This window comes from Dermacentor variabilis, chromosome 8 (assembly GCF_050947875.1).
Source record: "Dermacentor variabilis isolate Ectoservices chromosome 8, ASM5094787v1, whole genome shotgun sequence".
Lineage (NCBI taxonomy): Eukaryota > Metazoa > Arthropoda > Arachnida > Ixodida > Ixodidae > Dermacentor > Dermacentor variabilis.
Window position 1 is genome coordinate 134,176,467 of NC_134575.1, and position 288,358 is coordinate 134,464,824.

Consider the following 288,358-nt stretch of genomic DNA (forward strand, 5'->3'; position numbering starts at 1 on the left):
CAGTGACTGAAGACCCGGAATCCTGGCTGGAGACCTACGAACGAATCGTTGCTTTCAAGAAGTGGGACTTTGACGACAAGCTCTGGCATGTATACTTTGCCTTTGAAGACGCCGCCAGAACGTGGTTTCAGAACCGGGAGTCGACCTTCACAACATCGGACCTGTTCCGCAGCGGCTTCCTGCGCACCTTTACGAGCATCGTGCGCAGGGAAAGGGCCGAAGCCATGCTAGACCACCGAGTGCAGCTACCTAACGAGAACGTTGCCATATTCACAGAAGAAATGAACCGTCTGTTCCGCCACGCCGTCCCGGATATGCCCAAGGAGAAGAAAGTCCGCCTTCTCATGCGGGCTGTGAAGGAAGAACTTTTCGGCGCGATAATACGAAGCCCACCGAAGACCGTAGAAGAGTTCCTTCGCGAGGCCACCAGCATCGAGAAGACGCTCGAAATGCGGAACCGGCAATTCAACCGTCGCACGAAGTCTACCACTTAGGCAGGAATTCAATCACTGGCCACCGACGATCTGCGCGAGACTATCAGAGCGGTCGTACGGTAAGAGCTGCAGAGGTTGTACCCCAGGTCGCAGCCTCAAGTAGCCGCAAGCGCCGAAATCGCCAAAGATAAACTTAAGCGATCGCTTGAAGTTCCTGAGCTGCAACCTGAATCACCGCAGCCACAGCCGGAAGTGATGACCTACGCCGCCGTCACCCGCCGTCAAGGCACCCCTCCTCGACACCGCCAGGGCCCGCGCAATTCCGTCATCCACCGCCACCACCGCAGGCCCGCCGGCCCGTCGCCCAGCGCCGCTACGCGAGGAAGATGGACATTTGGCGCGCCCCTGACCACCGCCCGCTCTGTTACCACTACGGAGAAGCGGGTCACGTCTACCTCCGATGCCCATACCGGGAGATGGGACTGTGAGGGTTTGCCGTGAACGACCTCGCGATATCGCAGACTACCCCGCACCTGCACCGGATGTCACTAGGTAGTGAAGGTTAAGAAGGCAGCAAAACTGTGATTAGTGAAACGAGTGTTTTATTGGGCGAACCTGTGCTCTCAAAAACCGGCTACATTCAAAGAACAACGGTAGCGGCGAACACGATCGGCGTTCGTCGAAATCTGATCAGCGGATCAAGCGCGTCGGCTTTTATAGATCAGTCGTCGAATGTTCCAAAGTAATCGCTGGGACCCGCGTGCCTTCCACAAAGTTCTACGCCATTCGCGTTACGCATACATGCAATAAGATTACACAAGGTTCGGTGACAACACACAGCGGATGGAACCATCGATAACATTCTAGAAACTTCCGACGCATACAAGTGCGTCCTGCGCCGTGCGATAACATTTGTCAGGCGGTGAAACGTGTCGCCCGATAAAGACAAGTACACGTGTCAATATTTACGTATGCCTACTATACTCCTTAATTGCGTAATGGCTGTATGAATGCTGGTATCATTAAGTAGCTTTTTCTAATCTATTGAAGCTATATTGAAAGATTTATTGTACTCTGCAGATTTCTCAATTACCTGATTGGTGGCATGGACATGATCCCTTGTAGAGTATCCGTTCTTGAAGGCAGCCTGTTATCTTGGTTGACTGAAGCGTCGCCCTTATTCTATTGGAATTTATCTTGATGAATACTTTATACAATAGTGAAAGTAAGCTAGTGGGCCTGTAATTTTTTATTCTTTGCCGTCTCCCTTCTTGTGGATTAGTATATTGTAGCCATTCTTCCAGTTCTCTGGAACTTTTGAAGTCGTGAGACAGTTCCAATAAAGCGCCGCAAATATTTAAAGCATGATATCTCCTCCATCTTTGATTAAGTCGACTGTATTCCGTCTTTTCCTGCCGCTTTTCCCCGGGTGATGTATTGCAAGGCCTTTCTAACTTCGGCGCAAGTTAAAGAGACGGATGCGTAGACGGGACACCAGAAAGTGGGTGAAGTATCCCGAAAATGATAATCAATGAAATTCACATGATACCTCGAAATATTTAATTCGAAAAAAAAAATACTCGGAATCCCGAATGCTTTGTGTAGTGCCCCCAGCACTTATCTTAAGATGTCATGAAATACAGACACTAAGACCGACGAAGAAACAAAATTTTGATATTTCGTTCCTTTTGCTGCTTTTTGTAAGGCGGGCTAAAATGGAACAAAAAATCTAGTATTGCTTATTTTTTGTTTTTATGGAAGATGGTGAAAAAAAACCCTATAAGAACCTTGTTTTGGCGAAATAAACAGGACATTGCTCTTAGCAGAAGCGTTAAAAATTGTTTTATTCGACAGGAATGAGTTTTTGTCTCCCAACACCCAAAGAAAAATGAGTCAGACAAGATGAGCAATATGCACCAACGTCTACGAAAGCAACAAACGCCTGCACTTGCAAGCCAAACGCTTGTGGTATACTCCGTGGATCCCGATTCACGATTGATGCTGAATCAACACAGAGCCTGGTACTGCACAACTCCACTACTTAGTGCTGATTATGCGAAGCTAGTAGCCATTGGCGCGAACCTCTTTCTTTGTAAAACACTCTTTTAGAGGCTTAGGCGCTCAGTGTACGCTTTTTCTTTCGCTTTGTTGAGCCTTTCCGTTAATTTCCGCTTTCTCAAGGGGGAGAGGAGAGGGAGGCAGAACCGTGCGGCTTCTGGGCAGACCAGTTCGTATGTGCAACAACTCATTGTACGTTGTGTGTGAGGCCAAACAAGGACCCCTCCACGCTCAAAATGCGGCCTACGAGCTCTCTTTCTTGTTTGTCTGAAAGCAGGCGTCCTTTAGATGCATGGATTTTTCTTACGAAGCGCTTGGACGTTTTCGCACACGCCTCCGCAGTGCATCTATCCGTACTCAGGAAGCTTTCGCCGCCTCACTTATGAGGCCTCACTCTCAAACGACTTCGTGTGCTTTTTTGATGATGTTATAAAGGCACGGACCTCTTTGCGTCTTCCGCTTGAACGGATCGGTCATCCTGGACAACATGATATTAATGTTCTAGCGTGGCAAGTTAGCAATTGCCCAGCTTGAAGGCATTGCGTGGTGAATTTAAACTGATGCATTTTGCCCCCTGACTCATTTTAGCCCACCTGACCCTAATAGTCTGGCGTCAACATTGGCGCTTCCGAACAATGGAGAAATCGAAAAACGCTCTGTCATCTCTATCTGTCCAATATTTTGAGGAATCTTGGGGCTGGACAAAAAAAAAGCAAGAAACCAACAACACAAAGAATGCGCACTGTTCCTAAAAAAATGTTATCTTAAGCCGCCTGCATTTTGATCAGCCTGTTGAACCAGGCAAGCATTCAGCGGTGACTGGAAGGGAAAGCAGGACTTCAATGCCGTTTACTGCCGCGGATACAGCGCCCTTTATATTGTGACGACATACAATAGCGGCAGTAGTGTTATGATTACGTTTCTCTACCCGGGCGCTTCTCTACACCTTCTGCTGGGCACGTATCCTGGTGTGCGTGTTTGACTAGTTTTTTTTATTGCAGAACGAACGTTTTTCTATTACACGGCTAGCGTTTAATCTTCCTTACGTTACGGCTGAACTGGGTAAATCAAGATGAATGCTGAATATGCGTAGCACCTCGAACATCATTTCGACGCGTATCTTAGATGGTAGCCAGTTTCAGAACAGCCGGCGCTTCCGCCGATGTGGCCGTACTTACTGGCATGTACTCAGAGTTAGTTCACACTTCGTTTTCGTCAATGAAGACTGAAGAAGTGAAGTTATGTTTGAAATAGAGAATTTCTGAGCAACCGCTTTCGTCATATGTCTTTGAATCATCGTGGTCAGAACTGGTGATCGTTATTACGATTACCAGTAACAAAAGTAATAGGTTGAGGAGGCATTAAAAATGCGGAAGCATACTTAATGGGGCAAATTATACACATGAAAGACTTTTATGTATGCAATGACAGAAACGGAGCAAAATGTAATCGGCACTTTAAATTACATATTAAATGCACCACGGACTTCTGCATTGAATTGTGCAGCACCCAAGGTCGCCACGCAGACTTGGTTGGAAGTACTGACAAAGAGGATACATAAATTCCCTTTGTAACTACCGATGAGGTTAGCGGAACCTTGGAATACATGTCACGAAGAAAAGCTGCAGAAGCAGATCGAATGCAAATTCATTTCATCCAATATGGAGGGGTCATTGCACTTGAAAAGATGAATACCTTTTATACGCAGTGCCTCACCACTTCAAGTGTATGAGAGAGCTGGAAGGATGCTTACATTATACTAATTAATAGGAAAGGAGACGTTAAAGAATTAAAGACCTATAGACCTATCAGCTTAACTTCACTGTTGTATACGACATTTTTCCAACAGCATAAGGGTAACACATGAATTTATTAAACCAGAATGTGATATTACACAATGGATCATGTCCATGTCAGCGATGAGATGCTTCAGAAATCTGCAGAGTATAATCGACCTTTTTAAAAACACGGGCTACACAAATTATATAGGGGTATTTGATTCAGTAGAGATAACCTGTGGCCTGTAGGCATTGTGAAATCGAGAATTACACAGCTGCTTTAGACTTCCACAGGAAAGCGTGAACATAATGCTCAAGAAATAGGTCAGAGAAGGACGCAATCTCTCCAATGCTGTTCACTGCTAGCTTAGAGGATTTGGAGTGACTATGGACGGTGAAGATCTCATCAGCCTACGGTTTGCAGATTATATTTTCTTTTTCCGGAACGCTTGTGATGTCTCGCAACAAATGATTCAGACCGTTGGCAGACATATTGTAAGGGTAAGGTTCAAGAATATCTTGCAGAAAGCAAATGTGTTGTATAGCCTGGCAGCAGTACAAAAAGTCTGGCAGCATGTTACACTCCTATAACGCTTGAAGGCCAGAGCCTGCTGTACGCTTGGTAATGCGCCGTCTCGCATCGTTGCGATGCTGTGTTCGCAGTTCGGCTTCCTTGGCTTGTTTCCGACGCTTAGCTGGAGCTTCGTGCGCTCGTATAGCGGGGTCAGACTAGCGTCAGCGACGCTTTTCTTCAATATTACGTTGCATATTCTGAGGAAGAAATTGAAACGTAGGTTGTGTGTGTTGTGTGGGTGAATTCAACGAATGTATGCACTGTTCGCTTCACTTCGATGAGTGATTGTAGTCTTAGGTTTACGGGGCGATAGCCATCGAATTTTTTGCTTGCTTACAGGGGTATGAGTCATTCAGAAGATGGCGTGTTTTTTGTGTACAATTTGACTAGGCTCCGCTTTTCTCTAAGTTGTATGCCTGATGCATACGCTCTACGCTTCTCTTTTCTGAGTGCTTGTAGCCTCTGCATTAAGAGAGGGATGAGCCATTGCTCGCTGATGATATCGCCTTGCTTAGTAACTCATGGGACCAATTGCAATGCATGCTCACTGACCTGGAGAGGCAAAGCAGAAGAGTGGGTCTAAAAATTAATCTGCAGAAAACTAAAGCAATGCTTAACAGTCTCGGAAGAGAACAGCAATTTACAATAGGCAGCGAGGCACTGGAAGTCGTAAGGGAATACATCTACTTAGGGCAGGTAGTGACGGCGGATCCGGATCATGAGACGGAAATAATCAGAAGAATAAGAATGGGCTGGGGTGCCTTTGGCAGGTATTCTCAGATCATTAACAGCAGGTTGCCATTATCACTCAAGAGAAAGTATATAATAGCTTTGTCTTGCCAGTACTCACCTACGGGGCAGAAACCTGGAGGCTTACGAAAAGGGTTCTACTCAAATTGAGGATGACGCAACGAGCTATGGAAAGAAGAATGATACGTGTAACGTTAAGGGATAAGAAATGAGCAGATTGGGTGAGGGAACAAACGCGAGTTAATGACATCTTAGTTGAAATCAAGAAAAAGAAATGGGCATGGGCAGGACATGTAATGAGGAGGGAAGATAACCGGTGGTCATTAAGGGTTACGGACTGGATCCCAAGGGAAGGGAAGCGTAGCAGGGGGCGGCAGAAAGTTAGATGGGCGGATGAGATTAAGAAGTTTGCATGCATGACATGGCCACAATTAGTACATGACCGGGGTAGTTGGAGAAGTATGGGAGAGGTCTTTGCCCTGCAGTGGGCGTAACCAGGCTGATGATGATGATGATGATGATATTGATGATGAGCCATTGCATTTTTTTGCTTGCGTAGGGGAGTACGAGCCATTGCTGATGATGATAGGTTTTGCACCATTGGACCAGACGACGTGTTTTCCTTTTTATCAAAGTCATCAGGGGTATGAACCACTCACGGCTTTCGCCTTAGTAAGTTCATGACTGGCAGTCAGTCTCTAGGATATCCAGAATGCGGCTGTAAAGGACCATTATTAACAGCGAAACCAAATCTTGAGACGCAAATTTATCGAAGAATAAAACTGGGTTGTGGCGCATACGGCAGGCATTACAAAATTATGGCTAGGAGTTACACGTGGCTAGTGTACACATTTCTATTCTTGAACAGACACGTGTACAGTGATTGCATGCTATCTTTTGAGCATATGGGGCAGTAACTTGGGCGTTAAAAAAGGAACTCGAAAAACATTAGGCCTGCGCAATGAACGATGGAACGACAACTGCTAAGCATAACATTAGGAAACAGAGAAAGGACAGTTTGTTTTAGGGAGAATAGGGAGTAGGTTGGCATTCCATATTACATAACCAGAAAAAAAAATGATCCTGGGCAGGAAATACAAGGTGTGGGGCAGAAAGCAGGTAGTCTGTTAGTGTTACAGAATGGGTTCAAAGGAAGGGAAGCGCAGTTGAAGACTGCAGAGAATTAGGAGGCATGGTCAAATATGAACGTTTTAAGTCATAAGACTGAGTTCGGCACACCGGCGTAGCTAGAGATCATTGGGAGATGTTTTTCTCCTTAAGTAAGCATAAATAGATGAGCATAATGATGATAATGAGGATGAATACAATTTTTATTCAGGTTCAGTTCGGGTTTCAGTACGCTCCAAAATTAGCCGTTTGCTTTGAGAATCAGTTCCTCGTAAAATGTCGGTTCGAGTACGGCTTCCAGTTAAGGTACGGATCAATGTTGCCATATGTTTTGGCGCGCGTATCTAAATTTAGACAGAAAAGTCGCTAAATTTCCGCTAAATTTTACTACCACGTCGCTAAAGTTATAGCTAATACTGTTCAGTAAATTGCAAATAAAGTAATCGATTTGAAAAAAATTCGCAGAAGTCGTAGCGTCCGTTGTGATAGCAAATTATTATACAGCTGTACGAAGTAAATATAGTAGCTTTATTGACCGTGCGAACTGGGAAACTTTAGCTTACTAAGTGAGTTAACAAGCGTGGCGTCAAACGCGCGCATGCAAACATGAACACATCTTACTCGATGACCGCGGACACTCGCTGACAAAACCTTGACATGAGGAAGAGCGGCCGCAGCAGCAAGCGAATTGACTTTCGTGCTGCCTCTCGCTTCAAGAGGAATTAAGCAGCGAGAACTTCAAAAACGAAACCATCAGCCTTCGGTGCACTTAGATTCTGTAGCGATGACGGACTGCTTTCAAGATGCGGATTGCGTGGCCCCTCTCGGCTGCACCAGGCACAACCGCACTCTGTATTGCATACTGTGTGTTCAAGTGCCACAACAGCGATATTTTACTATTGATATTTTAACTTCAAAAAAGTCTTCAATGAACCACCGACCCACGACGCTGCACGAATTGTCACTGCCGATTTTGATAGACTTCGTGTAATTTTTGATAGTTCTTCGTGTAAGAGTAATGCAACATTGGAGCGACGCTTGTTTTGCCTCATTCGTGTCGGCACCGGTGTTGGTGTTGCCGCACGAAAAAAGTGAAGCCACGCAAAAATAAAGATTGCTTGTCATGCTGCAGAGTCGAACCACTGACATCGGGGTTGCGAGATCGCCACGCTAACCGAGTCAGCAAATCCGGGTTAGCCATACGCGCCCTTTATAGGTTGGCTTAATATGCATGAAGAAGTAGACGGAGCGCAAGGCGCGAGCTAATCACAGGCGTCCTCTCCCTCCGGAGGAGAGAAAGCGTGTGAGCGTGTGTTCGCTCGTGTGGCGCCTGCCGTTGCCCGCCAGTTTACGCCCGGCAGTCAGATGAGGCGGCCGCGTTTGGTTCGTTCTGCCGAAGAGCAGGCTGCGTTGAAATAACGGCAGCGGGAGTAGGCCGCACGTAGTGCGTTCAGCCGAAGAACAGGCGGCTTTTGATGAACGCTGCCGGAAACTTGCTAGAGGAAGGGCTCGTCGTCGACGCGCCGACCTTGCCGTGAGGTAGCGCAAAAGCCAGGCCTTACGACATCGAAGAGCAGCGCACTCCCAGCTTCGCTTGCGCCTCTGTTCACAGTAGTGGAATGGCGGTGATATTTTTTCTTACTTCAACAAAACGTTCCAATCGACATGCCTGTTTAGTGGTATATCTCCGTAAGAAGAGCGGCAGTTAGTGCAGCTAGCAGCCTTCCATGACTGCACATACACGTATGCTTATACTACGCGTCACATCGGCACTTATCGCGCCTTGTGCTGACGCTTTTTACACGAAAAAACTTGTTTCATTAACAACACTGACGCGAAAACTGAACTATGAGTGTTTTTTTCTCGTAAGATTTCTCTATTCCTGAGCCCAGAAGGGCCGATAGCCTGTATACGGACTCAGCGGGAACATTAGCCCTAACGTTCAGGGGACGGGAACAATTTCGGTGCGGGTACCTGGTGAATGCTAGAATATGCGTATGTGAGCCCCAGAACCTTTTTACTATTATTTTTGGTGCACTATGTAAAGTGGAAGCGAAATAAATGCCTCAGCTTTTTTTATCCGTGCGATAAAATTAATCAGCGGCATGCTTCCTAGGTCCGTTCGAACGTGTCCGAAGAACGGCTGGGTTTATTTACTCAGTGTCGATTACAGAACACTGTGACTACTCGAAGACATTGATTGCGTCATCGCAGTTAAATATAAAACGACTGCAGAAACAGCTCACGGTCACACATATACGAAGTGTACTGAACGTGAGCGAAATATCAACATGCACTGCAAATGAGCAATGAGCCCTCGTTGGGCAGTGTGACAAATATATGCATAAAAGGAGGAGCTCATGCACCTTGATTCCATGCTGCGACACGAAACAGACGTTTATGACCTCAAATAAAGCGTTAGAGCAGGAGACTAGTGTAAAAAGTGACTAGTCTGACTAGTGACTAGTAGTGACTAGCGATAAAATTGTATCAAGCGTTTATCATTCAACAGCGCCTATACTCCTTTCATGGTGGAGCCAGTGCGCGCCAAACCCAACCAGCGCAGTTTTCAATACGAGCCAGCGAACTACCACTGCGCCCCAGCTTCATAGCAGTGAAGCCAGCGTCTCGTCCAGTGTGACCCATCTTTGACGTGACGCATCTCTTTTCTGGCGATCTCAATAGTGTCTTAGTGACTCCCAGCGAGCGCCAACTTCCCCACTGTGATCCAGTGTGAAAAAGCGCGCTGGTTTCACAGTGAAAAAGCACTGGAAGACAGTAACTTTCATTTTATATAATCTACTACTATATGAACATATCGTACGAGACAAGCTGGAATCTAGCTTTGAGCTTCAGATTGTCAGGTTACAAATCCTGGACGATAAATAAAAGCACGAACAACGTGATTTTCCTAGCACGAAAATAATGCACATGGGCTACTACATCCCCGCAAATTTTGCAGTGCTTGGCGTTGCTGAAAGGAGAGCAATATTTTTTTCGCATGCCTGGGGCTGTAGTTATACCAGGATGATGAAAACTGCGTTATTTTTATCCAGGTGAACGGCGCGTCCGGAGCGCTTCTCTACTGTTTTCTAGAATCGATCTATCTTATTAGGCACCCTGCTGCATCCTAGGTCTCAACACACACAATAAATCGATTAGTCTGCTACTGTTACGCTTCTCAATATTCTCCGATTGGAACGTATACAGTGATACTTCAGAACATGCAACTTTAAGACTAATTGAAAGTGGTGTTGTAAAATAGTTAAACGATGCATTCTGTTTGCACGTGAAGTCTGTGAAGATCACCAAGCTATGCGTGAAGCACAAGCACGGTGTGAGTACAGATATGTGAAGAAAACCTACTGCTTCATCATGATCACAGTGCCCACGCACCGTACAGCTGATTTTGATCGCTCAATTGCAGTGTTTGAATAAATGCATAGGTCCTAAATGCCATTCTTAAAGGAACTTTCCTATCGAGAATGTCGCTAAGACGTCGCCAATTATTTTGTCCTGTCGTTAATATTGCCGATTGCCAACAAAAACAATTGTCGCTAAACAGACAAGAAATGCGCTAAATTTGTGGACAGTATCGCTAACATGGGAACACTGGTTTGAATTCAGTTCGACAGGCGGCTCGTACCAGTTACATGCCCTAAATTAATCATTTGAATGAGCTAACTTTAAGATTAAACAAATGTTAACGAAGGGATGAAACGTTTTACTTCCTTTTTCATGACTAACTAGGTATAAATAGAGCACATTACATCGACACTGCCAACCCGCGCGAAACACGTACTTTTCACCCTAAAATGGTTAAGGAAGAATCCTGCAAGTCTAAATTTTAAAAAGACGTTCTTCCCAAGAACAGCTCGGCAGTGGAATGCCTTATCTACTGACACCATACAGTGCACAAATGATTCGTTGCTCTCTTGCGCGCTGTCATGAAGTTTTGTCTCCGTATTGTTACTTGCTTTTTTGTTTTCTTTTTTGAATGGAGTTTAGACCAAGACAGCAAGTTGCATTATCTTTATTCTCATCTCTTGTAATGTTTGTTTTTCCTAATTTATCTGTTCTATTTTTTCTTACAAATCTTGGCAGTATGTGCTTGCTGGTTTGTCCTCGTGATGATTTGATTACAGTGGTATGTTCGTTACGATCCCATGTTTGAAATGCTGTAATGTCACGTTTGCTTTGTATGCCTGCTCCTGCATGAAGCCTGGCACTCAGGTTTGCATTATTCTTGTATATAAAAAAATAAATGAATTTAATATTCATCTGGTTTTATTCATGTTAGGGTATTATTAGAATGCTATATTACCCGTGACTTGTAAATAAAGTAGACAAAAACAAACATGTATGTATGTCCTCGACAGCATTCAATAAAATGCTCCGGCCTTCTTAAGCTTAACAAACTCAGTCATGAGATGGCGCTTCAGCACTTTGCCTCTTGTGTTCTTGGGCAGCTTTTCAGCGAAAACAATCCCACCGTGTAGTCCCTTGTAAACAGCCAATCTCTCTGAAAAATAAATAAGCATACATTTTAAGTAGTATTTTACTTTTGTGAGTAATGGTGACGTGCAAAGTACATTACGAGAAAACACTTTTGACGCCGCACCCTGTAAAGTGGGAAGTGAGTTAATGTACATCAAATTATTACTTATCATAAACGTGCATCGACGTGCCACGAGACTGGATAACAAGTCGAAGGTTTAAAATGCAGTGGTCCTTCAGCTACACCTATGCGTCGCTTCAGTTGGCGCTCCAGTCTGCAGAATTTATCACCTTAGACGTATGAATATTCATAGTTCGAACTCTACTTCTTCCGTCACAGGAGGCACCGGCCTACTACTTATATAAAAACAGAGGGCTACGACGTAACGAAACACAAGCGCGCACTCGCAACATAGGCGTGTAAACCGAAAGGTCCACTCACTCGAAATTTCGCACGTGCAGAAATCGAGTGTGCTCCTTCACTTCCGCACTGTATGCTCCCCGCCCGCTAACATTGTCGGCAGAAACGAGGTGGCGGGCACCGTTAAGACTAAGAACCACAGGTTGTCAGCGTACGACACTGCTGGGCTCCACGGAATCCAATCAGTGTTGTGACATTGCATTGAATTACTTACGGAAATGCATCTTACGTTATGCAAGTAACTAAATGAGACATTATTGGCGAGGATATGATTTTCCATCCATAAGTTTTAGATTCATGGTTACCGCGTCCTCTATGTAACAATTCTGTTAGAGCGGCTACAATAACAATAAGAGACAACGGCGAACGGCGTAGCCGTACTGTTTGTTCACTGTGACCTCCCTATTATCCAGAAGCGACAATCTTCTGGGCTCTGCATAATGAAAAAAATGCAGGCAGAATGGATCTCACGATGACGGTCGGCGGCAGTGCGTTAGCATTGAATTAATATAGGGACGCAAGTTTTGCTATCGTCTAAACGAGTTACATGCGATGGGTGTACTGCAGCGAGATTCCTATTTGCGCTTCCCTAACAACACTCACCGCCACCTAGCGCCGGCGCTGCGAAGCCTGCGCGTGACCTTTGAAGCAGTGTTGCCGATTCAGCGGTTTTGCAGCTAAATTTATTGATTTCTGGCGCTGACTAGCGGAAAAACTTTTTCGCTTGAGGGCGTCGAGCTTTGTCGCGATTTTTCTATAATGTTGGCTTCCTTTTTGGCGGTAAGAAAGCATACGAGTTTTTACAATAATTCGTGCTTCACGTGTAGCATACCGGCGGGTTATTCACTTCTCTTTGGTAGTAAGAGACAATTATGATCATCATCCAGAAACAGTGTGCGTGCCTCGCATTTTTCCACGATGTTTTCATGCCTCCTCTGAATTGCTCCAAACGTTTCGGCTGTTTTGTAGCAGTATTTCGGCATTTTCGGCACTTAGGTATTTCCGTAGACACGTTGTAGGAAATTTTGCCTCGTGAAATGACTTCAGTTATAAACATACAGCCGATTTTGTTGGCTGCACTCAATTAATCGGTAATGGTGCTGCCATGGCCAAACACAGATGTTGAAAGTGCTTTCAGTCGGCTGATTAAGATTACATTTGAATTAAACAGAATGTCCACTGAGATGAGAAATATCCTTGCTCAATGGGCAGGCCTCCGAAATAACGATAACTGCTGCGTCAATTAATCCTGTGCAAACACGTTGTTCGCGAGATCGGCAAGATCAAGGTTTGGGAGGTAAGCGATGAACACCCAAGGCGCAGCCATGCTAGCGATGCAATACACACAGAGGGCACGCCACCATTCCAAGATATAATGGCCGGCACATTTCTCCAATTGGAATCGCCACGCGGATGTTGAACCTGATTTCCAGCCAGTGTTGCAGTTCGCGGAAGCATCTATTTTAGTTTCGTTTCGCCGTACGTTTGCGAACTTGCAGTCGCATAAATAAAGTGCTTATTGTTATTGGTCATTTATACTTCTCAGCCCACTATCAAAACAAAAAAATAACAGACTTTTCTACCCAGTGTAAATTTTTTCTTCTACGCTTCACGTAGACACACTAAAATGTGTTATTTTGATTTTTCTCTACATATAGTGCGTTTTTAGCGGACTTGCTCGTAATGCGGATTTCAGAACTTTCTCATGTCTTGATGAGAATAATTTTGTATTTCTAGTGGGCAACACTGCTCTGAAATGCATGACGCTGCAGTGCATGGCGAACGCTAAGGAAACCGTCATGAAACAACCGGGCTCCTCTCTCGCGCTTATTTCTGGACACCCTGCGCCATCTAGTGGCGCTGCCACGAAGTCCGCACGTAGCATCTGAGAGGAGAAGCGTGGCTCACTAGTACCTGCGAACGTTGTAAATTGTTCCCTCACATGCCGCACACCCGGTGGCACGCACTCAGTGACCGAACTCGGCGAGAGCTTCATTGAAGAGCATCACATACTCAGTGAACTTGTGGCTAAACTTACTTATGCGCAAAGTTGCTGTCATTGAGGAAGCCTTGTGGCGTGAGTCCGTTTCTGCTGAACATCACATAAACTTAAGGGATGCTTTTCGTCATTGTAGGGCGTCACATTAGCAGTGGGACATACCAAGCTGGAGTCGAAGACGTTCATCGAAGAGCGTCACAACCCTCCTGGCACATACCCTGTGATCCGAATTGGCATCAAAGTGGTTCACTGAAGACCAGCACATACATAACACTGAAAACCAGCGCACACCAAACAGTACATGTCTAGTGCTCGAAGTGGGCACTAAAGCGTATCTTCGAACATCGGTACCTACCAGTCCTGCATCTACTGTGACCCATGTCGCGTCAAGGAGATTCATTGAAGAGCAGCACGTGATGCAAACATCGTTACACCGTGGCAGCTAGTCGGACGGCTTGCTTCGAGCCCTGTTCAGTAGTCAGTAGCACAGTAGTCCGATGCGATATTCATTCGACCACGGAATCCCTAGTGACCCAGGTAGGCGGCCAACGGATACAAACATAGGCAGATAGATAGACAGCCCCAGAAAGTGCGTGAAGTACCGAAATAATGCTAATGCATTAAAAAGGACACCTACACAGTTTCTGGGATTACTTTTGTAGGGAGCTCAGTAAACACAAAGTTAATGTTCTTGTGCTGTTGTAGATAGCAACATTGTTTCATACTTTACACTAAGTTTTTTTTACTATGGGCTCTACAGTTCGACCGTCGCGAATGGAGTTGGCTTGCTGCAACAAAGCACTGCATGCATCAACGTACCTGCCACGTGCTCCTTGATCCGCTGTGCGATCTGGCCGTGCTTCTCCTGCTCCAATTTTCGCCGCAGGACAACAATGGCGGCTGGTGCCTCTCCGAGCACCGGGTGCGCCACACCGAGCACGGCCACTTCGGCCACAAAGTGAAGCTCAAGAACACATTGCTCCACCTCGAAGGGTTCCACCTTGGTATCAAAACACTTTATGACGCTCTTCAGCCGCTCGGTCACGAACACCCGGCCAGAGACATCGTAGTAGCCCATGTCCCCTGCGTGCACCTCTGCGTCACTCACGTAGTTCCTGCTACGAATCACAAGATATCGTAGTAGACTTGGTTCTCCAGGAACTCAAAGCATCTATGTTACGTCTATCCTTCCACAAATCACATAAACTTTGACGCTTGTTGGGCCACGCTTGATTGTGGACACAGCAGTCTAAGAAATGTGATTGCTGGATCAGTATTTGCAGATTGAAATTGGCTTAAACGCCTGATGTGGTCAAACGTGATGCAAGCTACATTAGAGTAGCGCAAAGCAGCTGTTGGGGTTCCATTACTAAGGTTTTTTTTATTATTTGGGGTTTTACGTGCCAAAACCACTTTCTGATTATGAGGCACGCCGTAGTGGAGGACTCCGGAAATTTTGGCCACTTGGGGTTCTTTAACGTGCCCCTAAATCTAAGCACACGGGTGTTTTTGCATTTCGCCCCCATCGAAATGTGGCCGTCGTGCCCGGGATTCGATCCCGCGACCCCGTGCTCAGCAGCCCAACACCATAGCCACTGAGCATCCACGGCGGGTCATTACTAAGGTTGAGTGTGAATTCTACCTTTACAAGCTACCACATTATTTCGTAATTAAAACAGTTTACTTTTCGTAATATCGAAATTAAAACATTTGAGCAGATTATAGAATATGCAGGAAGGTCAGAACTGCGCATGACAAACTAGTAGCACTTTTGATACCCGTAGGTTGCGTTTATACTTCCCAGAATAATATTCACTATCATCATCAGAATACTATCACTATTGACGCGGAGTATTACTAAATGAAAAAAAAAGAAATTGGGCAGCAGCCGTCTCACGATGAGTGTCGACGTTATTGGAATTAACAGTCAAGCGACGTAGACTGACACACCAGATTATTGAAAACGCCTTTCTTGGAATCTTTAGTGGCAATTCCGGGTATTATATTGCTTCGGCTATATCCGACACTCTGTCTCCAGGACCGGCCAACCTAGCTATGCGCTGGCTTGTTAGGGTCACCCATAACCAAAATGGTACCAGCACGAGTGACACCACAGCGACAGCAATGGAATGACGAAGACTGTATGACGTGAACTAAATGACAAAGACGCGATGACGGCAATCACATTACGAAGATGGGATGATGAGCCTGAAGGGATGAGGATGATATAACGACGACAGGGTGACGGCGACGGCCTTAGGATGGCGGGATAATGACGGTGGCATGACGACGACGGTAGGGCAGGAATTAGATGACGAAGAAGGAATGACAACGATGTCACGACCAAGACGGCATCACGACAACAGTATGACGACGAATGCGTGCCGACGGCTGTAGATGACGAAGAAGGAATGACAACGATGTCACGACCAAGACGGCATCACGACAACAGTATGACGACGAATGCGTGCCGACGGCTGTAAAACGACGATTCAATGACGTCAAAAGAATGACAACGTTGGCATGACCACCATGGAATGACTACGCCATGATTACGATGAAATGACGAAGGAGGAACGGCAAATGTCACGACAAAAGCGGTATGACGACATTGAATGAAAGGAGCAACTTTCAGAGAAAACATGAGGAGCTTTGGAACAACATGAACAAGCACAGCGTAATCACTACCGCGCTTGTGGAACCTGATCAGGCCACTAATGCACTGGCGCTGATCGGCCATTGATCGGCTGGGGCATCCCATATATCTTTTCCACTAGAAGAAACTTCAGCCATTGCCTCGCTCATCAGTGGCTACATATACAGATGACTCCAAGGAAGAAACGGTGGATATCCTAACTTGACTGGCGCCCGCACCCCACGTGATATAAGCAACGTGATATACTTTCGCCCCCTTCCTGTTTTCAGTTGGTGTGAATAAGGCTATTCTGGAGAGGCCAAAACGTCAAGTATTTTTCAATAATTTTTTGCTGTCATCGGCGTCATCATTTGTTTTCTTTTAGTTGTTCACGCTTTCAGTCTCTAGCCGCCCTACAGGAAGCTTTTATACAGATTTCACCGACTATATTAAGGTACGCACTGTGATAATACATTCGTTGTATTGTATAAGAAGAAAGGGGCATAAACTGTAAAAAAATTGTGTAAATTAACGTTAGAACTTCGCGCGCTATACGGCCAATAAACGCCGTTAACGTGGGCACTGCTAGTGCGTTGAAACGTATACATGCAGCTCACCTGTGCGCAGCCAGCCTTCAGCGCCAACAGCTGCAGCTGTTGCCTCACCGTTAGTGTAGTAAGATGTCATGAGGTTCGGCGAGCGCACCATTATTTCGCCATGTTCAAGCGGAGGCATCGTTCTCTTGGTCTTCGGATCAAGAATCTACGGTGCCGCAAAATAGGCATGTTAGGTAACAGCTATCATCATCATTTATCCTGCTTACAATCAGAAATACAGATAATTACAGTATAGGAAAGATAACTACTAGAGCAATTCGATCATATCAAGGTGCGGTTCTTAACAGACTAATATTCATTCACTCCACATTGTCTTGAAAATACAGATTCAATCATTGTTCACACGGACACAAGATTCGGAAGCTCTCATCGCACCAAGTGAAGCGTTAAGTCGAGAAACTGCCGCAGAGGAACACTAAAGGCGCCTTCCTTAGTAGAAATACATTACCAGTCCTGCCTAATGTAAATTGCATGGTGAAAAACCTGACGAAGAAAATTAAAGCAGATTGCAAAGCAATCTTTGCAACGACAAATTGTGTGTACAGGCATAAATCATGGTTCAGCTCAAAGTCATTTGGAACGCATTGGACTAGGGAGTAAACGTCAGTCGCAGTTTATGCAAAATATGGTGAGGTGGCGTTTATTCGTGTACGATGTATAGGCACACTAGTGTCGTACTTTGTAAGGCCACTCGGTATGTGGTAGCAGCATGTGAGGTCGATGTTACAAATGTGTTAAACTGTGGCTCCGGACATCACCTGACGCAAGCTTACATTATTACTCGACGGCATTCAAGAGAGTTCATCAGTCTCTTTAAAACACGGTCTCGAGCCACTTATATTCCATAGAAAATCTGGAAGGCCGCACTGTGGCTTTTTAACCGGAGAGAGGGAAGCTGATTTTGCAATTATGGTCGAAAGCACAGCAAGGCGAAAATACAGCACGAAGCCCAGTAGAAGAAAAGGGTAGACAAAAAGAAAGACGAAAGACCTTTTATATCCTCTTATCAACACTCTGCTGCCTTACAGATGCTGGCCTAATGCTTGGCAACGCTTCACCAGGACCAAAGCTGACATGGTCTTTATGACAAACAGGAAATGTGCATCAGTAATTCTTGAGCAGCGTAACGACTTGTTCACGCTTATAAAGGAAAATAGCTGCTCGCACACATAAGTGCCGCCAAACATGGTGAAGATTCTCGCTGCTTTCGTATGCAATACAGGAAGTACGCTTTCTCCAGGAAACTAATAAAATTCGGGTGCACAGAAATAATGAAACTTAGACTTGAGCGTCGGGCTGGCCGACGTTCCGACAGTTTATTTTGTAGTCAAGAAGGTAGACCATCTACTTGCACCGATAATGGTAGCGACAAAATCTTGAAATATTAAGACAGGCCAGCATGCATGTCATTGCACGGGTCTCGCAATTTTTGAGGGAATAATTGAGCAGTCAACAAAAAGACTGCTATGCTTTGAATTTTCCATTAACGTCAACGTCGTGAATTATTCGAACGCTGCGTTCTTTACCTGATGCTCTCAAAGCTGCATTTCTTCGTTTAATGCAAAGAGGTCATACATTGCAGTGCTCACTTTGTTCCTGCCTTGAAGCTTAGCATTAGCAGGATGTTCAAGAGCCCAGTACGTTCTTATATATGCAAGGACGCTAATTCATGAACTTTGCATCTAACAGATCGGCAGCTATTTTGCCTTTGGCTTTCATGAATGCGTGAATCTCATTCAGCAAATTATAAAGCATTTTTATCCTACTGAACCACGGCAATTCAGAGTAGTACACAATGCTATTTTGTGCAGTTTGGCCAGCCTCTAAAAAAGACACAATGTGGCAATGCTACATAATATTTAACCAAATAATGTCCAACATGCTAAACAGCGTTAAGGACGTACTTCGTTTCCAGCGAATTGCGCCATGCGCCTCTTTGTGCAGAATTTTATTATTTTTTATTTATTTATTTATCATACCCTCAAGGTACGGTTGTACATTGCAGAGGGGAGCGGCAAAGTAAATACAGAGGCAAATCACAAAATAAGGAAGGAAGGCAAACAACATGGCAAAAAACATCGTATACAAAATAAGAATGGTAAGTAGAAACTTGTAAGCGTGGCAAAAATACATGGCGTTACAAAATAAAGAAAGGAAAGAACATACGATATAAAAATACAAGCCATATTGTAAAACAATGGCATAAAAGCAGTTATTATACAGAAAAGCAAACGCAACATTAATTTATAAAATGAAGCTTTGAAGTGTGCTTTTAAAGTTATTGGTGCCAATTATGCTTGTAAGTAATGCGGGTAAGTTATTCCAATCTTTTCTCGTTTGGGGAAGAAATGAATATCAAAAGCCGACGGTGTTGGAGTGCGGAATGTTTACCTTTTGGCGGTGGTCTATGCGAGATGAAATGTATGGTGGTGGTTGGACAAAGATAGAACGTAAATATGTGTTGTGGTAGTAGATTTTATGGAAAAGACATATGCGAGATAGTTTTCTACGGGTTGATAAAAGCGGGAGGTGAAGGAGAGCTTTCATGTTGGTGACACTCGCAGTTCTTTGGTAGTTGGCGAGAATGAAACGGGCTGATCGATTCTGTATTGCCTCTAGAGACTGTATGAGGGTGTCGTGACCAGGGTCCCATACTGATGATGCGTACTCTAGTTGTGGACGAATGTAAGTTGTGTACAATACGAGTTTTAGTGATGATGCTGCTTGAGAAAATTTTCGACGAAAGTATCCCAGTGTACGAGTGGCCTTAGATGTTATGTGATCAATGTGAGTTTTCCAGGATAGATTGCTGGCAATGTGAACCCCCAAGTATCGATATCACGTTACACATTCTAGTGGGATGTTGTTTAGCGTATAGGTGGGACAGATGACGTTAGTACGAGAAATCCTCATAGTCTTAAACTTTCTAATGTTTAATTCCATGCGCCACGTACAACACCACTCATTTATGTTATTGAGATCCTCCTGAATTAGTAGAATATCTGAAGAATTAGTTATTTTACGATACAAGACGCAGTCATCCGCAAATAGACAAATGTTCGAGGAAACGCGAGTGGGCAAGTCATTAATATAAATTAGGAATAATAAAGGACCGAGCACAGACCCTTGCGGGACGCCGGAGTCAACTGGGGCTAAAGGTGAGTTAGCGTCATTAGTGGTTACAAATTGAACACGTGATGTCAGAAACGCGCGAATCCAATTAATTACGGTGGGGCCTATGTTTAGAACGCCTAATTTGTGAAGAAGCAATGCATGGTTCACTTTGTCAAACGCTTTAGAGAAGTCGAGAAATATACAGTCTGTTAAAAAACCAGAATCTAAATTGACATGTAGGGCATTAGTGAAGAGGATAAGCTGAGTGTCACAGGAGAAGTTTTTTACGGAATCCATGCTGCATAACTGTGAAGAAGTTGCTATTTTCAAGAAAATTAACCAGATGCGTGTATATTATATGCTCCATAACTTTGCATGGTACAGATGTAAGTCTATAGGTCTATAGTTCTGTGGATCATGGGTTGGTCCAGTTTTGTGAATGGGAATTACCTTGCCGATTTTCCAATCATACGGTAAGGTGCCAGAGTTGTAAGATTGTGAGTAAATGCATTCTAGTAGGATTGAAAAGTATTCCGCTGTGTTTTGTAAGAATATAGTGTTAATTTCATCTACCCCACATGATGCTTTAGGTTTTAAGCTTTGTACTATGGCTTTGATACCAGTTGAGTTGAAAACGATGGGATTCATGAAATGGTAGTTAGTTGATTTTATCTCACGCATCGGATCAGTGGTTTGAGGTTGTTTGGATCGCGACACTGGAGCGATCCGATGGGAACTCGGCGCTGACGCCCGTGGTTGTACCTGGGTCGCAAGCCCCAAGGGTAGCGTTGGCCTGGCGGCCTGGGGTACAACAGCAAGCATCCGAAGGTCCCGGCAAAGCATGAGTCGACAGGTAACAACGAAACAACTTGTTTATTTTAACATCGCAAAGAGTTGGTGGTCAGGTTTGACCGAAGTAGAGAGACGGGAGAGCACTTCACTCAACGGAAGAAATCGGAGCCCTCCTCTGGTGTCCGGGGGCAGCTGTTTTTATACTCTCGCAGTTGAGGGCAAGAAGGAACCCCTCAAAAGACGAGCACGTGAATGTACAATGGGCTAATGGTGACGCACACTGTCGTAGCGATGCCGTAGCACCATGTCGTGGCGCTGCGCACGATCTCGTAGCACCTGGTCGTGGCGCTGCGCAGCACACTGTCGTGGCGCTGCGCAGCATACTGTCGTGGCGCTGCGCAGCACACTGTCGTGGCGCTGCCGGTCGGACACAATGACTGTAACGAGAAGATGGTCCCTGCTTTGGCATCGCCTGTTTCGGGCACAATGACTGGAACGAGATCCCTGCTTTGGCATCGCCTGTTTCGGGCCCAATAACTGGAAGGAGATCCCTGCTTTGGCCTCGCCTGTTTCGGGCACAATGACTGGAACGAAATCCCTAGGCGGTCGCATCGCCGCAGACGCGCCTGGAAACACCTGGCGATGAGTGTTGCGGTGACGACGATCGGGCCAAAATGTCCGCCGCCCCGCCACCGTCGCGCCGGCAAAACCACGTGTCGCAGGCGAAACGCAACAGACCGCCCCGCCGGGGAAAGGAGATCCCGATGGACAGGGGACTGCATCCGCTGTCCGGAGGGATGTCGCTCGATGATGCTCATAACCGAAGTCGGGCGTCCCTTGACGTTTCTTGAGCGCAGCGCACAGAGAAGGCCTCGTTCTCTCGTTCAGGTTCGCACGGGACACTGCAAAGTGACTTCGGGAGAGTTCACATTTTTGTTCTCGTTCCCGGCAAGCGTTAGAACTACGCTGAAAACTCAACCGCTCAGTCAGCAAGCACGGCACAACCCTCACTAAGCCCTGCCAGGCTCTTTCCCCGTTTTATACCACTGCCTAGTTCCTTACAGTAGTCTAGCATCACTCAGAACGCGTCCACAAATTGAAAAATTGCACTAGAAAGCATATCATCACTTTGAAACACTAAACAAAAGCAATATGTTAAAAAAAATCCTGCCTCAGGAAGAAAAACATCAGTAACAAACAATTTTGAGGCTGATTCCTACGTTAGGGGCTTCGACTTAAGCCATCGGCGTTACCGTTGAGACTCCCCTTTTTGTAACGCACCTCAAAGGAATATTGTTGTAAAGCGAGGCTCCAGCGCAGGAGGCGGCCATTTTTGGGAGAGATGGTCTGCAGCCATTGGAGAGGGCAGTGATCCGTCTCAATGATAAACCTCGAGCCGGCTAGATAGCATGACAATTTCTGAACGGCCCACACGAGACATGCACACTCTTTCTCGGTGGCGCTATACGCCTGCTCACGACTGGTCAGCTTACGACTAGCATACAGGACGGGGTGTTCTACTTCTCCATTTTCCCGTTGGCACAGTACAACGCCCATGCCTCGCTCACTAGCATCGCACTGAACAATGAACCCTTTTGTATAGTCTGGCGATCGTAGCACAGGCTGGCTTGTTAGGGCACTCTTTAGGGCGCTAAAAGCTCTTTCCTTTGTCTCGTCCCAGACGACTGTTTGAGGCTCTGTCTTTCTTAGAGCATCCGTCAGGGGAGCCGCGATATCAGAGTACCTAGGGATGTACCTCTGATAGTAGCCGGCGACACCTAAGAACGACCGAATATCGGTCTTTGTGCGCGGTTGCGGAAAGTCTCGCACAGCGGCCACTTTTATTTCAGAGGGGCGGCGACGACCCTGACCAATCACGTGACCGAGGTAGACAACCTCGGCCTGTGCTAACTGGCACTTAGGAGCCTTTACTGTCAAGCCTGCTTCGCGCAGGCGGGTTAGCACTGCCCGCAAGTGTGTCATATGCTCAGACCAGGATGCGGAGAATATCGCTACGTCGTCTAGATACGGTAAAGCGAATTCTTGCTGTCCCCGCAACACTTTATCCATGAGACTTGAAAAACAGTATGGCGCGTTCTTCAAACCAAAACTCAACACTTTAGGACGGAATGTTCCCATTGGTGAAATGAACGCCGCATACCTACTAGCCTCTTCTGTAAGTGGAACCTGCCAATAACCCCTGACAAGATCTAGGGTGGAAATAAACTGAGCGCTACTAACTTTCTCAAGGCGCTCCTCGATGTTAGGGATCGGATAAATTTGATCCTTAGTGATGGAATTAAGCCTGCGGTAGTCGACGCAAGGACGAGGTTCCTTGCCCGGTACCTCAACTAAAATCAAAGGGGAGGTATAGTCACTCTCACCTGCCTCAATAACACCGAGCTGTAGCATTTTCTTTACCTCAGCCTCCATAATATCGCTCTGGCGGGGTGACACCCGATACGCCTTGGATCGTACTGGCTCTGTGGAGGTAAGTTCTATATCATGAGTAAGTACAGAAGTCCTACCAGGCCTCTCAGAGAACAGACCTTGAAACTCTTGTAATAGCTGGTGTAGTTCGGTTTTCTGCTCAGGCGACAGCGGTGCTTTACTGATAAGGTCACTAATGACTTGACCGGTGTCTTCCCTGTTCGTCACTGAGCCTAGTCCCGGAAGCTCGACCGGAAGCTCTTCAGGAACGTTTACCATCATGCACACCACTGCTTCCCTTTGTCTATAAGGTTTGAGCAGATTACAGTGGTAAACTTGCTGTGCTTTCCGCTTTCCTGGCAGACTTACCACGTAGTTAACGTCCGACAGTTTCTGAACAATTCGCGCTGGGCCCTCCCACTGCACGTCTAGTTTGTTGTTTAGCGATGTGCGCAATATCATGACCTCATCGCCAACCTCAAAACGACGGGCCCTGGCTGTCCGATCATAATAAACCTTGGCCCTCTGCTGGGCCTTTGTCATTGCTTCACCTGACAACTCCTGTGCCCTTCTTAAGCGTTCGAGGAGCTTAAGCACGTACTCCACCACGACTGGGTCGTCGCCCCTACCTTCCCATGATTCTCGAAGCATGCGAAGCGGAGATCGAAGCGAGCGACCGTACACCAGTTCAGCTGGCGAAAACCCCGTAGCCGCATGCGGCGCGGTCCTTAAAGCAAACATCACCCCAGGCAGACACAGCTCCCAGTCAGTTTGATGTTCAAAACACAAGGCTCTCAACACGCGCTTCATGACGGAGTGGAGCTTCTCAACGGAATTCGACTGTGGGTGGTACACTGAGCTGTGTAGCAGCTTTACCCCACACCTTTCGAGAAAAGTTGTCGTCAAAGCGCTAGTAAACACTGTGCCCTGATCTGATTGAATTTCTGCAGGAAAACCAACTCGCGCAAATATGGACAGTAGTGCATTAACTATCTCAACTGAGCTGAGTTCTTTAAGCGGCACTGCTTCAGGGAACTTTGTCGCTGGGCAGATCACAGTCAAAATGTGTCTGTACCCCGTGGCTGTTACCGGCAGAGGTCCCACTGTATCAATAACGAGCCGTCTAAAAGGCTCCGTAATGATAGGTACCAATTTCAACGGCGCCCTCGATTTGTCCCCTGGTTTGCCCACCCGCTGACAAGTGTCACATGTCCTCACGAAATGGTCTGCGTCCCGAAAACACCCTGGCCAATAGTACTCTTGCAAGAGACGGTCCTTAGTTTTCTTAACTCCTAGGTGTCCGGACCACGAACCCCCATGTGACAAGCGCAACAGATCCTGACGATAGCATTGAGGCACGACCAGCTGATCGAACTCCACTCCTCGGCGGTCTAGATACTTCCGGTACAGGACTCCACCTCTTTCCACAAAACGCGCAGTTTTCCTGGCGATACCTTCTTTGACATTGCAGCGCACGTTTTCCAGGCTGCCATCCTTTTTTTGCTCGGCTATCAAAGCCGACCGGCTGACTTTTAGCAACCTATCAAGTCCGTCTGACGTAGGTGCGATGAGCAAATCAGTAGATAGCTCTTCTAACTTTCCCGCGTCGGGCGTTTCCTCTCCAGTATCTGGCGCCTTTAACGTTACAGACTCAAGTTTATTCAGTTCGGGCGTGCTCGGAATATCAGCTTGCTGCGCCTCTGACCCTTTTTCGTTGTTTGATAACGTCGGCCCCGCAACTACCGCCTTTGCAGCGAGCTCCCGAACCTTCGATCTGGTTAAGGCCTGAACACTAGCTTCACCAAACAAAAGCCCCTTCTCGCGCAGGAGGTGATCGGACCTGTTTGAAAATAGGTACGGGTACTGGGGTGGCAGCATAGATGACACTGCGGCCTCTGTCTCAAGCGCTCCGAAAGGTCCTTCAATAAGCACTTTTGCTACCGGCAGACACACGCTATGAGCTTCCACGGCTTGCTTGATCCACGCGCACTCGCCCGTGAACATATGGGGTTCTACGTAAGACGGGTGAACTACATCCATCGTAGCTGCGGAATCGCGAAGCACTCGGCACTCTTTCCCGTTTACGAGGAGGTCTCGCATGTAAGGCTCAAGAAGCTTCATGTTCTCGTCAGTGCTGCCTATTGAAAAAAACACAACTTTTGGTGTTGTTTCCGGACACTGCGCCGAAAAGTGACCCGGCTTCTGGCACGTATAACAAACGCCCGCTCGCCTCATCTCGAACCGCTTTCTGCGTTCGGCTTCGGCTGCCGTCTCTTTACGTTTGGTCGGATTGCTTTCACTCGCATCCTCACTACGCGTGTCCCCCTTAAATCTCATGGGCGTGAACCTTGGCCTCTCAGACTTGGAGCCAAATTCACCCTTTTGACCGTCCTTAGCTCCGCGAGCTCGACGCGTCACAAACTCCTCGGCTAGCTCAGCGGCTCTAGCCACCGTACTCACGTCTGGCCTATCCAAGACCCAGTATCGCACGTTCTCCGGTAACCGACTATAACACTGTTCTAGCCCGAAACACTGCAGAACTTTATCGTGGTCACCAAACGCTTTCTCTTCTTTGAGCCACTCCTGCATGTTCGACATAAGCCTATACGCAAACTCTGTATATGACTCACTTTTGCCTTTCTCATTTTCCCGAAACTTCCGACGGAACGCTTCCGCAGACAGCCGGTACTTTTTTAGCAGACTCGATTTTACTTTGTCGAAATCCTCTGCTTCCTCTCTATCCAAGCGAGCGACTACGTCGGCCGCCTCGCCGGGTAACAAAGTGAGCAAGCGCTGTGGCCACGTTTCCCGAGAGAACCCCTGCTTCTCGCACGTTCGCTCAAAGTTAACCAGGAACAAACCAATGTCCTCTCCAAGCTTAAACGGCCGCATCAGGTCAGTCATTTTGAACAATACGCGTTCTCCTGCACCGTGTGCCTGACTTCCATTACGAGCGCGTTCCATCTCTACCTCGAGACGCTTCATTTCCAAAGCGTGTTCGCGCTCTTCTTTTTCTTTCTGCTCTTTAAGTTCGCGCTCCTGTCTTTTTGACCTCTCCTCAATAGTCTCAAGGCATTCCGACAGCTCGTCATCCTCAGCCTCTAACTCAAGAATAGCCGTTATCAGTTCCGGTTTTCTTAGTTTGTCTGAGACATCCAGACCCAACTCTCTTGCAAGCTCCAACAATTTCGGTTTGCGCAACGACTTCAAATCCATGGCTGCTCTGAATGCTGCTTTTTCTACTGCTTACTATTGTCTTGCCGCAAACTAACCCGGCAGCAACGACAACCACAATTACCAGCTCTGTTTCTGACACTAACAAAAAGCCTGGCAAAGCTCAGTAGAAGAAAGTCCCGCACTCACCAAACCTCGCAGGCAGGAATTCCGCGCAGTCGTTCCGCTGCAGGCAACCAGTCGTCACACAGGGCTCGTTGCACTGCTCCCGGATCGTCGTTGAGCTGCTCAGCATACTGTCAACTGCATCTCTTTGCTGCTGGCCTCCGTTGTCGTGATCTCGCCGCTGGCAGACAGTTGTTTGAAGTCGTAGGCGATCTCACCGCTGCCAACCAGATGTTTGAAGTCGTAGGCGATCTCACCGCTGGCAACCAGATGTTTGACGTCGGAGGCGATCTCACCGCTGCCAACCAGATATTTGGATCTGCGACACTGGAGCGATCGGATGGGAACTCGGCGCTGACGCCCGTGGTTGTACCTGGGTCGCAAGCCCCAAGGGTAGCGTTGGCCTGGCGGCCTGGGGTACAACAGCAAGCATCCGAAGGTCCCGGCAAAGCATGAGTCGACAGGTAACAACGAAACAACTTGTTTATTTTAACATCGCAAAGAGTTGGTGGTCAGGTTTGACCGAAGTAGAGAGACGGGAGAGCACTTCACTCAACGGAAGAAATCGGAGCCCTCCTCTGGTGTCCGGGGGCAGCTGTTTTTATACTCTCGCAGTTGAGGGCAAGAAGGAACCCCTCAAAAGACGAGCACGTGAATGTACAATGGGCTAATGGTGACGCACACTGTCGTAGCGATGCCGTAGCACCATGTCGTGGCGCTGCGCACGATCTCGTAGCACCTGGTCGTGGCGCTGCGCAGCACACTGTCGTGGCGCTGCGCAGCATACTGTCGTGGCGCTGCGCAGCACACTGTCGTGGCGCTGCCGGTCGGACACAATGACTGTAACGAGAAGATGGTCCCTGCTTTGGCATCGCCTGTTTCGGGCACAATGACTGGAACGAGATCCCTGCTTTGGCATCGCCTGTTTCGGGCCCAATAACTGGAAGGAGATCCCTGCTTTGGCCTCGCCTGTTTCGGGCACAATGACTGGAACGAAATCCCTAGGCGGTCGCATCGCCGCAGACGCGCCTGGAAACACCTGGCGATGAGTGTTGCGGTGACGACGATCGGGCCAAAATGTCCGCCGCCCCGCCGCCGTCGCGCCGGCAAAACCACGTGTCGCAGGCGAAACGCAACAAGGTGATGAGAATGACTGAGTGAAGGTATTGTTAAGCACAGTAGAACACAATAGGTCAGGTACTGGGTCCCCAGAAGTTGTTAGCAATGATATTCCAGTTTTATGGTTGTTTCGTCGTATGGCTTCCCAGAAGCGCTTTGGATTAGTCTTCAATAAATTTGGAAATGTCAATTAAGGAATGAAAATTTGGCTGACCTTAGGGCTTTAATATATGAAATTGCTGAGTTTATATGCTAGCCAATGTGTCTGTATTGAGGAATGTTTCGCTGTACGGAATAAGCGTTTTTTCCTGTTCGATAACCGATTCAGATATGTGCTGTACCATGGTGCTTTATTGTTAGCACAGAGGGATCGAAGGGGTACGTGTTTGGTGATAAGCTCACTTATTTTATTTTTGAAAATAGACCAGTTTGTTTCTACGGATCGTTGCAGATAAAGTGGTAGGAAAGTGTCTAGAAATATGCATAGTTCTCTGTTGATGGCTTGATAGTTAGCTTTTTTATAATCTCGGAACTTTTTCCGCTGTCGGTATGTTTTTTGTTGTGTTGTTGTAAGTGTAAAATGCAAGATGTCATGATCGCTCAGTCCGGGCATGTGTGTCACCGCAGAAAAGTTATCGGGCGATGACGTTAGAATGAGGTCCAGGAGTGAAGATGTGTTTTGTGCTACACGTGTTGGAAGTCTGACGATCTGCGATAAGCCGAAGTCAGAGCAAATGGAAAGAAACCGATTGGCCTTCGCCGACGAAGGATTAGAAAAGGGATTGACATGTGACCAGACAATGTTAGGAAAATTAAAATCGCCTAAGAGTATAATTTCAGTCCCGGGGAAACGCATGGTAATCTTATTTAAACAATCATATAAGTCATCGCAAAAGGATGAGTCGCTTGATGGGGATCGGTAGCACACACCTAGTATAATATTTTTAAAACTAATAGTTATACCAGCACCAAATTAGCTCTAAATTGGTATCAATGGTCACAAAAATAATACATTCTTTAACGGCGAGCAGAACGCCACCACCAATTCTACCAGTTCGGTCACTTCGGTACACAACGTATTGGTTCTCGCACTCAAACAGTTCGGGATTTGTTATTTTGCTATTTAACCATGTTTCTGTGAGTACAATGATGTCAGCATTACAGTCGTTAATAACAGCACATAATTCGTCTTTCTTAGGAAAAAAACTACGAATGTTAGTAAAAAGAACTGAACACCCGCAAACTTTTAAGGCACCTCCCCTCGGATGGCCCTAACTTGGCTGTAACTTACGGCCAGAACGAAGAGTTGTGCCAGGTGTATGCGTTCTGCGCATTTCATAATTTGATGTGCCCACTGGAGAGATACTGTTCGATGCTTGGTCTTTTCCTTTCCAGACGTGATGACGTTGACGTCGCAGCTGCGCACTGGCGGAATTGCAGGTGGCGCCCGATGCGCACTGTCAGGTCCACGTGAGCTGTTGCCAGCAGGTGTGGGTCCGGAGCAGAGGCGGCATCACAAATACTTTCACTGGCTTCGTCATATGCGTAGCATTTCCCATCCAACATTAGTTTTTTATATCGTAGTTTGAAAAACGTGCTTTTCGATTTGCCATATTCTATTAATTTTTTCCTTATGTTACGAGTTGCTTGGCAGAAATCTTCACTCATTGCTGTGTCCGTGTTTTTTAACAAACATCGCTTTGAAGAGACGAGCTCCCTGGTTTTATAGGTTTCAAATTTAGTTATTAATGGTCGAGTTTTCGCTGAATCAAAACGACCAAATCTGTGCGCCCGGAATATGTCAGAACCCGTTATCTTAACCTTCAATGTATTAGTCAGCAGGTTTAGTATCTTATTTTCCGATTCTGATGAAGTTTCGTCTGCGGTGTCCGGGATACCATAAAAGATCAGATTATTTCTTCGAGATCGATCTTCTGCGTCATCAAGACGTGAGTGAAACGCACTCGTGTCTTTTTTGAGGCGCTCTACCGTGGCATGTAACTCTTCCATATCGTTTTGGCACTGCTCGAAAACAGAAGTTATGGTTTCGACTTTCGCTAGTCTGTCCTTTATTTCGGACATCGCTTCTGAAACAGACTGCTGCTGTTGCTTTACTTCAGCTACTCTTTCCAATATTGTTTTTTGCGCTGATTCAATTCTCTTTGTGCGCTCATTCAAGTCCTTCATCGTTTTCAGAACTACTGTAAGATTATCGGGGCCAGGGTTGCTTTCAACATCCCCACAAAGAAGAAGAAGCAAGGAGCAAAAAGGCAATAGGACGGCTTCAGGGCACGGAAGCACGATAGCGAATGGATCATGTGATCTGAAGCTACGACAAGGTAATTTAGAAAGGCAACTAACCTGCAGGACGTAAAAAGAGGTGTGTAAGCCTTTGGTTCTTCCGCTCATCGTGCCTCCGTGCCCACTGGAGAGATACTGTTCGATGCTTGGTATTATCCTTTCCAGACGTGATGAAGTTGACGTCGCAGCTGCGCACTGGCGGAATTGCAGGTGGCGCCCGATGCGCACTGTCAGGTCCACGTGAGCTGTTGCCAGCAGGTGTGGGTCCGGAGCAGAGGCGGCATCACAAATTCCGTCCAAGGGTGGAAGGTTATCCCGAAGGCCAACCACCGATGCGCCGGCCGCGAAGACAACGACGAACTGCAGGACGAAAAAAGAGGTGTGTAAGCCTTTGGTTCTTCCGCTCATCGTGCCTCCGTGCCCACTGGAGAGATACTGTTCGATGCTTGGTCTTTTCCTTTCCAGACGTGATGACGTTGACGTCGCAGCTGCGCACTGGCGGAATTGCAGGTGGCGCCCGATGCGCACTGTCAGGTCCACGTGAGCTGTTGCCAGCAGGTGTGGGTCCGGAGCAGAGGCGGCATCACAAATTCCGTCCAAGGGTGGAAGGTTATCCCGAAGGCCAACCACCGATGCGCCGGCCGCGAAGACAACGACGAACTGCAGGACGAAAAAAGAGGTGTGTAAGCCTTTGGTTCTTCCGCTCATCGTGCCTCCGTGCCCACTGGAGAGATACTGTTCGATGCTTGGTCTTTTCCTTTCCAGACGTGATGACGTTGACGTCGCAGCTGCGCACTGGTGGAATTGCAGGTGGCGCCCGATGCGCACTGTCAGGTCCACGTGAGCTGTTGCCAGCAGGTGTGGGTCCGGAGCACAGGCGGCATCCCAAATTCCGTCCAAGGGTGGAAGGTTATCCCGAAGGCCAACCACCGATGCGCCGGCCGCGAAGACAACGACGAACTGCAGGACGAAAAAAGAGGTGTGTAAGCCTTTGGTTCTTCCGCTCATCGTGCCTCCGTGCCCACTCAGTCCAATGCATTGGACTGCAACAGAATTCAAGCTGAGTGAATTCAAGCTGAGCTGAATTCAAGCTGAGTGTTGCAAGCTTCGCATACAAGCCCCTGACAAGTCCGTTCTAGCGTCCAAACATTCATCCGGTGACGCTAATTGCGAGAAAGTCAAGCTTCTCCCACAGCAATTCTTCCCGCTCGACCCATTATTCATTCACTGAGAAAATATCGGCACCAGTGGTTCTTCCTTTCATCGACACCAGATGAACCATGTTCTCTGGGAGGTCAAGACGTCTGGCAATACCTCTGATGAAAATTGGTTACCGAGCTTTGTCGGTAATACAAGTAGTATCGCAGATAGCAATTGAAAACGCGACAAACCAAGGGCTTGATTGTTGAGACTTTTTTCAGTCCTCGCACTGATGTCGTTAACACGTTCAGCGGCAGTATTATTGCGAAGCGGTATATCGCTTGCCGATTCGTCCACCCGTCCGTCCGTCTGTCCGTCCTTCCACCCATCCATCCGTATGTCCGTCCGTCTCTTGGTCGCCTGTACGCCGAAAACTTCTCCGGCGCTACCCCGTGTGCATGCCCGAACAAAAAATGAAGAGAAAGGCGCACGATTAGCCAGCACCACCTAGATAGCAAAAGGCCCGTTCAACGTAAGTATGTCCGGTAGCGAAGCTTTCATGGAAGCCCAAACGTTCAAAACACGGCGGTTCATCGGTGGTTCATGGCGCTTAGCGCCATCTGTATGAGGAAGGAACCGTTCGAACAGATGAAAAGCAATGTGACGCCATATCCGTTAAAAACAGAAGTGGCGTAACTTTGCTCTCAAACGCGCGAAATTGGATTTGGTGGTCTGCCTTTAAAGCTGCATATTGCAATGCGCCGTAATTCGACTTGATGGGCATTTCGAGCTTTCAGCGCGGAAAGCGACGGAAGAAAAGGTCAGCCGTACGGGTGTCGAAATCGCACCCTTGAACAGAACATACTTTCTTTGGAGGGCGACGAAAACTTTAGGTGTAGAGTGCTGGTTCTATCGCCGGACGCCAAACCTGTTGGCTTGCGCAGTCGGACGAAAACAACTAAAGTAAGCACTTCTATGGCTGTCGTGACTCACTACTTTTTACTGAACAGGTAGAGAAACGATGAAGCTACCAGCGTCACCAAATTCAGACAAACCTCGACAAGCAAAGCAGCACAATGGGCCAGGGAGGCATTGTAATAGGTGAACTTTACGAGCGCGCCTTTCTGAATCCTTCAAGGCATTTATTGATAGTGATAAAATAAAACTGAATTGTTTTTTCTTTACTGGTCACGCATATATGAAATTGATGAGGAATTTCATTTTCGTTGAATGTTCCAAGTGTGTCTCCAAACGCTTTTTTTCTTTCCACATGTTTATTCCCTCCAAACACAGTCGCGCTTCAATCGCTATTCCCGTAAGCACCCTTGCTGATGTCGGTGACAATTTCTTCCTCAACCGCTTTTTGTCCGTAGCTTCGCCACCTATTTGTATCGATTGGCCTGTTTACCCGACCCATGACGTCATGCTACCTAGCATGACATTTCAATTGACAAGAGCAGCATTATGAAAGCGGTGACGTCCAAATTACTGTTGCCTACTCGGGAGTATCTTCATTAGACTCTATGACAGTCGGGCCAGTTAACATGACGTCATGGATCGGAGTGAAAAGGTCTTGTGCTATCTAGGAAGTGTTGGATTATTTGCGCCATTAGTGCCGTCGCTGTTCTCCGTCGCAGCCGAGCGCACGCGCAGCAGTTTCTCTCCAGCTCCAAAATGGGCAGGCCACGTGTCATACGTACTCCTTACGAGCAGCCGTTCGATCAGCAACACCGCGGGCAGAACCTGGAGCGAGCTTGTCTGCGCCGTGCCGATGCTGCAGCGCAGGTACAAGATCAGGCTTGTGTAGCTAAGCACAAGCCGCAACGGCGTACCGACAATCCGGCAGCCTACTAAGCCGTCGTTTAAAGAACCGCCGAAATTAACCCAGTGATAAACACAGGGGCCGCACGTTTCATCTTCGCTGGTTAACCATCTGTACGGAGTGGTTGTGCGGTGATATTTTTAAGTAATGCGCCACTCATTGCGCATACCTGCGTAGAAAAGCGTTCGGCATCTCATCGGGGGCTACCGATTTTTTGACGCCAATTTTCAGTAGAAAAGCACCAATTCCCTCATACAAGACTTCATCGTCTGAAATTTCTTCCAAGCGATGCAATGGAGAGAGTATGGATTCAATTGTTGATCGCGACGGAGCAAAAAACGCCGACTGAAAGAACTCGTTGCAAGTAGAAGCAATCACTGCAGGATCAGTAACCATAGTGTTTGCAAAAGGCCGTGTGTTTGAGACCCCCACTTTGAGAACTGATTTTACGTGTCGCCGTACGCCACTCCAGTAGCGCAATGAGCTGAAAAGGCCAGGCATTGTGCGAGCCAGCTATAGAAGCAAAATGTTGTGGAGCAGACTGCATGCCTAGCCTTAAGCCTCTCAGCTCTCAAACGTGTAGAATAGGCGGCGAAGTGCTCAAATGCAGGGATAATTCCCCAGCGATTCCTACCAACGAATGCGCGAGCGATGACACAGTCAGCAAAGGTAGCGGGACATAATTTTGCTCGATCTTTTTCAGGTCTAAATGCCTACGGCAAAAGAGTCACAATTGCAACACATTTTCACGCGCTATAAGAGCGGCGCGGAGATGGTGCCAATAATTCCCTAAAAGGAGAACAGCTAGTCGCCGGAAGCTGATAGAGGTCAGCGTAGTGACAAAGTGGAATCGACAAACGGTCTTTTTAAGGAGCGATTGTATTTTGTCGGTTCTCGTGTCACTACTGGTATTCCGTAAGAGCAGGCCTGCGGGAAAATTCTGATGAAACGTAATGAGAGGAATTAGAGTCACTTAAGCAGCGAGGAATCGTTAAGAAAGTGTGGAATAGGAGAGAGACAGCCATAATTTTGAAGAATGGCGAATGCTTGCATAGTCTAACGACTCTGCTAAAGGGATTAGGGACAACCCAGTAGTTGGTGGCTTAAATTAGGCTGCGCCCTCATTGTCTAGTGGAATGTCAAGGTAGGCCAGTAGTTGCCACCTCCACTTTTTATTAGTTTACTGAAATGTATTTAAAGGCTGTATGGAATCCATTCCTTTCAGTATAGGCTGTGATCACTAAACATATAGATCAGTAAAACTCCGTAGCATGCAAAGCACGTCTGGGCCGTAACCACTTGGTAGCCGAACAGTGACACTCATTTGGTATATGCCGGGATAGTTCTCCCAATCTCTAACTTAGGAAATGTAGATAAATAATTCGCTGTTTATTTCTGTGTTTAGCATCAGTGTTTTCCTGCAAACATTGTAAATATTTTCGTTTTCTTACCTCCAACCTGCCTCCTGCTTCATCATCGCCAACTATCACCTTCAAGAGACTTGGTAAACTTCGAGAAAGAACTAACTTTGCTACTCGTCTGTACAGAGCTGATGTCGTAAACAAGCTTACCTTTTGCCTATATCACCTTCATGTACAAAACTCCAGCCTGAAAGTTTGTAAGGAGCACTGATTCACTTATTTTCACTGCTGATTCTTCGCTCAAGTGAAATTTCTGTTACCAAACATTTTGCATGCTTGAAGCTTGCGGAAGGTGTGAAGGAGCCCTGATGAAGCGTATAATTGAATTGATGTAATAACAGGTGACGGAATCCAGGAAATAAGGGGGATATGGAACAATCATCGACGTAAAAATGCCTCTGTAAGACTATTTGCAAAACATTATCGTACATTACCTTCACCTCTGTGTCGGCAACTGGAAAGCCCACGCTTTCGAAGCATAACTGGCCAGCTGGGGCGCAGCAGACGACTCCACTCGCCTCAGACAACCCGTAGACGTTCCTGAATTCCGTAGGCTTCAGAATCGAGAGCACGAGCCCTGCCGTGCTCTTCGGCAGAGTTGCACCTAAGCTGATCACCTTCTTCAAAGAAGGAAGCCTCGCACCCATAGCCGCGACTGCGCTTGCCAGTAGATACAGCACCGAAGGTGTCGTCATAAGGAGGGACACCTGCAAAATCCATGGGAATGAGCGATTCCTCAGTGAGAAAACACCACATTTCGCCAAGGCGTGACACACATTTTAGGGAAAAAGATGCTTTCTCTTCCTTATTAGTACGTCTTTCAGAAGATGGTGCGGCTACAGGCGATGTTATCATGGTAGAGTCGGTCGGCAATTATTCTGCTTGAACTTATCTTTCCGTGGCATGACGCATGTGAACGTGAGTTCGCCACTTTAGCCTCTCGCGAAATATCAGTAGGATGCTCTGCAGCGGCTTGGCGTCCTTCCGTGTCCTTATCTGGGAAAGCTCACTGTTGTGACGCGCGTGAAGAACTATTTTTTATTAATGCGAGTATATCAGTGCCAATAGAAGCATTCGAAAACGTTAAATGCTTGTTTTCATTTTCTTGGAGAAATTTCTCACTCCTGAAAGTGATTCTTTGACGAAAACGGAGCAATTTAGAGGAAAATGTTAAGGCAAGATGGCAAGTTTGCGGGTAGATTAGGGGCTCCATGTCTTTCAGGTCTGTATCTAGTGTCGTGCAGTCGTTCCCTCGTTCGCGTGTTTTGCGCGCAACTCAAACTATCAATATGAATTCGTGGCAACTTATAGCTTTCAATTTTTCACAGGCTTATAAATTGCTCAAAAAGCTTCTGGAATGTGGTAAGGCCTAGTGAATTGAAAATGATGTCACTTAGCATGTCTTCCGGTGAGCCTATACCTAGGCAGCACTGCACTACGATTCCAAATAATCTGCTTATAGAAGCTTTCACACCTTCAGGAAATGATAACGAACTTCCAAGGCTATCATGCTGCAATTTTTCACCTATGGAGCTTATAATTTTTAACGCTAGTGGCATAACAAAAATCACAGACACTCTCAAGCTTAAGTCTTCTTGCAGGATAGACGACATCACGACGAAATTTCTGAAAAATACTAGTGATTATTTTTCTATCATCTTAGAGAGCCCTTTATAACAGTCGTACCTGTGTTCATCCTTGCCTCATGACTGGAAAACTGCAAGGATTATTCCGATCCACAAATCTGGCGGAACTCAGGATCCCTTTAACTACAGGCTCATATCGATTACGTCAGTGCCGTGCAATATAATGGAGAACATTATATTGTCTAACCTTGTTTCTTGAATTTCTTGAATTTTCTTGAAGAAAATAATTCTTTCCCTAGTACTAAACATGGCTTTCGCAAATTGTTTTCTTGTGAGATTGAGCTGGTAACACTTAATAAGGACTTAGATGTATATCTTGAAAGCGGTTTTTTGACTGATTACATATTTTTGGATTTTCCGAAAGCTTTTGAAAAGGTTAAGCATGTATTACTGCTACACAAACTAAGCGCACTAAACATTGACCCGGAAGTACTTAGCTGGATGCAATCGTTCCTTTCGTCTCATTCCCAATTTGTTGTCACGTGTCTTTCCTCTGCAACATACGGTCACGCGGTAAATGATCGTTACGGGATGCGTTCATCGCTGATATGCACTTCGTGTTTCTTACGATGATGCACCTCTTTGCCTTGCCAGCTCATCAGTGCTTTGCTTTCACTACCACTGTCAGGTCGGTATTGGTCTTTTTTTTATGTTTTTGCATTACGCATCCTCGTCTAACGCGGCTCCCTTTGAATCCGCTTTTCCACAAGGATCTGTCATTGGTCCTCTTTTATGTTTAATGTATATTAGCAATTCGCTAGAGAAAATTTCCTCACAAAATTGTTTATTCGCTGACGACTGTGTTATATATCGAAAGATACCTAAGGCCTCTGATATAACGACCCTTCAATCAGATTTAAATTCCATATCTAATTGGTACCTCACTTGGTGCATGGAGCTTAACAATAATAAATGCAAATCTGCGCGGATTTTTCGTTCTAGCACAACTTGCCCTGCATACGCCTTCAGTGACTGCCCCTTCGATCGGTTACATGCTACCGTTATCTTGGCATTCGATCTTTCTTTCTTCCTTGAAAGCACCATGTACAATATCTAATATCTGGAGCTAACCACTCCTAGGGTACTTGAAGAGAAATTTTTCTCTTCAAGTACCCTGTTGTACACAACTTACGTCCGCCCCCAATTGGAATATCCCTTACCCGTTTCGGACACTCATCAGATCACATTAATTAACGAAATCGAAACAGTACAAAATCGCTCTCTTCGTTTCATCCTAGCCAACTACCATTCCACTGCTAGTGTTACATTAGTGAAGAGTACCCTTCCAATCACATTATCTCTTCACAGAAAAAAAACATCGCGTAATTCCATTTTTCATAAATCTACTAACGCAACGCATCTCTTCGCCCCCTTTGGATCCACAATGCGCCCTATTATTCACCTCGGCGTGTTCACGTACATAAATTAACGTACACAGTCATAACAACGTCGCGTGCTTACAATCATTGCTTCCTAGGACTTCAATCGACTGGAATAATCTACTTACGTCATTAGTAAAGGTGATCCCAGTCGTTTTCAGAATGCGCTAATAAGCATGAAATAATAATAATCATCATCAGCCTGGATACGCCCACTGCAGGGCAAAAGCCTCTACCATACTTCTCCAACTACTCCAGTCATGTACTAATTGTGGCCATGTGTCCCTGCAAACTTCTTAATATCATACGCCCACCCAACTTTGTGCCGCCCCCTGCTACGCTTCCGTTCTCTTGAAATCTAGTGCAGTAACCCTTAATGACCATCGGTTATCTTCCCTCCTCATTACATGCCCTGCCCGTGTCCCCCCCCCCCCATTTGTTTTTCTTGATTTCAACTAAAATGTCCTTAACTCGCGTTTGTTACCTCACTCAATCTGCGCTTTTCTTATCACTTAACGTTACACCTATCATTCTTTCCATAGCTCATTGCGTCGTCCTCAATTTAAGTAGAACCCTTTTCGTAAGCCTCGAGGTTTCTGTCACGTACGTGAGTGCTGGTAAAACACAGCTGCTATATACTTTTATCTTGAGGGATAATGGCAACCTGCCGTTCATGATCTGAGAATGCCTGCCAAACGCACCCCAGCCCATTCTTATTCTTCTGATTATTTCAGTCTCATGATCCGTATCCGCGGTCACTACCTGTCCTAAGTAGATGTATTCCCTTACCACTTCCAGTGCCTCGCTGCCTATTGTAAACTGCTGTTCTCTTCCGAGACTGTTAAACATTACCTTAGTGTTCTGCAGATTAATTTTTAGACCCACCCTTCGGCTTTGCCTCTCCAGGTCAGTGAGCATGCATTGCAATTGGTCCCCTGAGTTACTAAGCAAGGCAATATCATCAGCGAATCGCGAGTTACTAAGGTATTCTCCGTTAACTATTATCCTCAATTATCCCCAATCCAGGTCTCTGAATATCTCCTGTAAACACGCTGTGAATAGCGTTGGAGAGACCGTATCTCCCTGCCTGACGCCTTTCTTTATCCGGATTTTGTTGCTTTCTTTATGGAGGACTACAGTGGCTGCAGAGCTGGTATAGATATTTTTCAGTGTTTTTACATACGGCTCGTCTACACCCTGATTCTGTAATGCCCCCACGACTGCTGAGGTTTCGACTGAATCAAACGCTTTCTCGTAATCAATGAAAGCTATTTATAAGGGTTGATTATATTCAGCACATTTCTCTATCACCTGATTGATAGTGTGAATGTGGTCTACTGTTGAATAGCCTTTACGGAATCTTGCCTGGTCCTTTGGTTGACGGAAATCTAAGGTGTTCCTGATTCTATTCGCAATTACCTTAGTAAATACATGGTAGGAAACGGACAGTAGGCTGATCGGTCTATAATTTTTCAAGTCTTTGGCATCCCCTTTCTTATGGATTAGGATTATGTTAGCGTTCTTCCAAAATTCCGGTACGCTCGAAACCATCAGGCACTGCGTATACAGGCTAGCCTGTTTTTCTAGAACACTCTGCCCACCATCCTTCAACAAATCTTCTGTTACCTGATCTTCCCCAGCTGCCTTCCCCCTTCGCATATCTCCCAAGGCTTTCTTTACTTCTTCCGGCGTTACCTGTGGGATTTCAAATTCCTCTAGACCATTCTCACTTCCATTATCGTCGTGGGTGCCACTGGTGCTGTATAAATCTCTATAGAACTCCTCAGCCAGTTGTGCGATCTCATCCATATTAGCCGTGATATTGCCGGCTTTGTCTCTTAACGCATACATTTTATTCTTGCCATTTTATTCTTACCTCTCAAGCTGTCTATACAGCTTATTCCCTGGCTGTCCTCGCAACACCAGTTGCGGAAATAAAACCTTCAACCTTCAACCTTCTTCACTGCTTTTAGGCTTCCTCCGTTCCTGAGAGCATGTTCAGTTCTATCCATATTATACTTCCTTATGTAAGCTGTCTTACGCTTGTTGATTAACTTGAAACATGAAATAATGTATGGTAGTATATGGCATAATTCCGTACTTATTCGCGTACATTGTCTGCCTGGTAAAATGCACTCTTTCTGTATTTTCATATTATATAAGTGTCTTTTTTTTCGGTTGGTGTGTATACATAACTAGTTTTTCATATCTATATTGTTCGCTGCACCGTGAATTCCTAGAACTAATCCTGTATCTTTTACTCGTGCAATGTATTCTCGCCGCTCCCCTCTGCAATGTACAACTATGTACCACGAGGGTCTCACAAATAAAAATAATAATAAAAAAGGGGAATATAAAAATAGTGAGACCCACCTATTTTTCCTATTTAATGCGCTTTAACAAACGCTTACAGAGTTTCGCGGCTGCTCTGGGAGGGCGGAAGACCACTGTATTTTGGTGCTGGGAACGGCTACAACTTGAAGTTTTATCCAATGCGTAAAATCATCGTCATCAATTCGTCCGGTATTGTCACAGGCAAGTTGAATAGAAGTGATGGCGCTTTGATGTGCACATTTAATAGTTGAAAAGATTGTAAATCACGACATGATTTCTCTTCAGCCAACGTTTGTTGATGTTGAAGAATAAAAATGCTTTTACTGGAGGCACGGCACATATAGAACGCGCCCAACAATATCAATCGTTTCAACAGAAACTTCCCCACAGTATACATTCACAGCCTAGGTAGCGCAATCAAACGCTAAGAAAGAAGCTACGCGGAACTATAGCATTCTGTTGTCAATTAGGACACCACACTGCTTCATTCCCCAGAGTACCCCACCCCTGTACCACGTGCCCATTATTACTGATCACCTTTCTGTCTGGCATCCCTGTCGGGGAACTAAGCGTACCGCTTGAAGCTTGCTATAGCGTATCAGCACTGGGTGTGGCTACTGCAAAGATGTCAGTGAAGGTGCTCGTTAAACCCGTTTCAAGAAAAGATACTGCATTTCGTCGCAAACACCGATCGCTAAATTTTGAGGACATTCAGCAGCCTAGCGTGCCTTCATGCAAAATTGGTGTAGAAGCGAGCACTGCTCTTAAGATCACGGGATTATTTTAGTATGAAGATCTGTGTCATTATAACAGACTACGGTGATTTTTTTCGTAGAATAATATCATAAGCGAACGGTAGGATACGCTGAGCTCACTTTCCAGCTAGTAAGTACTGGTGAGATGCCTCAAGTTTGTGTTTCTCCAACGTCCTTAAATGTAAACGCTCCTGGTATCATTATCACCCTAATGCTGTCTAGCTTTGAACAAAGGCCTAGTGATCACAGCGATCGACGGTTACATTTGGTCAAGGTGAGATGACTGTATTTTATACCTAACTTACTTGCGTCCACCTTATACATATCTCAATCTTTGACTCATTACCTTGTGCTCTCGGACACAATTTGTTATCTAGCGTAGGCTGTTCGCATTTTGCCAAAATTCTGTCACTTCTTCTCAACTCCGACATAGCTACTCGCCTCCACTCTGTGATCCATTACTGCCTTTAATGTACGCCTATTTGGTAGTAAAACTTTCTTACGTCCTAGTTTGTTAGCCTCTTCAGTAACTAATTATGATTAAGAATCCATAAATGGACGAAATTTACATGATATATTGCCAAAGTGCTCGAGACTCCTTCAAAGAAAGTTAAACAGGTAAGATGACTTTTTGTGCACTTTTAATGAGTCATAGTAAGAAGTACTCTATTTTACAGTCCGTCATGCATCGGCTATTCATAAAAACAAACTGAATCACGTGTTCGAATTAAATCCAAACTTTAATTATTTCCTGCTACGATTATTAGAAAGGCAAATATATTTCACAATTGCGACCAAAACGCCACACGTCAAACGTCCTGCCAAACACGGTAGTACTTTCACCTAAGCGGCCGTCTGTAGCGATACATTTCACTCCGTAGTAAGATGGAGTTTCTTTAGCAAAGCACAATGTCCAATTTACTCTACGATTCATGTTTGTATTCAATCTCTTGGCATCATTGCAGAGAAACTGCAAGAGAAGTCGTGCACCCGAAATGTGTACACCATGATGGAAAGAGTAAGCAGAATCCCAAGGGTGGGAGGGGTGACTGTGTGCACACAGACACAATCGTAAAAGAAGGTGTTTTCACGTCTGTTCATCCAATCTTTCCCACCCTAATGATTGTGTGCAGCCTGTTTACTTTCTGTTATTACCCTATGTTGTTCCTATGTTATCAGTAAACAGCTACCTTTATTTGCATTGCTACACAGGATTCGGCTGGGCGTTGCTTTCACCCGTCGCTACGCGCACCTCATCGGCCAATTGAACAGCCCTGATTGTGAACACTGCCAGATGCCTGAAACACTGGAACACATACTGTGCGATTACACAGCATATATGTTGGAGCGAAGGACGTTAGAAAGTTTCCTGGTCAGCGTTGGCAGGCAACCACTGTCAGAGGGAGCTATCCTCGGCCATGGCCTGACACTGCAACTTCAATGCGTGCAACTAAAGCATTGTTGAAGTTTCTGCAGGACACCAAGCTCGAAGAGCGGCTCTAGCAAGGCCACTGTTTCATATACATAAGCACTCGCCACTTCTCTTATCATCATCATTCATCGCTGTACTTTCGCTCCCCTTCTCTCTTCCCCAGTGCAGAGTAGCAGACTAGAGCGCACTAGCTCAGGTCGACCTCTCTGTCTTTCCTCTCAATAAATTCTGTATATAATTACCTTTATTTTCATTATCTTATATACTTCGGCCGAATAAATTCCTTCAGTAACGAGGGAATTAGATTATTTTATGCTGTTATTTTTGTTCAAGATGGTAAGATGTCATTCACGACAAGGCAAACCATGCAATGTGCATTGTAACCGATTTGATATGTCTCCAACATTATTTCGTTCTCATGATAAATGCTTCACGCGACTAGCTGGATGCCTTAGACAGACGTAAGCTTTTGCTAAGTGAAGTAGCTCACTACGAACCACGATCTCTTGCTTTCAAAAGACTATGCTCAATATTTAGTAAAACAATGGAGAGGGCTAGTTGGTGGACATTCATGGTTATATTGCGCTTAGTGTTACACTGACGATTTAAGTGAAGGGCAGGACAGTACAGGACTTACGTCCACGTCCTGTCCTTCACTTAAATCGTCAGTGTAAAACTAAGCGCAATATATTCATGTATGCGCAAAAGCTTAAGTTTCCGAGTATGAATCGTCAAATCGGCGCTGATTTTCTGACGATTCATGTCCCCAGTCATTTCTTGTTTGCAATCATAAAACAAACGAACTTCATTGTATGACCACTCTTGTCAGAGTGGTCTTTGTTGTCGTGAGGATCCCTGGTGGGGAATTCGACATGGGTGCCATGGCCCCTGGGTGGAGCGTGCATGACGCACAACGAACAGCCACGGAGTCTTGTGCCGAGCTTCGAGCGGTGTAGCTGACCTCGGCCAGGTGTAAGGCATGGATTGGGGAATGTTCTAGCGCGTTATATTGTCGGACAAAAATTGTTCGGATCCCACGCACGGTGGGAATCGATGTAAGCGAAGTTTTTGTGCTGTTTGCTTTGATTGGCGATAATAAGCGCTCCTGTTGACGGCTCATGTATAATTTCTTCACGTGAGTGGGCATTGCAGCAGCCTCAGCGGCAACATGCTAAGGAATCCCTTTTGTTTCGTACTGCAGGTTGTGACAGTTCTGCTGCAAATCGAGCCATCATCATGCGGTTTTTTTCCCGCTGCACCACGCAGCAATGAAATCGTGGGGGCGTATCCGATGTCATCGACACGTGCCGGTGACATTTGCCTCGTGGAAGATTCGTCGCCGCCAACTATCGTCACCGCATTTATGCGAACTGCGTTTACGTCGGACCACATGACCCGCCTCCCTGATATAACAGGCCAGACCAAACCGAGCTTTACCAGTGGGCATGGCAGCAGCCTCAGTGGCAACATGCTAAGGAATCTCTTCTGTTTCGTACTGCAGGCAAGTCAGTACTTACCTACTAAATGCTATCGAAGCGATGATCGCTTCTTAGTGCTGCTGCCTTGCCCACTATCATTTTTAAATGTTTTCAGTTATGTCATTTCTATGCCAAGTGACTTGCTGGTATGTGGCGATATAGAGGCAAATCCGGGTCCTACAGAAAAAGAAATGCTTTCCGACTTACTGATCGGTCAGGGAAAGTAGACCACATTAGTGGAAGCCTTGCAGAGTTCTCAAAACGATATTAAGAAGAACATTTCAGCACTGACCAAACGCGTAGAAGGTTTTGAAAAACAGCTGGCTGACCGCTGTTGCGAAGGTTGATAAACAATTATCTGCTCTCATTTCTAAAGTCGGTGACTTAGAAAATAGGAGTCGCAGAAACAATTTAGTTATATACGGGCTAACTGACTGACGAAGAGATAGCAGCTGGGAGTGAAAGTAAGGTAGTGACTGAGGTCTTTCAGGCCACATTGGGATTAACTGTCTCTGGCACTGACAGGTGTCATAGAATTGGTCGCAAAGCTAAGAAACGCCCCGTAATACTCAAATATTTAGACTACCGAGAAAAGGCGTCAGAATTGAAATCCGCGCATAAACTAAAGGGTAAACATAAACTAAAGACTGCAAGTGTTCCAGAACTTTGGGACGAGTTTGAGGTCATGATACATGAATGTATTCAATGTTACGTGCCGGTTATTGTTAAAAAGAAAACAGAAAACACATTCATTTCTCGGGCGACAATGCAGCTAAAAAGAAAACTGAAGCGCATGAAACAGAAAAGAAAAGAAAACATTCTTTCTCTGGAATTAGAACAAAAAATAACTATTCTTTGTTCTCAGCTGAAAAAGCAAACGGTCATTGACAAGCAGCATTATTTTGAAAAATCTTTGCCCAAATTTATATCAGTCTCCTGAGAAATTCTGGCGTTCGGTTTCCCCAAACTCAAAGACCCATGATAAGGTTGAAATCAGATGTTTTGGTCAGTGATGCACAAGAACTATCTAATGTCTTCAATGAACATTTTAAGTCCGCATTTACTAACGACGATAACATCTTTCCAAAATTTGAAGCCTCTCTGCTGCCTTTGGAGGATCTTGTCAATAATGAGCATGGTATCTTTAGTGACCTGCTTAACCTCAAGGTAAAGAAATCACCTCGACCGGACAACATACCTAATGCCTTTTTGAAAAGATATGCACCATGGACATCTTACTATTTGCTTGTTTTATTTACAAGATCCTTGTGTGAAAGTCAAATTCCGAGAGACATGGGGACTGCCAGAGTGAAACCGCTTCACAAAAGTGGAGACAAGTGATTGGTGAAGAACTACCGCCCAATTTCGCTAACATCGACTGCTTGTAAACTACTTGAGCACATAGTTCACAATGACATATCAAGCTTCCTCGAAGCTAACAAATTCTTTACTAAATAACGACATGGATTCAGGAGAGGGTACTCAACCTGTACACAGCTAGTAGAAACCATACATGATTTTTCCTCTTGAATTAACAATGGAAGACAGATTTACGCCGTATTTATGGATTTCTCGAAAGCTTTTTACAGGGTCACTCACGAAAAGTTAATTTATAGGTTAGACACAATACTTCATAAGAAACGAGTAGTAAAGTGGGTTTCAGCCTACCTTTTAAACAGAGAACAATTTCTTGTTTTTAACAATCATTGTTCTGACAAGCTTACAGTTCACTCTGGCGTCCCCCAGGGCTCTGGTCTCGGGCCTCTATTGTTTTTAATATATATTAATAATATTGTGTCTAACATTCCTGTGAAAATGGGGCTTTATGCTGATGATTGTGTAATTTATGAAGAAGTAAGAAGTGTCTCAGATCAAATACACGTTGATCAATAGAACGATCAATAGCACACGATCAATAGCACGTTGCAAAAAGTTTCTGCATGGTGTGAATCATAGCAAATGCCCATTAATTTTGAAAAAAAAACTGCATTGATGAGGATTACTCACAAAAAGAATGCCTTACCGTTTGATTACAGTGTTAATGATGTGACACTTGCAGAAGTAACAGAATATAAATATCTAGGGCTCTGGGTCACAAAAAATCCCAGCTGGAACAAACATATTGATTTCATAACGTGTAACGCTTTTCGTAAATTGTGTTTCTTAAGACGAGCATTGCGGTTATCCACTGCATCTGTCCGCCTCCTTGCTTACAAATGTATTGTTTTGCCTACCTAAGATTATGCTGCTATCATTCGGCACCCATTCACTAAGACTCACATAAACAAAGTAAAAAGGGTTCAAAGGAGGGCTGCTCGATACATATATAATAATTACCGACGTACATCGATAACACATCTTTTAATCAAAGCTGGTCTACCGACAATAAATGAGCGAAATCGTTCTGCAAGACTTAAATTCATGTACCAATTAATTAAAGGACACTACGGAACTGTACTCACCCATTTAGTTCATTTTTCGTCTGGGTATGCGGCCCGACAACGACATCAGCTAACTCCTTTTCGCATCCGTAATAGCTGCTTTAAATACTCATTTTTTCCACGAACTATGGCCGATTGGAATAACCTCCCTAATAATGAAGTGTTGCAACCGTCACTGACGTTATTCGCTCAACATGTTACTTAGTCTGTGTTACTGCATTTCATCACTTTACTGTTCCATTGTGTATTTCATTTTTTTTTTTACTGTTTGATATCTTGTTCAAAAGTATTCCTGATGCTGGCTGCAGAGCTTAAACCTGCACCCTTATTTCTTTTGTTTACAATTTGCCATTTTTGTGAGACTGCTCAATTATTTTTTCCACCCTGCTATAATCTCGGTACCGGGATTGCAGTATCAATAAATAAATAAAACGTGTAGTCCAACACGAGAGTGTCGAGCTGAAGTTAAACGTTACACTGCTGTTTGTCGGCGTTGTACGCACAACACATAGGGAGAGGTGTTTCCTTAAGGTGCGCTTGTGCGCTTTATTTTATAACCTGTGATATGTTTGTGCGTATTCATTGCCTCACACGGCACGTCACGTCGTGTCAGACGTATTACACTTTAATGGAACTATGGGGCCGTGCATGCCAAAACCACGATGCGATTATGAGGCACGCCATAGTTGCGGATTGATTTGGACACCATGGCGTTCTTTAACGTGTGCCTAAATGTAAGTTCACGAGCGTTTTTTATTTCGCCCCAATCGTAATGCCGCGGCCGGGATCAAACCCGCGACCTCGGGCAATGTCCTAGCCGCAAAGCTACAGAGTTTTCATTTGAGAAGTTTGAGAAGGGCATATAAGTTTTGATTTGACGTGTGACTGCTCCTGTAGTGTCCCCAGTACCCTAGGGTGCGCTTTAAAGCGCTTAGATTTCGCATGTCCTGCGTAAGTTGTCCGCTTGACAAATTTGCACGGAATTTATCTTTAAAAATATCAACGTAATGCACCATACCTTGAGCTTAAATTTATGCCGTCTGCCCACAACCGCTGCTCGCCTTCGCACGTGATCTTCCACCTACTCCCCTCCCCCCCCCCCGCTCACTGTATGGGAACTGCGAGTAAAGAGCCGCAAAACTGTTATTCACTGGTTTCGCGACTATGTTAGTTCTGCCCATTCTCTGCCTTCTCTCACTGCTCCTCTCTACTATTCTGTATAGCATCCGTCTGTATTTACATGCTAGTCGAAATGTAAGGGCTGCGATTTCGTTAATGCTTTTGCGGGGAGTCACGGGTAATTCTAGCCGTCAAGAGGCTAATGTGCCAGAGATACAGGGAGCTACAGAGGACAGTGTGCACATTCGACGCGGTGCAAACATCCAAACAAGTTTCTCGCGTCGCCTTTGCTCTGTGCCGCACTTCTGCCATGTATACACACGCTTTGCAACGCCCCTCGATGCAGTGTGTCAGACGAGGATGACGATGACAGCAGCAACGACGGCTGCAGCAGCAGTGGGACAGTCGGAGGAAAAGGGAAAGAAACCTTCGTTTTAAAGTTATGGCCCGCGGACATTCTTGCATTCCTGTAATTCGCCAGAATGCTCCCCGGGGAACTAGCTCGCACTTGAGTTGGCACACGCTTAACCTTATAAATGATTGCGCCGTTAGTGAGAGAGACGGTCAGCGGTAGTCGAATAGAAGATGCGTGGAAAGGAGTGCGAGGAAGTAAGAAGATGAATTTGGGATCCTCGAGCTTGTTTGGGTCTAGAGCGTCGTTTATTCTACAACCAGAAGTCTACTTCCCTAAAACTTAATGAGCTGGCCACAGAGTGACTCGGATCTACAGATTGGGGGATATCTTGTTATTCCTTACGCCCAAGCGTTAGCACTCTAGACTCTTGAGTGAGTCTTGGATCCATGCAGTGAATACTTACGTTGAGCATTTGTATTGTTGTCTGATATTGTCATGAACTGACTTTTTTTTCTGAAGAAAGAAAGCCTTGCATAACACATTGGAATGTTTCGCGAGGTAAGAGTGCTTGCTTTCTTTACTCAGTTACTACGCAATCTCTTCGCGTTTGTTATTTCTCCGCTAGAAGCCACCCCTGTTTATTTTCTATCAAATCCGTAGAAGCGTGCGTACGTTTTATTACTACGACTCGTCTACTACTTTAATAATGAGATCATGGCGATCTTTGCTACATATTTTTTACAGCTAGCCTCTCTCTTTACATGACAGACAAGTTCTTCTTTGATTATATTTTAACTTAGATTTTCAATACTCTGTAGAACACTATCAGCAATTCATCAAGTTTTTTACCATTTCTGCAAGCAATGTTTCATGACTTATGGTTGCATTGGCATTGTTTGAAGCCTCTGCAATATGAGAACACAATATGAACTACGTGCGAGATGCAGCAAGTCTTCGGAGTCTGTGCTGATGAAATCAGATACATTGTTACAGCATTGTGCCTCGCTTTTCTTGTGTGGAGCCAAAATTGCTAAAACGTTACAATTTAATCGTTGCCGTTTGTGGCGCATATATATTGTCTTTATCTTAGTGCAATGACGGCTGTGTGTATTTTCTTGATAGTTGTGGAATTTTTAGTAATGCTTTCAATAATGCTGCGTCGAAGTTAAAGCATCGCCAGGGAGAATCGAGCTGCAGTACGAGACTATTATTGCATCAGTACTCGAAATAATTTGGCAGACAATGGTAAAAAAATGTTCCAAATATTTCACATCGCACCGAAGTCCTCACATTCATTTAAGCTACCAGTGCGTGCCAGCGTTCCTGTAATCGATGCTACTGTCATCCTGTCATTGTGTCATCGCTCACTTTCGCTATTGTCACGTGGTGCGCGGAGGCAAGTTTTCTTTTAAATTGCTTTCTTGACTTCCATTTGTGACTAAGAGATGAATGTAGCATACGCACGACATTCGCTCCTTCGCAAATGGACTGAGAAAGCCAGACCCTAATGCGATTGGAATTCATTCGGAAGGTTAGTCACCTCGTGTTATGTCTCTGACCTGCTTCATGCGAGAACTTGGGTCACTGGATGAGTGCCCATTCGTGGTCACGCTGTAACAGTCCATCAAACGCCACAGCCCGACGCTTTAGCAAGCAGCGCAGGCAGATGCCGCAGTGGATTGACGGAAGCGCGAGAGAGCGGGGAGATCACCCAACGTGCATCGTGAAGCTATTTAATAAACACTTGGCCCTGCGACCTATCACAACTCTTTTTCTGTATCATTACTTCTGTGACTATAATCATCAAACTAATCGTCATAATTTATGCCTTAACGTACAAAACATATAATCACCCCGTACTAATCGTTATGAAATATATTTCTGATCAAATTAGCGTCGCAAATGATCACCAGAGGAGCGATGAACCCCCGGCTTTTCTTCTGTAGCTGCTGTATGACACCGGACAGAGAGAGAGAGAGAGAAGGGAAGAAGGAAAGGCAGGGAGGTTAACCAGACAGTTCAGTTTGCTACCCTACACGTGGGGAGGGGAATCGGGAGTGAAAGCGAGAGAGAGAGAGAGAAAACATGAGTCTATACCGCACTTTCACACGCACTAAGTCAGGTGTAGGATGTCTATAGTCGGGCACTCATGTCTGACACCAGAGAGCAACTAAGTAAATACGAATAGCCTGTAGAATAAGTGTCTTGCAAACCTAACGCCATGTGGTTACCTTTTCATTTTTGGCCGTAGAAAGAAAGTCGTCTACCGACCAATACTTGTCACTGATCACCAAGCGGACACCACAGCATATGAACTTGAAGTTGAAGGAAAATGACAGGTAAATGTTGAGGTATTCGCAAGCCAGACAGACGTCGTCCGCGCTGTACAGGCCCGTAGCTCTGCGAACGAATAAACGATTCATACATGAAATACAAGTTAATACACTGACATATTTGCCTCCTGTCAAGGCTCACAGTGATATCAGTGTCACTTTGTCATTTATGCTGGAAATGGTAACTCCTGGTCACGCCGCATACTAATTCTGTGAAGCCGAATTTACGTGGCTGTGCTAATCAGTGCAAATATATGATAAAAGTGTCTGATATTAACTCACAATCTACATTTCATCATCTTCGGCGCTACCGCCCAACATACACATCCGCCATTTGGTAGCGCCCGCTGTCGGAGCCACATACTCCCATCTAGCGAGCTCAATGATAGCATGCGTGTGCTTTGTCCGCTTTCACCCGAAGCTTTAGCCGCTAAGTCCCTTCGAACGTCGCTTGTTGACGGATCTATGACGAACATTGCACAGTCTTTTTCAACTTAACACGATGAAAATTCAGAATAACCACAGCGCATATTTTGCCAGAATATAGCCGAATACCCAAAACCTATGGCGGCTCTCATTTCAAAAGTATGTGAAGAATTGTATGACAACTGTGTTTAGGGCGTGCGATCAGAATGAACAGGGCATACTCATAATTGTTTGATATGGAAGGGCCGGAAATAAACAAGGGCTTTTTTTGCTGCATATCTGGGAACAGTGACGCACTTAACAAATAAATGTTTTAGGGTATTCTTTGTGTCGACTATTAGTGTAATCTACTTTATAAAACGTATCTTTGGGAATACTTTTCAGAGGTGTATTAGGGCACAGATAGGCGTTTTGTGAAGAGATTTAATTACACAATATATTGTTTTACAGGCTAAAATATTTGAGGGTACTATGTTGCTGGAATAAAGAAATCTCATTGCATTGTTATTTGCAGTAAAGTATGTGTTACGCTTATCATATGTGCCACGGTATAACTATAGCAGGAGCTACAAAAGTTTAATGACGTTGAAAAGAACAAGTTTCCTCTTTTTGCGTATCGCCCTGAAGGCTTACACCAAACCACGCAATGCTTACCCCTATAGTATAAGAAGAGAAAGAACGACGTTAAGAGTTCAGCTGGAAATATTTTACTTTTTTTATTCATTCAAAGACCATATAAAATTTTCGAGAAACTTCACCAAGGTGTAGATGAAAAACAAGCTTGCTTGCACATTTCCTGGCTAAACAAACTCTTGTTTAATTTTTCAGGAGGCAAGAAAATAATGCATTGGTACACAAGGAGTGTACTCGTAGAATAGCGACTCACAATACGCATTTACATGGAGTAGCTCGCAGCATGAGAGCCTTAGCTTTCACTTAAAACTTCGTTTCTAATCTTTTAATTTTTGTTTTATTAACGCATACAAAACAGGAGGAACCCAAGCAAAAAGTGAAGATTTGCTTCACTTGAAAAGTGTCCGTACCCTCTATTCCAAGGCAAGCAAGAAGCATGGTGAATGCATAATAAAACAACCTGAACGTATCCAGTGAAACGTGTGCATCATTGTGTTGTTGTACAGCAAACAAGATTTCCCACATTGTGAACTAAGGATCCGGTTGCATACAAGAATTTCGAATTATTTACTACATAATGAAGAAGAGACTAAAGAAAAAACTGCGGTTACACTTAGGCACGTACTTTGAAGAACATTAATTTATGCCGTTTGTTCACACTGCACACTTTTTTTTTCAATGAAAACTAGCGCGGCATATTTTTTTTTTTGAGTGTTTCAACGTCCATTTTATTTTTGTATGCATAGTTTGGTAGTTTGCGTTGTGTGTAATGAAGCATTTTATTACCGAATTTTGAACTGGTAAGTGATGACAGATGCAAATATTGGTATGCCATGGCAAACGAGAAATAAAAAAGAAGCACGAATTCATACTAAGTGAAGTAATATTTTTGAGACGAAGGCGGTCACATGAAGTCAGCATGGGCTCCTGCAATTCTCTTTAGTATTCCGTCGCCATATTGGCTGTATGAACCGAGACAAGCTTGACAGATGGGGTACCAATGTGTGCATTCGTTGACTACGGTGTGTTGATAAACAATTTCTTTGCGTGCTTTTGTTCCTAAAGGGCCCCTCACGAAGCCGAATATCAAATATCGGTCATACGCTGGAAGTGCCCTCTAAAGAATTTTCTGCTACGATATATTTTTTTACACTAGCTCATTCATAGCATAGGTAGATATATCTAAAGCGCCGCAAACGCATGATTTCAGGACACGAGCGTCATCGACAACACAGACTCTGTCTCCACTTGCCCCGTCGAGCTTCCGAAAGCGAAATTCCTTCCCTGCGATCTCCAACAGCGGAGCCCGAAGACCGCGTGACGAGTGCGTCGCGGGTCCTGCCTTCTTTCTGTCTCTCTCTCTCTCTCGCGTTCTTGCGCACTTACGGAGACGGTATCGCACGCGAGCTGTTGCGTTTGTATTGTTCCGCGCAGTGGACGATTGAACGCGCCCTGCACGAGAACACCCGATTAGTGGTATAAGTCAGCGCCACAATCACAGACCCTGAGGCAGAGGCGAGAGGATGAACGCGCATGATAGCGGCGCCGGTAGACGGTAGAATATGACATGTTTGGAACTGACATGACATGGAACAAGCAGGCGAAACGGAAGTACATCTCGCTAGCTACATTATTATTATTATTATTATTATTATTATTATTATTATTATTATTATTATTATTATTTTATTATTATTATTATTATTATTATTATTAGATATGGAAACCAACACATAAGGGAAACAGGGATGGAGCAAGCTGACAACTGCCACCGAGAGGGGCACAGCGCCTCTCGGTGGGAATGAAGGAGGGAATGAAAGGAGAAGATGTGAGAAAAATTGGCAAAAAAGAAATAGGAAATAAACAAATGACAAAGACACGGACAAAAGAAAGTAGGAACACGGAAAAAATGTTTATAAAGAAAAATTGCGCGGACATTCGGTTTGCATTATTTATCACTTCTCTAAACATTATTTCGTCTATTGAAGCAGAAGATTAAACGAGTGACTGATGTTGCCTTGAATGAGTAGTGTCACAGCACTTCAATTGTACGTATACGCGCACTTGTGGGATTGACGACGACTCTCCGGCTGGGAGCGTGGCGCACCGCGAGGAGGAGCGCATGTGGCGTTTGACATGAGATTTAAGCTTCTTACGCGGCATGTAGGCACGTAATACTTGGCAGACACGATCGCATTGCATGCATCGCCGTTGTCAGCTAGAAACTACCAGACCTGGTGAGGGGCCCTTTAAGGAGTAGCACTCCTAAGTGTTAAGTACAAACCCTCGTAACACGCCTGGTTTTTGAGGAGCTGTGCAGTGAAGTGGCAAAAGGAAATTCAGGCTATTTTAATTTGCGTAACTTTGCCAACATGTAAATATTGCAGAATAATTGAATTTTGGCGACATCGTTCACTATGCCTTGTTGGCTTCATAGAAAAGACCAATTCTAGTTTATCAAACTTATACACGGCGTTTCAGCTAACTATAGCCAGAATTTAAAGATATGCAGATGCACTCCAAGACGACGCGACGAAATGCAGGTTGCTGACTATTGTATGGACTAAGCCGCAATATCTTTTGCCTTGTGCCTAATTGCATAATTAGTCAAGATGAATTAACCAACCAAGCAACAAAGGCAAAAAATTCTCAATACAATGTTGCATAGTGGTTTCCCAAAGGTCGGAATAAACAGTTGCTAACTTTCTATCTATTAGGTAGAACGTATCTTCACGTATAGTGCGGATGCCCGCGAACTACAAAAAATACCACGCGAGATGCCCGCTTGCGCGTCGTGATTGCAGCACCCCGAAAGGTTCCGCTTACAAATGATCATAGGATTGGTCGGGTGTGCTGCCGTTTAAAAGGCAACAGCGCAACAATTATTGCAGCGCAAGCCGTAACGGCTGCTGGTGTCGATCACACAACTAACGTCTGCGTCTGTGCCCTGTCACGGCAGCTATGTTTTAGAAATCCTATGTTCGTTTGCACGCGGAACGCTTGGAAGCACTGCAATCTCGGGGCAGAAGCGAGCATGCGTAGGGGATTTTTTTTTCACGGGCATCTGCAGTAAGCGGCAAGGAAATAATACTTAATAGATAGAAAGTTACAAACTGTTTAATCCGACGTTTCAGGAATCACTCTACAACTTCCTAATCGGAATTTTCGCCCTGACTTCGTTACTTCAGATGATCGTTAATAATCTTAACTCATTATGCAATTAAGAAGAATACAAAATCTAGTGTGACTTACTACATACAATAGTAAGCTACATGCACTTGGTCGCGTCGTTTTAAAAGTGAATGGGCACATGTTAGAATTTGGCTAAAATTACCTAAAACACCTTGTATAGGGAAGAATCCTGCACTAACACATGGAAAAATCCGACAGAACCATACGTAACGTAGGATTTTCAATGAGTAAGCGTTTCTATGCCTACACAAGGAGGAAGAACTCCCGCCCTTCCCTCCGTCCATCACGTTAGACAGTCGCTTTCAAGATAGGCCCGCAGGAGCGAGCGAATCGACCCTCGTGCTGTCTCTCGCTTCAACGTCAAATAAGCGGGGAAACCTCAGTAGCCCCACGAAGCTATCAGCACTTGCCGCACTGACCAGCCGCATATCGCTCTCAAGATGGAGACCGGCGCAGCCGCGCCATACCTAGCCACCGCCGGAGTACGTTTGGCCTCGGTTGATAATGGTTCGACGCAGATGGATAAGGCGCTAAAGAGCGATAAGGGCTTATAATGATCGGAACGTCATCAGCGCACCTGGCGGCTCCACCTGCAATACTTTGCTTGCTTAATCAATTCACCTTGCGTAGCCCTCCGCAGCAGCTCGTGTCGCTGCAGCGTTGTCGTTTGCACTAGTCGGATCAAGTTTCATAAAATGGATAATGACACTGGGCTGCATGGAGGTGAACAAGTGGCTCAGTGCTTCCGTATATTTAGCCAAATCCTTGAGGAGTTTCTGCGCGATTTTGTTATCGTAGCACCTTATTCAAGCACAAGATGGACTTTGTGTGGGAGGCGTAAGCTACTTTAATGCTTACTCATATATATAGTTAAATCCCAGAGGAGTTTCTGCATCATTTTTTTATCTTAGGGCCCTATTCAATTATAAGATCGACTTCGTAAGACACCTATGTTACTTTGTCAAGGTTGGCTTCGAGAACTGCCATCGATGTGCACGTGCTGCTGTATAACCTCGAGTTAAAGTCAGACCCCTGTATGCGCGTCTCCTCCAAATTCACAGCTAAAAATTTTGAAAAAAAAAGGGTAGAAGCTTTGCCCGAAAGGCGAAGAATCAGTTGCGTTAGCAAATTAGTGGACAGCTGTATGAAATAATGATAGTAGTTTTATCGACCGTATAAACTCGTAAACATAGGCATACTAACTAAATTAACAAGCATAATATCACACGCGCACAAGCCAACACGAACATATCTCACTCGATCACCGCGGAAACTCGCTGTCAAAACGCTGCAGTGAGGAAACGCGGCAGCAACAGCGAGCGAATTGACCTTCGTGTGCCGATCGCATCCGCGCCAAGTACGCCACGAAAACACAGCGCACGGCGGACTCTGTGCCCGTCGAAGATGGTTTTGAAAATGCAGAGGCCCGGCAGGGCGCGTGCGACCGGAGTATACAGCGCCCGCTTTTATACCCTCCTCCTGAAGCGTTGCACGCGACAGAAGGTGGCGCGCTTCCTCCCCGCTTTCCGTCATTGCGTGCGCGAGATTGAGCTGCGATCGCCGGCTCACCCTCGCACGCTTTCATTCCCACATATAACATACGGCGCGCAGCAACTATATTTTCGCCCTTGGAATTTACGAGGAAGCTCACGGCAACAGCGATGAAAGAAATGCGGCTGGAGTGTCCATATAATTGCTATCGCAGTAAGAGTTCCAGCGGTGAAGCAATCACATTGGGTGCGCTGATTCCACGCGCACACAACAGTGAATATTCTTGCGCGGTTACTTTCTCGCGCCTCCTAATGTACGGCGCGAGCTGCGCCTCGATCTCTGACGTGCACGGCACGGCCACGACCGGCTCCTCCGTGCAACGCCGATCTCCATGCAACTCCAAACAACTCGATGTTTTCTTTGAGCGGTTAGTTTTGCTGTCCGCTGTGTCTTCTCGTCTTCCGGCTGACGGAAGTCCGCAATCAAGAGAAAGTGTTTGATGGCATAGCACGTTGCATTTAAGGTCAAGTTTGTTGTGTACGCCGAAGAGCACGGCAAGCGGGCAGCCGACCGCAACAGCGGCGTCGACGACAAGTGCGTACATGGGTGGCTGAAGCAGAAAGATGAGCTCGTCCGAACGAACCTAACCAGGCAGGCGTTCTTTCGGAAAGCGCGCGAGCTCCCGGAACTCGTATTCAGAAAAATTAGACCAAATGGCCAGGCGCCCCATGTTTTCAACATCGCGACAAAACAGTGCGGCTCTTATAAGAATCTATTTAACATATGAATTTCCCATTGAGAGATGCCTCCTTCGATTCTCAAGTCATATTTTCGATACGTAATGCACACTATGGTAGCGGCTCAATTTCACGTACGAGTAGCAATGACAAAAGGCTTAAATTTACAGAGGTCTCGTTTGAGTTATACTTACTCCATTCCGCAGACTTTTCGAAGGAATCGCTCCTCTGTGACTTGAACAATTTTGGATTGACCGGTTGTTCCAGAGGTGGACGCCATGACCAGGACGCGTCCTGGAAACCTTCTCACCTCTTGGTAATCCTCTTCATTATATCTGCTTAAGTTGGAAATTGAAATGAATCCAGGCACGTCCTCGACAGAAAAATATGCCTGAAAAACACGAGGTTTGTGTTAGGTCATTACCCTTCAGTAACAATTTAGCCTATTATCTCAAAAAGAATGATATTGGCTAAATTCCCTCTTCATACGCATACGTATGAAGAGGGATGTTATGTTAAAAACGAAAAAGGGGTATTTTTTCAGGCCAAAGAGACCCAAATACACTGGCAACTAAGTTAGCCTGCTTGCTTGAAATAGATATGAGATGCGTTTCCTGACACGTTTTATTCCATGGGCACATCGGGAAGTGTATATAGAAAACTTCAAAACACTAAGCGAACATTTCTTTCTCGTTAAAATGACGGCCCGATGTGGCCGTATTCACAGGGTGCATGATATGCAGACGGCACTGCTTATCCGCAGCGCGGCCTGCTTGTAGCTTATTATGCGTGTTCATACAAATTGTCTGACTGAGTTTTATGAAACATCCATTACACCGCAGAGCATATTTTTATATAAGGCATAAAGGAGATCACTCCAGAAAAAGTTTGAGCCTGCTTCACTCGTGAATGTATATTGCCCTGTCAACTTTGTTACATTTAGAACTTTTGACGAATGATGTTCTAAGGAGAAACTGGTGCAATATTTCTCAATCTTAAAACCACCTATTAATGCGAAAGCTGTATATGACTGACTTTCCGTAGTTTTTTCTGCGTCCGCCAAGAGAAATGGACTTCGCGATTTTTGACGAGGGTGAGCTTGAAATTCACCTCCTCCATTGCACTACATCGCCAAACTTGGAGTGACGCCTGACACCGGCAAAAGCTGCCGAGAGCGAGTGGAGCTATAGTAATCCAGGTGCAACAAATCAGGAAGGCCCACTAAGCTTCAACAATGACACTCCCTCACCATAACAGGAATTAGCCTCCCTGGTGCAGTATTCGGTCAGTACCTCCCAAATGACACCTTCAATAATCCCATGGCCCTGAGTCTCCAGCAGCTGCGGAACAGCTGACCAAGGCGTCGGTCAGACCTGTAATGCAGCAGAGGCCGCTAAGAATCTCTTGGTCCGGACAGGCCGCCAATGGAAACTGACCCTGTCCGCCTTCAATTGCCGAACTCTGTCGAGTGAGACTAGCTTAGCAGGAGTTTTTGAGAACTATCAGACATTGTTTTGGATATCATCGACCTTAGTGAGATTAGAAGAACGGGTGAAGCTTGTACATTGCTGAATAACGGCCATATCCACGGCTAAAGAGGTCTATAGGGTAGGATCCCTAATCCTTTAGGATATAGCGGGCAACATTCCCGAATTCTACAGCATTAATGAGAGGGTAACTGTAGTCGTAATCAAACTTAGGAATCTTTAGCTCGGGCCCAACTCCGACGCGGCCTACTCAAATACATGTAAGACACAAGAACGTTTTTCTTATAAGATCCCTGGGCCAATATTGATGAAGTTTTTTTTGCATTTGACAGAGAAAGGTAAATTATAGTGACTATTGGAAGCGGAATTTGGATCGAGGGCCTGAAGCTTGTTACAAAAATTTTCAAAAATTCGGAAGTTTGCAAAAATAGAAGCACGAAGTTTGCAATTTATTAGCTTTGCATCAAAAGAAGATATCGCAGTTCTGTAAACGGTATCCATTAGATCATTCAAAGCGGACAAATTCAACATGTCATTTTATATTTTACGTGAATTTGTTACGTTGTTTACAATGGTTCTGCAAACGCTGTATTTACCAAATAGCACATTTTTTTATATTCCTGTTTGACATACCAATATTGTCCACTTTAGATGTACTATTAGATGCAATTCACAGAATTGTGGTATCTTTTTTCATACCTAAGTTACAGGGTTGTAAACTTGATAGTTTCGTTTTCTCAAAATTCTCCACTTCTGCCAATTTTTAACAAAAAATTGACGACCTAAATGAAAAATCCGAAACCAACAGTCATTAGACTTTAAGGTTTCTTTTAAATGCAACAAACGTCGTCAAATTTGGTTCAGTGGTTGACGAGAAAAACGAATTTTCTTTTTACATGTATTTACATAGGCGCACCCGAGCTAAAGCTTCCTCTTAATAAGAGGCATAGATCAAAGGTAGTGCAAGCCTACGCTCCAACGTCCAATGATGATAATGAGGAAGTAGATAAATTTTATGAAGACGTTGAATTAGCGATGAGACAAGTGCAAACTCAGTATGCTGTTGTAATGGACGACTTAAATGCAAAACTGGGGAAAAAGCAGGCTGGTGAACAAGCAATTGGCAACTACGGCGTCGATTCTAGGAACGCTAGAGGAGAAGTGCTGGTAGAATCCGCAGAAAAGAATAAGCATCGAATAATGAACAGCTTTTTCAGGAAGTGTAGCAACAGAAAGTGCACCTGGAAAAGTCCTAATAGTGAAACAAGAAATGAAATTGATTTCATACTTTCTGCCGATCCTGGCCAGCATAGTGCAGGATGTAGAAGTGATAGGTAGGGTAAAATGCAGTGATTATAGGCTAGTGAAGGTTAGGATTCACCTCAATTTGAACAGAGAGAGAGTAAAATTGGTCAAAAAGAAACAGGTCAACTTAGAGGCAGTAAGGGTAAAAGCAGACAAATTCCGGCTGGTATTTGCAAACATATGCAGCCTTAGGACAGAGAGATGAAGATTACAAAGAGATAATGAATGAAACAGTAACCAGGCTGGTTTCAGAGGCAGCCATTGAAGTGGGAGGCAAGGGAACAAGGCAACCAGTAGGCAAGCTCTCCCAGGTAACAAAAGACCTATTAACGAAATAACGAAGAATGAAAATGTCCAATTCCACAGATAAAATAGAATTCGGGGAACTGTCAAAAATAATTAACAAGGTGAAAATAAATGATGTTCGAAACTGAAACGTGAGAGAGACTGAAAAAGACTTAAAAAGGGATGTAGCCTGCAACTTGTGAGAAAAAAACTTGGAGTAGAACAAACCAAGATGTATGCACTGAAAGATAAGCAGGGTAATATCAGCAATCTCGAAGATATAGTACAAGAAGCGGAACAATTCTATACTCACCTGTACAGTACCCACAGCAGTCAGGATACCTCCATTAGAAACAGTAAAGAACATGATACCAAAACTCCTCCTTTACCTAGCGATGAGGCCAGAAGGGCCTTGCAAGACATGAAATGAGGAAGAGCGGCAGGAGAAGATGGAATAACAGTGAACTTATTCAAAGATGGAGGAGACCTAATGCTTGGAAAACTGGCGGCTGTTTATACGAAGTGTCTATGGAATGGAAGGGTCCCAGAAAACTGGAAGAATGAAAACATAATACTAGCCCACAAAAAGGGTGACGCTAAAGAGTTAAAAAATTATGGGTCCATTCGCTTACTCCCAGTATTATATAAAATATTTACCAAAATAATCTCCAATAAAATAAGGGCAACATTGGACTTTAGTGAACCAAGGGGAACAGGCTGGCTTCAGGAAGGGACACTCTACAATGGATCACATCCATGTCATTAATTAGGCTATTGAGAAATCCGCTGAGTACAATAAGCCTCTCTATATGGCTTTCGTATATTACGAAAAGGCATTTCATTCACAAGAGATACCAGCAGTCATAGAGGCATTACGTTTTCAAAGAATACAGAGCGCTTACGTAAATACATTGTAAAATATCTACAGAGGCTCTACAGCCATCCTAATTCTACACAAGAAAAGCAGGAATACACCTATAAAGAAAGGGGTCAGACAGGAAGACACAATCTCTGCTGTGCTATTCACTGCCTGCTTGAAAGAAGTGTTCAAGCTAATAAACTGGGAAGGCTTAGGAGTAAAGATTGACGGTGAATATCTCAGCAACTTTCGGTTTGCCGATGACATTGTTCGATTCAGCAACAATGCAGACGAGTTACAACAAATGATTGAGGACCTTAACACTGAAAGCGTAAGAGTGGGGTGGAATATCAGTATGCAGAAGACAAAGATAATTATGAATAGCCGGGCAAGGGAACAATAGATCAAGATCACCAGTCAGCCTCTAGAGTCTGTGAAGGAGTATGTTTACCGAGGTCAATTAATCTTAGGTAAGCATGATCATGAGAAGTAAATTCATAGAAGAATAAAAATGGGTTGGGTCGCATACGGCAGACATTGTCAGCTCCTGACTAGAAGCTTACCATGATCATTGAAAAGAAAGGTGTACAACGAGTGCATTTTACCAGTGCTGACATATGGGGCAGATGCTTGGAGACTAACATTGAAGCTTGAGAACAAGTTAAGGGAAGATCACTAGGCATAACGTTAAGAGACAAAAGGAGAGCGGTTTGTATCAGAGAGCAAACGGGTATAGACGATATTCTAATTGACATCAAGGAAAAAATGGAGCTGGGCAGGTCATGTAATGCTCCGGTTAGATAACCCTTGGACCATTAGGGCTAGAGAATGAGTACCCAGAGAAGGCAAACGCAGTCGACCACGGCAGAAGACTAGGTGGAGCGATGAAATTAGGAAATTCGCGGGCGCTACTTGAAATTGGTTGGCGCAGGACAGGGGTGATTGGAGATCGCAGGGAGAGGCCTTCGTCCTGCAGTGGACATTAGGCAAGCTGATGATGATGATGTTGAACAGACCCATGCGGATGAAGTGCGGCGGCTCAGATGTCAAAATGCGGAACAGATTAGAACGCTCGCCGTGAACCTTTGCGTGACGTCAGCGTTATCGCAGCAGTATCGCAATACTACTGTGTAGTAATATTGTTTACACATGCACTACACCATATTCTTGACCAGTCATCACTAACTGCTTGTATATTCTTAGATTTTTCAAAAGCATTCGACAAGGTGTGTCACAAACTATTGCTTCACACACTGAAGCCACTTAACATTGACTGTAACCTTTTGAAATGGATTTAGTGTTTTCTTCTCAACCACTCGCATTTGTTTGTGCTAACGGCATAACTCCGGTTTTACAGAGGTCCGTTCAGGTGTTCCACAGGGTTCCGTTCTTAGACCCCTGTTGTGCCTACTTTGCATTGTTGATCCTCCCTCGCTTTCAACTCCCACATCCAGCTGTTCACTGATGACTGCGTCATTTTCAGAGAAATTGCCAATGCTAACGATATTGAATTATTTCAGTTGGACCCTACCACTATAGGGAAATGGTGCAATGAATGGTTAATAGAGCTCGATATTAGCAAATACAAAGTCATGCGTGTGTCAGGGAAACCATCTACCATACCGTAGCACTACATTGACAACATGTGGTTGGAATCAGTTTCTTTATATAAATATCTTGGTGTTTACATCATCCTAACCTTAGCTGGTCTCTTCATACTGAGAACATAATTAAAAACGCTAATCGTGTGCTAGGCTAAATACGTCGCAACTTTTTCAACGTATCTACTAATTGGAAAAATTTGTTATATAAAACTTTAATACGACCCAAATTCGAATACGCGACTCCCGTATGGGACCCTGCCCATTAAAACCTAATCACTCACCTTGAGATGGCTCAAAATAACTATGTGCGTTTTATTCTTGCTAACTACAACCGCACAGCGAGTATAACTAACATGAAATCTAATGCTTGCCCCCCATCGCTGGTATCTCGTTGAAAAGTGTCTCGTATTGCCCTCTTCCACAGTTGTACCATCATCATACTCTATGAGATCACCTCATTCCCCATCCAATTTACGTATACCGTCGCATTGATCATGAGAACAAAGCCGACATTTTGTCATGCAACGTTAAAAATTTCTCAAATTCATTCCTGCCGAGAATCTCACGTGTCTGGAAACATCTTCCCGCTGAAGTTGTAGGCCTTACTAATTATGAACAGTTCCGTGAAGCCTTAGCTAATATCGCATATACAGGTGCCATTTAAGCACTCATGTAACAAACTGTATTTGTCTTCTTCTTTCTTTTGTACTTACCACTCCCTCTATGTAATGCCCTTAGCCCTGAGGGGTATAATAAATGAAAATGAAATAAGCGGGACAGGTACCGGCGCTAAACCAGCTGCGTTATCGATGGGGCGGACACGTATAGTTCGTACACCCGAAGAACAACATGCATACGAGGAGCGCCGGAGGGAAAAACAACGAGAATGTATATGGCGCGCGCCTGAAACGACCACAGACGAAGAACGTTCCCGCGATGCTAAACTAAAGCAACAATTGCGAGCGCGGGAACCTCCGTACGAACAACGACGCCGGACTCGCAAAGCAAGATATGAGAACCATATACCTCTGTGAAGAAGGAATCGTGCCGAAAGCATTTTGCTTTTTGTTTGAGAGCTTTGACTGTCGTCAGCTTTCGCTGCCTTTCCATCTTCGCAGAGTGGAATGGTTGTCATTTTTTTCTTGTTGTTTCTTTTCAAGCGAGACTCACTCAGAGGCCAACGGGGAGAACAACCTAGGAGTAGCTACGCCTCAGAAAAAGAAGAGCCAATTGAAAATCAATTTGGTCGTTGCGAATAACAGTCGGTATCCTCTTGAAACCTTTCCATTGTAGAGCAATGGCCATCCTTACAATGTCGCTGATGCTCTGATACAAGAGAAACCACAAATGCGGCTTTGAACAATACACATGAAAAAATCGGCGTTCCTGGAGTACTACAATCACTTTTTAGAATCCAGACAGTAATCACTGAAAAACCCTTATGTGTATATTAAAATGTATACTTATATTACGTAGTTATTACTAATACTATTATAATTGATATGTACAAACATATTTTTGCCATCCGTTCTGTTAACGGTCTTCGTGGTCGTGCTGAACATTGCAGAATAAAAATTCAGCTACTATGAGACGATTCGTTCCGTAGCCTCGGGTTTTGTGCAGTAACAGTCCTTAAGTTCCAGTTCATCTCTAGGTCGTATTTTTATTTCTACTTTTCATGCCTATGAACCAGAACACATCTTCAAGGCACACGTGACAGCAACATGAGGAAATAACGCTTGTGCGACGTAGAGTGCACGTTTTTGTAATCGATGCCTATACCTGAGCGTGTAGTGTTCCGGTAATTGAAGTAGGACAGAACATCAGTGGAACTTAAGATGTCTAGTCGGCGTCGAACACAAACTGAAAGTTCAGATGCGTCTTGTAGACGCACTACTATGAAATAGAAGGAGAGTTGCGAGTGTCTAACGCGAATGTTTATGATTGAGTCGAGGTGCAGGATAAGTATTCTCGCTCCTGATGGCGGTCTAGGCGAATAGCTTGAAGGTTTTAATGTCCTGCTTCTTCCATGACATTTCACTGTAAATAATATTTTATAGCACTGTCGTTTAAACTACTACGCTCCTCTCAGACGCTGGAGCGCTCGCTGGACTTCTAAGCATACGTAGCACCAGGCGAAGGCGTTATGGTGACGAACGCATGACGGCAAGAGGACGACAATGATTGTATTACGAAACTCAGCGAGGTCGATGGCTAGACATAATCGCGATGGAATTACGACAGCATATTTACCATGGATTTAAAAACACCAAATTGCATCGACAGAACGACGAAGGTGGTATAACGATGACGACGTCACAGCAAAGTGGTGACAATGAGTGTGCGTGACGATGATAGCCTGACGATGGCAATGTGATGACGACTGTATGGCGACGTCTGTATGACGATGGTGGCATGACGACGAGTGTATGGCGAGAATCAGATGATGACGGTTGTAAAAGATGGCGGTACGTTGTTAGCGGGACGACAATACGACCACTTGCATGGCAACATACCCAGCACTACTAACCCAGCCCTACATACCCGCTGACCCTGTAAATTGCACTCTCGGGGATTGCCGCACCACTGCGCAAGACTCCAACGGCGCAATACTGAGCAACGAGCTAAGCAAAGCGAAACATTGTAAACACCGAAAGTCATTGTACTTTCATGTGATGCTTCGAAGTCCATATTTCTAACCTCGCACTTTTTTTACAAGTAATATGTACAAATAGACATAAATAGAAGGCCTTGCCTGCAAATCAGATTAGGAGCAACCAGCGGCCAAAGATACCTTCGTGTGCTACCTCAGGGCACCTAGACTGCTAAATTACGGGCCTTCACTATTCAACGGGCCGGCATAAGCTAATCGGAAGACCTTGACTAGTTGTTAGGCGCAGCGATATAAGAATACACATAGAACGAATCACAGAAATCCTAACGGTAATAATTATGTTTAATTGAAGCAAAGGTCCTCTGTGGGCTTTCAATTTCGCATTCTTTATTGCACGTACTACAGTACGGGGCTTTATTGCCTGGATGCCGTCTTATAAGCTCAAATAACACGTACACCTGCTGCTAAAACGATCTTGGAGATTCGCTACCATGGCTGTGGGAGGCTTTGGCTAATACTCCCAGGCTAATATGATAGCCGCTACGGATACTTCTTCGGCAAATCACTGTATGCGTCGTGCTCAAGATGTGGCTTGGGCTTCTAGCAGATGGGCAAGAAATAGTTTCCTCCCATTTCATTTACCTTTCCCTTAACATTTCTACAATCGGAATAAACAAAACCGATAATTTCAATTGCTCTTTGTGTAGCTTCATTGTCCGTTGCTTCTATTGATTCTAACAACGAATTGAGCCACTTCGATACCTTTATTGCTTTAGCATTCTTTGGGTACTTTACGCATTTTCCAGAGCCTATGTACCTATCCGTCTATCTTCTATTCTATAAAATTTGTAAACAGGGATAAGGTGCCTCAGAAAGGCTGGCCAACGTTTCGATAGGAGGACTTATCTTCGTCAAAGGCGGCATCGTCATCCTCCGTACGTTAGTCTTAAAGGGTTAGTGCAGTGACATCACGCGCGGATGTTGTCGGTGGTGGTTGGTTATAAAGGGAGAGACTTCAGAGATAACGAGCGCTGCCGCCCGACGTCTCCGAGTGTCGTTCCCAAGACGAGGATACAAGCGCGGGAGAGTGTGAAGGCGGGGAGAAAAGAAAAGATAGAAAGGGAGAAAAAGAAAACGGGGGACACCAAGAGGAAAAAATAATAAAAGAAGAAAGAACAGAAAGAAAAAGAAGGAAAGGAGGGGGGCATGGGAGGGCTTTGGGGAAGCGAGAGGTTGGGGAGCATTAAGAGGTATCATTGGCTGCATGTTCTTGTGGCATTAGAAGAGCCGGTCAGTCGGTCAGTGTGTGTGTAACACAAAAGACAAAAAAAAAACATGAGTTGAAAGAGTGATATGCGTAGCATAGCAGCAATGCGTCGAGTAATATTGAAGTAGTTGAGATGGCGACAAGCATTCTGCGGTGGAGTAACTGGAAGGCAGCGACATGGTCTTTCAAGGGACGTTAGCCCCAGTCACTCAGTGTAGGTGTCGTTACGGCGCTATACAGAAATGGCGATACCCTGTGTGGCTGAGGCTCTGAAAAAGGCATATTGACGTCCGGGACTTCGGAATGTGTTGCTGAGGGTGTTTCAAAAAGACATATTAACACAAAAATACAGACAAAAAAGGAAAGAGAGAGGGGGAACCGAAACAGAAATAACAAATGGGAGGGTGACGTGCGCAGAAGCGGGCGGGGGCAAGTGTACATGGGAAAAGGGGGTCGTACAGATGATATAAACGTAAAAACACGAAAGAGTACATTAAATTGAGTAGTATAGGCAGAAAAAAACCTTTGGAAATGGAGGAATAGGTGAGGTTAAGAATTAAGGTTAGCAGGTGGCATAATGTGTTTCGTGTCTTGGATGATGATATGGGAATTTTAGATTTAAGTTACAGCTTTTAAAGAATCTAAGTTGCCACGTGCCAAATTAATTCCCGTTGGGTCTAGGCAAATAAACTTGTGTATGAGGTATGATTCCGTATATTGTCTTTCGCGAGGTGAACGTAAATTTGTTTGTAGTATACAGAGCCCTGCTTCGTCAAATATATGACCATGTTCATTAAAGTGGCTGCCTACTGCTTTAGGTGAATTGTGTTTTGTGTCCGCGCGGTGACCGTTGAGTCTTGTATGAATTTGTTGTCCAGTTTCACGTATGTATTGTTTGCTACAAGCGGCACATTCTAGGTAGTAGACTATACGGCAGATTACGTTGCTTGATGTGCAGGTGAAAGCGGAAGTCACCTTGTGTGCGTAATTCGACGCTGTACTTTTTACTGTAGTAGTAGATTGAATACGTTGGCATGTAGAGCACCTGGGGTGGCCACAGGGACCGGTTCCCAACTTCATCTTTGTCCTTAGTCGGGCATGCAGAAGAATATCTTTAAAATTAGTGTTGCGTCTGTAGGCTACTCTGGGCGGGTCGGGAAAAATCTTATTAACTTTCTGGTTGCTGGTGAGAATTTCGTAGTATTTACTAAGAATGTTATTCACGTTTGGGAATGCGTTTGAGAATTTAGTAGTAAGAGGCATTGTTGTTCTTGTGATCCTCGGGCGGGGCTTGAGGACCTCGGCTCGATCAAGTTTGGTTGCAGCGGTGTAGGCTTTTTAAAGGTCCCTGTTTTGATGGTTCCTGTTTGATAGGGTTTCTTTAAGGTGATCGAGTCTATGTAGTCTTGGCTTTCAACTTTTTTCTTTTCTTTTCTGCCCGCCTTCCCTCCCTCCCGCGCTTGTCCTCTCGTCTTGGGAACGATACTCACAGACGCCAGGCGACAGCGCTCATTACCTGTGGAGTCTCTCCTTTTATAACCAACCACCACCGACAACACGCGCACGTGACGTCACTGCACTAACTCTTTAAAACCAATATGCCGAGGACGACGAGGCCGCCTTTGACGAAGATAGGTCCTCCTATCGAAACGTTGGCCAGCCTTTCTAAGGCACCTTATCCCTGTTTACAAACTTTATACCACAGTGTGTTATTCCATCTGTCAGCTCCTTTCTTGATTTGTTCTATTCTAGCCGTTTTTCCACCTACTTGGGTCACTGGGTAGTCAGTGGCCGAATGCATAGTGCATCGGGCTTGCGTGCTGAGGTAAGCTGATTCGAAACCAAACATTGTACCAACCTGGGTCACTGAGCATGGGCCAATGTATACATACGCTAGACTCCTGGACTGAGTGGACCGCTCACTGCACAGTGAAGGAGCTACCTACGCTCGTGAGCTATTTTCTATAAGGTTTACTCTCTGCCTCTCTCTCGACGAACATCTTTCACGACGACATGGGTCAGTGTAGAAGCGGGTGTGGGTAGGCACCGCTGATCGGAGAAACACCTTGACCAAGACCTGGAGTATCGGATACGCACCACTCTGTCTGTGCTAGTCTCCAATGAACCTCGTTGATGCCAACTTGGGTTAATATGTAAGTGCCTGAAGGTTCGTGCCGCACCTCATTGACGGTTTCTCACGCCAACTTGCGTAACTAGGTAAGTGCCACGTGGAATGTGCCGCTCTCAAATGACAAGTGAGATCCTATAAAGTTATCCAGTGCTGCACCGAATTGAACCACCATCAAAGGGGCACCTCTAGAACAGCAACCCCACGCTTTAGCAGTCTGATTCATCAAAGCATTGGGTATGTAGCGCTTTTCAATGAACGCCTTTCATGCCAATACTTTAGCGAGCGGCACCATGTGTGCACAATGTATGTGCCGCTATTCAATGGACCTCTAGCTAACTTGAGTTAATGAGTATGTGCCACCGAGTGTATGGCAAGCGAGGGAACCCGGTCTTCGCGGCAATGACACAAGACGGCGCAGTGTGTCCAGAAAGAAGCGGAATAGAGGGGGCCGGTTGATACACGACGCGTTTCTTCGGCGCCGTGAATTTCGGAGCTCACACGCAGGCTTTGTGGTGGTGGCGCGCCGAGTTTTCTTAGGGAAGCGCACTGAGGAGTCCCGCTGCAGTACACGCTTCATGCATACCTCGCTTTGACGGTGGGAAACGTTGTGTCGGTATGTTGCTTTTATGCTAACGCATTACCGTCCACAGTCATCGTGAGACGGGCTCTGTAGCAATCTCGTATCTAGTATTTTGTTTTAGTATTTTGCAGTTAGATTTATTTAGACAAGAACTCGCGCACAAGTAATGCTGCAAACAACGAACTGTTCTTCTTTCACGTGTAGATCCAGTGCGTAATTTTGACAGAGTTGCCCGTCACAGCCAATCCGTTTTAATCGGAGGTATTATTTACCCACAAGTACATTATATAAACTGGTATAGTTAAACCATCCAAAACAGCAAAAAAGACCAATATTACCTTTATGCTATTCTCTCGATCTCCAGGACTGAACTTGAATGAATGACGAAGGTCCGTCATCACATGAGTTGCGTCACAGCTTTTCAGGTGCTGTTGAACTTCTCCTTGGGCGGGAAAAAGCAACAAATGAATATCATGCACACATTCGCAAAATGAGGTTTCGAATCACTGTTGTGTTACATTAAAAATGTCTCCCAAACCTATTTTAATGTTTTAGTTTCAAGACTGGTGTCTACCACTGCTTCGGCGTATCTTAACTGTGGTTCGCGAAATGAACTTTCTGTGTCTTATTGTTTGCAAGTGAGATTTTAAGCACATGTTGCTAAGGAAGACCTAGTAAATTGCGGTAATTTGTGTGATATGTGTTAAATTTTTACGATTAGCGTTTAAATTTCCCGCCCTGATGTAAATATTTCTTTACATTTAATCTCCTAAAGAAATAATGTCACCATCTATTACAGAAAACATCATTAATGAACATCAAAATTTTCAAGTATTTTTCTCATTGAAGAGGTTTTCAAAGAAGCATGCACTTTTCCACTTATTCGAATTCAAAGTAACCATATATACAATGGTCCTAACTTTAAGCTTATTCAGAAACTGCATGCACTCAGGAGTGAAGTTTATAATTCTGCCCTGCTGCGAGAACGAACGTGGTTTTATTGTCTTTTTAGCTTTTGTGAACGCATGGCGCAACATAAGACCATTCTGCGCTTTCAACTGCGAAACCTCCACAGGCTTTGGAGGAACGCATTGAAAGATTGTGTGCGACAACGGTGCTCCTGATTCTTTAAAGCGACCGCTCGGAATCTTCAGCCTAAATAAACTGGAACGGTGAAATAGTTTTTTTTTTCGGCAAACGCTGCACTGAAGTTCATTAGGTACATTACATTTAAAAGTAAAATTTAACTTAGAGTCACTGCAGGAAGCAGATTGAATCGGCGATGCGTTTATAAAAATTTCTGAAAAGTGCATTACATTAGAGGACGAGGTCACCAAGTAAAGAAAAAAATACATCTAAACTCTGTAAAGTTAATCTAATAGCATACCTATAGCTGACAAAACTGTTGTACTATACACCGCTATCAAATTTACCACTTACATATAACTAATACCCGTGTCACACGGGCATTTGGAAGGCCTTCAAACCGATAGTCAGTTGACTCAAAGGTCAAGTTCGAGCTGCTACACGGGCGGTTTCGAAGGCCGCCGAGTCAATAGTCTATCGAGTCAACGGAGCACCTCATAGCTCTATCGAAATCTCGATGGCCTTTGAGCAACGGAAACGGAAACAGTGCGATCATGCCATCTCGTACACAGTGTGCTCGTACTATTGGTTAGAAAGAACAAATCAAACCAAAGTGCTCTAAAAATACTATAGATGAGTGTTATTAATTATTCAATAAACTATTTCTGCCACTTGATATGTGCGAACTGCACATACTCTCGACAGAAGCGACATGTAGCGACGCAAACGTTGCCACAGTTTCGCTACTCAACAACTCAAAAACTAAACATATATGTATGGCAATGTATAAACATTTCTGTAAATGTATAAACAAACACAAAAGAAATTATAGTGCTTTTAAGTGCTTTTAATGTTGCTTAACTGTTCGTGACATGAAAACGAAAGTAAAGATCCGCAGCGCCACACAATTTTACGAGAAACACCTGAACCACTCAACGGCCTTTCGAAAGTGCCGTGTAGCAGCGCGACAACTCCTTTGAGTCGATAGAGTTGTGGCATTTGAAAGCCGTCGACTGGAAGGCCTTCCAAATGTGCCCGTGTGACACAGGTATAACGCATCTTCAAAGCGCTTGTAGACATTGCAACACGTTGAAATCCCGGCCTCGGCGGCCGCATTTCGATGGGGCCGAAATGCGAAAGCACCCGTTTACTTAGATTTAGGTGCACGTTAAAGAACCCCAGGTGGTCGAAATTTCCGGGGTCCTCCACTACGGTGTGCCTCATAATCTGAAAGTGGTTTTGGCACGTGAAACCCCATAATATATTTTTTCGGACTTCAGATATATATTATTAAACCAGATTTCTTAGCTTTATGTTCTGGCTTACTGATATGTAGACTGCGTGCTTTTGTTCTGATGCAACTCACTGATCCTAGGGAATTTGTTACAAAAAACATAGGGTTTAAATAAAAGCTATGCTTCCAGCAGTCACTAGAATTCAATTCTGTGTCTTAAGTGCGACAATAAAATTATTTCATGGATTACCTGAAAAAAAAAGATTTCTGGCTTTACCTGTAGTTGAATAGATCGCATCACAGTCGGCCCCGAGCCATAGCTGCATCTTAATGTGAACAAGTTGATGAAAACCTGTAGAGGTTACTCACTCGTGTCCCTTTTGTTAGAATGTGTTTGCCCATTCTCTAGCTTGTCATTCTGTTTTATGAGTACGATATTTGTTCCACTGATTTTTTTTTGTAATTTCTATTCGTCATTCTTAATCTTTTATTTGAGTGAAGGCCTTAAGTGACAGGTTGCAATGGTTCATACGCGAAAAAAAGTGGCATCTAGTCCAGCGATGCGAAAAATATCATCAGAAATGGCTCATACAGGCGTAAGCAAGCGAACTTGCGATGGATCAATATGAATAGAAACGAAATAAATAAATAATTAAGGAAAGAAAGAAAGGCCAAAAGAAGAAATGAAAGAAAATAATCAAACAATAAATAATAATGAACAAAGAAAGAAGGAATGGAAGAACGAAAAAAGGAAAGATGGTAAGAAAGAGAAAACAAAAGAAAGAACGAGACAACTTTTAGGTAGTGCAATAGGTGCTCGCATGTGTGGTTGAGGAAGAGGTCGACCTACAGCGCAATACACTTACGTTACACTGCGGCTCGGTATGCCTCGCAAGAGTCGGACCCCTCCTATCGTATAACTTACTGTATTACCACGTGTGCAGCAGGCTTTCGCCTCCACCCGTTACAGGGGCGCTACAACGTAAAGCTATTCGAAACCTTTACATTCTAATTCTGAAATCAGCCGTCCACAACTTCTGAAAATGTTTTTGCGGCACCCGCACATCGATTGTCTGTACCGCGACGTCAGTAAAACCGCCGAAGCTCCTCATTTCATATAGCGTATGCACTCTGATTATTCATGGTTAGACCCAACAAAAGAAAAATATTTTTTTCTGATTCTACGCTTTTTCACCGTCAGCCCTCCGCGATCGCTCAAAAGATTCTTGGCGACGTCCACTTCACCTGTCTGCCATGCGACGTCACAAAATCGCGAAAACTCACCGCGTGAAAGTGACGCGTACGGAGTAAAGGTGAATTAACATGCCGAACAAAACTAGATTTTTTTCCTAATAGCCGGAGACAGCACCGTCCCGAAACGCATAGAAGATGGCTGCGCCCGATCCTTCTGGCAATGGCTACTTGGAACTGCCAGGGAGAATGAATTTATTTGCGTATAGCAAACATTTTTCCTTAGCAGTATATCGTTGTCCAGCGCTTTTAGCACGAATACGATATCGGTCTGCCAAGTTTTTTCGCTAAGGATCTGTTTTACCTGCATTTTTACCCTTCCGTTGCACGCCAGCGCGATTTTCCACCAGTTACCGGAAGCTAAGAAAGAACAAAAGGACCCATCGCATACGCTGGCACCAACTTTCTAATCCATTTATCTGCCTTCCCTGTGCTGGCCCGGCCCCAACAAAGCCCTCTCCTCCTCAGCGTGCTCCTCGCCTCTGGTCAGCCAATTATATTAGAAATTCCTGTCAAGTGAGGCAATGCTACTCCCTTTAAATCAAGCAGAAGTGACCTCCTGTAAACGCGCAGAGCTTTTCATTGGCCTGTTCTAACGCTGCGAGTCACCGCCCGATGCTTGCGTTTGCAGTTAGTAAATTTGACGTCATGTGACTGGAATGAAAACCGAATGGAATAGTTTTATGCTCCCAGGAGTGTAACATGCTACCAAACTTTTTTAATCTCCTAATATTATCATCTGGGCTGGCATGCATGTATATATATATAAAATGGCGTCTCTAAATGTCATTAAGGAGTTGCCGTATCTGCCTCTATGATACTAGGAAAACGCCCTAAACGCTTATACATACATTGCTGTAGAACGAAAAAACTTGCGTTAAATAATTTGCTTGATACGTTGCCCTCTAGAGAGCAGGCGAAACTATATCAATTCATCAGGTACCGTGTAGGGTCAGAACGCTTCATGCTACTTGACATTCACGGATAGACCATTGATCAAGTCTACTCGTCTTATTCGGCGTACTTGCTTGGGCATGCGCTCTTCCAACACAAAGTGCAATTTCACACTGCCAATTTTATTGCAATAGAGATTATACGGGCACCCCAGGCGAATTTTCGCCATCCGCGTCACGGTGATGTTTGTGCAAAGTCCATGTGTGATAACATCGCTGACGCACGCCGCATTCTTAGGTGCGAGCGGAAGGTTGAGAGGGTGTGGCGACATGTACGGCGGTATGATGCGGCAGTGTCTTGCGTTTGCAAGGGAAAAACGTGGGGGGGGATGCGCGCTCTGGGAGGGGGGAAGTTGTAGGTTAGTTGACAACTGCGGCAGCTGAGGGCGGCCGTGCGCGTCCCGTATTTTAGGCAATCTGCGTTGGGTGCGAAGGCTGGCCGGCCGGATACGGCTCGTGATTTCGTGCGCGCTGTGTTCTCGCGCGCCTAGTTTTCGGCGAAATAAGAGGCAGCACGAAGGGCAATCCACTCGCCGCTGCTGCCGCTCTTCGCCACGCCAGCTTTCGGACAGCGAGTGTCCATTGTTCGCTTTCATTTCCATTACTTTATGGTTTCTTTATTTCATTTATTAAACGGACACTAAAGCGAAAGAATAAATCATTTTAGTCTAATAAAACATCGTTTGAGAACTCTGCAGGCAGTCATTTAAAAAATAGTTTGATTATTAGATGAGAAAATGAAGGTCCAAGTATCAGTAGTTGAATTTCGCGCCGAAACCCCAGCGCCGATACGTCAGCGTGACATCAGGGATTCCAAAGTATGTTTTCGCATTTGAGCCGCGTTGGCTGAATAAAGGTTCCCGAAACTAGCCATTTTTAATGTTTGGTTCCTTTAGAACACAATGTAGTCCATCTGTACCGCTATATATATTTAGTAGGCCCTAGAAGATGCCATCAAAATCCACGACGTCACAGCCCCCAGGTGCGGGAACAGCTTTACAGATGGGTGTCGCCACCCGTATTTCTTTCTAGCGATTTTTCTGGCTTACCAAACGCCTTATCGTTGTAAGAGTGGTGTTTTTGGTGTTGTAGAACGGTAATTTACTGATGCAGAAGAAATTATTTTTCACTTTAGTGTTCCTTTAAGCACAAGTAATTTCCCCTATCTTGCCCTCGGTGTCAGCTTTTGTTGGCTTCTTATGATATGAGTAATTAAAATCGGGCCCCTTGGTTAACCCCTTTTCTTCTCGCTTATTACATAACGAGAGTCTCGAATCCGGCAACATTGATGCCTTCAGGTAGAATGTGGGGTTTATTGATAGCGTGCCTTCACCCAAAAAGATCACGTTCCCTGACGCCAGCGGCAGAAGAGACATCCCACGCCAAGGTCTGTGAGGGGTGGCGTTGGTTAAGACTCCCAGGGTTCTACTAGGAAACATAAGTACCCAAGAAAGTGGATGGAGCAACGGCGCCGTGGTAGCTCAATTGATAGAGCATCGCACGCGAAATGCGGCGTTTGTGGAATCGTTCCCCACCTGCGGCAAGTAGTTTTTTTCATCCGCTTTCATTTCCATTACCTTATTGTTTCTTCGTTTAATTTATTAAGCACAAGTACTTTCCTCTATGTTGTCCTCGGTGTCAGTGTTTGTTGGCTTCTGATGACATGACTAATAAAAATCGGGCCCCTCGGTTGATACCCTTTCTTCATTGTTATCGAGTGAGATGTGATTGTGTTTGCTTGTGCACGCGTCGCAATATGCTTGTTCATACGGATAGTAAGCGATTTCTTACAAGAATTTGTTTAGCTGTTAAAACCACAAAGCTTACGTCGTATAACTGCCTAATAATTTGCTACCGCAATCAATACTTCCTTTGCCGCGCGAAATCGTGACTTCCTGTTGTGTGAATAAGTAACGGCGAAGGTTGCACCTGTTCCGGTTTAACACTTACACATAGCCAGATCCTGTTTACTTTTATTGCGATAGGAATTACATGGACACTGCAAGAACCTTTCTGCCATCGGCGCTGCCGTCACCTTGAGGTTCCGCATCAACTCCATGTGCGATAAAATTGTCGATGCGCGCCGTTTCCTTTGTGTGCGAGTGAAAGCGTGTGAGGGCGAGCCGATGATCGCGGCAAAATGCAGCGCACGCAAGGGAGGGAAGCGAGGAGGAAGCTCTGAGGAAGGCTACTGGAGGAGGGGAGGGAGAGGATGCATTCCACTCCGAGTGACCCAGGCAGCCGCGTGCGCCCGCCCAGGACGCTCTACCTTGAAGGCCATCTTCCACGTGGACAGGGTTCATCGCGTGGTTTGGTTTCGCAACTTAGTTCGTGTAGATGCGAGACGCAGCGCGACCGTCAATGCGCTCGCTGCTGCTGTCGCGCATCCTCACTCCAGCGTTTGGACAGCGCGTTTCCGCGGCCATTATGTGAGATTTGTTCATGTTTGATAGTGCGCGTGTAACAACATGGTTGTTAATTTAGTCAGTATGCATATGTTTACAAGGTTATGCGGCCCATAAAACCACTATTCTTACTTCATGTAGCTCTTCCTAATTTGCTATTGCAATCGGTGGTTCGCCATACGATTCGCCTTTCTATATGCAGTAAGTTGCTTGTGTAGCCATGCATTGTTTCTTCTCTTTGTGTTCTTGCTGACCATACTTTACCTTCTTTGTATTCTGGATCACTCAAGACAACGGTCGCCCCGGTAAAGCAGATACTGTAGAGCGCCACAAAAGCTTCTATGCTGTTTCCGAAATGGCAGTAGACTTTGTCGCCAGGACCAACGTTGTGAGCTTGAAGCACAGCGGCGCAGCAGCGAAATTTCTTCAGAAGTTCTTTATAGGTGAGGTTCCTCTCTCCATAGGTCTAAAGTAGAGATACATGGCAGAATCAGAGGAATGCTCAAAATTTTAGAATAGACAATGCTCTGGCGAACTGCAACAAAATTGTGCTCAAGTTAGGACATAAGTGCATCTAATGTAGTGCAATTACAGGTGATGCTTAGTTCATACGCCAATAAAGAAAACATGGTCATGAGGTGGTTGTAATATGCTGAAGTCTTAAAAAAGCATGGCAACGTCGGTTTTTTGGGCGCTATTGGCAAGCAAGCAATCACATGCTATTTGGAATGCTGTTTGACGCCCAGATGCTGGTATCGTATGCAAATATACGCGAATGGGCTTACTATCAGTAACCCATGCAAATAAGAAGTGCGAAGTCAACGGAGCAAGCGTAGCTTCTTGCTTTGCTGCGATGGTTTTGTCATACTGTCATAATTGTGCTTCTTGGACGAGAAGCCATCCGAGGCGATGACAGACGGCACGCCATCATTTGCGACGAGCACGCCACTTCGCCCTGCGTTCCCCAATGTATAGTGTAAGGATCGGCTTGTCGACATGGAGATGTCCGGTCGCTGTTTCTCCAACAGCAAGCCGTTGGACTTAGTCAATGACTACACTGTGGGAGAGGGCAAAGGACTGAACAGGAATCCGTTAAATTGCTGATTTACAACTCACTTTTTTTCAGTCATCTAAATTACGGCTGCCTCGTATGGGGGACAACTTCAGCCACAAATATTCAAAAGCTGTTTGTTATCCAGAAGAAATTTCTTCGTGTCATTTGTAATAAGCCTCGTGATTTTCATTCCGCTCCTCTTTTCAGCGCGCTTAAAACCCTTAAATTGCCTGCCCTAATAAACCTGCGCTTGTTGACAACCTACAGAAGATATGAGAAAAATATTGGTGCCCTCAGCTCTCTCGCTAATCTCACAAAACGAGAAACCCCTACATAACTCGTGCTCCTGGGACTTGGTGTGTTCCTCAACTTCGGACTAATTATGGCCAGCAACTGTTATGCTACTGGCTGCCCAGTCTACTCAATGATCTTACCAGATGCAATATCGACGTGTTGACTTGTTCCGCGAAAAATCTGCGTGATATGTTCCTCCAATCTGGACTGTGTACCGTTGTACTTAGTGATCTTTTGCCCTTAGTGCTTTTGCTCTTCTCTCTTTTCTTTCCTTCTTTCCTTCTCTTTTTTTTCCCCCTTACCGTTTCCCACCTGCCCTGCTGCTGCCATTGTAAACGGAACCTGGGGCCAGTCAAGCTGCTTCTCCGCAGCTTTTTTCCCCTTGTTTTTCCGCCACAACCATGTACCTCCTTGCTTGTGGAAACAAATAAATAAATAAATAAATAAGTAAATAAAATACCGCAAGACGACCAAAGACGTGAGTGAGCAGGGCCCCAACGGACCACCTACACTGATTAGGCTTTGAAAGACCTTTGTGCCTTTCGACGTCTCTAAAAATTTAAATTCCATACACAGACAAAATTTGAACACCTACCTTGATAATGTGGTTCCGAAATTAATTAAAGAAGTGCTTTTCAACGTCAATAAAAACGTAGCCACAGTAGAAGTAGCGACGCACCCTGCCCAGAAAAAAATTGAAAACTGTGCGCATGCTAGGATGCATAGAAGTCCGATAATTCATTGAGCACTGTGGTCGCACTAGTGCAGGTATTATTTACAACGTCGAGATAGACATCAGTGACGAAGAGTTACAAAAGCTTCTGGATTAAAGTGTGAAAGCCATCGAATTTCATTGCTTTGGTCCCTCGACGAGCGTCAAGCTTCTTTTTGAGGGAGACATGATACCTGATCATGTCAAGGTGTGCTATGCGACACGATCCTTGCGCCCTTATGTGCCCCGACCACTTCAACGTGACAAGCATAGAGCTTCCTTATTGTATGAAACTCTATGGTCCCAAGTGGCTAAAGCTAGACCATGTCAGCACTGTCTTCACAGGCGAGACGGCATGCCTCTATTGTGCCGGCAGCCATGACATGTCTTCATGCACAGTAAAGGAAGTGAAATGTCTGGATTGCGATTGACTCAAGGAAGCCAATTCAAAGGATTTTAATAAACAGAAGAAGGACATAAAAATAGCGAACCAAATAGGCAAGACTACTATATCTCACAAAGAAGCGGCCGCATCAGTGCAACAACGAAGGAGACGATCGCGTTGTCGGCGTGATCAAGCTGTAGCTCAATACGAGGGCACCCGAGCTCCAATTCCGCAGGTACAACAGAACAAAGTTGAATCGGCAACGATAGATCTCCCAGAAGCGTTGCTTCAAGCAACCCACGCAAGACCACAATCTAATGTATGGTCACACTTGCCGCCACGCACACTATTTTTAGGCTGTCAGTACGAGCAAGGACAGTGCACGAAAAAATCACTATTGAACTCTGTCATCGAAGCCATGCTGCGACAAATAATCGACGCCCTGCAGCTGCGGAGAACACGTTTGGCGTTTGCCTCTTGCGTGGTGCAGTGCACGGCTCCGTTAATTATGAACAAGAGCCACAGTGACTCCCGTGGAACCCTATCACTTTCCTTCTATCGGACTCCTAAAGCTACCTGGCAGCAGCGGGCACCACTCTCACCCAGGTAAGCCCATTTTTGGCAAACTTATAGCGATTTTTCATTCCGGCCTCGTGGGGACGATGCTAAGTCTAACGTCTTCGCCGGAGCGTGGGCGAGAGAGGACCACTCAGCTTGCAAGATGACAGATCTCTCTGCTCAATGCGATTACGATCCCGATGTGATGGCGTGGGCGACGATCCCGGTCCCCGAGGGACTGAAATTTGTGGCTAACTCTATCGCTTGGGTGAGCGCCGCTCCCAGTGCAAAGCTACGATGGTGGCTCCGCCGGCCCCGCCCGCTGGCAAGACACCTTCAACCCAGACAGCATCCGCCACGCACGCGGCACAAGGATCCTGCGCGCAGCGCAGTAAGCCTACTACGACGTGGAAACGTAAAGCTCTGCCTCGGCCACACGCAAACGACTTCATCCTCAGGCCTCGTGATTCAGTGGCTCTCCGATACTTTTTAACGTGGCGCACTCGGCGCCGCCTTCATCCCTCTCCTCGTAGTACAGGAGGCTGCGACGCTCAAACTGCTTCTCTCGCCGGAGCAGTACTTCTTCGTCGCTAGCATGCGGGAGGCCCAGATGGCGGACCAACTGCTTGATGACTTCGAGCTACAAACTGACAAAGGCAAGATGGTCGCCCACGGCCACCTGAAGCAACACGGTGTGGACGTCTGCCACAGCGTGGTCACGGTCGCCAACCACGAGAAGACCGACACCCTACGCCATGCTCGGTGATGGCGCACAGAGGAACTCTACGGTATACGGAAATTTGGCACGTCGAACAAGGCTGGACTCCACTTTTCCGGCAGAGTCAAGCCTCGCTACATTCATTAAAACTCGGAAATCACCTTCCTTCAACCCTGATACCGGACCATCACGGCCTGCTTTTTGCGTGGCACCGTTGCACACCGGGCTGATTCGTGTCCCAACCCCGCCAGTGAAAATTGGGACCTGCGAGGAGAGTGGGCGGTCTATGGAGGAAGGCACGCCATGAATTCGCGCGAATGTACATCCAAATACAGACAATTCAAGATGGCCGTCCCTCAGCAGTGCGGCCTCAAGTCGGCGAAGAAGACACGTCGTCATGCGGCGTTATCGCGCGGCGAATCACCCCACGTCAGCGTCGCAAAGCAGCAGGCGCCACCACGTGGAGGTGCCGTAAAGAGCCAAGACGTGCAGCAACCGCCACCACATGACGGCAAGGGGAAACGCGGCCAGCAGCAACAGCACCGCCAGAATGCGGCAGCCGGTGCCTGGGCGAATGCAGTGAAATGTGCCAAACAGGTGAGCGGTTCAGGTGGGGAAACCTCCCCTGTCCAATCTCCCCTCGCTCTCCCATTGTTATTGCTAAGGAGATCCATAAGCACATGGAGGCTCTCCGTGCTAAAATTGCGAGCCTTGGGGCTCAACTCTCCAACGCACCATCGGATACTTCCTCCCCCTGCCCCTCATATGCGGAGTCTGTGGAGAGTCAGATTACGCTGCCGAAGCTGTCGGGCCATGACTCTTTTGAGAGCATGGATGCTCGCCTCAGCACTAAAATGGAGTTCCTGATGGGCACAGCGCGACGCCTCAGACGCCCGCGAAAATTGATGAGCTGATCACGACTAAAGTTAACAAAGCTGTCGCTGCGCAGCTCTGCACACTGTGCAAAGCGGGACCCCTTGTGGACGTGTCTGGTCGCCCTTCCAAATTTTCGCTTGGCATCGTCGACATTGAGGATAATGAAGACTGTACCCTGACAGGCCCACATGTCCGACCTCTGGTCATGCCTGCCGGCTCTGGGGCAGCTCCAGTCACTTTTAACGCCCGACCTAGTCATGGCGGACACCCCTAAATTTAGGCGTTCTGCCTACTCCAAAGAGCCCTCTCCCACCATCATAACCCAGTGCGACTGTCGGGGCTCCGCTCTTGCACCAAGAGAGCCGACCTCCGACTTTTCCTCTCAACCTATGAGCATCTGCCCGTGATGGTAGCCCTGTACGATCTAGGAAAGGGCGCTACCCATGCAAATTATTCGACGTTGCAACAGGATCCCTTGTCTCGTCTCTACGTCCATCGAAATTATACAGCTAACCAGGTCGACCTTGACCTTAAAACCTACTATTCCTACCTCATGGAGACTTTCCTCCCGCTCCACAAAGGGGACCCACCCATTCAAATCGTCAATGTAGACTGTCCCCCCCAGCAAACCCCTAAACGTCTCATTTGCCGGCCTCTTCAGTTGTGTGCTGCGAATTGCGGGCCGGGACCCTCTGCTGATTGAGAGTGAATTCAACGCCCCCAGTCGGGTCTGCGGGTACTACCGTGATGGGAAGAGTGGCTGCATGGTGGCGGAGCTTGCGTCCACGCTGAGCCTTACTCTTTACACTGACCCTGTCCATCCAACTCGGATTGGCAACTCCTTGATCAGGAACACATGTCCGCATTTGACCTTTACACGAAACATTCTGTTCGCCGACTGAGTGACTACTGAGGAAATCCTCAGTAGAGACCATTGTCTCATCAACTCAACTATTTGCACACGCCCCATGGCACAACTCATCAAAGTAGCCAGCATCTCAGATTCAACAAAATTCAGACAAAATTGGCAGGACACTGTTCCCATACACACGCAAGGCTGCCAGGCCTGGTCTCAGCCATTTATTGCTAGCTTGCGTTTTACGGAAACATAGATCCAGCTCTCAGAGGTGGTCTCGGATGTAGATGACCTCCTTTTGGAAGCCCGGCACATCCTCGTCCGTCACTGGGGCCATCAGAAACACAATAGAGAGCTAAAATCTCGCATATCAGAGCTCCCCCAGAAGGCAGCAGAGTAAGCGGCTCAGCTAGCCGACAGTTGATGTTAGACTTGATGTGAGTGTGTGAAACTTGAAGATGTTGTGGATGTCGCGAAGTCACATTACAATAGACAAGGTGCCGCTGATCGCAAAGGGTCAACTGTTTATTGAGATATAATTAGCAAGCGTTAGAATGGAAACTATCTACGCTGACATCAAACTACGAGTCAAAAGTTAGAATTTTTGGTCTTCTTTCTCATAGCCTAATGCCCACCGAATCCCTCTCCAACGGCCCTGCACGTACCTCAAAGCATCCCCAAGACCCTCACACCCTATCCTTCGTCCAATCACACTGCGGTGCGCGCAGTGTGCAAGCAACGGGGCTCCAGGGTGACACTACCCGGAGCTCCAATACGTAAAGGCCGTTGCCACAAATTCTTTGTAGTGCAACGAGCCTCTTCTCTCACAACCTCGCAAGACACACTTCCGCGAATAAAATACTTTCACGCGCCGCTGGGGCACCTGCCCAGTTTGCCGAATGTCTCGGCATGGTGCTGTTCAGCGGCGAGGGGTTGACTTCAAAGCCACTGCACTGCTTCTGCGAACCGACTAGCGCAAGCTCCGACTTACAGTCGACTTGCTTACGCGCTCTTAGTAAACCGCGGCTTCCCCACCCCCGTTGGCTATAACTCTCTGCCGCCGTGTTGGCGTCGAACAACGCGCCTCTTTTGATGACCGTGTGATGCCCTTACATGCAGCCGTCCCCACAAGCAACGCTGAACTCCACTCCGACTCTAACTGGGCTAGCAGCTGCAATACGGCTGCGGGACAAATGTCCAGCCAAAACCCGTCGCGCCTTTTTTCGCGCCCCCATTGACCCCACGAAAACCCGCAATGAAACGCAGAAATACTTGCAGCGCGCCGTCCACTGATCTGCTGGTAACACAACTCAGCTAGCGCACACGCTCAGGCAGCAATACCAGGGCACTGCCCAGGATGACCGAGGGCCGGTATACTCATATGCAGGCTCTGATAATGTCGAGCGGGACCAACGTTTTCAGCTCCACAACCTGAAGGCAGCCCTGGACAAAATTAAACGTGGCACTGCACCCGGGCGAAACAGAATTACAGTCAAGCTTCTGGCAAATCTGCCGGACTCGACTTACAGTTCACTATTGACGTACTTGAATTATATGTGGCGCGGGGAAGTGCCCCTCCCTATCGAATGGAAGACAGAACTGCTAACCTTTATTTCTAAACCTGGCAAAACTGCGAATGCGGGCAACCTACGCCCCATCTCCCTCATCTCTTTTGTGGGCATGTTAATGGAGAGGACGGGGCGGGACCGGTTGTTTACTTTTATAGGAGACCACAACACATTTGCGGACACCGCGTTCGGGTTTCGGCCACACAAATCTGTACAGGATGTCCTCCTCCAACTAATATATAAGATGCTTCTATGGTGAACACGCTGGAGTCCGCGTAGGATGATTATTTTATGATCTAGGGCCCCGCGTGGCGTTCATTTTTTAGCCAGGGTGTTTAACAGCATTGTTCACCTCTGAATCTTACGTCACATTCCCAAGAAGCTTACGAATTGATATTGGTTTAGTAGAGTGCTGGAACTGTAGTTCCAGTGCCAACTGGCGTGCAACGGACAATAGTAGAACAAGCGCATAAGAAGCAGAAGTGGCGGCTACCTCTTCTATGTCTTTTCACTTGAGCATTTTTTTAATTTATGCTGTGAACACCACGCACAGACACAATATATATATATATATACTTACACGACAAAGTCAATTTTATTTAACAGAGAACGATGTAGCCCACCAACAATAATTTCTTACGATACGGATAGGTTATGCCTAGAGAATCGATATATTGCTGTGTGTTCAGCTACCTTCCTGAAAATAAAAAGCCCCGCAGACTCCAGTGGCCTCTTCAGCAGAGTATTTTATCAACAGCGTGTGAAATGCACGTCATTGATATGTGTCTCTTTATTGCTTCTCTTTCCAGTTGCCAATGCTAACGACTCATGAAAGAAGAAACTCTACCAATAATTTGCAACATTAATTAGGGATGAAATATATGCAGGTATAGTTCTCCCAATAACCGAAATGAGACCAAGGCAGATTCGCTCGAAATCTGAATGAACAACAGTCCCACGCCACAGCGCTTATGCTCGGACTCACAGTAGAAAAAAAAGGAACACGGGCTGCAGTTTTACCGGAAAGGAAAGCATTCTTAGCTACAGCAAAATATAAGCCAATTTTTCCAAGCGAACGATTCTTTGAGGACACACGTAGTATGTTCAAGTGCAACTGTAATCAAAAGTTGCACACACACACACACCCACCCACACACACACACACACACACACACACACACACACACACACACACACACACACACGCACGCACGCACGCACACACACACACACACACACACACACGCACACGCACGCACGCACGCGCGCATACATACATACATACATACATACATACATACATACATACATACATACATACATACATACATACATACATACATACATACATACATACATACATACATGCTACATGAGTGGAGTTCAGAAAGGTGGTCGGGCCCCAGCTCCTCAGGAATAATGAAAACGTTCCACCTATGCATGCATGTATATCCACCAATGTATCGCCAGTTGGATGCCAGCGCTTGTCCTGTCTCGTATTTGTCACCGTATTTCCTTCTCGTGCTTTGCACACTCATGGTGAATTACCAACTAGCCCACTCAGCCACCTTGCTAAATCACTTGGACATGCTGGCGCTGAGACTTCGGCAGAAAATAAAAAAAAATTTGGCCTTTAAGTTTTCTTGTAGTAACCAATCACCCCAAAATAAGCGAAATTGAGCGCTGAGAGAACACCTTATCAGTATAAATTGAGATAATGTTTATCTTTAGTGTTTCTTTAAAGAATACCCGCTATTTCCTGCTAACTTTCCAAGTGTTAGCTTTCACACTCGGTACTTTGGTACTGTAACGCAGCCTTACACATCCACAGTTTAGTTTTCTGTAGACGTGAACGACCGGTCTTTTATAGATGTAGAAGGCCTTACCAGTGCAATTCTGTTTCCGTGGTGTCGAAGTTTCGCAGTGAGGAATTCAACAAATGATAAGAGCACTGTCTGGGAATGCTTGTACGGAGAGTGCACTATGCCTTCTTGTATTGGTGCTTGCATTGCAACCTTCAAAAAAAAGCAGTGGGCACATATGATTAGTAGGACTTGCGAAATCCTGAAAGTACATACGACCATGTTTGAATCCTTTTTTTGAAGAGAAAGTTTTTTTTAAATTTTAATATACGTGTTGTGTGCTGTTATTTAATCCACGAGAAGCCTAATCCTTGGAGCATTCAGATGGACCGTTGACGCGGGCTAGCTGGTAGATATCGCAGTCTAAACAGCGCTAAAGGATGGGGCAAGTAAGTAGACGAACAATGAAGCATTGCCCTTCAGCTAATGCGCATTATTTGCCTGCATGACATACATGCCACTGCATTAAGCACGGCATGCGATAGCGCGTGAATTAAGAAAAAAAAAAGAAACCGGAGCAAAGGGCATCCTCGCTGTGCGCTGAAAAGAATGAGGGTGCGCTCCAGAATTAGGTGTCAAAGCCATCGTAAAAAAGTGTCAAAACCTGAGATCACGCCATGTGTACGTAGCATACAATATACCAAAAACAAAAAAGGAGAGAAGCTCGTGGTGCATCAGCACGCCTCCTATTAGGACCTTGGAGAAAGAGTGGAAATTTTAAATAGATGGCCGCGGACGCAGCAGGGCTGCGGCACCTCAAATGAAATCACATTCAATGATGTTGTCGAGATTCCCTTCATTGTGCTCTTTCCTTGCTGTGTGTTTATATACTATGGACAGCAGGCAAGTAAAGTAACTTGAATGACAGTACTTCGTCGCTCGTGTTCTTAATAATATTTGGGGTTTTACGTGCCAAAACCACTTTCTGATTATGAGGCACGCCGTAGTGGAGGACTCCGGAAATTTTGACCACCTGGGGTTCTTTAACGTGCACCTAAATCTAAGCACACGGGTGTTTTCGCATTTCGCCCCCATCGAAATGCGGCCGCCGTGGCCGGGATTCGATCCCGCGACCTCGTGCTCAGCAGCCCAACACCATAGCCACTGAGCAACCACGCCGGGTGCTTGTGTTCTTGCTCGTCGCGTCCTTTCGCATTATTTACAACTCCGAGAGTGGAGAATTAAGGCTGCTGCTGGGGCTGCCTTAAATGTGGCCGGCGTTATGACAACTCCCCTTGATAAGGCGGCTTGTTACGTGACGTAATCGAGAGAAAACGAGAATTGAGACGAGACTCTATAGGTGATGTTGATGTAGGGAGCTGCCATTGTCGCTGGTAGCTTATGTCGAGCGTTGATGCAGCCATTCTGAATTGCTCCGCAAGAATCTGGCAACGTAGTGCAGCAGACCTCGTCGCTGAACTCGAAGAGGGACAGAAGCGCACTTCCGGAGCAAAATCTTGGCCCCGTGCTACCCAAAAGCTGAACAGGGCTTTTCGGAAGAAATTAAGAATGCCGACGCCAGACAACCTGAAAGCGCATGCGTGAGTGCACAGAGGGGCGGTGGCCTGCCTTTGTGAACTAGCACTCGTTATTTCAAGTTTTTATGAGGGCCTTTTATGACATATTTTACATTTTTGTTCAACAGGGCATTCACCTGTCTAGCATACAGGTGAATGTACAGATCTTTCAGACGTGGTAATTGAACGTCGTTGGAATAGTCATATGGAATAATTACTGAGAAAGCAAGTGTTCGCTGTCATTTCGGGTTGATGTCTGCTGCTGGGAAAGTGTAATGCGACTCTTCTGTGGATTTCGATTTCTATTGTAAGGAAGGTGAGATTGTTTGAGTCTTTTTTATGACTAAGGAGAGTTATGAAAAGAAACCTTGACATATATGAGGGCGCGATGATCACCACCTTATGAAATTTCATAGAAACAAATAAAGAGTAAGAAAGGCTGCTAGGTCCGTTCCTTTTCCCCAAAGCAGTTTCTGATATAACCCTTAAAAATGTTTATACATTTCAGCCGTATGTTGTCCCACAACAATAATCATCTGTTTTGCCCGCGTTTAATGCTGCGAGCCTAGCACTTCCAAGTCACGAATGGCTTGTGCGTTGTCGGCGTCACTTGCATTTTCGGCAAGAAAGTAGAAAGTGCTGAGTTCTCAAGAAAGGAAACACAAGCAAGGTAGGTGACGATTATTGTTGCGGGTCAAGACAAGGTCGGAAGGGCGTAAAACATATTTAGGAGTAGTGCCTGGTGGCAGCTAATTCATTAACATACTTGGTATTAAAATAGGCTTTGCGCACATTACCTAACGCATTACGATATATATGCGTGTTGAGGGCGTGTCTATAAGTGATAACTATTACTTTACATGATTGCTTATAATTTCTCTGGGGCATGACTGATATGGCTGAATGCCTTTATGACTGAGCTTCGATAGCACATGAAAACAAACATCATCGTATGCGGGGTGGCGGGTGATGGGAAAGGTAGGTCAATAGAGTAAACTCATTATTGTTAGATACACATTAACACTACGCAGGCAGAAGATTGGGTCAGTTGTGTAAAGCACGTGTAATTGGAAATCGAGGGGAGATGCATCCGTCCTGCAGAAAGCATAAACAGGATGCTGCTGCTGAAGATGATTACGACATATGAATACAACATTTAAAACATTCTCGAAAATACTCATTTCATTTGCGTGCAAGTCCAGGCACGAATGAGTATTTTCATTTTGAACGCCGAACGAAACAGTCTCGGGAATTCTATTCTACCCGTAGGAGTTTGACATCATAATTATTTGAACCATATTCGTTTTGAAGCAGGTTGATTTAGTCTACACTCCTAAAATTGCAGGCGAGCCAAAATTTTGTTTCACCACTGAAGTCATAATGTCCAGTTACCTGTGCGTTTGAGGTACGGCTATGGAATATATTTCTTCAATGATTCATGCGACCAGCAAGCAAGTTGCGTTTGCGCTTTCCTACCGTTTGACTTTCGTAGGTGTTTTCGGCTCCGCTGTTGCACTTCCATCCCTCGCAGTTGTCGGCGTACTTTCCTGGCAGGAGTTCCACCATTTGCAGGTGAGATCGAATGAGGCTCTCCATTGGCAGGTCTGTTGACCAAAGTGGAGGGGCCAATAGAGCATGTACAACTCTAAAAAAGAATTGAATAAAAACACAGGAATTTGTAATCAACAAGCAAAATAACGGAAGACCGTAACTTTTCAATCGAGTTTTGCATAAACAACGGGCTGGTTTCTTCCAACATTTAAACATTTATTGTTTCATGATGTATGAAGTTTGTCGGTAATATTGGTATCAGTCCAAAGCTTGCGAAATCCGTTACACTACGAAAGTGCAATCATATCCCAGTTTGTTCTTTTTTATACAGACAATTCTTAGAATGAAGAGTTGTGCTGCACGAATAGTAAGCCGTTATTATTGTTTGAGTTTCAGCACTTTGTGCATGAACGTGTTCTATATTTTCGCATGAGAAATAATCTGCCCTAGTGAAATTATTACTGTGACGCCTTTCTGTGCCTCCCGCTAGTGACGATATTACGAAATAAATTGTGACAAGCTCTTCAGCACTGCGCAAATAGCGTGACAGAGAAACGTGCACAAATGAAGAAAAAGGTGGCTCTACTCGTGCCATATATGCGAAAATCCCGCTGATATTTTAAAATTGCCAGCAGCCGTGCGCCAAAATGTAGAACGGAAAGAATTACGTTGAAATACTTGAAAAAACTGTCAGTATGAAGATTAGCGTATTTTTCTTTGTTTACAGTAGCAAACGTTTATGAACCGGGATGTGTGCTCGCCGCTCCTTAATGTTATCAACGCATCCATAGAAGTGGCGACTGAGAGTAGAACAACTGAACTAATGTACGAAAAGATGGAGCACCGTCTCCCTGCGACCTTGAAAAACACGCATCCAAGAAGCGCCTTCTGTGGAATCGGTCGCAAAATAATATGGACAAAAAATAAAGTAGATGAGTTGCTGCACCATGAATGTAAACAACTTGAAGAAAAGACCGAAGTAACACAACGGCAAGTGCAGGATTATAGGGTTAACCGGAAAGCTAGCGTAAGATTCACTGCTATACCTGACCTCTCTTCAGACTTCGGGTCCCATAGAAGTCAGAATTTGCTAAATGCTGATACGCCCAGAGAAGGTATGCAAGTTATATGTATGCCGCCAGTGACGTTGATAGTTTCCGGAGTTTGTATTCCCGTGTGTGCCATTTTTATCTTTTAAACGAAGCCTACAATATTTGCTCTAATCGCATCGCTACAGATGAATTATGCGCAGAGGCGGACATCATTTGCAAGAAAAAACCAAGCTATTCATTTGTTGCATAGAATAACTACAGTAAATAACTTTTTCAGTACCAACTTGAAGCAAATGTTTAGATTGGAAAGTGGTAAGAAATCGTCCTGAATGTCTTGGTACGTGTTTTGACGTTCCAAAATGGCCATCTAGACTGAGAGAAAGAGAGAAACTTTATTTTCATCTTGGGTGGTAACACGGAAAGGCCCTCAGTCCAGAGCCTCGCTTGCGGTATTCTTCAGTGCAGCACTGATAAACGCCGCAAGGTACCGCTGGTCGTCGGCGCTGGCTGCTTCTGTCAGCCACCCGGCATGGGGTTTAGGGTAAAGATTTGTTGGGGCAGGAAGGGGAGGTTTGGGTAGTCCATAGGACCAGAGGATATGGGATGTGCTCGGGTGTTCGCCACAGTATGGGCAGGGTGGGCGATCTTCAGGTAAGAGGCCGCGGAGGAGGTGCATTCGCGCTGGTGTAGGGAGTGTTTCAGTCTGGGCCTGACGAATCAGTACACCCTGTACACGGGTGAGCACTTTGCTGAGCTTGGGGAACTTGCGTCTTGCCTCTTGATACGGCCGCAGAAGCAGCGGAGCCCACCTTTTCGTCTGGGCTGGTCGCAGAACGCAGGGTGCCTGGTTCAAAATCTCGCAGGCGAGCTGATTAGCTCTTTCATTTCCCTACAGCCCGTCATGACCAGGTATGCAGATGATTTCCAGAAGACCCTGAAAGTGCTCTTGAATAAATGTCGAAATGTGGGCCGGGAGATCGTTGTGCAACAATTTCCTGCAAGCCGCCATGGAGTCGGTAAATATGATTCTTGGGTAGGCTGAGTTACTAAGGGGCATGTGTTTGATCGCGGTTGCGATGGCTGTCGGTTCCGTTAAGGTCGGATCTGTCTCTGGGAGTAACTCAGTATGTACAGTTTGGAGGTTGTTAGACCGAAATAACCCGCGTGAAATGAGTCGTTCGATTTACCTGATCACTCACGCGTCCGCGACAAGCACCGTTCTTCGCCATTTATCCAGCGACATAAATGTGTGAACTAAAAAATATAGAAATTCGCACAATTGCCTACTGATGCGTTAGCCTTGTTTGTCATGGCTGTGACTTCGTTTTTGATTAGTTTTGCTTTCGTGCTTTTTCTAGCTTACGCGCGTCTACCCGTGGCCTTTTCGGTGGCAAAGAACACTTAATGCATAGTAGACACTTGTCATATTTTCTCTCGGCATCCTACCCTTTCTATGTAATCGTACCAATTGAGTCGAAACGCCGGACACGTGAGCAGAGCGGTAGAGAGGGAACGCCAGCTGCCGCAGTAGCACGTGAGGCGTTGTGTGACGGGAGAGTGCATAGCCGCGGTATCATGGCACCTTCTATTTTTTTTTAATTACGGGGTTTTACGTGCCAAAACCACATTCTGATTATGAGGCACGTCCGAGTGGAGGACTCTCGAAATTTCGACCGCCTGGGGTTTTTTAACGTCCACCTAAATCTAAATACACGGGTGTTTTCGCATTTCTCCCCCATCGAAATGCGGCCGCCGTGGCCGGGATTCGATCCCGCGACAGCCTAACGCCATAGCCACTGAGCAACAACGGCGCGTATGCCACCCTCCATGAGAGTGTCTAAGCGCGATTGAATGACGACGTAGAAAGAAACATACAGAGGGACTGTGCTACTTTCAACATTATATTTTATTTTGGCGCGCATTGATAAATATATACCGTACGAGCGGAAACAAACGACACAGCAGAAAGGAACATTCAGTGGTGCATGTCAGCGAACCGTACACGTGTCCAAGGCATGGCAATTGCAGTGCATGTTTTTAGCATGCACTGCACAAATGTACGGTTCATTGACATGTACCACTGAACGTTCGTTTTTGCTGTCTCGTTTGTTTCCGCTCGAGCGTTATATATTTCATTATGCGTGCCTAAATGAAATATACAGTTGAAATTAGCGCAGCCTCTGCGATTATCTTTCTTTCGACATCCTCGTTTCGTCGCGCTTATGCACTCTATTATGGATTCAAACCAACTAGCCTGCCAACGAGTTTTGACCCAATGTCACCCTCGCTGCCGCTCCTGCAAGCCTGTGTTATGCGCGCGTTCCTTGTCCACGCAAACTCCTGCGTTCTGACGAAGCCTCAAAGCGTCTCAACGCGCTCGCTTGTCCGCGACATGTTAGCGAAGGATTCTCAGCCGCTTTCAATTGTACAGTTGGCCACCCCAAAATCTCAAGTTGGCCCACACCCTAATTTCAAGTTGGCCGAACTACATATAATAATTTTTCGCAACCCCACATTATAAGTAGCCAACCCTCCGAAATCGAAGTTGGCCCACCCACAAATTTCTGTTCAGCCACCTCCCGCCCCCAAACTCCAAGTTGACTTTCCCCTAAACTTAAGTTGGCTCACCCTCAGATTTCAACTTGGCCCACAGGGAAAGTTAATTTGACCCACCCATAAATTTCAAGTTGGCCCACCCACCAATTGCAGTTGGCCCATCCCCAAATTAAGTTTGTCCACCCCTTATTTAGGATGATCCATCTCCGTATGTAGGTTGGCCTATCTCTAAATGTCAGTTCGCCCACCCCCAGATTTCAACTTGGTTGACTGTGAAGTTTTAGGTTGTCCCACCTCCAAAACTAATTTCGCCCATGTCCAAAATTCAGGTTGGCCCACCACATAAATTAAGTGGGCCAAGCCAACATTTCAAGTTGGCGCCAGAACAAATTTGCTTGGTCCACGTCCAAATGACATGTTGATCCATCCCCAAATTTTCAGTTGGCCCAACCCCTAATTAAGTAGGCCAAGCCCACATTTTAAGTAGGCCTACCCTAAAATTTTAAGCTGACCCACCAACAAATTTAGGCTCTCCCACCGCCGAATCTCAAGTTGACCGAGACCCGAATTGCTGTTGGCGCACCCCTACTACATTCTGCCCGATGCAAATTCTAAGGAGCCCTGTGTACCTTTAGAGGTGTTATATTTGTATTTTATTTATTTGTTTTAAATTGTTCTTTAATTGTCTAAAAGCGACAAATCATCTACATTTACACTGTCATAGCAAATAAGTGCCCCAACTTTGCAGAGTGACATTGAATGACTGGGCTGGGGAGCTCGCCACAGCATACTTCAGCACTAAAATGAAGCCGCCGTCGTAGTTGCATCTTCCAACCAGATGATAACAATTGTCGCTTAACGCAGCTCTATATTGAAAGCACAGCCACAGCAGGAGCAAGACAGACTTCTTTATTGCATGTCCTGGTCAAGCTTCATCTTTCCCCGTCACATTACGCCACAGTGAGAGTGCACGACGAACCAGGCTTCAGTTTAGCGTGCGTAGCAACGTCAACTTTATAAATGATTTCAAGACAGGTATTTTGATTTACATTAGATGTTTTGATTTTGACTCGATTACAAATTTGAAAAGTAGAAATAGGGAACTGTATTTTTATGACGATACCGTTGACATTTCTAATATCATAATGTGCCGCACAAATTTAGCTAAATATGTTATTGTAGTTATTTTAGGTTGCGAATCGATTGTTCTGGTTGTTCTTGCAAATGATGTCCACCTGGGCACATAATTCATCTGTATTACGTAGTGCAAGCAAATTTTGGAAAGCTTCTAAAGAAAGTGATCAAGAAATGAAAGCCCACTGTAGAGACCCTCTTCGCGGAACAAATTGCTCTAGATGAACAAGAGGGCACATTTGGCTTCCGCTCCTTGCGTTGCCTGCAGAGAAAGCGCGCGAATGCCGAACCATTTACGATGCTACGATGCGATAAGCTGTCGGAAAGGCAACATGGTTGTTGTTAAAGTACAGTGGATCAAGACACGCTACAAAGTGTGGAGCGGTAGAGATAATACCAGTGAAGTAGTTGACTGCAAAAGGAGGGATAGGCGTATCAAAACAAATAAGGAATACGATCCAAGCTCATAAAGCGGTGCTACAAAATAAGTGCTGGTGTTGCGAGACCTTCGTGAAGCATGGCTTTCTTCGAGGTTAAAAAATGCACTTATCCATCAGCCTTGCGTCCCTAACCTTCAAAGTGAGGGTTTCAACTTCGGGTTCTCAGCAAAACAAAGTGCCACTGTGGTCAAGGGAATAGCGCTGCTTCCTGGAATGGTAAGTTTCAAGCCGTGTATAACCAGAACCGCGGGTTCAGTCTTTAGCACCTATATCTTTTGTAATCTCGCCTTCTGTAACAGCCGAATATGAGCGTCAAAATCGCGTCGTTCACTACGTAACACGTTCGCTAGAATATAATGCCGTTTGCAATTATGGGCACCCTAACATCGGCTATTAGGAAACAAACATTTGCCTGGCAAATGCCATGATCCTTGACTCCTCTGCTTCAGATATACACATCTGTCAATATTAGCTTTACTGGGAAGGCGGGAGATGGAAATTCAAGGCCATGAGCTAAACCAGAACAAGGTGAAAGCAAGAGCCAACATTTGGACAAGTGGACTTGTTTTCTCTAAGGCGACGTATGCTTTCTTCGCCACAGTACATATAGGGGGGGGGGGGGGACGTTCTTTTAAAGGTGAGTAGGGCGTAAGGTGGGTGGGTGTTGAAACGAGTGAAGGGCGTGTTAGCGGCGAGAGTGTCGAATTGAGAATAAAGGAGTGCTGTGCACAAGGCCAGGGACACTGCCGTCTGTCAATCACGTGCAAACGCCCGTGTGTCAGCCGGCGTGCACAGCAGGCCTCTATTATCTGTTTCGCTGGTGGTCGTGACTATGGTTTCTCTGAAAGATAATAGAAGGAGCGGCAGAAAGTGGTGCTCATGAAAAAAAGAACAGGAAAGAAAATACCGAAATGATATAAATCAGTAAGTAAAAGGAAAAAAAAACGAAAAGAAAAAAAAAGAGAAAGAAGGCTAAGAAACCAAACTAGGTGTCGTTGCCTATAGCTTGAAATTTAGCATAGCGAATATATTCTTAAGTTCCCTTTGAAGCGTTTTTGCCTATTGGTTGCAATGTGTTGAACTTATGGAACTCTGTATTTTCTTTCTCATTCAGAACAGAAATGTGACTGTAAGATGTAGAGATTAAATTAATCAAAGTTGTCACCTGTTTGGTTGAAATGCTCGGCGACGGCTTTCGGAAGATTTTTAGCGGTGTCCGCGCGATGTCCATTTAATCTGACGTTCATTGATTGTCCCGTTTCACCGTTATATTGCTTCTTACAGAAGGGACATTCAAGCACATAAATCACATCCGAACTTCTACAAGTGACGCTATATTTCACTTCGTGTCTATAACTATTGGCGGTGCTTTTCATTTTAATGTTACTCTGAAGGTGCTTGCAGGTTTTGCAGCTAGGGTGGCAACAAGCTTTTATTGCGGGGGGATGCTGTTGGCTGACTTTTGCGTGCACTAACATGTCTTTAATGTTCCTGTTGCGGTGATAGGTAAGCCTTGGCAAATCCGGGAACATTTCTCTTAGACGCTCGTTAGTTGATAATAGTGGGTGGTATTTTGGTAGGATGTTGTTTATGCTTGGGAGTGCTTTAGAATATTTTGTTATAAAGGACGGCGGCCTGCCAGATTCTGGTGTAGGCTGATTCTTCGCTATCCACTTTCTCACCAATCTTGACGCGACATCACAAGCTCTATCGAGAGCAATTTGTGGATAGTATTTTTCTGCTAGCGTTGTCTTACGGACATTTAGACGGCGGATATAATCGTGGCCTTCACTGCAGGTTCTTCTTATTCGTTTCGCTCGTACGACAAAAATTCTTTGCTTGCAGTGTCGCGGGTGATGACTGTTGGTCTGAATATTGCTGGCTATGCGTAGGCTTCCGGTAAACTGTCGTCGTCAAACTGAGAACGACACATTACCGGAAGCCTACGGATAGCCAGCAGTACCACAGTCGCTGGTCACATTGTAGCACCAACAGGACAACACACGGCCAGAATTTAAATGCGCAATTCTACCTTTATTGGCTCTTTCGTCATTGTTTGCGGGAAACAATCCTGGGGATGGAGTTTCTTAAGAAATATCAAGCCGCCATCAATCTGCGCTATCTACTTGTTATATTCTCTAGCCAACGCATGGTACCACTGGAGGAAAACTACTCAGAGCGAACAGTTTCGTGTCACTGATGGCAGAGTTACAGTGCCACCATAGATTTTCATGTTCCTTGTCGTTCGTCGAGTGCCAGTTCAATCAAAACGTCCCCCAATATAGCCGAAAGAAAGGTTTCCGTCACACTAGGTTGGCAACTCGGCGTCGGAAGAGGTGTTCTTGAACTCCACTGCAACAAAACGGTAATCACGGTACTGAATTTCAGTGGAGAGTTCCAGCATTTGCTTCAGTGCAGTGTTGTAGCGCAGTTCGAAAATTTCAGTGCATAAGTAGACAGTACATTTTTGACAGAATTATAAGTGATCAGTTCTCATTACGCAAAGGCCGTCGGCGCAATTGATGTGAGCCCGCATGCAGCGCCAGTGCGGAAGAAGACTCTCCTCAGGCTTCTGCACTCTTTCAAATATTCATTTGCCTCCACATCCCGAGTAAAAAAAAAAAAAACTCCGCTCACGAAACACCGCATCATCACTGAGCCGAATGTGAGGCCCCTGCACCAAAGTGCTGACCGGGTTTCCCAGAAGGAGCTTGATGCCATTCGTAGCCAAGTCAAGCAGATGGAAGAAAACCTCACTATACAACCTTCCAGTAGTCTGTGGGCACCACCGGTTGCATTGACGGAGAAGAAAGACGACAGCCTACGGTTCTGCATGGATTACCGGGAACTCAAACAGATCACAAAAAAAAAGGACGTGTATTCATTGCCCTGCATCGATGACTTCTTAGATCACCTCCGGCATACCTGCTATTTTTCGTTCATGGACTAGTGCAGTGGCTGCTGGCATAATGAAGTGGAGGAGCGCGACCGTGAATAGACTGCCTTTATTACGCCGGACGGCCTGTATGAGTTTAAGGTTCTACAATTCGGCTTGTGTTCATCATGAAGTGACTAGCGCAAGAGGGGACACAGGACACTAAAATGGCGACAAAGACGAGGAATCGCCGGTAACTTTTCAACGAACGTACCACTGACCTCTTTCTTAAACGTGAAAAATGCCACTTTGCCTATGACGAACTCAAATTCCTTGGCCACGTAGTCAGTAACGCTGGAATTCGACCCGAGCTAGAGAAAACTAAGGCGGTTGCCTATTTCCCGACAGCTACAAATAATCGGGAAGTCCCATGCTTTGTGGGGTTTTATGCGTACTACTGTCGCTTCGTTGAACATATTTCACACGTCGCTGAACTAGCAACTAGACTTCTGAAGGACGGCGTCCCTTTTGTTTGGCGCAATAACAGCAAGACGCCTTTCTGGAGCTCCAGACCCGCCTCCATTGTACAATTTTGTGCTATCTCTACACATCCATATATGTATATATGAAAGTAGGTGGTTATTCATACAGCAAAAAAAAAACGCCTTTCATTGCTCAGTAATTAGGTGTCTCTACGACTCCTGGAAACACGGCTATGTGGACGTCAGCAACTGCGGGGATGCAAAACAGCGTAGCCCTACTTAACTAAACTTTCATATATACAATAAACATGATTTTCTTTCCCTCTACCATTGTTTTGTTTATGTAAAGTTATCCGATGCATTTTTTTATTTCCTGCGAGCTACCTTTAAGCAATAGTAAATCATTTCTAAAGACACTAAACAGTGCGACACATCCGCAAGCGTTTCGCGGCAACTTGCATTAGACCTACGTATGTGTGGCGTTTTTTACCTTTGTTAAAATATATGTACAAGTCGCATACGACCGATACAAGAGCTCCTAGCATTTTCGGAAACCTGATACACAGCAATAGATTGTCTGATCTGCAATCCTGTGTCTGTGTATGCTATCAAAAGGTTTTTCTTTTCCTAATGTCACCCACACTGCTGCTGGCACAGTGTCATCCCGTCGTTGACAAGCAATACAAATCGTTCTTCTCGGTACAGAGAAACTAACCAGCTGGAAGCAACACGGGCACACCGCTTGTTTTAGCTCTTATGGAACCCGTATCAGCAAAGGCGCATTTCAGTTGCAGCTGTAGCGCATGCTTACCGATCATTTTGACCGCTTAGGCTGGAGCAGCCTAAGCGGTCCTGAATGAATCGTACTGAAAGCGGACGGACCGGTATATGCCGTTATGCTCTACAACAGGTATTGCGTATTGGGTGCCACAAGGCTATCTCTTTAAAACCGACCACGCCCTAGAGATTCCTTGAGGGAACTCTGGCGCTGCGATCGCCCAGCCACTACGGGAATGAAGGGAATACATGGATTTGTTTCATCTTAGTGCTTGTGACTTCAGACGTTCTTGCGACATCGTATACCACGCTTTATCTGCCCTCACCGTCCTAAATTTCAGAACACTCAATACTTTTCTAAGTACAGAAGACTGCGAACACACGCAGTCGCTATCAATGGCAGCGGTTTATTCTGTCGAGGTGGCCACACCGAAAGCAGCAAGCGTCTCAACGCCAAGGTCAAAAGACCCCGACCTACCACGCACACACAAAAAACAGACGTTCTTGAGGACATGCCCAACAAACTGTCGGAGAAGATGGAGAAAATGTTCTAGGTGCTGGCCGCGCGTTAGTGACAGCGAGGCAGAGAGGAAGACGCAGGCCCTAAAGTATAAGAGGCCACTCGCAGAGCTGGAGAAGAACATCTCGTAAAATTGGCGGGCACCAACGATGGAAGACTCGTCATCTGGCAGTGTAATTGCCGCAGCTTCTCAAAGAAAGAAGCAACGCTGGCACAACACATTGAAACGACCGCAAAAAAACGCCCGACGTAATAGTTCCCAAGAAAACATTCGACCGCGCCAAAACTGCCGGGTATGCCACCCGCAAACAACGCACGAAAGGGATGGGGAGAGACATAGTCGTGACCACATTAGTTGAAAAAGGACAGGTCGCGATCCCGCAAATTATGAGAATTGCGGACATTATCCACATCCCCATAAAAGTCTTGCCTCGCATCAAGAAGGAGGGCACGTTCGTCCTGAACATCTAGAGCAGCCCGTCCAAAAAGGGCCTAACATACAATTTCGAAGATTTCATAAACAAAACGATGAACATGGGGGGGGGGGGCGACAACAGGCTCGTCATCGCGGGTGACTTCAACACTCCACACACGCAGTGCGCATATGGGCAGTCGTCCAAGAAGGGAAAAGATCTGGCCGACCTCATAGAAAAGGCCGGCCCAACCCTTCTCAACGACGCGGCCTCTCACACTAGAGTGGGTGCGGGCCCCCATAGAGACAGCACACCAGACCTAACGCTATTCAGGAGCGCCGGGAGAATAATCTGGGAGAACACTTTCGAGGACCTGGGGAGCGATCACAGGATCTTTAGCATAGCCCTAGGAGAGACCCGCGTCACGAAAGGAAGTAAAATTAGGTTCCGGATAGTAGACTGGGACAAATTCAGCAAACTCAGAGACGAAAAACAACAGGGACCCATGAAAAACAGAAGAATGGAACGGGGAGCTGTTACGAGACGCCGAAAGGCCACGACTAAGATGGAGTGGGACGACTGGGGGGCTCGATGCGAACACGACGACGACGGTGGTGGTCACCCTTCGCGGATGGACAGCAGACTCGAGCACCTCGTACAAGCCAAGAAATCCTTCCAGAAACGTCTGCAAGCCCAAACACACAATGGGAATCTAAGGCGCAAAATCGCGGAACTAAAGAACAACATCGAAACACACTACACTCAATTATGTAATCAGTATTGGGAAGAGGCATGCGACGCCATGGACGGCAATATCAACACGGACATGACGTGGAAGATCCTGAAGGACCTTCTCGACCCTTCGGACATGAAGACAGCTGCGAAAGCGGAAATGACCAAGCTCTGACACAACTACAAATGAAACATCCGCGAGATGGGCGATGAAATCGTCAAGCTGTACCTTGAGAGTCTTCTAGCCGTTGAACACCGGAACTACTCAGGCTCTCACAAAGAGGACAGAGACTTTTCCCAGCAAGAAATCAAGGCGGTCCTGCACACCATCAAGACAAAGTCGGCGCCGGACCCCGACAAAGTGACCAACAAGATGCTCCGGAACCTGGACGACCAGGCAACGAGCCGCTTGACAGACTACATCAACGAGTGCTGGCAGAACGGCGGGATACGCGATGAATGGAAGAGGTCCGACGTGATCCTCATCCCGAAGCTGGGTAAATTCTTAGAAATACAGAACATGTGGCCGATCTCCCTCACTTCCTGCGTTGGTAAAGCGATGGAGCACGCCTACCTGAGTAGACTTAATGGTTATGTGGAGTCAAAGGACATGTACCACAGCAACAAGATTGGCTTCAGAAGAGCGTGCTCTACCCAAGACGCCATGGTACAACTTAAAGAGCAAGTCATAGACACCACGGGGCGGGGCTTGAGCGCAATGCTTGGACTTAATCTAAACAAGGCCTTCGACAGGGTCAAGCGCACGGCCATCCTCTGCAACATCGCGCAGCTCGGCCTGGGTAAACGAACGCATAAATATATCTGAAATTGACTTACGGGAAGAACAGCCAGAATCAGACTGGACGAGGAGGAGAGCATCCAGGTGGGCATGGGAAGCGCTGGCACACCACTAAGGTCCGCTTTGTCACCGATGCTCTTCAACCTCGTCATTATCAGACTATCGGAAAAAACTGGAGAGAACTGAATGCATTAATCACACAGTGTATGCAGACGACATTACTATTTGGACCACGAAGCACGCAAGCCAGGAAGCTATGCCGAACAGACTTCAAGGAGGGGTAGAGGCAATCGAAAAGCATGTGGAGAGCACCGGACTAGAATGCTCGCCGGAGAAATTGGAACTGCTGCTCCACCGTTCCAGGAGGCTAGGCAACACGTCCAGAAACAAAGTGTAACCACACAATAGAGGACTCAAATTAACCACTAGAAAAGGCATGGAGATACCGGTGGTCCGAAAGATCAGAGTGCTGGGTCTCCGGATCGAAGCGAGGGGAACAAACGCAGAAGCTATAAAGCACCTGGAAAAGAAGTCACGGTGACCATTAGGCTACTACAGAGAGTCTCCTACAACAGAAGGGACATTAAAGAAAGAAACGTCGTACGGATCATCCAGGCCTTCGCGATCAGCCACGTCACGTACGTGGCGGCAGTCGTCCACTGTAACAAGGCTGAGAAAGACGAGATCGATGCGCTCTTTAGAAAAGCGTGCAGAATGGCACTGCGTTTCCCCCTATACACAAGAAACGCAAGGTTACTGCAACTCGGGGTACATAACACGCGGGAGGAAATCTCCGAAGCACAGAGGATAGCGTAACTCGAAAGACTCTCCGGAACGAAGGCGGGCACAGAAATCATAGAAAGGATCGGCATTAACCACCACAGAATGAACGGTCCCAAGAGGCAGATTCACCCGGACGTCCGAGCGGCAATAAACACGGGAAACATCCGGAAAAGTATGCTCCCCGTGCGAAATGCCGAGAGAAGGAAATGCCGCACGAAAACGATTCTCAAAAATCAAGGTATGCGGGAGGGGGTGCTCTTCGTAGATGCCCCACGGTACCAAGGAAACCGGAACGAAAATGGCGGTGTCGGCAGTGACGAGGTTACTTCGTTCGTAAGGAAAGACCATGACTGCAGGTTTTGTAAGGATCAAATCGTCGGAGGCAGCGGAAGAAACGGCAATCGCATTGGCTGTAATCCACGGTCGGCAACAAGACAGAACTGTAATCAGTGACTCCAAGACAGTCATCAAAAACTTCACAAAGGGATGGATCTCTACTGAGGGGGCCGAAATCCTCACCAGAACGGAAAAATCACACTCAAATGTCTCAAACAGATCCCGGCGCATATGAGAGAAGTAACCACAAATGCCTCTGGCAACCTCAATGAGAAGGCCCACCGAGGTACCCGAGAACTAACCCACTGCGGCTCGGACAGTGACGACCCAACACCCCGCAACCCCCGGGAAAGGGGGAAGGACTGCGGCGGAGGCGATGAAGAACACGGAGGAGTCGACGACGAAGCAGTAGCAATACAAGACGACAGGGACATGCTGGTCACGTACCACGACATACTGACACTCTACACGAAACAAAGAGAAGCATACCCACAACCCCACAAACAACTCGACTGGTCTCAAGAAACAGGTTGAAGAAGGTCGCAAGCTAGAGTCCTCCGAAACGCAGCCCATTTAAACAGAGTAAATTGGAGGCACTAACCAGACCCGAGTTGCAATCTCGCCAAGCACGAACACGCAGACACGGCACACATATTATAGAAATGTAGAGACATTAGATAAATATATGTAGAGGACAACATAGAACCGGACCTTCTTGGGGGCGATGGCTAAGCGCTCTGACTAGCTCGGAACTACACGACCAACTATGGGTAATCCAGCGGACCCGGGCCGCTGTGGAAAGGCACTCACTGCACGTAATGCCCGGGTGACCTGAGCCTGGCGTGGCAACCTCGCAGGTCCTTTTATCATTAAAGTTTTTTCTGTCCGTCCGTGTCAACGCGCTGACTTGCCCACGAGAAATTCGTAAGGGCGTTCTATGGCTCGTGCCGGGGCATGCCCGCGTGGCGTAATGATTTCACTACCGGGTCTCTGTGCTTCAGGTCCTGTGCTCGAATCGTGCCTTCGGGCAATTTTAATAATGTTGCTGACTTATTGTGGCTCCACAGCCACCGTAGTCCTCCATAACAAATCAACAAAATTCCAATAAAAAAGAGTATCAGGCAGGAAGATACGATCTTTCTAATGCTATTCACAGCGCGTTTACAGGAGGTATTCAGAGACCTGGATTGGGAAGGATTGGGGATAAACGTTAATGGAGGAACCGGCGTAGTTGGAGAAGTATGGGAGACGCCTTCGCCCAGCAGTGGGCATAACCAGGCTGATGATGATGATGTTAATGGAGAATACCTTAGTAACTTGCGATGCGCTGATGATATTGCCTTGCTTAGTAACTCAGGGGACCACTTGCAATACATGCTCACAGACCTGGACAGGCAGAGCAGAAGGGTGGGTCTAAAAATTAATCTGCAGAAAACTTAAGTAATCTTTAACAGTCTCGGAAGAGAACTGCAGTTTACGATAGGTAGTGAGTCACTGGAAGTGGTAAGGGAATACATCTACTTAGGGATAGTAGTGACCACGGATTCGGATCATGAGACTGAAGTAATCAGAAGAATAAGAATGGGCTGGCATGCGTTGGCAGGCATTCTTAGATCATGAAGAGCAGGTTGCCATTATCCTTCAAGATAAAAGTGTATAACAGCTGTGTCTTACCAGTACTCAGGTACGAGGCGAAAAACTGGAGGCTTACCAAAAGGCTTCTACTTAAATTCAGGACGACGCTGCGAGCTATTGAAAGAAGAATGATGGGTGTAACGTTAAGGAATAAGAGAGCAGATTGGGTGAGGGAACAAACCAGAGTTAATGGCATCTTAGATAAAATCAAGAAAAATAAATGGACATAGTAATGACATGTAATGAGGAGGGAAGATAATCGAGGGTCATTACGGGTTACGGACTGGACTCCAACAGGAGGGAAGCGTAGCAGGGGGTGGCCGAAAGTAAGGTGGACGGATGAGATTAAGAAGTTTGCAGGGACAACATGGCCACAATTAGCATATGACGGGGGTAGTTGGAGAAGTATGGGAGAGGCCTTTGCCCTGCAGTGGGTGTAGCCAGGCCGATGATGATGATAATGATGATGATGAATAACCTATTACACTTTGTTGAAAATTATGGGTATACGAAGCCACAAAACGGTTTGAAGCCAGAAGGACGAAGTTTAGCCAAATGCACGTACTTCCCATAATTCCCATGCTGGCTGAACCCCCGATTGCAGAACCCGTAAGCACTAACGCCATAGTTGCCTCTAACAACCATTCTATGAAACTACGCACCGTGCCTCTACCCGCCACATTAATAGCCTGTGGAGTAAACCTTCGCTGTAGTAGCCCTCAGAATGGAAATTTATAACCCGTTTTTGTTACGCCACGGTGGGCAGCTACCACTTGAAATTCAAGCATTCTACAAATGTCCGGCACCAAGGTCCGTCGTATCCAATAAGCAGACGCAGCGGTGGAATTGCGGGGATAGTGTTGTGCTACTAAACACGAGTTCGTGGGATCGAATCCCGGCCGCGGCGGCCGCATTTCGACGAGGGCGAAATGCAAAAATGGCCGTGCCCCGTGCATTGGGATCACGTTGAAGATCCCCTGGTGGTCAAAGTTAATGCGGAATACCCCGCGCGGCGTGCCTCGCAATTAAATCATGGTTTTGGTGCTTTTGGCATCAGAGTTTAATCCCATAAATCTCGGATTGTTGCGGTAGCCCCATTGAGTTTTGCTACCATACCCTCGTATGATACGCAAGGCGACAGCTTTGCTTTTAGTGTCAATGAAGTTTGCGGCACAGATTTGCCCCAATAATCATATTTTAGTGCAAACCATAATGACGACTTATACCACTTCATATCGGCTCGTTAACTTCCACCGTGTCTTCACCAAATCAGATAAAGCCACAAGCGTGATAAACGGCACCACCAAACCAGGTCAGTGAAAAACTTTGTGTTCACATGGAGTAAACAAAACGCGTGGCATAAGTGAAACCTGGGCGATAAATATGATGCGCCGTGCGTTGCTCGCCGCACCCGAAGTTACGCCCCCACCACGCGCACGTCGGCCGGCTGCGTGCTGCATTCTGCACTGTCATTGCTTGAAGCGCCTGCTGAGTCACGGCACAAGGTGATTTGCGTTCCCACTAGGTAGTTCCTGGGCACGCTATTACTGCCAGTACTGCCTTCTGCCTTTCGCCTTAAGATGAAGCTTTAGCTTGGGCCCAACTCCGACGCGGCCTATTCAAATACGTGTGAAACGCAGAAACGCTTTTCTGAGATAACCCCTCGAGCAATTTTAATAAATCTTGTTGCATTTGAGAAAAAGGTAAGTTCTAGTGACTGTTGGTAGCGGAATTTAGATTTACGGCTTGAATTTCGTTAGAAGAATTTTCAAACATTCGGAAGTTCGAAGAAAATAGAACCACGAAGTTCACAAAATAGCTCTGCATCAAGAACAGGTGACGTGGTTCTGTAAACGGCATCAATGAGATCATTCACGCAGGACAAATTCAATAAGTAAATTTATATCTTACATAAATTCGTTACGTTGTGTGCAAGTGTTCTGCAAAGGCTGTATTTCATATTATAAAATTTTCGGGTATTCATGCTTAACATATAAATTTGGGCCGCTTTAGATCTACAATTAGATTCAATTCACATAATTGTGATATAATTTTTTATTGCTCAGTTAGAGTTGTACACTTCATAATTTCGTTTTCGGAAAATTTGCGATTTTGCCAATTCTTAATAAAAAAAAATTGACAACCTAAATCAGAAATTCCAAACCAATATTCACTAGATTTTACGGTTTTATTTTAAATGCAACAAACCTCGTCAAACTTGCTGCAGTGATTGGCGATAAAAACGAATTCTCCTTTTAGATGTATTTTGATAGGAGCACCTAAAGCTTCTTCTTAAGCGGACGCTTTATTTGCCCAAATTAGATCTGATTTTAGATTTCGTTTACAGAATTGCCATATCGTTTGTCATCGCTGAGTTACAGAATTGTACACTTGATAGCTTTGTTTTAAAAAAATATGCGATTTTCGGCAATTTTTATAAAAACATAAACGACCTGAGTCTTAAATACGCTTCCGAGAGTCATTAGATATGAACTTTTTCTTTTAAATGCAATAAACCTCATCAAATTAAGTGCAGTGGTTGCCGAGAGAAACTATGTTTGCTTTACTCTCTGTTTACATAGGAGCTCTCCAGCTAAAATTTCCCCTTTACAATCGTGATCAGTAATATCTAGGTTTTATTGTTATTAGGAGTGCCTTCACCCCCATGCCAGAAACGAAATGGAGTACGGGTAGCCAGCTGGGTGCGCCTGTACATCGTCATAGCTATTACACACAACGCCCACTAAAAATCACGGACGAAGAATAGACAAACACGAGCGCTGACTCACGACTAAATGTTTATTGCGTTTAAACGATTATACATAGGAAAACTCACACATGTCTATACGCGCGTACCAACGTTACCCAAAACAAACGCAAAGCAAGAAATGGAGAGATAAAGCGAGTCCGATAATTTTAACGATCAGATGGGTCTAAAAAAGCTCTTTCTTTGTTGTGTTGTGCGAGTGATGCCTGGCTTACGTACCTGCAGGTCACCTCATTTATTGATTACGTAGGCCTCTGAAATGAGGCGGGCCTTTTCATTTTTGTTTGTCCAGATTATGCGTGTGCGTTCAAAAATGGGCTTGCAACTGCAAGCTGCGCAATGGGTGGCCAAATGTGATTTACCAGCATTCTTTAATCTGAAAGAATGTTCTTGTAACCTTTTGTTTATACATCTGCCCATTTAGTCAATGTAACAAGGTCCACACGACAGGGCCTCCACACGACAAGGGCACAGACTGGATAACTTCTTTGGACAAGAAAAACCTTTTTGAGAAACATCTAATCGTTACAATTATCGGACTTCTTGCTTTATCGCTGCATCTTCTCGCTTTGCTTTTGGTTTGTGGAATGTTGGCGCGCGGGTGTACGTATGTGTGAGGTTTCCTATATATACGTGCTTAAACGCAAAAAAACTTTTAGCCGTGAGCCAGCGCTCGTGTTTGCCTATTATTCGTCCATGGTTTTAGTTCGTGCTGTGGTAAGAGTTATGAAGGAAACAAAATGGTAGACCTTTGCTAGCAACCATACTTTTGACACAATTCTGTGAAGCGTAAAAAAGTTGCACTGCTCATGGCGCGCTTCCTGCGGCGCTCGGCTTCGCTTAAGAAAACGACGGTTCCCCACCCCCCCCTAGTATTCCAAGCGCCAGCCGATTTGTTCCCAGCGCGATCACTTTAATTCAAGCAGAAATATTCTTCAAGAAAGGTCGAATTCCCAGGCCAGCAAAATTTCGTGAAAATGTTAGGAGTTCAGTCCAGAACAGTGAAGTGTACATTATCCCCGGTGATGACCAGTATTTCGACGCTGTCTGCTGTATATTCAGAAAAAAGAAGTTTAAGGGAACTGATCCATAGGTATGACAATAAATTAAGAGACTGCCACTGTCAGACTACACAAAGAGATTAGCAATGACTAGTAACTCAACCCAGCCATATCTAACCGTTTTTATGTTTCTCCATTTAATATCCACGCCGATAAGCTGGAGCTTATCAATAGTGATCATTAATGACTCGGCATTATCAGTTAACTATGGTAACCAAAATATTCATGCAATCACTTTTCGATTTATACCAATGACGACTTGTACCAATCAAGGTTACCACCTTCATATTAAACAAAATGAATTGTGATCACTAGTGACTCAGTCCTACTACCTCCTTGTTGATATACTTGAATCATCATTTGTATGACTTTTATTTTGATATTCATTGTGCTCACATTACATAAAATAAGAGAACATCATACTGAGGGCATCGCTGGCGATCACAAATAGCCGGGATTATTCTGTCAGCAGCGTTAAACGAAGAAATAGTCATTTAACGACTCTTCAATTGATATCAATGATGACATACATGAATAAAGGCAACAATTTCGTACTAAACAAAGGGAGTTGCGATCACCAGTGACTCAACCCTACAATTCCTAATGATCACAAATAAGTCACTGTGCGGATGAATTTTCATTTGATCTCCATGACATAACTCCACGAAGGTTAGACTCGGCGTTATCACTTATCAGTTGTATTTTAACATGCTCCTTTAATTACAGCGCGAATGACACCAATGACGACGTGCACGATTCAGCACTACCTTTCTACCATTTAAATGATGCATTACAACTACTGGCTTCATCATGCTAGTTCTCAGCCGTTCTCATTGCTCAACCACTGCTTTTATGACACTTCATTTGATATTCATAACGTCAGTATAATATTAAAGGCAGAGAACCTAGCATAGTATTTTAGTTACGAGTGATATCTAATAAGTATAGTCTCATTATCTAGCTGTATTGTGTAATTACTTAGTCAAATGCGCATTAATGCTATTGCTGCAGTGCAACTATTGATTGGTTTTCATTCGCTAAGGTGGAAAAGAGTGTTTGCCTTTCTGAATATCAAATACGACACCTTAGCAAGCGCCGACTTGACAAAAAATGGCGCGCTCAGCCGTGCTTAATGCTTGGATGTCACTCGATAAAACCATTCGTTCCGATGCTTCCTGCGCAATCTGACAGCGTCATCTTTCGTTATCAGTCAGTGCGTGAACGTCAATCGAATTTCGGGTCTATTAGTTATAACATGATTAACAAGCCCTTTTCCGTCCATTTAATGACGGACGGATTTTTCAACCCTGTAGTGCTGCGTCGCCGCATAGTTACTGAACAAAAGAGAACCAGGGAAAAAAATTCCACCAGTGGCATAAAACCAAATTGGACCTACATATAGAGTAAAACCTAGACTATATGCCACAAGAGCGCAATTATCAGATGAGTTTTCGCTGTGCTGGAGTCAGGATTTTAAAAATCACGCATGCATTTTAAACAGGTCGACAAAAGTGACCTGGGAATAAAATACAGCCAGCGAAATTAAACTAGACGCTACATAAGGCGTTAGGTCGTTGTCGGGATTAAGCACACAAAGCGCAATTTGCGAAAAACGAGGCATTGCTGAGCAATCGATTTTTTAAAAACGCTTTCAATACAGTTATCAAAAACCGCATTATGCAGGGTCGGCTACGCCGGAGTAGTCGTCACTGCTTCCTGGACTTGAGCATCCTTCGCCCACATTAGGCACTTTAATCTATCTATCTATCTATCTATCTATCTATCTATCTATCTATCTATCTATCTATCTGTCTGTCTGTCTGTCTGTCTGTCTGTCTGTCTGTCTGTCTGTCTGTCTGTCTGTCTGTCTGTCTGTCTGTCTGTCTGTCTGTCTGTCTGTCTGTCTGTCTGTCTGTCTGTCTGTCTGTCTGTCTGTCTGTCTGTCTGTCTGTCTGTCTGTCTGTCTGTCTGTCTGTCTGTCTGTCTGTCTGTCTGTCTGTCTGTCTGTCTGTCTGTCTGTCTGTCTGTCTGTCTGTCTGTCTGTCTGTCTGTCTGTCTGTCTGTCTGTCTGTCTGTCTGTCTGTCTGTCTGTCTGTCTGTCTGTCTGTCTGTCTGTCTGTCTGTCTGTCTGTCTGTCTGTCTGTCTGTCTGTCTGTCTGTCTGTCTGTCTGTCTGTCTGTCTGTCTGTCTGTCTGTCTGTCTGTCTGTCTGTCTGTCTGTCTGTCTGTCTGTCTGTCTGTCTGTCTGTCTGTCTGTCTGTCTGTCTGTCTGTCTGTCTGTCTGTCTGTCTGTCTGTCTGTCTGTCTGTCTGTCTGTCTGTCTGTCTGTCTGTCTGTCTGTCTGTCTGTCTGTCTGTCTGTCTGTCTGTCTGTCTGTCTGTCTGTCTGTCTGTCTGTCTGTCTGTCTGTCTGTCTGTCTGTCTGTCTGTCTGTCTGTCTGTCTGTTGGCGTAGTACAGTCATTGTCATACCATAGTCGTCACACCGTCGTAGTCGGTGCGCCTTCCAAGCACCTTTTCGCCATTTCATAGTCGTCAGGGTATCATCATCATGCATTCATCATAATGACGTCATGGTCATGGGTGACCCGATCAAGAGAGCGTAAAATCAGATTGGGCAGATGCCGGTGACAGTGTATGTGGCATGCAGACGAAGCAATTGCAATCTCAGAATGGCTGCTGCAGGTAGTAAATTAAGGTGCCTTCTGCGATGCGGTGCATCACTAGATCTCTTAAATGCTAATTACAATACGTTGAGAGTCATCGCAAAATCGGTTCTGCCGAATTATTTTTATATATAATGTATTTTAATTGCCTTACGCACATATTTGTTGTTGCCTGCTTTGGTAGTAGCTGCGTTGGTGTTGCAAAACGCCCTTCTGATACACGAACATGTGTGTTAAATATTTAATGCACAAGGGGCATGACTGAAAAGAAATCATGTATGGTTTCGTGGCATAGTACCGTTTTAATAAATGGTCATATTGTTCGCAGATACCGGCACATGATGCAAGGAACGCTTCATCAACGTGAATCGGAGTGCTTGAATCGTTCTAAATAATTGTTTACTTACTTGGTGATAGATGAACGGCGTTGAAACTATTCACTGCAATGCCATTTGAATCAGGATGTGGGAGGCTTGTACTGGTAGGATGACAAACTTATCGTTAGAGTGGGCTTTCCTCAACAGGTAGAAAATAATTATGATATAAACGTACGTCCAAAGTAAAGGCTAATCGGGGACAAACTCAGGCAACGTCTGGAATAAGTTTTACTGAACAAGCTGACGTTGTGAAATGAGGCGACGCGAGTTCTGGCCACGCTGGGCATCCTTATAAGCCTGTAGGTTCCCGTCCCTGGGAGAATATAAAAAAAGCAAAAACTACGGGAACATATGTGGCCAGGAGCATTGCACTAAAAGGGCGCAGGTGCATGCCAGAATGTGCACACGTGTTCCTGCCAGCCTTACGGCAAAGCAACACAGCTACAGCGGGGAAAGCATGGACTTCCATGTGTGTGAAATAGTTCCGTGTGTATCAAGCACATATTACCATAAGTTTAGCCCCGGTCTCCAGCATATAACGATGAGAATATAGTTGTTCTTAAAAATAAACTGATAGAAAACTGCAGGCTTTGCTCAGATAGTGTGAAATACCGTGATTTGCTGGCGAAAAGGTACATTCAGAAATGCGTTGATTACAAAGAAATATGTGCTTGTGTTACTCTCATCAGAAGAATCTTGATGACAAATCTGTGTTTCATTGATACTAATGTACGTCTAAGCTGCATGCAGGGCGTTTCACAATATATGTTATTGAGATGCTTAAACATTCGGTTCGACCAGTTGCGCAGCCAGAGACCTATCACCAACGCTTGAACCGTCTAGATAGGGGTTCGTCTTGCTGTAACATTCCGGTTTTGTGGATGCTCAAATGAACTTGCGAAAGCATTTTCCAATATTCGATTCGATTAGCATCCTTCGTGCCCATTGGCACTTTGAATCTATCTATCTATCTATCTATCTATCTATCTATCTATCTATCTATCTATCTATCTATCTATCTATCTATCTATCTATCTATCTATCTACCTATCTACCTATCTATCTATCTATCTATCTATCTATCTATCTATCTATCTGGGTCATTCTAAGCCAAACCAACCAGGCTTTTTTTGACCACCGCGGATACAGTTAAAGAACATTCGGTTGAAGCCTGAAACTCATTCTTGAAGTTATGGTTTCTTGCCAAAATGTTTCTAGCATTTCTGCAAAACTATATTCATCAGCTGACCTAAATGATACCAAGCAAAATCTTTTTCAAAGGCATGTTGTTTGATCCAGACATTCAGATGCTGCCCATGGCAGGACAATAGTTGTCACTGGCGAAATAGCGAATTTTTCAAATATTTTATTATTTTTATTGTGTTTGGCAACGGCAAATGCGAGTGAAATGGAAAAGATTAAATATTTTTTTCGGAAACCAGGAATATCCAAAGGGCACAAAATAAATAGAGAATGGTAGCCCGGTTGTCATAGTAGTGCCGGAATATACCCGAAGTTTTGGAGGTTTAAAATACTCCTTGAAAAACAAAAGTGCGAAGTTGTGTTTTTCTTTCTGCGGAAAGCTTAGTTTTGAAGGTAAAAATTTGCTTCTGGAGTTAGTTGAAAACATATGTGACACATGATTACAGAGTTCTGCGTGTCTGCTTTTCATGTGAGAAGTTTCAAAAAGGTATTGCTTCTTAGACACGACAAATCGTTTTCTAAAACTTTGGCTATACTGCCGGTAGAACCCATTTATTACTACATTTCTCCGGCTAACCTCATCCTCTTCCTCTCCTCTTCTTTATACCGCTGGCGATGTGGATCGCCACACGCTCCCAGTCGGCAGTCCTGGCCCCCACGATGATAATACCGCAGCAGAATCCCTAATTGAAGCCTTTTCAACTTTTCCACTGGCTCCTTGGTAGTATATTGTCTTCAGCAGTCCTTGTTGTCTAGCTGTCTTGGTGACCTAGTAAGGTCCTGTAAAGGGCGTTTTCGAGTCAAGTCCATTTCGGACCAGAATCAACGAATCTGGTTCAATCTCCGGCATATTTGTGCAGTGTCTGCGGTCAAAATTCTTTTTCATTGCCGCTCTATATTTTTGTAGCTGATGAGAAGTCCTGGGATGTTCCTCTAAACCAATTTGTTTCACTAAGCCTAATTCGTGCTCCGCTGGAAGCCATGAGCTCATTCCAAATGCCGTAAATTGGGGGCTGCATCCCAGGCCTGCTCTACATGATCTGTTGCGATGTGCAACAGTGGCTTCCAAGGCGCATTTCCAATCGCCTTCGAATTCGGGGTATAATCGCATGTACATCTTCAAGTCAGTTATCACTCGCTCTGCAAGGGAATTTGCTTCCGGATGGTAAGGTCTTTTTTCTCAGCCCAAAATCGCAGTTTTTGCTTTTAAACGCTGGGCCATTGTCTGCGACGATGACTCTGACGTTCTTGAAGTGTTCTCGTTCCAGTAATGATATCACGCAGTTTGCGTCCTCCTTTCCAGCTTTCGCGGCTCCTAACGGCTCCTCCTGCGTCATCCTAACTCCCTCCCCCTTCTTTTTGATTTCAGCGAAATAAAGATGCACAACCTCAGAGGGGATATCGCGATATTTTAGCAAGACCATCCTGTTGCCTCTAGGCTTGTACTTGGCTTTAACAAGCTGACACTCATGACAAGTTTTCACATAATTTTTGGTGTCTTCTTTCATGTTTTTCCATGTGAAGCGCTGGGCTATCTTATGGTATGTCTTTCAGAATCCGTCATGTCCTCGTGACTCTGGACTAGTGTGGTAAAGCTTCAGGACGGTTGGCACTTTGGTCTCCAGGACGTAAATTTTGCCATTCTTCACTTCAATTTCCTGCGTGCCTTCCCAAAGCTGTAACAGGTTTATATTTGTAGTTGGGGCTTCATGCGGCACGCGGAGTCGAGATAGGGCATCGGCATCTGGATATTTCTGTCCCGGGCGAGGCCTGACGTCAAAACTGAATTGTTGTATTCGCTAACCCACCGAGCTAGTCTGCACTTCGGCTTCGATAGCTCTAACAGGTACTTCAACGCCTAGTTGTCTGTGAACAGTTTAAGGTGGTTGCCTTCCAGGTAGCATCTGAAATATCGCAAGGCTAACATCACTGCGAGTGCTTCCTTCTCCATAGTTGCATAATTTTCTTGTGTCTTCGTAGAAGTGGAAGTATAGTAACCTACTACTCTCGCCTCCTTTCCTTGGTGCTTCGTAGCATTACGTTGGTAGAGTATGGCGCCTACTCCATAATAAGATGCGTCGCTATAGAGCTCAAAAGGCAGCTTGAAGTCGTAGAGCATTAATACAGGGTCCAATGAAATGATGCGGACAAGCTCAGTGTAGCTATTCCCACACTATTCTGATCACATAAATGACACGCCCTTTTCGGCCAATGCGGTGAGGCATTTGGGTTTTCTGGCAGTGTCCTATGAATGCACGGAAATGGCCTGCCAGTCCCAAAAACACTCGGAGCGAATGAACATCATTCGGTTTCATCATTTTCTTGATGCGTTGAACACTCTCTTCCTTGGTGCTTTTCGTTTCACCAACACCCTTCCGAGGAAAACGATCTTATTGCAAAACAGTCACTTTTCTTCATGGTAATTTTAAGCCGTGCGGTGCTTAGTGCTTCAAGTACTTTACACAAATATTCCTCGTGGTTTTCCCTTGTCCTGGAGCAGACAATGATATCATCCACATATACGTTGCAAAATATTCCAATGAATTTGCTCACCATTTCCTTCTTCATCTTCTGGAACCACGACCAAGAATTCTTCCAGCCAAATGGTAACCGATTATGCTCGTAGATGTCGAATGGCGTGAGAAATCCCGTAAACTTCTTAGTCTCTTCTTTCAGTGGTACTTGCCGGTACCCCTTGCATAAGTCTATACGTGAAAACCATTCGCATCCTCCAGTCTCGTCAAAGATGTCATCTATCCTAGGCATCGGGTGTGGAAAAAGATTGGTCTGCTTGTTTATCACCCGGTAATTAGTACAGTGAGTGAGTTAGAACTTTATTTAGGTCCTGAGGGGAAATCAATCTGGCGGCTCCACCCAGGTCGGGGCGGGCAGACAGAGTCCTTCAGCGACGGCCCGGGCCCTCTGGACAGCCTTGAGCTGTGCGATGAGCTCTGTGCTTCTGAACGCTGAGTCCCAGGAAGACTGGTCGGGAAAGTCCGTGCTCGCGTTGGCAGGGCACAGCCAGAGCATGTGTTCGAAGTTGTATTCGTGGCCGCAGTGTGGGCATTCAGTAGGAAGGTCAGGATTGATCCTGCTTAGTGTTGTTGGTGTGATGTATGTCCTAGTCTGCAACTGTCTGAAACTGACGGCCTGTGCTTTTTTGAGCTTTGGGTGAGGAGGAGGAAGAATTCTTCGTGATAACCTATGATTTGAAGTGATTTCTTGGTATGATATGAGCGGGTCTTTGTTGTCTAGGTCCCTCCAAGCTGGTTTGGAGCGAGAGGGCGGACCGCAGACGCGGAATGTGAGCTCTCGCGCCAGTTGGTGTGCCCGCTCGTTCGGATTATAGTCAGGAGGTCCGGAAATGCTGCCCATGTGAGCCGGGAACCATGTGATGTGTAGGGACGTGAGGTTGTCTCCTCCTGTTTCTTGGAAGAAGATGGTGTTGCTAACCGTAGCTGCTTTCCTAGAGACGAGGGCCGTCGAGATGGTTCGAATAGCTGTTCTTGAGTCCGAGTAAATGACTGACGCTCCTTTGCAGCTTCGAAGGGCCACCGCGCTGGCCATTTCTTCTGCTTCGTGAGTGAAGTTGGTAACTACTGTGGCTGGGTTGACGAGTGAGCCATGGGCGTGCGCCACAGAGACCGCGTAGGCGCCTCGATTCCAATATCTGGCCGCGTCAACGAAGATGACTTGCGTTTCGTTACGTTTGATGTTGTCAAGGATTGCCTTCGCTCTCGCTTTTCTCCGCCCTTCGTTGTGGGTGGGGTGTATGTTTCGTGGGATTCGATCAACGGTTATTGGTCTCTTGGCGTTTGCGCATAGTTGCGACTTCTCTGGTGGCATGAAGAGGGGCTGTATGCCAGCTTCTAGAAGGATCTCGATTCGCGCCCTTGTGAGTGAGAGCCGACTAATTTGGGAGTTTCGCTGTGCCTCAAAGAGTTCGGTTGCCGTGTTGTGCAGCCCCAATTGAAGGAGTCGTTGCGTGCTAGTGTTTCTAGGGAGGCTTAGGACCTTTTTCAATCCCGTTCTGATTATTGTGTCAATTTCATTCAGCTCCGTCTTCTTCCAGTTGAGGAACGGCGCGGCGTAGGTTACGTGGCTGATGAGGAAGGCGTGAAATGCTTTCATGAGGTTGTCCTCTTTCAGTCCGTCCCTTTTGCTGGCGACCCGTGATATGACCCTGGTGAAGTTGAGGGTGCTCTCTGTGACACGTTTTAGTGCCTCCGCGTTGATATTGCTGTAAGCCCAAATGACCATGCCCTGGACCTTGATTGTGTTACATCTGGGGATGTTTCCTCCGTCCCTAGTGTGAAGGTGAACGGTGAGGGAGCTCAGGGGCTGTTTCAGCCTGGGGCCTTGTTTGCACAAAAGGAGCTCCGATTTGCTAGGGGAGACCTTCAGTCGCGTGTTTGCAAGAAAAGTTTCCGTGGTGTCCAGCGCTTGCTGTAGCTTCTGCTCCAGAGTGCCTAGCGGGGCGCTCGTGGACCAGATGGCCATATCGTCGGCGTAAATCGCATGCCCTACCCCCGGGACTTTCGAGAGTTTGTTTGCGAAATCATGTATTGCGATGTTGAAAAGAAGCGGCGAAAGCACTGACCCTTGCGGGGTACCGATGTTACCTAGCATGTGCTTTCTGCTTCTGGTTTGTCCGACGTTTATGGTGGCCGTTCGGTTATCCAAAAACGATCTTACAAAATTGTGGAAATTCGCTCCGAGATCTAAAGTGGAGATTTCGTTGAGGATGTGCTCGTGCCTGACCATGCCGAACGCCTTGGTTAGGTCGAGCTCCAGGATGCCTTTTACATCCCTGGATTTGTTCTCTATGACGGCGTTCCTGATGAGTAGCATGGCGTCTTGTGTGGATAGTGATTTTCTGAAGCCTATGAGATTGTGGCGGAATAGGCCGTTTTCTTCAATGTGTTCTCCAATTCTATTGTGGATGGCATGTTCTGCGACCTTCCCGAGGCACGACGTAAGGGACATGGGTCTCAGATTCTCTGCATGAAGCGGTTATCTGGGTTTGGGGATGAGGACTACATTGGCAGTTCGCCATTCGTCCGGCACACGGCCTTCAGCCCATACCTTGCTAATTCTGCTCGTAATGATTTGTATGGCTTTGTCATCTAGATTTCTGAGTAGTTTGTTTGTTAGTCCGTCTGGGCTGGGGGCCGAGCGTCCGCTTAGTTCATGAAGGGCGTGCACAATCTCCGAAACTTCGAAAGGACGATCCGGCGATAGTTGAGGCGTCTCCTTATACTCGCGTGTCGGGTCGTCCCACGGGACAGATTTGCACTCTACTGGTAGGTAGATGTCTGCCAGGGTGCCAGCAAAGTCCCGCGGACTCGTGCCTTCTTTCGTGTGAAGATTAACGAGCCTTTCTATCGTTAGTCAGACACAACTCTTGGTCGGTTTGTTGTTGTCGGCGAATAGGTTCTTGAGAAGGCTCCACTTTCTGCCTTTTCTCATTTTACCGTCCGCCTCATTACACACTTCGTCCCATTGCTGCGCATTCAGCTTTCTGGAATGTTCTTCGACCTCTTTGTTGATTTTCGTTAATTTAGACCTCAGCGTCCTGTTTAGCTTCTGCTGTTTCCATCTTTCTCTTAGCGCATCCTTGGCCTCCAGGAGGTGTGCGAGTCTGGAGTCCATGGCTGGCACCTCCAGATCCACGCCTATTTCTTTAGTGGCACTGGCCACCGTAGTTTTCAGATTTTCCAGGAGCTCTTGGAAGGTTTCTTCTTGTTGGTCCGCATTACCCCTCATTCTTCCGAATAGGTCCCAGTCGACGTAGGTGTAATTCTTTGGAGAAGTGGGCGTGATGCGGACGTTGATTTCTAGGATGTAATGATCACTGCCAAGGTCCTTTTGCAGGTTGTCCCACGACCCGTCAGCGTTTCTGAGGAACGTCAGGTCCGGGGTGGTGTCTCTCTGAGCGGAGTCGCCCCTGCGCGACGGAAACCTTGAGTCAGCGATGAGTTGCATGCCTAGGGTGTCCGCACACTCGGCAAGGTTAATTCCTTTCCTGTCATTGATGGCGTAGCTCCAGACGGTGTTGTGCGCGTTGAAGTCCCCGGCAACGATCTTGGCTTGCGACGCGACCGATGTGAGAAGTTTGTTAAAGTTTCTGAGTCTGTCAGTCGGGAAACTGTAGACGTTTAATATGTAAAGGTTGGTCTTTAGGGCCCAACTGGGGAGGATTTTTGTAAGCATGGATTCGAGGCCTTTTTTGTACGTCGGGGTGCCCCTTTCCAGAAAGCTGACATCTTTGCGGATGAGAGTGGCAACGCCCCTGGATTGTTTGAACTCGGGGTCCAGGGTCGGCCTGGAAACCCTGTACCCCGGGAAGGATATGTTTTGAATGTTCTTTTTTGCCCCGCATTCTTGTAAGATGATGACGTGTGGCTTTTCTTTACATGATCTGACGAATTGCGTTAGGTTAGATTACTTTTTCTTGAATGAGTTACAGTTCAATTGCCAGATCTTGAAATATTCTGGTGCGTTATCCACTGTACTGGTTTGACATGGCCCCATTTATGCTGGGCTCACTCATTGGGCCTGGCGGCTTAGAGGGCACGGGCGGCGCAGGTGTGGGTCCCCGGGGCAGACATGGGCCCCGGGTCCGGTGTGGGGATTATTTTCGTGGCTTTGGGATGAGCTATTGGTCTTTCTAGGTGGTCAAGTCTGCCGCAGATTTGGGTGAGTACCTCCTTAATTTCAGTAATTGCCGATTGAAGTACGTTGTACTTGCTCTTCTTCTTGCTGCGCTTCTCAGCTTTATTGTCACTGACGAAGGCGTTAGAAGGAGCCTCGCTGACATCAGACATAGACATGTCCGCGTCAGATGTGTCATCGTTTTAGATGACGACGGCCCTGCGTTTGTGTGTGCTACACGATGCGACCATGGTCCCTGAAAATTGAGGTATGGGTGTCGGTGGGTTGTTTGTACACGATGCGACCATGGGCCCTGAAGAGTGAGGTATGGGTGTCGGTGGGTTGTTTGTTAAGGTACGGCCTCCTAGCCTGGTTAGGGTTGCCCTGAGTTCAGCTAGTTCCTGTTTGAGTGCTTTGTTTCCCTCTCTAGTGTGTGTATTCGCATGTCTGCCACGTGCTCTGACTGTGCCTTACCTGGCTTTGAAGTTGGCGGTGCAGAAGCGTAGTTGCCGACCATGTCGGCCCATGCCATTTTCTTGCCGGGCCGCCTGGAGTTGGATCTGGACCGGGATCGGCCCCTGGAGCTGGAGCGCCCTCTGGATTGGGAGCGCTGCTTGGGGATGGAGCCACCTGCCGGATCCTGCTGCATGGCCGCTGGGTCATTGACCTCGTACGGGTTGGCATCTCTGTCGGAGCGGTTTCATCTTCTTCTCCAGCGTCTTCGCACGACGTATGGGATGTGAAATCTTTGTATGCACGAATGGTCGCCCGTGGGGTGATTGCCCTCGCAGAGCTTGCATTTCGGGGTGCAGTTGCGTAGTTCTGCAGCGCCGTTTGGGAGCGCTTCTCCGCAGTTGTGGCATTTACTTTTCTCTTCTTTGCTGCTGTGGCATACATCGGCCCTGTGCCCGACCCGGCCGCAGGCGTGACAAACGTCGACTTGTCGTTTGTAAAGCGAACATGGCAATAGGGCCGTTCCGCACATGACGTTGTTTGGGACTCGAAGTCCGTCGAAGAGGATCACAACGACATGCGTGTTTTTGAATCTCTTGACCTCAATGGCGGTCAGGTTCCTTTGATTTACAATCATGCTTTTGAGGGCATGCTCTTCTATCGAGGGGTCAACGTTCCTGACGAAGTGTTTTCAGGCGCGGCCACGTATGCACAGACCTCGAAAGCTCCGACTTTCGTGTGAATTTTCTGGATGCCTGCATAAGCGGCAGCGTTGGATGACACTGGAGTCGAAATCACAATAATATTTTGTACCTTATTGGGGCAGATCGTGTCCTCCGATGCTTGTTGGTCGGTTAGTGCCGCGGCCATGGTCAGAGCCCTCGCCAGCAGCACCAAGTCCGCCTTCGAATTGTCGAGCCCTCCTCGGGGCCGGAAAATGATCTTAATCTCGTCTCTCGGCAGCCGGGGGAGCCGTGAAGCGGCTACGATCCTTTGAACTGTCGAGCGGGAGCGGTCGTTGAAACCGTTCTTCGTCGCCGTGCTTGCCTGCGTCGCGGCCTTTGTCGGATACCATCGTCGTCTGGCACCTATGGCGGTGGTCCCCCCAGCTCCGTTCATGCTCATGCTCATGAGCATGATCATGTTCATGTTCATGCCGTTCATGTTCATGCCTTCAACCGTCACCGTTTCGGGCATCTTCGCCGTCTTTTCAGGGCGACAGGGGCCTTACGAGGCCCGGCGCCTCCTCGAAAGTGCTGTACTCGAAGCTAACCCTAGCTCCGTACTTCTAACTAACCCTAGGCACCATTTCGCACAGTCAAAGTTCAATAACTCGCCCAAAACTTCACTCACCCCAACGAAAAAGGTATCGTCGGAAAGCTCGCACGAAACTGGTTCGGGAAGGACCAAAATATTGGTGGCGAACACAAAAAAGGTTCGAAAACATTCAAAGAAGCGTAAGCCGACGCAGCCACGTCTGCGCTCATTTGTAACTTCCTCTTCTTCCCCAGTAATCAGTACACAGTCGGAATGATCCAGCTTCCTTGGGTACAATGGTAATAGGGGTAGCAAAACTGGATGTCGATGGCCTAATGATTCCTGCTTCTAACATGCCTTGAAGTTCTTGTCTTAGCCATACTTTCTTTTCATGACTGAGTCTATACGGTTTTTTCTGACGACTATGCTGTCGCGCCGCAAGAACGGCACCCCAATCGTGGTTGTGGTTTAGCGATGTGGCCCAATGTAGATTAATTCGGAGGACTTCGGCGCATGATGCGCATGATGGCTTTAGTTCGTCAGGTTTTTCCGTCAAACACATATCTTGTTCAGGTTTTTCAATAGTCACCTCATCATTCCATAGTATGTTGACCTTCATATTCTTCATGTAAGGTCATGATAAAAGCAAGGCAAAGTTCACCGCTGACACGACGAGCGCTTCCACCTTGAATTTTTGACCTTCAAACTCAAGAGCTGCCGTTGTCCATTTACGGTAATCGCGAGATGAACTATGGTAGCTACACACACGAATAGGTTTTCCGGATATGATGCTGGTTGACTCCACTATAGTTTCGTTATTTAGGCTCACGGAAGCACCAGTGTCAATAATGCTGACATGTTTCGGTCGGTTACAAGCATCAGCACTGTCAGAACGTCTTATTTAACAAGAAACACCATTTCTTCAGCATATTGGTGAGATTCTGTATTGCCTTGACTTCTGGAGGTAGGGCAGGTTGTGAAGTACCGAGCCTTGCGGAGATTCGTCGCTCGGTCTAGAGTTGTGACTCTTGTCCCTTTTGATGGCACACTAAAATCTGTCGTCATGACGTGCGCCAGTGACTGAAGCAGTTGGTCCATTGTGCTTAGCAACCTAGCTAGAACTTGTTTCTGGCACCCTCTTGTCTACCGTGTATAATGAGGGGGATAATTGACAATTCTGGAAGTCTCGGCTCGGCTGTACAAATTAAATGCCACTTTTCCAACACATACTCTGTCATGTTTATTGCTGTCTGTATGTAGAATATGACGTTATTCCAAAGTTCCACGGGATTCTTTTTGAATGCTCGAGAGAAACTCTCCATCCACTCATTCCATGGTTCATGTAACTGCGAATTTAAGCGAAGATCGTACCATTTCCGTGCGTTGCAACACAGAAATGCCCGCAGGTTCTGTATGCGATCCGCGTCACTCAACCATTGGTTCGTGGAGCAAGCATACTCATAAAAATGAAGCAGGGTATGTACACTGGACAAGGAGGAGGAGACAAAGGAGAGGAAAGACAGGGAGGTTAGCCAGTGTAAGTACCGGCTGGCTACGCTGTGCTGGGGAAAGGGGCAAAGGGAATAAAAGGAGAAAGAAGAAGAGGGGAAAAATGCAAAAAAAAGAGAAAATTCACACAGTAACGCGAAACTACGCGCTACAACGTTCAAAGGCGGTCGCACAATTCGCAGTTCCTTAAAAACTTCAACAAAGCCCTTAAGGCCTTGAGTGCCGAAGCCCGTCTGGACCAATGTCCTAGAGCTTTTTCCTCTGTAAAGGGGCGATTGTCCAGTTTTGCGAGAGCGGTCACGAGCACTTTTCTTCGCACTGTGTAACGGGGACAGTCACATAGGAGGTGTTGAATCGTCTCCTCGCAGCCGCAGGTACACTGGACAAATTGCCATGAAGTATGCCTGGTTTAACGAGAGGCTGTTCTCTCTTGCTTCCAAATCTTGACAGTGTAACAAGAAGATCTACCACCTTCTGCTGTTGCTTCATCTGGCATTTCCGAAGATCAAGCCGTGCGTTCGAACAGTTATATCACTGTCAGTAGGCGTTACAGCTAGCTGAGCTTCATGAGTTAAGATGGGTCCTTTAAAACAAGTTTCAGACTCGTCTTGTTCACTGAGGCAGGAACAGTACTATTAGTGACGGTGTCGTCAGCCGTAAACTCGGAGGCAGTTGTAGCGCTCCATAGAACATGAGGCGTGGTGACATCCTCCAGCAGCCCGGCATGTTGTTTGTCACTTGCTTTCTAGCCTTCCATGGTGATTCGTGCTTCATTGAACGCGACGTTCATCTTCTTCTCCGCAGGGTCCCATTTTTGACTGCGCCAACGTAAAGATTTCACTAGGATACTGCTGGTAGAACCCATCTATTGCTACATTTCACCGGCTAACCTCGTCGTCTTCCTCTCTTCTTCATTATCCCGCTGGAGATGTGGATTGCCACACGTTTTTTTATATGTTTCAGACGTAGATCGTGAAGACAGCCCAAATATAGGAAGGCTTGCTGGTTAGCAAGAACAGAATGTTAGTAAAGCAAGCTATTCAGCAGAGTGTGACTGTTTTTTTTCATCAATGCGAATACAAGGGACATTAAGCGTCACCGCTACAATTCATATTTTTTTTCATGAATGTGAAAACTGAACATTGACCATGTCTGGGCCATACCTGAAGGGGGAATATGTGAATTATATAGCGAAGCATGTTGCGGCTGTGGAACAATGGTAATGCACAACACCAGAAGACTTTGATCACGCTTGTGTAATCTTTCAGTTGTAATTATGGGGTTGTTTTATACTTGTATCCACTCACGACAGGTTTTGCGCTCTTGCAAGCAGGGCACCATGTATCCTGCTTCTTTTATATCGCAATACTTTGCACGTCGCAATGATTGTCGCAGCGCAAAACAGAACTTTTCATGCGTTTTTAACCGATATCAATGCTCTGTCTTGATTTACTGGCTACTTAAAACGAAATATTCTTATTTATAAACTGCACGAAGCAAGTATCTTTCAACTGTGCTTGACTGTCTGAAGAAATTAACACGTCGTGATAGTCCCCGTGCAATGGCTGTATGGTTCATCAAGCACACGCCGCATTGCGCTAAAGCGTCCGCCTCTTGACAACAAAAAGAAGACCATAACACCATTTCTATGCCATCCGCATTGCGGATGAAGCCAGCAAGGTGAAGCTTAATGCTATCATTTTTTTGTGTGCTCTCTATCCGAGGCCGCCAAGCATGGGCGCTTGTCGGAGAAATGCGGGTGCTGACACAAATAATATTTTTTGTACCTACATAATACTTTTTGTAATTTCTCACGTACATAGAAGACATGCAGCGCTATCTATTCATGTATCACGTATATTTTTAGGCCGACCATCAAACCTACGTTCTGACCTTGAAAAGGGAGCTTGCTGTAAAAAAAAAAAAGAACCCCACATTGACGATTGCGATACTGCCTGATGCAAAATTTTGAGTGCAACTGTATACGTGTTTTCTGTTCGGGATATATTGGTTGGCGCAGACAATCTATCTCGTGCGCCACGTTGCAAATGGAGCGGTGTGTGACGCGACCGCCTCGCTAATTGGGAGATAACCAGAGCCAGCGTGTACGCGAAGGTTTGCCGCGAATTAAAGTAGCCGCCGCACACGGGCCTTCGCTCATGCAGCACTTTGTTTCTATATACGTCATTGGTGGCGTCATCGGTCAACAGACGACGCGCTTTACTGTGGCGCGAGCTCGTAGCCATCGTCGCCGCACAGCCCGTGTTCTGTGACACTAGGCTTTTATTCTAACGGTTTCGCCAAACCCACCTCTTCTGCGTTCCTGCTCGAGCTCTCTCCGATATCGCAATCTTTCATCACGCACTGAGCCCCGCGTTCACGCTTACGTCTTTCGCTGGGCTCATTAGTTCAGATACGAGTGACGCTGACGCCAACGCTCGCAGCAGGAACGGGGGCCTGAGAGCTGCGCTATAAAAATTGAACTTTCCATTTTTTTTTCGAGTGATATCCCGGAGCTCCCGTGCCTCGAATAATTTTCGGGAATAATATGTTAGGGACGTTACAATTAAATATTTAATTTGTGCCGTCTGGAATTTCCTGCGTTGCAAAAAGAAAATTCAAACTTTGCAAGTTTACTCGCTTTTGAAGGTGTCAAAACAAGCAAAATCTTAAAATATTTGAAAGATTTGCTTTTGGGCAGTCATACCACTTTGTCTTGCCATAGACACCATTTGAATGTCGGGATTATCGCACATGCCTTTGGGAAAAAGAAGTATATTGGCGCCTTGTAGCTCAGCCAGTCAATAAGAATACAATTTTGCAAAAATGCTAGAAATAGTTTTGCAACAGCAATGAATCTGGTGAACGAGTTTTGAACTTCAAAATGCATGTGAAAATGTTTTCAGCTATAGCTGTGACGTTTGAAGAAAGGTTACTTGAGCTGGCGGGAAATGACCCGTCTATCTATATATGTAGAGAAGATGCGATAGTTACACGATTTCCGCGACAGTGCTTTGGCACCAACGCCTGCGTTTCAAGTGCACCGAGGTACCTATTTGGCAAGTATTTATGAGAATATGAGTAATATTGAACTTATTAATGAAGCAATCAGACGTTTGATCCTAACGCAAAGCGTCAAGCTAGGGAGTGGGGTAGCAGCGAAATTCTGCACCCCTCCTCGTCCCGCCGAAATATTTGTGCAGCAGGATACCTGGCATACGACCAGGTGCGACGACACACACTTGTTCATTTCTTCATCCACTGATTTAGGCATAGAAATGTTTTTTACGGTGTTTGTCTGGGAAGGAATGGCAAAAAGGCCTGACGGGGTGCCAAAGCACTGCCCCCCCTCCCCCCACCACCACCCAACTCCAACCCCTAAACATCTATCTACACAAGGCTTACCAGCATGAACTCCTACATTTTTCAACAAATGGTAATGACAGTAGAATGGAAAATTTTACACTTATCAGTAAAAAGTAATTATGACGAAAAGCACGCCATTAACAGGATTTGAGAAACTGTTCGTAGAAATAGTATGTCCAAAAACTTGGCCGCAGCAGCAAGGCTATTTTAAAAGTAAAAAAAAACGAAGTGCAGACTCTGGGGTTAAATATAATGTCGCAACACTTGTACATGCCATCGCGCATCGCACCTCTGTAGGTAACACCCTTCTACAAAGAGAAGGGTTAACATAGATATCTCTGGCGTGAGTAGATGAGCAATCATCTTCTTCTTAAAAAGCACTACTGAGCGTAATTGTTCTATCATGCTGGTCATAACTTCATGTTTATCCAGTAGCTGAGGAATCATGTGAGTAAGATATTGCATGCCGCAATTTCACCATATTCTCTATCTGTAGTAATTAGTGTGTATCAAGCAATGTGTGCGTTCTTTCCGAAAATAATCTTCAGTGAGGGCTTCCGCGTTTCTTGTTTGCTCGTAAACCATTGCCCCATTGGTATTGTAGAGAATATTTTCAAACTTTAGAATCTTGTGCTTGTGAAAGAGTGGCACGTAATGTGTTCGGCGTAGAATGCCTTCAGATATGCATACTATTCTCTTTTGAAAATTCTGAATATTTTCTTCATTTCTTTTAGTGGTCGCGCCCCAAAATAAAAAGAAGCGGTAACAGATTCGTGAATACACTAACGTATAATGGAGCTGATTTGCTGCATAAATTGGCAACAAGCACCTGTTTTTCTCGATTATGCTAATACACCGAGAACTATCTGTACGAAGTTTATTGATGTGGAGGGACAAATTCAGCCGTTTGATAGTTAATAACTCCAAGGAACTTATGACATACAGTGCGTTCAATCAAAACCCCTTGATATGTAGCTTGAATTTCGAGTATATATTTCTTCTTTGGTCGAAAAACAACATAATTTCCCTTCTTACTCTTCCCATGAAACTTGTTTTTAGCCATACTGCAAATGATTAAACCACCCATTAGCTAGCTTTCCTAAAATACGAAATCTTTACCAGAGAAGAAAACGTTAGTATCACCTGCATTTATAATTGTGTCTGTTGTTATTGGTATATAGACGATACAATTTTTATGCAACAGGAACAAAAGCGGGTCAACTAATATAGACCCCCGTGGGACGCCGTATGTCACCTTATCCAGTTTTTGTATTGCGAGCTGCATGTCTGTACACTGACCCCTGATTTGAGAGATAACGACTTAATAACTTTAGGCAAACACTTATTGCGTATTCGTTGAGCTTCCCAAGACAATATTGTGTTTGATGGAATCAAAAGTTTTCGTAAAAAGGAGAAATACCCCAGTTGTGTGAAGTTCCTGCAAGAAGTTATGAAGTAATTTTCATTGTACAATAGCAAGTACTTCCCGGTACATTTTTTTTAAATCAGAGTTTTTCTAACTTGTTATAGTTTATTTTAAGCTGCAATAATTTGGAATTCGCACATACATGACATGCTCAATCATTTTACAAAAATATGAGCCACACAGAAACTGACCTAAAGTAATTCATCTCATTTTGGCCTACACCTTTGTAGATCACTTAAAATATAACTTTCTGGAGCTAATCGGGAACTGTCCCATTGCTTAAAATCAAGTTGAGTATATATGAAAACGGTAAGCTAAAATACAGTGAAACCCCTTTTAATGGCCCCGCGTTTATGTCACCAACACCAGATGAGCAACTATTCTGTAGGTTCATCATTACTTAATTGATCACTAATTCACCCAGAAATTGAATCCTTAATGCGATTTCATGTGGTAATTTATAGCGAGTATCGGTAGTAACGGAGGTTTCAAAAGCAACTAATCTCAGAAAGTGGTCGTTGAGCATATCAGCAAGCAATGCGCCAGAGCATGATTTGCCCTCTTCTAAAAGTTCAGAAATTGTATTTGTGTTCTGCTAGCCAAAAGGTCCTTCAAACTATTCCAAACAGCTTTCTGATCATTCATATTACCCGCAGCGGTGGTTTAGCGGCTATGGTGTTGCGCTTCTAAGCACGAGGTTAAGGCATATATGTTGAGATAGCTAGTCATCATCACACGAGCACTTTCCTGTTCACATGCCCACATAAAGCCAACATGCAATAAAGAAAATACTGAAGTTCTATAAAAGAAGTAAAAGAAAGATGACAAGTTATATTTTCATGCTTTTTTATTTCTACTTTTAACGCGTAGCGTCAAGGAGCAAGTGTCGCAGAAAATCCGGAGTAGGCGACTGGCGTGCTGCGTAGGCGTGCGGCGTCGGACGTTGTTCTTGCAAAAAGATTTTTAACCACCGATACCCAGGCCCTCCATGGACGCAATGATTTTACTGAACTAATTCAATACGTAGAAAAATTGTGGCCAACGACACACACACAACCTGTATACATGATACCTTTCGGATTGTAATTTGAATATGCAAGAAAACAATTCTGTTACGCGAAAACTAGAAAAAAAACGTTTTTCCAGCGTTACTACAATTCACAGACCGGCCGCGGCGTCCGCCATTTGCGCGCGCCGGCGCGCAGGTTTCTTGGAGGCCACGGAGCGCTGCACCCGGTTCTTCGCACTACCGGCCGCCGGCGTTCGCCTCTGCGGCATCAAGGTCCACACAAGAGGTCGAGTTTCTGCGAAAATGCTCACCATCGTGCATAGCTTGAGCACAGTGAAGGATCTTTGAATGCTATCGCGTTCCACTCTTAAAGTCGAAGCTTAAGCGTCATCCAAATTTTTCTTCATTATTTTCTACGTTTCTATTTCAATTAGCACTAATTTCGCCGAGCTCAACAATGAAAGCGAAAAAGAATGAGTTTTACTGAGTTGTAATACAGAGGAAACATGCAACGGCACTGTTGGTTTTTCCAAGAAACAGAGGTTACAAAAGATGAAATAGATTTACATATGTAGCCAGGTGTTGCCAGTGGTGGACCTAGAGTTACCAGAAAACGACAGCTAAAAAGATATTCGGCTCGACCATCGAAATGGGTGATAAAATACGGAAGAAAAAAAATAAGTAAAGACGAAGCTCACTTTTATTGAGACGCTGTTGGGTTAAGAATAAAAGCACGGGATGAAACCAAGGAGCACCAATACATTTCTTGCTGAAAGCAGAGGAGGAGAAAGAAAATATGTTAACCAAGTTGCGACAACAGAATTTATAAACCAAGGTTTGATATCAATTTAGTAAAGCACAACTTGCATAAGCAAAACATATTATTAAATTGGGATGACTCATAAGATCGGCTCTTGTCTAAACTTGGGTAGGACTGCAAAATATAAGGGATGTTGGCTATAGTTCTCCAGTAGGTATAACAAGTCAACTCAAGAGTCAGGTTCGAAATATTTATACCTGTTGGTAGGAGTCAATTGATATTGTGGGGGAGGAACGATTCCCTATTTTTTTGGTCCCTTGGCCAACGAGAATGGGATTGTAGAATATAATCTCTTTTTGCAATAGGTAGGCTTGTTGGTAATACATTATTAGAAAACTTAGAGCGCAAGAAAGACACTGAACATAGAAACTAGAGCAAGACAGTGGACTTGTTCTCTGCGTACCTTTTCTACGTCCAGTGTCTCCCTTGAATCCCCAGTTTTCTAATACTGTTTCAGCTCTTCAAAATTTGCCACGTCTTGCACTGTGAAGGCGGCGGCGGAGAGGAGTGGTGCCCTCATCACCACGTCTACTCTACGTCACCCTGGCGCGCAGTTCAACTTTCGATTTTGTATGTTCACACATACACTACTTCTTATTTCGGCGCCTGTGGCGCCAAACTGAGCAGTGTTCCTCCGTTCAGGGATGAGTTCACGTCTTTCTTCCGGTGTGTTCCCACGTCAGATGCAAACTGCAAAAGTCTTGGCTTTATTCAAGAAAGGAGATAAAAAATTGTTGACAAATTATAGACCAATTTCTATTCTCCCCGCATTTTCAAAAGGTCTAGAAAAAATTATTTTTCAGCGCATTTCTGATTTCCTCGAAAGCAAAAACTTTTTAACCGATTGTCAGTTTGCCTTTCGTAAAAGTAGGTCTACTCAACTTGCCCTGCTTCAGCAAAAAGAATTCAGTTTAGATCATTTTGATAAAGGCTTTCTTACTCTAGGCATTTTTATAGACTTTTGCAAGGCTTTTCATTGTATTAACTAGGAGCTTCTGTTACATAAAATGAATCGCTATGTTATTCGTGGCATCGCTTTAGACTTGATTAGGTCATATCTATGTCATAGATGCCAATTTGTGCAAATTAATAACATTTCATCCCAAGGTAAACCAGTCTATATTGGCGTTCCGCAGGGTAGCATTTTAGGCCTTCTTCTCTTTAATATCTTTATAATGATATTGTTAATGTAGATTTCCACACGAAGTTTATTTTATATGCTGATGATGCAACCGCGTTGTTTTCCTCAAGTAACGCTGTAACACTGCTTGCAGTAGCGAACCGTGTGATTAAAAAATTATATACTTGGTCTGTCGCAAATGGGTTGAAAATCAACACAGGAAGAAATAAAGCAGTCTTGTTTCATCCCCAGAATAAGAATGATCTCGTGAAGGATGACATTAAACTTGGCTCTCCAAACATCATGCTCGTGAATTCCATTAAAACCTTAGGTGTTTTCTTTGACCATGACATGTCTTGGAACTGTCATACTAATTTTTTTAACAAACAAGCTTTTTCAAGTTTCAGGTCTTCTTTTCACTATTAAACGGATTCCACAGAAGGTAAAACTTCTGCTCTAAAACTCTTTATTTGTTTGCCACCTAAATTACGGCTGCCTGGTTTGAGGCACAACATATGCCGCTAATATTAATCGGATTTTTCGTCTGCAAAAGAGAGCTATTCGTGTTGTGTGCAAAGTGCCATTTGACTTTCCAACTAATTAATTATTTAAAGACCCAAAGATACTCAAAGCTCCTGATCTCTTAAATTTTCGCTTAGCGTTAACATAAGGTAAGGAGTGCCAGAAAAACATTAACCACGCCAGGTCTATAGCCAACTTGACACGAAATAGAAGCTATCATGCTACAAGATTTCCGGAATATTGGTATGTGCCATGTCCACGTACCAACTATGCGAAACAAAAGCTTTCATACGCTTTAACGCCATTATTAAATAAGTCAATGAACAATGGTATTGATGTTTTTTTCTTGCAGTAAAAACAAGGTACTAAGTTACTTTCGTGCCTATTAGCCTTTAATCTCTGTATAAGTAGACTTCTTGTTATTGAGTTATGTATTTTTTCTATTGCTTTCTGCTGTATGAACACTTGTATGAGAACGTCTATTGCTTTTGTTTTGTTCTGTCGCTCTTACCCTTCCTTTCTGCCTTGTGTTGGTGTCTGCTGCTGCGGTCACGAGAAGGTTTAAGGACTAGCCAAGTTACTCTTTTGTAATTTGTTTCCTTATATCCTCCATAAACTTGTATATATATAAAAATTCATTCATTCACTCATTCATTCACTCATTCATGTCTCATGCCTCTGCTGTGCCACAGTGTACTGCATACCTATGTGCGGCTATTCTCGCACCGAGTGGCGAGAGTGGCGCATTTCCTATCGCACTTATCTCTATGGCAATCACACCATTTCTGAGGGTCGAACAAATTTTTTCGCCATGTTCGCTCGTGCGAGTATGTAAGCAGCGCGCACATTAGGTAAGCGATGGGCGCCGCACAGCAGTCTCGCGTTCAAAGGATTCCTGACATAAAGAGCGTTAGCACGATGGCGATGTAATTCGAGCGTCTAAAAATCGGGAAGCAGACTGCCCAATAGTCGGATGGTGGCGCTCGGGCAGTGAGTTACGTCACTTACAAATCGCAACCAGAGCACGTTGTTGTCCTTATTCAGCCTCAGTGAAATCATCAAGTGCACTCGCAGAGGCATTCCACGGTTGCAGCGGTATCGGCGCTACTCGGGCAGATGCAACTGATGAAGCTACATGCAACTGTAGTTGCATGTAACTAATAACAAGGCTGCAGAGTGAGCAGGCACTCGCGTGCTCCAGTCTCACCCTTCTGGTTGCTGTGAAGCACCTTTTTCTTGCACCAGTTGACCAACGGATAGTAGCCACATCAGAACTGCGCATTTTCCGCAACAGCTCAATACGAAGCGTAGTGTGCCAAGGCACCGAGGCAGGAGAAACCGGGAGTGAGACCTTCCTGCAGCAAGCGTACGTGCGGTCTGACCTTAAGTTTCGAGTTATTCCTGGCTAGCTAAATTGTCAGAACTAAGAGAAATTAGCGAAGCGCGACAGCTACGACGCTCATAAATCGTGTGGTGAAGCCTTCATTCCTACGTGGGCGCGCACGACCCAGCGTTAACACACAATATTCGGCGATAGTACCATAGTCGCAATTCCGGAAGTGATTCCTATCGAAATCCGAACAGCATGTTTCTGCTTACTTGAGATTGTGTATTAAATTACGTCCAAAAGTGTACACAGTAAGAGTAGGAAGAATCGAACTGATCCAAACGCACTCCTTGATTGATGTCAGCCATTGGCCCATAGCAGCCGCCTATGGAATCTTCTATATCACTAAATATAGCAGCCGGAAAAGCGCGAGGAGAAGGCTTCCGCTGAAAAGAGACTGTGAAACAGGCGAGTTCATTCTCCGCACGCGAAATCCACGTGGTGCACAAGGCTGCAAAATTTGGCTGGTATGCTCACAGTAGCGTACGCTACCAGCGGACTGAGTTTTTTTACGAAGCCCGAAGGCCGATGTAGGACCGCAGTAATGGCCAAGTATTTTTAAATATCTTGCTAGTCCAATTCCGGAAAATTTGTTTCGAACTCAGCTAGTCAGTTTTGTAAAAAAAAAAAAACTGTAATGGGTGGTGCCCAACAGAAACTATTTGAGGCTGAAGGGTTCATTTTTAGTCAACACTAAATGGACAGTCTAACATGTTCAACCGTCGCGTACGTTATGCCCTTCACTTCGACTAATCGGCTGGATACAATCTTTGTTTTCTTGTTACTCTTCCCTTTATGAGCTTTATCGCGTCTATCGCACACTCTGGTCTTGAGTTATCCATCGACGAATAGAATACGCCACCTGCCTCATGTTGTAGTGCGGTATCGCCTAGGCGCGAACAGCCGCTTTGAATTCCAGACATGAGATGTGCTTTCAACCGCGCCCCCCCCCCTTACTCTCTCCCCTATATCTGTGGCGGCGGGGGATAGCGAGCGCAAGAATAAAACAGGCCGTGTAGAGTTCCATTGCCGCCGTAGGTTAACGCACTCTATCTACTCATTATACACGTCCTAGTCGATATGATGCTCGCAATGCTGTCCTAGAATTACTCTTAAATGCAGAACTGGATTCTCGCATAATTTGCCCGATTCTGTGGCGGAGGAACGTGCGGTATCTACTTAAAATTTATTGCAGAACATACACAAGAGAAAGTGCAAACGCTGTCTATGCTTGCTTCGAATTCAGCCAGCTTGAATATTCAGGGTGCCTGTAACAAAACCTGCGGAATCATGACACATATTACCCTTCAGAAAGCACGCGCAAAAAACGCAGCTAAAGCACAGGAAGCACTCGCACATATGGCACCAGCTGTGTCCTCTTATAGCGAGATACAACAATGGCTCTCCATATTGTCACGCAGTAGTGACGGTGAATAGTACAGCTGTAAAAGATTGATGACGAAACTGACTGTTTATTGAGCGAACTTGTGCCAACGAGAGGAAGTTACGATTAAAGCACATCAATAGCAACCAACACGGTCGGCGATAGTCGAAATCTGATGTGCCGGTCAAGCGCGCCGACTTTTATGCTTGAGCTATCAAAGGTTCCAGAGTATCGCTTGAGCACATGCGCCTTCCAGAAAGTTCTACGCAATTCGCGTCGCAGATGAAAACAGACTAAACAAGCTTCGGGGACAACAGACAGAAGAAAGAAACATTGATAACATTCAAGAAACTTCCGATATATGCGGATGCGTACCGCGCTGATCGATGACATTTGTCAGACGGTGAAAGGCGGTCACCCGGAAAAGTTAAACAAGTACACGTGTCAATGCCCCCCTCTCAAAAAGCATCGTTCGCATGTTACAAAAATAACATGAAAGCGCAAAAAAGGTCACTTATGGAACAGCACCAAAGGAACAAAGAAAGAAAGTCCAATGAACTGCGGTAAAAAAATCTAAAGTTCAGCTATGCAAAATCCCAAAGTTCGTGAGCGCTGGTAGAACGTCTGAAGTCGCACACCATGGACTATTTCAGAGAGTGAGTGGTACCGCTGGAATAACGAAATGCCGTATGGCACTAGCTCATAATCAAGTGCACCAATGTGTCGCATGATCGTTTAGGGTGTGAATCGCGGCATAAAACCTTCTTGATAAGTCCTAGTCGACGTATTGGGGTCCAAACACGAGCACGGTCGCCGGGTAGGTACACGAGGTAGCGTCGTCGAATGTTGTAATGTCGGCTATCGGTTCTCTCGGGGTTCATGATGAGCAGGCAGGCGAGCTGACGCACTTATTTGGCGCGCTAGAGATAGGTGGCGACGTCAAAATTCTCTTTTTGGGGGCGTGCGGCAGCACGGCGTCGTGAGTCGTCGTCGCGTTCCTGTCGTAAATCAGCTTGAATGGCGTAGTTTGATTTGTTTCTTGCACTGCCGTGTTGTAAGCGAATGTTACACACGGCAGAACCAGATCCCAAGTCTTGTGCTCGACGCCGATATACATTGCTAGCATGTCGACGAGGGCCTTATTAAGGCGCTCCGCAAGTCCATTCGTCTGCGGGTGGTAGGCTGTTCTTCTGCTGTGGCTTGTCTATCTGTACTACACAATGACTTGGGTGAGTTCATCTGTTGGTCATGAAGACTTCTCGAGCACCGTGTCGCCGCAGGGTGTTCTCGGCAAAGAATTACAACACTTCGGTGGCGCTACCTTTCGGCAGAGTTTTTGTTTCAGCGAAGAGGATGAGGTAGTCCGTCGTCACGACGATCCACTCATTCCCGAATGTTGACGTCGGAAAGGTTCTTAATAAGGCCATTTCAATCTGCTGAAATGGTCGGCAAGGAGGCTCGATCGGCTGTAGTAGTCCCGATGACCTTGTCCGTGGTGTCTTACGTCACTGACAGTCTCGGCATGTCTTAACATAACAGGCAGCGTCGGTGGTCAGACGTGGCAAGGAATACTTTTCTTGTACCTTCGGTAGCGTCCGGGATAATCCGAAGTGCCCAGCGGTCGAATCGTCATGCAGAGCGTGCAGTGAATCTGGTCGGAGTGCTGAAGGAACAACAAGAGGGTAGTTGGCGCGAAGTGATGAGTTCTTCCTTACTAGTAGGTTGTTTAGAAGCGAGAACGAAGACAATCCTCGCGCAAGTGCCCTAGCGACAACGGCAGTGTGCCCTTCCAAGTATTACACGAGGCTTTCTAGCTCCGGGTCTGCTCGTCGCTCTTCAGCGAAGTCTTCCACGCCTAATATTCCAAGGAAGGCGTCGTCATCCTCGTCATCTTACGGCGACGAGTCAATGGGGGCACGTGATAGGCAATCGGCATCAGAGTGTTTTAGTCCGGAATGTAGGTTACCATGATGAAATACTCTTGCAGCGTGGGGCTACACCACGCCAGCCATCGTGAAGGACGCGTTAAATTCGCTAGCCAACACAACGCGTGATGGTCGCTCACCACTTTGAAGGTTATGCCATATAGGAAAGAGCGAAATTCTGGCGTAGCTCAAACAATGGTGAGGCATTATTTTTAAGTCGTAAAATAATTGCGTTTCGCTTCTGGAAGCAGCCAGCTAGCGTAAGCTGTCACTCTTTGAAGTCCGTCTTTCCTGCGGACTAGGACAGCACCGTGGCTTAGGCTACGGGCGTCAGTGTGGATTTCGGTACCAGCGTCCTCGTGGTAGTGCGCAAGTACCGGTGGCGACTGTATACGTCGCTTGAGTTCTCGAATTGCATTAGTCTGCAGCGTTTCCCTCTTCAGCTCGATGCCACATTTAGTCAGATGTGTCAGCGGCTCAGCTATGTGTGAAAAGTCTTTGATAAAGCGCCTGTAGCAGGCACACATGTCAAGGAATCGACGCACTGCCTTCTTGTCGACGGGGTGAGGGAACTATTCAATGGCAGCTGTTTTCTGCGCGTCGGGCCGGACTCCATATTTGCTGATGACGTGGCCAAGGCGCAACTTAAGCGAAGCGGCACTTTTCGGGTTTCAAAGTGAAATCTGATGACTGTATAGACTTTAGTACAGTCGCAAGCCGGTTAAGGTGGTCATAGAAATTTCCGGCGAAGACGACCACGTTATCCAAGTAAACAAAATTGCCTTTTCAATCCTGTTCACACCGTGTCTGTCACGCGCTGGAACACGGCAGGCGCCGAGCGCAGTCCGAATGGCATAGCCTTGAGGCTATCTTTTCGCGATCCCTCACGTCGACTTCCTTTTGCGAGTAGCCAGTCTTAAGATCCATCAACTAGAAGTATTTAGCGTTGCATAGCCGATCCAATGTGTCATCTATCCGTGGGAGAATGTATACGTCCTTCTTCGTGATCTTGTTAAGTCGACGATAATTGACATAGAAATCTAGGGTGCCGTCGTTTTCTTCACCAAGACTACAGGAGATGCCCACTGGGTTTTCCACGGCATGATGATGTCGTCCCGCAGTATTTCTTCGTTTTGCTGCCCTATAGCTACGCATTCTCGCTTCCAAACTCTATAAAGGCTCTGGCGGGGTTGTTGAGCGCATTCTTCGGCTATTATGCAATGATTTCGAACTGGTGTTTTTATTCCCGATGACATGGAAGAGAAATCTTTCTATCATCGGAGATGACTTCTCAGCTGTTGCTGCTCACACCAGGGTAGACTTGGATTTATGTCGAAGACTGGGTTAGAATTATGATCGTCGGGGTAGGTGGAGCAGAATTCGAGAAGATCACATTGCTGGTTTCCATAACTTCGCGGACGTATTCTATCGTTGTGCACATCTTTACGTGCTTGAAGTCCTGGCTGAAAGTGGTCAGCATCACTTTCAGTTTTCCTCATGCAGTTAACGAAAACCTCTTGCCTCGCAAATTTCACGATTAAGCTGTATATGTTGATGTGTTTAGGTGCCGACGCAAATGGCATTGCGGGATTGACGCTGGATGCTCACTTGATCTGCGAGCACACTCAAGGTGCGGTGACGGCGATATATAATATTAAGCTCCGGTGATATCGCGTGATCTTCATCGACTTCGACTTAAACTTGATAATTGCGCCGTGTTGGTTCAGGCACTCCATGTGGAGAATTACGTGTTGCAAGCAGTGTTGGATAACGATGAACGTGTCGGACTAATTCCGGTCACGAACTGTAATTTTTCCCGCGTATGTTTGAGTCGGAGTTATGTGGTGTCCTTCAGCTGGCCGAATTTGGAGGCCATCCCATGTAGCCTTGAATTCTTCAACATGGCGGCGAGTAATCCACTGATGACGGAATAGTCGGGTGCTCTGCCCACTACGCCGGTGACTGCGTGGCCGTCGAGAAGCACGTCGAGGTCAGTCGTTCTTTGACTTGCGTTGCACTTAGGTCTTCGCGTGAGATCACGTCTGGGTCGCACGGAGCTGTAGCTGATACGTCGCGTCGTCATGTCTTCCTTTGTCGGCGTATTCTGTGCTTCCAGTCTTCGCCGGGATGGAGATGTGTTGTTGCAAGGTTGTCGAGCTAGATCTTGATGTCTTGTCGTTGTTTGCGGAGGATCTTCGGCACATCGACGTACATCAGCTGCACCTTTATCGGTTGCTGCTTTTAGTTTTCCGAATATGGGCTTAGAACGGGCCCCTGGCTGGGCCAATGTATGGTCGGCATGGCGGTGACAGGTAGCTGCCTAGGGACGACCAACAGGACGGTCGTCGAGGGCTCTACTGAGTTGCGGCGAGGTAGTAAGCGATATCACGAGGACGGTCACCTTGCTGCGGGAGCGTAGCGTTTCCCGGCGAACCCTCGTAGTTCCATTTCGCTGCATGAGCACTGGCGGTATACGTGGCCTGCTGCTCCGCAGTGGCAGCAGAGCGGGCGGTGGTCAAGAACACGCCAGACGTCTGTTTTCACGGGAAAGGTGCGATGGGCGCGCTGGCATGCTGGTGTGCTGCTGTTTTCGGCGGTGCATGGGCAGCGAACTCGGGGGGAGGACCCTGGCGGCGTGCCACGGCGGCGTATGTCATCGCTTCTGGATGGCACAGCGGTGATTGTTGTTGCACGTCAGGAACTCCAATTAATCGCTGAATCTCTTCTTTGACCATGTCGGTGATTCACGGCACTTGAGCATGCGACTTTCGAAAGAGTTTCTGCAGTTACTCGGGAATGACCGCTCTGATGTTCTCTCGCAGGCGGTCGCTGCCGAGTGCTTGAGTATTGGTGTAGTTCAGGGTCAGCGTTCGGCGGTTATATTGCCTTGTCCGCATGTCAAGCGTCCGCTCAATGACTGTGACCTCGGAAACAAATTTTGCGAGAGTCCTGGGCACGTTGCGTATCAATGCGGCGAATAGTTTCTCACACTGCGCAGCAAGAACCAAACTTTCTGTTCTACAGACATTGCGGAATCAGCGTGTAGTTCTTGGCATGTAGGGGTCGGAGTAATCTGCTTTGTGAAAATCGTGGTGTTCTCGTTGGGTAATTGCACTCGGGCTTCCAGCAGAGCTTCGACCCTTTCCTTGCGCACGCCGCTCAGAAATCTTCACGGAAAGCCGTTAGGCAACAGGCCCCATGTTGTCTGGTTCGACTTCTGGTTGTATAACCATTTTCTGGAGGCATCCTCTTCAACGAACTATACATGGCGCAGATTGTGGGAGTTGCAATGGCTGAAAGTCGCAATTCGTCCGTAGGTTGACGTCTACGAATGGAAGGTTGGCGGCTCTCGAGGTTGCTATAGCAGTATGGAAGACGCCGGGGTAACCGTTGGGAATGTTAAGTTTGCCTTGGATCCTGTGGTCTTCTCGGGGAGAGACCCGTATTGCAGCAGCAGTCCTTGCAGCTTACCGCTTGCTTGCTAGTGTTTGATGACATTGCAGTCCTCGGGCGTGGATCTTGTATTGCGGCTTTGTCGTGGCGTTTGGTACATGAACGCACTAGAAGTTCCACAAGATGTCGGTTACGGTAGTGATGTCCTTAAAAGTGTTGACGGTGAAAAACAGAGCAGAAAAGCTGTGTTTAACGTGAGTGACTTTTATGTGGGGCGAACCTGTGCCAACAAGAGCAACTTACACTCAATGTGCAACGACAGCGGAGAATACAATCGGCGGTCGACGAAATCTGATCTGCGTAGCAAGTGCGCCGGCTTTTATACCTGAGTCATCGATGGTTCTACAACAACCTCTGGTGCCCGCATGTCCTTCATAATGTACTACACAATTCGCCTCGCTAATACAGTCAGCTTACACAAGGTTCGGGGACAACAGTGAACGCATAGAACCATCGATAAGATTCGAGAGACTTCCGATATTTGCAGGCGCGTCCAGCGCTGAGCGATAACGTTTGGTAGACGGCGGGGCGCGGTCCCCCGAAGAAAAATAAACAAGTGCGCACGTCAATAGTTTTTTTTTAACATTGGTATGCTATATTGTTTATCAGATAGCACTTGGGTATGGGTTATTCATTGCATTTTTCATTTATGGTTGGTTTCCTTTATGGCTTTCATTTTCATTTATGGTTACTGTGGTTCGCTATTGCGTTTGCAATTGCTTGTATGTCGATCGCTGTTGCTCTTGCGGTGTTATGGTGTCTGTGCCCAATTCCAGAATTACACGCTATTACGACTGTTTGACTCACTTTCATAGCTACATCTAAGGTGGCATCCATCGACTACATTGCGCCTGTTGTGATAACGGATTCAAATAAGTTCGCGTTCGGCTTTTTTCGCGATCGCGATGTTCGCGATCAGTTCGGTAGCGTAGATGTGCTAGGAAGGACGTCGCATAAGACCGGCGGTTCAGATATCGGCGGGAAATGCGACATTGCGAACCCGAGCGACTCAAGCATTTCTTGTTCCAGTTCAGATGTTTTAAGCCACATGTTGTTTATAAAGGCGTTTATGTACACTAATTTATTTATTTATTTACCGTTTTATTTATTTCAAGAGTATTGCCGGCCTCTAATATGAGGCCTTCGGCAGGAATGGGCCGTAAAAAATATAGATAAAAACCGATGTGTAATAAAACAGTAAAACTTGCACAAGGGAAGTCTCTAACGGCTGACGTTACGAATAAATAATCAACGAATACAGTGCATCAAGCTTGACGTTTGGAATCTTTAGAATAATTGTAACTAAAACGGTAGTGCTTATATATTTTATAAGTCTTTAGCGTATACACAAACAAGAAAAATAGCAGCATTAGAACATGAACGATAACAAACATCTCATAGTGGAGGAATATCAGCAACCTTTCAAAATACAAAGCCTATAAATTCTAGAACACATCATATTCAAGCACCATTAAATTTTTCTTGAAGAACACAATTTATTCAACGATCTGCAGCACGGCTTCCGTAAAGAATTTTCTACAGTTACAAAAAAGGAAGAAAGGAAGAAGAAAGGAAAGGAAGAAGACGCAGAAGCCGACTAGTGCTGGTGCGATGATTTTGGCTTCTGGTTTTTTCAATTATTTCGGTTGGTTTCTTTCCTCGAAACCGAGTAAATTATGTGTTGATCGACGCAGCAAGTAGTGAGGATTTCACCGGTACCAGTCGTTTCACGGCGGGTGACTTTTTTGATGTTTTACGCGTGTGTGAATTTCCGACTACGCCGCAGCACAGCCAACCTTAGCGCGGTAGCTAGGCCTAACCTCGGCGAGGCAGCGCAGGTAGGCCTGGGCCTAGCCCTGCGACCACTGTCCAAGATGGAGTGCAGGATGGAGATCATGGAGGGAGAAGACATCTATCAAGAAGAAGCAAGCAGCCCCGGCTGGATGACGGTATATGGCCACAAGAACGGCAAGGGGATGAGAGTGGCGACTACTACCCGCGAAGGCAACCCAAGACGTGGCGAGAGAAAGGACGGAGGCCGCACTGCCGCCCCACGAAGCGCGTACCAGCGCATCGTCGCCACCGCAAGGCTCCCTCGACTGCCGAGGGACATGTATCGCATCATCGTCAGGCCAAGGAATGGCCTGAACGTGACTAAGGTTGGCCAAATACGTCTCCAGTAATCCCTAGCCATGGCGGCGGCCCTGGCTCCGGCCGAAATTGAAGATGACACTATTTGCCTCAACGGTACCCAAAACATCTATGTGGTGTGTACTCCTTACGAGAAAAATGCGTGCGCCTACATAAAGGCACGACAAGTCCGGCTAGGCGAAAGCACGTACCGGATCCCTGTGTACCCGGCTCCCTCCGAAGACACGTGTAAAGGAGTAATACGGGGTGTCGACGTGGATGTCAACGAGGCTCAACTCCGAGCAAGAATCATGAACCGCCGCAACCCAGGAGCCATCGAGGCCAAAAGAATCAAGAACACCACGTCTGTGGTAGTATTGTTCAAGGGTATGAAGGTGCCCAGTTATGTGTCTTGCGGCGCGAGCATGTTTCGCTGCACGCTATACAGGAGACACGCGGAGGTTTGTTACGGCTGCGGAGGTTTAGGACATCGTGCCGACGTTTGCCCTAATCCAAACAGCAAGTGGTGCCGCACGTGCGGGCAGAAATCACCAGCGGATGACCATCAGTGCATTCCAAAGTGTTCGCTATGCGAAGGTCCATATCCCACTGCGGACAGAGTATGCAAACACAGATTTCAAGTCCCCTACATCGTCAGAAGGAGGAGACGCCAACGCCACCGGCGCGCCGAGAAGACGCAGGTGGCCCGAGGAATGCAGTCACGCGACTCCAGCGTATGTACCAGCGTCGCCAGCACCCTCGGAAGAGGTCGCTCCAGGACGCCATCTACGCGGCGGCGCGACGCCAAGCAGAGCCGCTCCCGTTCCAGAGGGCGCTCGGCGTCTCGAACGAGATTTCAGGAGGAGCTCACCTGGGCGGATCGAGTGGCGAAGACGCCCAAACCCTTAGATGGTAACGCGGTCGGTATCGCCAGAGCATAGTGCGCAGTGTGAAATTCAACTACTACGTCAGGAGACTGCTAGTCTCAAAGAAGAGCTATGCAAGTAGAAAGTTGCGCAGGCCATTCAAAGCAGGGTCGAGGGTGTGAAAGCGGTGGATAATTCCGTGCAGAAAAGCACGCAGGAATCAAAAGTCGAGGTCAGCAATGCCAAACGTAAGGCCCCCCCTCTCTCCTTGAGGACGACTAGGGGATGAGCGAGTCGGAGACGGCCGGGGCGGAAAGCTCGCAGAACAAAATGCTCGAAGAGTTCGGATTTAGGATTTAGGAGGCTCGAAGAGATTTAGGATTCGCAAAGAAAATCAGGCAAGCGTTAACCAGGCCGCGCAGCGCATTGGAGCACTTGAGAGTAAAGTAGCAACTATAGAGAATAAAGTTGTAGCAGTTGAAAACAAGACGGCGATAGGCCAAGTCAAAGGTTCGTAGGCGAGCTGCAGCCAATGACGGTACTAGGACGGCCCCGAAGGGTCATCAAAATCTAAATTAGCTAAATGGCGGGCACTCAAAAGGATCTAGTAATTTGACAGTGGAATTGTGCTAGCTTTCAAAGGCGAAAAACTTCGCTGCAACAGTACATTACAGCTGAGCCCAAAAGGCCGCAAGTAATTTTGGTGCAGGAGACACTGTGTGTTACACCCACCCTCGCCGGCTACAAATTGTTGGCGGCAAGGGGGGAGTCCAAGAGAGGTATAGCTACGCTAGCGAGCAAAAAGCTCGCATACGTTGAACATGACATTCAGCCAGGTCGCGGCAGAATGGAGGCGCTTCTCGTCGAGGTTATCCCCAACAGCTGGTTTAAACAAAGCGTGTTCATCCTCAATGTTTACAGCCCACCATCCGATCAGAGACAGTCTTTCCACTTCCTGTTTATGAAGGCGGCTTCGCTCGCTAGAGTCACCGTTAGTAATCGCGGGAGACTTCAACGCCCCACACAACGCATGGGGGTAAATCAGGCAGACGGCTAAAGGCACAAATCTAGCGCGGGCCGTCGATGACCAAGCGCTAACAGTCATCACTGATGGCCGTTTCCCCACGAGAGTGGGCACGTCGGTGGCCAGAGACACCACCCCCCATCTCGCCCTTATCAGAAATGTACAGAAAACAACCTAGGATAATAAGCAAGAAAACCTGGGCAGCGGTCACTTCGTCATTAGTGTTACCCTTCAGGTCAGAGCCCCCAGGCCAGGGAATTGAAAGTGATGGACTGGGATGTTTTCCGTAAGCTCAGAAAGGAGGACGCGGGCGAATACGCCAGCTTCAGCGAACTCGTCGAGGCACTCAGAGCAGATGCTGAAAAGGCTACAAAAAGTATTCAAACCGAGCTCGAGGTTTCCAGGATGTATCCGCACCTCGCACATCTCTTGGAAGCTAAAGCCTCTATATTGAGACGATGGAAAACACAAAGGCTTAACCAGAGGTTGCGAAAGAAGGTTGCCGCACTTAACAGGGAGATTAAACAGTACTGCATCGAGTTAGCTAGGCTACAATGGGATGAAATCTGTTCAGCAGTCGATGGGTGCATGCGCACAGGTGGTAAATTGAATCTTCTTAAACACATGCTAGATGATACGCAAACCAAAAGCAATCAAAGACAGACATTGCGCCGCCTCATTCACAGGCACAAAGAAGAAGGAAGAACCGAACAAACGCTCTTAGACGAGGTAGCCAATAGATACCTCCCGCTAGGCGCAGCACACTCAAAGGCATATCCGAACATCGAATGTGACACGGTAAAGGAGCTCGATGACCCCTTCACGGAGTCCGAAATCAAAGCAGTACTTCACAACTTAAATAGCAGGTCGGCCTCAGGTCCGGACGGCATCTCAAACAGGCTGCTAAGGAACCTAGATGATAGATCGATTGAGTTGCTAACGAAAGAGGTCAACAAGAACGGGTGCGTCCCGGACGAGTGGAAAGCGGCCTCGGTTGTGCTTATCCCGAAACCGGGTAAGCCGCTAAACCTTGACAACCTAAGGCCGATATCGCTAACCTCTGGCGTAGGCAAGGTAGCGGAGCATGCGATCCTCCACAGGATATCGGATTACATAGAAAACAACGAACTGTTCCCGCACAACATGGTTGGCTTCAGGCCCGGCCTTTCCACACAGGATGTAATGCTCCTCCTTAAGAAGCACATTTTAAGTAACAGCACTAGGGATGTTAGGGGCATCTTAGCCCTTAACCTGACCAAGGCTTTTGACACCGTATCTCATCGATTTGTCCTGCAGGCCACGGCCAGCCTAGGTCTGGGAGCCAAGTTTCAGGCTTTTGTTAGATCATTCCTCATGAACAGAACAGCCACCATCAGGATTGCACACCTCAAGTCAGATGAGTTCGCACTAGGAGCCAGAGGCACTCCCCAAGGAGCAGTCATCTCCCCCTTACTGTTCAACATAGTCATGAAGGGCTTATCGGAAAGGCTCAGATCCCTTCCTGATATAAGCCCGTCGCTTTATCGCTATACGCGGACAATATCACGATTTGTTGCCCGGGAGGATCACTCGCAGATCACGCGCTACAATCAGCCCTAGACGCAACGGAGTCCTACCTGGAAGACACAGGCCTCCAACTATCCCCAAAGAAGTCTGTATTGTTACTGTAGAGGCCGGCCAGGCAAGGTGTTAGGGGGCTCACCCCCCTTAACCAACGTCCCGTATCCCTCTTTGCAAGAAACGGGCAGCCCATTCCTCAAGTCGAATCTATCCCAATCCTAGGATTACTGATTGACGCGCGTGTATGTAACTCCAAAACGTTCACTCGCATCACGGTCAAAACCGAGAGCATGCTAAGACTCGTTGCTAGAGTATCCGGACAAAAGAAGTGACTAGGTGAAGGCAACCTCCTCAGGATCCATCACGCTTTCCTAATGAGCCAGATCAACTATGTAGCCTCCGCCCTTAACTGGACCAACACCGAAAAGAATAAGCTTAACATTCTCATGCGCAAGAGCATCAAAAAGGTACTGGGGTTACCAGTAACCACTTGCTCGGACAGGTTAAGCAAACTCGGTATGCACAACGATATTGATGAAATGATGGGAGCGCAGGTCACCGCTCAGGTAGTCTGGCTCTCATGAACCAGGGCAGGGAGACGCCTCCTAGACGAGGCCCGCATGGTACCAAGAATTCTCAATGAACGGAAAATCACCTTAACCAGGGAGGCACGGGCAACCTTTGTGGTCAGCCCACTCCCTCGGAATATGCACCCGCAATACAATGTAGGGAGGCGAAAAGTCCGAGCACGGGCGATTTTACAGAAGGCCAGCGAGAATCAACATTCGACTCTCTTTGTCGACGCGGCTCAGTACGGCAACTCTAGCACGTTCGCGTTGGCATTCATTGACGGCAAAGGGGAATTACGCTCCTCGGCCTCGGTTAGGTTACCTACGAGCGGAGTCGCGGAATAGGTCGCCATAGCCCTGGCCATGACCGACCCCTCGCGCACCAACGTTTTCACCGACTCACGAGCGGCCATCAAAGCTTTCGAATCGGGTAACCTAGCCCAAGATGCTGCCTCCATTCTCACTTCATCTCACTTCATCTCTTGGTTTCCCGCCCAAATGGGTGCTGACGTTCATCAGAACCTACCTAACCTCAACGAGCTTGCCCATGACCGTGCGCGAGATCTAACGCGCCGCGGTGGCATGGAGGCCTTATGGGGACGGGATGAAATCTAGCAGAACGATCCGCTGCTTACTTTTCACGAAATAACATCTGACTATCGGATTAGTAGAAGGGCCTAACCTCTTGCTCACCCAAGGTTAGACAGGTCTCAGTCAGTTTCACTTAGAATGCTCCAGACGGGCTCATTCCCCTCGCTGGGCTTTCTCAGCCGTATCTACACAGAGGTCGATTCAAACTATTTGGACTGTAATGAGATTTATTGTTCCTTAGCGCACATGCTCTGGCAATGCCCCGCGTTACCTAACGGCCCTCTATCCAGCGAAGCCGACTGGGAAGTGGCACTCCGGAGTCCATCGCTCTAGACACAACTAGAGGCTATCCAGAGGGCCCAAGAAAGTGCGGAACATCATGGTATTCCTGCCCAGACTCACGGTAATCCGCAGGTCCCCGATAGGGGCCCCCGCTGAAGCTCCTAAGGGTCAAATAAAGTTCATTGTCTGTCAGTCAGTCAGTCAGTCAGTCCGTCCCTCTGTCTGTCTGTCTGTCTGTCTGTCTGTCTGTCTGTCTGTCTGTCTGTCTGTTGCAGAAAGTCTGGAAACTGTTCATGATAGTGCAGCTATTATAGACAAACAAGGCCACATACAGATACGCAATAATGCAATGGAAGCCAATGAAACCTTTCAGGCATACATAAAATCACAAGAAAGTGAAACATAAGTTGGAACCTAGTGCGCATGCTTTATGTGAGGCCAAATTATAGAAGAAAAAAGAATAAAAGAGAGAAATCAAGTGTATTTTAGCTGTCGCAGTTTGTCATGAACGATTGAACCTTTGTACAGTTTACTACGTCTGCAGACAGAGAATCCGAATCAGTGACGGTGCGTGAAGAAAAATTTTTAAAAGCTTGTGTCTTGCAGGAAGACTCCCTCCATTTTTTTTGGATGCTCCGACCACGTTGGTCGGCGATGAAGTGATTCTACGTACGCGTTCCTAATCATGCGCAGCTTATTTTCGTACAGTAAGAACATCAATTTCAATCGATCTTGCAATTTTCTTGTCTGCAATGTATCCAAGTCATTGTTTTTTAAATATACTGGGAGATAAAAAGGGACATTAACGATTATAAACAAACCGTGCTGTTTTTCTTTGAATCATTTCAAGTTTCTCAATATTTTCTTGGCTGTGGGGATCCCACACCACCAATGAATACTCTAGGATTGGACAGAAAAGTTTTGTACGCAATCAACTTCAATTTTGCGGTAGATCTACGCAAGAAGCTTCTTAGGAATCCTAGTTTCTTCATAGCTCTTTTCAAAATGGGCAACATGATCATTCCACTTAAAATCTGCGCTGAGTACAACACCTAAGTATTTATAGGCAATAACAAGCGACAGTTTATGGCCATTAATTGAGCATTCATACCGTGAAGGGAGTCGTTTACGTGCTAGTCTGAGCCGCCGTTATCTTTTCGTCAAGCTTCATTTGACAGGTTCCAAACCATGAAGATATTTTTGCTAAAGCTGTGTTTAAAAGAGCCTTGTAACATCATCATCATCATCATCAGCCTGGTTACGCCCACTGCAGGGCAAAGGCCTCTCCCATACTTCTCCAACAACCCCGGTCATGTACTAATTGTGGCCATGCCGTCCCTGCAAACTTCTTAATCTCATCCGCCCACCTAACTTTCTGCCGCCCCCTGCTACGCTTCCCTTCCCTTGGGATCCAGTCCGTAACCCTTAATGACCATCAGTTATCTTCCCTCCTCATTACATGTCCTGCCCATGCCCATTTCTTTTTCTTGATTTCAACTAAGATGTCATTACCTCACGTTTGTTCCCTCCCCCAATCTGCTCTTTTCTTATCCCTTAACGTTGCACCTATCATTCTTCTTTCCATAGCTCGTTGTGTCGTCCTCAATTTGAGTAGAACCCTTTTCGTAAGCCTCCAGGTTTCTGCCCCGTAGGTGAGTACTGGTAAGACACAGCTATTATATACTTTTCTCTTGAGGGATAACGGCAACCTGCTGTTCATGATTTGAGAATGCCTGCCAAACGCACCCCAGCCCATTCTTATTCTTCTGGTTATTTCAGTCTCATGATCCGGATCCGTGGTCACTACCTGCCCTAAGTAGATGTATTCCCTTACCACTTCCAGTGCTTCGCTACCTATCGTAAACTGCTGTTATCTCCCGAGACTGTTAAGCATTACTTTAGTTTACTGCATATTAATTTTTAGACCCACTCTTCCGCTTTGCCTCTCCAGGTCAGTGAGCATGCATTGCAATTGGTCTCCTGAGTTACTAAGCAAGGCAATATCATCAGCGAATCGCAAGTTACTAAGGTATTCTCCATTAACTTTTATCCCCAATTCTTCCCAATCCAGGTCTCTGAATACCTCCTGTAAACACGCTGTGAATAGCATTGGAGATATCGTAGCTCCCTGCCTGACGCCGTTCTTTATTGGGATTTTGTTGCTTGCTTTATGGAGGACTACGGTGGCTGTGGAGCCGCTATAGATATCTTCCAGTATTTTTACATATGGCTCATCTACACCCTGATTCCGTAATGCCTCCATGACTGCTGAGGTTTCGACTGAATCAAACGCTTTCTCGTAATCAATGAAAGCTATATATAAGGGTTGGTTATATTCTGCACATTTCTCTATCACTTGATTGATAGTGTGAATATGGTCTATTGTTGAGTAGCCTTTACGGAATCCTGCCTGGTCCTTTGGTTGACAGAAGTCTAAGGTGTTCCTGATTCTATTTGCAATTACCTTAGTAAATACTTTGTAGGCAACGGACAGTAAGCTGATCGGTCTATAATTTTTCAAGTCTTTGGCGTCCCCTTTCTTATGGATTAGGATTAGGTTAGCGTTTTTCCAAGATTCCGGTGCTCTCGCGGTCATGAGGCATGGCGTAAACAGGGTGGCCAGTTTCTCTAGAACAATCTGTCCACCATCCTTCAACAAATCTGCTGTTACCTGATCCTCCCCAGCTGCCTTCCCCCTTTGCATATCTCCTAAGGCTTTCTTTACTTCTTCCGGCGTTACCTTCGGGATTTCGAATTCCTCTAGACTATTTTCTCTTCCATTATCGTCGTGGGAGCCACTGGTACTGTATAAATCTCTATAGAACTCCTCAGCCACTTGAACTATCTCATCCATATTGGTAATTATATTGCCGGCTTTGTCTCTTAACGCATACATCTGATTCTTGCCAATTCCTAGTTTCTTCTTCACTGTTTTTAGGCTTCCTCCGCTCCTGAGAGCATGTTCAATTCTATCCATATTATACTTCCTTATGTCAGCTGTTTTACGCTTGTTGATTAACTTCGAAAGTTCTGCCAGTTCTATTTCAGCTGTAGGCTTAGATGCTTTCATACATTGGCGTTTCTTGATCAGATCTTTCGTCTCCTGCGATAGTTTGCTGATATCCTGCCTAGCGGAGTTACCACCGACTTCCATTGCACGCTCCTTAATGATGCCCACAAGATTATCGTTCATTGCTTCAACACTAAGGTCCTCTTCCTGAGTTAAAGCTGAATACCTGTTCTGTAGCTTGATCTGGAATTCCTCTATTTTCCCTCTTACCGCTAACTCATTGATCGGCTTCTTATGTACCCGTTTCTTCCGTTCCCTCCTCAGGTCTAGGCTAATTCGAGTTCTTACCATCCTGTGGTCACTGCAGCGCACCTTGCCGAGCACGTCCACATCTTGTATGATGCCAGGGTTAGCGCAGAGTATGAAGTCTATTTCATTTCTAGTCTCGCCGTTCGGGCTCCTCCACGTCCACTTTCGGCTATCCCGCTTGCGGAAGAAGGTATTCATTATCCTCATATTATTCTGTTCTGCAAACTCTGCTAATAACTCTCCCCTGCTATTCCTAGTGCCTATGCCATATTCCCCCAGTGCCTTGTCTCCAGCCTGCTTCTTGCCTACCTTGGCATTAAAGTCGCCCATTAGTATAGTGTATTTAGTTTTCACTCTACCCACCGCCGATTCCACGTCTTCATAGAAGCTTTCGACTTCCTGGTCATCATGACTGGATGTAGGGGCGTAGACCTGTACAATCTTCATTTTGTACCTCTTATTAAGTATATGGGCTACGTATTTCTATATAAAGAATGACTCATCTCAAAATAGCCTTGTGGTACCCGGAATATCATATGTGATGTCGTCAATAACAATTAAGAAAAATAGTCACCCAAGCACTGAACCTTGAGGAATTCCGTACTTCGCCGGTTGTGAATTGGAACATAAGTTATGAATAGAAAATGCTTGATTTCAGTAAGAAATGTGGGCCTCAATCCATCAAATTAAAGTATAATATTTAAGTATATGTTTAAGTTTTGCAAGAAGTTTCCAATGCCATACGCAGTCAAATGCTTTTTCTAAGTCTAGAAATTATATGTCAATTTTGTCTTGTTTATCTAGAATAGATGCAATATCAAGACCAGTTTCCAGACGTTCTGTAACAGTACAGAATTGTTTACGGATGCCGTGCTACCGATCGTTGATTAAATTGTGTTCCTAGAGAAAAATTGAAAGGTGCTTGAATATGATGTCTTCTAAAATTTTGGCGCATGAGCACAATAGGGAAATGGATCTATAGAAAGAAATAAGGGAAGAGTTAGATCTTCTCGGTATAGGAATAATTTTTGCAAACTTTGAATAGCTTGGAAGGTCGCCCTGTGACAATGATTTCATTACAAAATAGTGCACATGAACTTCGAGCACGATTTAGCATACCTCAAAAGAAAGGCGTAAGGCAAGGCATCAATACCAGACGGCTATTTAGATCAATATTAAGGAGCAGTGACAAAATTCCTTCGTTAGATATCGAGATGTCCCTTATTTGTGGAACATCCTTAGATGTTCTTGCACATGGTTTTCTACCATCAGTGGTAAACACTGAGCAGAAGCACGTAATAAATAATTCTGCAATTGATTCTTTGTTAACAACAATAGCCCCATTTGTAGACATATTAAGGAAGCACTTGTTTTTAGAGGAAAAATACTGCCCGAATTTCGCCGGGGACGAAGGTAAGAAGTTTTTCAAAATAACGTTATCATAGGAATCTTTCGCTTTTTGGATAGTGTCTTTCAATTATGTGTGCACAACACAGGGCTCATGCATGTTAGTAAAGGATGGGTTATAGCGATGCTGTTTTCATATCTTCTTCGCCTTTCGTCTGAAGCGAATAACTGATTCAGTCACTGGCGGCCTTACATTTCTTAATACTTTTAGCTTTGTCGGTATGTAACCATGAACGCACCTCAATACAAGGTTCTTGAACAAACATCAAAGACCGTAAACAGAACAATCGTTAGATTGAGAATGCATGATACATCGAGGAAAATATAGGTAATGTGTCTAACATTTCTACGTCATTGGCGCAGGAGAATACGGAGAGCGTGCATTTTGCCCTCTCGCATGTACATAATTCGTTAAGCTTAGCGCTCAAATACAGCAATTTATGATCCTATACTCCGTCTGACACAGATGTCTGACACTCGACGTAACATGCTTTTGCTAGCAACAAGGATATCCAGGGTTGAAACACTGGTATTCTGGATGCGGGTGGGTTGCTTGACTAGTTGGGTTATATCGTGAAAAAGTACGTATCAACTAAGCGTTTAGCTGCATCTGATAACGGTACAGGAAAATTTGTGTCCCATGTAACTGAAGGAGCATTGAAATCACCGCGTAATTTCATATTGCTAGAGTAACCGCGGGCGAAATGAAGAAATCATTAGTCTTATCATAGAGTGTTTCATCTGTGTCTGGGGGTCGGTAAAATCCACCGACTATAAACTGAAGATCACCTGAGTCTGCCTTCAGGATAACACATTCTAGACCAGGTATATCGGGCAATCTTTGAACTCGTAAAGTTTATTTAAAAATTATTGCTACCACGCCACCTCGGGAACTTCTATTCTTGCGGTACATTGGGTAACTGTGAGGCGTGATCCCATCGTCACCAATGTCGTTGTGCAGCCATGTTTCAGTATTTATATATTGATGAGGTTGATATGTTAACACGACACCGACTAAATCGTGACCTTTTGCTAGAATGCTTAGAGCGTTAAGATTTTGCACCGAAAAGGCCTGTTAAAATTCTTTTCGTTTTATTTATTATGGATTTGTCTGGTATCTGGCGTGCGGATAGATACCATTTCTTGCTGAACTTCATGTAGTGTTGCTAATCGATTGTCAATCGTAATTTTATCAAGTACAAACTTTACTTTTGTGCCCGATTTCCTAATATCAGAGGTGCTGTTCTAAAGTAGCTGCCTCACATGCCTAGTCGTTGCGGAAACATCCTCTCAGATATAGATTCCTGTCCCTTTGAATATGTAGCAACTTTTCAAGACGTTAACTTTTTGCCTGTGATTGAAGAACTTCCCTATCACTGGTCGCCTTTTGCCGTGCTGCATTATCCCCAGACTATGATTAACTTCAGCTGAGCTTACGCTCAAATCTAAAGTATGCTTAAGCACGCTGTCTACAACTCTATTCATGAGGTCTTCAGAGGCGTCATCAATCTTTTCTGGCATGCCGAACACAGCAGGGTTGTTACACCTACTCCGATCCTCTAAACCAACGAGCTTACTTTCGAAGTTATGATCGGTCTTTTCGAGACTAATATTTTTATCGCCGAACTTCAAGAGATTTAGTTTTAACTCGATGTTATCAAGCCTTTTTTTTTTTTGAGATTGTGCTGACCTTCAGTCAACTGCGTCAGCAATTCCGAAGTGGAGGGTTCAATTCCGAAGTCGAGTGGACAGAAACACTTGTTGAATGGTACATATAACGGAATACAGACTACGTTTAACAGTGTCGCAAGAGAACAGCAGTTTACGATAGGTAGCGAAGCACTGGAAGTGGTAAGGTAATACCTCTACTTAGGGCACGTAGTGACCGCGGATTCGGATCATGAGACCGAAATAATCAGAACAATAAGAATCGGCTGGAGTGCGTTTGGCAGGCATTCTCCAATCATGAACTGCAGGTTGCCATTATGCCTCAAGAGAAAAGTGTATAACAGCTGTGGCTTACTAGTACCCGCCTACGGGGCAGAAAGCTGGAGGATTACGAGAAGGGTTCTACATAAATTGAGGACGACGCAACAAGCTATGAAATGAAGAATGATGGGTGTAACGTAAAGGGATAAGAAAAGAGCAGATTGGGTGATGGAACAAGCGCGGGTTAATGACATTTTAGTTTAAATCAAGAAAAAAATAGGCATGGGCAGGACATGTAATGAGGAGGGAAGATAACTGATAGTCGTGAAGGGCTGCCGCCTGGATTCCAAGAGAAATGAAGCGTAGCAGGGGGCGGCAGAAAGTTAGGTGGGCGAATGATATAAGCAGTTTGGAGGGACAACATGGCCACAATTAGCACATGACAGGGAAAGATGGAGAAGTATGGGAGAGGCCTTTGCCCTGCAGTGGGCGTTACCAGGCTGCTGCTGCTGCTGATGATGACATCGTGGGCAGATCAGCTGGACAAAATAAGGATTACTAGCTTTAACAGATGATCTTTTGTTACTAAGGTGCACGTAAAAAAATGAAGCGGTTTGAACATGGTGCTACAGGAGGACCAGCCGACGTGCCGATTGATAGAATCCAAGAATCGCAGCCGTCTTTTATCCACTTGTGGTGACGTTGATGGCGTCGTCGGTGAAAGGCAACGCATGAGCGGAGGCACCAGTAAAGTTATGTGTTGCGGTGACAAAATAGGCCGCATTTTGGTGTACGCTGGCTTGTGCTGTCGCGCCAGACAGGAAAAGTGTGCACGTGAAAATGAAGCGGCTTGAACATGGCGCCACAGTAGGGCCAGCGGATGTGTCAATTTTGTCATCCAGTGCCTTAAATATACCAATTACTTCATTTTTTTAAGGCTTTGTAGCAGGGTACTCCCAGGGCCATCCTTGCGGCTTTTCAAAGTTGAATGTTTCTTTTTCCTCTTCAGTTGTCGTGACCGGCATACAGGGCAGCTTACATTGTACATGATGTTACAAGTGCTTCTATTATTTTTCTCATAGCATGCTCTTTCATTACTCATTTTTTTCTTGTTCTACTAATCATGTCAGTGATTGATTTACTTGCGTGCATTATGTTTCAATCGATTGGTTGGCTATGCCGTCTTCTTGGACTGTGAAACATCGTACATTGATGACCTGTTTTTGTGGCTATGGCGGTCATTGTCAGCATTTAATTGAATGGGATTTTTCCGGTTCTCCTTCGTTTTTTCGTCTTCCAAGTCGAACCATTGTATATTCAGTTTTTCTGGGAAAAGGTTAGAAACCGATGCGCCTAACATGTTTTATTACTAGGTCGATGTCTTGTGACATTATTGATGCTTGTTGTCCTTTGGTGCCTTGTGAAAACTATATTGTTATGTTGTCAGCGAACGTATAGATTCCAATTTAAATATTGTAGGCAAGATTTCTCGGCCAGTATTCCACTGCCCAATTTAAGAGCGCAGAGGTAATGTGTAACGTCGGAAAACAAGACGAAAAAAGGGAAAAATTGACTTGGGCTGTCGTCGATATTGATTTATACAGTCCTCTCGGTGAAAAATCCTCTGATATTCTTATGCATCTTGGCTTCCGGGCTTATGCCGTTTAGGTTTTCGAGCTACCATTGATGGGTAACATTATCAAACGCTCTGTGAATATTGAGCCCTATGATTATTCTAGTTGAGGAAGTACGCTGTACGCTGAAGAATTTTTTGGTGGATTCTGAGCCCGCACTATTGCGTGCGAACATACTTTCGGATTCCAACCAATATTCAGTGTTGTCCATTTGTGTGCCACAAGTGCAACTCGAGCCGTGTTATGGCAATTTTTTCTGCCAGTTTGCCTACAAAAAGATGCGACAGAGGTCGCCCGGCAGTTTCCGACATTGTTCTGTCTATTACTTGGCTTCTGGCTTGAGTGTGGGAGTGATTGTTGCTATGTTCCATTGTTATGGAAGCATCCTCGTTCTCATGCTTCTTTCCTGAATTTTATAAGGGTTTCCTGCAAGGTATTTTTCGGGGAGGTCCATAAGCGTAGTGTAGGTTATTCCATCATTATAAGACTCTGGTGCTGGACCTGTGGGTAAGCTAAGTGCCCCTCAAACTTAACACGCTTAATATTGGTGTCAATGTTACGAAATGAACAGAAAGTTTTTACACAATCGCACACAATATAATGAACGTAATTCCCATTCTTGTCCAATGGCGTCAGGGGTTCCTCAGGGTTCAGTGCTCGGGTGCCTTCGTTTCCTCATTAATATCAACGATTTCCTCACATCCGTTTTCTCTCACATAAAATTATTTGCTAATGACTGTGTACTTTACAGCGAAATTACTAGATTATATGATGCCAGCATATTGCAACCTGATCTCAATGACATTTCTCGTTGGTGCGACACTTGGCAAGTGAAACTGAACGCTAACAATGGCAAATAAATGAGAATATCGTGGTCTGCTATCAATTGCAATTTTATTTCTGATAATATTAATGGTTCGCTTCTAACTACGGTGATTCCTACAACTACTTAGGTACTTAGGCGTTCACTTCACTGTTGATCTTTCGTGGGAAGTGCATGTCGAATATTTTATTACCAACGCCAATCGCATGCTTAGTTTCCTTCGCAGGAACTTTTCCAAAGACCCTTTATCCTTAAAATTGCTACTATACAAAGCTCTGGTCCAAACCAAGGTAGAATATTCACCGCCTGTCTCGGATCCCCTAGCTAGATCACTAATTGCGCCCTTAGAATCACATCAAGATCATTCTGTACGATTCATTCTCTCTAACTATTAGTGCCATTCCAGTGTTTCACAGATTAAAAAAAACCTTAAATCTTTCTGACCTTTGTGCACAATGCGGCCAAGCCCAATTATGTGTATTTCACAAAATTCCGCACTTCAAAGAAAACTTGAAACAACCTCTGTTCACCACCCCGGATTACGTATCATCGCACATTAACCATAATCTCAAAGCTGGGTAGCCGAATCTCCGTACTAAACGTTCTTACGAATCATTTGTTCCAAAAAACAACATTGACTGGAACACTTGCCTACCTTCGTCGTTTCCAATAGTCACAAAAGACCAGTTTTGAGGACCACCTTATTCTTCAAGGTGACCTTCAACGCATTAGCGACAGGTCCAAAACCTGAAAAATGACACCTAATTCATCTAAATGCAAATAATGACTTTCACACGCAAACAAATTAAATAAAGTTTTTTTTAATTACATAAATACGGATCCAGTATTGAAAACTTCACTGTACAGATATCTAGGCTTTAATCTTGCACCAGATCTTTCCTGGGCCTCTCATATTACAATCATAAGCGCTAAATCTATCAAAATCAAAACACGAGGATACATTCATTGTAACCTACGTAATTCCCGTCTAACAACACAGATTAGCCCTCCAGACTTTCGTCCGTCCACAGGTCGAGTTTGTATTTCCGATGCGGCCTCCTCAAAATGAAAATTTTATCTGCATCTTAGGAGCAATCCAAAACCGAGCTAGTCGATTCATTTCGCGCAATTATAATAGGCATTCAAGCATAACTCGAATCAAACTTGACCTTTCACTACCTGCGCTAAGCAGTCTTGTAAAATCTCACTGCTGTCCTTGCTCTGTAGATGTGTTCATCAAATGAAGTCATCGTTTTTGCTGCTGGAACGTACAAGCTGCATGTCACGACAACTGAGTAACGAGTTGCAATCATATCTATCGCTACACAGACGCATTTATTCTATCGACTTAGCCACGAGCCATTTGCTTGTGTAATTCTCTTCCTGAGGCCACCCTCACGGAACGCATAGAGATAAATTTTGGCAACTACTGAACATACTGTTACTGTCCAAAATCTATGTCGTAGTTTAGCCATGCTCTGTGTCGCTATGTAACATCATGCAGATTTCTTCCCGTTTTTTCCGTCTTCCATTCTTTAAACTATCATTTTTTTATTCTGTGCGCAAGCGAGGTGCGTAAAAAAATTTATGCGATGTTTTGTACGCTCCCTCGAAATGTAATTTTTGTTTATCTGATCATTGTTAGTATTGTTCTTTTTTTCGACGTTTCTGGCTGTAAACTACATTTTTATACAATGTTTTTATGTGCGTTAGCAATATGCGTGATAAAATTTACTCGATCTTTGTTTGCTACCGCGCCTCTGCATTTGCAGCTGTTTGTTGCAGCGATTACTTCCACACTCTTAAATGTTTCACACCTTTATGGGTGTAATGCGGGTGTACTTATCTTTTCACCCTTGTAAACACCCTTGAAACACCTCTTTAACGGAAAAGGGTGTTCAATAAGAAAACACCATTGGAACACCCCAGTCTTTCTAATTTACATCCTAATTATAAGGGAGTAAGTGAACAAGCTTACAGTGTATCATAAATGAACATCGGCAGTTACTTCGTTGATAATAGCTATACATGAAGCGCGCGCTACCTGCGCTTGAATCAGGTAGCTGGAATGATTAGATCGGGGCGTCTAGGCAGCAGCGCACTGACTCCGAACAGTGGTCAAAAATGAAGTTCCCCACGAATGTTGATATCGAAGGGATGACACTAACGCGCCGACTTTGCATAGCCAGATATCTGCAAAAGGCTTCGTATGATCAATGGCAAAATATTTACAATGCTATCACTGAGTACTTCAAGGTGTGCAACCAGTTAGACTACGAATGGTTAGGAGTGAGGGCAATCGGTAAATAGCTCACCAACTTACGGTTTGTAGATGACATTGGCATGCTCAGCAATGCTGCACACTGTTTGCAACAAACGTTTGAGGACCTAGCGAAGAAAGCGTAGGAGTCTTATTGAAAGTCATTATGCAGAAGAGAAAAGTGATGTTCCACAGCCTGGCGAGAGAACGAAATGTCATGGTCGGCAGACAGCCTCTAGGACCTGCGTAGAAATACGTTTATTGAGGTTAATTACTCTCAGGGGCCTCTGATCAAAAAAATTTACAAAAATAAAATATTAGTTGGAGAGCTTACGGCAGGCATTACTAAATCATCACCATGGAGCTTACTGATCATCATTCCTTTCTACCGTTACCAACGTATGGGGCCAAAACTAGGAAGTTACCAGAGAAGCTTGGGTAGAAGTTGAGGACCGCGAAACGAGCGATGGAATGAAAAATATAAGGCATGATAATTATAGACTGTAAGACAGCGATGTGGATTAGAAAGCGAACGGGGATAGCTGATACTCTGGTTGACATCAAAAGGGAGAAGACTTGCTGGGCAGATATTGCAATGCATAAGGGAGATAACTGCTGGTGTAATAGAGTTGCAGAATGGGTGCTAAGGAAAGGGAAGCACAGTCGAGGACGGCAGAGAACAAGGTGGACGTGATGGAAGTAGGAAAGTTGAAGACACGTGGAATCGGTTAGCACAAGACAGGGGTATTGGAGATCGCTGGAGAAGCTTTCGTCCTGCGATGGACATCAATATAGGCTGATGATGATGATGATGTCACGACATCCATGCCAGCTTCGCGGCATGTCAATCAGGTTATGTCATGCATGCGCGTCATGCACGTTCTGATAGCTCGATTTGCGTCGATTGCGGGGGGGGGGGGGGGCGAGTAGCGGCGTAGACAAGGGGGACATGCCGGGCACTTATAACACTCACTAACAGTAAATTTTTTGCTACTATGGCAAAGGCTGCGCTTCTTTTCCCTCCACGGTCAATTAAGTCACCCCCCCCCCCATCACACGAAAAATTTTCTGGCTATGCCACTGTGGGGAAGGGCGTGTAAGATTTCCCTAGACCCCTCCGCTTAACTTGTCAACGGAAACGGAGGAGGGGAGGGGAGCTGCCACCAGGCCGCAAACCTTAGGCAGCCAAATTACAGGCTGCATTTCCTTTTGGACGTTAATACTGCTCTAATGTCATTACACAGTAGGATTCATGGTGATTGGAGGGCATGCGACAATAAAAAAAATCATATACAGCCATCAGCAAGTCTTAGCTTCAGCAGATCTTTGGGAGCTGGGCAAGACGCTCATAAAAAGAAAAGCTTCTGACTCCTCTTACTTGCAGTGTCAACTCTGGGTCACCGCCGAATGAACATTTCCGGCAAACAAAATCACACAGGAACTCCTTTGGGATTTGTCTGAGTATGCGTAAACATTGTGACTCTTCCTCATCTACACGCAGTCGATGTCTTTATCATTGTTATGAAACTTGATCCGACGTGTGTAAGCGACAGCGCTGCGGCGACACGAGCTGCTGTGGTCAGCGGTGCCAACTGAATGGCGCAAGCAAAGTACTGCAGGTGGTGGGTGGGGCCAGGTGCACTAGGGACGTTCCGTTCATTTTGGGCCGTTATCGCTCTTTAGCCCTTCTCATCCACGTCGAACCATTATCAACTGTTCGCCATAGTGCATAGTGCGCATAGTGCGGCATGAGCTGATAGCTTCGTGAGCGCTGTGTTCTCGCTGCTTCGGTCGCCTTGAAGCGAGAACTAGCACGAAGGTGAATTCACTCACTGCTGCGGGTTCTATATTGAAGGATATGGTGCGGTAGGGACTGACGGACGGATGGTTTTTCTTGTTGCGTAAGTATAGAAATGCTTACGTTATAAAAGAAACGTTAACAACGACAAGAACGGCGTATCCTTACGCGTTGTCCCATGGCCTCCGAGATTTGCATGCGAAGTTGGCACACACGAATCTAGGCGACCATAATTGACCGCTCAATCGCATAGAAAGACAAATAATAATGCCAAGTGACACAGTAAAAAATGTAAACAAAGAACTGATCTGAACCATAGTGTTTGGGGAAAAGAAACAAAAAAATTAGACAACCGCAATACACGCCACTAAAGCCACCGCCTCCGTCATAACGTCGGAACCAACAGTTGGCAACGTTGGTTCACCGCTACACCGCTGCTTCGTCTCCGCAACGATAGCCGCTATCTTCTCGCGCCTAACCGTATGTATGGCTTTGTTCTTTGGAAGTCCGCGCACGCAGCTCATCGGTGGATGCACGGCGTCGCAATGCGGCCTGCGTCATTTTCTCGTGTTCGCATAATCGGTGTGAGACATGCCGCATATGAAATGTTTGATACAAGTGCCTGCCGTCCAAGTGAAGCGGCCGTACGGGGTTCGGAAGCGTCGACGGGTTTTCGGCATGCGGATTTCAGTACGTGCAAATGCGTTTCGCCCTCCTATTGAGCTCCGGAGCGTAGCGTTCAATATTTCATGTGAAAGATGCAGTGCCCGTCATCATGGTGTGAATTTCGAGCGGCCAACGAGAACTGCGGCACTTAGCGCACACCGCGGCTGCTAAGTCAGCGTGGAAATCGTTTTACGTTACCGTAATATGTTGCTGTCAGTCCAACCGGCGGCTTGTGGACAGGTAGCCCATTGACTTTTGCTTGTCGCAGCGACAGATATGTAAATGGAAGCGGTAATAATTTTCGAGAGCAGACAGTTGTTTCGCACGATTTTTAGTCGTGTTCATGCCATTATGAAGGCTAGAAAAATGTCTTGATCGTGCTTAGTTCTAACTCCAAGAGGCGTAACGTTGGCGCTCTATGTGTTTGTTTTCCTTGCCGCGAGTACCACTTTCATGGTTTTGTTGCCTGAGAGTGGTACCTGCTACATGCCGCCTGGGGAAAATACAATGAAAGCAATTTCCTCACTTCATACGTATGCAATGTGACGTAACAAAATTTCCTGCGTTTTATTCGGAGCGTAAATATCCAGTATAGTTTAGTAGGAAACTCAAATTCTATCTTAGCTTAGTAGGCGTGAGACAAGTGAAACTCGCAATCATTTTTGAATTGTTCGCCCAAACCCGCAGATGCGTCATTAGGTATTTGACAGTAGCTTCGCTACGTGAGTTGTTTTATACTCAAATATTGCCCGGTTAAGTATCCAGTTAATTTATGCCGACGGTCGTTCATCTTAACATTAAGTGATTACTATCCCCGAGTAACGGACGACACCAAACTTGTTGTGAGGTGTAGCAAACGCGGGAAATTCAAAGTGGCGTTGCTGCAAGTCCCTGTTTTTACGTTTCTTGCATTCAAAGCCAACAGACACAATATCACTGATTTATTTTCATTTCTGCTGTACTTGATTAATCCAACGTGACAACTGTATTCACTCTTTAATGTTCTCTATTTATTGTGTATTCAGCTTGGCTGTCAGAAAATGCTTGAATTTTTTTCAGTATCCAAGTGACGGAATATTTCACTGACGGCCGTGTGTAAACCACACAAGATGACAAAACTGATAGCAAAATGATGACATGTTTCTTTTATAGAGTTCGGACTCGACTTTTGGTGAGGACGTCGATCCACCTTGGGCCTGGTGACAGCACACTGGACATGGCCAAAGTTCAGCCTGTCACTTGAGTGCCCCCGAATGGACCATCAACATCGGAAAATGAAGCAGAGCCAGGTAGGGGAAATTTTCACTTTGGAAAAGGATACTTACAGCCGGCTTTTCTTAAAGAACTAAATAACATATTTACAAAACAATTTTTTCTCTTTGTGCAGCATACATAGAATTCTTTTTTGCTTGTTATACAGATCTTCAGAAAGCAGTTCTTCTGAACCCTTTTTACATGCACAAATTAACAAAGAGTGCATTTTCTGAAGAAATTGATGTGCTGAAATGTGCATTCGGCACACACACAGATGCGAAATAACCAACAATATTAAGGCGGTAAAAAGAAACAGGTTTGAAAGTTGTTCTAACATCCTGACGCGCCTTGGCATACGGAACTAAATATAAAAGCAACAGAGGTGCATGCAGAGAAGTGTTTGTAAATGTTTGCAAGAGATGGAGATTGTCTAAGAAATTGTTTTTATTTACTCGGAGCTTGTTGTTGCCATGGAAGTGCAGTAAAAGCTCAACATGATGTCCTGATCCTAGTAAAGCACCTTTAAATTTTAAAATTAAATGAAGGGCTTTTACATTCCAAAGTCACAACCTGAAGTTTTGGGAACCTGGCCTTCTTTAATGTACACCTAAATCTAAGTGCATAAGCGTTATTGCATTTTACCCCCATTGGAGGGCAGCTGCCATGACCTAGACTGAAGCTGTGACCAGCATGACTGAGCAGCATGGCATCATAGTAACTGGACTACAACACCAGATCAGAATGAGAAATATTGCTTAGAACTACCAAATTCTTGGCTCGCAAGCACTTTGCACTAAATCAAAGGAGTATCGAGTACTGACAGCGACCGTTTATTTACCAATGTCTTTTTAGGCTGTAGACTCCATTATTAGGGTGCGAAACTTCAATTAGTCAAAACCAGCCTAAATTACAGAAGCAGCTCAAAACACGCACCATGTATAGCAGGGTTTGGACATGAAAATGGAGTCAATTCATGTCGCCGAAAATGGAGGTGGCAGTCGCACTATTTCATGCATTTTGCCTAAAACATAGTCATTAATAATTAATCAATTTCTAAAATATTCTTCACAAGAAGTGTTTTTTTTTCTAACATGAAAGAAGGAGCCAAATGGTGTTCAGGTGCACGAGTGGTTAGTTGCACAGCACTTCTTGCAGGTATTCACAGGCTTCTTTCATGCTTGAAAAAAAAAAATTGGTATTGCACCTATTGAGCAGTAGAAAGCTATATTGGGAATTTTTCAGGATGCTCTACAATTTTCGCACTGACACTTTTACTTTCAATATAATATTTTAGCAGTTAATCGTTGATAACTAATTACCTAATTAAGAAAAATGCAAAAATTGGTTTTACTTATTGAAAACGATGGCAAACGACAATTACCTTGGTTCTGTCCAGCTACGTGACACTTGTACATATTTAAAGCTTGCACAAGTCACAAAGACCACCTGGTACTTACAAGACATATATAGAAGCGGCTAAGTTGTGTGAACCAGCCACGTGTAGCGAATCATGAGAAAGCGATGTTTCTTTGACTTAAGGGCATGATGAGATTTACATGCTCGACACCTTGTATCAGTGGGCTCTAGGCCTGTTCGTAGTTTAGCTGCTACATAAACAATATTTCTCCACATGTAGGCTCATATGAATCTTTAAAGTATATTGCCTCGTGTTTCCAAAATAAGCTATCCTCGCGCTTCCTTCATTATGCCTGAATCTGTTGCTGTACTAAATTTTTAGCATGCCACTGCACAAATTTTCATCTAGTTTTCCTATTTCCTCGTTGTTTGGCGGCTTTATTTTTGAACAAGTTGTTTTCCTTAAGCCCTGTTGCACACAGCAGCACACAGCGTTGCTGTCTAGAGTGGGAACTTCTTTTAAGATTTACATTAATACATCTTGCCTGGGCAATATAAGGCTTGCTACGTAACACGGCCCTACAATAATGTTTTATATTGCATTCTAGCATCATGCAAAAGCTGTTTACTTACGAGATGAGAATATGTATAAGTGCATGAAGTAACAGAACTTGAAGAAGCCAGCAGATAATGAGGCCAAGGAAAGCATACAGGAACATGTTTTAAGTTTTTCATATGAAGTATAGAAATGATAAATTCAAGGGAAATGAAAGTGGATGAAAAGACATCCACCTGTGGGTGGGGAACGGACCCATAACGTTCACATTACGCATGTGATATACTAACCACTGTGGTACTGCGGCCGCGATCGAGCGTCGACAATCTGAGGGGCCATTGTGGATGGTTGAATGTTGCCTTGGTAGCACAGTGGTTAGTGCATCGCATGCCTAATGCAAAGGTTGTAGGTTCGTTCTCCACCCATGGCTGGTTGTTTTTTTACCCCTTTCGTTTCCCTTTATCAATTGCACATTTAAAAAGAAAATTACAAATAAGTTTCCACGTGCCTTCCCTGGCATCTTCCAGCTGTGATTAAGAAAAATTTTGACCCTCAGTTCTCTTTCTTCTCGTTTGGAAGAACACGAGCTTCATATTAAAAATAATGAATTTTCCTTGTACTACATCTCAGTGTGGTCTGAAAAATCTTATCACAGCGTGTGTATTATTAAGTGAAGTTTTTGTCAAGATGATATAGCATGGGACCTAATTAGTAGCCTTTGTGTACAGAGATATGACTAGTCTAATAAACAGGAGGATTTTAAGAAGCACTTCTAACATGGCCTGATCATGTGTTTCAAAAACTAATCTAACATGATTTCAGGCATAAATATCGCCCCTGCAAAATATTTGGATCATCTGCATTTGCATTGTTTTTAGAGAGCACCAATACTGCTTTGATTGAAGTAGGCTCTTGGAACATGAAGCGTCGCTTCTTGCTGAGTCAAGGAAATATAATCTGCCTATTTGAGGTGCATGTGTCATATGCTCGAATGCTGTTTAAAGGCTGCTGATATGAAAATTACTTCACTAGCCTTCCAGAGATTGCTGAGATTGCTTCAGTAGTCTATACTACTCTATCATAACCAATTTACCAGAGTGAACTTCCATCACAGTTGGCTTTGCAATGTTTCTGCAAAATACCACAATGGCCTACTAGACATGTGACTGCACTAAAATTTGGAACTAATGACCAGTAAGATTTATGGCACAGCAAAAGTTAGTTTATTACTCCAGTACAAAATGCCAGACACTTCGGTTATTTCTGCCATAGAGTCTCTTACAGTAATTACTAAAGGGAACTCTGGCGCTGCAGAAGTGCCACCATGGGAATGATGTGAAGCACGTGGGTTTGTCTGATCTACGTGCTTGTGAATTCAGACGTTCTTGTGGCTTTGTATATTATACGCTATATAAATCTTATTGTCGTATATTTCAGCGCAGTCTAGACTCTTCGAAGTACAGAAGGCGCCGACACGCATAATTGTTATCAATTGCAACGATTGAGCTTGTTCAAGTGGCCAAATCAAAATGCGCCAAGCGTCTGAAGGCACTAGTATGCCCGCGATAGATTCATCAGGGCGTTGCACTCGCTGGTCGTTACATACCTCCGTTGCCTAATGGTTTCAATATCAGACGTCTGTTCTAGTGTTCCTGTGTTCGAATCCTGTCGTCGGACGATTTTAATGATGATTATTTATTTATTACACAGTATAGTGTTGAAAATGGCTAGTTTACAAAGTCACAAAGCCGTTTTAACCAAACAGACGAAGTTTATGCAAATCCATGTACTTCCCATAATTCCCATCCTGGTACAACCGTTCTTGTTTCATTTCCTGTAGACACTAGCGGCAGAGTTCCCTCTAGTAATTATTCTATGAAACTCTATGATTTCGGCTCCTCACTCGTGCACAAGCGGCCCCACACCTGCTGCGTAAACATGCGCTACCTTTCGGCCAAGTGCAGGGAATGCTGTGAACTCGCCCTGTACAAAAGCTTGCACTAAGTAAAACAAATCAGAACGTGCAGTTGCTGCCATATTGAACTGGTGGAACGAGTAGTGAAATGCAGCACCTTTTGAAGTAGTCCAGAAAGGGCAGGTTAGTCGGGTGGAGATTATATAGTAGCAGAATTTGAGTGATTCTGCATTACGTTGACGAAATATACTTCATGATACCTGTCCATGTATTTCTTTAGTTATTAAGAATCCCTTTTGCATCGTTGGACAAAACTACTGAAGGCCAACATATTTTCTAGCATTCACTGGTAGCAACCATGTCACAACTTGTTATAGTTTCTGGATTGCCGCTTTACCCGTTAACCCCCGAGTTAATTCCGGAAATATGCACGAAATTTTCCAAATTTTTATGTACTCATTTTTTCGGTGTCATTCTCATTCTCAAAATATATTACTTCATTGGTCTCTGGTGAGAAATAACACAAAATTAAGAGCTGCTCTTGAGGGCAGCTTTCCCTCAATTCGGACTGTAACTCATCTTTGACAGTCAGAGCAGCATAATATCGGGCAGAAAGAGTGTGACTCATCATTGGCGATACTGCTACTACCTACAGTCTCTAGTACAGCTCGGGATCAAGGGTTACAGGTTGCGACTTCGTTGCTGCCCAATTTTAATTCTGCAGCTGCTACAGTTGGGGGTGGGGTGTAGCGTGTGTATGTACGTGTGCACGCATTAAAATGACTTCATGCTAGAGCAAAGCACCTGTAGTGCAAAAGGCATCAGTCATATTTATATATTTGCTTTGTAAAGATGCGCTAAGTTTATCTTTAGCAGTATAGACTTGGCGCTCTTTGGCCAAAGATGCCCTTGTGCTATTAAAACCTATCAATTAATTAGCTTTTTGCAGTAGCAGGTACTTATTCTTTTTTCACGATCGGTGCGCCTGTTTTAATTCATTCTTTTTTTTGAACTGGTGCAATTCTCACTCACAGGACTGCATGTCATCATAGGTGTTCCTTTTTCAATCAATAATGTTGAGGTTGTCTGCGAAACTCGATTTCTTGCCTCAAAAAAACTTGTACAAGCTAACCAAGCTGATAATTCTACCTGCTTATGTTGCCTATGCCTATGTTGCGGTTACGAACCCTTATAATGAATCTGACATAGTACAGAAATTTTATGTAATAAAACAATTTCATGAAATTTTTCGTGTTTTTCGCGTTCGTGTTGTCCCTTTCTCTACTCTTGTGTCCTGTCTGCACGCCTCAACTCTTTTTTGCGTATTAAATATCGTCCAAAAACATGCTTTTTTAACACAATGCAGGGAGAAAAAGTTCCGGTAACACCATGCATTCACTATGGTGGCCCAGACGTGTATGCAAGCAACCTCCTTCATGTGGGCCAAGAACTACTCTTCAGCGTCTCGCAGACTTCTACGCGAAGCCTTCAACTTTCTCGTCTCAGTGGAATGGCTGCTCATTTATCAGGGTGTATATCACCAAGACTGCCAGTTGTAAAGCTTCTGAACCCCTTTCAGAAAGCTTAATGATTCTTTATTTACTTTTCACGGTTGGCCGTAGAATCTGAACATTTTTGATGTTTGTAAGATTTTTACCTGGCACAAAGCGGTGCAATAACTTTAAAACAGTGCAATGTATTTAAGTGATGCTCACTCTAATGCCTGTCTGGTTTTTTTAGTGCTTAAAAAATTTGAATGTCTGATGAGGTAACAGCATTTCAATTTGTCATCGTGGCTCCTTTCAACGAGCTGCTAGGAAATAAGACACAAAACTTACAAGACGCCAGTTGTAGCAGCTTTGTTTTCATGACTACAGTGTACACCTTTGAAAAGATGGAAAGTGGGAAAAAAGCATCAATCACATAATCATCTTATGATTGTCATGTCCTTACAGCTCTGCAATGGCTCATACATCTTGGGAGCAGATTGGTCGCAATGCCTACAGGTATATTTGATAAGAGAATAGCTTGCATCCAGATTTGTCACACAGTTGATGGCTGATGGCTTTTTTTGTCGAATTCATGTTACTACTCTGTATTCAATATTCAGTTCGATGTAAAGGACACTACAGGCACTGAAGTACAATAGGGCACTTGCATTTCAGGAGACAGTGTCCAGCATGCCTGTCACAAAACGTGTTTTAGGGACTACCTTCCCTCTATAGGTAACTGGACACCATATGCTCTGTGAACAGTGTAATCGGTGTGCTTGTATGGAGTGCTTGAAAGATGTGCTACGGGCTGTACTGGCACTGTCTGAAGATAATGCATGGTTCTAGAAAGCCTGCAGCTGAGCATGTGCCACCGTACTGAAGGAACTGCCCTAATTTATCTTGTTGATGTGGTTGAAATTTAGGAACTGCACTGAATAGTTGTGACTGTGGCAGTGCTGCCGAACTAAAGCACAAATTACACACCTCGACTCACAGAATGCACTCTAAATATTTTGCTATGCGGTATCTGTGTTTGCTGCCTGACCTTATGGCACCTTTACGAGCAGTCACAGGTGATTGTAGCTGCTGACGCTTTATCAACTGGCAAGGTGGAAAAAGAATGCTGTGCCACCAATGTGGCTGCACACTCCGAGATGCAAGCTATCTTGAACCAGGTGTTCGGTAGACGGTACCTGTGCAGCAAAAACATGGTGTTTGAGCCCTATAGGCAGCTGGGTTGACAAGTGCACTCATGTTTGCTGTCACAACAGAAAGTTGAGAACAAGCAGCATTTTGACCGGTGTTTCATGAAAACATTGGTGCAAGTCATTCTTTCACCAAGGCTGGTAATCATGCAAAGGTAATAAGAACAGGGCATTTGTGACACAAAAGGGGTCAGGTGTCTAAATTTTAATTAGATCAGTAATCTATGAGATGGAATTATAAAAAGTATACCTTTTGTTCATCAGTGGTCTCTTGGAGAGACCTGACCATTTCCGGCAGTTTAGTTTTGACTTTTTATGTCTAGATTTGGGGTGCATATTGCAACTATAACTAACAGTTAGTGCTCTGTCCTGCCCAGCTTTTATGCTGTCTGTGATATTTGCAATATCTTGCAGTTCAGTTGAGCGAAGTATATGTCTTTACTATTACTAGTTTTCGTGTTCAAATTTTGTGCAGTGCTAGCTCGCTTGTTATTACTAGCCATGTTTTGTTCTGAAATGTTTTTGGGTTGTAGCGCGAAGTGACATGGACACATACTAGAAGCAGACAGGACGAGCGCTAACACTCAACTAAAATTTTATTGAAACGATGAATATATATATATATATATATATATATATATATATATATATATATATATATATATATATAGGTGATTGTTAAAAACCGCAGCTAAGAACATGACTACGAATGAAGACATCTGTTAAACCTATCAGGAAGCAGGGCAGTCAGAAAAGGAAACCACAAGAAGGCACTATTTCAGATTAACACTCGTGTTGTGCAGATGCTGAAATTCGCATTCTAACAGAGACAAAGATGCATGGCTAATGCAAGTCTCTTCTAATCTTTTAACGTGGAATTCGTCGATTATTTCCCGTGTGGTTTGGAATTTGTGTCTTCAAACAAAGTTTTACAACCGCAATTGAAACAATATGCCGCTAGATGTGAAGCAATGGGTTAACCTAGGGCGGCACTAAAACTCTACACGGCCTAAAGGACTTCTTCTTGGGCAAGCTGGTGCTTAGATTTCCTAGGTGTACTTTTTGGCGCAAAATACATTTCTTGAGAAGGGACAGAAAAAAGGGAGACAGTGAAGCGCCAATCTGTCTCCCTTCACTGGCTCCCTTTCTTCTGTCCCTTTTCAAGAAATGTATTTTGCGCCACAAAGTATACCTAGGAAATCTACACGGCCTGTTCTAGTGCTGCATTCGCTATCCGCCGTCACAGACGTAGGGCCGTGAGGAAAGGGGGGGGGGACGCTGAAGGCAAGCCTCATGTCTGCAACTGAAACCAGCTTCGCGGCCAAGCAGTATGGCAGTATAACATCAGACATGTGATGTATTTGTTGTCTCAGGAATAACCAAAGACCAGAGTGTGTGATAGGTGACGTGATATGAAGCCTAGGAAGGGAAGAGTAAGAAGAAAAGATTTTATCTAGCTGATTATTCGAAGCGAAGGCCAGAATATATAATGCTTGAGTGAACATGGACATTATGCTCTCGTATAGCTTCTGTTGAGCACGCACGTTACCGTTTTTTGTTTTTTACAAAAGTGACTAGCGCATTTCGAAGGAAAATTTCCGGTATTGGATCAGAAAGCTATTTAAAAAGCTTGGCCATTACAGCGGTCCTGCATCGTTCTTCGGGCTTGGTGAAAAAGCTCAGTCCGCGCGTAGCGTGTGCTGCTGTGAGCATACCAGCCAAAATTTGCAGCCATGCGCACCGCGTGGATCTGGCATGCGGAGGGCGGAGTCGACTTTTTCACAAACAGTCTCTTTTCAGCAGACGCGTTCTCCTCGTTCTTTTCCGGCTGCTGTATTTAGTGATATAGAAGATTCCATAGGCAGCTGCCATGGGCCAATGGCTGACATCAATCAAGGAGTGCGTTTGGATCAAAGCGCTTCTTCCCACTCTTACTGTGTACACTTTTGGACAGAATCTAATACAAAACCTCAAGTAAGTCAAAACATGCCATTCGAATTTCGATAGGTATCACTTACTTCGGGAATTGCGACTATAGTACTATCGCCGGATATTGTCTGTTAACGCTCGGTCGTGCGCACCCACGTAGGGATGAAACCTTCACCACACAATTTATCAGTGTCGTAGCTGTCCTGCTTTGCTAATTTCTTTTAGTGCTGACCATTAACTAGCCAGGAACCACTCCAAACTTAAGGTCAGAGCGCGCGTGCGCTTGCTGCAGCAAGGTCTCACTCCCGGTGCTTCTTGGCTAGGCGCCTTGGCACACTACGCTTTGTATTGAGCTGTTGCGGAAAATTCGCAGTCCTGAAATGGCTACTATTCATCGGTCAAGCTGGTGCAAGAAAAGGGTGCTTCGCAGCAGCCAGCAGGGTCAGACTGGAGCATGTTAGTGCCAACTAAGTCTGCAGCCCTGTTATTAGCTACATGCAACTACAGTTGCATGTAGATTCATCAGTTGCAAATACCCGAGTAGTGCATAAACCGCTGCCACCGTGCAGTGCCTCGACGAGTGAGTCTGCTTATCTCACTAAGGCTCCATAAGGACAACAAAGTGCTCTGGTTGCTATGTGCGAATGACATGACTCAATGCCCGAGCTCAAACATCTGACGTGTAGGTCGTCTGCTTGCCGAATCGCACACCCTCGAGTTGCGCCGCCTTCATGGTAGAAGTTCTTGATGTTAGGAATGCTTTCAACGTGAAAACATACTGTGGCGCCCATCGCTTAGCCAATAATTTTATTTATTTATTTATTTATTTACTTATTTATTTATACATACATACATCAGCCTCAATGAATCTATCGGAGCAGTGGCATAAACAAACATAAATGCATTTATAAACATACTTGCGTTAATTGTTTCAATGGTAGTGAAACGGATGTTGCCAGGTAACGAATTCCAGACTTCAATTGTTGATGGAAACTATTTAAAGGAATCAGTGTGGGCAAACAAGGTTGACATATTTGGACCATGGTGACTCGTCGTACATACTTATTTGGAAAAAGCCAAATAGTAATCTAGAGAGGCGAGTCGAGAATTGATTAACATGTAAAGGAATTTTAGGCATTCAAGTTTGCAACGCTCTGCAAAAGGAATGTGACCAAGTAGGGGAAGAGAGTTAGACAGCGAAAATTCCTTGTCATATCTCCTACAAAGGAAACGCACTGCCTTTCTTTGCACTGATTATAGTTTTTTGACGTCACAGCGTTTGCATAGATTATATTAGGTTGTATAGATTATTACAACACAGCCCTTTTCGAGGATGGGGCGAACGAGGGTTTCACATGTAAGAAGTTTAGTTTCTTGAGGAGCGAGACGCAGCGTACGGTGTAACCTGTTCTTTTAAAGGCCTTGTTACAGGTGACGCCAGTGTGTTTCGATCATGACAAATAGTGTGTTATTTGAATTCCAAGATCATATTTAAAGTATTTTTAATGGCATAGGCAAAGAAGGACGAACGTAAGTGTCGTTTAAAGGACAACGAGACAGTTTTGGAAAAGTTGATATTTATTTGCTATACTTTGGACCAGTTACAGAAGTCAGCAAAATAATTAAGGACAACATAATCAGTCGGTGATTAAATTATATGATGTAAAACCCGATCATCTGCAAAAAGACGCATTTTAACTGAGGTGTGTACAGTGTGAAAAAAATTCGCCTTACTTTACAGACAATCTGCTGGTAATGTGTGACCGAACGTTTTTCCGTAAATAAAGAACGGTAATTTCCGTAGAACGGACAGCTGTAACAGAGATGCCGTAATACAAGATACGAGTGCTTTTGTATCTTAAAAACGGCAGACTCTGTGTCCTGAATGTGTACTGTGACCGTTAAAGTACAGGTGCTTCTCGTATTCACAAAACGGAGCACACTATATGCTGAATCTGTACTATATCCGTTAAAGCACAGAGCTTCCCGTATTTCGTTTTGCAGAGTATATCTATTGTTTGGGGAATGTACCATCGGGGACCAAATTGCCCAGGACGCGTGAGAGTCGACCGAATTTTATTGGTGCGCTATTTGCTGGGATCAGCCGCGCAAACAGCTGCGTTCGGAATGCGCATACGTGACCCACTGTTACCAGCTGTCTTGAACACATGTGCAATTCGGTCGACACTCGCACTTCCGGGGTACTTTTGTCCACGATAGCACGTATCCTTCAATGCAAATGTCATGAAGGCAGCTCATAGCCGAAGCAGCAGGTCACCATTGAGAAAATTGTCTAGCCAACACACTGACATGGCTGCAGAGACAAAACACTTTGCATTTTGTGATATGAATGCATTGCATAGCATGTATACAAAAAGGTGCAACATTTCAGTCCTCAAGTTCGTAGATCACAGAAGCAACTTTATTTTCTTCAATCACGCTTCTTGCACTTTTTCCTTTTGAAAGTTGTTCTTGGCCATAAACGCCTTGGAAGGACATACTTGCTGGTGTTACGAGAAACAAACAAGATTTCTAGAATTTCCATCCTAAAGAAAGTGACAAAAAAGGATAATCACAGAACACAACAAAGCAGTAACTTCAGTGCTAGAAAAAGATGTACGTAGACGAACATTGCTGGATCAAGGGATGATAATGTAGCCGACATTTCTACATAGGTGCTTGTTATTAGGGTAGCAAATGTTTTCCGTGGCCGTGTATATTTCTGTGCATAGCTGACTGGCCCCTAGTCTTATAGTGGGAGAAGAAGCTGATGCAAATAATTGGCCAAGAAAAGCCAAAGTGTTAAAGGCAGGAAGAGTGTGCTTAGCAGTGGTGATTTGACGGAGCGGGTATGAGCACTGCTGTCAGTTCTTGCGAAGGGTAGGGGTGACCAAAACAGAAAACGATGCACACATGTGGGCAATCATTAATCCAGCAGACTTAATCTTCCCAGAAGTCAAAATAGGTATTAAGGCAAACAATTTTGCCCATTTGTAAAAAGGCAACGAATAATTAAGGAAAATAAATTTTGTATTAAGATACATCTGCTTAAGATACGTGTAAATGGTAAATGAAGGCACATTATGAATACGTATTTTGTTGAAAGCCGATGAAGGAAAACTCTATTGACCAAATATTGAAAATTAGGACATATAAAATAATTTGGTTATGACATAAAACAGTAAAGAACAGCCTGTGGAAAAAATGGGATGGGCAATATGATAACCAGGTGCAAGATTGCGAAACGTTGAGCGCTGTTTATAGTCATGCTGCTGTTGACGGCTTCAAGTTTCTGTCTTCCAGTGGAACCTCTGTCTTACTAAAACAAGGCAATGTGTCATTTTTAAACAAGTCTGATTTCAAATGCTGTTCAAAGCTTCAGCATTATTATAATAAAAGAAAATATTATCGGCAGTTCTCCTGGGTGGGCCTTCATCATCATCATCATCATCAGCCTGGTTACGCCCATTAAGGGTCATTAAGGGTGGGCCTTCATTCACTAGTAATTTCGACCGGTGTAAGCTCAAAATGTAATCGTCTAAATGGACCGTAACTGCTGGTAGACCATGAGCTGGTCTGTTTTTCGACACAGATGCCTACACATTATTTATGTTGGCAGGAGCGCTATCGAACTACATTATACTTGTTGCCGAAACCAAAGTGAAGCTTGGTAACAGTGAGTGAAACAAACAGCATGCCACAATACCGATTCAAGTGATCCGAAAAACTTGCTAAAGTCATTGTACACCCCCCACCCCACCATACACGCAAACTCCACACTGACTCTCATGGTGTCAACCATTCTATCATGACCCTAGGCATCAAGTGAGGCGAATTAGGATATAACATGGTGCATTTTTTTGTTAGAACATCAAATATGGTTTACAATAATGCTAGATTCAAAATAACAAAGGAGCAACCGGTTTGTGAGATAGGGACCAATGCATACGAAAGCTCATGATATTCTGTGCAGCAGAACGTTGCCGATTAGGTGTTATGCGCACAAGTGCACTCTTTCACACAAAACAGCATTCTGCAGTCATGCCTTGTGCCAACATCTATTTAAAAACACACACTAGAAGACGCAGAGTGCTAAATATGTTAAAATCACAAACAGTTATTCGAATATTCATTATGCTTCTGGTCGGTAAAGATTCACAGACTGCTCTCTACGGGAGCTGTAAATAAGCACCCTGCTTTTACAGTCATAGCAACAACGATCTGAGGCACAGACAAGGAGAAATGCTCATGAAGTTTATGCAAGAGTATACCCTACAAACTACACTCCATTTCACATTCCAATCTGGTAGAGGAGGAAGAGGGAAAAACTATTTTCTGGTGGAAGATGCATACTCCAGAGTAGAAGAAACTAGTGCACCCTAACGATGGCTGTTGCCGATACGTTGCAATAGCAGTTACATATAATATGGCAGTTACAATTGTTTTTCCACAAGCACTGCAAGCTGCTGCCAGTTTACCAGTACACAGCTGTAATACATTTAACGCAAGTCAAAACTCTGTAATGAATTTATCTCATATGACACGATTGGAATGCAATATTCTGCAAATAAGTGGAGCGCGATATGTCATCCCATATAATGAAACCCCTTTGAAGAACCTGAATCACCACCTGGGCTATGATGAGGTAAAGAGTGTGTTTTGGGTAAAGTAGTGCACCTGTATAGCCTAAAGCCGTGGAGAATGCAGTTAGTATCAGTTGTGAAGGTTTCTAATTTAAATTGCATACAGTAAAAACGTCCATGCAGTTTTGCAAAACACAAATACCCTACCTTCTTGTTGTTTAAGGGTAATGACAGGTAGGGCCATAACATGTACACTATAGGCTTCAGTCCCAAACAATCAAAGCAAATAGCACCACCCTAAGTGTTATGTGCCTTCTCTCTCACACTTGCTGTCAAAAATTGTTAGTGTCGAATGTTGCAATCGGTAGAGAAACTGATTTCTGGCGCAATATAAAGTATTAAATACTGTGATCTCAGTTCTTTCACTGCTGTTTAAGTATTATTGGGTCTTAAAGTAAAAAATTGAAAAATCAATACTTGTATATTTCACGTCGCAACCATCATGAGACATTTCGTAGTCTTAAATATAATGGATTCCTGATTTATAACGCAAGACCGATTTTATTCCACTGAAAGAATGGCATCATGCCAATCATTCTCGCACTTGGTGCTATACTTATTTGAATTTATTTCAGTTAGAATGTGTGTGCATTGTCAGCGATATCGCTTGGCATGATTTATATTGACTGTTTTCCTGATTTAGGCAAGAATTCGCAAATAACCTTGTATGTGACACCAAGAACTTGCGAAGTAAGAGTATTTCTAACATTTGCAAGATACGAGGCTCAGGAATGTATTATCTAAGCGTGGGGTGCATGTCTCCCTATTATGTCATCAGCAAGTTTCTGGAAATCACCTACGAGGTTTGTTATGATGATTGTAAGTTTGCTTGTACGGGAGAAACAGGGAATTTAAAGAGGTGAATTATGCAGTATGACAATGATGTCAGCAAGAAGCAAGCATCAACAAGCACTGTCTTTCGATGCGCACAAACTTTAACCACAAGAAATATTTGGGATCATTTAAAATTCTGACACTGGAATGAAATATGTCTTTTAATCTACATACAAACTCTGATTACTAACTCTACTACCGCTAGCCTCGCCAGAAACGTTCATAATCATTATCATACCTGTGCCAAATAATTCTGATCTATATTCAAGCCTTCATAAGCTGCTTTTCTTACTGCTAATTTTCTACGGGAAACAGGTGTACATATGAAGGCCATACCATATAATTATTTCCTGTTTTTGGATAAATGATAATGGAAATATTTCAGACTCAATATGCATTGAGCTTGACCAAGTTCTATGTTTGAAGCTGTTGATTCTTGTTCCCTTCGCCATCTTTGACCAACCTGGTTAACTAAGTAGGCAGAAAAGTTGCAGGAGAAAAGTGGTGGTGCCAAATTATACATGTGTCCCAGGGGACCTTTTCACGGTCATTGGAGGAACTGTCTGTGGCCTTGGCTTCTGCAGTCAACTTCTGTGGCCTCGGCATCTTCATGAGTGCCATGGTCATGTCTAAGAGACCTTGTCTCCACAGAATGCATAAAGAAGGATAATTTTCTTAGCTAACTCTTTTTCTTAAAAGAACCCATTCAAGTTGTATTCGTGGCTTTGCAACACAAGACAGCCACGTGACTGGCCACTCAAGACACTTTACGTGTATTCGCAGGCTTCTTTCTCGGAAAAACACTTTTATGTAGCACACAATTAGTTACAGAAAAGTGCATCAGGAGGCTTTCATTTTGCTTTACAATTTTTTCATTGACACTTCTCATTTAATCATTTTAGAAGTTTTTTAACTAATTAAGAATTAGTATGTTTTTAACAAGAATGCAAAAAATAATCTATCTCCAAGCGACGGCAAACAACATTACCTCCGTTCGGTCTAGTTACATCGCATTTACATATTACTAAATCTTGGTGCACGATAGTTAGGACACCCCGCAGATCAAAAAATATTATTACAATTTTCATATTCATTTCTTGCGTTATTGGTGGCTATGGCAGCTTCAAGTGATCCTTTCACTAAGGTACAAGCAGTTTTGAAGTAAAACAATTTTGCAGCAAGGCCGTGTAATGTAGAAGATGAAGCGAAGGTTAAGTTGTGTTCACTATTCACATGCTTAACTAAGAAGCTGCAGGAAAAGAAAACAAGACAGAACACCTGATAAACAAAGCAATATATAATTCGCAAAAATGGGTTATCTTTAGCGATTCGCAAGCCGCTCTCACATTACTACAGAGCAATAAGAAAAATTCTTTGAACACTTCGATATTGTATGAGACGCTCAAAGAACTTACAAAAGCAAGCGCAATGAACCACGTAATTGCATTTCAGTGGATTCCTGGGCACTGCAATATTCCTGGTAATACTGCAGCGGACGCAGCTGCGAATCGGGCGCACAATAACGCGGAGACAACCTATCTTCCTCTATTGCGTAGTGAAGTCCGTCTGCTCCTGAGACAGATTTCTTGTCGCCTCAGCACAACTACCTGGTTTGATCAGCAAACTAAAAACTCTGAGTTATACTCAATAGACCCATGTATAAACTTATCAATGCCGGAAGATCTAAGAGACAACAGAAAATTTGAAACTTTGGTACACCGGCTGCGTCTTGGTACTGCATTTACGAGACACTTCTTGTACAGAATAAAACGTGTCTCTAGTCCGCAGTGTTCTTGTGGCCATCCAGACGAAGATGTGCAGCATCTTCTTCTCGAGTGCTCGAAATACGATACACAAAGAACGGTACTGCAAGCTAATTTGTTTATATTAGACAGAAGACCATTTACCCTAAAAAAGATACTTGGCCCATGGCCAACTGCGGGCCTTCAAAAAAGAGCGCTTCTTGCTCTGAAAAAGTTTTTAGAGGAGACCAACATTTTGGGGAAATATTAAGTATTGGATGATCCGAATACGCTAAATGAGTTACATAAACGTTGTTCGTGTTGCGTAGTTGGTTAATGTGGGGATCGCAACTTTTACGCAATACGTATAATTCTGTGCTGTACTTGGAGTGTATTACAAGTGTTGTTGTGTGTTTTGGCTGTTCAAAACATCGGACTTCATATATGCGTACGTGGACTGAACTCATGCACAGAACTTTGCGACTCACGTACTGTTGGACTGTATATTTTTTATTGATCCGGTGTTCTACTGAGTGTTATATTTAGTGTCGCTATTCTCCCTTTTTGCGCAAATTTGTTTCGTCAGCCAAGTGACAAGGAGTAGCCGGTGCCATCACATAAAGGCGCCAACCTCTCCTAACATTCACTTCAATAAAAAAAAATCTCAACTGAACAAGAAACCAGTTGTTGAAAATGGAGAAAAAAGCCACCGGCATCCGTCGAGTACACCCTTGCTATCCACTCAGAGTGAAGTTGTTACCGCAATATTGGACACCATATGAACTTAAAGGGAAGCTGAAAGGTTTCCCAGAAAGAAATGAGTGAACATCTGTACATAATGGTTTTCAACCCTCCGAATTCGGATATCGTATCGAAATTGAGCGAAAGAAAGCGCAAATATATTTTATTTCGACGAAAAGTGCAGAAGCGGACACGCCCAGCTCGCGCGTTTCGTTTCCACCTGTGATTGGTCGGGCGCCTCGTGACGTCAACACTAGTGTTCGTCCGAACCGACCGCTGCCGCTACACATGAAGCGCGGTGCCAGGTAGTTTGGTACTGTTTTTCTCAGACGGTAATGGAAAATTTAGAGAGACTGCGTTTTTCTGAGGAGTTCGGCGTTACTCCCTACATGTACCAGCCGATTGCGAAGAGCCGGCCTCTCGAAGAAGCAAACGATGCTGGTGCGAGCGGTGCTTTCGACGCGAACGAAAGCGAAGTCTTGGGATCTCCTCGTGTTGGAAATGCTCTTTGGTGAGTCTGTTTTTTGCAAAGCGATCTAGTGATCTCGCCGATCTTTCGCCGATCTAGTGAGCTCGTTTCCGGTCAAACAACTGTAGTGACGTGTTCCTGCACGCCTCCTCGTGGAACGTAAGCGGGGATGCGATCGTCGGCATTTGTACGCTGTCCAAAGCTGTCGGCAATCTACAAAGACGGCTTAAACGCGTGAAAAGCTTCCCGGTTCATGCAGTACGTGTAGTGACCTTCATCTGTGCGCCATCCGCACACTACTCGTAACCGAAGTCGTAAAGGCGGCGAATTCCGTCGGCTACGTGAGATGGTCGGTTTCTCGCTGTGTGCGAGAGAAGGGGGGAGCGTAGCGTCCTGGCGTGCGCCGGCTTTCCAGCACATGCTAACTCTACATTTGCACTGCGTTATGGTAGCTGCATGCAGGCTGTATTACAACACACGTGCAAATAGAAAATTCGCGGCGCTTTGCGACGAAACCTGCGTCAAGGGCGGGAGATAAACATGCACCTTCCGTTCAGCGTGCTAACACGAAGGAGCTCGCAGTAAATCAAAATCCAGGTTTGGGCGAGTTCGTGTATTCATAAGGCCTTCCAGCACCAGTTATCATCAGTCAGTCCGCACTCGTGCCATCTTTGTTTTCGTAGCTCCGATCTTTTCGCGCTGCGTTTAGAAAGCCTGCTAGTGGCAAGTAGTCCTCTCTCATTCTGTCGCCATATACAGCAACTGCGCAGGCCGAATCGCAGGGCTGGCTGTATACGTGCTGCGTGCTTGATAATGTATCAAGCTAAGGTGCACTTGGTAATTTGATACTAGTTCTTTGCATGTGTTCATGAGTGCAAATGCTTCTTTGGTAGTCTTTGATGCGATTTTAATGACACTTCACTTTTAACAGGTGTTCGTGCCATCACTGTATCCCAATGAACAGTGAAAAGGACTGATGCTGCTGCTGTCAAGAAATTAACGAAATTACCCAAAAGCAGAAGCGTGCACAATGCATCACAAGGTCACGAAAATTTAGACGTTTGTCTGAACAGGACTGTGCTTGAAGCGGCACTTGTGCAGCAAGGTGAAGCCTTAGACGAGCCGACTTGACTGGCAAACCCAGTGCACGTTTTAATGATAAATTCTGGTGATAATCGTCGTCACGGAAGTGGTTGGAGCACAGCACTGTTGTTTTTGAGGGCTTGAAATTCTTTCGCTTCACAGCAGCCTCCCACTTCGTTAAAAGCTTCTTGTCTTATGGGAAGTAATGGAAGACAACATCGTCGCGGCCGCTGGTGTTCGTGCAAACGTAGGCTGAGCAGAAAGCCGGCATGATCGGCCCACTACTTCAGTTGATGCTGCGCACGTTGACTACCACTCTACATACACGCAGACGCACCAACAAAGGAATGCAGGGTCGATCGAAGCAAATTACGATGGCTCGCACGCAGAAGCAAGCACCGTAGCAAGCACGGTCAGGCACTGTCGCGGAGGCTGCGAAGGAATGGAACACTAGTGTGGACGTCACAACACGGCGGTTTCCGGTCTCCGCTCGCATCGTCAGCTTCAGCAGCCGCGCGCGGCATTCGACGGGGGGCGGAGCTACAACGCAATTTTAACCGACGATTACGTCGCTCCTAATTGAAAAAAAAATCCAAATTTTACCTACATGGTTTATAAGTTTCCCGCATCCGTATATGAGCGTCTTATTGAATTCGACAGACTCTTCAGCTTCCCTTTAACAATCCCCAACTTTAAGCAGAATATAAACACCACTTAATGAACTGGGCTTTGAAGATTCTCGATCTAAAATCCTCAAAGACTTCTTCTGGCGTTTAATCTGTTGAGCTCATTCTGTATTCTCAAAAGCTGGCTCTCTGCCATAAATTCTCTAAACGCAACATCAGCTTCCTTCTCAAGATGGGGTTGGCCTGTGGATAAACTGGATAATCCATGACAAACATCATGAACACTCTTATATGTAACCAGTGGGTTCACTCATGCAGCCGTAGAATTATGTCATGCAGACACATGATAAACTGAACCTAATTTCGTAAAGTGTTTCATGCCTCCAAGCGTTCTCCAGTTGTGAAAGCTGTCTCCACTAGCTAAATGAGCGATGAGAATAAAAAAAGAACTTCAACATACTAACAACACGTTGTCCATTTGCAAGTAACCAGCAGTCGTTTTGGCTCCTGGGTTGCCTGGTGCAAATCTACTATGCCACAGTACTTGCTTTACCCCGTACTAGCCACATTAAAATGCAATGTATTCAAAGCCCTTCCCGTCTATTTTTCTGCTCTGGAAACAGTTTACCATGTATACAGTTGGCGTCGACGAAGGGGGCAGAAAACACTGTGCACCACTGATTTCTAATATGTTTTGCAGGATGCAGCACGCCACAACGAATTCAGGTGAAGACAGCGGAAATGCGGTGTCGTGCAGTGGCTTGTACTGGAAGCAGGGCGTATGGTGTACTAACTAGTGCGTGCGATCAGATAATATGGCTGCCGTAAAAAAAAAATCTTTGTCGTTTTTCACATTTTAGAAGATGTTGTCTCTACATGTCTGTTAAGCGTATTGATGACAATCTCTTACATCAAGTTCTTTCTCATTTGCCAGTGTTTCCATTGTGCGCCACTTATGTAAGTGACACTGGGGACACTGCAATGTATAAATTCTGGATGCCTTGAAACACTGCTCTTGCCTGCTTGGGTAGTTTATGGCACATCAGGCAGGCATCTTAGGGGAAGAAATGCCACACACCCTTGCAGACGGTGTGCTGCTGCAAAGTTGTTAAGCACCAACTTCGGAGACAAGGTTGGCTTAAGTCGAGGGCGCTCGATGTGCTGTCCATTCCCTGTAGTAGAGATCAGTGGTGTGGACCCTTTTATACTGGCTTCCTTTCTGGTCGGAACCTTGGCAACAGCTTATACATTACTTTTTTGAACCTGCAACGTGCGCACAGAAAGTCACATCACTGTGTGTTGATTCTATGGTTTTATTTTTCTACATGTTTTTCTCAAAGCAATAAGAATACAGTTCGCAAATTTTACACTGTATATAGACAGGTTAGTTGCTAGACAGGTGAAGCGTTACCAACATTCTGACCGAATGCAACAATATAAGCATACACTGGAAAGCTACACTACAATTTAAATTTACGTGAAACCGCGTGAGCATACAGTATGCTTAGTGTATGCTCAAGCCCTGTGTCAAGTAAAGGTTTCTTGCCAATCGTTTATGGTGTATTTCTACTTATTCTGAGTCGTCAAACTGTGCAATCAATGTTCCAAGTTTACACATTCTTTGCTTTTGATTGCCTATGTGATCCGTTTCCTACTTACACATGCAGTAATCCCACTGCAATAAGGAGAAAGAGTTTGAAATAGAAATGTGATTGTCTTACACATTTTCTGAGTGCAGGAACAACGGCCAATAGCATGTGGTTGAAGCTACATAAATATTCAGTTTTCACACAGCTTAATTGTTCAACAAGGAATAAAGAGGTACGCTGTGCACCTCTGCATGACCAATATTATGTGTCTACTTGAGACTGCATTAAGGCTGCAAATATAGCTGCTAACCTGACTACATCGTCACGTTAGAAGGAATTTGCAATACTTACATGTGGGGAATATTTGATTCCTTGACGAGCAGCTCCTGCATTTATGCTCGGTAAATGCGACGTAATCTGCAGTCGCCGAGTTACTCAAATGAAACATTTTCTCTCTCAAGAGGTCAAAATCTTTATTTATCAGTCACAAGACAATCTGAATAATACTTTGAGAAACATACTTACAAACACATAAAACCAGATTACAATGATGCCCATTAAATTTAAACCCATATTGTAATAAAAAAATTGGAGGACGCTTAAGCTTCGCCTTCAAGAGTGGAACGCGACAGCGTTCCCGTCGACCCGCCAAGGGGTGTAAGACAATGGGCTACGGCGCAGCGACTACGCGCCCCGCATCGGACGCGGTGAGCGTCGATCAACGCAGCGTTCGGCGCGACAACGAAATGTGCGCCTGAGCAAGCGACGCACGCCTGAGCCTTAGAAACAGCTCGTTTCTAAGGCAACACCGCGTTCACTAGAGGCGCTTTTGTACCGTTTAGAAGCATCGAACTCGTGGCTCAGTGGTAACGTCTCCGTCTCACACTCCGGAGAACCTGGTTCGATTCCCACCCAGCCCATCTTGGAAGTTGCTTTTTATTTATGAAGTGCCTGCCGTGATTTATCGCTCACGGCCAACGCCGCGGACGCCGACGCCGACACCGACACCGACGCCGACGACACCGGCTTTTCTGCGACACGAGCTCCTTAACGCTATCGCGTTAACATACGCATATTCTCTAAAGTTGCATCAGTATTACAGCGCAGAAATATTGTTTAAATCAATTGGCTCCAGCTTCTCAAAAATAAAGTGTTGAATTAAAAGTTAAACGTAGAACAAACGTGTGCAAACTCACAAAATATTGACACTATGATCGAAGAGAAATATGCGCTACATTACTGGCCAGTAAAGGCATTTCTGGCACAAAATGCATGCACTTATATTGCAGAGATTACCAGAGGAGCTGCTAAGCATGGGGCTGGTAATGTAGATAAATTGTGCAAGAAACTTTTTTTTCTGTGCCATATTCTAAGACAGCAGCTCATTTGATAACATCCTGTACAGCGTATGAATGTTCCTGACTGAGAGTAAAGTGCATTTATTAATGTGTTGTATATTCTCATGTGAGGCCGCAGGTCTAACTAGCTTTGCTAATATCTCATATAAAGTTATTCATGTATGGGCTGCGCCCTGTTCTTTCTTTGTCCTGTCGTGCTTCTGCAGCAATATCCTGCCCGGTTTTAAAGCAGTACAGAGGCGTATCATATTTCCTATTCGGTAGGCCTCCTCACGTTAAGTAGTTTCCTGGTACTGTTGGGATTCATCCTTTACACTTAGTCACAAATAAATAACTTTAAATTTACAATATTATCTAGTGTGTAGCAAATGAGCGTAAAATTGCAAGGAGCATTGGCATCAAAATCTCGCGCATCAAATTTCTTGTCATATACGGTAGCTTTTCATCGCCATTATGGTAAGAATGCTATACTTCTGAGGAGCAGCTTGCATAATTACATGATCAATTAGTGTGACTCGTTGAAAACGCAATCTAACTAAAGTATAGCATGCCTTCAGATGTGAACCAAAAATCATATGTGATGAGTGTCATGCATCAAAGGTGACGTAAGCATAAGCGCAGGCAGGATAGTGCACGAAAAAGACAAACCAAAAAACAAATCATAAATTGAGAAAGGCACTATCCTTTTTCATATATTCCTTCCATGCACGTGGATTTTGTCCGCGACAATACATAAACTTGCACAATGAACCGACTACCTGAAACCAAAGCTTTTTTTCTACTGAAGTGGTTAAGATGGCTAAAGTAAGAAAAATGATCGCCCTTCACAGAATCTTCGTCTCAATACAAGCACATATGTGTCTGGCAAGATTAATACATCACCTCACTTGTGCACTCTATCTTAAGTCCAGAAATTTACTATGTGCAAAATGCTTTAATGTTATTTTGTCTTAGAAAATAGGTCTACAGAAGCCATAAAACCAAGGGGCTTTTGCTTAACACTATATGTTCACATCCACCAATTGAGGAACAAGTGTTCTACTCAGATGTTCTCAGTACTCTTCAATGAACGCATCTCTACCTCCACTAGCATACTTGGTTGGCAAGTAGACTGAGACACCCTAATCAAAATATCAAATACCTGCCAGAATCTATCGCATGACTATTTCGCAGAGGCGAAACCACAATCCTATTTTTAAAGTAGTTTTCAATACCAAATGACTCTCCAGCTTCTAAGACGTAAGGTGTGCACCATAGTGTACAGTTAAAGGCCTTAATTGCCCCTTGCTTTCACTTCGGGAAGCACGAGCAGTTCTAATGAGATGGTTTCATGAGCATGCACACAAAAGATAATGTCTTCTTAAACACGAGATTCTCTTACCCCAATGCTTCCCCTTTCTGGAACCTAAAAGGAAGCCATACTTCAAAAATTAGTGTAAAAATAGATAAAAGTGAAGGCCCGAAAATATGTTTGCTTCATGTCAGCATTTAAAATACATAATAACAATGGTTTGTATTTGCCCCCTTGCATTCACATGCTGTTAAACGTAAGCTATTAAAGCTGTTAAATGTATGTAAGCACCTAACCAAGCATGAGCTGTTGCTTGTGATAGTGAACACAGGCACCACGCTCATTGCAAGTATGTATCGTGTCACTAAGCAAATATGCACTTTCACTGTATCACTATTTTTTATCACATCAATATATCTGTTGAGAGGCAAAGCAAAAAGCAGCCACTTCTCGCAAAACTAATCAGCTTTTTGTAAACACATTTCTAGCTTTTCAATGACACTTGCTCCTATGTGTGTGTCCAGAGAGCACACTTGATTTTGACTTTCCCATCAGACACACTACATAAATATACCATGGTATACCCAATATACCCGCATTATAGTTTTCTCGTCGTAATTGCATGGCAATGTATTTTTATTCTTCGGCGTGCGCTCGTCTGCACTATGTGGAGTCGCGCTGGGCTGGCTCTTCGACATCCTTGTGTCGTTGCAGCTGCCTTCTTGTGTTATATAAAACCGGCGCCAGGATAATATCGTGTGCAAAAGTCAACATGAGGACATGGTGTAAAACAACATCAAGAGACTCAAGAAGTAAGGTCATGGCACTAAAGGAAGGTCTTAGCTTTTAGTCTGGCTACTGAAATGCTTGCGAAACATCTAAATGACAGCAACAGTCAACTGCTAAACTAACTTCAATTTTTAGATTGAAACAAAATATAAATAACCGAGAGTTCATCCTCGTTCAGCGCCCAATGTTAGAATACTCCTACTAATAGATATAATATTGGTCAGTGTCAGATATCATAAGTCTGTCATTAGTCTGGTGTGTCGCAAATACCACTCGTGACACATCCTAAGCACGTGCCCAGTGTGGACTCCGCACCATTTCTCGTTGTGCCACTGCTCAAGCCGTAATTTGAAGATCATATCTGCAAACGTGATGCTCAGTAGGGGTGAAAATATGGTCCTCCAGTTCAATGAATATGACCTGATGTGCCTATAACAAAGGGCAACAAGGCTTGTCATGGCATGCTTACCCACATTGCAATACTACCAAGAAAGTTCACTGCGGCCTGCACCTAAGCTTACTAAAAGGCATGAACTTATTTTCATTTATGAGGTGTGCAATGGAGTTAACTTTTGACAGACTGGACTATGCTGCAGTTTCAAATCTAGCATTCCACATTCTTGAAGGCATGTAAAAGTTACAATTAGACCGCAGTTATTAGTTTATAAGACCAACTCTTTTTTTTTTTGTGTACGACAGACGACTCGTAACGCTGAATTCAAGCAATGTTTTATTTTGGAACTTTATTTCTCCACTAAAGATATTAAAACGATCAACACATTTTGATCTGCTATGCAGTAGCAAGATGCACACATAATGCTTGCAACCCCCAGAGGAAGGGTGATTTAGCTGTTCATTTGACACAATTCTGAAAAGCCAACTCACATTAGAACATTCACACGCATGTCCAAAACAATAAACATATGCAAAGCGCCCCTGCGACTGTAATTCCACACAGCTGCCGTTATTGGGGGCGAGATCTACCACTGAAAAAGCTAGCGCCACCGTCGGCGTGTCGTGGCATGAGGGATCACGTGGACAGAGCGGCCGCGTCGGCTGCTTCGGAAGCGCCGGAGCGAGCTGAAAACGAAAGTTTAAAGTCCCACCTGTACCGTGGTTCTGATTAAGTGGTGAGGCTTTACCGCCTTGGGTGTCTGCTTGAAAATGTTTGGAAGTACTATGATAGGCAGTCGCTGCCTTTGGAGGCGTGAAGCAGGGTAGGCTACTGCTCGGTGCCGCAGTGCCGTAGGTACACAACGGGAGCCCGGAGTCAGCCTTATTCACAAGTAGCCGCAGGGCAAGGGGCTGCGTGAAGCTTGGCTGGCGAAACTTAGAATCGGCAGACTGCCATCGGCTACAACTCGGGTATGCAGCAAGCACAGACGGGAGGAGCATTTCTGCTATCGCGCCGGCACTGCGCGATGTTCGTATAGTAGCAGAAAACGCGCAATGAGACGTTGCCCCCGCCCGCTGCCCAACTAATGTCATGACGGTTTGGTCTATGAACTTGTTGATGCTAGATACTGGCAAGCTCACTGGAACGGAAAGGGAGCGGTAAGACGCACATTAAAAAAAAAGGCACAGCACATGGTCATGTTCGTGTTATTAATTAGTGCACTCGATTACGAAAAACAAGCAGAGGTAAATCGCACGCTGAGAAGACCGAGAAATATACATTGCGACGCAACTTGAGAAATAATATTGAAATGTCCACGAATTTAGAAGACAAAAAGAGATGGAATCGTTGCGACGGCACATCACAGCCGCCGTAGTTGGGCGTCGAAGTCTCTATAACGGAATTATTTTTGAACAGTTTTGATAGCGTCCACGCAACAATGTTTGCTAGTGTACTGTCAAATGCTCATATGCTGAGGCCTACAGCTCACGGCACGGTGCGAAAACGCGATCACAGCGAAAGCGGAACATTGTGCGCGGCCATGCATGCAGACGCGCATTCGGTCGCTGCGAACCCATGCGTTCGCTGCATTGACGCTTTGTTCTCTTATGCTTCATTTCGTTATACAGACAACACACTATGCGAATATATTTCACATAGTCTACTCTCAGCGTTTGGCTACCTTTCACGCAAGAAGCCGGTTCGGGAGACTCCATCGCGGCGACCGCGCAAAGTGGCGTTCACCGTACATATTCAGTAAAGAGATGGCGTCTGTAAACGATTCTGTGCTTTCAGTTTACCCGAGATTATTATATCGACAGTCAAAAACTTCTCTCGTTTTGAGTTTACCTATATAAATGTCTAGGAGGGCTGCCCCGTGGTGTTTTTATTGAGCGCCGTAAACGAAACCTATGAGGAGCGCGCAGCGTGATGCCCCATACTACGCAAGAGAGGCCCTTCCGACAGAGGGCGACTCCGCAACTCCTCGCCGCCAATATGCGATGCCGATGCATAACTCACTGCTTGACAATTCACCTAGTTCGTAGACATAATCACCCTTTCAGATTCGTACCGTGCTCGAAAACCGCAACAGGAGACATAAAATGAGACATATAATCACACCATTTCAATACGTGAGCTAAAAACAGTTCAGTCTTAGGGCTAAACTTCACGAGAGTGATTCAATGCACGACGGCGACGAGCGACGGCTTCGAGCGAGAAACCGGGCCGTCGCTTGAACAGATCACTCGCTTCTGGAAATCTAGACTTCGTTGCTCGTCGCCCGGAAGTGCTATGAGCGACTAGTCAATAGAACGAAGCCGGAGCTGGATGTACATCCATCGCTCAAATACTACCGATTGTGGCGCGGAACGAGCACACGATTGAATTTCTATACGTGCAAGGATAAGACGCTACCGCAAGACCTTCAGAAATATTTTGTGCTACTTTTTACAATAACACAGATCAACTTATAATACTAAAGCACGCGTCACGCTAGTTTTGACGCGTATTTGCAGCCTTCATACCGGCAACACCAGGGAGACGTCGCTCAACATCGTCGCTCGCACGGAGTACAGGCTCACTCACACCGGGGACTGACACTGGTCGCGCGACCAAGTTGGTCGCAAAGCGACCAGTCGCAAATAGTCGCTTTTCTCGAAACGCGAACATTTTGGGCTAGTCACTCGCTGCTTGATTTTTCAGTCGCGCGTCCGTGATCGCAAAACTGATAAACCTATCAGCGGCGCACCGGAAGTCATCTTTCATTTGTCTACATCCGGCATCCCCCCGCATCGCGGCAAATTCCGCGTATATTCCGAGAGTTCTCGCTGAGAACGATGATCTCCGGAATTGTGACTTGCGGGTCGCGCTCAGCCGGGCTTGCCGTTGTGAACATCAGTCTCCTTCGGTCGCTTTTTGGTCGCAAGTCGCAAATGGTCGCGCGACCTCTTCAAGTCGCCGGTGTGAATGAGCCTTACGACTTGTAGGCGACGAGCAAACGCCAAAGCCATCTCCATCGTGTCTTTTGCAGCCGTCGCGCGCAAGATCGCTTATATGTGGTTCGTACTTCATTCAGCATAAAACATTAATTCCTCATGCACTTACAGTGAGTTCAAGATAAAGCGCCCAAACGACCTCTTGCATCATGCAGCTGCATGCCTGCGGCAAAGTTCCTAACTAGCACTGGCGCTGCACATAACTTCAGTGGTTGCAGATTACCCATAGGCGACACACCGTCAAGCGCGTGGCTTATTTATAACGAAAGCATGCCGCCAGCAAAATGACGCCTTCTGTTATGTGACTCCTTATTTCAACAGCGTTCCGTACACAGCACACTGCCAAACTGAATAAACTCAAACACACACACAAAAAAAACGCTAAGCGTTTTTTTGTGTTTGTGTGTGTTTGTGTGTGTCTGGTCCTGTCGTCTAGCGCTGTTTGAATTTTATTGTTACCATGGAACACCAACTCGCCCAATCCGCTGCCCTTCAACGCTAAACACGCTCCGCATAGGCTTGGAATCACAGGCTGATGAACAAACTATTTTAAGCGTACTCTCGTCTCACGTCTCATTAGACATACCATGGTTCTGGTCGAGTTTGCGGTTTTGAAAGCTCTTACGGATAGCAGCAAGTGATAAAAGCACACGCATTTATCGCGACGACTGGCTTTTTCGATTGACATCGAGAGACACAGCGCGCCTGCCCAGTCCGTTGTCAATCGCGTCGGCTAAGCGCCGCGACGACTTCCTGGCGATAACATGTCATATACGCAGAATGTGCACCTATGTTAGACTTCGCTTACCGTGGAGGATTTGTTGTAATATCCAACGAATGACGAACGACTGTCGTGTTTTCGCGGTGACGCGGGATGGCTGACACACCATCTCCCTTGGATAGTCCTCGCTGTTCACTGGACGGATAACCTTTCTCCGGTGCTGTGCTATTCCGCGATGTTGAGTGCGCGCGCGCGTTGGAGCAACTCCGAGTGAAAAATAGAGCACTCGCTCCGCATTCCTTTGAACTGTGGCTACCTATTTTCTTAGAAGCAAGACAGTGTGTTCTTTGCTCAGCGTGCGTGAGTGATATATACGTCGTCATGTTCGGGGCAGCCTCCTACAGTTGAAGCAAAAGATAACGCTACGTTTTGTTCTCTATTGCCGCAAGAGGAGAACGGGCATTCTACTCTCTCTCAAAAGGACAGAGTGAAACGCACATTTCACTCTCACCCTCCTGACAGAGTCAGCAATACATTTCACTCCACTCGACATTTTTCGAGAGTAAAACAATGCTCTGAAGAGTAAATCGGCCACTTCACTCCTGCGATACCCTCCCTAATTTTTAGAGTGTAAGATATCGTGCGGCGCATCAAATGACGGTGTTGGTGCAGCATTATTGCAAGGCTACAATAGTGAATGGCCACCTGTAGCCTATGCATCAAGTGTCTTAACGCGTGCCGAGCACAGCTATGCACAAATTGAAAAGGAGGCACTTGGAGTTTGTTTTTACTCTGAAAGGTTTCATGAGTTTGTGTGCGGAAGAAAAGTGCTTATCGAAACAGACAATACGCCGCTGGTAGTGGTCGCGCAAGAGGAAATTGCCGACATGCTACCACGAGTGCAAATATACTTTCTGCGACTAATGAAATAGGACTTTTAGTTTATTCCCGGAAAGCAGCTGGTTCGACCTTACATGTTGTCGCTGTCGACGGCCGACCAGGGCGAAGACCGCAGGCCACAGACGACGTGGAGATTCATTCTGTGCGGTTCTTGGGCTACGTGGTCACTTCCGGAACGCAGCGGTTACTGCAGCAGGAAACGTCTTGTGGCGACTACCTACAGACCGTGATGAAGAGCTTAGCAAGCGGGCAGCCGGTGAAAGGCAACCGCAAATCTTTCGAAAGAACTGTGGATCCTTAAATTAGTAGTGCTGAAGGGCTCGCAAGTTGTTATATACTGAAGAGTATGTGACGAAGAATCCTGAAAATAATTCATGCTGGCCACCTAGGGTTGCAAAAGTGCAAGAAGGAGGGCTCCAACGCATGTTTTTTGGCCCATTCTGAACGGCGAAATTGCTGCTCTAGTAACAGCTGCGCAATGTGCAGACAGTACGCTTAGAGGCAGCCACACGAACCACTTCTAATGCGGCCAGTACAAAAATGTGTTTGCTGTAGGATCGGAGTAGGGTATCTTATCTTATGCCGGAAATTGGTACGTGGTTGCTTAAAACGTCTTCTCCAATTTCCCCGAGGTTAAAAATTCAAAGCACAAGTTGGGATAGTTGGTTTAAGATGATTTTTGCGAAGGGGAGCGCAGAAGCGTTGCGGAGAAAGGAGACATGGACAGCAAAGACGCTCACTTGCAACTAAGTATACACTCCGAGAAAGAACGATTTCACACAACCTAAAATGGAGCGGGAAGAAACACAATGTTCACCTCGTCTTCACAGCTCCTCTCAAGCTTTCTCGGCTGTGCACCCTTGCAAATCGGCCATAGGAAGAACAATACCGGTGAAAAACACACAAGAACGCTCGCTTCCGGAGCTACCGAAGCTGTGGATACAACATACCAGTCGACTGTGGGATAGCTTATATTTAGCAGACAGGGCGCTGTCTAAATTACAGGCTAAGATAGCATTCTTCATTTTTGAAGGCCCGGAGCAACTCCGCGCACCTTCCTGCTCACTGCAAGGATTGCGGCTGTAAGCCCCTTTTGGAGAAAACCGGGATTAAAAGCAGATCCAAAGGCACACCCGAAAGGGAAATCCTCGCGGCAGGTCAGGTTCACGCTGATGCTAAACATTGTATTAGTGTACCTTCGGTGCATCTGGTCGGTAAGGAATCTACGTTCGTCGCCATTGGCTGAAGTTTCTACGCCACCCCCTCTGTGACTCTCACCCCGAAGTTTTTTTTTTTTTGGAATGAATTCTGGCAGGCCACTTGCACGTGCCGTGGTTGCTATCACCTACGCTATAGCTGTCATTAATGTAGTGATGCATGTCCCGTCAGAGAAATCTTGTACATACAAAAAACGTAAGCAATTTTTTTTTACAATTATCGATGACAGCGCATGCGCAATAACGTTCCTGGTGGTTTGTCTCTGAAGATATACTTAGTCGCAAGTGAGCGCCTTTCCTGTCCCCGTCTGCTTTTTCCGCAACGCTTCTGCACTCCCCTTTGCAAAAATCGTCTCTAATGGGCTTGATGACGCAGCATAAGCTGTTTGAACGTAGCTTCGCCTTCATTTACACACTTTGCGTCGGTTTAGCGAGACAGAAAGTATGATTTGCAGCGAAACTAGGGGGCCTGACGTGCTTTGATGCTTGCAATGCACACGGTTGCGAGATGGCTTTATCATCGTCTCGGCAGCAATTTTGACCTACCGTCGCGCCATCTATAGTCGCTGGAATGGCCGAATACTGGAAACTTTATTAGCCGTTCTTTTACGCGCGCCAAGGTTGAGAGCTACTCGATCCGCGCCAGCTGCTGTGGTTGGCCCCCAGAGATGCTCGCTGCCTTCTGACAGAGACGTAAACCCCAACATAAAAGTCGTTGGCACGCCAGCCTCGTTCAGACACACTAGGTCGCTATTTCAAACTTTGCTATTCAAATTCTACAATCAGCGCTTACGATTGGTGGAAAATTGTCGGGCCACCCGCACTTCGCCTGTCTGTCACAAGACGGCACTATAACCGACAAAACTCCCCATCTGATGATATGTGTACACTGATGATGCATCATTAGACCAGACGAAAGAAAAATAATTATTTCTGAATCGACGCCTTTTTTGCCATTAGCCCTTCTCTATTGGTCAAACGTTTCCGCGCTGCGTTCACTTCGCTCTGTCACACGACGTCATAAACCCGCGACAACTCACCGCGTCAAATTGACGCATACGCATTAAAACGAATTAGTATGCCAAAGAAAACAGATTTTTTTCTGAATAGCTCTGCACTGCCCCGTTTACACGGAGTAGAAAACGGAAGCCCACTAGTCACTCTGGCAATGGCAACTCGCCACTGCTGGGCAGCATGTAAATATTTTCGTATAGTGAACACATTTGCCTGGCAGTATAATGTTATCGAGCCCTTTCGGCACAGAACAAAGTTACTCTGCTGATGATCAGTTTCAGCAGCATTTTAACCTTCCTGCGCACACAAACGCTTTTTTGCAAATGCCACCGCAAGCTAAGTAAGGCGAAGCGGGGAAATCGCAGACGCCGCCACCAGCTTCCTCATTCGCTTATCTACTTTTACCGAGCTGGCTTCACCCCATTGAAACTCTCCCCACTTGAGCATGCTTTTCGCCTCACGTCAGCTAATTAGAAAATAAATACTGCTCAATGCAGGCAATACTATTCGCTTTGAGATCAAAAACGACAAGTGAGCTCCTATAAACGAAGAGCGCGCTTGGTTGGGCTTTTGCAAGGACGCTGCGGGTCACCACCCGATGCTTGCAGCGGCGCTTAGGCACATTTGACATCAGGAAATTGGAATAAATAAGATTCGAGTAGCCTTACGTTATAGGACCCCTAATCTATTCTTCCACTGTTACTCACAAACATACTCAGAAATACTCCACTCAGCTGTGTTCATTAGGATTCACTCAATCAGACCCAAAAGGTCTTCGTGGCCCACAGATGTCACGAACTCAGACTTAGGAAAAAGACTGCCAAAAAATAGCGCACACAGGAAACATATAACGTGACTGACAACATACAACGTGACATACAACGTGTGGATTAGTATAATGTTTACATTCTTCCAGTGTTCAGAGACCCTTGAAGTCAATAGGCACTTTGTATAGACAGTCGCCAGTTTTTCAAGCATTATCTTTCCTCTATCTTTCATTAAATGAACTCGTCAGTGTATCCCGCTATGTACTTATGGATTAGGAGTCCTACCCCGCATTGCTTCTTTTCTGGGAGACCTCTATAGCACAGGACATGGTCGTTAGTGAGAAGTGCATAAGCGTCACCAGTTGTTCTAATATCACTAAAGCCTATGATATCCGATAAAAATGTCTGATAGTTCCACAAAGAGTCCTGGTAAGCTTGCCTATGAAGTTCGCGTCCTAAAAGTTGCAGGGGTCAGTTTATATTGGCGGCCTATCCGGGTTCAGAGATGCTTAGCATCTTCTGCTGCGTTACAGGTCAGACCACCGCCTTGGTCAGTTGTTCCGCGGTTGCTGGAGAGTGAGGGCCATTGCTTCATCTTCATCGAAAGAGTCATTTGGGAGGTAGTGGTCGAATACTACACCAGGCACCTCAGCCCACTTCTTATTCTGGTGAATGAGTGTCTTTTGTTGAAGCTTAGTCGGCCTTCCTAATTTGGTTGTACCTGGATTAGTGGAGCCCCACTCACTCTCGGCATCTTATGGTAAATGAATGGTAAACGTGTAGAAGTACGAAATGCAAATGAAGATGCCAACATTTTATCAAAGCTGAGTTTTACAGCCCTGGTGGCACAGAAACTAATGGGGCTTTTGTTAACAATGAGGTCACGTCTTCTATTTATGCCACAGCGATTGCGTGTTGGCAGTTGGAAAATAAATAACTTTAGTAGTAACTACGATGCTTTCCTCCTAGTTCACGAATTCTAACTAACTATATAATAATAATAGTAATAATAATAATACTACTCAAATATAAATAAATAGTAATTTGAAATACAATTCTAATGCACTGAAAAGCCGAAGCTCATACTATTCGAACAACGACTATGTTGACAGCACGATGCCAAAAATTAGTGTTACAATGCCTGTCTATGGATGGAGCATGAATGTATGTAATGGGTGCTGTCAGATTTCTAATCAGACGCCAGCATTTTTCTTCATACCGAAAAGTTCAGGCTGGTTACGGGGATTTGAAAACGGAACATTTGTCGGAATTTACGAGCATATACTAAGCGACTACATGTTAATGTATTCCCCTATTTTGCTGTGCTTGCTCTTGAGAAGCAGTGCAACAGCTCGACGCTGCGAAGATTTGGCCGAGACTGAGGCTGAATGCTAACTCTAAATAATGTCACACGACTGCCGTTGCCATGCGTGTGCTTACGAATAAAACAAATGAGTTGCTTTTGTACTGTAGATGAGCTCTGGCTACATTACGGACATGTTGTTCTTCACCTTTATGTTTTCATTAATTCTTATGTCAACAAACGCTATTATTGCCTGAAAATCTTCACAAATTCTTGTCCATTTAATTAGAGTAGAAAAAGGCAAATTCCAGGGTGTTTACTTCGGATAAAAGAGTGAGTGGGGCAGTGTTGAGCAGTGACAAAAAAGTAACATTGAAGTTACACCAAAAAGTCACCGCCACTCTTCTCGCTCTCGTTGCGGCTTTCAATCTGGCTACAACCTTCAAAAGGCTTAGCTACAGCTAACATCAACAGCCATTTATAGCTTGTCAGTTCTTATAACGCTTATAAAGCCTATAGAGCTTCTTATTTATTTATTTATATTCAATACAGCCAGTCCCGTGAAGGACCATAGCAGGTGGACATACAAAAATGAAATACATGGCCGTAAACGTCCTCGGGCCCTATAACGTAAAACTATTGCAATATGTTTCTATTGCAATTTCCTGACGTCAAATTTGCGTAACCACCGACGCAAGCACCGGGCGGCCACCCGCATTGTTACCTGAACAGACCAATCAAACGCTCTCCTCGTTCATAGGAGGTCACTTTTGTTTGCTTGCAAAACGAATAACATTGTCTGCACTGAGCGACTTGCCGTATCTAATTGGCTGACGAGAGGCGAGGAGAACGCTCAAGTGGAGAGGGATTCACTGGGGCAGAGCCAGTGCACTGAAAATCGATAACCAGATGAAGAGGGTGGTGCCGACGTCTGCGATTGGTCGGCTTTCCCTTACTTAGCTTGTGGTGGCTGGTCGAAAATCGCAGCGGCATGCAACGAAAGCTTAAGAATGCCGCTAAAACTGACCCTCAGCAAAGAAGAGTTGGCAGAATGAGGTAGTAAACGTGCCGAAAGTGCTTGAAAACGGTACACGGTCACGCAAGACGTTTTATTATACGCAAATACACCCATGCTCTCCGGCAGGTGCGAGTAGCCAGCGTCTCATCGATCGGCGGCAGCCATCTTTTATTCCGTTGGGAACGGGGCAGCCTGCGGCTATTCCGAAAAAAAAAAGTTTTGTTCGGCATATTAATGCACCTTTATCGCGTACACGTCACTTTGACGAGATGAGTTTGTGTGGTTTTGTGACGTCGTGTGACAGGCAGGTTAAGTGGGTGCAGCCCGAAAACTTTTTACCAATAGCCGAGGGCTAATTGCGAAAAGGGGTCGAATCAGAAATAAATGTTTTCCTTTTTTCTGTCAAATCATGCATAATCAGTGTGTACACATCATATCAGATGGGAGGTATTGCGGTTTTTGCGACGTCGCGTGACAGACAGGTGAAGTGGGGTGGTGGTCGAAAAACGTTTTTGACCAATCGCGGAGGGCTGATAGCAGAATTGGAATAGAAAAGTTTGGAATAGTTTTACGTTATAGCGCCCCACATACAAATTGCGTGTCAATAAGCCGAACAAGGAACGTAAACGAACAAGGTAAGAATACATAAAAAAACAACAGAGACATCACATTTCTAGGAGACATGCGCAGCGATACAGAGAATACATCGTGAAAAGGACAGCAAACTGGAACAAAAATAACATTAAACACCTTCACGATAATCAGCATGGCTTACAAGGGTTGCAAAGCATATTATGTGAATAAGACTGCTTTACTGATTGCTTGATATGGATTCTTACCATGATGTGAACTGAGATAATGAGTCTGCAGAAATGACTGAAGGATCGAGGCCCTTATTCCCTTATCACGAGGGGGAAATAGGAGTACATGAATGTGTCATTATGGTATGAATATTCTGTTAAAGCGTGTACATGTCTATGTCTAGATGATCGTGACTGCGAAAAACATATGTATTTTGTTAGGTCTATCTTATAATAGTTGTGAATAAAGTTAAATAAAAACTTTAGCCATGCTTGCTTCGCTCTTGATGAGAGCGTCGTTAAAACCTACATAGCCGCAAGGATAGTGGGTGAATCTGTGCACTTATACTTGTAAATAAACCGCAGCAGTTTTCGCTGTACTTTTTCCAGTTTCGTTATGTTCGTAGGGGGAAACTCCCAAACTGTGTTAGCGTACTCCAAAACCGGTCTAAGGAAAGTAGTATATGCGAGAAGCTTAGTCGACGTTGCTGCGAGGCGGAGACATCTTCGGAGATAAAATAGCTTGAGTAATGCCTTCGAGGTCACGTTGGCAATGTGCGCGTCACATCTCAGGTCAGAAGTTAGAGTGATGCCCAAGTATTTATGCTGGTGAACTTTCGTTAGCACTGTGCCGTTAATAAAGTGCAGAAAGTCGTAAGGTAGTTTTTTTTTGTTACCGTCATGCAAACTGATTTAGTTGTGTTTATCCTCATTTGCCATTTTTGCACCATTCATCTAGCTGGTCTAGTGAGTTCCTAAGTGAAACATCATCTTCGTAGGTGTTAATTGTTTGGTAAATGATGCAGTCATCAGCAAACAGTTTGATGTTACAGTCAATATTTCTGGTTATGTTTTTATTAAAAATTGAAAACAACAGTGGCCCCAACACGGATCCTTGGGGGACGCCTGATGTGACAGGCACTGTCACAGATTCCACATGCTGAAATAGTAAGAATTGTGTCCGGTTTGTTAAGAAATCTGTTACCCAGTCTAAGATTTCCCCATTCCCAATAAAACCCCGCAATTGTGTTAATAATTTACTGTGGCATACGCGATCAAATGCTTTCGAAAACATTTGATCGCGTATGATAAGTTATCTGGCATAATTAAACCTTGTATATCCTCAGCAACAACTATAGTTAAGCACCGTAAGCTTGCTTCCCCTTCAAACTTTTGACTTACACCAGTATTGTTGAAGATCATGCGCAGTAAAGAAAATATGTATAGTAAACACAAAAATTGCCCACGTAAGCAATCTCTTAAACTTAGGTAGAGAACGTTTTGCACATTGCTGACATACCTATTTAAAAGCGTAGAAAACTTACTATTGAAATGTAATACATCAAACTCGGATCAATTCTCGAAAGAAATGGCAGGCACCTAATGCGTTTCTCAAAGGGTCCTACAAGGAGCAGAATAACAAAAATTCAAGAAGAACACGGCGTTTTACAAACCTTAAAGATATTGCACGCGCGTTCAGCAACTTTTTTGCTACTATGCCTGACATTGCCGAAGGTAAGGACCTTCGCATGTCGCACTTCTCACAGGAATCGCTGTATCTCTTCCAAACTACAGTGAGTAAAGCTCGCGCAGCGATTATGAATCACAAAAATTGTAGCCCTGGTTTAGATTTGATATTCTGTTATCACATTAAGGAAATCGTGTGCAGTTTATGTGAAAGTCTCAGTCACGTTGTGAATTTAATATTTAAAACTGCCATTTTCCCTGGTTGACTTGATCAAATATAATTCCTGTGAGTAGATAACGGACGTCAGATTATTAGAAAATTTCAGGCCTATATCTATCTTGCCCTGTTTTAGTAAGGCAGCAGCAAAGCTAATAGAACAGCGCATCTCTAACAACATGAACGTGTTCCGACTATTAACACCAATACAGTTTGGTTTTCGTCTTCGATGTTCTGCTATGCTAAATTAAATCATGCTGATTGACAAGGGCATAGTAGAAATTGATGGGGGCTAGTTCGTAGGCACTGCCTTCATTGATTACACAAAAACCATCATTTACCCTAATCACCCCATTCCCTTTAATTAACTCAGCGCATATGGAATAACTGCTCCATCTTCAGAGCTACTGCGAAATTATAGTGAAATATTTAGCGCGCAAAATGGACAAGGACACAGTGAACTATCGGTTACAATCGCTGACAAAGAATTTGCTTTTTTAAATATTCGTTGAAACTTTTTTAATCTGTGTTTAATCTGCTTGTGTTTATACTGACGACTCGTGTTGCACATGCTCAGTGATGATAGCTGTTATATTTGTGTTCTGTCTCTTTCCGAAAATGAAACAGTTGTGAGTAAGCGCTCGTGTGTCCCCATTCACTGTGTCCTTGTCGAGTGTGCGCGCTAAATATTTCACTATGAATTCGTACCAACTCGCCCAACTATCAGTTCTGCTACTGCGAAGTTTCTTACACAACAGACAACAACAGGTATGCATTTGAAGGCTACCGTCTTACACAAAAATAACTGACATTGGCGTTCCACAGGGACCCATACTCGGCCACTGATATTTCTAGTTGTTATTGATGATTTCCCGAACTGGCTAACTTCTGCAAAATGTCTTTTGTACGCGGACGACACGACTGTTTACACTTCCCATAACGACATCTGTAAACTAACTGCGCGTTTATATAATGAGCTAAATAATATCAGTAGTTGGTAGAAAAAAATAAGTTGCTCATTAACCACAAGAAAACAAACTATGATTTTTAGTTCGCACAATGAACCTCGACCAAGCTTACCTCCAGTGTACATAGCGTCTCGAAGGCGATCCTCACCTCACCACGTGAGGGTGCGGGAAGATGAGGCTGAGAAAGGCCCTCGTGAGGGCTCGTCTTCATGAGGAGGCCCATGTCTGATGACGACAATGTCATGACCACAATGGCATCACAAAAACGGCAAGACGTCAAATTCGTGACGACGACTGCATAACGACGACACAATGCCAAAAAATGACATTGGTGGCATAACCACGGTTCAATGACTGCGTCATGATTACGATGAAATGAATAAGAACTGGCATCCATGGAGCGACGAAGGCGGGTGGACGGCGACGTCATGACGACAAAGAACGAAAGCGGCAGTCTTCTGACAATACTCGGTCAGTATCGGCACGGCCACGTAATCTCTAGCGCGCTTGCGGAACATGCTTAAACAACTGACCCTGAGATCGGCTGGGGCACCGCACATGTCCTTTCACGCGAAATATGCTTGAGCCAGCGCTCCTGTCTTCAGCTGTTAGATGTACAGACGGCAGCACGAACTTTGAGTCTAAGCGGTGGATACGTCAACGGGATAGGCGCCCACACCTTACGCCATATATACAGCCGCGTATAAGTTGGCGCTGCTCCTGTTTCGCCTTTATTGATGCGAAAGCATTATATGTCCCATGAGGCAGAAAAGCCACCGTTGTCGTCCGCAACGAGTGGTACCGAAAATGGCTGACGGCGCAAAGAGTAAAAAATTGCAAAATATGCTCGGATTGACGTCAAATTCCTCAGGGAGCTTCCTGTAAACAAAACAGTTTTGAACAGAAAATGGCGTAAATATTGGTGTTGGTGGGAATCTGTGATGTGTGGTGCGCGACATGGTGCGGTGGTTCGGGACGGTCAGAAGCAGACGACACTGAGTGCACGCGCACCGAGGTGGAAAGAGGAAAACAACGACGCCGAAGAGCGTCCGGCACGAGAACGCGCGGTGCATGAAACAACAAAAAGAAGAAAAGCAACCAATCGGAAAAGACCACGGGGAGTCAGGCAGCCAATCCGAGAATGCCGAATCGGCCAGACCAGAAGAAAAAGCGTGGTGCGCTGGCAGAAAGAGCGGACACTCGAGGACACGCAGGGAGACGCCGGGAAGACGCCAGGAGAGTCCCAGGAAGCGACGGCAGGAGGAGGTCAACCACCGGAGCGGGCGTTGAAGACGGGCCGTCGGGTTCCGGACCCGAGCCCACCAGGACTACACCCGACCGGGGCCTCCTGCCAACCTGTTCCGCCAGTGGGCAGGACGAGAACAGTCGGGCTACGGGCCCGAGTTCTACGCCAGCTGGCCGGCCAGAACGCCCTCCCGTCTGTCGTGCCGCCTGCTGCCCGAGGCCGGCGTTCGAGCTTCTGCGCCCGTAGGCGAGACAAGAGCCGTCGGGCTACGGGCCCGAGCTCTACATCCAGCTGCCCGGCCAGAACGCTGCCGCCGTCTACTCCTGCCACCAAGCCGCCCGCTTTACCTCGCCTAGCCAGAGCTGGCGCGCTCATGTCGCTCGCCCGGTCAATCAGCTTGTACCGCGACCTATGGTGAGACCGGCGCCACTCCCTTCGCTAGCTTGTCGCCGCGTCGCCGCGTCGAGACTGTGACGCGTCCCCGCTCTCATGGCAAGCCCGGACTTACGTACTTGCTAACCGCATGCAAGCCCCATGTATGTTTCTATCCGCGATTATGCCTATTTGAATGTTTGTTTTCTGTTTTCTATTTTCTTCTACTTATTCTAAGCTTTCTTTTGTTTCATTAAAAGTTTGTGTGTGTGTTCAAACCAACGGCTTAGTCCTCAATTGGGTTCTCGGAGGCTCCGCCTAAGAGAACTAACCGAACCATTGAGTACACGAACCTTTGCCCCCATAAGTGGGTCATCACAAATTGGCGTCCGTGCGACAGGACAAAGCCGTTCGTTTGGATCCTTCTTCTAGCGGTTAGGAACTATGGCTAACACAAGAGACTTGTTAGCGCTAGCCGAACGCATGGGCCTAGAAGGTGCGGAGTTGAGGGCATGGTTGAACGAGCAGGAAGCGCGGGAGCGAGAAGAACGGGCAGCGGAGCGAAAAGAGCGGGCAGTGGAGCGTGAAGCCAAGAAGGAGGAACTTGCATTGGAGGAAAAGAATTTACAATTGCGGCTAAAAGTCGCAGAGGCTGAGGGCGCATATGTGGGCAAGAAACAGCCCGAATTTAGTTTGTTTGACTTAGCCACCGTGGCCCAGCGATTGGGCTTACATGGGGCAGAATTGAACAAGTGGGTGCAAGACAGCTGGCTGCTAATATGCGAGAAAGCTTAGAGAGATTGCGACAGGTGTGTGGCAGAACAGCCAGCTGAGAGGGAACGCCTGGAGGAAGAACTTCGCAGGGTGCGCGTTCGCATGGAGGCACTCGCGGAGTCTTGCTCCGAAGGGCCGAGCTCCATTAGTCAGGATGCAGCACAGCAATGCAGGGGCGACCTGAGAGCTCCCTACGACATGACGTCAGGCCTTGGCGAGCAAAAAGGGTCTCAAGGAGAGACACCTTGTAATGATGCCATTGTAGGCAAAGATACTGAGGTATGGTCACAAGGCAAGGAGCATACTGCTTCCATACCTCAACTAGTGCCGCTTGAGCACAGCGCAGGCGATGATTGGTTCGTGCAGGGTTCAGAGCTGCCGTGCATGGGCCTGGTTGAAAAACGTTAGAACTGAGAGCCTCCCACAGGCTAAATATAGTGCGTCGGAGTGTTTGCGGCAGGGTCAAGATGGACCTGAAGATATCAGGGCCGCTGAGGAACCAGGTTTGGTTCCAGTAAAGAGTATTGAGTTGTCCTTACTGCGTCCTTTGAATTCAACAAAGGCAACTGCTTGTGACCCTATGTGCACTTGGGAGGGCTCAGGCATGTGTACCCAACCAACTTATGATTTAAAGATTTAGAACATTCGTTGGGCTTTCATGCACTCATGTGTGGTTCGACCACTGGCATTGATGCGGTAACCACGCATTACAAGGTTCACTACATTAGAACACAGGCAGTGACTCGGTCGAAGCCATGCACAGACATTAATGCCTGGAGCAATATGGCCTCGGACTTGCCAGTGTACTCTAAAGGAGAAGATAGGTGTCTAGTCCGCTTGATGTGGGAAAGGGTCACCTGAAGGAGCCGATGCTTCGCTTATGGCTTTTCACGGATTTTGACCTCGGACTTGGTGACTTCAACTTGATTGTTTATAGAGTGTGTTGTGATAGCCTTTGGTGCTACAGTTTTTATTATTGAGTTGTTGTGGTGGTTTAGAATTGTTAATGTCTTTGATCTGTGTGCTCAATGAACTGTACTGTGAGTTCTTGTGAACGGACCACGACTGTGACTGTAGTGTTCCGAGCATGTGTGAACTATGTCGCGCACTGAGCGGCAGTTTTTCTTCTGAAAAACTTGTTAAAAAAGGGGTTTATGTGATGTGTGGTGCGCGACATGGTGCGGTGGTTCGGGACGGTCAGGAGCAGACGACACTGAGTGCACGCGCGCCGAGGTGGAACGCGGAAAACGACGATGCCGAAGAGCGTCCGGCACGAGAACGCGCGGCGCATGAAACAACAAAAAGAAGAAAAGCAACCAATCGGAAAAGACCACGGGGAGTCAGGCAGCCAATCCGAGAATGCCGAATCGGCCAGACCAGAAGAAAAAGCGTGGTGCGCTGGCAGAAAGAGCGGACACTCGAGGGCACGCTGGGAGACGCCAGGGAGACGCCAGGAGAGTCCCAGGAAGCGACGGCAGGAGGAGGTCAACCACCGGAGCGGGCGTTGAAGACGGGCCGTCGGGTTCCGGACCCGAGCCCACCAGGACTTCACCCGACCGGGGCCTCCTGCCAACCTGTTCCTGTGCGTCGCGCGTCTACCTGAGCGTGCCGCCAGCTCCTCAAGGCCGGTCAGCTTCTGCGCCAGTGGGCAGGACGAGAACAGTCGGGCTACGGGCCCGAGTTCTACGCCAGCTGCCCGGCCAGAACGCCGCCCCGTCTGTCGTGCCGCCTGCTGCCCGAGGCCGGCGTTCGAGCTTCTGCGCCCGTGGGCGAGACAAGAGCCGTCGGGCTACGGGCCCGAGCTCTGCATCCATCTGCCCGGCCAGAACGCTGCCGCCGTCTACTCCTGCCACCAAGCCGCCCGCTTTATCTCGCCTAGCCAGAGCTGGCGCGCTCATGTCGCTCGCCCGGTCGTTCAGCTTGTACCGCGACCTATGGTGAGACCGGCGCCACTCCTTTCGCTAGCTTGTCGCCGCGTCGCCGCGTTGAGACTGTGACGCGTCTCCGCTCTCGTGGCAAGCCCGGACTTGCGTACTCGCTACCCGCATGCAAGCCCCATGTATGTTTCTATCCGCGATTATGCCTATTTGAATGTTTGTTTTCTGTTTGCTATTTTATTCTACTTATTCTAAGCTTTATTTTGTTTCATTAAAAGTTTGTGTGTGTGTGTTCAAACCAACGGCTTTGTCCTCAATTGCGTTCTCGGAGGCTCCGCCTAAGAGAACTAACCGAACTATTGAGTACACGAACCTTTCCCCCACATTAGGGTCATCTAAGAATCGAGCCCAGGAGTCCGGGTTGCGAGGCGAGCTCACTTCCCCAACGCTATGGCGGCTCCATGGTTCTCGTTGACTAAAGGTGTGCGTAGTGTGTGCATCATTGCACACGTCACGTCGCGGCCACTGAATAAAGGTGTGCCTAGTGCGTGGTTCATTTGACACGTCACGCCACCGCCTGTGCGTAGGAGATAGCACTACGTCATGAGTGTAAAAGTGTATATAAAGAAGCATCAATATCAAATTCAATGAGTATGAGCGGTCTCTGCAGTTACGAAATCCTCGGTGGGCAAGCGAGCACGTTGAGACGGTTGGCGCATTTTGATTTGGCCTTACTGAGGCGCAGTTAAAAGTCACTTAGAACGCAGGAGAGAGGTTGCGCGTACAAAAAACCCGGAAAGAAACATGTCACCAAAAGGACTATAGTGATTTCACTCTCCTAGGCGTAAGCAGTCTGAAGTGTCTCATTGTTTTTTAAACAAGGCTTTTTTTCAAGACTGCTCCATTTTGGTGCGGTTCAGGGTTTGTTTTCTTTTATTTTTGGACGCTTTCAGCCTCCAGCAGCGGTACTATAACATTTTATAGCTCAGATTCTAGCTATTATTTTAAGGTAGGTATAGTGATAAGGTATTTCTGTTTACTCTATGGAAAGAACGTGGCACAACCTCAAAAAATAACAATGAAACCTAATTCTAACTGTTCACACGTTGTATGGCTAATAAACACCGTTCATGTGGGCATTAGTGCTTCGTTCAAACGTAAGCAGGTAAAATACTCTAATCGCTGTTTGGCAACTCGCCTGTGCGCAGCCAGCCGTCAGCGTCGATAGCGGCAGCTGTTGCCTCGCGGTCATTGTAGTAGCCTACCATGGTGTTAGGCGAACGCACCATTATTTCATCGCGTTCCAGCGGCGGCATCGTCCTGTGGGACTCTGGATCAATGACCTACGGTGGCACAATATAAGCAACTTAGGTGGGTTCCACTATCCGCGTTTACTTGCCTATAATTCCTTCATAGATCATTGCATAATAGGGAAAGAGAACTGCTAAAGAAAATTGATCATTCCAAGGCACGGTTCTAATGAGATTAACATTATTTACCGCAGATGATAAGGATGACATAGGAAGCGACCCATTCTTACATTGTTCATATGTACAAAAGGTACAGCAGCACTCACAACGTCAAACGGCAGGTTCATGAAAGTGTCTGAAAGGTCGACTAAGGATGCCTTCTTTACGAGAAATGCATTAGCAGCCCTGCGTCAATGCCAAGTTACGCAGCGCAAGATCGGACACATAAAAATATAGCAGATGTTAGAGAAATATTTTGTGCGACAAATTGTGTGCAGAGCAATAAATCATGGTTCATCATCATCATCAGCCTGGTTACGCTCACTGCAGGGCAAAGGCCTCTCCCATGCTTCTCCAACAACCCCGGTCATGTACTAATTGTGGCCATGCCGTCCCTGCAAACTTCTTAATCTCATCCGCCCACCTAACTTTCTGCCGCCCCCTGCTACGCTTCCCTTCCCTTGGAATCCAGTCAGTAACCCTTAATGACCATCGGTTATCTTCCCTCCTCATTACATGTCCTGCCCATGCCCATTTCTTTTTCTTGATTTCAACTAAGATGTCACTAACTCGCGTTTGTTCCCTCACCCAATCTGCTCTTTTCTTATCCCTTAACGTTACACCTATCATTCTTCTTTCCATAGCTCGTTGTGTCGTCCTCAATTTGAGTAGAACCCTTTTAGTAAGCCTCCAGGTTTCTGCCCCGTAGGTGAGTACTGGTAAGACACAGCTATTATATACTTTTCTCTTGAGGGATAATGGCAACCTGCTGTTCATGATTTGGGAATGCCTGCCAAACGCACCCCAGCCCATTCTTATTCTTCTGATTATTTCCGTCTCATGATCCGGATCCGCCGTCACTACCTGCCCTAAGTAGATGTATTCCCTTACGACTTCCAGTGCCTCGCTGCCTATTGTAAATTGCTGTTCTCTCCCGAGACTGTTAAGCATTACTTTAGTTTTCTGCAGATTAATTTTTAGACCCACTCTTCTGCTTTGCCTCTCCAGGTCAGTGAGCATGCATTGCAATTGGTCCCCTGAGTTACTAAGCAAGGCAATATCATCAGCGAATCGCAAGTTACTAAGGTATTCTCCATTAACTTTTATCCCCAATTCTTCCCAATCCAGGTCTCTGAATACCTCCTGTAAACACGCTGTGAATAGCATTGGAGATATCGTATCTCCCTGCCTGACGCCTTTCTGTATTGGGATTTTGTTGCTTGCTTTATGGAGGACTACGGTGGCTGTGGAGCCGCTATAGATATCTTCCAGTATTTTTACATATGGCTCATCTACACCCTGATTCCGTAATGCCTCCATGACTGCTGAGGTTTCGACTGAATCAAACGCTTTCTCGTAATCAATGAAAGCTATATATAAGGGTTGGTTATATTCTGCACATTTCTCTATCACTTGATTGATAGTGTGAATATGGTCTATTGTTGAGTAGCCTTTACGGAATCCTGCCTGGTCCTTTGGTTGACAGAAGTCTAAGGTGTTCCTGATTCTATTTGCAATTACCTTAGTAAATACTTTGTAGGCAACGGACAGTAAGCTGATCGGTCTATAATTTTTCAAGTCTTTGGCGTCCCCTTTCTTATGGATTAGGATTATGTTAGCGTTCTTCCAAGATTGCGGTACGCTCGAGGTCATGAGGCATTGCGTATACAGGGTGGCCAGTTTCTCTAGAACAATCTGTCCACCATCCTTCAACAAATCTGGTGTTACCTGATCCTCCCCAGCTGCCTTCCCCCTTTGCATATCTCCTAAGGCTTTCTTTACTTCTTCCGGCGTTACCTTTGGGATTTCGAATTCCTCTAGACTATTTTCTCTTCCATTATCGTCGTGGATGCCACTGGTACTGTATAAATCTCTATAGAACTCCTCAGCCACTTGAACTATCTCATCCATATTAGTAATGATATTGCCGGCTTTGTCTCTTAACGCATACATCTGATTCTTGCCAATTCCTAGTTTCTTCTTCACTGTTTTTAGGCTTCCTCCGTTCCTGAGAGCATGTTCAATTCTATCCATATTATACTTCCTTATGTCAGCTGTCTTACGCTTGTTGATTAACTTAGAAAGTTCTGCCAGTTCTATTCTAGCTGTAGGGTTAGATGCTTTCATACATTGGCGTTTCTTGATCAGATCTTTCGTCTCCTGCGATAGTTTGCTGGTATCCTGTCTAACGGAGTTACCACCGACTTCTATTGCACACTCCTTAATGATGCCCACAAGATTGTCGTTCATTACTTCAACACTAAGGTCCTCTTCCTGAGTTAAAGCCGAATACCTGTTCTGTAGCTTGATCTGGAATTCCTCTATTTTCCCTCTTACCGCTAACTCATTGATCGGCTTCTTATGTACCAGTTTCTTCCGTTCCCTCCTCAGGTCTAGGCTAATTCGAGTTCTTACCATCCTGTGGTCACTGCAGCGCACCTTTCCGAGCACGTCCACATCTTGTATGATGCCAGGGTTAGCGCAGAGTATGAAGTCTATTTCATTTCTAGTCTCGCCGTTCGGGCTCCTCCACGTCCACTTTCGGCTATCTCGCTTGCGGAAGAAGGTATTCATTATCCTCATATTATTCTGTTCCGCAAACTCTACTAATAACTCTCCCCTGCTATTCCTAGTGCCTATGCCATATTCACCCACTGCCTTGTCTCCAGCCTGCTTCTTGCCTACCTTGGCATTAAAGTCGCCCATTAGTATAGTGTATTTAGTTTTCACTCTGCCCATCGCCGATTCCACGTCTTCATAGAAGCTTTCGACTTCCTGGTCATCATGACTGGATGTAGGGGCGTAGACCTGTACAATCTTCATTTTGTACCTCTTATTAAGTTTCACAACAAGACCTGCCACCCTCTCGTTAATGCTATAGAATTCCTGTATGTTACCAGCTATATTCTTATTAACCAGGAATCCGACTCCTAGTTCTCTTCTCTCCGCTAAGCCCCGGTAGCACAGGACGTGCCCGCTATTTAGCACTGTATATGCTTCTTTTGGCCTCCTAACTTCACTGAGCCCTATTATATCCCATTTACTGCCCTCTAATTCCTCCAATAGCACTGCTAGACTCGCCTCACTAGATAACGTTCTAGCGTTAAACGTTGCCAGGTTCATATTCCAATGGCGGCCTGTCCGGAGCCAGTGATTCTTAGCACCCTCTGCTGCGTCGCAGGTCTGACCGCCGCCGTGGTCAGTTGCTTCGCAGCTGCTGGGGACTGAGGGCCGGGGTTTGATTGTTGTGTTCATAGGAGGTTGTGGCCAAGTACTGCACCAGGGTGGCCAATCCTGCTCTGGTGAGGGAGTGCGTTACCGGTTCTGGTCACCGGGATCAGGCCACACTCCAGGCCTGTTTGTGCAATTGTATCAACACGCGGATTTTTTTTTTTTTAATCCGGTGGAAAATTGCCGGCACCGGGATTCGAACCACGGACCTCTTGCACGCGAGGCGGGTGTTCTACCTCTACGCCACCGCGGCGCCTACATGGTTCAAGCAAATACCTTATTGAGCACATTGCAGACATTCCATTGTGACGTAAGCGTCAGTTGTAGTTTGTAAAAATATATGGTGAGGCGACGTTTATTTTAATGTGATATAAATGAATACTAGTGTCGTGCGTTTTAAGGCCACTCGGTAGGTGGTAGTAACATTTGGGGTCAATCTTACAAATGGGTTCGCCGAGTTGCTCCACATCGCACCAGGCCGCAAGCTGACATCGTCATGCGAAGGCCGTAACAAGAGTTCACCAACCTATTTTAGACAAGAGTCTCAAATTCGCATAGAACACCATGCACTTATATTTCATAGAGATTATCAAGGGCCGCACTGTGGCATGCTAAGATAGGGAAGGGGAGTTGATTTTGCAAACATGGCCACAAGAGCAACACACCCAAAAACACAGCATAAAGGCCAGTACAAGAATAGAAGGTGAGACAAGAAAGAGACAAAAAGGTGTTAAATCCTCTAATCGATACTATGCTGGCCTAATGCCTGGCAACACTTTACTATGACCAAGCCTGGAATGTCCGGAGCTAGATACTGTGCTAGCGCGGTCCATATGACAAACCGGAGTATGTGTCATTCATTGTTAAGCGCTGGGACCACTTGTTCACGTTTATCAAAGAAAATAGCTGCTCGCAGATATACGTGCTGCCAAGCATGGTGCAGATTCGCGCAGCCCTCCTAGGCAATGCCAGAAAAGATATGTTCTTCGAGGAACTAAAGAAATTTTGGTGCACCGACGTCTCAGAACTGGTGCTTGTGCGCCGTGCAGGTCTGTAGCTCAGTTAGTTGATCTTGTATTTCAGAAGCAAGTCCTTCCACTTTCACCAACAATGGCAGCGAAGAAAACGAAATTTCAAGAGAAGCCAGGATGCGTCTTGGAATTGGTCTGCGGATTGGGGGAGGGTGGATAGTTCAGCGTTCCCGGCTTGTATGTCTTAAATTTTTAAGAAGTAACTTGATATTGGGAAAACAATCCAACGTTCCCTGTTTTACGTGACCATACCAAAGCTGCGATTTCTCCTTGAACGCAGAGATGTCGTCAAGCCCTGCAATGATGGCTTTACTCCTGCCTAGAAAATTAGCGTTATAAGGCTGTTCAGGAGCCGAGTAATGACGAATAGAAATGCAACGGCACTATTTCACCTACTTTGCATCTGAAAATTTGGTGACAGTTCTTCTTTTGGCTTTAATAAATTAGTATTCCAATTCAGCAACTTCTAAAACATATTTGCCGAACTGAGCCATCCGACTTCAGCGTTGTGCGCAGTGCCATTTTGTCCAGTGCTGCCAGCGCCAGCATCTAACAAAGAGACGAGCTAACGGTGATTCAATAGATTTAACCGAATAACGTCAACTGTGGTGGTAAACAGTGGTAATGACGTACTTCGTTGGTAGCGAATTGCGCCACGTGTCTAATTGTGGTGAATGTATTGCACTGCAACAAAATTCAAGTTGAGCGCTGCAACCTTCACCTTCAGGCCCCAAGCAGCCCATTGTTGCATCTAACAATTAAAGGGTCCCCGTCAATTGCGAGAGAGAGACAAGCTTCTCTCAGGGCAATTCGCCCAATTCACCCCTTTTTCATTCGCAGAGAAAATATCGACACCAGTGGCTCTTCCTATGATCGACACCAGGTGAGGCATCTCCTCTGGTGTGTCAAGGTTTTGGTTCATACCTTTGATGAAAATAGTGCACTGAGCGTCATCGGTAATGCCGGTGATATCGTAGACAACGACTGAAAACGCGACAAACCTATCAAATATCTGGTTGAGACCACTTTCATGTCCGCGTATCTGCTCAGTAACACGTCCCTGTGATAGTATTTGCAAAAGGCCGCTTGTTTGAGACCCTGTTTTTAGACCTGAAGGGATACGCGTCGCAGTACGCCACTCCAGCAGCGCAGTCAACTCGACAGGTCGCTTAGTGTTCGAGTCAGCTACAGAAGCAAAATTTTGTGGGTCAGACCGGATGGCTTATTTTCAGACAGCTGATATCCTAAACAAGCTTACCTCTTGCATATATCAACTTCAAGAAGAAGGCTGCGGCTTGAAAGTCGGTAAAGAGGACGCATTCACTTTAAGTGCATTATAAGAATTTCCAGCGAAAATGGCACTAAGGAAGGAAGCAAATGGACGGTGCGTTTCTGTCCACTTGCTTCCTTCCTTATAATTTTTTTTGCGCGCAAAGAATTCATATAATACACTTAACGCTGAACAAAGTAGCCCAATTTTCAGCTCCAAGCCCATTCACTTCTTTCTGTTTTGATTCTTAGCCTAAGAGAAGTTTTTGATCATCGCACATTTAGCACGCTTGATGTTTACGGAAGCAGTTAGGGAGCTCTGATGCACCGTGTAACTAAAAAGGAATTATTTAGGTGGCGTGGTCGAAGTAATAAGGGGAATGAGCGAAAATAATCAAAGTAAAAATGACTTTGTAAGACCATATACAAAACGTTACTGTACGTTACCTTCACTTGTGTACTGGCAGCAGGAAAGCCTACGCTGTCGAAACATAACTGACCAGCTGCAGGGCAGCAGACGTCCCCACCCGCCACAGACAGGCCATAGACGTTCCTGAATTCCGTAGGCTTCAGCGTGGCGATCACGAACACCGCCGTGCTCTTCGGCAGAGTTGCAGCTTAGCTGACCACCTTCTTCAGTGAAGGAAGCCTCGTACCCGTAGGCGCGACAGCGCTTGCTAGTAGATAGAGCACCGAAGGTGTCGTCATAAAAAGGGTCACCTGTAACGTCCGTGGGAATAAAGAATTCCTCAGTGACACAATACGACATTTTGCCCAGTCATGACACCAAATTTTGCGGATAGAGATGCTTTGTATTTACTTTTAGTGTATTCACAAGATGCTGTTGCTACAGGCGATGCAATCATGGCAGACTGGGGCGGCAATTATTCTGCCTGAATGAATTTTTCTTTGCCAAGAAGCTTGTCAACGTTAGTTCATCTATTAAACCTCCCGCAACATGTCAGTAGAATGCTCAGCAGCTACTTCACACCATGTCGTGTCGTTCTGCGGAAGTTAACTGCTGTGGCCCGCTTGAAGAGCAGTTTATGGCGAGTAAATCAGTGCAAGTACGAGCGTTGGAAAACGTAATATGCTTGTTTTGAGATTGTCAGAGAAACTAGACCACTCACGAAGATTATATTTTCATGATGAGCGAGCAGCTTTCGGAGCAATGTGCTGGCAAGAAGTAAGTGTGGCCATGGCCTCCATGTCGTCCAGCCCTTTCACTGGTTTCGTATAGTCGCTCCTTTGTTGATGCGTTTCGCGCACAACTGAAAGTGGCAATATGAATAAACGCTATCTCGCCCGGCCTTCATTTCTACTAACTAAGGGTGTATATGGAAATTGCGTAATCCCCATCTTCTGCGTACTTAAAGCCGTATATTAAGCTATAACATAGTTTCGCCGTTGCTTTCGGAAGATGACAGATCAGTGCATTTTGGTGTGGGAAGCCACTTCAGTTTGAAGCTTCATCTACTGTGGAAAATTCATAAGCGCTGTATTCGAAATGCCATCAGTCTATTCAATGACAGCCTCACCGCACAGGTTTTGAAGCTGCTGATTATTACCATAATTCTATAGCTGTAAACAAGACGTTTCTTAACGGCAACGTTGATTATTAGACATTGTGGCTAGCTCTTCAGCAATCCGGCTAACTCGCGCCACAGTGCATTTGCCGGCAAAAAAAGTATATTTTGTGCAAAAGAAATGATTACGCACGTGAAACACTACGGTTTGTACCGCCACTACTTTGGAACACTTACTTCTATACTAAGTCCTTCCTCTGACTGCAGTGCCAGTTTATCAATATCGAGTAAAAAATGAGTATCGAGTGAGTTTCGTTGCATTTTTTTGTGTTCTTTGCATGTTTCAAATTGTACCAGCAAGGCTAAAGATACCACGCTCTTCAAATATTCCTAAACCGTTGCTTCTGTAACCTTATGTTGATTTAATCTTTCATTTATGAAGCTGCGCTCACCATCTTGTCATTGTTTCAATAAGCTCTGCATATTTATATGTACTAGGGACCAGCTTTGTTTTAGGGGCGCAGAGCCAAAGTACAGCCTTTGCACTGTGTATTTGACTGCGTGTCTAATATCCCTGTGTGGTTGAATGAACTTTAATGTTGAAGTTGATTCCACAAACAAGATAACCTGCGTCACTCTTTCTTTTTTTAAATCTCTCTTTGAACTCAGACTCATCTGATTGCCGATGTAGTGAGGACGTCCGTACTAATTGTGGCACGGGAGCACGATCTAAATGCTTTTGCTTGCCATGATGTAGAAGAAGGCAACTTATCGAGAAGCCAAGCGCAAGATTGGAGGATGGCACGATTGCCGCTGTGAGCTGCATGGAACGTGTGCTTGCTCATACCAGCCATTTTAGAGAAATAAAAAAGAACTGGAATGCTTTTCAATTAAGAAAACTGACTCGGTATATGGCTTGACATCGATGGCCTAGTCGCCTGCTCACACAATGAACACCTGGCAATGAAGACTCTCAGGAAGACGTAAACACTCATGTAGTGATCGGGTATGGCGCCAGGCAAGCCTAATAGAAGTGACGGCACTTGGTGAGCACATTTGATAGTAAACAAGGCCCTAAATCAGCAAATGATTGCTATTCAAAAAACGTCAGTTCTTGTTCAGCAACCAAGAGGCTACAAAGAAAAGAGCTTTTGTGGAGTCATGGCACATGTAGACAACCACTAACAACATCAATGGCTTTAACGGAAACCTCCCCACAGTATACATTAGCAGAGTGGGTACCACAATCGAGCGGTAAGACACAAGGAGGAACTGAAGTCTTATGTTTTCACTTATGACACCGACGCACCCCGTGCAAGCCCCGCTTCATCTTCAGCGTCCCTATACGTACACCGTCCCCATTATGATTTGTCACCTTTCTGTCTGTGAGCCATGAAGGGAATGAAAGCTTACGACTGCAAGCTTGCTATAACTTACCAGCGCTCGGACGTGGTGGCACTTGTGAGGCTACAACAAAGCTGCCAACGAACGTGCTCTTTACTCTCGTTTCAAGAAGTAAAAGACTGCTGTCGGCAGAGCAAGCACCACTAGGGAAATTTCAGGAACATTTTGCAGCTTATCGAGCCTTCACACAAAGACGCCGAATCTAGCACTGCTCTAAAGATAGTGGGAATATTTTACTATAATGATCTCGATATAGGCGAGTGTCATCATAACAGTCTACAGAGATTTTCTCAGACGAAATCATAAGTGAACGCCATGATACGCTCAGCTTGTATCTCAACTATTAAGTACTGCTGCTGGTAAGTACTGATGAGACACCTCACGTCTGTGTTTCTTGAACGCCCTTAAATGTAATCAGTGATGTTAACATCATCACCATATTAGTGTCTAGGAGGAGGAGGGAAGAGAAAAGTAGAGGGCAGGGAGGTTAACCAGAATAACGTCCGGTTGGCTACCCTACACCGGGGGGAATGGGAAAGGGGAAAACAAAGATCACAGGGAGAGAGAGGAGGGAAGGAAAGAAGGAAATTGCGGCGAGTTCAGTGACGCGTGAGGTCTTACAGAAATTGCATTAAAAGTCACATATGGTCGCACAAACCCGTCGTCCTTAAGAAACACAAAAGCGCCTTCACCGCTTTATGGGCCGACGGGCGATGGGGGCGGTGTTCCAGCAGCACTTGCACAGAAAGTGGCCGATTGTCCAGTTTTTGAAAAGCGTTGACAAGTTGTTGTCTCTCTGGGGCATATCTTGGACAGTGGCACAGCAGATGGTCAATGTTTTCTTCGGTTCCACAGACCTCGCATGCTGCGCTGTCAGTCATTCCAATTAATATAGAGTATGCCTTTGTGAAGGCCACTCCTAACCAAAGGCGGCAGAGAAGCGCAGCATCACGTCGAGGAAGTCCGAGTGGAGGTCGGAGTTGCAGGGAGGGGTTTAGTCGATGCACTCGCGTAAGTCGTAAGTTTGGCGTGTTCCACTCGGTCACTGTGAGACTGCGTGCCAGGTGTCTAAGCTGCCTTGCAGCGTCAATCTTCGAAAGCGGAATTGGAACGCTGTGCTCTTCTTGATGCGAGCAGCGTTATCGGCAGAATCATTGCCATTGATGCCACAGTGACGAGGTACCCATTGAAAAACGACCTCGTGACCTTTTTGTTGGACATCATGGTAAAGTTTCACTACTTCGTATGTCAATTGGTCATGACATCCGTGTCGGAGAACAGACTGCGTGCACTGTAATGCCGGTTTTGAGGACCCGTTCATGACAAGGAATTCTGAGGAGCTTATCACATTTCTTGGTGATCATGAAGGCTCGACGGAACCTTTGTTTTCATTTTCCATTGATGTCATTGACCTATTTTATTCCATTCCGCAAGATATATTGCTATGCGCCATTAGAGATTCCATTGATGACTACGGCCCTGTGGCCTTTCAGAACGCATGTGGTGTAAGTGTGGAAGACTTTTTAGAAATTCTTCATTTTTATCTGGCATCGACCATCGTTAATTTCGAAGGAAAGAACTTCGTCCAAACGCGCGGAGTGTGCATTGGTTCTTGTATTGCACCTTTATTGAGTGCCATATTTTTATCATATTGTGACAAGCGAATTGCTGAACGCATTGACACAGCCTACTCGGCTAAGATTTTTAGATATGTTGACGATTATGCCATTTTTTTTAAAGGGGTTGGAGAGGGAGGCGGTTCAACCGCAGTAGAGCGTGTTCTTGAAATTTTCCGAGAAAGCGCGTTTGGGTTGAGTTTCACCTTTGAATTGCCTTCACATGGATGCCTGCAGTTCCTGGACATTATCATTATTATTGCTGGGACTCATGCGTGCTGGAGGTATCAGCCTCGATCAAAAAAAGGTATTTTAAACTACCAGTCTGCTCATTCGAAGCTTGTAAAAAGGGGAATTTCAAAAACTGCCTGCGTGCTGCTCTTGATAAGTCATGCCAGCATGAAATGCAACATAGCGTGCTCTTACAGTTGCAAAGATTGCACAGCGCAGGATTTCAGTATGATACGGTCACCTCGGTGCTAGAAACCCTTGCCGAGGAAGCGCGGGGCCCATCAGAGCTCCGCCCAAGCGTAGAGCCGCAACGTCGTAGACCTGTTGCCATCCCGTATTACCACCAAATCTCCCACCGCCTCAAAAAGGTGGCTGAAAAATGTGAAGTACCGGTGGTTTTCACGGCGCCCAAAAAACTGGCGGGTATGTGCAACATGGTGCAGGGTAAGAACAAAAGAAATGAATGTGGTATCAAGCACGTCGAGAGGTTCGTCCCATGCAGAATAGGGGTAGTGTACCAGATACCTCTCTCTTGTGGCAATAGCGACATAGGGCAGACGGGACGGTGCCTAAACGTCAGACTGCAGGAGCACCGCGCAGGAGTAGAAGGATTGGCGGGCGGTGGCAAACTGGCTGACCATTGTCGCCACTGTCGTAATTGTACGCCTAGGTTCCGCGACACTAAAGTCTTGAAGATGTTTGCGTCACAACTGAGCCGAGAAATCTATGAAGCTTATTGTATAAAAATGCAATCTGGCAGCTGCGTAAGCAACTCTTCAGTCTAATTGAGCGATAAAGAGTTCAAATATTTACAAGCAAATTTGTGGCGCTCACGCCCGCATGTCGAGTGATGGCTGTCTGAAGATTAGCAAGTGTGATTATGTTACTTGTATAAATGTGCGATTTCCCGGAGTAAACCCTAGTTGAAGTTCCGCGCCTGTCTTGTGTGTTCCTTCTTTGTCCCTTGTTTTTGTGCGGTTACATGATGCATTCCAATAATGAATCGCAGAACACAGCCCATTTTCTAGGTCATTCAGAATCAATGAATTCCAGTGCTCGACGCAGGGCCGTTACTTCTGCCGCCGTTGAGGTCGTGACATGCGATGTCTTGAACCGCAGTGTCATTCCTCGCGTTGGTATAACCACGGCACCAGAAGAACTGCACGACGTAGTCGATCCATCGGTATAGATGTGCACGTGGTTGCTGTACTTTTCATGCAGAAGAAGTAAGCTCATCTGTTTTAGAGCAGGTGCCTGTAGATCTGTTTTCTTCTGTAGTCCCGGAATCATGATATGTACTTGTGGACGGCTCAAACACCACGGAGGAAATGCTGGCTTGGCCAAAGGTTCGTACCCTGAAGTAAACGACGCACGATGTGCACTGACAATACCGCTAAATGTCGAGCAGGGCCTTGCAGCAGTGTGGCTCGCCAACTGGTGGGAAGGGGTCCTAGCATAATGCCTGAGAAGCATACGCATTGTCTCAACGGTAATGTGCGTCGTGATTGGGTAATCCTGCGCAAGGGCAATGGTTTCAGCCGTTGATGCACTGCGTGGTAAGCCAAGACACATCTTAAGGGCCTGGGCTTGAATACTCTGAATCGTACGCAGGTTAGTCTTGCAGGTGTTGGCTATTGCAGACAGGCTGTATCGTAGGAATCCAACGAACAACGCCAGCTGTAACATAGCGTGTATAGATACTCCCCAACTTTTTCCTGCAAGGAACCTGAACAGGTGACAGATAGCAGTCAGCCGCTTTTTCACGTAATTGACAAGTGGAGTCCAAGACAGGTCTCTGTCAATTACGACTCCCAAGAATCTGTGACTTCTGCTGTATGGTATAAGTTGTCCGTTAATAGATACGCCGTAACCAGACATTTGCTTCCTCGTGAATGCCACCATTGCGCACTTTCCGCATGAAATTTCAAGGCCTTGTTCACGAAGGTAGCAAGATGTCATTGTGGCTGCCTTCTGAAGCCGAGCACGAAGCTGAAGTCGTGTCACACCTGATACCCAAATGCAGATGTCGTCCGCATAGATGGAAAGTCGCACGGTGCTTGGCAGGTTGTAAACTAATCCACTGAGGGTGAGATTGAAAAGAGTCGGGCTAAGCACTCCTCCTTGAGGGACTCCTCGGCTACCGTAATGCTCGGACGTCGGGCAATTTTCTGTGTGCACGTAGAATGGTCTCCTCTGTAAGTAGTTGCGCACCCACATATACATCTTACCACCCAGTCCGACGGCTTCTAACGTGCTAAGGATGGCTTCATGGGTGACATTATCATAAGCTCCTTTAACATCTAGAAACAGAGCAGCAGATATTCGCTTACAGGCCTTTTGGTGTTGCACAAATGTTATCAAGTCAACAACGCTGTCTGTTGACGAACAGTCCCGTCTGAATCCGGCCATAGCATGTGGATAGATTTCATAGTACTTTAAGTACCATTCCAGACGTGTTAAAAGCATTCTTTCCATTGTTTTTCCGATACAGCTGGCAAGTGCGATCGGACAGTATGAGGAAATGTCCAAAGGCGACTTGTCATATTTGAGAAGTGGAATGAGGCGAGTTGACTTCCACTCTTGCGGAACCGTACCCGTCTGCCAGGAGTCGTTGTAGAGGAGCAAGAGTGCCTTCCGAGCTTGATCTCCTAGGTTACACAGGGCACGGTATGTAATGCCGTCAGGTCCTGGCGCTTAAGAACGCCTGCACAAAGCCAGCGCAGCTTCTAGTCCTTCCATAGAAAAAGGGCATTCCATGCGGGGATCGCGTGAGTACAGTGGGTGGTCGAGCGTTCCTGTTCCCGTTTCATCATCATTTGTCTCGCCAGCAATCTTTCTGCAGAAAGATTCAGCGACATCAATATCTGTACATTGTAGATAAAGTGCCAGAGATTTAAACGGGTGGCGCTGACAAAAAACAAAGCGTACTTGTCATTTCTAAAATAGAAAGCCTTGCTTTCGTCATTGTAGCAAAGAGAGTTCTCAATTATGACAAGCAAATAACTTTCCGTCACCGTAAAATGGTTCACTAAAATTGAGCGAAATACTAATAAATTTGAAACTGTAATCGTTACCCAATTGTTTGTGCGCCCGTCCGTGACTTTCATTACGTTCTCCGTGTCTTATTTTTTGCGTCTAAAACCATTTCTAAAAGCCATGTAGCTACTAGCCCGGCAGCAAACGTTACCAAAAAAATTGTTTCGACTCGCGGCAATGATGCTCTGGTAAAATGCTGTAGCACTAGTTTTTCGACGCATTGGTTGACGTCTATCCGATGCAGAATAGCGCGATACTGAGAAATAATATATGGGAACAGGAGCTACGCACCAGGAGTGATATGCAGGACGTGCTGTTTGGCGAAACTCGGGATCATCACGAGCTCTACCGACCCCCAAAGATTTATGAACCTTGGTATCTTTGTTATTTTATTTGTTGCATTCGCACTCCTTTGAGCGAGTGTGCAGGTGCAAAAATGCGCCGCATGTGCTCTGCTCGCATTCGACGGAGGATACAAAGATAATTCCCGAAAGATGAGGTATGCCCTTGACGCACCCGAGGGAGAAGTGTAAAGCGGCTGATGACAAGAGTACACATATACAGCCGGACAGCCACGGCATTGCTAAGTTGCGATAATACGTTGATAACAACACGCAGCGCAGGCGCGTTTCCTTGCGCACCCTTGTGTGCTTGATACGCGAAAGCAATGAGTGACGCAGGGTGCGCTAGTGTGGTCATACGCTACTTTTTCACGACATTCTTTTTTCGCGTGCTGTTTTCGCGCGTTCCTGGCTACCTCCGTTGACTGGCTGTCATCTAGCAACCTTGGGTAAATCTCGTGTGAACGAAAAGCTCGGCGTATCCTACATAGCAACCTAGTCGAATATTTTCAAGGTGATTGAGCAATACCGCGGCAAATTGCTTAAAGTTAACAAATATTGAACACTTCTACGATTTTCTCATTGTGATCTTGACAACAGCAACAGATACTTTGTGGTCGCTAGAGCTAATAATGAGACGACCAGCTACAGTGAACCACACTAATTTGCTTTCCATGCTACTACACTGTTAATGCTCGTCCACTTAAGTTACTTGTAACGGATAACACAATTGTGAAATATATTATTTATATTATGACAACTGATATTCCACCTAAAGCGATTAAACAAAGCTAACAGTGTGCCGCTCCTGCAATTTGGGCAAATGAAACAAGTTTTCCTCGCATCTGAGCAGCAAGATGCATTACTGACAGGTGATGGCATCGTCATGATGCGAAGAAAATAAATAAACTGTTGGGCATTTTTGTTTACTTATAGAGTTTGACTGTGGCAAACGTTCCGGCTATACGTTTGTAGTTACTTGAGAACTGTCTCCCACTGGCTGAAATAGTTTTGTCCATTCAAAAATTTATTTTACCATATTTCTTCTAAGTTTATTATCACGAATGTTTATAGATTCACGTATTATCAATTTTCAATTATGTAAAGAGTTTTGCAAAGTTCGCGAAGTGCACTTTCTGCAAGATTATCGCATTTTAGAAGGTCAAATCTTTTTTGGCTAGTATACTTGGAAAGCACGTATCCAGCTACTTCAATTAGCTCGCGGCAGTATTGTGAATAATAATGAAATAATTCAAGCCGCTGGATGAAGGCGCACTACAAGAACAGGTAACAAGCATTTGCAAGCAAAGCCTGTGTTGCCTCACTCGTGCCGCCGGCAGTGTTGATGTTGCCGTACGAAAAAAAACCAAGCCACGCGAAAGGAAAAATTTGCTTATTGGGCTGTGGATTAGGACCACCGACCTCCGGGGTTGCGAGATCACCACCGCTAACCGATTCAGCCACTGTCGTTTTTTTCTTTATCTTATGGGATTACCAGTAGTGTCAATATGTAATTGTTACAATATCATTTGAACGTACATGAGAAAAAAATCCACACATGGTACGCAGTCCAATGAAACTTCCAAATTCCGCCAAACAAACACATACGTCCAGACGCAAAATTCATTCAGGAACGGGATCATAGGTAGCAACCACACTACGCACTTGAGCAGCCTCTTCTCAAAAGACAGGTCTTGTCGAGCGATGTGGCTCGGCATTTCTGTCAATCATTGGGCTGCTGCACAATGAATGAGGTCCTAATGACGTAAATAAATGATATGTTGTATTACCGGCTGCCTCTTTGAAAGGAAGTAACCGGATACCATAAGATGTGTGAGCAAAGCCTTTTTTATAGTTCTCTGTAAATTCTTCGAAAAATAAAATTCGCCAAGACATAGAACAAAGCAATGTTCTATTGTCTGTGGTTGATTGTAAAGTGTACAATTTTTATTCTAGGGTGCTTATAGTTCTTTTTACGGAACCAACGTTGGAACTGTCCGTTGACGAGACGTGACCTTTAAAGCGGAGTTTTATATGGATGAAATACTAGACGCAGCGCTATGCACGAGCCATTCACAGACACTTCCTTCCTTCGCAGGAAGGAAAGGGTATTATCGCGTGTTCACTCTCCTAGCGACCACCGTTTCCGGCCAGTTCAGGCCCAGCACTCAGATGGGTAGGCTACGTTTGGTTCGTTCTGCCGAAGAGAAGGCTGCGTTGAAGAAACGGCAGCGGAAGCATGCCATACGTTTGGCCGACGAACAGGAAGCGATTGATGAACGCCGCGAGAACTCGCTCGACCGAGGGCTCATCGTCGACATGCCGACTTTGCCATGAGGGAGTGTGAAGCCGAGGCATTATGACAACGTAAAGCCACGAATTTCTAGCTTCGCTTGCACCCCTCCTCACAGGAGTGAAAGGGCGGTCAATATTTTATTAAAACATAGCCTATATAAAATTTAAAATGCAGAGCCGTCCCAATGATAGCGTTTAAAAATCCATACCACATGATTAAAACAATGGTATTTTGATGAGTGCTTTCACTTCTCACGCAGTAACTATTGACACGTGTATATTGTTACCAGCCAACTAAATGTTGCAGCGGTGCCACTGTTTCGTAGAGGTATAATAACCGGCTCGCGTGCAAGAGGTCCATGGTTAGAATCCCGGTGCCACGCAATTTTCCACCGGATTAAAAAAAAGTCCGCGTGTTCATAAAATTGCATAAACAGGCCTGGAGTGTGGCCTCATCACGGTGGCCAGAACCGGTAACGCACTCCTTCACCAGAGCAGGATTGGCCACCCTGGTGCAGTAATTGGCCACAACCTCCTATATGAACACAACAATCAAACCCCGGCCCTCAGTCCCGAGCAGCTGTGAAGCAAATGACCACGGCGGCGGGCACACCTGCGACGCAGCTGAGGCTGCTAAGAATCCCTGGTTCCGGACAAGCCGCCATTGCAATATGAACCTGGCAACGTTTAACGCTAGAACGTTATCTAGTGAGGCGAGTCTACCAGTGCTATTGGATGAATTGGAGGGCAGCACATGGGATATAATAGGGCTCAGTAAGTTAGGAGGCCTAACGAAGCATGTACAGTGCTAAAAAGCGGGCACGTCCTGTGCTACCGGGGCTTAGCGGAGAGACGAGAACTAGGAGTTGGATTCCTGCTTAATAAGAATATAGCTAGTAACATACACGAACTCTATAGCATTAAAGAGAGGGTGGCAGGTCTTGTTGTGCAACTTAATAAGAGATACACAATACAGGTCTACGCCCCTACATCCAGTCATGGTGACCAGGAAGTCGAAAGCCTCTATGAGGACGTGGAATCGGCGATGGGTAAAGTCAAAACAAAATACACTATAGTGATGGGCGACTTCAATGCCAAGGTAGGCAAGAAGCAGGCTGGAGACAAGGCAGTGGGGGAATATGGCATAGGCACTAGGAATAGCAGGGGTTTGTTATTAGTAGAGTTTGCGGAACAGAATAATATACGGATAATGAATACCTTCTTCCGCAAAAGGGATAGCCGAAAGTAGACGTGGAGAAGCCCGAACGGTGAGACTAGAAATGAAATAGACTTCATACTCTGCGCTAACCCTGGCATCATACAAGATGTGGACGTGCTCAGCAAGGTGCGCAGCAGTGACCATCGGATGGTAACAACTCGAATTAGCCTAGACCTGAGGAGGCAACGGAAGAAGCTGGTGCATAAGAAGCCGATCAATGAGTTCGCGGTAAGAGGGAAAATAGAGGAATTCCAGATCAAGCTACAGAACAGGTATCCGGCTTTAACTCAGGAAGAGCACCTTAGTGTTGAAGCAATGAAAGACAATCTTGTGGGTATCACTAAGGAGTGTGCAATAGAAGCCGGTGGTAACTCCGTTACACAGGATACCAGTAAGCTATCGCAGGAGACAAAAGATCTGATCAAGGAACGCCATTGTATGAAAGCCGCTAACCCTACAGCTAGAATAGAACTTGCAGAACTTTCCAAGTTAATCAACAAGCGTAAGACAGCTGACATAAGGAAGTATAAGATGGATATATTTGAACATGCTCTCACAAACGGAGGAAGCCTAAAAGCAGTGAAGAAACTAGGAAATCGCAAGAATCAGATGTATGCATTAAGAGACAAAGCCGGCTATATCATTACTAATATGGATGAGATAGTTCAAGTGGCTTATGAGTAATATAGAGATTTATACAATACCAGTGGCACCCACGACGATAATGGAAGAGAGAATAGTCTAGAGGAATTCGAAATCCCACAGGTAACGCCGGAAGGAGTAAGGAAAGCCTTCGGACCTATGCAAAGGGGGAAGGCAGCTGGGGAGGATCAGGTAACAGCAGATTTCTTGAAGGATCATGGGCAGGTTGTTCTAGAGAAACTGGCCACCCTGTATATGCAATGCCTAATGACTTCGAGCGTACCACAAACTTGCAAAAACGCTAACTTAATCCTAATCCATAAGAAAGGGGACGCCAGAAACTTGAAAAAGTATAGACCAATCAGCTTACTGACCGTTGCATACAAAGCATTTACTAAGGTAATTGCAAATAGAATCAGGAACACCTTAGACTTCCGTCAAACAAAGGACCAGGCCGGATTCCGTAAAGGCTACTCAACAATAGACCATATTCACACTATCAATGAGGTGATAGAAAAATGTGCGGAATATAACCAACCTTTATATATAGCTTTCATTGATTACGAGAAATCGTTTGATTCAGTTGAATCCTCAGCAGTCATGGAGGCATTGCGGAATCAGGGTGTAGACGAGCCGTATGTAAAAATACTGAAAGATATATATAGCGGCTCCACAGCCACCGTAGTCCTCCATAAAGAAAGCAACAAAATCCCAAAAAAGAAAGGCGTCAGGCAGGGAGACACGATCTCTCCAATACTATTCACAGCGTGTTTACAGGAGGTATTCAGAGACCTGGATTGGGAAGAATTGGGGATAAAAGTTAATGGAGAATACCTTAGTAACTTCGATTCGCTGATGATATTGCCTTGCTTAGTAACTCAGTGGACCAATTGCAGTGCCTGCTCACTGACCTGGAGAGGCAAAGCAGAAGAGTGGGCCTAAAAATTAATCTGCAGAAAACTAAAGTAATGTTTAACAGTCTCGGAAGCGAACAGCAATTTACAATAGGTAGCGAGGCACTGGAAGTGGTAAGGGAATACATCTACTTAGGGCAGGTAGTGACGGCGGATCCGGATCATGAGACTGAAATAATCAGAAGAATAAGGATGGGCTGGGGTTCGTTTGGCAGGCATTCTCAGATCATGAACAGCAGATTGCCATTATCGCTCAAGAGAAAAGTGTATAATAGCTGTGTCTTACCAGTACTCACCTACAGGGCAGAAACCTGCAAGCTTACGAAAAGGGTTCTACTTAAATTGCGGACGACGCAACGAGCTATGGAAAGAAGAATTATAGGTGTAACGTTAAGGGATAAGAAAAGAGCAGATTGGGTGAGGCAACAAACTGTAGTTAATGATATCTTAGTTGAAATCAAGAAAAAGATATGGGCATGGGCATGGGGAGGACACGTAATGAGGAGGAAAGATAACTAATGGTCATTAAGAGTTATGGAATGGATTCCAAGAGAAGGGAAGCGTAGCAGAGGGCGGCAGAAAGTTAGGTGGGCGGATGAGATTAAGAAGTTTGCCGGGACAACATGGCCACAATTAGTACATGACCGGGGCAGTTGGAGAAGTATGGGAGAGGCCTTTGCCCTGCAGTCTGCGTAACCAGGCTGCTGCTGCTGCTGCTGCTGATGATGATGATGATGATGATGAATTAAAGGTTATCGATCTACGGAGGACGCGCCCGCCTAATATGGAACATACTCGAATGTTACGGTTGATTATATATGTACTGTATGTTTTCGCCACATGAGTAATCAGTTTATATCCGTCACGCAAATTGTGTAGTACTTTCTGGAAGGCGCACGTGCACCAGAGAATGCGCTGAAACACACGACCAATCAGGCATAAAACCAGCGCGCTTCGCTCACAAATAATATTTTTGACCGTTGTCGAGTCGGCTTGCCGCTACCGTTCTGCTGTATTGTGACTTGGTTTTCGGGTCACCAAAAATGCGTTAGTTTTGTGATACGCAGGTGTTTTTCTGCTGTTTTCTTCACCGTCACTGCTACGTGACATATGATGGAGATGCTTGTGCGTTTTCGTTTCAGACGTCCCCAAGGAACCATGATACAAGCCCTAACCACAAAGAGAACGCCAGCGTCGCCCCGGACTACCAAGCTAGCCACAAAATGCAAGACCTGTGCCTTGAGTACGGACTTCTACCTGAGATGACCAGGAAAACCAAGGCCAAGCCAGTCGCCATGCTGCTAGATGTAGCATGCTTCTCTGCCATCGTCTTGCAGCAGCAAGTAGAAAAGCCACTTATTTTTCATGGATCCTCGTCGGACGACGCTGTAACCTAGCTTGCCATCTTTAAAGGTCTCCATATTCAACAAATAGAACACTGAAGAGAAGCGATGCCATATATATTTCTACTTATATGACGCCGCAAAGACTTGGTTTGAGAACTGAGAACCAAGCTTAAGAAGAAGGAACGTTTTTTCGGAGAAGCATCCTGCAGATCTTCACAAGCGCTGTGCGCACAGAGGGAGCTCAAGTTATGCAATGGTAAGTGTGCACGTATTGACGCTACGTGTCGCACACCTCAGATCACGTGACAAGGGCCACTACGCGATGGATATGGTGATGATTTATTGGTATCATTTTTGAAACACGGCGGAGACAAACAGTTAGCTACTTGCTTGATTTGATATTGTGGCATGCAATATTATATATCTTCTTAATATTCTTTTCCTGAAGACTTCGCTATCTACCGGGTAGTGCTACCTGTGCAAATGCTAATTAATGTGCCACATGGTGAAATATTATGCAACTGCAATGCAAAGTATGCATCTATCCGCTCTGCGCCGTGTGCATTTCCCATCACGACTCCTTGCGCGCTAGGACACGTCTATGAGGAATTTTCGGCTACAGGCTAGAAAGTCAGGTTTGGAGGTTTCTTTGCGTGTACGGGCCCAGTGGCGCACGTGAGAGAGAGGACTGATTTCTCTAACGGACTCAGAACTGACGCACTGACCGTGTATTGGTTGTCTTAGGGGACTTTATTTGTGTGTGTAGTGCACAGGATAGGTCGTCTGGAAGGCAGCGCCACGATAGCAGTGTTTTGATTGCCATGACACATAACTACCAGCTTGTTATTGTAGGGGAACAGGAAACAGTTCCAATTCGCTACATACGCTTTCACGGTAAATCTCATGCAAGGCTTGATCGGAATGATGTGTTATTACCTGTCCTGTTTAGACTATGCAGCTACAACGTGCACCCTTTGTTCTTCAGTGATTATTTCTTGGTGTCGGTTGATTTTGGCAACTGGCAATTTCAAAGTTCGCGGATGAACTGGAATTTATGGAAGTTTAATAAAAGTTACCCTCACATAGGCCTTTTCTAAAGCGTGTCCAGCAAATTTTTAATCAAGTATCCAGTACCACTTCTTCATCGCTTTTTCGCAGTGGGAGATATTTAAGCAAGAAGTTAAAATGATAGGCATTGCAGAAGCTTCCAAATTGCCTTTTGAGGAAAAAGGAAAATGTAAAGAGTTGTGCGAGTTGCTAGACCAGCCACAGGAACTTGAATGCCTCAATCCTGGCAATTACATTAAGGACGTTTACAGCAATTAGGCACAAATGCAGACAACGGAAACTGAGAGATACAGACGTGCCCTAGTCTGAGCACGCACTCGTCGGTAGTTCGAGCAATAGCCTTACAGTCGTTTGCTTGGGGATGAGCGTCGGCATACTCAGTTGAAGCAAGTGCTCGAGATAGAGTATGCCGCAGCAATTGATAACGACAAGGCTAGAATAATGAAAGTGTTGACGGATCATTACAAAAATATTTTTCAGTGTATTAGTAACGGTGCAGCTATAACAGAAAAAATTGTTTCCTTGCTGCCGCAGCCCAGCCAAGAAGCATGTGATGAGGTTCGTACAGATATATGCATCGCAGAAGTTGAAGCAACCATTGCTGCTCGAGCTAAAGGCAAAACTCCTGGGCCTGATGGCTTGAGTGAGGAATTTTGTCACTGCATTTGCTAGACATTAGCTCTGTTTCTGCTTAAAGTGCACAAAGAAGCTTACCGATTTGGATATGTACCCGCCACGCTCTATCAAGGGCACACAGTACTTCTCCCAAAAAGCAAAGATGCAACTAAATTGCAGGAAGTGGTGGGATATTGCCCGATATCAATTTGAAACGTGTATTATAAAATATTTGTGAAGATAATGGCTAGTCGCCTTCAAGACGTAATTCAATGAGTGGTGGGAGGCCATAAAACATGTGGCAGTAGAGAAAGAACAAACCAGTCAAATATCCACGTTACGTGTTATTTGCTAGGGTGTGTAATAGAAAGTGCAGGTCAGGTGGCAATAGTTCGGGTTCATTTGGCAAGAACATTTCATAAAGTGAATCACTACTTCCTGTTTCCTGCGTTAGAGGACATAAACATTGGGTTTCTTGTTCTTAAAGGCACTATTATATGCTGTGCTAATAGCACAAGGCTAATAGTTAATGGTTGTTTATCCAAATATATCTAGCTGAAGGAATTTGTGAGGCAAGGTTGTCCCTTTTCGCCTCTATTATTGGCTTTCTACTTAAAACCGCTTTGCGCACGAATTCTGAAGGATCGTGCTTTTCATGGGTTCAGATTTTTATCCAATGTGGTCCGCGTATTGCCTATGCAGATGGAATACCTTTCTTTTGTGCTGACATGTGTAGAGAATGCCTTTGCCATAACGCCACAGTTTTGCTCAGCTTCTGGTGGAGCAGGAAACTTAGAGAAAAGTTCAAGGTTTTGGCTTGGTCTATGGTGTATTATGCCAAACCAAATCTCTAGTACTCAACGCAGGCAAGACTTTCAATACGTAGGTGTACCCCTTTCTCAATATATCAATAGTAATCCATACTGGTCAGCCGATGTTGCAGAAGTACAACATAAGATTAACAGCTGGCAAGAACGGCAGTTTCCCATGTTTAGCCGAGGTGCAGCTTGCATTGCTTTTCTGGTAGCTTGACTTAGGTATGTCCTGCAGGTCATACACTGCTTCCGGCTTTGGTTGCAAACTTTCCATCTTGTGTTTTGTTACCTACGTGTGAAAATCACGTTTTGAGGTCATGCGATCAGATAACCTTTTTTTACTTCTTGCAGCTTTTGAAAATAAGAGCGTTTGACCAATCGCGGAGGGCTGACTACAGATTTGGAATACAGAAGTCTGGAATAGCTTTACGTTATAGCGTCCCTGGTCAACGAAACACTTTCTTCATGTTCGCTGGCGTGTGTATCGTGCTTGCGAAAACTTCGGTCGCCTCGCACCCCATTCCCATCACGCCTGCTCGAGACATCGGGTTCATGGAGCCGCAACTTCGAGCACGTTTGTGACAGCAAAGATGACATCCTCGATAGTGCGGACCCTTGGACGTCCCCAAAAATGCATCAAAAGTACAAGTGCACTGGCAGTGTTCCCTGCATCGTCCCTGCATACTTTGAAACAGTGAACAAATGAATTATTCAGGGCAGTTTCAAAGCAGCGGTGTGCAATGCTACGCTTTACAATTGCAGAAAGAGGAATATAATATCTGAGAATGATTTCTTTGGGTGTTAGCTAGGGAAGCCGGCAAATGTAAGTGAAAAAGCCATAACAATTAACGAGGAGCCCGTGGGTCAAAACTGACATCGCTAAGCACTGCTTAAAAACGCTAGTTCCATTTCACTTCGTGAACGCTAGTGACGCGCAAGCGTGTAGCTGCTACAGCGCACGCGACGTCATCGGCCTTCGGTGCGCCTTGACGCCTACAGTGTCCGCCTCGCAGATAGTATTCAAGACAGGGCTCGTGCGGCCACGACATACGCAGGAGAGGAGGGAGTAGAACGCCCCGTAGTAAACATTCGGTTACTATCTCAATTACCTAGGATGGGGTCAGCGTGTACAGGCAAACATGAACGCTTCACGCTGGATGACCGCGCTCACTCGATGTTGCAACGCTGGCGTGAGGAATCCCGGCAGCAGCAAGGAAGGAAATGAGCTTCGTGCTGTTTACTGCTTCAATGCAAACCCAGCGGTGAGAACACAGCGCACGCAAAGCAACCAGACATCGTTCCACCTAGACTGTGTCCCCAGAACAGATCGATTTCAAAATAAAGCCTGCGTGACCGCACGCGACCAAATACAACGCCCCCCCCCCTCACTCCTCTTCTCTGGTGCCATGGTATCATGGGCGCGACGGAATACGGCACGCTTCCTCCCGTCACATCACCATCACCCGCTTTCAGTCGCGAACCCAGCGTACGGCGCCTGACGACGATGTTACTATAAAGGGAACCCACTACGTATGCATCCCAAAAAGAAAGGAAAACCTGCAGCAATTGCTACAGGAATTAGGCCCTACGCGCCATGGTTGCTCAGTGGCTGTGGCGTTGGGCTGCTGAGCACGAGGTCGCGGGATAAAATCGTGCCCACGGCGGCCGCATTTTGATGAGGGCGACATGCGAAAACACCCGGGTATTAGGTTTAGGTTCACGTTAAAGAACCTTATGTGGTCCAACTTTTCGGAGTACCCCACTGAGGTGTGCCTTAATTAAATCGTGGTTTTGCACGTAAAACCCCATAATTTTTTTTTAAGTCAACGCAGCGCGAATCCGCCTGCCTTCCTCCTCCGCAACGCTTTGCCTGGTTTCTCCATCCCCACTTCGCTCAACGGCGGCACTCAGCCGCGTGCTGAGCGCGCTCCTTCGGACTTTCTCTGGCGCGCGATTCTCTTGATGGTCAGGCACCTTCTCCGTTCGCTCCCTTCGCGGCATCAGACAGACACCACCAATTTGAAGAGTGACCTGTTACGCTTGCGCGTAAAAGTGATCAAAAGCAATAGGATTGAGACCTATTCAAGCTTGCCACAGGCTGTTCATGCTCTATGCGAATATCACTAAGATGTAAAAGAAAGATTGATCGTTTGAAACACTTAGTGCGAATACTTTAGAAAATGATCGTTGCAATCTAAGCAGGGTAAAAAATTATCAACGAATTTAAAAGCGCTCAACAACTTCGTTAGTGTCAAGCGTTGTTCAAGGGTTATACGCTATTTTTGTGACGATCCAGTCCTTCAGTTAATAGCCTGCCTCTCGGAAGGAGCGCGAGTAAAAATTTACTAAGAGCGGAGTAAAAAAACTAAGAGGATGTACTGGGGGTGTATTTTGAGCACAAGGGAACGTTAGTGCTGTAGCCACAACTAAACGGAATTGCAAAAGCGTTCAAATAAGATAGCAGCTGTTAAGCAATAATAAATTATTACTACCGGAAGGCTTTATTGCCTGATGTCCTATTATCGATAACACAATATTAGGCCCACAAGCCCTAACTCCATCGCAATCCCATTAAATGTTCGTGTATCTCACGCCGTAGTGTACACCCGCAAAGACGTTCCTCCGTACATGAGCCTTCACATTTAGCGCTGGTGCTACAGAATTGCGACGATATATACCAGCAGGCGTAGCTCATGTTTGCCATGAGAACAGGAATATAAGGTCTTTTTCAACAATAAAGAACCTGAGATATTCGGAATTCATCACTTCTTCACGGGGTGTAATCCTCTTTATAGATTTGCTTAGATAATACAGCCTTGCCATCTTCTTGCAAATAACGTAGGTTCTATTGCGCCCGCAAATATCCAAACCACCTAAGTATATTCTCAATTGAAATTCCTCTGCATGATAACGCAGAATCCGGGCCATGCGCGAACATGATGATCCCCAATCGGTGCAGAAGATGCACCGGACGTAGAAACATCGCTGCAAACACCGCCAAACTGACTGTAACGTTAACATCGCCAGGGAAGACGAGTATTTCTCTGAATATGCTTGGGACACTAGGCCGAAGTTCCTTCACATTAGGTTCTGGGCCGTGTGTCACTGACGTAATACCGGGAGCATTTGTTGCGTCAGAACGCCTACCTGACGTTCGCAATACATTATGTGAATGCCTTTCTTCAGAGTCTTCTGTTCCTGACTGAAGTATGACCCTATCACCCTTGCTTCGCTTGAATGCACGAGATTCATGTATCTGAAGCAACGCATTCATAAATGGTATTGCGAACATGAGGTAGGCGTACTCAAGCGATGAATCCCCCTGTCATTCGTCAGTGACACATGGCTCAGAACCTAATTTTGAAGTCGAACTCAGCGAGAACAAACGAGAGAACACCGTCGTCGCAACGCTGGATAGACTATTTAAATTTAAGGTAATGAGACTAGGGCTCTGTTCCACGCCCGCAACATAAAACACGTCGATGACGCCATCGTCTTCGCCAACCCATATGCCTAGGGAACAGTAGATGAACCTATTCATATACACGCATTTAGCTCGAAGGCATCAAAGTGCCGCGTTCCTTTATAAGACCTCATTTTCGTAGGTGACGTCATCAGAAAGTAAGGAGTTACTTCTAGCTCCCAGCATATCGGCCAGAATGTAGTTCACACGTTACTTGTTCCGTCATCATCATCAGCCGGGTTGCGCCCACTGCAGGGCGAAGGCCTCTCCCATACTTCTCCAACTACCCCGGTCATGTACTAATTGTGACCATGTTGCCCCTGGAAACTTCATTAATGTCATCCGCCCACCTAACTTTCTGCCGCCCCCTGCTACGCTTACTTTCCCTTGGAATCCAGTCCCTAACTCTTAACTACCATCGGTTGTCTTCCCTCCTCAATACATGTCCTGCCCATGCCCATTTATTTTTCATTTCAACTAAGATGTCATAAACCCGCGTTTGTTCCCTAACCCAATCTGCTTTTTTCTTATCCCTTAACGTTACACCCATCATTCTTCTTTCCATAGCCCGTTGCGTCGTTCTCAATTTAAGCAGAACCCTTTTCTTAAGCCTCTAGGTTTCTGTCCCATACGTGAGTACTGGTAAGACGCAGCTATTATACACTTTTCTCTTGAGGGATAGTGGCAATTAACTGTTCATGATTTGAGAATGCCTGCCAAACGCACCCCAGCCGATTCATATTCTTCTGATTATTTCAGTCTCATGATCCGGATCCGTGGTCACTACCTGCTCTAAGGAGATGTATTCCCTTAACACTTCCAGTGCCTCGCTACCTATCGTAAACTGCTGTTCTCTTTCGAGACTTTAGTTTTCTGCAGATTAATTTTTAGACCCACCCTTCTGCTTTGCCTATCCAGGTAAGTGAGCATGCATTGCAATTCGTCTACTGAGTTAGTAAGCAAGGAAATATCATCACCGAATCACAAGTTACTAAAGAATTCTCCATCAAATTTTATCCCCAGTTCTTCCCACTCCAGGTCTCTGAATAACTCCTGTAAACACGCTGCGAATAGAATTGGTGTGAACGTATCCCCTTGCGTTACGCCTTTCTTTATTGGGATTTTGTTCCTTTCTTTATCGAGGAGAACGGTGGCTGTGGAGCCGCTATAGATATCTTTCAGTATATTTACATATGGCTCGTCTACATCCTGAATCCGTAATGCCTCCATGACTGCTGAGGTATCGACTGAAGCAAACGCTTTTTCGTAATCAATGAAAGCTATATATAAGGGTTGGTTATATTCCGCACATTTCTCTATCACATGATTGAGAGTGTGAATATGGTCTAGTGTTGAGTAGCCTTAACGGGATCCTGCCTGGTCCTTTGGTTGACAGAAGTCTAAGGTGTTACTGATCCTATTTGCGATTACCTTAGTAAATACTTTGTAGGCGATGGACAGTAAGCTGATCGGTCTATAATTTTTCAAGTCATTGGCATCTCCTATCGTATGGATTAGGCTTATGTGAGCGTTCTTCCAAGATTTCGGTACGCTCAAGGTCATGAGGCATTGGGTATATAGTGTGGCCAGTCTTTCTAGAACAATGTTACCACCATCCTTCACAAAATCTCCTGTTACCTAATCCTCCCCAGCTGCCTTCCCCCTTTGAATAGCTCTCAAGGCGTTCTTTACATCTTCCGGCGTTATTTGTGGGATTTCAAATTCCTCTAGACTATTCTCTCGCACAATATCGTCGTGGGTGCTACTGGTAGTGTACAAATCTCTATAGAACTCCTCAGCCACTTGAACTATCTCATCCATATTAGTAATGATATTGCCGGCTCTGTCTCTTAACGCATACGTCTGATTCTTGCCTACTACTAGTTTCTTCTGCTTTCTCCTACTTTCACTGCTTTTAGGCTTTCTCCGTTCCTCAAAGCATGTCGAATTCTATCCACAATATAGTTTCTTATGTCAGCTCTCTTACGCTTGCTGAATAACTTAGAAAGTTCTGCCAGTTCTATTTTAGCTGTAGGGTTAGAGGCTTTCATACATGGGCGTTTCTTGATCAGATCTTTCGTCTCCTCCGGTAGCTTACTGGTATCCTGTCTAACGGAGTTACCACCGACTTCTATTGCACACTCCTTAATGATGCCCATAAGATTGTCGTTCCTTGCTTCAACACTAAGGTCCTCTTCCTGAGCTAAAGCCGAATACTTGCTCTGTAGCTTGATCCGGAATTCCTATAGTTTCCCTTTTCCCGCTAACTCATTGATTGGCATTTTATGTACCAGTTTCTTCCGTTCCCTCCTCAAGTCTAGGCTAGTTCGAGTTGTTACCATCCTATGGTCACTGCAGCGCACCTTGCCGAGCACGTCCACATCTTGTATGATGGTTAGCGCAGAGTATGACGTCTATTTCATTTCTAGTCTCGCCATTTGGGCTCCTCCACTTCCACTTTCGGCGAACCGGCTTGCGGAAGAAGGTATTCATTATCCGCATATTATTCTGTTCTGCAAACTCTACTAATAACTCTCCCCTGCTACTCCTAGAACCTATGCCATATTCCCCCACTGACTTGTCTCCAGCCTGCTTCTTGCCAACCCTGGCATTGAAGTCGCCCATCAGTATAGTGTATATTGTTTTGACTTTGCCCATCGCCGATTCCACGTCTTCGTAAAAGGTTTCGGCTTCCTGGTCATCATGACTGGATGTAGGGGCGTAGACCTGCACGACCTTCAATGTGTAGCTCTTATAAAGTTTCACAAGACCTGCCGCACTCTCGTTAATGCTATAGAATTCCTTTATGTTACCAACTATATCCTTAATAATGAGGAATCCGACTCCTAGTTCTCGTCTCTCCGCTAAGCCTCGGTAGCACAGGACGTGCCCGCTTTTTAGCACTGTATATGCTTATTTTGTCCTCCTAACCCCTAACCTCACTGAGCCATATTATATCCCATTTACTACCCTCTAATTCCTCCAATAACACTGCTAGACTCGCCTTACTAGATAACGTTCTGCCGTTATCTAATGGCGGCCTGTCTGTGCTTGTGTCTGTGCACTTGTTCTGTGCGCTACTGCAAATTGGGGCTTTTGTAAATGCAATTTCAGCTAATGCCAAGTCTCCAGTTTATTAACAAAATCAGATGTCAAGTGCCAAATAGTACCGTAGAAGCATTCCACATGCTGAAAAGACATCCGTCATGCCCAGCACTATTCGCTCTTTTTGACGAAGACGCTTGAATGGAAGTAGATGTCGAAGGTAACAGGCTAGGCCTTGGTTCTAAGCTAGCCTAGAGGAAAGAAGGTTTTCAGATGTTCATGAACTGTGCTAGCCGGTACTTAGCTTGGGCAAAACCATCAATGCTGCTCGGTACAACAAAACATTAATAAATTTTGAATATACGGATGTCGGCTACGCGAAAAGGTTCATCTTAAAAATACACGATAGTCTTTTAAAGTGTGCGCGCAACCACCGTACCTTATATTACCTGTCATGCAGCATCACACGGGAGGCCTTGACTGCAGGGATTTAAAAACAGTTGCACACAAGTAATAACACACAAGCACAGAAAACGAGTGCCTGTTCAACATCCATTTGATACAGTACGGTTTAAAGAACATGACCACTGTCTTTGAGAAATAATAAAAACAAACTTTGGCGAGAAACAGCGAAAAGGCATGCGTTCTATGGAGTGCTCTTGGGTCAGACCTGCTTAGTCTCCAGGGTGTTATAGAGTAGGAATTTTTGCGCACCACTGTCTTTATAAACAACTAATCAACGGCGATTACTATCGTGTTGCTCTCTGTGAGCTAGCGAATATAGAGGAGAAATAATGCCGCTCCGGACTATTGCAGTAGCTCATGAGGGCAGAATATTGTAGAGGATGTCAACAGCAAAATACCCCGCAAATATGAACCGAATGACCCGCAAAGCTCATCATGTCCACTTCACAAATGCTATTGAGTATCTCCATCCACCAAATGGCCTTTTGTTTTCGTCAGCACCTTAAATTAAGCAGATATTTGCGACTGTCAACAATCTTACCCACATGGCTATAACGGATCTACAGCTGGAATGCAACGAAACCCAGGGCGTTGAAGAGTATTCCACCAAGACATGTGGCACTGTAAGGCTCGTCACCGACAAAGAAATGTTTCTTTGCGGGCAAGCTCCCACAATTCATCTGGTACAGCCATGAGCCAGTTTATAGGCGTAAACTATATTTCCTAGGGCGTGTTACACTTCTTTCCAATCTGTTTTGCTCGTTTATTTGAGGCTGGCGGTTCCTGCACTCATCTCCTGTTCATCGTATCAAGACCTCACTTCTTGACAGGAGGAAAGTGGATAACCCGTGTTGTTTTACATTCAATTTCTCTGAAACAGTTGTCAATGTCATTACTCTATCGTGCTCGGGCAACGCTCTTGGTGTATTCGCAAGGTCGAGAAAACTGCCAACACAATATAAATCCAAGCGCGTATAACCGATTGCATTCGCGACGCCAATAGAGTAAAATGTGGGCACCACAACTTTCGGCTCGATGTATGGTAACGCATCTTGATATGATGTACTGACTTGCGCTGGATGATTTGATTTGAAGATCGCAAATGGCGAGCTCGGTTATGATTACCACAATTTGAATTCTCAACACAACATGAATCATTCTTGGTGTTTACCGTCGGAAAGCAACTCTTGTGCTATGAAGGGCGCCGTTAGTAACGGAGTCCGGGCGAAGTTAGTTCATCTAGGCGTCTTAAATCGGCAGATACATGGTAGTACATGGCTGTTCTCGCATTCCGCTTCCTTCAAAATTTAGCCATCGTGGCCTGGAACGGCATACGGAATGCCCTGACTTGCATCAAGATGCCATAATTATGATGTCATTACTTGGGAGAATATAATAGCTATATTGTTTCTTAATATTTCCGAAATTGTGTAGAGCGCGGAACTATCATGTAGCTCTGACATAAGGGACCTTGTTGAGCAAGTTAGCTTAATATGTTATTATGTAGACGTGCTATTCAGCGGCAAGAAGTAATCTTATATGGAATTGACATTTCTTAAAGTATCACCAATTTCGGCTTTCAGATCTAGGTCTCGAATTTGGCAATAAATATAACAAAACTAAGGAAAAACTTACTTGAAGAAGCTCTCTCAGCCCACTGTTCCCATGTGCGCATGGAGTGATTAAAATCCCGTTCATCAAAGGAAGGCAATGTAGAAGCATTATATTCAAGATTGTTAATATTGAGACCTGGTCACGAACACAGTGAGAGAACAAAGAAGCCTCCTGCGCAGACGACGCTCAATTTTCTTGAAGAACAAAGCTTTTTTTCGAGGACTTATTGGTTTGAACTCCATGGGCAAAACTGAAATCAAGAAGTTAAATAATATGCAACGCGCCTACGTGCATTGTGCGGCCTGCCGCCTCATTCTGCTCACAAGTTTGATATTGTTCTAGTAAAAAAAAAGTGAAAACAAGCAACAAAACGTTAACTTGGCTTGATTTTACGCTATTTTGTGCAAGGGTTCTTTCTTTGCTTCCTTGCGAAATACGTCTGGCTAGAGTACTGCTACATCTTTAGCAATAGCAAATGCCGAAAAGTTCTATTTTCTCATGTAGTCCACGAATCAGCAGAGCACACTTGCGCATTGATTTCCTAATAATCAGCACACGCCGTCGTCAGTGGTGGTCGGCCATGGAAACAAAGCGCATTGTTCCATGTAGGCACAGAGGAAAAAAAATGGTCATGCTTTAGATGTATAATTCGTCCTGTGCAGCAGGACACTTCTGAGAAGAAAAATAACTGTTCACAGCTCGAGCTGTCCTGCACGCGAGACAAGTCTAGATTATTAGGCATTTTGGAAAAAGCCAGCAGAGACTGCACTCTCATTGAAAACACAAGGCAGCTTCGCAATGAAATTACGCACACATCTCGCTGACCATGTGTGAGTCAGTGGTCATAAGGATGACAATATAATTACAACAAATCGCCACAAGGCAATGATACTTCGTTCGTGTAAAAGATAACTACATCGCAGTATCGTAACATCTTTTTAGTAATAATAATAATCTTTATTTCTCTCTTTCCACAGAATACAGAATGAGAGCGGGCGTAAGGGTAAAAGCCGCATACAGCGGTTTGAAAAAAACCCCATTACGCCCCAGATGACAGTATGACGAGGAAAGAGCTTAGTCATGACAAACGCAGAGAAATACTAGAAACATTGGAATATATTGCGTAATTTGTGAACGTACAAGGGCAAAAAGACAGTAGGGATCGGTAAGGAAATATACGTACAAAATTGACAGCAGCCTTAGTGCATTTGTTCACATTGTGTGATGTAAGAAACAATAGCGCAACATACAAAAACAGAATGAAACACCATACATTACTGCAGGAGCGTCAAAACACTAATTAACTTATTTTTCGATATTTCTTCCTGCTAGATGGTATTACGTTCAAGTGTGTTAAGGTAACAGGGAAGTTTATAGGCTCTTGATTGAAATCGGTACACAGTCCGACAAAACTGTGTAGACCAAGCGGTGCAACGGCGTACATTGTACATGGGCACATTGCTTTGAAGGTTGAATAGGGTTAACGTATCTGCTTTGTTTGTTTTAATAGCATTCTTGTACATAAGAATTAACCTGATGGCATAAAGATTAGGCACTTGAATGATGTTAAACTCAGAATAATAGCTTTCTGTGTGGGCATACCATGTTATGTTAGCAATTAATCTTTTCGCACGTTTCTGAGTCACAATAATCTTGGATAAATTATGCTTCGTACTTGTGCCCCAGAGAGTGTGGCAGTAGTTAACTATTGGAACTAAGAAAGCGTTGTAGATTAATAGTTTAATTCTTGTTGATAGCACACACCGTTGACTACATAGCATCCCATTCACTTTGTTCTTTTTTGATCGTATGTTATTGATGTGGGCATCCCAATTAAGCGATTCCGAGAGGGTTACTCCGAGACATTTGATAGTACGCACCATTTCAATATAGTTGTTCCCAAACCTAAGCATAATATCTTTTACAACTTAGTTTTTTGCTCGAAATACTATGGCTTTTGTTTTGCTTGTGTTCACCTTTAGGCAATTTTACTGCGACTACTGACACATGTACAGCAAGAGCTCATTACCTCTAGAGGATAAGTCATTTCCTCTACTACCCGTAATGAGTACCGTAAGGTCATCTGCGTAGGCAGTAAAGTTCACCGGTAGCTTAGTGTAAAATATATCATTTAAGTAAATTAAAAACAACAAAGGGCCTAAGATGCTGCCTTGCGGCACGCCCGATTTTATGTATTGGCCATCAGACAGAGCATCAACGTGTGCTACAATTTGTTTACGATGTTGAAGGTATGACCGTATCAAAGAATTAGGAATCCCTCTTATACCATAGTTGTTTAGCTTATTTACTAACAAGTCATGATTGAATAAATCAAAGGCTTTGGAAAATTCAATATAAATTCCGAGGACAAGGAGCTTATCTTCGAATGCATTTATGATGAGTTCCTTTTGCTTGAGCTGTGCCAACTCAGTGGAGCTTCTTGGTCTCAACCCGAACTGATCATTCGACAAAACGGAATGCTTATCTAAAAAAATTAGTTATTCTCGTGTGAATCATTTTTTCTATGCCTTTAGAAATTACCGGTAGAATAGAAATTGGCCTATAATTTGCCAATTCAGAGGTATCGCCTCCTTTGTGTATCACGATAACTTTTGCAACCTGCATCTGCTTAGGAAATACTCCACTACTGAGACAAAGGTTGAATATGTATGTTAATAGTGGGGCTAACAAATCAAATACATACTTTCGAAGTTTTATTTGAAAACCGTTAATATCTAAAGCCCTACTGTTTTTAAGATTTCTGAATACAGAAATTATTTCATTTTCGGTTGTAGGAACATTGCATAAAGGAACCGTACAATCTTAGAAGAACGAATCGGTGCGAAAACCGGGCCATCTCGCTTTCATTTTGTCGTTAAACTTAACAAATTTTCCCTGGACGTTGTGATGGCCATAAGAAATAAAGAAAATCACTTAGAGTGCACGTTCCTTGGTTTCATTTTTTTTTTCGTCAGACATTTGAGTCATTGTGTTCGTGACTCCTAAGCTTTCTATCCAGCTCGCTATATTATGGGTCCCTGAGCTGCACAAGCGCGCGACAGCAACAACTGTTGAGAGTTCATGCCCACCTGCGCAGCAGTATCCTGCTAGTAGTGTCCCAACAATCATTTCTGACATACGCAATACAAAGCTGCAAAATGAATCTTTGCTGGAACAAGGTGAATTTTTTATACATACTCGAGACGGCCATGACGTGCCGGTGTCGAAAATATGAAGCCAAAATTGACTAATATTGCAGTGGTACATCGCTAAGCAGGTGGACGCCATGGTTTAGCTGGAGGGTCTTCCCTTACGATTGCTGTGGTTGTCAACTAAATTTCCCCAGATTTGAGTAGTCGCTGTGAAGGATTCAGTATACGGGCAATCATTTTGTTTTAAATCACTGCGGCCCTTAAAGGTTTGCTCTCTAGGTGACAATATTATCAATGCGTAGTTGTGAGCAGTTTGCATACATGTGGAACACTTTCGCTGTCCGATTTCCACTTTATCAAACATATATCCTGAGATACGCAAAGTTTGCATGAGAAAGGCGGCTATCGCCTAACATAACTTTATCTATCCGATTGTCGTAGAACTTGCGTAGAAGTCTGTCGTCTGCTGCGTAGAAGTTCAATCATAATGCATGCCGCCCAGGCCATGTGGTAAAGGATATGGACTGTAACTTAAAGCTTTTCAGGAAAATTTCATTAACAAGCTGTGCTTAAGCTGCAAGGTTTAAGGCGGCTCAAGGCCACGTTTTTCGGTAGGTACATTAACGCGCATATCAATTCATTTGTTGCAGCGTACCTAGCTAGCGACAAGGTGAAGAACCTCTTGAAAGACTTCATAAGACCTACACCGCCCTTTCGGCATGCTGTGGCCGCGTAGTTTATTAAATGTGATCGGCAATACCACGTGAGGAAACTGCGCGAGAAAGTGTAAGGCTCCCAATAAAGCGGGTAATGTTGCCCAGAAAAAAGCAAAAAAGCCAACAAAAATAGAAACATTCTGCGGATTTGCCTGCGGAAAACGCAATGTATTTATTAAGGCATGCCGTAGGGGAAGGCACCAATTAAATTTTAACTATTTGGAGTACTCGAATGATTGAAGTAGTTAGTGTAAAAAGTAGCAGTTGATCAATTGTTAAACGGGCGTTCGTGGAACGTTTATAAGCTAACAAATTGTGGTAGTTGTCATACACGACGTGAAAAATGTTCTGCCAAAGAAGATCAGCAGTCCTCTAATCCCGCATGCTATTTTTTGCGCCCTTATTCATCGTATAGACAATTACGCATGCCTGCATTTGCTGTGTGTTCATTTGCACAAACGCTTTTAAAATATTTTTTCAGGAGTCTGAGGAGCACATACCAAAGGGGAAATGCGTGATTTTGACTGTTTGAAATTTTAGGACTGCATTACTAGGGGAGCGATAGAGGAAACAATGATCTTTGCAGTGAAAGAATTGTGCAGAAACCATGGGCGCTCTAACGTAAAACTATTCCAAACTGTTACATTGCAATTCTGCAATCAGCACTGCAGCATTGGTGAAAAACTTTTTTGGACCTCGCCATTTCAACTGTCTGTCACGCGACGTCACAAAAACCGTGATAGCTCCCCATCTGATATGACGTGTACACACTGATTATGCATGATTAAACCGATCAAAAAATAATCGTTATTTCTGATTCGGGGATGATGGCGCTCCACAAGCGTCCAGGGTGGACAGCCGGATGGCACATCTCGTTGCGGCCAAGAAATCCATGCAACGGAGAGCGAGTAGGCAAAAACTCAACATGAAGGTACGCAAGAAGATCGCCGAAATCCACCGGGAGATTGAGACGCATTGTGCACGCCTGTGCGAGCAAGAATGGCAGGAGCTATGCTATACGATGAACGGGAACATGAGCGCTGGTCGCACCTGGAAGATTCTGAGGCACCTGCTCGACCCGCCAAGCGCCAGAACGGCGACCCGTACAGAGATGGCCAAGCTGCGACACAAGTACAAGGACGACACTGAGGCCTTCACGGAAGAGATCGTGCAGACGCACCTCGCTCGCCCGGAAGGGCAGAGTCACCCAGAGTACCGCGTGGCTCCCAACGACGAGCTGGACGCGGACTTTTTTGTGCAGGAAATTCGAACGGTCCTCCAGCTACTGAAGACCAACTCGGCCCCCGGTCCTGACAGGATCACCAACAATATCCTGTGGAACCTGAACGACGACGTCATCGAGGAGCTCTGCGAGTACACCAACGCGTGCTGGGAGGAGGGCCTAATTCCGCAAGAGTGGAAGACCGCGTCCGTTATACTGATACCAAAGCCGGGCAAACCGCTGGAGGTTCAAAACATGAGGCCGGTGTCCCTCACGTCCTGCGTCGGGAAAGTGATGGAGCATGCCTGCGTCAACCGGGTGACGACGCTGTTCGAGAAGCAGGACGCCTTCGGCACCCACATCATCGGTTGCGGGAAGGGACTTTCCACGCAGGACGCCGCGCTGCAGATGAAGGAACAGGTCGTGAGCGCCCCTAGCACGCACGTGCGCGCCCTGCTCTGGCTGGACCTCAAAAGCGCCTTCGACACCGTGAAGCACATGGCCATACTGGACAAGATAAGCCGACTCGATCTCGGGGCGAGGTTCCACCGATATGTCAGCAGCTTCCTCTATGGGCGCGAGGCGACGGTCAAGATCGACGGGGCCCCGCCACTAACGGTCCGAATGGGTGGTGCGGGAACGCCGCAGGGCTCCGTACTCTCCCCCATGCTATTCAACCTCGTCATGATTGGCCTACGGGAGCGTCTTGACGCGATAGAGGCCATCAATCATACGATATACGCAGATGACGTGACGGTGTGGACCACGAAGAACACGATGCAAGACCGACTGCAGCGGGCCGTCCGGGAGGTGGAGCGGCACCTCGAAGACACGGAACTCGTCTGCTCACCCGACAAGTCGGACATTCTGCTCCACAGGCCGCAAGAAAGGACCCCTTCCGCTGGGCGTGCTAGACGCCCATCGTTTGGGCGTCCGCGTCACGATGAGACGAGGGAGGGGACCCGACTACCGACGGTGTTCAAGTTGCGAGTGCTTGGCCTGTGGCTGGAAGAGAAAGGTGCCAGCCGCGAGCTGTTTGCCCGACTGCAGAAGAAAGTGGCCGCCGCCACACACTTCGTGCGCTGGGTGGCGAACAAGAGGAAAGGAATGAAGGAACACAACGTTACGAGGCTGATACAGGCGTACGCGCTGAGCCACATAGCGTACGTCGCCTCGTACGCCGACTGGACCAGGAGCGAAACCGACAAGCTGAACGTGGCGATCCGCAGGGCTTTCAAGACCGCCCTGGGAGTGCCCCAGTACACGCCAACCCACAGGATCCTCGAGTTGGGCGTACACAACACGCTCGAGGAGATCGCCGAGGCGCGGAGAATCGCGAAGCTGGAGAGGCTGTCGAGTACCACAACGGGAAGGCGAATCCTAGACTTGCTCGAGATTCGATATCACGAGGCGCGTGGACTGAAGGAATCACTGCTACCGGAAGTCAGGGGCGCCATAGAGACGGAAAACAAGCCGGAGTATATGCACCAGGTGCATGACGTGCAAACACATATACGCAGGGCGGTAGCAATCCTCCAGAAGCATGGAAGACGGGAAGGCGTCCTCTTCGTCGATGCAGCCAGGTACCCGCGGCCAGTCAGTGACTCTGATGGCGACGAAGGACATCGACCACCACTACAACGGAATGTGCGAGAAAAACCACAGTTTCCAGCACCACAATCACTACTATTACTACGACAAAAACGGCAGCAGCAACAGGGGCATCATCGAGATGCATAGAGAAGGCGGCTGCGCCCGCCTTCTCCATGCCAGTCGCAGATATAAAGGGAAGAATCCGAGTCACGGCATCAGCGAGGCTGACCTCGGCCGAAGCAGCGGAGGAGATGGCCATAGCCCTCGCGGTACTCTATGGAGGTGCGGAGGATAGCCTGATCATCAGCGACTCCAAATCATCGATTAGGAACTACACCATGTTTGGGTGTCGGCCGATGTGGCGCACATGCTCAACGCCCGGGCCGGAGACTTCGGATCCGTCATGATTACAAACAGGTCCCTCAAGTGGTTCTCCGCACACGTCGGGGAGCTTGGCAGTAACAACAACAACAGCCGCGACAACAATGACAACAACAACGATAAAGGCCGAAGACGCACCGACCCCCCCCCAACCACAATGACGGCGCCCGCCTCGTCGCGAGGCAGCTTACTCGCCGCGACGCGGTCACCCAGAGGGCAGCCGCTGCCGTTGTTGTGCGGGAACCCAGCGGAGGAGTGAAGGCGACGGCGGCGGCCACCCTGTCCGGTGCCGCCGCTGTCGTTACCAACACAACCCAAATCGTGGCGGACGAAGCTTGGGATCACGGGGACACCGACTGAGATGTCAAGGAGTTTCCGGTAACGTACAGAGAGGTGCTTGGTCACTATAGGAAAGAAGGAAGAAAATATCCACAACCCCAAGGCGGCTTTCCCAAACCCCTACCACCGGCACCGCCTGTGGCTCGCGCTGCACCGTCGCCCGGCTGCCCGTGGTGCTAGCACAAACGGGCTGATATGGCCCATGTGCTTTGGGAATGCCAACGCCATGAGAAGGAAGGACCAGGAGGAAGGGTGAAGACAACAGCAGGACCCTCTGAAGCGGGGCGCCTCGCTGAGAGATGGCAAGCCGCCCTCCTCAGCGAGGCACCAGAAGACCATGAGTGAGCCGTCCAGCAAGCCAGGGCCGTTGTGGAGGATCTCGGAAGATTTTCCTCGGGCGATGGACACCTGGCAGCGTAGCCGCGGGCACCAAACATCAATAACCATCGGACAAATAAAGTTTATTCCTATCCCTCTGATTCGACCCCTTTTCGCCATTAGCCCTTGGCTATTGGTCAAATGTTTTCGGGCTGCACCCACTTCACCTGCCTGTCACGCGAGGTGACAAAACCACAAAAACGAACCACGTCATAGTGACGTGTGCGCTTTAGAAATGCATTAATGTGCCGAACAAAGTTGAATTTTCTTCTGAATAGCCGCAGGCTGCCCCCGTTCCGAAAGAATAAAAGATGGCTGCCTCCGATCGCACAGGCACTGGCGATTCGCACCTGCTGCAGAGCATGGGTTTATTTGCGTATAATAAATCTCTTTGTGTGGCCATGTAACCTTTTCGAGCACTCTCAGCACGTTTACGACCTCGTTCTGCTAACTCTTCTTTGCTAAGAATCCGTTTCAGCGTCACTCTTAAACTTCAGTTGCACGCCGCTGCGATTTTCAGCCAGCCACCTAGCTAAGTGACAGAAAGCGGACCAATCTCAGACGCCGGCCCCTCCCTCTTGATCTCGTTGTTCATTTTCAGTACACTGGCTCGGCCCCATCGAATCCGTCTCCACTTGAGGGTGGTCCTCGCCTCTCGTCAGCCAATTAGATAGGACAAGCTGCTCCGTAAAGGAAATGTTTTTCGTATTTCACGCAAAAGAAAGTGACCTCCTATGAACGAGGAGAGCGTTTAATTGGTCTGTTCATACAAACATTCGGGGGACTGCCAGATGCTTGCGTCAGCGGTTACGCAAATGTTATGTCAGGAGATTGGAATAAAAGCATATTGGAATGGTTTTACGTTATAGGGCCCCATATATTGTGATTGTCAATGTACGTGGGTAGCCCGAACGAACAGACGAGCGAGTGTGCTACTGTCTCCCTCCACCATCCTCGTAGCCACCCAACCCCTGAACTCGCTTACCCGAGAACATGCACCTTTTTGCTCTGTGTCTTCCTTCTTCCTAACGTAATTTCTTCGTGGCAGCCGCGACGAACAAGCGCGTCCCCTCCATCCTCTCCTTGGTGTGTCGGCGCCAGTGCCGTCAGCGTTTGACCGAACGCTTGCCTGAACGTGCGGTACATTTTTTGTGGGCAAGAATCCGCTATTTGATTTTAGTCCGCGGTATCGTGCACAATGGGCTGGCCAACGCCGGGCTGCCTGCGAGATACGGGACGATGCAGCCAGGGAGTGAACGAGCGAGTGATAGTCTCCCTTTTCCTATCTTCAGTTTCTCTCTGCCTCTCACTTGCCGGAGAAAACATGCCCGTTCCCTCGTCTTCAAGCAACAAGCCGGCAAGCAAGCAAACGAGCGACAGTGCTGGACTCCCTCCACTCCACCCTCCCCGCCCATCTTCGTAAGAGCACGCACCCTTTCTGTCGGCGCATTTCCTAGCCATCTCTGCCACAAGTCGAAATATCGGAGTACCACCAACCCACTTCGAAGACGGCAGACAGAGCCAAAGCAAGCTGTTCGTTTTAAAATGTCTGTCTGTTCGGGGACAGCACAAAAATTTCATTTCTTGAGCGAAACTTGCTTCCTACGCGGTGTGACCCATTTTCAGCACGTCGTATTTGCTATGAGCAGGACTGCGCGTCGCGGTATGCATAAGAACATATGCGAAGTGAAACTCAAATATTGTGAATGCTTACTTTTGTAAAATTAGTCCATAATCAGTGATGTTGGCAACATACTTTACACTGAGATCGTGTCTCTGTAAGCCTGAACAATTTTATCATTGTGGGGGCATTACCTTTCCTTAGCTTGTTCCTCAGTTTTACGCCGCCGCCGTATGTGGCACCTTACGCAACGCCCGTATATTAGCTACTAGTGGTTTTTAGTGTTTGTGCATTGGTACCAGGAATATTGCTTTGTAGGTCAACGAGAGCATCACCGCGTGTTTGAACACATGCGAATGCGTATCATATTGTAGGTCTGTGCGACATTTGTTGTTCTTCCTAGCATTTTTTTCTCTTCTCTTTCTTTATATTTTCGCGGGCGAAGGTGTGATGGTATTGCAAAATAATCAGAGCTTCTTTTCATGCCATGTGCTTCAACACGCGCAACCATGTTTAAGTCTGTATAGCCTTTAAATAGTAGTTTGGATTTGGCAAGATCAATATATATAATTAGTTTTAGTGTGTGTGCATTAATATCAAGAATATTGCTTTGGTAGGACAGCGACAGTGGGGTCGGGTGTTTGAACACGTGCCAGCAGGTTGCCGTACCTTAAGTCTATGCGGCATTTATTGTTGTTAAAACATTAGTGATAATTATTTTGTGGCATTTGTATGGATATAGGTTCTATGGGTATCGGCCTTTGCTAGTAGGCATGTCCTCTGAAAGCTTCAGTGTTTGCGTTATAAAAAGCTTAGTGCAACACATGACAAGCGAGGCGGTAAAGCATGCAGTTTGCGGCGGGTCATTCAAGGTAGACGAGGGAAACGATGAGGATGGAGAGGAAATCGAGCCCATCGGCAGACGATGTGATATCGATGCTAGACCAAACAAAACGGAGGATTTCCTGGATGGCGTTGTAAAACAGATCAAAGAGCACAAAAATGAACTAAGTATGGAGTGTGGTGCACGGAATCCGGCAGAAAAAGGGCTTCCAGCGGCCGGGGAAAAGCTGAACAGGGCTGCCATCATGAACGAGAGTGGTTGTGACGATAGAAGCCATCTTTCGACGTGACAGGAGGGAGTGTCAACAAAGCACGTGAAATGCGCGCAAGGTTGGCTGGCGTTAGCTGGAAAGAGCTTCACCTAAATTGAAGTGCCCACAAAGAAGTGCAGGAACACAGGGGTCTACGCCCCTTGTGAAGTCACAATGACGCGGAAGAGGATGGCAAGGGGAAGAAGGGAGACGCCTTGGCAGTAGGCGAGAGTGAAAGGTTGATTATCGCCTGGGACTTTAACCTGGCTAGGTGCTAAAGGGTGTCAAATAAAGGATCCGACAATGATCAACTGTTTACTATTTACGTTCCATCTTCTGCTTCTTCTCTTTTCACTTGCTCTTCTTGTTTTGGCCGAGATATTGCATCGTCCAGGTCTCTTACTGCCATTTTTCCACGGATGGTGAGGCACTAAGGAGATGCTTTGGCAGTAGGCGAGAGTGAAAGGGTGATTATCGCCTGGGACTCAAACCTGGCTATGTGCTCAGAGGTGTAAAATAAAGGATCCAACACTGATCAACTGTTTACTGTTTACGTTCCGTCTTCTGCTCCTTCTCTTGTCACTTCACTTCCTCTTCTTGTTTTGACCGCGACATAACAACCTCCTGGTCTCTTACTGCCATCATTCCGCGGATGGTGAGGAACTAAGTTACCTACAGTTGTAACTTCTCTCTTGCCTGCTGGTCCTTCAAAATGCATCGGCTTCAGTATATCTTGCTGTTTCACCGTTTTGAGGACAACATAAGGGCCCGTGAAAGCATTTTCTCGAACGGTCAAGACCTTTTCGTACTGGCAACATGTCTCCAGGTTGTATGTTGGGCATGTGAGTTGCATGGAGCGAGTCGTAGTATTTCTTCATTGTACAGTTATACCTAGTGTATTATTCTGACATCTTCCTGTGTCTTACCCGCCGTGGTTGCTCCGTGGCTATGGTGTTGGGCTGCTGAGCACGGGGTCGCGGGATGGAATCCCGGCCGCGGCGCCCGCATTTCGATGGGGGCGAACTGCGAAAACACCCGTGTACGTAGATTTAGGTGCACGTTAAAGAACCCCAGGTGGTCGAAATTTGCGGAGTCCTCCACTACGGCGTGCCTCATAATCAGAAAGTGGTTTTGGCACGTAAAACCCCATAATTTAATTTTTTTCCTGTGTCTTGGTATAGGGATCGTCCTTACTGTGGCAAGTTCGAAATATGTCGGTAACCATGTCATCTTCTGAAAGGCAGCTAACTAAGAGGTACAGCCAAGTCCAGCTGTGTGCGTTTGATTGTGATGCCCGACCGCTGCCTCAACAGCACAGTTCCATCCTCCACAAAATTCTGCGTATATAAAAATGAAAGTCTTGAAGTCACATATGACACGTTCCGTTAGTACATTTCCTTTCAGGTGGTATGGTGGTGAAAATTTCACAAGTCAACCCTTTTCTGCTGCCCACAGGCAAACCCTCTCGCTGCGGAATGCCGGTCCATTAGCAGAGACAATCACCTTGCGTGTCTGAATTCCTCTCTTCCCATCATTGCAATCACACTGTTTGCATCTTCTCTTCCCTGTTTGGCAGCCGCCATACGTGCGCACTGCTCCACAGCCAATATATAAGAATGAGTCCGGCGCACACTCTCTTCATTCTTTTTGATTTCAGCAAAATCGAGATGAACGACTTCGAAGGGGACATCTGAATACAAAGGAATGACCTTCTGGTTTCCTTTTGGGCGGAACATAGCATTGATAGTATGACATTAATGAAAGGTCTAGCTGTGATCATCTACGTTGGCTTTCGTGTTCTTCGACGTAAGACGTTTCTTAATGCCCTAGTAGGTCCGCCATAAGCCATCATGCCCTTCTAACTATGGACTGTAGTTATAGAGCCGCAATATTTTAGATGTGCAGCTTTGAGGGACAACAAACTTTCCTTCGATTTTAGCTCTTCAGTGTCTTGACATACACTTGCGACGTGTGCCCCTTGACGGATGTTAATTGGCGGCATGTGCAATCATGATAACGCCTCCACGTCAGGTAGCTTTTCACTAGGTCTGTGACTAACATCAAAAGTGAACTGCTGAATTTCGCTAATCCATCTTGCCACTTTTCCCTTCGGTTGTGTAAGGCTCAGAAGATATGTGAAAGCCTGATTGTCCGTGAAAAACTTGAACTGACGGCCCTACGAATAACTTCTGAAGTATCATAACGTCAGCACTACTGCTAAGCCCTCTATTTCTGTGGTGTTGTAATTTACTTCCACGTTTGAAAAGTATAAGAGTAGTAGCCAATGACCTTTAACTAGTGGATTCGGTCTTGGTTTGAATCTCGTTGGTATAACACTGCTCCTGTGCCATACTTAGATGCGTCAGTGCACAGCTTGAAGGATTTGGCTAAATTTGGCAATATCAGGACTTATACTGAAGATATTTCGCGCACCAGTTCTTCATATCCGTTGTCGCACTCGGCGCTCCACACAAATGGAACTTCCTTTTGAGTGAGCCGGGCAAGACACCTGGATATTGATGCGAAGTATTTATTGAACGTGCTAAACTGTCCTGCCAGCCCTAAGAACACACGCAGTCAGTGAACATCATGCTTATGGCTTATGCAGCTATTTGATTCGTTGTATGGACTGTTCCTTTGTCGTGTTCATGAAACTGTCCAGGTCTCTGACAAGGAACACTACCTTTCCCTGAAAGAATTAACTTTTCTTCTTGTTTATCTTTAAATGTGACTTGCTCAGTGCTTCTAGTACACAACAGACGTGGAAATAATGTTCTTCCCCGGTAAGAGAATCACAGATGATGTGAGCAACATAAACATCGCAGAAATATCCTATGAAATCTTTAAATACACTGCTCATCATGTGCTGAAACCCGCGCCAGGGCTCTTCCAACCGAATGGCAGATGGTTTTATTCATATATATCAAATGGCCTTATAAATGCCATGTACTTTGATTTTTCCTGGAGGGGCACCTGCCAGTAACTGTTGCACAAATAGATTCTCGAGGAGCATTGGTATCCTCCAGTATATATAACGATGTCGTCAATTAAAGGCATAAGAAAAGGACACAGCATATTGGGGGCACACGCAAACTAGTTGAGCTATTGTCACGGGAGTGTAACAGACGCTACAGTTAGGGTCCTATGTTTGTCCAATCTTGTGAAAGTACGGGTGAGTGTGCGCCTCAAAGAGCCGCAGTCGATGGACAAGTGTTTCCTGGCCTCTCCATAACCTAACTGGAATCCGGTATCGCAAACCAGCGTCGTGTCTATGGAGGTTCTCTTGCTGATGTTCGGGATGTCCCATTGTCGCGCCATAGAGGTTTTTATGAGGTTATGGAGCAAGCCATTGGTGTCATACAGGTAAAAAGGAATTTTTGTAATGTTCCCGTCAGTGTACGCATTCTTTGCTTCCGCATCAGCCTGTTCATTTCCAGCTATTCCACAATGGCTAGGAATCCAGTGCAGCAGGATGGTATGCCCGGATTGAGACGCCACAGAAAGCAGGGACATGATATATTAACGGGCATAAAACTATTTACAAGATGTATTTACAAGGCATATATAAACAACAGCCGAGAATCCCGAGAGGCCTTTGCCACTTCGTCGTCTTCACTATCGACGACCTTGTCATCTTTTCCACCATAACACGACCTAAGGCCGAAAAAGCCCCGTCCCGGTGCTTCAGACGGGGTCGTCGGTAAGGGCATAGTAAGGCATAAGCCGACAGACGAGCACGACGTCAGGTGATGTGGAACGGGGAGGCATGACGGAGGTCTCGGGGATTACCTCGTAAGTGACATCGGTCACTTGACGTAGAACACGGTAAGGGTCTTTGTAGCACGGAAGGAGTTTCTCGGAGAGCCCCACTCGGCAGCAGGGTGACCAAAGTAGCACGAGATAGCCTGGTGGAAAATATCTGTCATGATGGCAGCGATTTTAAGCATGTCGTTCAGATTCCTGCGATGCCTACAGAGGAATACAGGCAAGCTGGCGCGCATGGTAAGCGTGGGCAATGGCGTCGCAGGCACACTCGGTCCTCGAATCCTGTATCAAGGGAATTGAACCGTCGAATGGTAATAGAGGGCCACGACCGAAGTGTAAGTAAAAGGGGGCATACCCCGCAGTATCGTGGCGTGATGAATTGTAGGCGAACGTGGCGTAGAGCAGCGCAACATCTCAGTCCTTATGGCCGGGTGAAACGTATTTCGATAGCATGTCATTAATAGTCCGATTAAATCCGTAATCCGTTGGTCTGGGGATGATAGGAGGCGGTCAGTTTGTGCTTGGTAGAAGATGAGCGTAGAATATCGGCGATGACTTGGGAGAGGAAAGTGCGGCCGCGGTCAGTAAGCAGCTGTTGCGAGGCGTTATGTACAAAAATTATATCCCGGAGTAGGAAATCTGCAACGTCGGTTGCACAGCTCGTGGGAAGTGCCCGATTGATGGCGCGTAGCGTGTCGCGTAATCAGTAGCAACAGCGATCCACCTGTTGCCGGAGCTAGACGCGGGGAACGGGCCGAGGAGATTCAAACCCACACGAAGAACGGCTCAGGTGGAACGTCGATCGGCTGTAAGTACCGGGCAGGAAGTGTTGCTGGCTTTTTGCGATGTTGACAGGGCTTGCAAGCAGCTACATAGCGCCAGCTACATAGCACGGTTCAGCGGAGGTGTTGAGGAACGACAAGGAGGAGAGGAGGACCATCAGGATGAAAACTGCGTCGGTACAATATCCGGTCGTTGAGAACGAACCACTGTAACGATGGATCAGTAGGAGCAGATTCTATTTGGTCAATGAAGGTCCTCAAAGTAGTGCGATGGCGTTGCTCGTTGGCCATGTCCAAAAGCTGGGAAATGAAATAATCGATGAGCGCTTAATGGGCAGAGAGGAAGTCTAGGCCTAGGGTGAGGTCATGGAGGCATTGATCAAGCACAGTGAAAAGGACGAAAGTATGGCGGCCGAAAATGCTCAGATGTGCAGTACACATTCCCACCACTGTAACCGTGCTACCATCGGCGATTCGTACGAACCGAGTAACGGAAGGCGTAACAATTTTCTTTAAATGGCGGCGCAGGCGGGTGGTCATAATCGATATGTGTGCTCCGGCATCTTTGGGGGCTGTGACGTGTGCGATCAACTTGGACGTCAAGGAGGTTATTTCTTGTAAACAGCGTCAAAGGAGGGTATTGCGGCGAATCCGACATTGCAGCACTACCTCGAGGTGCCGCATTGCCTAGTTTTCCTACTGGGACGGTCCTGCGTAGGTCGGTGACGGCGAGCGGGGAAGCTCGGGTGCACGTGGTTGGCGACGTTGAGGTGAGGGCGAGCGAGCATAGCGGCGAGTCGAGACAGTGGCGTCGGAAGCATCGTAGAAGCGACGGGGTTAGGAACTTCAGGGCGAACTTGAATTCCGGAAGGAGTTTCGAGGAAGGGACGGCCAATGGCTCCGGCAGTGATGGAAAACGTGACCGATTTGGCCGCAGCAGAAACAGATCGGCCTGTCGTCAGGTGTACGCCAGTCTGATGGATTCCGGGTAGTGCACGAATAACGGACACTGTGAGGAGGACTGCGATAGGACCGAGGCATAGGAGCAGGGAAGGTGTCAGGGCGACTCACGGAGCAGGCGCTGGGAAGACACACATTAGCGATTTCCTGGCGAACCACGGACTGGATGAGCGATATCGTCTCTGCGGTGTTGTTTCACGACGGCTGTTAAGGCGAGGTAGGAAACGCTTCTTCGAGTTCGCGGCGTACAATACGGGTCACGTTTCGCTTGGTGGTGGAGAGCTAGATTGGTCGGTGGCGTCGGTACAGGAAGAGGTCGCTGCAGTATTTGGAAGCCGCGTAAACTGATTGCATATACAGTGAATCTTCGCCTGCTCTAGGTGACGGCATTTGTTCATGATGGCGTCGACAGTCGACAAGTTTCTAAAGACCAGATTATCAAATGCCTTTGATAATGGGCAAAACCTTGTCCGCCTCTGGCATGGACGTGTCGATCTTATGACAGAGGGCTAGGACATCCTGAATTTGGAGACATACGTCTCGGTAGCAGTTTGGCACGCGTGGCGAGTTGTTGCTTGGCGGCTACTTGTCGACCGGTTGGATGGCCAAAAACGTCGGACACTTTTCTTTCAACAAGTCCGAGCTGGTTAGCTCTTCCTCGTGCGTGTAAAACCACGTTCGCGGTGTTCCGTCGAGGTAGAACACGACATTGGCCAGCATTATGGTAGGATCCCACCTGCTCACCTTGCTGACGCGCTCATACATCTTCAACCATTCTTCTACGTCAATGCCTTCGAGCCCGGTGAATTGCAGGGGTCTTGTGGCTGAGGTAGAGCAACGTACTGGGTATGGGTAGTCGACATTGCAGCTGCGGATGCGGTGCCTTCCACTGGAAGCATGGTCCCAGTCTGGGTGAGACGTCCGCTGCGGAGCTCCGTGGCGAAGACGCGTACCCCGCACGTCCAACAATATGTCACGAATGTAAAACTATTTACAAGATGTACTTAAAAGGCATATATAAACAACAGCCGAGAATCCCGAGAGGCTGTTGCCACTTCGTCGTCTTCACCATCGACATTGTCCTCCTTTCGACCGTAGCAATGTCATAAACCTGAGGATTATATGAGGTTCAATGATTCATATAATTGCTGATGAGCTCCAGTGCTGGTTTTAGTCACAGAACACTGTGAACACAGGACTTTGGGCAGCAGGTTTCCCCTGGCGTTGGTGTACGTATAACCCCAGAGGGGGTGGGCTGCATTGAAGTCACCCATTATTAGAAGCGGATGGTTGCTCGCTGCGTGCGTGGCGTGCTCCAAAACCTGTTTGAGGACCGATGGCGCGCTTTTCGGCCTACAGCAGACGTTTAGAAAGAATATGGGACTGTTATTCTTTGTCGCCTGCGGGATAAATTCGAGCAGAATGACAAGCGGTTCCCATTGTTGGAGGTGGTGCTGAACGGCCAATAGCTTCTTACTGACAAGGGTGTGAAGGCTGTCACCTGTACAGGCGCCATACGTGACGTATCCGGGCAGGCAGGCGTGTGTGTTCATTTCTTGCAGTGCGATGATTTCAGGTGGTCTTGTTGATGTAGCGATGTATTGTATCAGTGATCCGTACTTGTTCTAGTAACCCCGGAAATTTCCCTGCCGCACCGTGATTTCGCCTGGGGAGCCCCTGCGCTTACTACATATATGTTGTGGAGGAGCCATCTTGGTTATTAAGAGGTGGTGATACGTGCACAAGATGGGGTTCTGGTGAGCCTAAAGAATCTGGCAAATCTGGTAGGGTCTGATGAGCTGTTTTCTTGGGGCGCCGGCTTTGACGAGCTTCCAGTGCTAGTATGCGTTCATCTAGCCTCATGATGCGTTCCGCCATCTGAGTGTCAGAAGGTTGTTGTTGAGTTGCGAATTGTCGTTGTTGTTCCGCTGACTGTTGTATAACTGTGAGTTGCTGCATAGTAGCTTGTAGATATGTCTGAAGGCTCTGAATGGCCTTTGCTTCTCTCTGGTCTACATTCTGGAGAGTGACATACTGGGCGGGTACTACTTCCTGCGGTGCAGTGGGCTGCGCGGTTGCTCGTTGCGGTGGCGGATTTGGAGTGACTGTGTGCGCTGGCTGCTCGTCCCGTTTCCGCATCTGTGGGGGCGGGGCTGAAGTGTTTTGTGTAGGGGTGGTGCTAATTCATCCAAACAACTACGAACTCTGCCTTGAGTGCTGCGTTCTCTTCAATGAGACGCCTAATGTGGGCACGTGCCTGTGCCAGCTCTGTGTCAACAAGGGGAGGGGGGGCTAGGTTTGGGAGAAACAACCTGTGCCCAGCTCACCTGCTGCGTGACCTGCGCTGCTCCCTTGCTTCACCTCCTGCCACTTGCGGAACGACCACGGCTCGAGGTCTTGCCATGGGATAGCGTCCGTCGTCGGGATGAGGTGCTGCTCCTGGAATCGGAACCGAAACGCGGCCTGGAACTGCTCCTCTCCTGGACAGCTCTGGGTCGTTTGCGGCACCGCGACTTGCGGGATGTTGAGCACTCGCCACGTGGCCTCAGTGACGAGGAGCCTGCTCTCAGGGCCTGCAGCGGTTTCCGGCGGTTGACGGGCGGCAGGGATCTGTTGGCGCCGGTATTGGCTTCCGACGGGTGATTCCCGCCGCACAGAGAGCACCGAGGGTGACACTCGTGCTGCTCCATAGCTAGCGAATTGCAGCACTCCCTGCACTTGGGTGTGGCGGGGGGCCGCGGGCAGACGTCCGCTCTGTGGCCTGTCTCACTGCAGGTTCGGCAATGTGGCACAGTCCTCTTGTAGAGGTAGCACTGCAGAAGAAGGCTGGAAAATTCGATGTTATATGGTACTGTTTTTCCCAGGAATGGTATCACCATGGTTATGTTCCCCAGTCTTCTACATGTTAGCGACTTGTATCCGGGAGATTCAATGCGTTTAAGTAACATTCCGGACGTGGTGTCGTGATCGACATTGTATATGACCTCTTTGCAAGAGTTATTGGGGGATATTCCGTATGATGCAATGTTATATGTTGTTGCACGAATTCTAATTGTCTGCATTTTGCTTAGTGCTGAGTCCGTAGCCTCTGAGGCAGTGCTCAGAACAAGGAGGTTTTGGTCTTTGTCGATGCGTATTTTGAATCCGGTGGAGCCCATTTGTAGCTTTGCCTCATTTGTGATGGCGTCTACTAACTTCCCTGGGCTAATTTTGTTGAGCTGCAGGCTGTTCCGTGGACGAACCGCCAACTTGTAATCATCGGCAGCTAAGGGGGGTTGTCGGGGCTTGCGCATCGCCGGTCTGCTTTGGCGGAGAACGGGCTTCGGTGGCGTTCGGGATATTTGGTGCGTGGTCGAGCGTTTCTGCAGCCGACGATGACGGGCACGACTTGTAACGTTGATCCCAGGCTCATGTTTTCTTCGTTCTCCTCAGCCGCCGTATGAAGCCCATGCGATGCGAGAATTTCTATGCCCTCTTCCTCCGAGGCCCCGGTGGACGATTGGTAGGCTTTGTCGGCGTCGATATGGAGCAGCGCCTTCGCCGTCTACAGCGGTGTGGCGGCCGAAGCCTTTGCTAGGCATCCCTACTAGCCTAGTGGGTTTAGCCAGGTGGCCCCGCTTCGAAATTTGATGTGACCGTAAAATGCAAAATATAGCACTTACACCCTCAAATTTGGTTTCAGTGTGCTGTGTCTTACTTCAGACTCACGATGATTGCGTAGAATCTGAATGCCGAGGTGATTTCGGCGGAAATGTAGCTTCTGTGTGGAGCAGATGTGGAGCCCATCCGACCCGTCGCCGCACTTCCCGATTAAGGCTCCCGCCTTATTGAGCGGGTTCGTTTAAATATATTTTGAGGACACCAGTCACCAGTGTCTGTCTGGTTGTTCTTCATGTACACACTAATCCGGAAGAGGAAGATTTCTACAACAGTTTCTACTATGAACAGGACATGAATAAAGTGGCGTTCGCACCGTCTAATGTTCCCGTACATCGTTTTCCCAATCAGACACTTTCTGGCCCTTTTGCTATGCATCGCAAGACAACTTCTATAATTGGTTTGAATAAACAACGAATGAGTAAATAAATGAATGAATGTTTTCTTCAACTGTCATGAAAAAAGGTTAAGTGCTTTAGCTTAGTCATCAGTAGTAGTCTTCTGTCAGGCGGATTATTCGCATGTTTGTTGAATGGCGCTGAACGACGTGATTTGAACTGTTTCCTTCAGTGCTGTGTGGCAAAGTTTACATATGGAAGGACAGTATCCCACACCTTGTCTTCCGCATCGACATGCACCGCTAACACGTCGGCGAAAGTTTTATACAGACGTCTCGTAGGGCCATTCGCACGAGACTCGTAAGCGGTTGTCCTGCGGTGACTTGTCTGGCTGTCTTTTAGGATGGCTTCGGAGAACTTTGCTGTAAGGAGCATAGCCCTATCGGCGAAGAGGACTTCTAGGGCACCATGTCGCAGCAAGATGTTCTCAATGCAACATTTCGCCACTTCTACGGCACTATATTTCGGCAGGGCGTCCGTTTCAGCGAAGCGGGTAAGGCAGTCTGTCGCCACAAATGTTAACTTATTTCCGACTGTTGACATCGGAAAATGTCTACGTAAGTCCATTCCTATCTCCTGGAACAGTCGCCATGGAGGCTTGACTAGCTTTGGCAATCCTGCTATCTTTCTTGGCGTCTCGCGTCGCTGAGTCTCGGCACAGCGTGACATAATGGGTGACGTCGGCGGTCAGGCGCGGACAGTAGGATTTCACTTGAATCCTCGCGAGCCTACACAAGAATATGAGGTGGACGGCCGTTGTGCCGCCATGCAGGGCATGCAGGATGTCTGACCTCGCTTATGAAGGCACAGTCAGAGGGCAGTTAACGCTGCGTGAGGAGAAGTCCTTCACGAGAACGTTGTTTTGCAGGGATAACGAAGAAAATACGCGTCTAAATGCCCTATGAAAGGCGTCAGTCTCTCCTTCCAAGTACTCGACGTGGATCTTCAGATAATGGTTTCTTCGTTGCTGTTAACCGTAGTCATTTACGCTTATTCTTCCTACAAAGGTGTCTTCGTCTCGGTCGTCAAGTGGCGGCGGGTGCATAGGTAATATGCCAAATGCGCCCGCACCATATCGTGAACAAATTGCGAGTTAGTTCCGCCATCTTGGTTCGTCGTAATGCGGAACTCGAACCCGGGAGCACTGCATTTGAGGGTCTGCCGCTCTACCATCTGAGCTAACCAGGCGGTCAGCGGATGGCAGGGCGAAGTCGAACTTACGAATCACTCAATGCAAAGGGGAGATCCTGACTTATTAGTTCAGCGGAAACATGCAAAATGGGGAGAAGCAATCAGCAAAGTGAAAATGAGACATCCACTAAATTGCAGCATTTACTACAAAGAAAACACATATGGGTTTCTCGAAAGAAAATTCGCGCGTCAGATTCCTCACGTGCGTGGAAGTACATTTCCCGCTGCGAAACTTTGTAAACGGCACGCACAAACTTCCCCAGCAGCATTCTTGGAGCATGGAGCAACATGGAGCATGAACGTAACACAAGGTAACAAGCTGCGTGCACTTGATGCACTACTGTACGTGAGCAACTCCCTAACCGAGCGGACGAAGTTAGGCGGTGTGCAGATTACCTTCCTTCGTAGACGTGGCCAGCAGGAGCGTTAAGATGCGTACTCACTTGCGGAAATAAGCGCTAAAGGTGGTGCGCCTAAAAACGCTCCCCGCGTTCTGAAGGTCACACCACTGTGCGTTCGCGCTCGCGGAGAGCGGCGGGGAGGCGAGAGTTCTCGCCCTCTCTCGAGATGCCTGGGGAGCCGCGAGGATTCCCGCTCTTTGCAGTCGTTGTTCCTCCCCGGCTGCTGGGACACAGCGCGTGCGTCGGTCAGGCTCACCAGTGAGAGCACTGACCTCTCCGTCCACGTGACGACTTCGGCGTCTGTGATTGGCTCGCTCGGGTTTGCGCAAACGCAACGCCGCGAAAAAATGGGTTCGCGAGCCAACCTCGCGCGGCAGAGAATTCTTACCGTTTTGAAGCGCGCCGCCTTGCGCGTGCTTACTTCCGCAAGTGAGGACGTACATTTACACGCCGGCCACGGACCGACGTTACCTGCATGCTAGCTACAGCATGATGTTGGAAACCGGTTCCCTCCTCGTCATAGTCCTGACGCTAAGTCTCCGCTCCCTTGCGCTGGCTTGTATGAGATAATTTCCCTATTGAGTTATCTTGCTCCGCGGCTCATACTTTGAGACAAGATTTGTGCTTAGCGATGAATCAGGCTGCCGAGCTTTCATGCCACGCACATAAATGTAGTTTTTTTCCTGTACTTTGAAATGAGCAGCTGTGACTATACTTGTAGAGTCTGCCTTTCTTATGCAATAAACTGCAGACAAGTGCATACGAGTGTAAAGCTACGGTACTCATGCTTGTCTGTTTAATAAACATAGACATCGCATCTTATTACTCCATCTTCATACAGTCTATTTGCATGTCAGCCTTTTAGGCCCCCACAAATGCAGGGAAAGTATTGTTCGTTGCATGATATGGCTGTTGGATGACATGGCACTTAGTTTTATGAAATAACGATGCCTCAGTTACATGTGATTATACAAAGAAAGTGCAATGCCAGGGCACCAGGACTTGAGTATTTTGTACCAAACCTGTAGGATAAACAAGTATATTAAAGGCAACCGCACTGAAGCACTAAATAGTGTTGTACTGGTGGGTCCCAGTCACGAAAACGGTTATGCACGTATGAGCATGGCAGTGAACACTTAGCACCGAAGATAATGATCAAAACATTGTTATTCAAAAAGGGCTAGCATTATCATCATCACTCCAAGGATTTCGGATGTTTTGTTCGGGAAATCGCCCCATAATTTGCCAGGCTGCCAAACTTTTTGTAAACGCTGCGTCCTCTATTTATGGTGCCCTGCTGTTCATGGCTGCATGTGTTGTAGTGCACGTCAAAAAACCCCAAGTGGTCAGCTTTGATCTTTGTTGTGTAGGCGCGCTAAATAATCATGACTGCTTTTGGCACGTAAACGCCAGCATTCACTTAAACGTTTTATACGTTGTTGCGCATTACTTCATCTGTGGGGAAGATCAACCTCTACAATGGCGTTCTCTATTTATCTAAAGCGTAATTTACCTTATCAGGACCTAATCTCGCTCATTCTATATCGTCAGAACACTGGTGTTGACTTTAGCTGCGCACTGTATCTGCTTCTGACCATGCAGGCATGCCTCTGTTATTTTGAAGAAATTTGAAGTAGTCATCAATGAGTAAGCATCTTCCCATTTTTCGCTTGCCCCCTGAGATCAGCACAACAATACGCTTGACCAACTCGCCAAGAAATCAACCATTTTGTTCTATATAACAAATTCTGCTTTCAACTAGACCTACTTGTTGATTTTTATCATTACACATTAGACATTCGTACAATTACAAAGAAAATGTAATACAGAAGGAGGTGCCAGAGCAAAATTATCACGGGCCCTCCAAATACTACATGTAAGAAAATGTAAAGCATACAATTAGCAACGAAGGTAGAAACAGCGGGAAAATGCAAATGAACATGGGTGCGGCGGACCGAGCCTCGCAATGTGCCCTCACAAGCCGTGCTTCTGCTTCGCGCAGGTTTTATTGACCCAACTTCCACCCTTCCAGCCCGAGCGGATTGAACGCAGCACGTGGCCGGTGGATTCAGCGACGCATCATGCACCGTATCAGCTGTTCTCTTGGCTGCATGATATCGACATCACAGCTAAGCCTCCCTCCCATGTGACTTCTTTGGATGCCTTCATAAGGGACATGCTGCATCGCTGTGACTTTAGTGGGTGCGGCGGACCGAGCCTCGCAATGTGGCCTCACAAGCCGTTCTTCTGCTTTGTGCAGGCTAGTGTTCGCTATAGCACAATCAAAAGTGACTACCGTGGCCTCCTGGTCCTGCCGTGCCCACGCCAGTGTGTTGAGATTGCATGCGAAGTTCTTTGTGCATGTGAACTTTTATTGTTTGGGGACATTGAGGTGAACCCGGGTCCTAACACGGAAGCTTTATTGACCCAACTATTAGACGTGCAGAACAAGCTAGTCACAGAGATAGCCACCCTGAGGAATAAGCAGAGTGACATAGGAAAAATGATTTCTGACCTTAATGAGTGATTCAGCGATTTGGAAAGGCGCGTTTCGAGAGTTCACAGCCTAGAAGAGACAGTAAAGTTGCTTCAAGCTAAATTAGTAGACCTTGAAGACACGAGCAGACGCTCGAATCTGGTTAGCTTTGGCATACAACAAGACAGAGGTGAAAATGAGACAGCTCTTCGCGTAAAACTGATTGAAGATCTTTTTTGTAAGAGACTCAATGTAACATGTTTCTCTATTGCAAGAATACATCGCATTGGAAAGGCGGGAAAGAAAAGACCAGTGATCGTATTCTTTCAATATTACAACGAAAAACAGGAAGTCCTAGAAAACGCGCGAAAGCTCAAGGGAACAAAAATTTCCGTTCAGAATGATTATTCGGCGGACACGCTAAGTAAACGCAAGATGTTATGGCAAAGCGCCAAAATAGAAAAGCAGCAGGGCAAGAAAGTGACTCTTCTGAATGATAAACTGCGCATAGACAATGACCTGTACGCATGGGACGATGACGCCAATTCTAGGGTACAATTGGTTAGCCGTCAAAAAACCTCCCACAAAAATTGACAGGAAACTTCATGTACTGAAGAGCTGCGTGTGTTAAATATAAACGGGCGCAGTGTAGTGCATAAAAGTGACCAGCTTGAAGTCATCATTCTGGGATACAGCCCTCATGTCGTCATAATCCCGGAAACTTCGCTCCGGGATGACATTCATGACAACAGCATCTTTCCACCTTCCTACCAAATTTTTAGCCGGGATAGGAATACAAGAGGTGGCGGCGTCGCCGTCTTGGTTAAACATAACATTCCAGCCACTCTGCTAAAACAAATCGGCAATCATGAAGGCATTTCATTAAAGTTGTCATGCTGGGGCTTTTCTTTATTACTATTCGCAGTGTAATGTCCTCCCGATGCACCCCCGCTGTTTTTACATGATCTATACGAACGCAAGTTGAATTTCTCACAGGAGAAAATAATTATTGGTGGCGATTTCAGCCTTCCTGGTCTTGATTGGAACAATCCTTTTGCTTCTCATGAGCATAGCGTGCATGTTCAGGGCGTACTAGACTTAATGTTGTGTAGGAACCTGCAGCCAGTGGTTAAGCCACCTACTCGTATTCAAGGCAGTTCGTCCTCAATGTTGGATCTTGTTTTTGTAAGCCGATGTATGGAAACTTTTTCTGTGTCAGTCGAACAAGGTCTTTCAGATCACTACATGGTGAAGTTATCATGCCCTCTAAAAGCACGAAATAGTTCTCCTATAGAAACAGTGACGATTAATAACATTTTTCGTGCTGAAGATGAAAGTATCATAGACTACCTTGATCTTAAGCTCAGCAGTTTTGGTGGGTCTGATGTTTCAGAGCTATGGGATAAATTTAAACACCTATGTTTGTACTGCATAGATAAGTTTGTGCCAAATAAAACGAAAAAGATGAAGAAAAAGAACCCATGGATAACGCGCGACATCTTGCGCAAGAAAAGAAAACTACAACAGTTAAGACGACGCGGTGCCTCCCACAGCGTTATCCGGACGAATCAGACACTATTCAACCAAGCTGTAAGCCATGCAAAGCAGAACTATTTTAAGCATACGACGCCAAACTTTATCCAGACCGCCCCTGAAAAATTCTGGTCCCACTTGTGCGGAAAAAAAGCGGGTGTTAATCAAATAATGCATAACGACACCCTTGTTACAGATAAACAAAGAATCGCTTCTCATTTTAACGTTTGCTTTAAGAGCGTTTTCCCAAAGGCTTGCGATAGCGCATGCGTCGATACCACGTCATGTTATCTTGACTCCGACATCACATCATTATCAGGCGTGGAGTCTATGCTCCTCAATTTAAAGTCTAAAACTTCACCAGGCCCTGATAATATCCAAAATGCGTTTCCGCGTCGATATGCCGAGATGGTTGCTAGCTATCTTGTAATCATCTTCAGTGCTTCCCTGTGTTCATCTAGCATTCCCGGCGATTGTAAAACAGCGCGAATCGTGCCAGTATTCAAAACGGGATAAGTCATTGGTCTCAAATTATCATCCCATATCTCTTCCTTCTTCCCATTCTTGAGCATATCATAGCCAATTACATCACTGATTTTCTAAACAATAGGAATATATTAACCCCTTTTCAGCATGGTTTCAGGAAGAGTTTTTCCACTGTTTCTCAATTGGTCTCAGTCATACATACTTTCGCATCTATTTTAGATAAATGCGGACAAATTCATGTTATTTTTTTGGACTTCAAGAAAGCCTTTGATTTAGTTCCTCACGCTAAACTCATCTTCAAGCTTAAGACTATTGGCCTTCCAAACTTTATTGTGGATTGGGTTTGCGCTTCCTTATTTAATCGCACACAGTTTGTTAATATATACGATTACTGCTCATCCAAACTTGCCGTTACATCAGGTGTTCCTCAGGGAAGTGTTTTAGGACATTTGCTTTTTTTAATATATATTAATGACATTGTTGATGTAATGCCTGAGCCTGTCGAAATAAGGCTATTCGCTGACGATTTCGTTATGTATAAGGAAATTGATAGCGTAGACGATCAGGTGCTTCTAAATAATTGCATGAATAATGTTTTTCAGTGGTGCAACCAATGGGGTATGAAGCTAAACTCCGAAAAAACAGTGTACATGAATGTAACTAGAAAGAAAAATTACTTCTCTTTTCCATACACGCTACCATCTCACCCACTCAAAGAAGTCAGCGAATATAAGTACCTTGGCGTAACAATAACAAAGAATCTCAGTTGGAATAACCACGTATCTAACATATGCGCATCCGCCTTCCGTAAGTTATGCTTCCTCAGATATAAACTTCGACAAGCCCCTCCATCCGTCAAGCTGTTGGCCTATAATTCAATCATTACACCTGCCCTCGAATACGCATGTGTTATTAGGGACCCACACACTAAGAAAAACATGGATGCTCTAGAAATGATTCAACGTAAATTCATTCCGTTTATCTTTTCTCAATACCGCATGGCGGACTCCTCAACCTTTATGATGCAACAAAATAATATCCAGGAACTTAAGCTACGTCGAAAAATTCTGAGATTAAAATTTCTTTTTCACTTGAAAAACAACCATCTCGCATTATACCCTGCTGCGTATGTGCAACCTCTGATGTCACGACAGACTCAAAATCGTCATGCTGAATCGATAACACCATTTAGAACACGTACTAACACATTCAAGTTTTCATTTTTTCCTCGAGTTATTACAGAGTGGAACGCTTTGCCGCTATGTATGCTTCAAAACAGTGCCTCATTCGAGGCATTGACGTCATAATGTGAAGCGCTTTTCTTGTTTTTTCCTGCAAAGGACTGTTTTTTCGAAAGTTTCAGTGTTCATAATTGTTTTCACGGCCATAAGGTGCTCATTTATGTGTCATCTTTATGTATATATCATTTTTTTCTCTCTTCATGATTTAGGATGATTTCTGGGTGATGTTTTGCCAGTGCTTGTGTAAACCTTTTTTTACCCCTCCTGCATTGGTGCTAGCTTAGGCCTGCTGTATTTTGTAAATAAATAAAATAAACATAAGCGATGCAAATTAGGAAGACAATATCATTGAAGGCTTACGATTCAGGAAAAATTCTATTCAGCATATTAGAGCTCATTAATGAAACATAGTTAATACATGGTGTTAAAACTCAACATTGCCTAGTGGGCGCGGCGGAATCGCAGGGATAATGCCGTTGACCAACAAATTTTCGTTGTTTGCACAGGTTTTCCTGCTTTTGAGCGCCGCAGTGACCATCGATGCACGAGTTTGTCCCGCTGCAAACAAGGGCGACAGCGACCACGGCATTTTCAGTCAGTTAATCCCTGGCTTGTCCTAGGTTGTTTGCTCGGCGTGTTTGCTCCCCGCTTTCTCCGCGTGCGCAAGGTTGAGCCGCGATCATCGTCTTCCTTCTCGCGCTTTCTCTCGCGCATACGGCATGCGACACCACGGCAGCGGCGAAGGCACAAATGCGTCTGGAGTGTCCATATAATTGCTATCGAAGTAGAACGAACGCTTCGTTCCATTGAATAAAATTGGAGGACGCTGAAGCTTCGCCTTTAAGAGTGGAACGTGACAGCATTCGAAGATCCCTGACTGTCTCTCACGCTTCCCAGCAACTGCCGGTCATGCAACCCGTAGTGTTTTCCTGCAAGCGCTGGCGGCGAACGCTTTGCACGAAGGCGAGCTCTGGGGTAAAAACGTCGCCCCTTGCGTCGGTCTAACCCGGAGGTAGTGCACAGTCATTCCAAGAAAATTGCATCATTTTCAGGTTTCTGTTGTTGTTTTGTACTTTTAATATGCCAGTCTGAGCAGATTTAACTTAAAAGACATGCACTGTCGGTCCTTTGTTTCCTGGCATTTGTTTGTGTGCTGTCATTCTCATATTTACGAGGAATAATTTGTCAAGAAAGTAATTAAACCAAAGTATGACCAACTTTAGTGATAATGGTCTGGCAATAGAACCCGCATATACCGCATGCCATGTAGCAAGGCGTGGCATATGCAAGCATCTAAATACGTGCCACTATTTCCACTCACGGGACGCGAACGCCCACGCCGGACGCGAACACCGGATTTTTTTGTGACACAGGGCCCTTAACGCTATCGCGTTTGAATAAATTTTATATTGCGTGGGCACAGTGACAGCAAGGCCGCTAACACGCGGTCCCTTGGACTTCTGTTTTGCTCCATGTAGCGCAAGCCGGTGAACAGTGTCGTGCCGCCGATCGGCTTTCTTACGCGTGAAGTTCGTCAGGTTCACACGAAGTATTGCACCAATTTCCACAGTGCGTCTGGTATCCATGATTAGTTTTACGCCTTTTCTTCGTGCCCTAGCATGAGTATTCCTTGTGTGCGTCTTTGTGAAATAACTTTTTCACTTGATGATATGTCGAGTTGACAGAATGTCGACAGACCAGATTGCCCGTATTAATGCCAAAAAGAAAACCACAATTACATCTGTCTGAAAGGTCGATTTTTTATTCAGTTAACCTTTTGGCGAGTAGGAAACTATTCGTTTGGGTTGTTTGCGACACCGCAAGCTTCTTTTGTGTAGGTAAATCTATATCCTTGAAATTTACGGCAGAATTTATTGAACGCGACTCTGCAGGGCGCTCGCTCTTCTTTTGGAACGATATCTCTCCTCCAAAGTAAGCATGCCGAATCTCCTGCAACAGGATCAATACATCAAGGCACAATGATTGGTAAACACCAGCACAAAAAACTGCATTCGTGTTGTATAAAAGCGCTTGTAATCCAAGGTACTTCAGCAGCCACTGGCAAAGGTGTATTCTGTGGAGCGCGTGCTTAGGTATTCAACGAGAAGCATCTCTTGCTTCTATCAGTAGCTTTCTTCTGAAGGCTGAAATGCTACATCCAGCATACTCAAAGCGATTTTAGTTTGTTTGCCCTTAGTACGCGGGAGACTTTCCTTCTACGGGCCTGGCAATAAAATACATTTCACGTTACATTAAGAAGTTTGCAGGGACAACATGGCCACAATTATTACATCAACGGGGTAGTTGGAGAAGTATGGGAGAGGTTTTTGCCCTGCAGTGGGCGTAACCAGGTTGATGATGATGATAATGACTTGTAATTCGACGTCGGTGTCCAAAAGCAGCCGTCAAGTATGAACAACTTGAATTCTTTAGACATAAATTATCCTCTGTTATCCGATAATATCCGATAACCTTTTGAGTTGAAATGCATATTACAAGCTACACTTGTGGCCGAATACACTAAGGCTTATTTCGGGCTATTGTCGCGAAGCCAGTACACCGCGGGCTCTTTTTCTTTCTTTCCGCGAATGTTGTGGGTCCTTCGATGCGGCGGAAGCCTTTGTCCAGAAATAACGGCGACGGTGCCTCGGGCATGTGCTCCCACGCGACCGACGCAACCGCACCTGAGACGTCACTACGTGCATGTGTCGCGACCTCTTCTGACACTCGGCTGTATCGGGCGTCAAAAATTGATTAGTCATGGGCGAATTGATTTTGTATGCGGAGTGTTTACGCCACCATTTTTGGCCTCTTCAACTCTGGCTCTTATTGGATGCTGCCGGCCTGCCTGATTGGTCGAAATAACCCATTGAGGTAGAACCCCCGGTGTGCGGGTCCATTGAATGCTGCAGAAATTCATTTAAGGAATGCTTTGAGCAGTTTTGAGAAGAGCAAGGAGACAGCAGGCACATGGCGCCACTTCACCAAGGAAGACCAGGTCGGTCAGGCAGGCCGACGACGACGGGTATGACATCGTTTTGTATGTGAATATTTGTACAGTGTAAACTTAAAGTAAATGCCAAGTTAATAAACCTAGTTGTTAGAATGCTTCATCTCGTCTTCGTACCTACGGACATGGACTTGCCCCTGCCGGAGCTCATCTCCCTTCATCTTCATCTCCCTGGTGAGCTGATGCGTCAAAACTGTAACAGCTGCGTCACTTCGCTACAGTATTATGAATAATCTACGAGCACAAAATATAATTTTCTTGAACGATGGCAGAGATAAACTCGTAACTTATGCCAAAGACGCTACGCACTTGTTCCCGGAATCATTGCTTTCGACTTTCACTCCCTTTGCTTAGGTAGAGCGCCCACCTTCTATGCGGGAGGTACTCAGTTCGAATCCCCAGTGCACCAAAAACCCACCGGGTTTCAGTGCGAAAGCGCTTAGCCAGCCAACCTGGATTTTCTCTCTGTCTGTGTGAATCCTCCTCCTATGCGCGTTTCTTCACGCACATGCGTATCTGTCTGTGTGAAGAGGATTCAAACAGACCTGTTTGAAGATGAGCACTCTCTATGTGAAGAAGCTTTACACAGACAGAGATGAAATCCAATAATTGGCTAGTATGGTTTTCTCACTAAGCATTATTATTTATGATTCTAAACTTTTGTGCATTCGTCCTCCCCTATTGGCAAAAACTCTTTTCGGTTGACGCCCACTTCTCCTTTCTGTCAAGCGATCTCACAAAACTACAAAAATTCACCACGTCAAAGGGACGTGTACGCATCGGAGGTGCCATTATTATGCCGAACAAAACTTTTTTTTTTCGGAACAGGCGGAGCCTTCCCTTTTCCGAATGCTATAGAAGGTGTCTACGTATCGAACGGACGAACACTGGTCCCTCGGAGCTGCAGTAGAGCACGAGCTTATTTGCCCAAATACGCAAATATGCGTGAAAGTATAATGTTGTCGAGCTAACCTGGCATGCATACGACGTCGCTCTACCAACACTTCTTTGCTGAGGATCTCTTTTAGCAGCATATTTCAGCTTCAGTTACATGTCACCACAATTTTCGTTCAGCGACCACAAGCTAAGCAATGGAAAGCATGGTGCCGATCGGAGACGCCGGCACCATCCTCCTCATCTGGTTATCTAATTTCACGGCGGTAACTCGGCCTCACCGAAAACATCTCCACTGCTGCGTGCTCCTAACGTCTGGTCATCGAATTCCATAATAAAATCTGTTAAGAAAGGCAATGCTATTTCTTTCGAAAACAAACAAACGCGCCTTCCTATAAACAAAGATAGCATTTGACTGGTTCGTTCAGGCAATGCTGCGGGTCACCCTCCGCTGTTTGCATCGACAGTTACGTAAACTTGACGTGAGAAGATGGAATAAAAACAAACTGTAATAGTTCAGGTTATAGGTCCCCTGTTTTCAAAGGGACAGATAGTTTGAATTTTGGCAGGTGATTTGTCATACCAAGCAGCCGCCGAACGTCAGACACCTTAGCTGGCACTGGCAGCTTTTTGGTGGAAAGAGTCAGCTTTTTAGGGGTTCGGCTTCATTCCGCTTGGACTAAACACACAGTCAAGAAACTTTTTCGCGGTACCCCAAAACGCCGGCACTTGCAAGTCGATGCAAAGTTAGACACAGAACTCTTCATTTTCAGTCTCGTCGGGCGTCATGTTGAGCCAAAACTGAGCGCATCATCGACTACGTTTACCACAGTTGTGATTCCTTCAATCATCTGCGGCAGATTCTTCTCAAAAAGCTGCGGTACCAACCCTATGCCAAACGGCAGTGTCTGAGAATATCGTCCAACTGGCGTTATGAATTTAGTTAGCAACTGGATTTTCGGCGACAGCTTCATTTGATGAAAACCATCGTAGCGATCTTTGAACACACCGATGTTCCGCTTAAAAGACCAAGTTAATGAACAACAGCTGGCATTACATAGTAATCGTGGCATACACTTTTCTTTAATTACGTCAAGTCAACAAAAAAGTGCAAACAGTTCCAGATGGTTAAAGTACAGGTACAGCTCCCACGCGCCATTCTGCCTGCTGATGCATTTGCAGATCAAACGATCTCACTCCATACGCGTCAGCTCCTACTTTACTCTGTTACGCAAGGGTAAGATAATACGACATTCAAAAGGAATTCCGGAATGGACTGAGTTCGGTTTTAGAATAGGTTTGCATTCTGCTTTTATAGATGAAATGACCAACGAAATCCTGCGTGTAGGAACTTTGGATTGCCTGCGCGTTGCTCAATCAGTATACGAGCTGAAGGCGCAGGGCGGGGAGCGCCGGGAGACTCAAAAGCACAGAGCGTAATGGGGAGACCACCTACCCGCTTTCTTGAACACTGCTTTGTTTCCTCTAGATAGCAGCATGAAAGTTTTCAAGAACACTGAGTGGCTCAGTCGTAGGGCGTCTGATGGTTAACTCGCATTCGTACTGCCTGGTACGCAACGCGCGATACGTTGATCGTAAAGTGTAAACTTCTGCCCCCAAATCTAATTCAGCGAATAACAGTGTGCTGCTATCGATGACCATCCAGTATAGAGAACTAGAATCCTGCCCGCTTACCACACCTATATATAACGCGCACTTAACCGTATGGAAAGCTGAATGTTGTATTCTATTTCGACCGCCTTTTCTGGCATACTCATATAACCGCAATATGTCCGCAACTACTCCAATGGTTACATTTCGCAATTCTTGCTGGACCCGTGGCCCTGCGGTGCACAGTATGGGCTTGTACCGCGGTGGGTAGAACTTAATTATGTGCGCCTACTTGCGATGCAAGTGCAACAGTTCTGTGACGAGCTGCCCGAATGCTGTCCTGAAGAATCCTTCGTGGGCGTCGCTTGCTTTCTGACCGCGTCAGGGTTGCAGTGCAACTGCTAACGGCCCGTCGCTGGTTTCTTGAAATTTTTGCGGCTGTGGTTAGATGGTCTCCTTAAAGCGGGATTTTGCCGAGGCGCTGGCAAGTGTCCTGCCAGCGTCGATTCGTAGTTTGTCGGAGAGCTTAGCATCCACGAGGCCAATAAATCTATCCTTAATCATGTGTTCTTTTTCCTTCTAGTCGGACTGGTACACCAGTTTCCATAATCTGGTAATCAATTTGTTCACTTATTGTCCTACAAAAATCTCCATTTAGGCCTAGTTGGCGTCTACAGCATCTCACATTGACCGCTAATAAAGTGTTTCTACCAACCATGTCTTGGTTTTGTGTTCTCTTCTCCTGTCGTCGTCTTTATTAGCAGTCAATATGACATGAAATAACCTGCTACAGGTTGTTGAATGCGTCGTTGACAGCATGCGGTCTGTCTAATGAAGTCCCTTCTCTGATTTAAATCGGAGACGAAGCAGTAGTAACCTTGTAGATTGCTCCAAGCGGGCCTTTCAAAGGTCAGGAGAAAATTTCCCTTGTTCGTCTGTCCATAGTTTAAAGCCCCGACTTGCGTTTCGTGCCTTGGCTGATTTAAGTAAGAGACAAAGCTGCAGCCAACTACTAGTTGGCTCCAAGCGGGCCTTTCCAACGTCAAGTCGAAGTCAAACCTTAGCGGAGGTTCAACATCGAACATGCAGTCTAATTGCTTTATTTGGTTGTCTTCCGACATGACCCCGCTTGACGAAGATAGTGCAACTCCCCTCGAATACGCAGTAGGAAGTTTAAAGATTCATAACTGTAGCAGAACCAGATGCCGCAGTTTTTTATTTCATTTTATGTTAAACCTTAATGGCCCCTTGAATGGGACCTTACAGGCACCGGCATGGGACATTACATGAGGGATGGGTAATTTATTAAGTGTGGACTCTAGGGTGGCCTTAGGAAGCGGGAGCTCTAGATTGCATAGGCCGCTCTGGTTAAGTGGCAGCCAACGCTGCTTGATTTTCTCGTGTGCTGTCCTTTGTTCACATTAAATTTTGGTGGAGGTGCTGCCGTATTTACCCAACCGTGGACTAACGCAACCGAACCTTGCCTTCCGTCATGCTTGAAGACGCCAGCCAGACATCCCCGATGGTTTCGCCAGCCATCGTATGTGCCGATTCCCAGCGTCAGCGTGCTCCTGGCATCTTCAACGGCACGGATAAGAAAGACATTAGAAATTCGCTGCACTCGTATGAGAGAGCGAGCACCACCTACAAAAGGAATGATCCCGCAAACTAAACAAGGCGACCTTCTATTTATCGCGCGACGCCCAGCAGTGCTTTAGAACAGACGACGCCGATCTCCGCTTAAGCATGGAAATTCAGGGAGTTCACCATTGGATTCGGTAGTAAACATAGAACAGAATGCATTAAAGACTTCGGCGATTTAATGATCAGGAATATAAATATATTGCTCATCATAACCTGGCAGTGGTTGAGAAAGCTTGTAGTAGAGTAGTGAAGAATGTTGGGCGCGCGAAAAAAGAAACGAGCGCTTTGTTTGATTAGCAAGGAATCGGTACATTTCTTCAACGGCGTAGTATTTTAGGCCATGCGCACTCAGAGTCACAGCACCTAGACGGGCTGCAAGGTATTTTCTTTTTTTGTTGAGACGTGTATTATCGTGTTGAACTAAAATCATGAGTGATAGTAGGTTGGGTTATTTTTATCCGCTCATATCCAGCAAAGAACCGGCTGGAAACTTCCACAAGCTTAACATTCATATCAGTATAGTTGCCTTTGTAGTAATGGGTTTATTATATATATATATATATATATATATATATATATATATATATATATATATATATATATATATATATATATATATGAATATGGTCCAAGAGGGCAGCAAGCAGCCTGTCTTAACCAGAGCAGCTCAGGCAATCTCCAGCTCGCGCCTCCCGGACGACTGGTGGTGTGTCTGCAGCGCTGGGCATACCTTTTCACTACAATCGCCCCCATTGGAGAAGGAGCCATCCTGGCGACTCATGGTGAACACAGAATCATGGGATCGTAATACGGCTTCAGGCGTTGTACGTGGACGGTTTCACGACCACGGCAGCGTTGGTCTGTAGGTGGCGTGACAGGCTCGACAATATAGTTCACAGGCGATGTGTGCGCTACAACATGGTAGGGTCCTTGATACTTGGATACAAGCTTGGATGAGAGTCCAGCAGGAATGGCGGGAACCCAAAGCCACACAAGGGAGTCCGGAAGAAAGTGACAGGGCGGGTAATCATCGTCAAGTGGAGACTTTTGTTGCCATTGGTCGACGGCTGTAAAGGAACGGGCGAGCTGACGGTATTCCTCTGCGCGGCCGGCAGCTACAGTGATGGGCGTACATTCGGATGAGTCGGGTCTGTAAGGAAGAATGGTGTCAAGGGTAGTCTAAGGTTCGCGGCGATACAAGAGGAAGGATGGGGAGAAGTTTGTGGTCGACTGTGGTGCAGTGTTGCAGGCGAACGTGATGAATGGCAAAATGAGGTCCCATTCAGTGTGATCAGAAGGGACGTATTTTAAGAGCATGTCGCCAAGGGTGCGGTTAAAGCTTTCCGTCAAACCATTAGTTTGAGGATGGGAGGCGGTGGTGGTGCGTTGAACAATGCGACATTCAGTAAGGAGCGCGTTTACGACTTCGGAGAGGAAAACACGTCCTCTATCACTCAAAAGTTCGCGAGGTGCACCGTGACGGAGAATAAAGTTTTTCAGGAGGAAGAATGCTATATCACGAGCGGCGGCAGCAGGCAGTGTGGCTCTTTCTGCGTATCGAGTCAAATGCTCGAAGGCGACGACTATCCAGCGGTGCTCGGAAGCCGTGCTCGGAAGGGGTCCATACAGGTCAATGCCAATGCGATTGAAAGGCCTAGCACGACACGGGATAGGCTGGAGTGGACCAGAGACATGCTGAGCAGGAACCTTGTGGCGTTGGCACTGATGGCATGACCACATGTACTTGCAACCAAAGGTGTACATGCCACGCAAATAAAGCCTGGAGCGAAGCCGGGTGTACGTGTTGAAGACACCCGCATGTGCACACGGCGGGTCAGTATGGAAGGCAGAAATATTTCACTACGAAGATGTCGAGGTATGACCAGCAACCACTTGAGGACGTCAGAGACGTAATTCCGGAGATAGAGAAGTCCATCCCGAATTTTGGAGTTAGATGCTTGACAGTGCGAAGGTCGAGAAGGTGAAGGAACATTCGACGGGCTTGAAAGGAAGCGGATAAGAGTACTAATCCAGACAATCTTGGGTTGCTCCGAAGCCATGTCGCAGCCTGCTGGGAACGAAAGTACTTGCTCAACGGCAGAGAGGCAGGCATCGTTTCGGTTGACACGGGCGAACGGGGAAGCGCGTCGGCATCGGTGTGGCGGCGGCCAGACCTGTAGACAACGCGCACGTTGAAATCTTGCAACCGCAAAGCCCTGCGAGCTTATCGACGTGAGGAGTCCTTCAACGTGGATAGCCAACGAAGTGCATGGTAGTCTGTAATCACGTCGAAGGGGCGGCCATAGAGGTAGGGCCAAAATTTACCAAGTGCCCAGATTACGGCCAAATATTCCTTCTCTGCAACGGAATAATTCTTCTCTTCTTTGGTGGTGGTGCCGCTTGCGTATGCAACGACGTACTCGTCGAATCAAATTTTGCGCAGCGTGAGCACAGCGCTGAGTCCAACACCGATGGCGTCGGTGTGTACTTCGGTCGGAGCTGTCTGGTCGAAGTGACGCAGTATAGGCGGCGAGGTGAGTGGACGATGAAATCTTGGAAGGCATCGTCACACGCGGACGACCAGACGTAGTCGTTCAAATCGCTCCGTAGAAGCTGATTCAAGGAAGCGGTGATGGATGCAAAATTCCGAATGAAGCGGCGAAAGTAAGAACACAGGCCAAGGAAGCTGCGAAGTTCTTTAACGGAGGAAGGTTTGGGAAAATCAGCGACTGCATGGAGCTTGGCAGCGTCATGAATACCGTGTTTAGATACTGCATGACCAAGGATGGTTAGCTGACTTGCGCCAAAGTGGCATTTCTTCAGGTTGAACTGAACGCCGGTGACAGTTAGGCACTCTAACACTTCCTCCAGCCTACAGAGATGGGTGGGAAAATCGGGCGAAAGAATAACCACATCATCTAAGTATAAGTAGCACAGGCACGTTTTCCACTTAATACCACGCAAAAGGTTGTCCATGATAAGCTCAAATGTTGCGGGGGCGTCGCAAAGCCCGAAAGCCATGGCACGAAATTCATATAGGCCATCTGGCGTTAAAATGCCGTTTTTGGTCGGTCTTCGGGTGTCATGGGGACTTGCCAATAGCCGCTGTGTAGGTCGATAGAAGAGAACTCCGCGCCTTGGAGACAGCCAAGGGCGTCGTCAATTCTTGGAAGAGGGTAAACTCCTTTACAAGTTATTTTGTTAAGATGAGGGTAAACGACACAGAATCGAATCGATCCATCCTTCTTCTTAACAAGAATAACGGAAGATGCCCAGGAACTATCCGAAGGCTGAATGACGCCGCGCTTGAGCATCTCAGCTACGTGATCCTCGATAACACGGCGCTCTGTCACGGATAGACGATATAGTCTTTGTCGCAGTGGTGAACTAGTACCCATGTCGATGCGATGACAAACACTTGACGTGCGGCCCAAGGGAACATGCTGGCAGTCGAAAGATGAACCGAAGTTGTCGAGAAGGCGTAGAAGCTGGGCGCAATGTGAAACAGTCAACGTGTCAGCGGTGTATCTATGTATAACAACAGGCGAAGTCGGCTCCTACGCGGGGTTACAGGTCCCACTGGCGACCTCATGAGTGGCGATGGAACCAGTTGGCATGTCAATGATGGCAGCAGGGTCGACATACTGAGCACGGCCAACGCACTCCCCACGAAGCAAAGCGAGAGGACCGGACAATCGGTCGGGGACGAGCAGTCTACTGACGCCGGCATGAACGTCCAAAAAAGCGAAAGGCAGCGTGGAACATCTGCGACGAGCGGAAATTGCAGATGGCCTAAAAAGTATGCTGGCATTAGCAACAATGTTGCATGACACTGTGGCAAGGGCAGAAAAGTGTGGTGGAATTGTAACGTCTTCGGCAACAAATACTTTGTCTTCAGGTTCACGAGCGTCAAGGAGTGGGGCATTGCACAGCGTTTAAAATTCCACTTCAGCACGAGAACTGTCGATGACAACTTTATTGGCGCAAAGGAAGTTCCAACCCAAAATAAGATCGTGGGAACAAGAACATAGCAGCAAAAATTCAATGGTGTAGAGGAGGCCGTTTATCACAACGCGAGCAGTACACGCAGCTGCAGGCATGATGCCGTCTGCGCTGGCAGCACGAAGTCACACGTTGGACAATGGCGTCGCAACTTTTCTGAGCGAACGGCAAAGTTTGGCACTAATAACTGAAACTGCGGCACCAATGTCGACGAGGGCTGGTGCAGCGACGCCGTCCACATATACATCAATAACATTAGTCGGAGAAGGGACAGGCCTTGGTCTGTTCGTGAGTGATGCGGTTCTTGCCTCTGGAACTGCGGCGATCAGTTTCCCGTTCCGGCGAAAAAGGACGACGACGCATCGGCGAAAGCGAGTGGCGTCGAGGGGATGGGGAACGGCGGTCAACAAGAGGGCGTTGATCCGAGTAGCAAGACATCTGGCCAGGGTTCTGAGACGCGGAGGATGAAGGGTATGGGGAAACGTATGGTGCGGTGTCGAAGCTACGGCGGTAGGACGTTGCGCGGCGACAACAAAATCGTGCAACATCAGCAGGTAGACCACAGGCGTAACATATTGGCCGGTTGCCAGGAGTGCGCCATTGTCCACTGCTGTGTGGGTACCGCGGCTGAACGAAGTGAGGAGCTGGACGCAGTGGTACAACTGATGGGGATGGCGCCAAGGTCGGAGGTGGTGGTCGCGCGAGAGCCTCGGCATAGCTGAGAAGTGCAGTCCCTCGGGAAGGGCAGCGTGAGTCGGCGGAGCCTCGCGGGCAGAAGGGAGAGCGGCGCACACTTGCTCGTGGATGACCTGGCGAAGGTTGGCCGGCAAAGGCGAAGGCGGTGGCGTGGCTGAGGACAGCAGCGAAAGCTGACGAGCGACCTCAGCACTGAAGAACTCTTTTACGTGGCAAAGCAGAGAGTCCATCTCAGGAGCCGCTGTCATGCTCGCAAGGGTTTCGTCGGACGCAGGGGGGCGCCGCGTGAGAAGACGCTGTCTGCAGAGCCCGTCGAAACTTTAGCAAAGCTCAATGACCTGAGAAACAGTGCCGGGTTTTTGGACAGCAGCATATGAAAGGCATCGTCGGAAATACCCTCCACGATGTGACGTACCTTGTCCGCCTCCACCATCGTCGGGTTGACACGCCGCCAGAGGTCGACGATGTCCTCTATGTAGCTGGTGAACGATTCACCACTTTGCTGGGATCGGCTTCGTAGGCGTTGTTCAGCGCGAAGTTTGCGCACACCAGGGCGGCAGAAAACTTCTGCGATGCCGGGTTTGAAGCTAGTCCACGTGCGGAGATCATCTTCGTGGTTTTTGAACCACACGTTGGCGACGACCGATGAATAGAAGATCGCGTTGCCGAGCTTGAGGGGATCGTCCCATTTGTTGGTGTTGCTGGCGTGTTCATACGATTCCAACCAATCTTCAACGTCTTTCTCATCGGTGCCGCTGCAGATATCAGGATCCCGCTTACGCTGGGCACCGGCATATACGATGGCTGGGGTAACCAGTGGGGTTGTCGGGCTGGGATCATCTGGCATGACGGATGGCACAGTTCGGGTGCGTAATTCCAGGTTGGGGGAAAACCGCCGCACCTACACCACTATCTAATATGAATAAGGTCCAAGAGAGCAGCAGGCAGCCTGTCTTAACCAGAGCAGCTCAGGCAATCTCCATCTCGCCCCTCCCGGACGACTGGTGATGTGTCGGTAGCGCTGGGCGTTCCTCTTCAATGCAATCTTTACTCTTTTTTTCCTTTAGTGAAGGTAGGGACGCCACAGAGCAATGAGGTATATAACGCTGAATTATCGCAAAAGCCAGGTATATGTGTGAGTGGATAACTTCATCGGAGCGTGCAATTAGGGCAAGGTGTAATATGTTGGATGACTTATCATTGTTCCGCATGGTGTTACTGACGATTTGTGCTAGGGCAAACGTAAGGCACTTTATAATGAAATTACTCTCAATGGTGTTTTTCATGTCGCTTCAGCTATGTTGGACCAGTTATTGGAAGAGATGTTGAAATCACAGAATAATATCGTAAGGTTCTTCTGTAACAATCACCTTTTAGACAATGTAGAGCGGGCAAACTTGATATATGATTTTACAGTTGACAGAAAGTGTTTACAGTACTCGCAAGTGTTGTTCCAAAGACTTACTCAGAAAGTAGTGTCTATATAAGAGCGTTGTATAGTACAATTTCTCCGCCTATACGTAATATTATGGACCATATTCGGAGTTGTTATATGGTGTTTTATTATTGCGTTATGGAGTAAGAAACGTTCTTCTTCAGCTATCTTGATTTTTGAAATTTCCAACGCCTTTTGCTGAGAAATATACATACTAAAAAGCAATCTTACCCGCGCAGCCAATGGCACTTACTTATTTCAATTTAATAAATATCTTCAAACTCCATGCTCTGGTTGCCGAGAAAGAGGATTCCTCTTTTCCCATGGCTGCTAGAGATATGCTCCCCGACTATCTCTCCTCGTTGGCCAGCCGAGTACATGAGGTGGCCTCTCCAGGACTCGCTATCATCTTTCAAGCACCAAAGTTCTCAACCATTTCGCACTTAGACAGCCACATAGTTGTCACAAAGCTGTCATTCGTGTTTCGCTGATTCCCACACAAATACTGCTGGCTCAGTGCACACAGTCACTAACTGAGCTGGTTCCACAAATCATTTCAGCAGCGCGCATGGAAATACGCAGGCTTTATGCATCTCTTCGAAAAACGCAAGACGAGATTTCTGACGGTGGCCTGTGACCTCGTTTCTCCCTTTGGCCAAATTTAATCACTGAAAAGCTATCAGGACTCAAACCCCAGATGAACACGGAAGTTTAAGCTAGTGCACTGCCACCAACCAATGTGTGCCACAGTTGCAAACTGGCTGTGCATTTTGCGGATTCATCATCAATCGCTATTTACTGTTTTCCTTCTCCGACTATGGAACCTGGGACTGCAGAGTATATTTCTGTAATTCTTCTTCTGCAGACTCAATGCTCCCCACAGTCGGCATCAACTTCATGCCGCAGTACGACTTGTAGGTCAGTATGCCGCGGCACAATCTCATTGATAGTACCGCTCGTCTATCGATCACAGGCGTGTTGTCTGAATTTGTCATCGTCGGAATTTGAAAACATCCTCACTGAGTTCCCTTTTCTCGCCAAGCAGTGTAACGCCACCCAGCTACAATGACGCCCCGTATCTTTACATGCAGGCGCTTGTCTCCTCCCGCTCTCGTTGTCTCTAAGGTAATCGACTGGCAAAGAGGCATTTCGAACACATGCTGCAATGGGGCATCATACGGTTTCGTTCAGCGCTTACACTTAGCCTCTTAACTTCATGTTGAAAGAATTCACGCGGGAACTCCTGTGGTGATTGCGTAGGTATGCGTCAGATTTGTGCCCCTTGCTCATCTCAACGCAGCCCGGTGCCATTATCAATGCTATGAAACTTGATTCGAAGAGCATACACCGTTATCAACTCCCATCAGTCATTATCAACTTTATCGAACGTGATCCGATCCTAATTCACTCTTATTGGTCCTTATCAACCTCGATATCCAGCAAAGCTTTAGCAAAACTACCAATACAATTGCCGAGGAGGGCATGCAATGCTTTGTTGACGGTTCGCATGCTTGTTGTGAGCTACTTCTTTACTAAAACATATGCTGTTCCGTGTGTTGTATGGGAGTTTGTATGAATGTATACACTGTTCGCTTCACTTTGCTGAGAGCTTGTAGCCTCTGCCTTACGTGGATATGAGCGATCCTGAGTGGAGGAGCCCGAACGGCGAAACTAGAAATGAAATAGACTTCATACTCTGCGCTAACCCTGGCATCATACAAGATGTGGACGTGCTCGGAAAGGTGCGCTGCAGTGACCACAGGATGGTAAGAACGCGAATTAGCCTAGACCTGAGGAGGGAACGGAAGAAACTGGTACATAAGAAGCTGATCAATGAGTTAGCGGTAAGAGGGAAAATAGAGGAATTCCAGATCAAGCTACAGAACAGGTATTCGGCTTTAACTCAGGAAGAGGACCTTAGTGTTGAAGTAATGAACGACAATCTTGTGGGCATCATTAAGGAGTGTGCAATAGAAGTCGGTGGTAACTCCGTTAGACTGGATACGAGCAAACTATCGCAGGAAACGAAAGATCTGATCAAGAAACGCCAATGTATGAAAGCATCTAACCCTACAGCTAGAATAGAACTTGCAGAACTTTCGAAGTTAATCAACAAGCGTAAGACAGCTGACATAAGGAAGTATAATATGGATAGAATTGAACATGCGCTCAGGAACGGAGGAAGCCTAAAAACAGTGAAGAAGAAACTAGGAATTGGCAAGAATCAGATGTATGCGTTAAGAGACAAAGCCGGCAATATCATTACTAATATGGATGAGATAGTTCAAGTGGCTGAGGAGTTCTATAGAGATTTATACAGTACCAGTGGCATCCACGACGATAATGGAAGAGAAAATAGTCTAGAGGAATTCGAAATCCCAAAGGTAACGCCGGAAGAAGTAAAGAAAGCCTTAGGAGATATGCAAAGGGGGAAGGCAGCTGGGGAGGATCAGGTAACAGCAGATTTGTTGAAGGATGGCGGACAGATTGTTCTAGAGAAACTGGCCACCCTGTATACGCAATGCCTCATGACCTCGAGCGTACCGCAATCTTGGAAGAACGCTAACATAATCCTAATCCATAAGAAAGGGGACGCCAAAGACTTGAAAAATTATAGACCGATCAGCTTACTGTCCGTTGCCTACAAAGTATTTACTAAGGTAATTGCAAATAGAATCAGGAACACCTTAGACTTCTGTCAACCAAAGGACCAGGCAGGATTCCGTAAAGGCTACTCAACAATAGACCATATTCACACTATGGGGAATGAGACATTGTATTCCTCTAATATGACGGAAGGACTAGTTTCTCGTTTGGTAGCCGAAGAAATGTATGCGCACTTAAAAGAACACGGGTGATTGGCGGCTGGGGGCGACCACCATGCAGTGAACGTTCTCATCCTCCAGACAGACGTCTCCCCGCATGCAGAATTTTAGGCGCGGCCTCGCGGTTCGCACTCATTTCAGCAAGATTGTTAGTGTGAATGTCTTTGACAGGACACTGTGGAGTCTCCTGGCACATCGAGGAAGGCATAAAAGCTTCGGTTGGACTCATTGAGTATGTGTGAATGCTGTTTGGCTTCTGCAACGCAACTGAAATATTGCAAATGTTGATTGCGTGGTGACACGCGGGCTCCTCACTTCGTTTGCTCACAGTTACGACATCTCCATCGCAAAGAACCCGTTTGTTGACTACGAACGTCATCTACGCAACGGTGGAAGAATTGTGGCCTCATGTTGAACGCCCGAAAATTTGTCGTTGGCGCGTCTGAGCTAAAGTTGCCGGACCGTAACATCTCTGTGCGGGGATTGAAGCGTCTATAAACCCATTCTACCACCCATTCGGGTAGGCTGTTGCAGTAGAGCGTCCAAGACGAGAGTGCAAAAATTGTCGTCCATTGTGGGGTCTCAAATGTGCTTTTTGGACAAACGATCAACAACACATTAGCGCAAAAAATTTAAAGGGCAGTTAAAGCGCCTTCATTGCAATAAGCTAGCTAGCCAAATTACAAGTAATTGAACATGGTGATGGCCGCTGACAAATCACCCCATGCCGGGCTGCAGCATCTACTTAACTGCATGTACAGTCGCGCGAATGGTGACGCGTTCAAACAATTTCGTTGGTCCATCCCAGTCTAGTCCGAAATTTCTCCTGGAATGGTCCCGGGAAACGTGCACACGGGGGTGCGATACGGCTGCGCCCGGTGCATACCCCTAACTAAGAGGAGGTAACTCATTCCCTTTTGCACCCGAGTAACCGCGCAGTCAAGTGGAACCAGCATTGGAACACTGGCACCATCTATCGTACTACTCTGCAACTACACCGATTACCGCCTGCGCGCTGCTACGCGGGGAAGCACGATTACAATAGATGTGAGACCATGTAGGGAAAACATCAACGAGCGCGATGAGTCGAGCATACCCACATCAATTGTTTATTTTATTATTCTCCTGTATCGCACTGCATACAGACAAGGAAGCAGGTGACGTCAAAGACGCCACAGCTTTAATGTGCTAATAGCGAAACTTCCAATTCAAACATAACTCGAATATTTGAGGAAAAGTTACTTCGTATTTAGAATTTAAAAGTGAATATTTTTATTTGTAAACAAATTAAAATATAATAATGGCATGAAGTCTTTCTCATGAAACATTCAAAAACAAGGTAATAGATTTATATGAATATATCACACCTGTAGTACAGCGTTCACGAGAACCTAATGTCAACAGAGAACCGTTGTGTAAAACCAAGTCGAACGTGATCGCATCTCGCGCCGCATGACAACTACTGAAAGGCGGAGTCCGTGGTCACGTGCTCAATGGGTCAATTGTAACGCAACGCCGGGCACTTTCAAGTGGTAGTTTCTTTTAAACGATGATATTGTCAAAATTATTTTTTTTCTGCCTAGAACAAGGAAACATTTGCAGACTGTCTTAAGGTATGGCTTTATATTTAAATTGCTTAAAATAATTGATCAGAAATTATGTGATCCATCCGTTCGCTCAGTAACACGTGCTTATTTGGGGCCACGATGGCTCACCTGCAACAAAAATGCTAGAACTTAAAAAAAGATATTGATTAATCAGTTCTCTGAAGCCCCCAAAGCAGGTGAGAGTTGTCGAAATGAATTTTCTTTATGAAACTTGCTTTATTTTTTAACATCGTCCTACACTGACGTGCGTGCTTGTTTTCTTTTCATCAATAAGTGTTATCTGCTGTATTAATCTGAAATATAGCGCTTGAAAGCTTCGAGTAGTCCTTTCTCGAATAAAATACGAATCAAAAGCAGGCAATTCAATTCGTAGCGCCAATGTTCAGTATTGTTAGACCCATGGTTTAATTTTGTTACAAAGGGTCACTGAAGAAAAATATGCGGGAAGCGAGAGTGGAGAAAGAGGAGGACGACGTTGCTCCTATGATTTTCAGAATTTTTGTGTCTTGGTGATCATTAGTGCAGCCCCTTAATCCTCTCCGGAGACCGTAAAAATATCATTAATCAAATGCGTGGCACAATATGCGGTGAGAAAACGTCGCCACATTAATCCAAGAAAGAAGCAATTGAACGTTCCAATTTACTATATATATCAAAGTCGGAATCACCTGCGGGTCTGTTGTCAATGTAGCCTTCCATTTTCGAGGCTGCACCTGTAAAGAAAGCAAGTATATGTCTTTATAGTCTGTCTCACATTTATTATATTTCAAGCATTGAAAAAGTTGTTGTATCTGAAATAAAACTCTTAAGGCATTTAGGCTAAAACAAATATTGCACGATTGACCTGTTCGCACAAAGCATGCATGAGCTCTCTATTCCATTCAGTGCGGACCTCGTCCGTCCAACTGTAAGTAAAAAATGAAACATTATGCAGCACCACACGTGAAATAGCATCAATAAATCTTATACTTTGAAACAAAACCACAGTCATCCCACTTGATGTAGTCTGTCTGGTCGAAGCTTCTTAGGTTGTTTGTGCACGAGTATATCGATCTTCGCCCTTACGTTACCCGTGCCTCTAAAAGGAGCGCTCGAATCGTGTCAGTAATTCTTTTATTTATGTGGCGTTGCGTAGAAGCTTATGTGGTATCTTCGTGCTGAAGTCATTTCTCAACATGACACATTATACGTCATAAGAACGAAGTCTATTAATGTCATTTGCTTCATTTTGGTCGGAGACGATGGATATATGGGAAGCAGAGTTATCCGAGATGCGAAATACTAGAGTGAATGACGTGCGTTTATGTTGCGTCCACACATTACGAAGCTGTGAGTAATTAGTTACCCCTCCTGATTTTGACGCATCAGGCGACATCGTTGTATATCTGGTGGAAACAATGGCGGACCGCACGTTACCTGCACAAACTGTGATGTATGCATTCTCCTGGAAACTCCTTGTGGCATTTCTTTGTAGATCCAATGCATGCGTGATATCCGAACGGAACCACCGTGCATTGCACTCACTGCGCGCACTTCCAAAACTGTCCTGCAGTAAGTGACGGTTGGCTGACCTGGCATGCTGATGCATACTTATTTCTCTCTTTTGCCGTCTATTGGCGTGAGTATACACTCTTAGCACGGTACCTTCTATGGTAACCTGTAATCACAAGTAACTTATAAAATAAAGGTTACATGCAAAATATGTTGATGTTTTAATTAAATGTTGTTACGTATATATATATCTATAGGTTACAAGAGTCAAAATTGACGGATTTAAAGCTTAGTTCAGCGCAAAGTGACTTGTAACCTTTAGATTTTAACCTCTAAAGAACACTGCAGCGCATCAGTGAGGAGTCCTACATCATGGATTGGACGTTTGCTGATAAATGTATCCTAATGTGTTCGTGTTCTGCATTTATGATCTGGTTATTACAAACGTAGTACTTCGGCAGTTCGGGCTGCATTCGGTCTTAATTTCTGTCAGCCAAGCAGTTACATTTTTCACGATATAAAAACAAAAAAGAAATCTTGCACGATCGCACTTGCGTGTTCATCCGCGCGCTGTTCTTTGACGACCCTCCATACTTGGCGCGCAGCCTTATTTGAAATATCAGCAACGAAGACTGTGTCATCGAATGATGTGGCGTGCACTGCCTGCCGAAACCCAGCGGTCGAACGTCGCGGAAGTCCCCTGCTCTCGCACGCATTCTAGCCACCATGAGACAGGCATGGAACATCGGTATTTCAACACGAGAAACAAAAGTGGGCGAGTTTCTTTAGAACAATGAATATTTTTTAACAAATTTCATGTACGACGCGAGAAAGAACAGTTGAAGAAAAGCACACGAACGCGATGGGTCTTTCAGTAAAAGGTTGTTGAAAACATTGGATGGTTCTATCACATATCAATATAATTCGACTTGTCTACTAAAATGTCCCTGTGCAGAACCTTTCAGTTGTCTGCATACATTTTCTGCCTTTGACCGGGTTCGTTTCATTCCCTGCACTGCCTTGATGCTGTCAACCAAAAATTTCCCATGCTTCAACCATAAGCGCTCAAGATGAGGTTAATAGTTAGTGTGCAAGAAGTGTGTGCCTAAGAAAACCATGCCGACACGTGGTACCAGCTAGGCAGAGTGCGTACATAAGTATAAACGCGCGGCGAGGGAACTGGGGATGCGGTACGCGCTAGGCGACCGGCGTAACTGCTTTGAAATGGACAACAATCTACATGTCGGCGAACCATTCTGCATTGCACTTAGGATGTTTTCTAATAAAAATTGTGCCAACTGATTCCACTGCCAGCTTTATTTGTGCATTTTAAGCTGTGCCGAAGATTGGCACTACAACGACAGCAAATTTAAGCTACAGCAGACCCGAAACGCGCCAATCGTTCAGTGAAATCAACAGGATGCCGCTACACTCACATAAAAGCGAGCGCCGTCCGCTCCGTTGTCTTTTTAGGAGACATAGACAGATGAAAAGAGCGTTAAATGTGTGAAGCCGCCAACTGAGAAATGAAATCTTTGCCACTGACCAAACACGAAATGCTTCCATCATCACACCGATAACATCACTGGCACCTTTGACATTTATTTCTGTAATTCATTACTTGTTTTCATTTTTGTTTTCATTTTTGCTTGTGCCTCTAAGTGCCTCTTTCTAACATGGCGGAAGCGAGCAGGCATCAGCCACACTGGAGTGCGGCCATCCACGGTGCTATCATCTCTCCTCCTCGGTCCAATCGAGATGACTCGAGTTGCACGCTGGGAAGATATTAAGCGGGAGCGGGAGGCTCGGAGCCGGCCGGAGTGGTTAGCGCGCTGTCGTCCTGTCGTTGTAGTAGTTGTCGTTCTGAGACGGCCATTATATTTGACTTGTTTGGATACCATCCGATCGCCATTGTCTGCTGCCACCACTTGTAGCCTGCAGTATAGTTATTACCGCTTCTACTGGGAACTTGCGCCATCCGCTGCACCCTCATGCCTTCGTGCAGCAGAGACCTTTTCGGTGTGTTGCGCGGTCGCTGCAACGAGCCGGGTTGTGAGTGCAAGCGATACACTATTCTGCGCCTGTCGGAAAGTGACAACCTGGTGAGGTGTGAATATTGTGACCACGTCCCAAATGCACACGGAAAAATATGTGATCTCGGTAAGTAGAATTTTTGCTTTTAATTATTTTTCGGTGGATAGTACGTGAATTCTTTATAGTTCGCAATTCAACATTTGACATAGTGCATGCTCTCGCTGCGCGTAAGTGTTTCTGAAAAAAGTTATTGTTGACATATTTGCTTCTTTATGCTCTTCGATTTACATTGAGCTAAATCTGATGTCATTTTGTGCAAATATTGGATTAGACCTTTCTAAAATATTGAGCTTGTCGGCGGGATGAGTTGTGTCAGGGCAACTAAATGACCTTAACAATACGTTTCTTGTACTGGCACCGTGCTTTGGGCTGACGTAGTTGACAGAAATCGTTCAGTATTGTAGAACTTGCCTCGCGCACCCTCCGTTAGCCATGGTGTGGTGGTGCGTGACTGCCCGCGCCCTGGCCTGGAGGTAATCTCCGGTGTGTGCAGAGGTCAGGCAAGCCGAGGCGGCTCGTGGTTGCATTTCCGCTTTCTTTCGGTGCGCGTAGTGCTGGAGGTCGCGTAATCTCTCAAAAGTTCGGAGACGCGTTAAAGGGAGCAACAAAACAAACGTTCGCTCCCCTCTGCGTTCTTCAAGCCAACTTGACAGCGATTGTTCGCGGTCGTCAAATGAGATATGTTCATTTATGCCTGTGCTCGCGTGACACCATGGTTATTAGTAAGCTAATGATTACTGTTACGGCAGGTAAAACTACGTACCTTAGTTTGAGTAGTGGTCTAATGCTTTGCTATCGCTATTAGTGCTTCGCTTTTTGGGTGAAAATGCGTGTTTTTTCTATTTTCTTTTAGTCAAACGGGCCAATAATTTAACATGGGAATTGGTGGTTAGCATTGACTAACTGCGAAGAATACACAATTCTCTTTTTACCGCAATGTCACCCCTTCTCTTACATCGATCTTGCATTCAAATTTCGCACAATGATGTATAATTATATGCAGCGTTGTTTCGGAGAATACATGTTGTATAGCTTTAGCACGAATTTTGCTTATGTACGCGTTTTTTTTTTTCGCCTAGAGCTCTGCAATGCGCTCTGCATTACTTTGTGAACACTAATGATGTTCTTTCGTTGCGTCTATCATTTCAGAAACGAAAAATGCAGCCGAGGCAAAGGCGCAATGCAATGTGCCAGGCACCGTGTTCGAGGACTCAGTGTCAGATGAAACTGTGGAAGCTTGCACATCTAGTCTGTCCTCGGAGCAATATGGTTAGTATAATGTGGAATGTTAGCCAAAGCTTTTTTGATTGCCTAGTGTATCAAATATTTTAAAGCGAAGCTTTCTTTGCCACTTCCCTCGACTTTTCCACTGCTGCTGCTGTCGCTGACCTGCACGCGGCGTCAGGGAGTGGTTGAGTACGTAATGTATATAATGTACGCAATGTACGAGAAATTACATTGTACGTGTACATAGTTGGGACGCAGGAGTGGCGTCTGTGAGCCCTTTCCAGCAAGAACTTATAAAAAGCCTCCAGGAGCGTTCCTATTATCCTTTAGTGAGATTTCAGTTCTATATAGTTCAGAAAACAAACGAAAATTAGTATTATTCTGATTACTTTTAGTAAAATAACATTTCATTACTTTTTCCTGCATGCTTACTATAATGAGAGCTAAAGGTGAGCCAGTTCTAATTTTCCTTGATGTAGAATGGTTGGGCTCTTTGGGGTTGAGTTGTACTCTGCAGTACTGCACGTTTTTTATAAATTTTACTTCGTCAGTTCACATTATACTGTGCATATTTAATGTTTGATAGGCGAATCTTTATAGGCTCTAACTGTCTTTGTAGGCTCCACTGCCCAATGGTGATATCCAGATTGCAGCTCCCCACTTCTACACATGCAGCGAGCATACGTGTGTTTATGCTGGCAGCAGGCAAGATATAATCTGGGTCTCGAACGGCAGCCTGGAGCTAACTGTAATTTATTGTATTTTAACCTACTACATCAAGAACCTCGATCATCCATATGCATTTGCACAATTCCTGGCGCTGATGCAGAAACTTGTGCTTCCCAGCAATGTTGTAGCTAGAGGGCTCAATAATGACAGATTGAAGTGTTTCTTTGCCCTTCAGAAGAAAAAGAATGTGATTTGACTCAACGTCTAGTTAACAATTTTCACCTTGCATTAATGTTCACTTGTTGCCAGGAGGTGGTGAATAGATGCATCATTTTGTGCATTACATTTGCATGCCTTTTTTATAACTGTTTTATTGAAAATTACTGAAGTAATACATCCATTCATGCAAGTGGCACTTACTCTTGTGTACAAGTATTTTATTTAGCTGCTCAAAATTCTTAAATTCGTGCAATGTGAATTATGGCGGCCTTGCTTTGTCACTGAGTTATTCTAACTGCTAGCCTCTAGATGATAGAGTAATTGTGCAGTACTATGCATAGTAGTGTCCTAATGACCTTTTTCAATATTGATTTTAAATAGGTAGTGCATTCAAAAAGTTAGAATCCCATCCTTGACATCGTTAGCTAGACATAAAATGTGTCTTGTAGTAATTTTAATTAAAAAAATTTCATGTTTGTATTGTCATCACCACTTCCAGCCTTTTTTCATTTGGCCCTACAAGCCAGCACTTTGCACATCTCCTGGTTCAGCTTTGTCTGATGTTTGTAAGAGCAACAAGTTGTGTTTTGATGCCAGTGGTGGCCAATGCTAACACTAAGGAAACGTTGCTCAGGTATAGATGGGCTGCATGCATGCATGGCCTTGTGGTCCAGTCTTCTTTTTTAGGTTCACCTATAGCCAATACTTTGTATATTTTTTGCATTGGCTACATTGCATTGGAAGCGTCTTTATTGACCTGCTCTAATGCTGCACAGGATGTGTAAAGCTTTTTTTATGTAGTGTCCAATGTGGATCTGAACACAAGTGTCCAGTTTTTGTGCCTGCAATCACACGTACTAATCTTTGCCTCGTTTTCTTGCTTCCTGACAGCAGTACATTGCCAGATAATATGATCGAGGTCAGCGCGGGCCTCGCACGCTTTGCAGAGTGGAGAGTATGCATCGGGGTACATGCGGTTGTAAAGCACGGGGTTCGGAAAGGTTCGTGTCTGAAGGAGTCGCCAAGTGGTAGATTGAGACCCAAAGCCTCACCCACCAACACCTCCCACACTAACACACGCATAACTACGGCCGAGCAGTGGGAGACATTGCTGCTCAGCTTGGACCCAGAGGAGCAGCTCTGGGCCGTCCGGATGGCCGAAGACGCCGCCAGAAAGCAAGGACTGGCCGCCGTCTGAGGAAGGGGGGATTGGGGGTTAGTCTCCCGACCCCCGCCACCCCTGAACCCCATCAAGGACATAACAAAGTTTTATCTCTCTCTCTCTCTGACAGCAGTACAAGTTTTTACATGGACAGTCAACACGAATTTATTGACGACATGCATGGCTGAAACACGGTGATATGATATTTAAAATTTCTGTGATATGATGCTAGTGATAGTATTGTCTTAAATTTCCAGATCTAGTCATGTGCCAGCAAGGCCTGCTGTATTTGTGGTGTATTCTATGTTGTATTTTCAAATAAAGATGTTGCATTCTGAAGTTAACCTTATACTGCCTGTGGAACTGTCAATTTATACTTAAATTATTTATACAAGCTAACGGTGCCTCCTCCTCAGGCGTTCAAATTGTGTTTTGAACTGTATTTTTGGGAACATTACCGTTACATATTTGCTCAAAATGTGTCGCACGGGGAGTTTCATTTTGTCAGAAATCCCAAGGGATACTAGTATACTAGTATCATAGTAGCCCTTTGTTGGCTGAAGTATTACGATTTAAGTGATTTAAATGAAAGGAAACTTTTGATACCACATTTAGTTGAGCGTTTCTTTTTTTCTTTTTTTCAGAGAATTTCATGTGGGCCCCGCTCTTTACATGGTCCGACGAGCAGGGTGCGGCCTAGCAACGGGGAGGCGCCACCTTGGGTTTTGTTCCAGAAAGGCCAAATCTCCGCATGGTACACCGAGCCGGCTGCCACCAAACAACAGAGGTGCGTTATTTCCTTCTTTTGCGGTTCTCTCTGCTTGCGCCTCTTCTTTCTTGCGCGCTTCTTTCTTTGCACGTGGTTGCGCTTCGAAATAGTTCACCTGTCCACCTCGTGTGGTTTCCACAGGAAAGGGTGACCCTGTGTCTCTCTCAGTCTAAGCAAAAAAAAAAACTGCGTTTTGCTGGCAAATTAACTTACGCAAGCCGTAACATCTCTTCGACTGCGATGATATCTAGTCAAAAAATTCTCTAGCTATCAAAAAGCACAACAAGGAGGAGCGCGGGAGTACAGATCTCTACTTACGAATGGCATAGTAAGTGACAGACGCATACTGTTTTTGGGTATAATTGTGTAGCTGTTTAGCAATAAATGCAGCAAATTTTTTGCTTTGCTTATGAAAAACGGCAAGTGTTCAGGCCCTTTACCCGTGCTGTTGCTGTTTTTCTCCTGCGCATGCATTTGCGTTTACCGTGTGGATTGTACCAAGGGTGTCATTCAGCATGCGAAAATCAAAAAGAAAAATCAGCCAGCTGAAATTCATTTTTTTTTCATTTTCGCATGCTAAATGATACCTTAGGAACAATCCACCGAGTAAACAAACGCATGTGCAGGAGGATAAAAACCGCAACAGCGTGAGCCACAGGTCTGAACACTTGTAGTTGGCAAAGCGAAAACTTGCCTCATTTATTGATTAGCAGCTACAGAACTGTAGCCCAAAAGAATATGAGTCTGTCACTTACAATATACTATTCGAAAGTAAAGAAATTTCTCTAGCTCCCGCGCTCACTTTTGTTGTGCTTTTTGGGGTAGTAGGCTGCATTTTGTCTTGATATATTTTAGGTCAAACAAGAGATGTTGCGGTATACGTAAGGTCTAGGTTGCCTGCAAAACGCAATGTTTCTTTTTTCACTTAGGTTGAGAGAGACACAGGGTCACCTTTTGTCCCGAAAACCGCACGAGGTGGACACGTGAACAATTCGAAGCGCAAGCGTATGTAAAGGCAGCGTCTGGAAAGGACTGGCCGAGGGGCTTCCTCCGCGAAGGCTCACATTTCTCCGCGCACGGTTGTAGTCTGCTTAATCCGGCCCCGGAAAGAAGCGCGCAAGAAAGAAGAGGCGCAAACAGAAAGAAGCACGAAAGAAGGAAGAGACGCGCCTCTGTTGCTAGGCGACAACTGCCTGGGCGGAGCATGCGCAGAGCAACGGGCTTTTATGAAGCATACCGCAGAAAGAAGCCCGAAAAAAAGAAGAGCCGCGTCCCCGTTGCTAGGCGACACCGGCTCTATATACGGAGCATGCGCAGCACGGTGTCCATCTGGGACCTCCGGCAAGCCGCTTTGTGTAAACACTTTAATCGTTCAACCGGTATATTGTAAATGTAACCTTTATATTTAGGCAAAGGCATTCAATACTGTATGCCTATACTAGAGGTTAAAGTGTTGTAACCTCTAGTTGAGGTGCACGCTTTCTTACCTTTAATAGAAGTTAAATTTGTAAAGGTTAATGTGTAACTTGTAAGTTAAAGGTGCACAAATCTGTGAGAATATACCCCTCTAATAAACGTTACCGTGCTAAGACTGTATATCTGTCCTTCGGTTCCAACGCTGGCACGGTGTCCTCCAAGTTCATGACGAGACGCGCTTCCCATTCGCCTCGATAGGTGGTTTGCTGCGCTTTTCTGAGCGCAAGTACGCGTTCATGTTTCACGACTTGCCACTTAGGCACCTGTTCAGTGGAACCACTCTCGTTGCCCATTTCTTGCGCAGTTAAACTGCCCTATGGTTCCCTGATACGCGCCCTCTTCTAAATCCTCATTCACAAGTAATCCGTACACGCGGCTGCTCTTAATGATCATATGACACACCACATGAGCAAGGCACGTCGAGCACCAAGCCCATGGGGAAAATGAAAAGAAAGCTTTGCTTTAATTCCTTTGATTCTCCATAGTCCTTGCGCTCGAGTAGGTCGTCCATTTCTGGCGATTAGACAAGAATTGGCACATGCCAATTGTTACACACCCAGTGCCGCAATCGTCATTAAGTTTTATATTCCTGGTTTCAAAGCAGCACGTCTATTCGGCGAGATTGACCAAGGGTGGGAAGATACGTATTGGCAAAATATCTTTACTCGGGAAAACATAAGCCGGCACGCATTTATAGGCACCACTTATTTGAAATGTGTATGTATGCAAGTATGTATGTATGTATGTATGTATGTATGTATGTATGTATGTATGTATGTATGTATGTATGTATGTATGTATGTATGTGTGTGTGTATGTATGTATGTATGTATGTATGTATGTATGTATGCGTGCGTGCGTGCGTGTGTGCGTGTGTGTGTGTGCGTGCGTGCGTGCGTGCGTGCGCGTGTGTGTGTGTGTGTGTGTGTGCGTGCGCGCGTGTGTGTGCGTGTGTGTGCGTGTGTGCGCGTGTGTGCGCGTGTGTGCACGCGCGCGCGCGTGTGTGTGTGTGTGTGTGTGTGTGTTTGTGTGTGTGTGTGTGTGTGTGTGTGTGTGTGTGTGTGTGTGTGTGTGTGTGTGTGTGTAGAATAGAATGTGTGTTGTTTAGTGGTGCAAGGGCCAGGTGTGGCCAAAGAGCGCCATGACTTATAATGTTGGGTTAAGCGCTGATTTGTGAGTGGCGATGGTGGGATGTAGCATGGCTGTAAAGTGGCCTCAAATCAATCCGTATCATAGAAGCGTAAAATGATATATGGAATAAAATTATTATAGTGATACATGTAGTTGTCTATGGGGATAGTATGCATGATAAATGAACATGGTGCTAAAATGCAAGAACATGGAAATAGCACCTGTGCCTCCGGGAGGCCTTTGAGCCCAAAGGCTGGGAGGGAGGTGCTTTCTCTTAATGCAGTTACCGCAGCCGAGACCTCAGGTAAGAGGCCGTGCTACGGACTTCCTGGTGATATAACATGAAAATTTGCACATCTTTTAAACATTCTAACAAGGATTGATATTTAAAGAGCGGTTCTATGCCTATGATCATAAGAGGATGAAGTGGAATTTGTTGCAGGTGTGGTAATGGAAAATGCTTTTTCCTATTTGCGTCTAATTCAGTACATTGCAGCAGGATGTGAAGCACGGTAAGTGGCTCACCACATTTATCACACATGGGTGGA

The 288,358-nt window shown here is 45.7% G+C and overlaps 3 protein-coding genes and 1 long non-coding RNA gene across 8 annotated transcripts in view; 1 reads left to right on the plus strand and 3 right to left on the minus strand.

The window, feature by feature from the left end:
* Window positions 1-10,658: 10,658 nt before the first annotated feature.
* On the minus strand, window positions 10,659-84,207 carry LOC142591289 (luciferin 4-monooxygenase-like). The gene is made up of 9 exons (XM_075703618.1): window positions 84,089-84,207; window positions 75,446-75,647; window positions 68,591-68,694; window positions 56,315-56,511; window positions 49,540-49,708; window positions 34,804-35,076; window positions 16,892-17,036; window positions 14,459-14,722; window positions 10,659-11,244 (listed from the first exon to the last, which is right to left on the minus strand). Exons 3-9 carry the CDS (start codon window positions 68,648-68,650, stop codon window positions 11,105-11,107), a joined length of 1,248 nt encoding a protein of 415 aa, XP_075559733.1. The 5' UTR covers window positions 68,651-68,694; window positions 75,446-75,647; window positions 84,089-84,207; the 3' UTR covers window positions 10,659-11,104.
* On the plus strand, window positions 29,938-30,959 carry LOC142591288 (uncharacterized). Its single transcript, XR_012830438.1, has 3 exons — window positions 29,938-30,365; window positions 30,452-30,665; window positions 30,752-30,959. It is a non-coding gene; the product is annotated as an uncharacterized LOC142591288 (long non-coding RNA).
* Window positions 84,208-87,061: 2,854 nt separating the features above from the next.
* Window positions 87,062-232,764, minus strand: LOC142591290 (uncharacterized). Of its 4 annotated transcripts, XR_012830440.1 has the most exons (6): window positions 232,484-232,764; window positions 207,255-207,527; window positions 154,472-154,658; window positions 152,812-152,903; window positions 129,081-129,228; window positions 126,118-126,180 (listed from the first exon to the last, which is right to left on the minus strand). XR_012830440.1 is itself a non-coding variant. In XM_075703619.1 (3 exons), exons 1-3 carry the CDS (start codon window positions 232,521-232,523, stop codon window positions 177,976-177,978), a joined length of 327 nt encoding a protein of 108 aa, XP_075559734.1. In that variant the 5' UTR covers window positions 232,524-232,764; the 3' UTR covers window positions 177,594-177,975. The 4 variants fall into 4 exon arrangements, 1 of the variants encoding a protein (XP_075559734.1); XR_012830442.1 differs by lacking the exons at window positions 126,118-126,180; window positions 129,081-129,228; window positions 152,812-152,903; window positions 154,472-154,658 and adding an exon at window positions 87,062-87,226; XM_075703619.1 differs by lacking the exons at window positions 126,118-126,180; window positions 129,081-129,228; window positions 152,812-152,903; window positions 154,472-154,658 and adding an exon at window positions 177,594-177,989.
* A 28,830-nt stretch (window positions 232,765-261,594) lies between these two features.
* Window positions 261,595-288,358, minus strand: part of LOC142591291 (uncharacterized) — a 250,753-nt gene continuing 223,989 nt past the window's right edge. For both annotated transcript variants that reach the window (XM_075703620.1, XM_075703621.1), the window contains 2 exons: window positions 278,241-278,285; window positions 261,595-261,798 (listed from right to left, as the gene is read on the minus strand). In XM_075703620.1, coding sequence (XP_075559735.1) covers window positions 261,641-261,798; window positions 278,241-278,285 — 203 coding nt within the window. In that variant the 3' untranslated portion in view covers window positions 261,595-261,640. The remainder of the gene's footprint in view (window positions 261,799-278,240; window positions 278,286-288,358) is intronic.

What these genes read in the sequence shown, in the direction of transcription:
- LOC142591289 (XM_075703618.1), bottom strand. Translation starts at nt 68,650, where the DNA reads ATGACGGACCTTCGTCATTCATTCAAGTTCAGTCCTGGAGATCGAGAG. An exon ending in CGAAAAGTCTGCGGAATGGA is followed by an intron (nt 49,709 to 56,314) that starts GTAAGTATAACT and finishes ATTCGTTCGCAG; the next exon opens with AGCTACGGGCCTGTACAGCG. An exon ending in CTACGGCCAAAAATGAAAAG is followed by an intron (nt 35,077 to 49,539) that starts GTAACCACATGG and finishes TGGATTTTGCAG; the next exon opens with GTGTCCCTCCTTATGACGAC.
- LOC142591290 (XM_075703619.1), bottom strand. Translation starts at nt 232,523, where the DNA reads ATGCGCACATGGGAACAGTGGGCTGAGAGAGCTTCTTCAA. An exon ending in GGCTGAGAGAGCTTCTTCAA is followed by an intron (nt 207,528 to 232,483) that starts GTAAGTTTTTCC and finishes CGGACGTTACAG; the next exon opens with GTGACCCTTTTTATGACGAC.